At 38.1% G+C, this 288,358-nt stretch overlaps 3 pseudogenes; all 3 read left to right on the forward strand.

Moving 5' to 3' along the window:
• The first annotated feature begins 62,649 nt into the window (after nucleotides 1–62,649).
• Nucleotides 62,650–185,668, forward strand: LOC119525773 (annotated as a pseudogene).
• A 49,513-nt stretch (nucleotides 185,669–235,181) lies between these two features.
• Nucleotides 235,182–236,049, forward strand: LOC119525774 (annotated as a pseudogene).
• Nucleotides 236,050–281,726: 45,677 nt separating this feature from the next.
• LOC119525792 lies at nucleotides 281,727–282,665 on the forward strand (annotated as a pseudogene).
• Nucleotides 282,666–288,358: the final 5,693 nt, after the last annotated feature.

The following is a 288,358-nucleotide window of genomic DNA, read 5'->3' on the forward strand; positions in this document are numbered from 1 at the left end:
CTTCTTCCAGATGATTTGCTAGTTGTTGCTGATTGTTTATTAGTTGCTCCAGGGGACTAATTAAATTATACTCCTATGTTGTCTTCTTTCCCCTCCTCTAAATAACATTTTAATGATCAAAAATATTACCATCCTAAAAGGTGGGACAAGATGGCAGAGTGGTGAGCTGTGGGCTTTAGTTACTCCTTTAGGCAGCTGGTAGGTACCCAGAAACTGTATGGAATGGGCACCTCAGGGAAATCTGGGTTTGGACACACATCATACCACAGTCTCCAGCACATGGAACAGCTGAGATCAGTGAAATCCTTAAGATCTCACAGCCAGGGTGACCAAACCCCTCCCTGCAAGACATAGGGAACTCTTTTGCAGCTGGTTTCCTGAGGGAGTAAGGGCTGTCAGTACTGGGAACAAGGAGGGAGTCTCAACCCAGCCCCAGTTTCAGGTATGATTAACAAACTCAGACTGCTGAACAGAAATTCCAAACATAGATTAACTGAGACTAGACACTGGACAATTTGGGAGCAGTCAGCCCAGCAAGAGGAGATAGGCCTAGCAAAAACAGCAAAAAAAAAAAAAAAAAAAAAAAAACCCAAAAACAAAAACAGAGACTTGTGGAGTTGGGGTGAACATGATATGGAGAAGGGCTGGGCTCAAAAAGAATCAGGCATATATGGAGACCCCGGGACCAAGGACCCTTCCCTGAAAAGCTGGTTTTTCTGGTTTCTTGTCCACACCTCAATTGCTCCAACTTCTTGTCTTTTTGCATTTCAATGGCCCATCAGAGCTGTAAGGATGGAATTAAAGCACTTTTCTTTAAATAGTCTATACTGGGCATTTGTCTTTTTCTTTTTTCAAATCTTTTTCTCTCTCTTTTTTTAAATAACTATTCTGAGTAGTCCATTACAGAAATCTTCACAGACTTTCAATTTGGACCCAGGCAAGAGCAAAGCTAAGATAGCTCGGAGAGACAAAGCAATATGTCTAGTGGGGAAGACAGTTCCCTGGAGGGCAAAACTCCCCCAAGAGAAGGGGGCTTGATCCAGTGCCAGCACTCCTCTGAGAACTCAGACACCAGGAGCTGGAATTCAGAAACCAACTTCAGTCAACCACACCACTGAAAAGGTCAGGGTCACCAGGAGAACTAAAGGTTCCATACTTCCTTACACCAGTGGGGGAACAGTGGGCTAAGTCCCACCTGCTAGACAGGATAGGAAAAGCACAGAATCTAAAGGCTTCACAGGAGGGTCTCATACTCCAGGTAACTCCATATCCTCATCCTGAGACCTGGGCCTCTCTGGACTGTGAAACCCTGACTGAGATTGACCATATTTGAGGAGACCCTCACACAAAATGGATACATAGAGGCAGGGCTAGAAACAAAAAAAACGAGAAGAGAAAAACACTGATAAACTAAATAGAACCCAAGTTAGAGGTCTAGAAAAAGCTGAATTGAACACCAAACATTAGAGAACAAAGCCAATCAACAAGAAAACATAGATAAAAGAGTAAAAATGAGTTCAATAATAAACTAATCAACAAAGTCAGATGCCTAGAGAGCTTAAGATAATGAGCCAACTAGAAAACATGAAAATATGGACCATCCAAAGGAACAAACTGATATTTCTACTGAGATACAGGAATTGAGGCAACTAATGCTAAATCAATTCAATGTACTGAAGGAAGAACAAATTAAAGATGTTCAAACAAACCTCCGAAATCAATTCAAAAATCAAGTCAATGAACTGAGGGAAGATATAGCAAAAGAGATGAAGGATATAAGGAAGATGCTGGATGAACACAAAGAAGAACTCATAAACTTCAAAAAACAAATGGCAGAACTTATGGGAATAAAGGGCATAATGAAGGAGATGAGAAAGACAATGGATGATACAACAGCAGATTTGGACAGGCAGAAGAAAGGATCTGTGAATTTGAAAAAGAGACATTTGAATTCATACACACAACAGAACATACAGTGAAAACAGTGGGAAAATATGAGCATGGTCCTGGGGAGCTGAGTGACAATATGAAGTGCATGAATATATGCATTATGGGTGTCCCAGAGGGAGAAGAGATGGCAAAAGGGGCAGAAAGGATAACAGAAGAAATATTCACTGAAAATTCCCCAACACTTATGAAAGACAGAAAATTACAGATTCAAGAAATACAACATACCTCAAACAGAATAGATCTCATTAGACTTACACCATGACACTGGTCAGATTGTCCAATTTCAAAGACAAAGATAGAATTCTGAAAGCAGTAAGAGAAAAGCAATCCATCACATACAAGAGAAGCTTGATAAGACTATGTACATATATCTCCACAGAAACCATGGAGGTGAGAAGACAGTGTTATGACATATTAAGATAATGAAAGAGAAGAACTGCTAATCAAGAATTCTGTGTCTAACCACAATTGCATGGAACTTTGAATAGGAAGTGAGATATGGTAGGTTAGTATAGGCTGGAGTGAAATAGTGACACATCCTAGAGTAATTTTGGCAGACAATAAAAAATATATTTACAGCCTCCCCCTCCCCAGCCCTAAGGATCTGGGGGAAGGTGCAGATGTGTTGGACATCCTCACCTGGACTGGTGTTGATGATTTCACGAGCATCGGGAATGGCGGTTTGGTGTGCTGAGCCCTCGAGCATGGGACTTGCACTTATGTGGCTCATTACCACAAAGGAGAGTCTAAAGTTGTATGTAATGGTGCCTAGGAGTCTCCCCCTGAGTACCTCTTTGTTGCTCAGATGTGGCCCTCTCTCTCTCTAACTGAGCCATCTTGACAGGTGAACTTGCTGCCCTCCCCCCTACGTGGGACCCGACCCCCAGGGGTGTAAATCTCCCTGGCAATGCAGAGTATGACTCCCGGGGACGAATGTGGACCCGGCATCGTGGGACTGAGAGTATGTTCTTGACCAAAAGGGGGATGCAAAATGAGAAAAAATAGTTTCAGTGGCTGAGAGATTCCAAATGGAGTCAAGAGGTCACTCTGGTGGACATTCTTATGCACTATATAGATAACACCTCTTAGGCTTTAATGTATTGGAATAGCTAGAAGTAAATACCTGAAGCTACCAAACTCCAACCCAGCAGTCTGGACTCCTGAAGACAATTATATAATAATGTAGATTACAAGGGGTGACAGTGTGATTGTGAAGACCTTGTGGATCACACCCCCTTTAGCTAGTGTATGGATGAGTGGAGGAATGGGGATAAAAACTAAAGGACAAATGGGGTGTGATGGGGGATGATTTGGGTGTTCTTTTTTCACTTTTATTTTTTATTCTTGTTCTGGTTCTTTCTGATGTAAGGAAAATGTTCAGAGATAGATTGTGGTGATGAACGCATAACTATGTTATCATACTGTGGACAGTGGATTGTATATCATGGATGATTGTATGGTGTGTGAATGTATTTCAATAAAACTGAATTTAATAAAAGAAAATTAAAAAAAAGAATTCTGTGTCTAGCAGAACTGTCCTTCCAAAATAAGGGAGAATTTAAAATATTTTTCAGACAAACAGACACTGAGAGAATTTGTGAATAAGAGACTGGTGCTATAAGAAATATTAAAGGGAGTGCTACAGGCTAATAGGAAAATACAGAAGAGAGTATTCTGGAGAAGAGTGTAGAAATGGAGATTATCAAGAAGGGCAAAAGGAGAGAGAGTAAAAATAATACATGATATATAAACTCCAAAAGTCAAGATAGTAGAACAGAGTACTGCCCTTAAAGTAATAACACTAAATGTTGATGGATTAAACTCCCCAATAAAAAGACACAGACTGGAAGAATGGCTTAAAAAACATTACCCATCTATATGCTGTCTACAAGAAACTCACTTTAGACCCAGGGACAAAATAGGATGAAAGTGAAAGGTTGGAAAAAGATATTTCATGCAAACAGCAACAAGAAAAAGTGGGAATAGCCATATTAATATCAAACAAATTAGACTTCAAAAGTAAAACAGAGAAAATAAGGACACTATATATTAATAAAATAGTAAATTCATCAAGAAAACATAACAATGATAAGTAATCATGCACCAAGCCAGAGGACCAATAATGTATGAAGGAAACACAGAGAACACTGAATGGAGAAGTAGATAACGCCACAATAATAGTTGGAGACTTCAATGCACCACTCTTATCAATGGATAGAATATCTAGACAGAGGATCAATAAGGAACTGGAGATATTGCATTGTATGGTAAATGAAATAGATTTGACAGACATTTACAGAATGCTACACTGCATAACAGAAAGATACACATTTTTCTCAAGTGCTCATGGAACATTCTCTAGGATAGACTACATGCTGGGTCACAAAGCAAGTCTCAACAAATTTAAAGACATTGTTATTATAAAAACATTCTCTCAGATCACAATGGAATGAAGTTGGAAACAAATAACAGGCAGAAGATTGTAAAATTCACAAATATACAAAGACTAAACAACAAACTCTTAGAAAACCAGAGGGCAAAGGGAGAAATTTAAAATACCTCAAGGCAAATGACAATGAAAATACAAAATATCAAAACTTATGGGATGCAGCAAAGTTGGTGCTGAGAAGGAAATTTGATGCCCTATATGCCTATATTAAGAGGGAAGAGAGGGCAAAAATTGAGGAATTAACTGTTCACCTGGAGGAACTAGAGAAAGAAGAGCAAATAAACCCCAAGTCAAACAGAAGGAAATAAATAACCAAGATTCTAGCAGAAATAAATGAAACTGAGAATAGGAGAACAGACAGAATCAACAAAACCAGAGGCTGGTTCTTTGAGAATATCAACAAAATTGATGAATCCCTAGCAATGCTAACAAAAATAAATAAATAAATAAATAAATAAATAAATAAATAAATAAATAAATAATAGAGACTGGATGCAAACAAATGCAGTCAGAAACAGGAAAGGAAACATAGCTAGTGACCACGCAGAAATAAAGGAGATAATGAGAAGATACTATGAACAGCAATGTGCTAATGAACTAGACAACTTACATGAAATGGACAACTTACTAGAGAAGCATAAACAACAAAGTTTGACCCAAGAAGAAATAAATGACTTCAACAAACCAATCACAAGGAAAGATATTGAGTCAGTCATCATAAAGCTCCCAAAAAGGAAAAGCTCAGGACCAGATGGCTTCACATGTAGATTCTATCAAGCATTCAAGAAATAATTAATACCAACACTGCTCAAAATCTTCAAACAAATAAAGAGGAGGGAAAGCTACCCAACTCATTCTATGAAGCCAACATCACCCTAATACCAAAATCAGACAAAGATACTACAAAAAATGAAAATTATAAACCAATCACTTTAATGAATATACATGCAAATATCCTCAACAAAATACTTGCAAACAGAATGCAGCAACACATTAAAAAATTATACACCACAACCAGGTGGGGTTTATTCCAGGTATGCAAGTCTGGTTCAACAAAAGAAAATCAATTAATGTAATACACCACATCAATCAATCAAAGAAAAGGAAACACATGATCCTCTCAATTGATACAGAAAAGGCATTTGACAAAATTCAACATCCTTTCTTGAAGAAAACACTTCAAAGAATAGGAATAGAAGTGAATTTTCTCAATATGATAAAGACAATACTTGAAAAACCCACAGCTAGCATCATACTCTATGGGGAGAGACTGAAAGCTTTCCCTCTAAGATCAGGAACAAGACAGGGATGTCCACTGTCACCATTGTTATTCAACACTGTGCTGGAAGTCTAGCTAGAGAAATTAGGCAAGAAAAGGAAATAAAAGGCATCCAAATTGGAGAGGAGGAAGTAAAACTTTCACTGTTTGCAGGTGGCATCATTCTGTATGTAAAAAATCCAGAAAAATCTACAGCAAACCTATTAGAGATAATCAATGAATACAGCAAAGCTGCTGGCTTCAAGATCAACATGCAAAAATCTGCAGTGTTCTTATACACAAGTAATGTGCAACAATGTGAAGAAATTTAAAAAAATCCATTTACAATAGCAACCAAAAGAATCAAGTATTTAGGAATAAACATAACCAAGGCCAGAAAAGACCTATACAAAGAAAACTACAAGAAACTGTTAAAAGAAGTAAAACAGAACCTAAAAAAAGTGGAAGAACATAACATGTTCATGGATTGGAAGGCTAAATATAATTAAAATGTCAACTCTACCTAAACTGATTTGTAGATTCAATGCAGTATCATTTAAACTCCCAACTTACTTTGCAGAAATAGAAAAAACAATAACCATATTTATTTGTAAGTGCAAGTTGCCCTGAATTACCAAAAATGTCTTGAGAAAGATGAACAAAGTGGGACGTCTCACACTACCTGACTTTGAAGCATATTACAAAGATACAGTTCTCAAAAGAGCATGGTACTTCCATAAGGACAGACATACCAACCAATGGAATCAGATTGAATATGCAGAATTAGACTCTTTCATCTAGGGACAATTGGTTTTGATAAGGCAGTCAAGCCAAAGCAACTGGGACAGAGCAGCCTCTTCAATAAATGGGGTTTGGAGAACTGGATATCAACTTCCAAAACAATGAAAGAGGACTCCTAATTAACACCTCATACAAAAATTAACTGCAAATGGATCAAAGACCTAAACATAAGCACTAAGACCATAAGAATCTTATGGGAAAATGTAAGGCAATATCTTAAAGATCTTGTGATAGGAGGTGGTTTCCTAGACCTTACATGCAAAGTGCTATTAACCAATGATCAAATAGATGAATGGGATCTCCTCAAAATTGAACAATTTTCTACATAAAACGACTTGTTATAAAAGTAAAAAGGCAACCTACACAATGGGAGATGTTCTAGTTTGCTAATTCTTCCAGAATGCAAAACACCAGAAATGGATTGGCTTTTATACAAGGGTGTTTATTTGGTTACACAGTTACAATCTAAAAGCCATCAAGTGTTCAAGGTAACACATCAACAATCAAGTACCTTCACTGGAGGATAGCCAATGGCATCCAGAAAACCTCTGTTGGCTGTGAAAACACATGGCTGGTGTTTGCTCTGTAGTCCTGGTTTCAAAATAGCTTTCTCCCAGGATGTTCCTCCTTAGGCTTCAGCTTCTAAAAAATGTCACTATTAGTAGCTCTTACCTTCTCTGGAGCAAAAATCTGCTTTCAAATCCTGTCAAAAATGTGACTGTAAACTGCAGTTCCTCTCTCAGCTCCTGTGCATTTTTCAAAGTGTCCCTTTTGGCTGCAGCAAAACATGCTCCTTCTGTCTCCAGTAAACTAATCAAGACCCATCTGGATGGGCAGGGCCACACCTCCAGGAAAATTATACAATGAAAAATCTTGCCCACAGTTCAGTGATCACTTCTCCAGGGAAACATCCAATCAAAAGTCTGCAACTCAAGCAACACCAACACATTTCCTGCACACACAAGACTGCATCAAAGATAATGGTGTTTGGCAGGACATAATACAACCAAACCAGCACATTCCACCCCCTAGACCCCAAAATGGCATGATCTTTCCATATACAAAATACATTCATCCCATCACAATATCACAGAAACTTAAATCATTTCCATAACAAAAGTTAAGTACAAGATCCCATCAAAATCAATTACAGGCAAGGTCAGTCCTAAGGCAAAGCTATTCTTTAGCTGTGGATCTGTGGAACTTAGAACAAGTTATCTGCTTCCAATATACAAAGGAAGGACATTCATAGGGTAAACATTCCCATTGCCATAAGAAGAAACTGAAAGGAAAACAAGATTTAAGGGACCAAAATAGTTCCTAAAACACACAGAGCAAACTCCATTTGACTTCAAAGTCTGAGACTCATTTAGAGAATGATGTTTTATCTTTGGGACTTGAGAGTGTGGGAGTCTAACCCTTCCTAAGTGCCTTTGTAGCAGACCTTTCCTCTCTAAATGCTGGGATGAGTTCTCCAACTTATCCACATATTGGGGAGACCACCATCTTGGCCCCACTTTCCTCAAATATCAGAGCAGCACCCAGATTCTCTTCCACTTCCAGGGCACATGCTCAACCCCTTCAAAACAGTGGGGTGGTGGCCAGGCTCTCCCCCATTCCCTGGGAATGTGGTCCATCCTCTCTGTGGCCTGGGGTGAAAGAATGCTTCTTGAGCACTGAGTCAAATCTCGACCTCTGGGTCAAACTCACCCTTTCTATGCATGTGGGCCACTCTGCTCCTCTAGCCTGAGACCTCTTGACTCCAGGCCTCAACACTCATGGCTCTGTCATCAAAGAAATTTTTCCTTCAATTTGTTCCTTGTCTGTCTCCTCCAATCCAGATCAGCAGTGGCTCTATCTATAAAGACCTCACAAAACTTGTGTTGGCTCCACATTTAGCACACAGGGGTCCAAGCCATCAGACAATAGGCCTTTACACATATCCTTTCTGGATAACTCTACTCCAATCCTGGCTTATACTGAAATGGTGGCTGGGTTCCATGTTTGGTTATATCCTCACATTGGGCTGTGGCCTCTGGGGTTCCATCCCCTGGGAGCCTGGAATTCTCCAAACCATCAGTTTCTGGTTTCCCTGAAGCCAAGAATTCAGTTCTAAGTTTCTCTTCACTCACATTTTACTGTAAGCCGCAGGTAGAAGCCAAGCTACTTCTTCAAAATTTTGCTTGGTGATCTCATCAGCTAAATATTCTACATTGTCACCTTCAAATTCTGCCTTCCATCGAACACCTGGACTCAATTTTGCCAAATTCTCTGCCACTTTAAAACAAGGATCACCGTTCTTCCAGTTTGCAGCAACACATTCATCATTTCTGTTCAAGGTGTCATCAGAAGTATCTTTAAAGTCCATATTTCTGCAACCTCTTCAAAGCAGTCTAGGCCTTTTCCATCAAGCTCCTCACAATTCTTCCACAATCTTCCCCTTATTCATTTAAAAAAACATTCCAACATGTTTGGTGTTTGCAAACAAAGCAGCACCACACTCTCAGTATCAAAATCTGTTCTAGTTTGCTAATGCTGCCAGAATGCAAAACTCCTGAAATGAATTGGCTTTTATAAAAGGGGGTTTATTTGGTTACACACTTACTGTCTTAAGGCAATAAAGTGTCCATCAACAATCAAGCACCTTCACTGGAGGTTGGCCAATGGTGTTCAGAAAACCTCTGTTAGCTGGAAAAGCACATGGCTGGCAGCTACTCCAAAGTTCTGATTTCAAAATGGCTTTCTCCCAGGATGTTCCTCCCTAGGCTTCAGCTTCTCAAAAATGTCACTCTTAGTTGTTCTTGGGGCATTTGTCCTCTCTTAGCTTCTCCAAAGCCAAAGTCTGCTTTCAAAGTCTGTCTCAAAAATGTCTCTGTAAGCTGCAATTCCTCTCTCACTTCCAGTACCTTCTTCAAAGTGTCCCTCTTGGCTGTAGCAAAACTGGATCCTTCTGTCTGAGCTTATATACTGCTTCAGTAAACTAGTCAAGGCCCATGCTGGATGGGTGGGGCCACACTTCCATGGAAATTATCCAAGGAATGTTCCTGCCCACAGATCAATGATCACATCTCCACAGAAACATCCATTCAAAACTCTGCAACCCAGTCATCACCAATACATTTCCTGCCATGCAAGACTGCATCAAAGATAATGGCATTTTGGGGGACAAAATACATCCAAACCAGCACAGGAGACAATATTTTGAAATCACATATGAGATAAGGGTTTAATATCCTGAATATGTAAAGTAATCCTACAACTCAACAACAGAAAGACAAACAACCCAATTGAAAAATGGGCAAAAGACAAGGGCAGACACTTTTCTGAAGAGGAAAGACAAATGGCTCAAAAACATGAAAAAATGCTCAACTTCACTGGCTATTGGGGAAATGCAAATCAAAACAAAAATGAGATATCATCTCACACTTCTGAGAATGGCCATTATCCAAAAACAGAAAATTACATGTGCTGGAGAGGATGTGGAGAAAGAGGCACAGTTATTCATTGCTAGTAGAAATGTAGAATAGTGCGACTACTCTGGAAGATAGTGTGGATTTTCCTCAGGAAATGAAGTATAGATTTGCCATATAACCCAGTTATTCCATTGCTATGTATATACTCAAAGGAATTGAAAATTAAGACACAAATGTACATTTGTAAACCAATGTTTACTGTGGTATTTTTCATGATTTCCAAGAGATGGAGGCAACTCAAATGTCCATCAATGGATGAGTGGATAAACAAACTGTGGTAAATACACGTGATGAATATTATTCACCTGTAAGAACAAAAATATGGAACATATAATAACATGGATGAACCTTGAGAACATTATGCTGAGTGAAATTAACCAGAAGCAAAAGGACAAATACTGTATGGTCTCACTAATATTAACTAAAAATAGTGAGTAAACTTTGAGAGTTAAAAGCTGATAACACAGGCTACCAGGAGAAAGAAAGAGGGTAGAGATCAGGAATTTGATTCTGAATGATTGTATAGACCCAGAAATAGATAGCATACTACTGTGTGATGGTAGCTGAATATTGTAAGGACACTGAAAAAAGATGTCTGTAAGTAAACCTGAAAGAGGTAGGATAGGGGAATGTATGACACCAGAGGTAAAGATAGATGATGAAAACTGAGACTGTATAACTTAGCAAAAACTGGAGTGGCCAATGACTCTTACTTAATGTACAAATATAGAAATGTTCTCACATGTGGGAGAACAAATGAATGTCAACCATGCAGAATGTTGAAAAAGTGATGGTAGTTGGGATAAACATAACAGAAGCAAACTGGAGTCTATGGTCACAGTAATATTGTAATATGCTTCCATTAAATGTAACAAAGGCAATATACCAAAGTTAATTGTGTATGGGGGGAACATAAGCGAGGGATATGGGTTTCTTGGTAGGGGTGCTATTTTCCATTCTTACTAATATATTGTATTGTATGACATTTTATTTTTCTTTATAATATTATCTTTTTTATTATTCATCAAAAAACACTTTTTCATAGTAATCAATATGTTTAAGTGCTGACTGTGGTGATAAAGGTACAACCATATGATGTTACCATGAGCAACTGTTTGTACACAGTGGATAATTTTATGGTATGTGAATATATCTCTATAAAATTATAGGAAAAATATAATTAGGGGAGAGGGATAAACATACTTACTGTCGATGAGGAGGCAGAGTGGTGTAGCCTTTCTGGGTCAGTGTGGTGGTACCATAAGAAGCTAAGAGTGTGGGGGCCATAAGTCCTGCCACCTCATTGTGGGATATGTACTCAGAAGATCTGAGAACAGAGACGTGAATGGACATTTGCACATTGGTGTTTATGGAGGCACTATTCATGATTTTCAGTGGGTGGAGGTGTCCTAAGGGTAAACTGACTGAGGAACAGAGTGGTGAACTGTGGTATATGCATGCAGTGCAATATTGAGCAACTATGAGAATAAGTGAAGTTGTGAGACATGCAAGTAGGTGAATGGAATCTGTATACAGCATTTTGAGAGAAATATGCCAGAAACAAAGGAAACACTATAATGCTTCACTGATATGGACTAGCTACAATGTGTAATCTCAGAATTGAATCATAGAGCACAGCCTAACAGGGAAATGATTATTCTGTTGGTCCCTAGATTGTAAGCTCTTACAGCTGTTCAAACCATTTCCTGAATTGTAATGTCTGTCTCCAAACTCTGACATGTTGATCCCTTGGTGTATAACCTGATTGGTCTCTGGAACACTGGGCATCTGTGTGACACTGGAAACTGAGAGCTTGAGCTTGGCAGACATGAATGTCTGTATTAATGCATACAGCCACTGTTAAAGCTGTAAAACAGCCCAGACTTCAATTAGAGATACAAATGAAGCAGATCTCATTAAGAGTAGGGCAAATTGGGAAAAAATTGAAACTGACTGTGTGCTAAAACTTCAACTACAATGTGAGACCAAGGCAAGAAATGTTCGTTTGGTGTAGGATCTATATTTTCTAAACAATATAACTTCTACAGTTTGTTCAAATACCACAATTACATGGAACTTTGAATAGGAAGTGAGATATGGGAGTTCTGTTTAGGTAGAGTGAAATAGCAACACATCTGAAAGTAATTTGGATGGAGAAAAAAATATATATTTGGCCCCCTCTGAGGAGCTGGGGGAGTATGCAGAGGTGTTTGACTTCCTCACCTGGATTGTTGCTGATGTTCTCACACAAACTGGGGACTGATGGCTTGACATGATGAGCCCTATGTCTTGGGGCTTACCCCTATGAAGCTTGTTACTGCAAAGGAGAGGCTAAAACTGCTTATAATTATGCCTAAGATTCTCCCCCCTGAGTGCTTCTTTGTTGCTCAGATGTGACCCTCTCTAATGAAGCCAACTTGGCAGGTGATCTCACTGCCCTCCCCCCTATGTAGGATCTGACTCTGAGGAGAGTAAATCTCTGTGGCAATGTGGGATGTGAATCCTGGGGATGAATCTGGATCCAGCATTGCGGGTTTGAGAACAACTTCTTGACCAAAAGGGGATGCAAAATGACATGAAATAAAGCTTCAGTGGCTGAGAGATTTCACATGGAGTCAAGAGGTCACTCTGGTGGACATTCTTATGCACTAAATAAATAACACTTTTTAGGTTTTAATGTATTGGAATAGCTAGAAGTAAATACCTGAAACTACCAAACTCCATCCCAGTAGCCTTGGCTCTTAAAGACCATTGTATAACAATGTAGATTACAAGGGGTAACAGTGTGAGTGTGAAAACCTTGTGGATCACATACCCTTTATCCAGTGTATGGATGAATGAGTAGAAAAATGGGGACAAAAACTAAATAAAAATTAGGGTGGGATGGTGGATGATTTGGTTGTTCTTTTTTATGTTTTTTTATTCTTATTCCGATTCTTTCTGGTATAAGGAAAATGTTCAAAAATAGATTGGGGTGATGAATGCAAAACTATATGATGGTACTGTGAACATTTGACTGTACACCATGGATGGTTGTATGTTATGTGAATATATCTCAATATAACTTAATTTAAAAAAAGTCTGTTAAAAAAAGAAGAAAGGTAAAAAAAAGTCAATAAAACATGTTTTCAGCTGAAGAAAATTAAGAGTAGGGGAAAGTTAATCCTAATGTAAGAAGAAATGACATAATCAATATTAGTGCAGTCATTAGGGAAATTAGAAACAAGGAAAAAGAGAACATCACAAAAACCAAGACATGTTCTGTAACAGATCAAAATATATGATAAATATATAACCAGGTTAATCAAGATAAAATGAGAGACAATACTGCCAATATCAAAATGAAAAAAAAAAGGGAAAGGACAGTACTGGTATATATGAAAAAATGTAATATATACTGAAAGCTTTGTATCAATGTAAAACTTTTTGAACATGATAAATATGTTTAAGATACTTATATTTATAGATTTCCTTGTTCTAAGGGAGTGTACATGAGACTACAATGTTGTCAAAGAGCACATGACCAAATATTTAGATCAATAGATAAATTGAGATATATAGATACAATGATATAGCAAACATTCCAAAATGTTAAAACTTTTAGATCTGTGTTTCTGGGGAGAAAGATATGCTGGAGTTTTCTGTCAGGGTTTAATATTACTTTTGCAAATTTTCTGCAAGTTTGATATCATTTGAAGCTAAAATGAAAACAGGCTTATCACCACACACTCTATGGACTTTAAAAGAATAATAAAGGGATACTGTGAATAACTTCATGAGAAGTAGACCAATGCCTTGAAAGATACATGCTACCAAAACTGATACAGGAAAAGCATCTGGAAAAAATCCAGCACCCACTCAGGACTTAAAACATAAAAAAGCAAAACCCAACAAACTAGGAATAGAAGGAAACTCACACCTGATAAAGTACATCCATGAAAAACATACTACAAAAATCATTATTAGTGGTGAAAGACAATGCTCCTCTTTTAACATTGAAAATAGGACAAAAATAGTCACTGTTACCACTTAAAATCAACATTGTTCTGGAGATTTTAGTCAAAGATATTATAAAAGAAAAAAGAAATAAAAGGCCTCCATACTGAAAAAGGGGAGGTTAAGCTATATTTATTGCAAATGACATAATCATATACAGAATATATATATGTATATATATACATATTTAAACATACAAATGAACTAATAAATGAGTTTAACAAGATCGCAAGATTCAATATGCAAAAATCAATTTTATGTTTATGCAGTAGCAATGAACAATCAGGAAATTAAATTAAGAAAACAACCCTATTCATAATAACATCAAAGGAAGTAAAATAATTATGAATCAATTTAATGAAAGAAATACAAGACTTGTACACTGACAACTACAAGACATTGCTGATAGATATCAAGAAAGTAAACAAAAAGACATCCAGTGCTCAAGGATCACAGTACCCAATATTGTTAAGAACATAATACTCCACAAATTGATCTGTAGATTTAATGTAGTGTTCCTCGAAATGCTAATGGTCTTTTTTACAAAAGTTAACAAACTGAACCTGAAATTCATATGGGAATACAAATAAAACCTATATCAAAACAATCTTGATAATGATAAAACAAACTGGCAGACTCACACTGCCTGGATCTGAACTTATTACTACAAAGCTACAGTATCAAGGATGGTTTGGCACTGACATAAAAATAGATTCAGGTAAAACAATGGAACAGTCATGAATGTCAAGAAAGCAAAGCTTTCATTTGTGATCACTTGATTGTGACAAATTCACCAAAGAAATACATCTGGGAAAGAATAGTCTTTTCACCACATAGTGTTGAGAAAATTGGATGTCCACATGCAAAAGATGAAATCAGAGCCTTATATCACACCATAGAGAAAATGAACTCATTTGGGTTATGCACCTAAATGTAACAGCTAGAGCTATTATAATTGTGATCTTTGGCTACATGATATCTTATATATGAAGCCAAAGCAAAATTGATAAAGCAAAACTTAGAAAGTTGAGCTTTATCAAACTAAAACCTTTTACCCTTCAAAAGACACCATCAAAAAAGTGAACAAAATAAGTCACTGACTGGGAGAAAATATTTGCAAATCAAATATAATGGACTTGTATGCAGAATATATAAAGAGCTCTTACAATTCAACAATAAAAAAACAAATATCCCAATTTTAAATATATGATAAGAATTTTAATAGACATTTTCCTAGAGATATATATGCATTACCAAGCCTAAGAAACTATAATCAATATCATTATTCTTTAATGAAATGCACATAAAAAGCACAATGCAATGGTAATTCACACCATGTAGGATGGCTACAATCAAGCAACAGACAATAACAAGTTTTAGCCCAGAGTTTGAGAAACTGGAACCTTCATTCACTTCTTGGGGATATAAAATGAATTCATTTGGAAAAACTACTCAAAAATATTACATATAGAATTATCATATGACTCAGTATTTCCATTCCCAACTATATACTCATAAAAAATGAAAACTTTTGTCCTTGTGTTTAGTGTGGTAAAGCTGCCAAAATGCCATATACCAGAAATTGACTGGGTTTTAACAATGGGAATTTATTATAATTTATTTATAATTTTACATAAAGATTTGTTTACTTGCTTATAGTTCTGAGGACATGAAAATGTCCAAGACATCAACAGGTGAGCCAGTGATCCTGGATTCCTCTGTTACATAGCAAGACTCATGGTGGCATCTGCTGGTTCTTCTCTCCCAGGTTTCTCTCCTTTCAGGTTCTGACTGCTCTCTGGGTGGCTTTCCTTCTAAGCATCTGTGTGTGTCTTTCTCTCCTAGCTTCTGCATGTTTCTCTTTGCTTCTGTGTATTTTTCTGCCTTTCATCCTCTTATAAATGACTCCAGTAAGAGGATTACAATCCACTTGGGAAATGCCTCAACTGAAATAATCTAATCAAAAAGTCCCACCCACAATAGGTGTACACCCACAGGAATGGATTAACTTTAAAAAGATGATCTTTTCTTGGGTACATAACAGCTCCAAACCATCACACCATTCAAAGACCAGTACATGAGTGTTTAGAACAGCACTGTTTATAGTAGCAAAACACTGGGCAAACCCAAATATCCATCAAATAACAAAAGGCAAATCAAGACATGATGTCCTCATACAATGAAATAATATTCTGCAATAAAAAGGAATGAAGTCCCGATGCTACAAGAGGAATTTTAAAACTGATAAATTATAGAAGACACACTGCTCTGAATCACAGCTTCATAAAGGTAAGAATATTATTTCTGAAATCAAGTGCCCAGAAGCAATTTTACATAGAGATTTGTTGGTGCCCTTGTCTACAGTTACAGGGGCTTTTAGTGTAGTCTTTTCCCAATTCTAAAACTTTACTACCCCCTACTCATTCCTCAGCAATCACAACACCCACACCCAATAATGATCCTCAAAATTCTTACCTACAATACAGAGAAAGAGGTTTTCCCTTTTTCATCATGGAGTTGGGTTTATGTGCAGTATGTGGAGGTATTCCATGCTAGCAGGGATGTTTCTATGAACACATGCACATGGGCTATTGGATACATTTGTAGGAAAGCTCAAATCACTCTTACTTTTGCTTCTTTCCTGTTTTCCATCTATGTATCTGCCAATAATATCAGAAACTTTCATAACAATTTTGCTGTTACAGAAGTAATGCTCCTCCAGCAGCAGATTAAGGGATGTCTGGAATTAATGGGATGCTTGACTTTAGTCTTTAAGGACATTTAAAGCAAATTTCCAATCTGAGAATGCATCAGCATAAATGAAATTGAACTTTTAACCAATTAAGGGTGAGCTATATGCCCACTAAAGTTGTAACCCACCATTGTTGGAAATGAAAAGGCCATGTATTCTATATAGCACAAACTAACTTATTGGTTTACTAGGCAACTTCCAGGAAGTTGATGACAGACTGGGAAAGTAGTACTTCAATTACCCACAGAACTTAACTTGAGAACTTAGGTGGTTTTTTACATGTCTTTTGGCTTTGTTTTGCCAGGACTTTGAGGGAGATAGATTGCAACTGGAATAGAGCTTGCTTGGGCCATGACTGGAGTGTGGTTTTTCCAAGAATGCAAAGAAGATTCAATACTTAATGAATCAAAGGAGAAACATTAATGATCATCTCAATGCATGCAATAGAAAGCAATTGCTAACACTCAATATTTTTATGTTATAAACTCCAGACCTTTTTTGGAAGTAGTTGAGTAACTCTGTAACATGATTAATTAGGGAGATCTCAAGGAAAGAGCAGTCAACATCAATTGATACACTCTATTCTTATGGCCATTAGGAGTAAGAAAGAAAGCCACAGACCCCACTACTATTTATGAGAGATCTGGGAAAGTACCCAATGAATTTACCCAAGGAAAGGAACTATGAATACAGAGGCAAAGTCTCATTTTCAGATGATTTCACTGTATGACTGGGACACAATGAGAATGAAATGCAGAAACAACAGAGACAGCCAAATACAGCATTAATTGACAGAACCCAAAACATTCCATTCTACACACAATTCAGATGAAAAATGTCTAGGAAGGACTTCAGACCACTGAAGAATAAAAAGAGAAATTAACAGCTGAATACAGGAATCTGGTAACTTTTAGAGAAAAACTCAAAATTGTAAAAGTGGTATATTTTCACCCAAATTAGTTTTCAAAATGCTTAAATTAGTATAGAAGATTCCAAGTATCTTTCCATTAAAAGATACAGGCATGCAAACTCTTTTTTTCAATGAAATGCAAGAGCAAGGAAAATTCTGGATACATGGAGAGGAAATTGCCCTAGTCAATCAGAACAAGAGAAATGAGTTTTAAAAATTGATGAATATGCCCTTTATAACAGCAAACAATAAAAAGGAGAGCAGCCAACATTGAGAATGATGTTCTTCACTAGTAAATATACAAATTCTGTTTGGTTTGCACTTTAGAAAGGTCTTACTGGAAACTTTACATACAATGAAACTTGGACAGATTTAAAAAAGGGAGGTATTGATGTGTGAGATTACTGATGTCCATTAGGAGGGATGTGTACTGTCTGTAAATGAAAAGGTAGGGATTCAGTACTTACAAGCAAGCAGTCCTAAAAGTAGCAAGGAAGGGAATTTCAAACAAATGTGCATTGATTTCAAGCCATCTACTTGGGAAAGTTTGACTGTCTGAAAACAAACTTGATGGGATGCACTCAGATTTCAACAGAACACCTGAAAACCCAGACATCAGAGATGAATCAGTCAAGCTCCTGAACCACCTAAAATACAGCAAAAGAGCCCCTGCCTCCTACTGCATCTGTGCATTTTAAATCCTTGTTAGGGGATACAGAGTGGTGTCTGCACACCCTTCTAGGAAGAGCTGAACCCAGGAGAGAAAAGCAAATGAACCCTCCATAGTATTAGAAAATGGTGGCTGACCTCAGTGGAGGCTCACATATAGATGCACATTCAAATGAGGCTTCTTGTGAGTCTAAATCCAATTGGATGAAAAGAAATTGTAGCCTGGAGCTCAGCAGTTGATTGGATATTTCTACAATGAGGCCCAGACCAATAAGCAAACAGCAGGTTGAGAGACTCTTCCAAAAGTCTTTTGAAGAAATCACTTCCAACAGCACATACATCCTTATATAATGCAGTTTTAGAGTTTCAAAACTTTTATTTTTTAACCAAGGCTCAGAGAAATGCATAGGAATACATACATGCAGAAAAATAGAAAAATATTGAATTAGCAGTAACCTTATGAGCTGCAATAGAATATGTGGTTACTATGGCAAGGCTGGCCTTTGCTAAATAAACTTTCTCTTCTCAAAATCTTGCTATCAATTGACTCTGAGTGCATCAGACCATAACACATATATATGTTTGCTGGACTCCAACTGGTTTCTATGACCAGAAACACCTTTATGGAACAGGTGTTACTTACTTCCCTATTTTAGCCCACCAGACATTATTGCCTCAGCTTAGAGCTCTCATTTTACTACCGCAGCACCCCAGGAAGGGGAATTACAGCCCAGGTACAATGAAATTTCCACTTAGCCTATTGTCCCCAGATTGTTGGCCCCATGGAACATCAACTTGACCCTCACACATCTCTACTCTTAAACTTTAAAAATGGGTCACAAACACCCAAATTGTCTAAACACTTGCCTAAAGCCCAGGCATTCCTCAACTCCCTACCATATGCTCATCACTCTCCCCATCACAACTGAGCTAAACCCACAATTGTTCTTCCCTTTGTAATTATGGGGCAAACTCATTCTCTTTCAGGGGCAATATCATCTGCATTTTCTCTGCAATTACACCACCCATATGGCTTGAATGTGTCAATTACTGTACTTTCCAGCATGTACTAATGACCTGATTGGGGTCAGATAGTGAGCTATGACCCGTTAGTAATTGACAGCACTGGTCCACAGGCAGCAAGTCAACCTACAATGCTTTTATTTTAATTAAACTTTATTGAGAAATATTCACATACCATACAATCATCCACAGTGTACAGTTGTTCACAATACCATTATATAGTTTTGCATTCATCACCACAGTTTCTGAACATTTTAATTACCACACAAAAAAATAGAATAAAATTAAGTTAAAGTACAAAAGAACAAACAAAACATTCCTCCATCTCTCCCTATTATTCCTTTACTTTTTGTCTTCATTTTTCTATTCATGTTTCTATAAACTGTATAAAGAGAGTGGGAGCTACAAATTTTTCACAATCACGTGGTCAAACAGTGTATGCTATATAGTTATACAATTGCCTTCAAGAATAAAAGCTTCTGGGTTACAGTTCAACAGTTTCAGGTATTTCCTTCTATCCATTCCAATACATTAAAATCTGAAAAGGATATCTATATAATGCATAAGAATAACCTCCAGAATGAACTCTTGAATCTATTTGAGATCTCTCAGCCACTGAAACTTTATTTTGTTTTCTTTCTCTTCCTGCTGTTTGATCCAAGAAGCTTTTCTCAACCCCACAATGCCAGGGCCATGCTCATCCCTGCAAGTCATTTCCTGCATTGCCAAGGAGACCCACACTCCTGGGAGTCATGTCCCACATAGTGGTGATGGCAGTGAGTTTACCTGCAGAGTTGGATTAGAAAGAGCAACCATACAAATTAAATTATATAGTTTGTTACAAAAAATAGATTTTGCACCTAATAAACTTCTCTTCCTCTGGTCTCACATAGAAGTTGAAGTTTTAGGAACACCATCAATATGGTCCTTTACCCTTTAGTCTGAATTATCTTAGTCCTAACTAACTCTATTTTGTTCATAGCTTTACTTGAGGTCTGATCTCTTTTTTCAGGCTCCTTAATATTTGATATATGGGGTAATGCTGACAGTCATAGCTGCCAGACTCTGGCTCTGATACTCAGGTTTCACACAAATACCCAGTGTTCCAGGGACCAACGAGATTACACACAAAGAGTTCAGCATCTCAGAATTTTGAAATAACTGTTACAACTTAGAAATAGATATAACTGCTTCAAGAGCTTAATATCTAGGAAACTTTACAGTAATGCTTCCCTGATAACTTATGCTCTCAGACTCAATTATATAATTCACATTATGGTTAGTTCATATTAGTGAGGCATTATAATGTTGTTCTTTAAATTTCTGGATTATATCAGCCAACATACTGTCTTCAATGTCCATACACTCCAAAACTCCATTCATTCTTGTAGCAGTTCAATATTCCATTGAAGTTATACACCACATTTCCTCATTCCATTCACCAGTCAGTGTTCCCTTAGGCCACCTCCATCCACTGCAAATCATGAATACTGACACCATGAAACTCACTGTGCAAATGTCCATTCATGTCCCTCTTTTTAGGTATCAGTTCTTCCAAGTTAATACCTAATTAACAAGTTGCAGGACCATATGGCATCCCCATACTTAGCTTCTAGTGGAAACACCACACTGCACTCCTGATGGGCTGCACCATTCTACTTCCCCACCAACAGTGATTAGGTACATCCCTTTCTCCACATTTTCTCTGGAACTTGTATTCTTCTGTTTATTTTTAGATGGTTTTATTCACACTCCATACATTCCATCCTAAGTAAACAATCAATGGTTCCCTGTATAATCACATAAATATGCATTCACCAACAGTATCTATATAAGGCCATTTCCATATCTTCCACAAAGAAAGAGGAAGAGGTGAAAAAATTAAAAAAGATAAAGAAAAAGAGAAAAATGACAACTAAAATGCAACAAATAAAAAAATAAAATTAAAATTAAATACAATAAAAAAGTCAGACAATGCCACCAATGCCAAGAATCCCATACCCCTCCTTTATAGCTCCCTCTTATAAACAATTAGCTTTGGTATACTTCCTTTGTTACAATTAATGGAAGCATACTACAATGTTACTGTTAACTGTAGACTCTAGTTTACATTGATCATATTTTTCTCCAAACCCACCCCATTTTTAGCAACTTGAAAAGTTGACATTCATTTTTTCTCCCTCATGTAAAACATATTTGTACAGTTAATCACAATTATTGACCACTTAGGTTTCACTAAGTTATACAGTCCCAGTCTTTATCTTCTTTCTTTCCTTCTGGTGTCATATATGCCATTAAGCTTCCTATTTCAACTATAGTTTGTTCAGTGTACTTACATTATTGTGCTACCATCACTCAATATTTTGCTCCAAACCTCTCTTTCCAGTCTTTTCCTATCTGCCTGTAGTGTTCCCTTTAGTATTTCCTGTAGAGCGGGTATCTGGCTCACAAACTATCTGTTTGTCTATAATATTTTAAACTCTCCCTTATTTTTGGCGGACAGTTTTGCTGGATATAGAATTCTAGGTTGGCAGTTTTTTCCTTCAATATCTTAAATATATCATACCACTGTCTTTATTTCTCCATGATTTCTCCTGAGAAGTCCACAAGGTCTTATCAAGCTTCCCTTTTAGGTTATGTATTGCTTCTCTCTTGCTGTATTCAGAATTCTCTCTTTATCTTTGACATTTGATAATCTGATTAGTAAGCATCTTGATGTATTTCTATTCAGATTTATTCTGTTTTGCATAGGCTGCACTTCTTTGATCTGTAATTTTATGTCTTTCATAAAAGATGAGAAATTTTAAGTGACTATTTCCTCTATTACTGTTTCTACCCCTTTTCCCTTCTCTTCTCTTTCTGGGACATCTATGGCACATACATTCAGGTTCTTCATATTGTCCTTCATTTATCTGAGATGGTCCCTTTAATTCTCAGTGGACCCTTTCCTGGCCAGGGGCCAAGGGTGTCAGATGGCAAGCTTAAGTTGTTTCTTTCCCCCCTCCCAGGCCTAGGGATCTGAATTCTCTGAGGGAGGGCAGCCACTTGAGCTTGGCCTTATCCCCCTTTTCTTAGGGAAGATACACCCTTTAGGGAGTTATCTTATACACTTGAATTCCTTTTTTGTCTCTCTGAATCTGTTAATTGCTCCCTTGCCTGGGTCAAGGCTGACAATTGAAAATGCCTGAGAATTTTGCTAATGAGCTTCTTAGAATGAGAGAAAAAAAAAAAGGAGATGTGGTGAACGCCCCTTTACAGAGCAATTCCCCAGCCTCCCAGTTTTACTGGTTGACTGGTGTTGGCACCTGGTCCTCTGATCCTCTTTTCTTGGGACACAGCTGTTTTCCAGTATTCTGAGCTCAGCCATCTCCAAAAACCTCTGTTTTTATTTATGTATTTCTGCCATCCCTGTCTCCTCTCTGCCTGGAGGAAACTCAAATTCCTTTCCTGTTTGCTCTTGGGTTTATCTGTGTTTGTAGTTTGTACTCAGTAGTCCAAATTCATTAATTAAAAAACAACTGGAGCTTTGGTGAGTTACTTTCCCTTACTCCAGGGAACCCAGTTCTTTTTTCCAGAGTGAAGTATTTCAGCTCTGCCTTCCCTGCCAGTGGGGGAGTGGTGCCAACTCCACAGTTTAGGGAGCTTTACTTACAGTTGTATGCTGTGATCTTAGCTGTTCCCCCCATTCCAGGCTGGTACAATGTGTGTCCAGTCATCAATGTCACCCAACAGTTGTTCCAGCCTATATACTAGTTGTTCCTGGTTATTTACTAGTTGTTCTAGAGGGCTAACTGAATTCCACACCTCTCTATTCTGCCATTTTGCTCTGGCTCCCAACCCACAATGCTTTTGATAGATCTCACTACCTGCTTGACATGCAGCTTCCAGCAGTAGCCTTGGCTGGCTTTGCTTACTGCATAATATTTCCAACTCATTCTTCCCCACAGGAATTTGAAATCATTGTTCCAGGTCCCACAGAGGGTATAGTTTGTGTCACTAAGCAAAAGGAAGAATCCCTCAAATTATTGGGCATCAAAAACATCAGGTGATTATCACATGGAGATACATTTACAAGGCATGGCCCTTGACAAATGTGGAAGAGGCCACCAATGAAATGTTAATGAATGCAGGCCCCTAATCAATGTAAACATGAGGGTACTGATACAAGGGCCTTGACTTATAAAAAGTTGATGGTTCGTGTGGCTAGCCTTAATTGGTATCGTAGGTATGACCTGGTTCATGGGGCTCCTATTGGACTTAGGCTAGTAGGATTGCACTCCATGTTCCACAAAGTCTGGAACAAAGCAGGGCATTTAAGACACTATACACTAAATGGACCCAGTGCTACAAGTGTTTAAATGCAACCAAACCTCCCTTGCACTTTAGACCAAATTCCAATGATAAGGGAGTCAACTCTGGGGTGTTCTAGCTTTAACCCAAACAGGCTATTTTCTATGCAGCATTGACCTACAGTGGGTCCTGAAAGGCTTGAGCTTAAGATGTAGGAGGAACATCGTAGATTTATCATTACTTTATGGAAATTCATGTGCTTCTAATTTACTCTACATGGGGATAGAAGCATCTATGATCACTCCAGATGGCACCACTCAAGCCTTGGAAGAATGCTCCCCAGTGGACCCATGGAGGTTAATTAGCCTCTATAATTGAAGCAATAACAGTACTAGATGCAGAGAAATATTTTGAAGCATGTCACTGCATTATAGCCACCATCAGAGTGCTTATCCACCACACTTCCACCCTGGAGATCTTCCTATTAAGGCCAAATCCTCCAGGTGACCACCCTCTCAAATGACATTTTCCCAACCCCCAAGCTCTCTACTGGAGATGATAAGATCCCAAATGACATCACTCCAGTCCACAAGGTCACCTGTGACATTGCTACAGACAACACCACCTCAAACCAAGTGTTCATGGCAAGAGACTTAAGCCATCATGAGGCAGCTGCAGGGTCATCTTTAAAACAGCCTGTGTTCAAAAATGCTGGAAACCTGGCCACTAATTCCCTGGATTGCAGCCCTCACACACAGCCAGTACCTCCAACCCATTCAACGGTTTCTCCCTCACTGCCTGCTCTGTTTAGCATTCCCTGGACACACTATAGAGTGACATCTAACTTAGATAATCATTTATCTTAAATGCAACCCTTGTGTCTACATTCCCCATTGCAAGAGCACCTCTCAGAGCCAGAGTGTGAGGCAGCTTTGGCCATTGTGCAGAAAATCTGGGACTGCAAAGACTGTGTTGCCACACACATATTTGACAGCTCCTCCATTAATGTTCCTTTCTCTGCCACACAGGAGATATGCCCCTTGTCTGGAGTGTATTTTGTTTACAAAATTGCTGGTCTCAATTCAACTTCATGAATCTCTGTGACCCAGTATCATACTTGGCTGTGAAATCTGACTCCAGTATACGGAATCTGTCAGAAGTTGTTTTTACTCAGGTTTCACAATGCTTTCCTTTAGGTTTTTATTCCCTATCTTTGCCACTTTAATGTCATTACATTTCTAAGCATTATTAAGGGAGACCTCAGGAAAAAATTTTTCCAAAAACAGGTTTTTTTTTGTTTGTTTCTTTTTGGTTACAAGTGATGTTTGCTATCAGTATATTTTGTTTTTTATAATTTTTAATAATGATTTTGTGCACTACTGGACTTCCACTTAAACATTTTTCTCCCAAGATTTTCTGCATCTAAGTCAATGGTCATTCCATCCTTCCCATTGATCTGGATGTGATTTGGTTTCTGGATTTGTTTTGTTTTTACTTCACATCCTCATCTAATATCCAGTAATTGACCATAAGTTACAATTTTTCCATGCCAGGCCACACCCCATCACCTGCCATTTAGATTGTTGTTACAGCCCCTGGACTGGTAACTTACTTCCTCCCTCACTTCAGTCATCCTCAGTCCAACAGTCAAAGTACCCAGTAGTGTCAACACTAATGACACCCAAGCCAAAGCTCTACCAGTTTCCTTCAATATTCTCCATTGTCAGTTCTTCAGTTTTGTCTCAGTCTTGAATTTTCCACATCACATTCTTCAGGTTCCAGTGTCCTCTTTTCTCTGACCTCAGGCACTCTTTGCCCTTGATACCACCTCTAATAGGAATGCTCTTCCTCCAGATATGTGCTCAGTTATGTCTTCAGTCTTTGAAATATTTGTTTTGTAAAATTCCTAAAATTTCTAAAGTTCCTTCTTCATATTAAATATCCACCTCCAGGTAGTTTTTATTCTAATGCAGTTCTTTTGAATTCAATAAATATGTCTATTTCACATCAAAAACAAATTAATAGAAATTTAGAAATAGCCAAAGTAATTTTTTACCTTGCTGGCTACAGTTTAGTTAACAATTTTAAGATATGTTGTCTAGAATAATTATCAGTTTTTCTATTCTGTTTTGTATTTCATTTTTATTATTATGCAAATATTGCATGATCACAAAAATTAAAGCAGTAACCAAATGTAAGGGTACACAACAAAATATGATTTTCCTCTCATCACAAAACTAGCTACTTTTAAGTGTGTCCAGTGTGGACTGTGTTACATGAGGGACTTAACCCAATTTTCTTCCCTATTTCAATTTTCAGACTGTTTCATCAATGCTTTTAATTATTTTTAAAGACACCAGCAACAATGTTGAAGACCAGCAGTTTCACAAGCTATTGTAGTACTTGAAATAATTTAAATCATAACCATGAGCAATGGTTTATCCTTGAAAAACATTTTCAAAATGGCTAATATAAAAATGGAGTATGCAAAATTTAAGCATTTGATTATTTTTCACCACCTCAATATTAATTAGAAGAATATAAGTAACTCATTAAACAATCAAACTTTTAAACTTCTAGTAATGCTTTTACAGAATATAATCCAGTTGTTTCAAAACCTGGCATTTTGTCAATTTTATGTATATTATGAAATTGCCTTTATGGGATTATGTCTCACATATGAAGAATACATACTGTAATCCATTTTATGTTCAATATAACAAAATTATGGAGTTAAATTTACCCCCCTGTGTTCAATTGTGAGAAAAACTGGTTATATAAATTAAAAAATAACTTACACACCACACACATGTTAAAGCCTGCAATTCTTAAGAGCAATAAGTAAACACAATATAAATAAAATGAAGTACCATTTAAAAATTAAAACATGAAGCTTTATGTTTGCATAGAGTAAGTAAAACTCCCTGTACTCTATCCTCTCCTTTTTCTTTTTCCACTCCTTCCTCTCAGTCTTGCCTGACATTTCTCCTTTTGTGTCATCCCCACATTGACATATATGGAAAGGATTTTTTCTCTGTCTTGCTCCATGAGCATATGAATCACTAATTCTTCATAATGTTTGCTTTCCTGCTTGCACTCCCAAAGCACAAGGTGAATATTTTGCATGATTTTCAAGACAAAAGAATGGAGAAAGCATGAGAAAGCACAGAGTGTAAAATCAGTTCTTGAGAATGGAAGTAAGAGGGTTTAGGCAAAGAAGAACATTTCACATACTTTACCAGTTGATACAAGGAAATACATTTTACCCTATTCTGGTCTCTACTGGTAACTGATAACTGGATTTTCCTAGAAAGATTCAAACTTTCAAATCTCCAGCTAGAAATAGATAGCATAAGAGACTTGCACAATTAACAATATCATTAACTCAACATATTTAACACAATTATCTTGCAAATATGTTCCTGTGCTCCTTCAAGTTATATTGAAAAGAATGACAAAGCTGTGGCCAAAGATATGTAAAACTTATTGCCCTGACTTTACATTATTAATAGTAACAATTTACAAATTTACAATTTGCAATTTGGTGGCATTCTTCTTATTCCTTCCATTAATTATCCTAACTTTATATTACAGGGAGAGGAATTTAAATGAAAGATAACACAAATAAATTGGTATCATTTGCCTGGAGTTTTAAATACAAAATGGAGATTTCATTGAAATCAGTGAAATCTATTAATAGAGGAAAGGTTTTAAGTTGGATCTCAAGGGAGCTGGTTAGCTTCATTTAAGAAAGAAAAACAAAAATAATTTAAGTTCCATGTAGTGCTAACAGAAACCAGTTCATTAACACAATTTATCATTTCCTATTTATGTTGGTATTTGTTAACTCCATTTCTTCCATATTAGAAACATCAAATTGAAAGTTTTCAGAGTAATGTATTAGTAGCATCATTTTTTATTAGATACAAATTTTCCTAACCAAAACTTTGGAAAATAAGGTAATCCAACCATTTTATTCACAGTTGTTTGCTTATACTTCATTCCATTAGAAGACACAATATTCATTCTGATAATATAAATTCAAGTTTTATCAAAACATGCTTATGTGTATATAAACTATGACTCTTTTGAGAAAGAAAATTCACACTGGTAAAATGACTTTCAGTGTGCTTTGTTCAAACATTTACACATTTCTGTCCTCAGATTAGGACCAGAGCATAGTTCTGCACTTCAAATGATGACAATCATGGATTTTCCAGTCAAAATTTTGCATACTTTGTATTCTTTGGGAATTAGTGCCCATGAAACAATGGGTGTGTTTTCTATGATTTAAGTTATCATACTTAACTAAGTATGGATACTTCTTCTGTGATCTATCTATGACAGATTGAAAATTAAGTGTATTGACAATTAGAGATAATTAGATCCCAATGGTTATTTCTGTCTGTGTACACCTATGCCAGGGACTACAGTGGCCTTTAGAGCATTTATATAATTTTCCAGGCAATGAAATTGAAGCTTTGCCTCTATTAACAACTGTTTTACTGTTTTTACAAATTTGGATGACATATAGGAAGACTGTTTTGACAATTTGCAAATTAAGGCATAAATTGTGTTTTCTTTTCATCCATCCAATTTCAACACAGGAATTTTGAGCTGATGTTCTCCAGCCAAAGCTTTAGGGAATGGAAATAGAGCAATAATGCTTTATTGCAAAATGCTCCTGAATTTTACATTCTAAGGGGGAAATAAATCTCATAAAGTCACATATTTCTCATAATTATATTACAAATAATGATGTATCAAATGAAGTCCCTTTGAGTTGGATGCAGTTGAGTTATTGCAGATGTCGTAGGTGCAATCAACTTACTCAAGATTTAAGTCCACAAAGTATCCTCACAATAACAGTCATGTCAGTGTTTGCTTGACCAAAGAACTGGATACCATAATCTCCTACGATGACACATGAACTCAATCTTTACATTTGGGATATATATTGACCTTTCTACCTTTTTATCTTCTATACATCTGTATCTATCTACTTACCTATTGTATCTATGAATGTGTTTGTGTGTGTGCATCTGTGGTTATAGGTATTGTAATGGCTGCATTTCACTTATTATCCCTTATTTGAAATACTAAAATTATCATTCAGGTACATAGCAGAGAAAATAGCTAGACATATTCTTAAGATGTGTAATTAAAAAAATATATGGTTGAGAAAAAGGTTTTTCAGAAAATATATACTTGAAATGACTGATTATGTGTTTTGGTTTTCTGAAGCTGCAAGAATGCAATGTAACAGAAATGGGTTTGAAATTTTAATGGGGATTTATTTAGTTATGGGTTACAATTCCACTCAGCATGTAAAGTCACTGCCCTCCCCATACATTGGACAAGATTTCCAGAGGTGTAAGCCTCCCTGGCAAATGTGGGACATGGCTTCTGGGAATGAGCCTGGACCCATAATCATGGGCTTGAGAAAGCCTTCCTGACCAAAATGGATAATAGAAATTTTCTAAAAAATAAAGTTTTTGTGTCTGAGAGATTTCAAAAGGATTAAAGAGGTCATTCTGGAGGTTATTCTTATGTGTTATATAAACATCCCCTTTTAGTTTTTAGGGTATTAGAATAGCTAGAAAGAAATACAAGAAAGTGTTGAACTAACCATCTAGTATCCTTGATTTTTGAAGACAATCATATAATATAGACTTATATGGTGTGATAGTGTGATTGTGAAAACCTTGTGGCTCACATTCCTTTATCCAGTGTATGGATGGATGAGTAGAAAAATGAGGGACAAATATTAAATGAATAATAGGGGTGGAAAAGGAGTATGAGAGGTTTTTGGTGTTCCTTTTAACTTTTATTTTTATTTTTTGGCATAATGAAAATGTTCAATAAATCAACTGTGGTGATGAATGCACAACTATCTGATGATACTATAAACAATTAATTGTATGGCATGTGAATATATCTCAATAAAATTGCATTTGTAAAAACAGGGGCTTAAGAAAGGCTAGTGGAGCAGATCCCTAGTCAATGCTAAAGACCCTCAAAAGCTGGTCATTGAAGTTCAGGTGTACCCATGTGCCAAGCAACTCTAAGCAGGCCCCAGAGACTGCTAGATACACAATGGCTCAAGGAGATCTTGAAATCTCAGGAAAAATAAAGCATAGCTCTTCTAGATCACTTTGGTCAAGGCACCAAAGAGAATTTTATAGATTTAATTTGCTTCTGTGAAACAGAGGTAATCATGATAAAGTTAGTAAGGGAGAGGGTTGCCTTGTGGGGTACAAGTTACATCCTTACAGCCCATCATATTTCCCAGACCACATCTACTACCAAGATGAAATTCTGGAGACTATAGAGGTTCAGGGGCGGTCCTCCTCCAAGTAGCCTTTCAGAGGAAGGCTCATGCTGCACTCCTTTGAGCAGTGGCCATAGCAGAGTTGGCTGCATTATCAAGCTGAGATGTCTGAATTTTCAGCTGGCCTCACCTGGAGCACTGGTCTCCATGGAAGAGCAATTGGACTGCCCCTTGCCTGTGTGTGTGCAGGGCTGCTAGAACCTACAACTTCTGAGATTAAAGTGCAGAAACAGAGAGTGGAGCTTAAGGTGCCAACTGAACTACCAGCTCATTCAACAAGCATAATAAGTTTCTCTGTTCCTTCTCTGCCTTTCAAGGATGCCTGAGTTATGCCCAAACTGGAATGTCTTGCTCTGTGTCATTCTGGGGATTTCAGCTGTAAAGTAGCTGCTCTCCCACACTCTCCATATCCTCTTCCCCTAAAAGCTGTTGTTCTTTCTGGGTCCACACCAAGGTGGTATCTGTGACTGACACTAGTGCTATTCTCTCTGAAACCCCTCCCTATAAGGCCTGGAATGGGTTGGACCCCCAGCCAGCCTTTTTATTCAGATTTCTTCCATTATATCTCTTTGCATCCTAGGGTAATAAAAGTTGTGTGATAAAGTTGAAGTTCAATGGGGAAGAGAGATGATTAGACTTTCTTATGACTTTTAGATACTGGTCACAGGTGACTGTGGTCCCAATGAACCCTGGAATCATGATAGGTGGAGAGAAAATGATTTTGTCCAGTTTTGCAACACTTGCCAAAGTTCAACTATTGGTGGGTCCTTTTGGGCTCCTAAAAACCTCCATTGTATTGCCTCCATGACTTAATTTCTAATTGTTATTGATGCATTATATACAAACATTGATGCTACACTTTGCCTTCAATCTCTACCAGGAATTGCTGTAGGCGAAGCCATTTTAGTGAGCAAAAGAAAGACTGTGAACCTACCCAGCTATGTTTTCACTGACTCATGGGTAGTGACATCAGCCTGGTCATCTGTTTAGCCCACTGGTAGGGCTCTGACTGGCATATAAAGCAATGTCCCCTGTGGGGAAGAGACAGTGGATGAAAATAAATTCTTCTCTTTAATAAACTTTTGGTTAACCATGTGGATACTCAACAGATAAGAACCTATGATGATGAGTGGAATATAACTGACAAACAGACCATGCTTCTCAGCCAAATGCATAGACTGAATTGCTGTCTATCCTGAAGCAAGTAGATTTACAATTGGATGAACAATCTGTCATTTCCTGGATTCACAAGATACCATCCATGTGATTCAGACAAAATCCCAACCTAAGCCTGTATTCATGGACTGTTATTGTCATCAGATCTGGAACAAAATGAAAAATATTTCCCACCTGTTGGACCCTGCCCAGGGACAGATTACCAATCCAAGGGGCCAGGAAAATCTGAGCAGTTGGACTACATTGGTCCTCCCATCACACTCAGACTGTAAAACTGACTGCAATTGACACTTCCTCCAGATTTGGTTTAGCCATTCCTATGAATTCAACTTACCTAGGCCATACTATCCAGCTTCAGAAAGACATTTTTTTTTCCTGTTTGGGTTTTCTAAAATGTTGCAACTAAATATGTTCAAAGATTTGAGGCCCAAGCCACACATCAGTGACACAATCATGGGACCTCCAGTGGACTTTCCATATTCCATCTTACCTAAAATGCACAAGTATGATTGAATATCTTCTTGGACAATTAAAATACAAGCTTCAATAACTGATGGGGAAAATATAACCCCATTCTGGTTTACACATTTCAGCTGATCAGTCTGGACTCTCACTGCAGCACTTCCCTGAAACGGCTCTTCCCATCTGTGCATGTGCTTGATCAGAATATCTGTACCCTTAATTTAATTTTATAGCTTTCTTAACAGTTATTGACAACTTGGCTTTCATAGAATCCATGTAAGGGCTTTCCTTCCCCTCCAATACATCACCAAGGACTCAAATAGATGGGAGATTAAGAAAAATATTAACTTGCAAGTTGTGAGAAATCTTGGACCTGGTTTACACAGTTTTGCATTATATGTAGGTACTACCTAAAAGTGGACAGCTGTAGCATAACAGCTTCTTTCCATGTAATCCCTGAAGAAGAGTACCAAAGGTAAATCCTTCCTGTAAGCAGAAAAAGCATTTTTAGAATTGTTATATAATCATGTATAGTCTTCTGTGATACTACATAAAACCTTAAATTATAGTGGCTTCTTAAAGAATAGTTGCAATTTGAAACTGGCAGTTATATTAGTGAACTTTTCATATTCTGCTACATTTAAATCCACTGATCTATTTAGCATTTGAAATAGTCACTTAACCATAGTTGTTTTCATAACAGCATAGATTGTTCATCTGGAAAATATTGGTTCAAAGGTGATGCAGATTTTATTATTATGACATATTTCATTATATATTAGCAAAATAAATCACATTTATTAATATAAAATCAATGCTACCAGGAAAGTCTTTAAGTATTGGGAAGTTGCCATACTTACATGGAGTATACAAAAATTCTAAAGTTTTAATTTTCACTTGAATTTCAAATATTTTCTTAGCAATTAGGTTTGTTAGTTGTTTCCATTATATTGATTTTTGAAAACATACTTGTCAGTGAAGTTGGATTAGCTATTGTCCATCTATTAGTAATAACACATATTTCACTCCTGATATTGGTAATTTGTTTACATTCTCTTATGTTTCTGATAATAGGTAGAAAGTTAGTGAAATTTGTTGTTCATGTCAAATAAAATCTTTTGAATTTTTTTCTTCTTCACTTTTTCCTTTTGTCTATTTTGTACATCATTGATTTATATTTTTCTTTTTTTCTTTTCTACATTCTACTGATTGGAGAATCACTTTTTCTTCATTTTCTGTTTTCTTGAGTTTGAAATGTAATTCATTTACTTTAAACCTTTCTCCTTTTTTAGTTTAAGGGGTTAAAATTTTAAAATATGCCTATGTACTGCTTTAATTCTTTCTCAAAAATTTTAGTGTGTTGCATTCTTAATACCATTCAATAAAATATTAAATTTCCTTTTGATTGTTTTTTGACTTCCAGATTGTTTAAATGTATGTGGTTTAATTTCCAAAATTTGAGATGTTTTTGATTTCTTATTTAATTCCATTGTGGTCAGAAAATATGCACTGTAAAATTAAGTCCTTTAAATTTACAGGTAAATGTTTAATGGCTCAGAATGTGGAAAAAGGTGACTCCTAATTATTAAAAAAATAAAATATTAACTTTATACCTCCAGAGTGTCTAAAATTAACAAGTCTGGCAACAGTAAAGGATGGTAATGCAATGCTTGTATTTTTATTATCCTATGAGATATGTAATCATTTACTAAATGTCAGTTTATTCAAGATGAAAGAAAACATATATCCAAAAATAAAGAGTAGCAATAACAGACATTTTTCTCAGTGCTTTGGCTTTTTAATGAAATTTTATCGAGATATATTCATGTACCAGATAATGATCCAAAGTGTGTAATCAGTAGTTCATATTATCTTCATATAGTTGTGCATTCAAGGCCAATATCAATTTTTAACAAATTCATTACTCCAGAAGAATAAAATGAACAATTAAAACATCCAAAATCCCTTATCCCCCATTATTTATTTATTATTTCTCTTTATTTTCTTACTCAACTGTCCATACACTGGAAAAGGGAGTGTAAGTTGCAAGGCTTTCACAATTACAGTCTCACCATAAAAGCCATACGTTTATATAACCATCTTCCAGGATCAAGGCTATGATTACAGCTCAAAAGTTTCAGGTATTTCCTTCTAGCTATTCTAAAGCAGAAAAACTGAAAAGTGATATCTATATAATGCATCAGAATAACTTTCAGAATGAACTGTTGACTCAATGTGAAATCTCTCAGGCAAAGAAACTTTATTTTCTTTCATTTCTCTTCCTCCTTTTGGTCTAAGAATGCCTCATCTATGCCATGATGCCAAGGCCAGGCTTATCCCAAGGATTCATGTCCCATGTTGCCAGATAGAGATTTACACCTCTAGGAATCATGTCTCACCTAAGGGGGAGTACCCTGAGTTTATTAGCAGAGTTAACTTAGAGACACTGGCCTCATCTGAGCAAAAAAAAATAAAAAATAAAAAATAGGTTTCTCTGGTGGTGACTCTTAGGCATAAATATAAGAAGGCTTAATTGTTCTTTTGCAGGAATAAGTTTAATAAGGGGAAGCCCCAAATAGAGGGCTTGGTCTATTAAATTGGCAGTCCTGAATGCTTGTGAAAATATCAGCATTTCCATAGGTGGGAAAAGTTTAATATTTCCACATTTTCCCCCATTCCTTTAAGGAGGCTTTGCATGTTTACTCTGGGTTTTGCTAAGTTATACACCCCCAGTCTGGATTTTCTGTCTCTGTTTTATGATATCATTCATGCCTTAGCCTTTCTCTTTCAACCATATTCACCCTCAATTTTGTTTGCTAAAATTACATTATTGTGCTTCCATCAGATAATATTGTGCTCTCCATTTCTGTATCTTTACAGTCAATTCTGTTAAACATTCTGTACTGATTCAGCATCAAATGCCCAATCTCTACCCTCTTTCTATCTCTCAATAACTCATGTTCTCAACTTTTACTGTCAATGATTTCTCATTAATTTTAGTTCATATTAGTGATACCATACCATATTTGTCCTATGGTTTCTGTCTAATTTTGCTAAAATATTCTCAAGTTTCATCTATGTTGTTGCATGCTTCAGGACTTTATTCTTTCTCACAACTGCATAATATTCCATCTTATGTATATTGCAGTTTATTCACCCATTCATTCATGGACATTTGAGCAGTTTCTGTCTCTTGGCAATAATGAATAATGCTGCTATTTTCATTGCTTGCAAATGTCCTTTCATGTCCCTACCTTCAGTTCCTCTGAATATATACCTAGTAATGGGATTGTTGGATCATATTGAAATTCTCTACTTAGCTACCTGATGAACTGCCACATTGACATCCAGAGTGATTGCATCATTCTACATTCCACTAACAGTGAATAAATGAGCCTCTCTCTTAACATCCTCTTTGCCACTTGTATGTTTCTGGTTTTTTGATACAGGCTAATCTAATAGGTGTGAGATTATATCTCATTGTATCTTATATTGTAGATTATATCTCATTGGTTGACATTTTCCAAATCATCAGTAAAGTAGAGCATCTTTTCTTATGTTCTTGAGACATTTGTATTTCCTCTTAGGAAAAGTGTCCATGTGTTTTGCCCTTTTCTAAATAGGACTGTTTACCTTTCTATTGTTAAGTTGTAGGATCCATTACACATTATGGATATTAAAATCTTATCTGATATTTGGTTCTAAATATTGACTCCCATTGCATAGGTTGCTGTGCCAGTTTGAATGTATTATGTCCCCCAAAACTCCATTATCTTTGATGTAATCTTATGTGGGCAGATGTGTTAGCGTTGATTAGATTGTAATTCTTTGGGTGTTTCCATGGAGATATGACCCAACCAACTGTGGTGACCCTGATTGGACACTTTCCATGGAGAAGTGACCCCACCCATTCAGCATGGGCCTTGTTTAGTTTACTGGGGCACTGTATAAGCTCAGGCAGAAGTAGCAAGCTTACTACAGCCAAAAGGGACACTTTGAAGAATGTGCAGAAGCTGAGAGAGGAACTGCAGTTTACAGAGACTTTTTGACGATGGTTGTTGTAAGCAGACTCTTGCTCTAGAGAATCTAAGAAAGGGCACCCCAAGAACAACCAATGGTGACATTTTGAAGAGGAGCTGTGGCCTAGAGAGGAACATCCTCAGCAGAGGTCCTGGAAGATCATGTCCTGGGAGAAAGCCATTTTGAAAACAGTACATTGGAGCAAATTCCAGCCACATGCCCTCCCAGCTAACAGAGGTTTTCTGGACACCATTGGCCATCCTCCAGTGAGGGTACCTGATTTTTGAAGACTTACCTTGGACACTTTATGGCCTTTAAACTGTAACCTTGTAACAAAGTAAACCCACTTTGTAAAAGCTGATCCATTTCTGGTGTTTTGAGTTCTGGTAGCATTAACAAACTAGAACAGTTGTCTTTTTAATTTTCTAACAAAATCCTTTGATATGCAAAAGTTTTCAATTTTGAGGACATCCTTTTTTCCTTTTTCCTTTCATTGTTTACACTAAGGGTGTAAGTTCTAGGAAACCATCTCTTATCACAACATATTTAAGATATTTCCCTACATTTGCTTCTAAAATTTTTAGGTACTTAGCTGTAACATTTACATATCTGAAACATTTTAATACATTTTTATTGTGAAATTAACATATATAAAGATGGTGATAACTTTCCAAGTACAATTTAACAAGTTAGAGAACAAATTTCAAAGAATATTAGGGGTTACAGTTCCACAATTTCAGTTATTTACTTACAGTGAAATATAATATATATAAAAAGGTGATAAATTTCAAAGTATGATTTACAAGTGGTTATATAGGTAATTTCAAAGAATGCTATGGGTTACACTTCCACATTTTCAGTTATTTCTGTGCTGTGGAATATAAGATATATTCACAAAGGGATTATTTTCAAAGTACAATTTAACAAGTAGCTATAGAGAAATTTCAAAGAATTTGGGGGATTAAAGATCCCCCATTTCAGTTGTTTCCTTTTAGCTATTCTAATACCTTAGACCTAGTGTTTGTGAGTATATTAGTAGTCTTTGTTAAACCCTATTTTGTCTATTGCTAAACCTTCTTCTTGTTTAATCACTTTTGCAATCTTTAGGGATGTTAGGCAATGGCCACCCTATTTTGTGCATTTAAAAATGGTTGTTGAGAGGAGAACTTAAGATGATGGCTAGGTGAGACAGGGCAAAAAAACACCAACATGAAAAATACTAGATAAAAACCAAAAAGTGACCCACAGCACCAGTTTCAGTGATGCACTAGCTGGACAAAGTCAGCTAGAACCACAGGGACTATGCACTTGGTGAAACTGGGAGTCTGCATTCCAAAAAAGCTGGCTGAAAGTCCCACAGCCACACTGTGGTGTGGGGAAAACAGGGGTTGTCATTTGGAGATGGATTAGTCCTTTAAAGAAAACCCAGGAGTGGCTGCAGTTACAATAGTGAGAACCATGCAGTGAAGCATGGCAGGAGTGGGCTGTGCCAACTTCTCAGTGTCTGCCATGGAGGATAGACCACTGCTATTCCCTCAGGACCAAGGGGTCAGAGGGGAGAGCCAAAAGGAGAAAGAAAACATGCTGCTTGCAGCCAGCTCCCTGTCAGCCTGAAGACACTCCTGCCTCAGGCTGTACCCACAGCCCAGAGCCACGCCAGGAAACCCAATGTGATAGGGAGTGTATCCCATGGCACCACACACATGCCACAATATCAGCTGTGGATAGAGGTCTTGGGTGCATACACAGCTAGTTGTCCCAGAGCTGAGAAGGTGGAGCTGTGTGAAAAGGAGGGGTTGAGACACCCCATTCAGCCATCTTTGCATTAGGCTGGGAGTACCCCTGCATGGCCTGGTGGTCTGGATCTTCCCTTGAAGGATGGCACACACTTGTGATGTAGCACAGCCTTCCCTCAGCAGAGTTCCTGGAAGATCACAGCTGAGAAAATGGCCTGCTTGGAAAACCCAGGGATGCTACCTCAATGCCAGTGACTTGTGGGTCAGCAGCAGAGAAATTTTGGGGCAAAACTGAAATGAAGGCACAATATAGACAACCCTTTTTAAGTTCTAGTGAATTGGAGTAGCTAGCAGTAAATACCTGAAACTATCAAACTACAACCCAGAACCCATGAATCTTGAAGACAATTGTATAAAAATGTAGCTTATGAGGGGTGACAATGTGATTGGGGAAGCCATATGGACCACATTCCCCTTTGTCTATTTTATGGATGGATGAGTAGAAAAATGGGGGAAAGAAAAAAACAAATTAACAAAGGCACACAGTGTTCTTTTTTACTTTAATTTCTCTTTTTCAATTTAATAATTATTCTTGTTACTTTTGTGTGTGTGGTAATGAAGGTGTCAGGGATTAACTTTGGTGATGAATGCTCAACTATGTAATGGTATTGTGAACAATTGAATGTATATTTTCTTTTGTATGACTACATGATATGTGAATATATCTCAATAAAATGAGATATTTTATGTCAAAAAATAAATTGAGTATAGCAAGATTTAAGGTAAAAACCAAAATATAGCATTCAACATAGTGGCAAAAAATGGAAACTAAAATTTAAAATTATTTCTTTTATGATACTATTAAAGTATGAAATGCTTACAATTTTATTTTTAAATATGTTCACCCTGTGCATTGAAAACTTCTGATAGGAAATAACATCCAAATAAATTTATCTTGTTTATGGGTCAGAATCCTTAAGTTTGATAAAATGACAATTCTCCCCAAATTAATCTGCATATTCAACAAAATCACAATGTCAGAAGGTGTGTTTAGTTTTTGGGGGGAAAAGAAATTAAAAAGTTGTATTTCATGTAGAAATTCATAAAGAAATGCAAAAGTTCTAGATGAAACAAGACAGTTCTGAAAAAAGGAAAACTTTTGGAGGGTTAACACCGTCTTATTTTAAGAATAATTATGAAGCTATTGAAATCAAAACATGGTAGCATTGGTAAAAATATATAAAATTCCTTGGAACAAATGCAGAACCCAGAAATTCTCTCTCTCTCTCTCTCCCTCACACACACACATACACAACTTATTTTTGAAAAAGTTTTAAACACATTTCAGTGATAAGAGGGTGTCTTTCAAGAATTGTTACCACAAAAAATGGATGCCTACAGTCAAGCAAATGAACTTTAATCCATGTTTTACACCATATTTAAAAGTTGACTCACTAAACCTAAATGGCAAACTTAAAATTGTAAAATTTCTAGAATAACACATAGAAGAAAATCTTTGTGAAATTGGTAAAACTTTAATTTCTTACATATGTGATTCAAAGCACAATACATAAAAATTGATATTTGTACTTTATCAAAATAATGACTGCTGTTTAAAAGTCATTGCTAATGGAATGATAATGCCTAGAATGGTAGAAAATACTACAAATAGAAATAAGTACAATAAAATGTTTCATATAAAACAACAAGATCGCTAATATCAAAAATGATCACCATACCAAGTGCTGGTAACAACATGGATGGGCTGTAGCTCTTGCACACAACTGGAAGTTATGTAAATTAGTACAACCACTATGAAGAAAAGCTCTGCAGTTTCTTAAACATGTGAACATACACCTATAATGTGATCAAATCTTTCCACTCCTAGCTATTTACACAAGAAAAAAGAAAGTACTTTTGCATGCCAAGTTATACACCAGAATGTTAATTTCAGGATTGTTTTTAACAGTCAAACTGGAAAAATGTATTTAAAAATTGATATAACTCGGTAGTGGAATATTAGTCAGAATTTTTTTAAATAAGCACAACTGAAGCACTTAACAACAACATGGGTTAATGACAAAATAAATACCCTGAATGAAAGTAGACAAGAAAGACTCCATATTGCATGATCCCATTTATATATAACACTAGAAAATACACTGGTAATTCTAATGACAGAAAAAAAAAAACCACCAGTTGCTTAGTTGGTGGGTGCATATGAGTTTTGATATGTAATATGCCAGCTTCACTTTAGTGATGGCAAAACTTTCTCTTATAATTTAGGAAATTCTTGTTGACATAACCAAAAAAACCACCATATCCAATATGCTTAAAACAACATTTCATCTTTCCCTCACATAAAATTCTGTTTGTATGTACTTGGCAGTTTGAAATAGGAAACTATGTCCGATGCAGTGACCCTGAATGTTGATATTCAACCATCAAAGAATGAAAAATAGATAATATATTCCCAATGAAATCAGTAAAGAAAGACTAAAGATTACTTTCCTTTTCCCTAATTGGTGGATCACATTCAACTTTATTTTACTTTAACAAATTGAATGCCCAATATTACCGGTTATGAATTTTATACAAACACAAAGGTATCAGGAATAATCATTTAAATTTTTGAAGAGTGTCAGTAAAATAAGAAAACATGTCTAGTCAAGGTTTTGTCAAAATTATTCTTTAAAGATGTTAGCAAATATATTGAGATAAAACTAATGTAGTCACCCCTTCTTTGTGTTTTTACATGATGGAATCTTTCTATTTTTCCTTAAGTTATCAAATCATTAATTAGTAGGTATGCGTTATTGGTTATTTCATTGTTGGAGGAACTCTTCCCACATCACACAGATTTGTAGCTAACGATTAGGAACAACTGATGTATTTCTGTCACTTTGGGAGAATACTCAGTATCATGTTCTTTGATGGTTAAGTTCAGGTGTCAACTTGACCAGGTGGCTTTACCCAGTTATTTCATCAAAAAAGCACTGGTCTGATTGTTGCATGAGGTTTTTCCATGGATTTAAAACAACAGTAATTTGATTGCGTCCATGGTTGATGACATCTGCAATCAACTAAGGACATCACCTTCAAACAAGATGTGTCTCATTCAATCATTTGAAGACCTTAAAGAAGAAGGGATGATTTCAGCAGCCAGAATGGAGAATTTCCATCTCTAAGCCAGAGAGCTTTACCAAGGGAATTAATTAAAAACCTTCGTTAGAGCACCTTGCTTCTGGATTGCACTATAGAATTTGGATTTGAGCCAATTCCTATAAGCTGCCTCATAAAATTTACATATGCCTTAAATTCTGTTTCCCAAGAAAACCCTGATATACACAAATTTTGATACCAGGAATCGTTCCTGTAAAGCAGACCCTTATGAATGAGATATCTGAATTGATTCTTGTTTTTGTGGAATTTGTTCTCAGATCCAATTAGATTAATAGACACTAATGAATATTTCCAGCATTCAAGATTGTTCTGATAGTCTAGTGCATGAGTTGGTAATAGAAATACACAAAATATCATCATTTGGTATGACTACTCAAATAATTATAAAAGATAAGGATCTGGGTGAGGCTGTTTTTTGATATCTTAACAGAAATTTCTAGGTATAAAATATAAAATGATGTTGGTTGTTTCTTCCTAAATATATGGCATACAATTGTAAAAGAAAGGGATGATCTCTCTGCTTCAAATTCCCAACATATATTTACCCAAAGGGCCTAAAAGTCTCTATGTGTTCCTTCAAATGAAATCTTCATTCATGCACCTGCAGGCTTGAGATATCTGAAAATCAGACCAAGAATTTCATTGTGTGAGTGGTTGAATAAAAAAAACATAAATTGAATTCCCAACCTTGCAAGATGTATGCTGTTAAAGCAAAGGAATTGATTGGAAATTAAAAGAATCCTGGAAGTTGGAATGGGAGACACATTGGTTGATAATAAAACTGGTGGAGACATTGACACTGTATTCTGCTGAGTGTTTGCCAGATAAACCTGTAATGGTCTGCCCTAGGAATCAGTCACCCAATCTGCAATCTGACTTGAAGAATCAGCCATACAAACTCTACTTAAAGAGATTAAACATGCTGTGCCTCGTAAACATGTAACCCAACTTCCCTAAGAAAACAGCCTTCACCCCTCTGTCTGAAGAGGTTAATCCTCTTTCATCAGATGAAACTGCAATGGGATTTTCTGAAATATTTGGCTTGCAAATGATTTCAAATTCTTCACATGACCTAACATCACTACCTGTCTTCTCCTCCAAACTATAGCTATATAGAAATCCCAATAATTCCCAAAAGTTTAGGTACAACCTTATTGACCCATGAAGAAGTGCAAAACATTCCAAAAGAACTGCATGATTTTTCCAGTTTTATAGACAGAAATCAGGGTAATATGTGTGGAAATGGATATATATTAAGGATGTAAGATAATGGTGGAATGAACATAAAGTTGCATCTGGCTGAATTTATTGATATGAGTCCAGTAAGCAGAAATTGTAGATTCAATGTTTAAGCTTGAGTGGATGTAAGGGCTCAAACAGAGGGATGTCATCAACAGGGTAATGAAACAGCTACTGATAACATCTCCCCAGAGATTCAGCAAGAAAAGGACAATTCCAAATTGTTCAGAACTCTGGGGGAAGTTGTAGACTGGAGAGGGCTCCCACAAATGCTAAAGTGCAGAAAGAGAAAAATATTAGGTAGGAAACTTCCATCCCAGATTTCCTTGTTCTCTCTCCTCCCCCTCATAAAGGCCCACACCTAGGGAAGTGCACAGAAGCAACCAGGGTCTATCCCACCTCCTGACAGGAACAGTGTCTATAAACAGTCTCACAGCAGTAAGACAGATTCCTACCAATATCACCACACAGAGACCCAAGTCCTCAGAGACTCATGGTGGAACTTAAGCTGCATGGTAGCACAGAATACAAAAACCAGCAAGGGAGGATTTCAAAAGTTGGGGAAAAGTGTGAGTACCCCAAAATCTTCCCTCAAAGCAGCAAGAAGCCAGGCAAAAAATACCAAAATCAACTATTTGGTCCTGTTACACTTTGCTAGAGCTGATGTTATGCAAAATACCAGAAATGGATTGGCTTTTATAAAGGGGGTTGATTTGGTAAACATTTACAGTTCTAAGACCATGAATGTGTCCAAAAAAGGCATCAATAATAGGGTACCTTCACTGAATAATGGCTGATGAAATCTGGAAAACCTCTCTCAGCTGGGAAGCCTTGTTGCTGGCATCTGCTCTTCCTTTTCTCCCAGGCTGTGCTTCAAAATGGCTTTCTCCAAAATGTCTCTCAGCTACTCTTAGGGCATTTTGTCATCTCTTAGCTTCTCTGGAACAAACTGTGGGCTAGTATCTCAAAGATGAGCATCTAAAAAGTGCTTCTGTCCACATCTCCAAGTATCTCTAAGTTTCAACAAGCATCAGCAAGCATCAGGGCCTTTTGTTGGTGAACTAATCAAGACCCATGCTGAATGGGTGGGGCCACACCTCCATGGAAATAATCTAATCAAAAGTATCACCTACAGTTAGGTGAGTGACATCTCCATGGAAAGAACTTAATCCAAATATCTCACAAGGTTTTATTAAAATATGGCTTTTGAGGGGCATAATACGTATATAAATTGGCATATTCCACCCCCTAGACCCCCAAAGTAATGTTTTCTTTTCCAAATGCAAAACTACATTTATTCCATCAGAATATCACAAAAACCTAAATCATTAGAGTAAAACTAGGTAAGCACAAGATATTATGAAAACAAGTTACTGGCATGGTCTGTCCTAAGGCAAAATTCCCCTCTGGCTGTGGATTGTGAAACTTAGAACAAGTTATCTACTGCCAATATACAAAGGAGGGAGAGTAATAGCATAAATATTCCCACTGCCACAGGGAGAAACTGAAAGGAAAACAGGGGTAAAAGTTCAAAAGAGTTCCTAAAACTGACAGTGGAAACTTTGTTAGATTTCAAAGTCTAAGAATGAGGTTTTATCCTTGGGGCTTGAGAGAACAGAGTCCAACACACTCAGAAGGCCTTCAAGGCAGCCCTTTTCTCTCCAAATACTGGGGTGAGTTCTCCAACATATCCACAATTCGGGGAGACAACTTTATCTTGGCCCCACCTTCTACCCAAACCCTGCTTCTCCAGGGCAAAGTCTCTCCTCTCTCTGAAGAGTGGGGCGGTGGCTAGGATATCCCCAATCCCCGGGGAATGTGTTCCACCCTCTCTGGGGACTGGGGTGGCAGTGCTGTTTCTGAGTCTTCTGGCAGAAGGTCCAACATCTGCCTCCAGGGCAAACTTACCCTTCTACATGTGGGAAAATAGCCTGAGCTGGGAATGTGTCCTTGACTTCCCTAGCATCTGCATTGTTGATACAAGAAGCATGCAAGTCTTGGATGATCTGTCCTTCCCTGTTTTGCTAACTACCCTATCTTGCTTTCTCTGGCCTGTTAGTAACTCCCCTATTTTCTGTGAGAAAGTGAAGCTAATAAATATGCTGTGGAGCAAGCAGAGGGGCTCTTTGCCTACAAAGCTCTGAGTCCCCTGCTCCCATAATTTAATATTTTGTGTTTGTGTTTCATTCCTTCACCACCCTGTCAGCAACAAATGTTGCCCAATGTGGGGCCTGAAAAACTGAACCTGGTTCCTGACAGAAGAATCGCTTGAATGACTGAGGTATAGCAGTGCTGGAACTTGGGTGGAGATAACGGCTGTGTTTTTATGCATTTCTTGTAGAACAACCCCAAGTATAATAGCAGGGTAATGGGTGATGTGGAAGGACATGATAAATATGTGCCATATATTTCCCTTCTGTGACAGCTGCTGTGGGCCGGTGTCATTAAGGTGGGGAAATCACAGATTTTGGAATTATTGCACATTATTGAAAAATATTGTTCCTGGTTTCCTACCCTTGGCTTTCTTGAATTGCATGACTGGGAATGGGTAGGCAAAGAGTTAAAGCAAATACATTTGCAGGGAGTTAACCTGCCCATTACTATTTGGTCCACCTGGACTTTAATTAAATCTGTTTTTGAGCCCTTAAAATCTGATGATGATGAGGAGGGGGATGAGCTTGAAGATGATGTTCATCCTGATCTACTTTCTGATGATGATAAAGACAAGATTAAGAGTACTAAGGTCTTTTATTTTCACTCTAAAGCCCCCACAGCCCCTTGCTGGGAAGAATGGCCCCCACCTCCCCCCCCATCTCTTCCCATGCCTGGTGGCACTCTGCTCGTTAAGCCTGTTCACCTCTCTGGCATACAGCAAGGTCTTGCAGAGGCCAGGCACCATGGGGATTTAGATACTATGTGTTACCCTGTTGCTTTCCCAGTTACAGTAACTGAGGAGACACCTCCTGGCCAAGATGCTAATCATCCTAATGGGATATACAGTTTTTCTCATGAAGCCATCCCTTTTGAGATTATTAAAGAGTTGAAAAAATCTGTTCAAACTTATGGGCTGCACTCTCCTTTTACATTTGGCATTCTTCAGGGTTTGGCTGGAGGCTCTTGCTTAATTCCTATTGATTGGACAGCCTTAGCTCAGAGAGTCCTTAGTTCAGGGGAATACCTGCAGTTTAGGACCTGGTGGATGGAGCATGCAGAGATGCAAGCTGCAGATAATTGGCAAAATAATGTAAATTTATCTATTGATCAGATAACGGGAAATGGGGCTTATTCTACTATTGAAAATCAGTCTGTTTACAATGACCAGCCCATTCAGCAAATTCAGCATTGTTGTTTACAGGCCTGGGATAGAAATGAGGCCAAAGGGAAAGCTGCTTAGTCCTTTCAAAAGGTTTTACAAGGACCAAAGGGATCTTATTCAGATTTTATTGCATGGCTTCATGAGGCCATAAAATGCCAGGTAATTAACTTAGAGGCTGTGGATACAATCTTACAATTGCTGGCTTATGAGAATGCTAATAAAGACTGCCAGTGAGCTATTGCTCCTTTTAAAGGAAAAACTGACATCACTGGATATATTCATTTATGCCAAGATATTGGAAATGTGGGTTACAAAGCTGAAATGATGGCTCAAACTATGGCTAATTTGTGGGTTGGATCTTGATTCCTGGGAAAGTTCTTTTCCTGTGGAAAAATTGGTCACACCAGGAAGGAATGTAATCATTTTAAAAATAAGCCTTCTCAAAAGCAGCTTGGTATGTGTCCAAAATGTCAAAAGAGATGGCATTGGGCTAGCCAATGCCAGTCTGCCTTTCATAAAGATGGAACTTCCTTCTCAGGAAACAGCAATCGGGGCAAGCTCCTAGCCCCTAATTGAAAGGGAGCATTCCTGATCCAGCATCAGTATCTGCATGCAGTCCCTCCACCATCTCTCAGCCTTCCATCTTGGAACGTTCCCAGCCACTGCAGGGATTGCAGCAGTAGATCTTACTGCTAATACTGAGATATGTCTTCTCCCTGACAATTCTCCTGTTAAGGTTCCCACCAGATATTATGGGCCTTTACCTAGGAGGATGGTGGGTCTTTTGCTTGGACATAGTTCTTCTTAATCTTAAGGGTGTTTGTGTACATACTGGGGTTATTGACTCTGATTATACTGGAGAAATTAAAGTGGTTATGTCTTCCACAATTCCATGGACTGCTCATAAAGTTGAAAGGATTGCCCAGCTTCTGTTTTTGCCATATATCCCCATCATTTCCTCTTCAAAGCAACAGGGTAATGGGGTTTTTGGCAGCACTGGCAAAGCTGGAATTTTTATTACAGAGGCCCTTCAGGAGCTGTGCCCTATGTGCACGCTCACTATTCATGGACATAAATTCACTGGCCTTATAGACACAGGTGCAGACATCTCTATCATCAGCCAAAAGCATTGGCCATGGCATTGGCCATTGCAAGAGGTGCAAATTAGTGTTGTGGGCCTTGGTTCTCCACAAGGATTAATGCAAATTGTTAACATCTTTACTTGTCTTGACCCTGAGGGACAGAAAGCTACATTACAGCCATATGTAGCTGCTCTGCCTCTAAATCTTTGGGGAAGTGACTTGCTTGAACAATGGGGGGCAACTATGCATATCCCCCTCAATGGGGTATATAGTGATCAGAGTCAAATTATGATGGCAGACATGGGGCAAGTGTGTGGCCATGGGCTAGTTGTACATCTGCAAGGTGCTTCTTCACCTGCACAAATTGCTCCAAAATGCAATTGCTTTGGTTTAAGCTACAAACCTTTTTTGTAGCAGCCCCTGTTCATTTCCCTCCACAGCCTGTTCTGCTGGTATGGTCTACCACAAAACCAGTATGGGTAGAGCAGTTGCTGCTTACAAAAGAAAAATTGGAGGCTTTAAATGAACTTACTCAAGAGCAGTTAACATTGCAACATGTTGAGAAATCCTTCAGCCCTTGGAATTCTCCTGTGTTTCCTATAAAGAAAAAGTCAGGGAAATGGAGAATGCTAACTGATTTAAGAGGTGTTAATGCCGTCATTCAGCCTATGGGACCTTTACAGCCAGGACTCCCAAACCCCAGCATAATCCCTGAAAATTGAGCCTTAGTAGTTATTGATATTAGAGATTGCTTCTTCTCTATCCCTTTGATGGATCAAGATAAAAAAAAATTTGCATTCACTATTTTGTCTCTTAACAATAAAACTCCTTCCAAATGGTATCAGTGGAAAGTTTTGCCACAAGGCATGTTAAATAGCCCTATAATTTGTCAATATTATGTGGACCATGCTTTGCAGCCAGTCTATTCCAAATTTCCTAATGCTTATATAATCCACTATATGGATGATATCTTATGATCTGCACCTCAGGAAGCTGAAGTAAAAGATTTATTCACTGCTGTTCAAAAGTCTTTACAAAATGTATGTTTAAATGTTGCCACTAACAAGGTGCAATGCACTTTGTCAGTGCAGTATTTAGGTTCAAGCATTGACAGACTAATAATTTGTCCCCAAAAAGTACAGCTTCTTAGGGATGTTATTAACACTTTAAATGATTTATAAAAATTACTAGGGAATATTAATTGGCTTCACCCTAAAGTGGGTATAGCAAATTATGAACTTACAAACTTCTTTTCCTTACTCTGTGGAGATTCTAAATTAAATAGCCAAAGGTCTTTAACTTCCACTATGGAAAAGGAATTACAATTAATAGAAGCAAAAATTCAGCAAGCCCAAATGTCTCATGTTGATCCTCAGAAGCCATTTATTTTACTTATTTTCTCCACTCCACACTCCCCTACAGGGTTGCTTTTGCAAAACAATAAGCTTGTAGAGTGGTTGTTCTTGCCCAATTCTTCTGTAAAATCCATTTCCCCTTATCTAAATCTTCTAGCCTGGTTGCACAAGCTAGGAAATGTACAAAACAACTTCATGGTTTTTACCTTTGCTTAATTGTACTCCCAGTAACTGCAAAAGAACTCTCTGTAATTTTGCAACAGCATTTATCTTCGCAGATTGCCCTTGCTAATTATGTCAGTCAGCTAGACAATCATTACCCAAAAAATGACCTTTTTCAATTCATTCAATGCACTCAGTGGATTTTGCCTAAAATTACTTCTTGTGATCCATCTGTTAATGCTCCCATTGTTTTTACTGATGGGTCTTCTAAGGATTGCGCTGCTTACACTGATCCAAAGTCTAAACTCTTGCAGTTGCCTAATTTTACTGCTCAACAAGCCAAATTAGCCATGGTAATAGCTGTACTGGCTAATTTCCCAGAGGCCATTAATATTTTGTCTGACTCTGCTTATGTAGTACATGTAGCTTCTACTATCGAAACTGCTCAAATCAAGCAGCAGCTTTCTCTGGTGTTACTCCAATTATTTCAGAAATTACAAATGACAATTCACCAGCATGCTGCCCCATTTTACATTGCTCACATTCATTCACACACTTAATTGCCTGGTCCTCTCTCAGTGGGCAATGAAGCAGCTGACAAATTACTCCTACCCATTTTTACTAAAGTCCAGCATTTTCATTCTTTGACACATCTTAATGTGCATAGTCTTATGCATAATTTTCCTCTTACCAGAGCACAAGCTAAGGACATTGTTTCCTCCTGCCTTGGTTGTAAGCTCATCACTGCCCCAACTCTTCAGGAGGCTGGAGTTAACTCCTGCAGTCTTGCTCCTAATGACCTCTGGCAAATGGATGTTACCCACATCCCATCTTTTGGCCATTTAGCTGCATTTCATCTTAGTATTGATACCTTTTCTGGTTTTCTTTAGGCTACAGCACAAACTGGTGAAACATTCCACCATGTTCACTCTCACCTCTTTGCTTGTTTTGCTTCTATGGGCTTGCCTCTAAACCTAAAGCCTAACAATGGCCCTGCCTATGTTTCTGTAAAGTTTGCTACTTTTACTACTGCCTGGGGTATTTGCCACATGACAAGTATCCCTTATAATCCACAGGGACAAGAAATTGTTGAACATGCACATTGTCTTGAAAACAATGCTTTCAAGACAAAAAGGGGGAGATGATGGGACTCTTCATGAGCTCTTGTCGAGAGCCCTGTTTACTTTAAACTTCTTAAATTTTTATGAGAAGCTGGGAGGCACCACAGCAGAGTGACATTTCCCAGCAGAAAAAAAAAATGTTAAAGCATTCCTTTTACAAGGCACCCCCTATGTGGTGGAAAGATGTATTGACTAATGAGTGGACAATGTGTACATTGCTAACATGGGGATGAGGTTATGCTTGTGTTTCCTCAGGTGATGGACAGGCACCAATTTGGGTTCTGGCTCAATGACTCAAGCCATATCATGACTCTGGGGATGAAATGAAAATGGCTGTGGGACATCAAGCCACCAGTGATGCAGATGCAGGGGCTGACTCTGAAGACAACAGTGATAGGGCCAACACCCTGAACTAGAGAAGCTTGGCATCCCACCTGGGGACAGATTAAGAAATTATGTCAGGATGCTCAAAAACAAGCCCAATGAGACAAGCTGCCTATGACAGGTTCTAACCTGATGGCTGCAATGTTGGCTCTTATTGCTATTGCTGTGAATATATCTCTGGCATGTGCTCATTCTGGAAATTATACCTATTGGGCTTACATTCCTAACCCCCCATTGCTGCAACCTGTTGAGTGGGATCATCCCTCCCCCACAGTATACTTTAGCAATGGTACTTGGCTGCCTCCTCCAATTGATGAGAGACTTCCCCAGTTTCCTGAGGATTAAGGAAAAAATTATTCTCAATCATTGGCCTTCACACATTTACCTTTGTGTGTAGGTCAGGGTGAATGATGTTTACACTTAACCTGGCAGGCATGGTTGTCAGTCACACCCAAACAAAATAATATTTCAAAGTCATCCTTATTTTTAATATCTGGATATAGTTTTGCCTATAAGGAAAATATTACTATTACTGATCATGCTCCCCAATGGCCTATTTGTCACACACCATGATATTGGTTGCCAGAGATGCAAAGGGCATATTGGGATGATTGTAGAGCAACTAGTGGAGTGTTGGTGCAGAAGAGTTCCCATGGAATTGTAACTGACTGGTCCCCTAAGGGGTATGTGGTTCAGAATTGTACCAATGCAAATTTCTCTGATCACAAGAAGTTAAGATGGAAGGTCCATAACTATAACCATTCCATTAGTATTCAAACCCAGGCTAAATATCCTATTAATTGGGATGGCGTTGGCTGGTCCCCACCTAGACCTACTTTAAATAACTCCTACATTCAAGATACGCTTTGGAGGCTCCCCATTAGTTTACATAATATCTCCCAATGGGATGGGAATTATACAAATAAAACTATACTCTAAATTTTACAAAGATAAATACTTTTGGAATACAAGCCTGTGATAAAGATCCTTATGTGCTTTGGATAGGAAACCTAACCATTAATACTACTACTAAAGAAGTTAGTTGTATGAAAAATAGAAGCTGTTCATAATATACTTGCTTAAATAATACTATAGACTCTATTAACACCACTCTTGTTATTCTCAGATGATGAAAAGGTCTATGGCTCCCTGTTTCACAATACAGACCTTGGGAGTCATCACCTGATATGCATATGTTATTACAAATATTAGAGAAAGTATATAAAAGAACAAAAAGATTTCTTGGATTGTTAATTGCTTTTCTTGTAGGCTTAATAGCTATAGCAACAATAGCTGCTGTCACTGGGACAGCCTTACATCAATCAATTCAAGCTACAGAATTTGTCCAAGAGTGGTATAAGAATGCAAGCAAAGCTTGGGGTGAGCAGCTACAAATTGATAAAGAGACTAATGCTTGCCTTGTTGATTTAGAAAACACTGTTCTCCTTCTGGAAGAAGTGGAAAATTTGCAATATCAATTTAAATTAAAATGTGATTGGAATACATCAACATTTTGTGTCACTCCTCATGAATATAATCACACACTTTTTAATTGGGATAAAGTTAAGAAACATTTACTTGGACATTATAATAATCTTACACTAGACATTTTAAAATTGCAAGAAACTGGATGATATACAAAATGCAAATTTCAATATCCTTTCAGAATCAGAAACTATGTAAGGCATTGCTAATGCCCTTGAATGATTGAATCCTATTGTATGAGTTGAATCCTTAGGTGGTGGGTTCTTGGGAAGTCTATTTGTAATTTTACTAATTCTAATATGTCTTTGTTTAGTCCTCAGATGCACAAGAAAAACCCTCTCAGACCTAAAGCAGGAAGAAGCTGCTTGGTCCATCTTGTCAGCATTGAAGAGGCAAAAAGGGGGACATGTGGGAAACCAAGTCTTCCATGTGGCTTAAGACATATCTGGGGTGGTGGCTTGGAATGCTAAGCCACATGCCTGCATGGAATGCTGTGCAGGTACACCTCATAAAGATATGTGTCTTGGAACATGATGACAATATTTGCTACTGTCCTGTACCTAGATTTCTCCTTCTGATATGCAACAAGATGTAAACATTGACAATGCAAAAGGAAACAGCTTGCTCAGTTTTCTTCTTCATACAAAAATAAAAAGGGGGATATGTGGGAAAATAGGCTGAGCTGGGAATGCATCCTTGACTTCCCTAGCATCCGCATTGTTGATATAAGGAGCATGCAAGTCTTGGATGATCTGTCCTTGACTTCCCTGTTTTGCTAACTTCCCTATCTTCCTTTCTCCAGCCTGTTAGTAACTCCCCTATTTTCTTTGAGAAATTGAAGCTAATAAATATGCTGTGGAGCAAGCAGAGGGGCTCTTTTCCTACAAAGCTCTGAATCTGCTGCTCCCATAACTTTACATTTTGTGTCCATGTTTCATTCCTTTGCCACCCTGTCAGCTATATCTATATGCATGAGTTACTCTGTGCTCCTTGTCTGAGATTTCTTGGTTCCAGAATTCAATTTCTATGGTTATGAATTTGAAGAATTTTTTTCTCTAATTTGTTCCTTCTCTCCCTCTAGTATAGACTAGCAGTGGTTCCATCTATACAGATCTTACAAAAAATTTGTTGGCTTGGAATGCAGCATTACAGTCAAAACTGTCAGATAATAGGACTGTCCACAAATCCTTTCTGAATAACTCCTTCTCCAATCCTGACTTGCACTGAAGTGGCTGCCTGGTTCCATGTTTCATTAAATCTCATGTTGGGCTGTAGTCTTTGTGGTTTCACTTTCTGGAAGCCCAGAATTTTTTACCATAAACTTTTGCTTTCTTTGAACCCAAGAATTCATTTCTCAGCTTATCTCTTTCCTCTCATATTTTGCTGTAAGCTGCCATGGGAAACCAGGCTACATCATCCACATGTAGTTTGGAGACCTCCTCAGCTAAATATATGAGCTCACTGATTTCAAATTCTGCCTTCCATCCAACACAAGTACTCAATTTTGCCAAAGTCTTTGTCATTTTAAAACAGGGATCACCTTTCTGTATACTGCAAGAACAAATTCAACATTTCTGACTAAGGCCTCATCAAAAGTATCTTTAGAGTCTATATTTCTACCAGCAGTCTCTTCAAAGCAACCAAGGTTGTTTCTATAAAGCTCCCCCAAATTATTCCAGTATCTTCTCCTTATTCATTTTAAAAGCCATTCTAACATGTTTGGTATTTGCAATGTAAGCAGCACTCCACTTCTCTGGTACCAAAATCTGTTCTGCTTTGTTTAAATCTGCCATTATGCCAATTATCAGAAATGAGTTGGCTTTTATAGAGGGTTTGTTAGTTACAAATTTATAGTTCTAAGACCATAAATGTGTCCAAACAAAGGCATTAACAAGAGGGTACCTTCACTGATGAATGACTTAGTGTCTGGATCAAGTGTGTCAGCTAGGAAGGCATGTGGCTAGCATCTGCTGCTCCTTTGCTCCTGGGTTGTGTTTCAAAATGTCTTTCTCTGAAACATCTTTCAGTTGCTCTTAAGGCATTTTGTCCTCTCTTAGTTCCTCTGGAGCAAACTCTGGGATAACATCAAATCTGAGCATCTGCAAACATCACAAAAGAAAGAATGGGGAAAAAATTGAAAAAATTGAAATGGACCTCAGGGATAAATTAGATAATATAAAACATCCAAATGTAAGACTCATTGGTGTTCCAGAAGGGGAAGAAAAGGGTAAACATCTAGGAAGAGTACTCAAAGAAATTGTTGGGGAAAACTTCCCAAATCTTCTAAACACCATAAATACACAAATCATAAATGTCCAGTAAACTCCAAAAAGAATAAATCCAAATAAACCCACTCCAAGTCATTTTCCAATCACACTGTCAAATACAGAAGAGAAGGAGCAAGTTCTGAAAGCAGCAAGAGAAAAGTAATTCACCACATACAAAGGAAACAGCATAAGACTAAGTAGTGACTACTCAGCAGCCACCATGGAGGTGAGAAGGCTGTGGCATGACATATTTAAAATTCTGAGTGAGAAAAGTTTCCAACCAAGAATACTTTTTCCAGCAAAGCTGTCCTTCAAATTTGAGGGAGAGCTTAAATTTTTCACAGACAAACACATTCTGAGAGAATTTGCTGACAAGAGACCTGCCCTACTCCAGATACTAAAGAGAGCCCTACAGACAGAGAAACAAAGAAAGCAGAGTGAGACGTGGAGAAAGGTTCAGTACTAAAGAGATTCAGTATGGGCACATTAAAGGATATTAATAGAGAGAGGGAAAAATATATATGACAAACATAAACAAAAGGATAAGATGGCTGATTCAAGAAATGCCTTCATGGTTATAACATTGACTGTAAATGGATTAAACTCCCCAATTAAAGGTGTAGATTCCCAGAATGGATCAAAAAAAGAAACCATCAATATGTTGCATACAAGAGACTCATTTTAGACACAGGGACACAAAGAAATTGAAAGTGAAAGGATGGAAAAAAATATTTCATGCAAGCTACAGCCAAAAGAAAGTACATGTAGCAATATTAATCTCTGATAAAATAGACTTTAAATGAAGAGATGTTATGAGAGACAAGGAAGGCCACTACATACTAATAAAAGGGGAAATTCAACAAGAAGAAATAACAATCATAAACGTTTACACACCCAATCAAGGTGCCACAAAATACATGAGAGAAACACTGGCAAAACTAAAGGAAGCAATTGATGTTTACACAGTAATTCTGGGAGACTTCAACATATCACTCTCTCCTATAGATAGATAAAACAGACAGAAGACCAGTAAGGAAATTGAAAACTTAAACAATCTGATTAATGAATTGTATTTAACAGACATATACAGAACATTACATCCCAAATCACCAGGATACACATTCTTCTCTAGTGCTCATGGAACTTTCTCCAGAACAGATCATATGCTGGGACAAAAAACAAGGTTCAATAAATTTCAAAAGATTGAAATTATTCAAAGCACATTCTCTGACCACAATGGAATACAATTAGAAGTCAATAACCATCAGAGATGTAGAAAATTCACAAATACCTGGAGACTAAGAAACACACTCCTAAACAATCAGTGGGTTAAAGAAGAAATAGCAACAGAAATTGCTCAATATATAGGGACAAATGAAAATGAGAATATGATATACCAAAATCTATGGGATGCAGCAAAAGCAGTACTTAGGGGGAATTTATAGCACTAAACACATATAGTAAAAAGGAAGAAAGGGCCAAAATCAAAGAGCTAATGGATCAACGGAAGAAGCTAGAAAATGAGCAGCAAAACAATCCTAAACCAAGTAGAAGAAAATAAATAACAAGGAATAAAGTAGAAATAAATGACATAGAGAATAAAAAAAAACAATAGAGAGGATAAATAACACCAAAAGTTGGTTCTTTGAGAAGATCAACAAGATTGACAAGCCCCTAGCTAGACTGACAAAATCAAAAAGAGAGAACACCCATATAAACAAAATAATGAATGAGAAAGGTGAAATTACGGCAGACCCCAAAGAAATTAAAAAAATTATGAGGATACTACGAACAACTGTATGCCAACAAACTGGATAATGTAGAGGAAATGGACAATTTCCTGGAAACATATGAACAACCTATACTGACCAGAGAAGAAACAGAAGACCTCAACCAACCAATCACAAGCAAAGAGATCCAATCATTCATCAAAAAGCTTCCCACAAATAAATGCGCAGGGCCAGAAGGCTTCACAGGGGAATTCTACCAAACTTTCCAAAAAGGACTGACACCAATCTTACTTAAACTCTTTCAAAACATTGAAGAAAATGGAACACTACCTAAATCATTTTATGAAGCTAACATCAATCCAATACCAAAAGCAGGCAAAGATGCCACAAAAAAAGGAAAACTACTGGCCAATCTAGCTAATGAATATAGATGCAAAAATCCTCAACAAAATACTTGCAAATTGAATCCAAAGACACATTAAAAAAATCATACACCATGACCAAGTGGGGTTCATTCCAGGCATGCAAGGGTGGTTCTACATAAGAAAATCAATGTATTACAACACATTAACAAATCAAATGGGAAAAATCAAATGATCATCTCAATAGATGCTGAAAAACATTTGACAAAATCCAAGATCCCTTTTTCATAAAAACACTTCAAAAGGTAGGAATTGAAGGAAACTTCCTCAATATGATAAAGAGCATATATGAAAAACTCACAGCCAACATAGTACTCAATGCAGAGAGACTGAAAGCCTTCCCTCTAAGATCAGGAACAAGACAAGGATGCCCACTGTCACCACTGTTACTCAACATTGTGTTAGAAGTGCTAGCCAGGGCAATCTGGCAAGACAAAGAAATAATAGGAATCCAAATTGGAAGGAAAGAAATAAAACTGTCATTTGCAGATGATATGATCTTGTATCTGGAAAACTCCAAGTAATTGATGATTCAGCTACTAGAGCTAATAAACAAATTTAGCAAAGTAGCAGGATACAAGATTAATGCACATAAGTCAGTAATGTTTTATATGCTAGAAATGAACAAACTGAAGATACCCTCAATAAAAAGATACCATTTTCAATAGCAACTAAAAAATATCAAGTACTTAGTAATAAACTTAGCCAAAGATATAAAAGACCTATAGAAAGAAAACTACATAACTCTACTAAAAGAAATAGAAGGGGATGTTAAAAGGTGGAAAATATTCCATGTTCATGGATAGAAAGGCTAAATGTCATTAAGATGTCAATTCTATCCAAACTCATCTACAGATTCAATGCAATCCCAATCAAAATTCCAATAACCGACTTTGCAGACTTGGAAAAGCTAGTTATCAAATTTATTTGGAAAGGGAAGATGCCTTGAATTGCTAAAGACACTCTAAAAAAGTATAATGAATTGGGAGGACTTACACTCCCTGACTTTGAAGCTTATTATAAAGCCACATTTGTCAAAACAGCATGGTACTGGCACAAAGATAGACATATTGATCAATGGAATTGAATTGAGAATTCAGAGATAAACCCCCAGATCTATGGCTGACTGATCTTTGATAAGGCCCCCAAAGTCACTGAACTGGGTCATAAAGTCTTTTTCAACAAATGGGGCTGGGAGAGTTGAATATCCATATCCAAAAGAATGAAAGAGGACCCCTACCTCACACCCTACACAAAAATTAACTCAAAATGGACCAAAGATCTCAATATAAATGAAAGTACCATAAAACTCCTAGAAGATAATATCAGAAAACATCTTCAAGATCTTGTGTTAGGCAGCCACTTCCTAGACTTTCTCCCAAAGCACAAGGAACAAAAGAAAAAATAGATAAATGGGAACTCCTCAAGCTTAGAAGTTTCTGTGCCTCAGAGGATTTTCTCAAAAAGGTAAAGAGGTAGCCAACTCAATGGGAAAAATTTTTGGAAACCATGTATCTGGCAAAAGACTGATATCTTGAATATATAAAGAAATCCTACAACTTAATGATGATAGTTCAGACAGCCCAATTATAAAATGGGCAAAAGTTATGAAAAGAGAGTTCTCTGAAGAGGAAATACAAATGACTAAGAAACATGAAAAAAATGTTCATCTTCACTAGCTATTACAGAGATGCAAATTAAGACCACAATGAGATACCATCTCACACCAATTAGAATGGCTGCCATTAAACAAACAGGAAACTACAAATGCTGGAGGGGATATAGAGAAATTGGAACCCTTATTCATTGTTTATGGGACTGTATAATGGTTCAACCACACTGGAAGTCAGTCTGGCAGTTCCTTAGAAAACTAGATGTAGCGTTACCGTTAGATCCAGCAATTGCACTTCTCAGTATATACCCAGAAGATTGGAAAGCAGAGATATAAACAGATATCTGCATGCCAGTGTTCATAGAACATTATTCACAATTCCATGAGATGGAAACAACCCAAATGTCCTTCAACAGATGCGTGGAGAAATGAAATGTGGTACATACACACTATGGAATACTACACGACAGTAAGAAGGAACGATGTCGTGAAACTTATGACAACATGGAGGAACCTTGAAGACATAATGCTGAGCAAAATAAGCCAGGCACAAAAAGACAAATATTATATGCTATCACTAATGTGAACTTTGAAAAATTTAAAACAAATGGTTTATAATGTAGAATGTAGGGGAACTAGCAATAGAGAGGGATTAAGGTAGAGGTAATGATAATCCAATAAGAACAGATAAGCTATGTGGGTAAATTTAACATTCTGGGAATGCCCAGGAATCACTGTGGTCTGTTAATTTCTGATGGGTATAATAGGAACAAGTTCACAGAAATGTTGCTATATTAGGTTACTTTCTTGGAGTAGAGTAGGAACATGTTGGAAGTAAAGTAGTTATCTTAGTTTAGTTGTCTTTCTCTTACTCCCTTGTTTTGGTCTCTTTGAAATGTTCTTTTATTGTATGTTTTTTAAATTTTTAATTTTTTTTATTTTTCATACAGTTGATTTAAAAAGAAAAAAAAAGTTAAAAAAAAACAAGGAAAAAATATGCAGAGCCCCCTTGAGGAGCTGATGGAGAATGCAGGGGTATTGGCCTACCCCACTGTGATTCTTGCTAACATGCCCACAGACATAGGGGACCAGTGGTTTGATGGGTTGAGCTCTCTACCACAGGATTTGCCCTTGGGAAGACTGTTGCTGCAAAGGAGAGGCTTGGCCTCCCTGTAATTGTGCCTAAAAGCCTCCTCCTGAATACCTCTTTGTTGCTCAGATGTGACCATCTCTCTCTAGCTAAGCCAACTTGGCAGGTGAAATCCCAGCCCTCCCCCCTATAAGGAATCAGACACCCAGGGGAGTGAATCTCCATGGCAATGTGGAATATGACTCCCAGAGAGGAATGTAGACCCGGCATCATGGGATGGAGAACATTTTCTTGACCAGAAGGGGGATGTGAATGGAAATGAAATAAACTTCAGTGGCAGAGAGATTCCAAAATGAGCTGAGTGGTCACTCTGGTAGGCACTTTTATGCATAATATAGACAACCCTTTTTAGGTTCTAAAGAATTGGGGTAGCTGGTGGATACCTGAAACTAACAAACTATAACCCAGAACCCTTGAATCTTGAAGACAATTGTATAAAAATGTAGCTTATGAGGGGTGACAATGGGATTGAGAAAGCCATAAGGACCACACTCCCCTTTGTCTAGTTTATGGATGGATGAGTAGAAAAATAGGGGAAGTAAACAAACAGACAAAGGCACCCAGTGTTATTTTTTACTTTAATTGCTCTTTTTCACTTTAATTATTATTCTTGTTATTTTTGTGTGTGTGGTAATGAAGGTGTCAGAGATTGATTTTGATGATGAATGTACAACTATGTAATGGTACTGCGAACAACTGAATGTACAATTTGTTTTGTATGACTGTGTGGTAAGTGAATATATCTCAATAAAATGAATACAAAAAATTATTTCTTAAAGAAAATTTTGGTGACTGAGAAATTGTAAAAATGGGTAAAGGGTAGTATTACAAATGAAAATGAAACCTCTATTTTTTATAAGCAAGTCAGCTTTGTTCCTCTTCACTCTGCAATCTCACTATTGACAATATATGGGAGGGAGAGCATGTCACTTTCTTTCAAACAACTAATTTTCAAATACAAAATATAATATGTGGGTACAGGCTTCAGGTTTTAAAACAAAATATTTACTATTAATTGACACATATACATGTAAAAAAACACATATGTCTAGATGGTAGCTGTTGGACCTTGCATTGTGGAGAACACATGTACTCTGAAAATTGTCATGAGCTGTTACCATGGTTATCAGATGATGCACATATGGCTCATGGTTCTGTCACTCTGTGCAGAGAGACTCAAAGTTGGTATCAGGTAGGGAAGCTCAGCTTCAGTCCAGAGATGGGAAATCTCAATTGTTGCTCAAAATGTATGCTCATATTGACTTGCTTAATTAATTCAGTCCCCTCAAATGCACTGATATGTTTTTAAAATTGTTTCTCGGCTTTTTTTAATTTCACTTCTACAATTTGTAACAGCTTTAAATGTGTTTATAGTTTTATTTTACTCCTTGCTTTTATTTTGTTTTTACTACCAAGCTGGTTGCTATTAAAATTAATCTCCATTTAGAAAAATCTAGTTTTTCTTATGATTTCCTACACCCTCACTGCCTCCACATTATTCATTCAGGAGAATATGGTAATATCTCTTTTACTGTTCTGTATTCATTAAGGACATCACAAATTATCAATTTCAGGAATTTGGAGTGAATCTATATAGATTGAGATGAGTAGGAAGTCATTTCACCCAATGAAGCATTCCTATTTCTATTTTATCATGCTTTCCTGCTACTTTTCAAGTGGAAATGTGTATAAAGTTGGATGCCTGTTTCTTCCATTTTTATAACCAGTTTTCCAAAACAGCTTCAGTATGTGTATGTCTAATTTATGTGCCAATGTACATATTTCCTTTCATACTTGGTGGTTACCCCAAATCCCCATTTTACAGATATAACCAAGTATACTTTCAGCCAACCCATTCATCTCCCCAAAGATGAGCAAGGAAAGAAGAGAGTAACTTTTTGCCTGTTATCCAATTAGAGTCCATCCTTCAATAAATAGCTGTAGAAAGAAAAATAGGTCAGTGAAATCTTAGGGACTGATAAATAACCAAATACACTGACAGTTACACCCACAGGAAACTATGTAATGTACATAGATGAGAAGGATAATAAAAGTCATGAAATGGATGGACCAGAAACACCTGAATTCATGACTATTAACCAACAACATCCATTAACAGTGGCCTTTCATTCTATCAAGTCATTGAAATTCACAAGCAACAGCAACAGTTTACTGATGGTTATTCTATATCCTCTCAGCTCCCACAGGAGACCCATTAGAGGACATTCCTCATGACAAGACAGATGAAGAGGACCCATAAATCATCAAGGTAAGGTTGTGTTTTTGTTTGAAATAAATGTATTGATTTCCTGGTTTATTTTTTAATCAGATTCATGAAGATTATCATGCAGATTATCACACAGATTATAGAATGTAGGGACTTTCTACTTGTCAGGGTGTGGGTGGAATCTCTGACCAAACATCAACTGTTCCAGAAGGTCCTTCAATCTTGGTAGCATCAGATATTTTGTGACTTTTGAAAATAATTTTGTGATTGCCTGCCAAAGTGGTCTTGACAGAAAAATCTTCTCAGAAAGCATGTGCCTTTTCTGCAGGTGCTTTTTTCTCTTGTTTTTGTGTTCTTTGACTCTACTATGTTTTCACATTTGGTATGCTAGAGCAAATAAGAGAGCAAAAAACCTATGCAATGAGTGTACAACATGATCTGATCCTCACAGTATTTTTTTCCTTCATTGCAGGTGACTTCAAGAACAAGAGGAAAAGGTGTGTATTCTGGATTCACTCACTGGTTAAGGAAAGAAACCTAGATGAGTATGGTGAGGCTTCCTTGCTAGCTTTAGTGTGGAGAGCCACAGTGATTCCCAATTCCATGTGGCAGTGAGAATGTGTTGTGTGGTGAGAAAAACTGATTTCCAGGTTAAGAACTATATTCCTGTTTCTATAGTCCCTGGTAGGATCTAAGTTCTCCTTGGGTGGTGTGCAGTAGCATGAATTGCATTTTGGAAGGGTCAATTGGTAAGTCATTTAGCTCTGATTGTGAATGCGTGTATTTATATGCAGTGTGCTGTGTGTATTTACCCTTGATATACGTCCTATTTACCACAGGACAATTGCCAGTGTCAGCAATGCCAAGAAAATGCCATCTGAGCACAGCACAGTTTACATATAATTGCTAATTCCATCCCTGTAGTCATATGAGGTGGGTTTGTTTACTCTACACATGACTCAGAATAATGAAGAAATAGAGATAAATATCCCTAATCTCATGTGTTCCCTGTGGAAGAGAAAAAGTATGTACCTAATCATGTGAGCCCAGTGTTGATACTCTGAACACCTGACTTGCACTTAAAACCCAGCCATAGGAATATTAGACATGTATAATGGATGTGTAGCATCTGTGCATGTGCCTGAAATATCCCAACCCCATCATGTTCCAAAATACTGCCCATCCTTAGAAGGTGTGCCAGTTTGAATGTATGTCTTCCAGAAAAAACCATATTCTTTGATACAATCTTGTGGGGCAGATGTTTTAGTGCTGATTAGATTGGAATCCTTTGAGTGCTTCCATGGAGATATGACCCACCCAACTATAGGTGATATCTCTGATGAGATAATTTCCATGCAGGCATGGCTGCACCCATTCAGCATGGGCCCTGATTACTGGAGCACTATATAAGCTCAGACAGAAGGAGTGAGCTTGCTTCAGCCAAGAGTGACACTTTGAAGAATGCACAGAATCTACAGATGAGAGATATTTTGAAGGTAGCCATTGGAAGAAGACTTTTGCTCCAGAGAAGCTAAGAGAGAAGAAATGCTCCAAGAGCAATTGAGAGTGATATTTTGAAGAGGAGCTGTGGCCTAGAGAGGAATGTCCTGGGAGAAAGCCATCTTGAAATTGGAACTTGGAGCAGATGCCAACCACATGCCTTCCCAGCTAACAGAGGTATTCCAGATGCCATTGGCCATCCTCCACTGAAGGTACCCATTTGTTGATGACTTACCTTGGACACTTCATGGCCTTAAGACTGTAACTGTGTAACCAAATAAATCCCCTGTATAAAAGCTGATCCATTTCTGGTGTTTTGCATTTCAGCAGCATTAGCAAACTAGTACTGATTTTGGTACTATAGAATTGGGGTGCTGGTGAGTTTGCAAATGCCAAACATGTTAAACAGCTTTTTAAATGGATAAGGGGAAGATTCTGGAAGAATTGTGAGGAACTTGATAGAAAAGGCCTAAACTGCTTTGAAGTGACTGTGGAAATATGAATTCTAAAGATAATCTTGATGAGGTCTTGAGGAGAAATGATGAATGTGTTGTGAACTGGAAGAAAGTTTATCCTTGTTTTAAAGTGACAGAGATTTGGCAAAATTGTGTCCTGGTGTTGGATGGAAGGCAGAATTTGACAGCAACAACCTGGAATATTTAGGTGATATTTCCAAGCCTGGCTTCTACTCACAGCTTACAGTAAAATGTGACAGAAAAGAGATAAATTTAGAACTGAACTCTTGGATTCAAAGAAACCAGAAACTGGTTTGAAAAACTCCAGGCTTCCAAGGGGCAGATCCCTGAAGCTACAGCCCAACATGAGGATTTAACCAAACATGGAACCCAGCCACCATTTCAGTACAAGCCAAGATTGGAGATGGAGTTATCCAAAAAGGATTTGTGGAAAGTTCTATTGTCTAATGGCTTTCACCCCTGTGTGCTTCATGCCAAGCAAACAGAAATTTTGTGAGAACTTTATAGATGGAGCCACTGCCAGTATGAACTGGAGAGGACAGACAAGGAACAAATTGAAGGAAAAATTTCTTCAGAGACAGAGCCATGGAATTTGAGGTCTTGAGTCAAGAGGTCTCTGGCTGGGAGAGCAGAGTAGCCCACATGCATGGAAAGGATGAGTTTGCCCCAAAAGTCAAGGGTGAGCCATCCCCCTCAATGCTCCAGAAGAGTTTTGCCACCTCAGTCCCCAAAGAGAGTGAGCACATTTCCAGGGAAATGGGAAGAGCCTGGCCACCACCCCACTATTCTGAAGGGGTTGAGCATGTGTCCCAGAGATGGAAGTGTATCCAAGAGCTGCCCCAGTGTTTGAGGTGGGTGGGGATGAGATGGTTGTCTCCCACTGTGTGGATATTTTGGAGCACTCACCCAAGCATTTGGAGAGGAGAGGGCCACCACAAAGGCCCTTAGGAAGGGTTAGACTCCTGCCCTCTAGAGTCCCAAGGATGCAACCTAGTTATTTTAATGACTCTCGGGTTTTAAACCTAATGGAGTTTGTCCTGTGGCTATTAGAAGCTGTTTTGGTTCTGTGAACCCTGTTTTCCCTACTGTTTCTCCTTCTGGCAATGGGAATGTTTATCCTAGGAATGTCCCTCTTTGTATATTGGAAGCACATAACTTGTTCTAAGTTCACAGATCCACAGCTAAAGGAGAATTATGCCTTAGGACCGACCATGCCTATAATTGGTTTTGATGGGATCTTGTACTTAACTATTGTTACTGAAATGACTGAAGTTTTTGTCATATTGTGATGGATTAATGTATTTTGTATTTTGAAAGAATGTTTTTCTGGGGTCCAGGGAGTGGAATGAGCCAGTTAGAATGTATCATGTCCCCAAGAAAAAGCCATATTCTTTGATGCAATCTTTTGGGGCAGAAGTTTTAGTGCTGATTAGATTGGAATCCTTTGAGTGTTTCCATGGAGATATGACCCACCCAACTATAGGTGATATCTCTGAAGAGACAATTTCCATGCAGGCATGGCCCCACCCATTCAGCATGGGCCTTGATTACTGGAGCACTATATAAGCTCAGACAGAAGGATCATGCTTCCTACAGCCAAGAGGGGCAGTTTGAAGAACACAAAGAAGCTAGAGATGAGAGACATTTTGAAGGTGGCCATTGAAAGCAGACTCTTGCTCCAGAGAAGCTAAGAGAGGACAAATGCCCCAAGAGCAATTGAGAGTGATATTTTGAAGAGGATCTGTGGCTTAGAGAGGAATGTCCTGGGAGAAAGCCATTTTGAAACCAGAACTTGGAGCAAATGCCAGCCATGTGCCTTCCCATCTAACAGAAGTTTTCTGGATGCCATTGGCCATCCTCCATTGAAGGTACCCATTTGTTGATGACTTATCTTGGACACTTTATGGCCTTAGGACTGTAAATGTGTAACCAAGTAAACTCCCTTTATAAAAGCCAATCCATTTCTGGTGTTTTGCATTCCAACAGCATTAGCAAATTAGAACAGAAGGTAACCCTAGTTGTCACATCACCCAGGACACCTGTCAGTCCATCTTACTGCCATTTTCACAAGCTTTTTTGAGCCACAGACCTCAGAGTTCAGAGTCACCAATTTGGACAGTGACATCAAAATCTGATAGAGAAAATCTGATAGATTACCTGGCCAATATCTGATAAGAATTGGGGAAAATCTTTTATGTATTTAACTCCGTTATTACCATGGGCCCTAGAAATACACCCATCTTGCAAGCTACACACATTACAGAGAGTGACAAATAAGAACTCAAAATCCATCTTGGGCTTTGGTCTGCACCACCCCTTTGAAACAATCTTGTACATCTGTGCTTAATTCATGGTGGCTCTCCTTAAGGAGTTCTCCCACTGTGGGCTGGTTAGTGTGAGCAAAGAGAGCTGGCTCTTTTCCTGAAAACACATACATGGACCAGAAAATGAAGACTGGAAGGAAAATATGTGATCAAATTGTGGTTATATTTAAATAGTAGGATTGCAATATTTTCAAATTTTCAATACTTGACTACATTTATAACAACAAATTATGTTTAAATTCAACAGACCATTTTGTCTAGATTTCAATCAGATCACTCAAAAGAGTACAAAATCTCATAAAATAGATGACAATTGCAGAAGCAGCATATGTGGATCTATGAAGGATGAAATGGTTTTGGAAGCTGTTAAGAAAGCAGGGGCACTTAGGCTGGCTTTCAAAAATGGGGAGGAGGAATGAAGACCATCTTTGTATCATAGTGGATATTTTAGTATGAACCAATTCGTGGATTGACTATTTCAAGATGGTTTAGGTTGCCTTGGTGGGAAAGCTAATGAATCAGTTTCTCATTTCTCTCTTAATCCCCTCTTTTGTCTCTCCATTTCTTTATTGTTATCAAATTATCAATTACAGTCCACTTTTTTCTTTGTGTGTTTCATTGAAAAAAATGTAAATTTTTTTTACATATTCATAATAACACACAGTAGACTTCAGGGATCATGGTGCTGACAACACCTTGATTTTGGACTTCTCATCTCTCTAACTGTGAGAGAATAAGTTTCTGTTCTTTTAAGCCACCCAATTCATGACAATTTATTATGTCAACTATTGGAAACTAATACAAATTTTGGTACTGGGAAATGGGGTGCTGCTGTTACAAATAAAAGGAGAGATATCATGTAGGCCTTCCCACTGAAATCTAGGCTCAACCAACAGACATAGTTGAAACTAAACTAGATGCTTCAAACTTCTGTCTGTCAAGCCAACTATGACCAGTGAATCTTTTCTTTGAGACCCCAAACATCAAAAATTAGAAATGACCATCCCCACTTGCCCTCCTTTGATTACTAGCCCCATGAAACAAGCACAAATTTAAATGGTTGTTTTATGCCACTAATTTGGAAATATGGTATTTTTTTTTAATACTAATAGAAAAAGAATAACACACTTGTAGAAAATTGAAAATATACACAAGAACGTACATTGAAATCTGACTAACCTTCCTTCCCTGTTCTGCAGTCCTCCACTTCCTGCCTTTCAAGTAATAACTCCTATGTTTTTGCATATCCTTCCATATGTAGTAGCTGAACATTCACATTTGACACTGCACCATCACTTTTCCAAGGGCTTTATCTTTATTTACTCATCTGGTCTCTGTTTAAGTGACTACACAGAGAAGACAGCAGGGTCATATTCTGTTTCATTCCAAATGTTCTGAAAAAATGGGAAGTGTGTACAGTGGTTACAACACAGTCTTTAGAATGCTGTTCCTCCAAATGGATGGCTATATTTTCCTTAACATGTTTCCTAATCTTTTTCAGTTCTCATCCAAATGACATTCAGGAGTATTAATTTATTTTCTACTTTTTTTTCTTATTTTTCTTATTTTTTTCAATCTATTTTTTTCTTAGTTTTTCTGTCAAGTTGGTGGAATTTAGCATATTAGTATATTTCCTTTCAACTTACAAACTTTCTCAAACATGCCCCCAACTTAAGTAAGCACTTGAGATAATAAGTTACCATTTATTATAACTCAACAACAACCTAACTGATTTATTAGGTGAAAAAAATCTGTGGTGAAACAGTGATGGACATTTGTACTGTAGAATTCCTTGCCATGAAGTCACTGTGTTAGCTTTCTAGGGCTGCAATAAAAAGTGCTAGTATCTTGGAGCTAAAAAAGTAAACAAAAACAGATATTTATTCTCTATTTATTAGAATACAGAATAAATATTTATTCTGTATTTAAAAGTCTGCAACCAGGTTGTCACAGGGCCGTGTTCTCTGCAAAATCTCTAGGGGAAGAGTTCTCCTCTCCCTTTCCCTAGCTTCTGGTGGAGGAGGAGCAATCTTTGAGGTCCCCTGTCTTGTAGCTACATGAGTTTCTACCTCTACCACCCCTTGGTCTTCTCCCCTTTGTCTCTGTGTCTTTCTGCCCCTTCTCTTTCTGTAAGGACAGCAGTCATATGGGGTTAGGGAATTAGGGTATGGGCTTAAGTACCTATCTCTCCTTCAATGATCTGTTCTACCTAAGGAAACATTTCTTGTTTCTGGAGTGGTCTAATTTAACTTCCTCCCTCAAAAAGAATTCTTGCAAGCTTTATTTTGATTTTTTCTCTTTCTTTTCTTGTTTCCTTCCTCAAGTTCTAGTCAAGAGAGTTAAAACTTTATGATATACACTTTACTGCACTTTTTAAAGTCTTTTCAGTTAATTCTAGTGTCATTTAATAATTATCCATTTAATAAATATTTAAATCTCTCTTTCAACCATCTTGCAGCCTAATTTGCATGAGCCAACCCTGTTAAAGTAATGGTCAGTTTCCTTCTTATAATTCTCCAAAACAATCCCCTCCCAAATACCTTCCCATTTCCCCAAGCATTGCTGGTATGAATTTAAAGTGTAACAGTCACTGTGGAAAACAGCTTGGCAGTCCCTCAAAAGCTAAACATATAATTACAAATGATCAAGAATTGAACTACTAGGTATATAGATTAAAGAATTGAAAAGAGGTAACCAAACAGAGGCTTATAAAACAATTGTCATAGTAGCATTATTCACAATAGCTTAAATGCCAAAATGACCTAAGTGTCTATCAACATATGAATGGGATATAAAAGTTCTCTATCTGCACAATGGACACAGTTATTCAGGCATAAAAAGTAATGAAGTTCTGACACATGCCACTACATGGATGAACCCTGAAAACGTCATGCTGAGTGAAGCCAGCCAGACAAAAAAAGAAAAATATTGTATGATTCCCCTTTTATGAAATATCTAGAATAATAAAATTCACAGGGAAATGAGATTCCAGTTTACAAAGGGATGGGGGAAAGGGAAATGTGTAAATAGTAAATAGATAATGGATATAAAGGTTCTATTTTAAATACAGAAAAAGTTTTGGAAATAAGTGGTAGCTATGAAAATGCAACAGAGTAAATGTAATTAATAAGACTGAATTAATTATACACATAAAATGGTTTAAATAGCTAAACTTTATATTATATAAGTTTTCCCATAGTAACATTTTTAAACAAACCTGTAGAACAGATAAGAAAATAATATCAGCAGACAAAGACCCTCAGAGGCTGAAATGATCTTGTATGAGGTCAAGGAGACACCGACAATTTTTGGGCTTCAAAATGATCAGAATTGTTGGGGCTATGTCACTGAATCATAGTGTATATTTTAGTAACATTTGGAGATGATCAATTTCATATTGCTTGAGATTGTCTTTAGTTCCAAAGTCAAGGACTCTATTTCATAGTACTCTGTGGTTCCTCTCCTGGGTCTCATTTTCCTCCACAAAGGAAGGCTGAGAGCACCAGGGTCCATGCTCACTAACCAGCCCTATACCCTGGAACCCCTTGTCCATATCAAGCAAATAATATGTGTGCTGCATCCTGAGTGTACTGGTGGTTACTCTGTGTCCCCCTAGCTCCCCTGGAAGATCTGGGAGTTGAGGTTTCTGGTGACAGGCTGGATGTGGAGTCCCTGTCTAATGCCAAGGTAAGGACATTTGTTTCTGTCTTAGAAATACTCCTCGGTCATATTCATTTTTGTCAATTGAGTATAGATCTTAAAATATGATGATATATGTTCTAGATTGCTAATATTGCCAGAATGCAAAACACCAGTGATGGATTGGCTTTTATTAAAGGGAGTTTATTTGGTTACACAGTTACAGTCTTAAGGCTATAAAGTGTCCAAGGTAACACATCAGCAATTGGGTACCTTCAGTGGAGTATGGCCAATGGTATCTGGAAAACCTCTGTTATCTGGGAAAGCATGTGGCTGGCATCTGCTCCAAAGTTCTGGTTTCAAAATAGCTTTCTCCCAAGACATTCCTCTCTAGGCTACAGTTCCTCAAAAATGTCACTCTTAGTTGCTCGTGGAGTGTTTGTCCTCTCTCAGCTTCTCTGTAGCAAGAGTCTGCTTTCAATGACCATCTTCAAACTGTCTCTCATCTGCAGCTCCTGTGCTTTCTTCAAAGTGTCACCCTTGTCTGTATCTTGTCTTCAAAATGACACTCTCAGCTGCACTGTTCTCCCTGTTTGTCAGCTCATTTATATGGCTCCAGTGATTCAATTTAGATCCACCCTGAATGGGTGGGCCAACACTTCCATGGAAATTATCCAATTAGAGTCATCACCCACTGCTGGGTGGGGCAGATCTCTGTGGAAACATTCAAAGAATTACAGTCTAATTAACACTAATAGGTCTGCCCACACAAGATTAAATCAAAGATAATGGTGTTTGGGGGGACATAATACATTCAAACTGGCACATTCCACCCCCTGGACTGCAAAATGACATTCTCTTTCCATACACAAAATACATTAATCCCACAATAATATCACAGAAACTTAAACCATTTCAGTAACAATAGTTAAGTACAAGATCCCATCAAAATCAATTATAGGCATGGTCAGTCCTAAGGCATAATATTCCTTTAACTGTGGATCTGTGAACTTAGAACAAGTTATGTGCTTCCAATATAGAAAGGAGGGACATTCATAGGATAAAAATTCCCATTGCCATAAGGAGAAACAGTAAGGAAAACAGGGTATACAGGACCAAAACATTTCCTAAAACCCACAGGACAAAATCCATTAGATTTCAAAGTCTGAGAGTCATTTACAGAACAATGTTGGATCTTTGGGGCTTGAGAGAGCAGAAGTCTAACCCTTCCTAAGGGCCTTTGTGGCAGCCCTTTCCTCTCCAAATGCTTAGAAGATTGCTCCAACATATCCACACATTTCGGAGACCACATTCTCAGCCCCACCCTCCTCAAACATCAGGACAGCTCTTGGATTCCCTTCCATCTCCAGAGCACATGCTCAACCTCTTCAGAACAGTGTGGTGGCAGCCAGGCTTTCCCCAAATCTCTGGGAATGTGCTCCACCCTCTTTGGGGCTTGGAGTGGCAGAACATTTCCTGTGCATTGAGGTGGAAGGTCCACCCTCGACCTCCAGAGCAAACTCATCCTTTTCATGCATGTGGGTTGCTCCACTCTCCCAGCCTGAGACCTCTTGACTCCAGACCTCAACCTCCATGGCTCTGTCTTTGAAGAAAGTTTTCCTTCAATTTGTTCCTTGTCTTTCTCCTCTAGTCCAGACCAGCAGAATCTCTGTCTATAAAGATCTCACAAAAATTCTGTTGGCTTTGCATGAAGCACAAAAGGCTCAAAGCCATAAGAGAATAGGACTTTCCACAAATCCTTCCTACTTAACTCCTTTTACAAACTTGGCTTGTACTGAAATGGTGGCTGGGTTCCATGTTTGGTTATATCCTCATATTGGGCTGTAGCTTCTGGGATTCCACCCCCTGGAAGCCTGTAATTTTCCAAGCCATCAGCTTCTGGTTTCTTTGAATCCAAGAGTTTAGTTCTAAGTTTATCTCTCTCTGCTTGCATTTTACTGAAAGCTGCAAGGAGAAGCCAGGGTACATCCTGCACAAGTAGCCTGGAGATCTCCTCAGCTAAGTATTCCAGGTTGTCACTTTCAAATTCTTCCTTCCATCTGACACTAGGACTCAATTTTGCCAAATTCTCTGCCACTATAAAACAAGGATTGCCTTTCTTCCAGTTTGCAAAAACACAGTCTTCATTTCTGTTCAAGTCCTCATCAGAAGTAGCTTTAGAGTCCATATTTCCACAGTCTATTCAAAGCAGTTTAGACCTTTTCTATCAAGCTCCTCATAATTCTTCCAGAATCTCCCCCTTATCCATTTAAAAAGCCATTCCAACATGTTTGGTATTTGCAAACTCAGCAGCAAAAGCACCCCACTTCTCTGGTACCAAAATCTGTTCTAGTTTGCTAATGCTGCCAGAATGCAAAACATCAGTGATGGATTGCCTTTTATGAAAGGGGGTTTATTTGGTTACACAGTTACAGTCTTAAGGCTATAAAGTGTCCAAGGTAACACATCAGCAATTGGGTAAATTCAGTGGAGGATGGCCAATGATGTCTGGAGAACCTCTGTTAGCTGGGAAGGCATGTGGCTGGTGTCTGCTCCAAAGTCCTGATTTCAAAATGGCTTTCCCCCAGAACATTCCTCTCTAGGCTTCAGTTCCTCAAAAATGTCACTCTTAGTTGTTCTTGGAGTGTTTGTCCTCTCTCAGCTTCTCTGGAGCAACAGTCTGCTTTCAACAGCCATCTTCAAACTGTCTATCATCTGCAGCTCCTGTGCTTTCTTCAAAATGTCCCTCTTGGCTGTAGCACCTCTTCAAAATGTCACTCTCAGCTGCACTGTGTTCCCCCTGTTTGTCAGCTCACTTATATAGCTCCAGTGATTCAATTTAGATCCACCCTGAATGGGTGGGCCAACACTTCCATGGAAATTATCCAATTACAGTCATCACCCACAGCTGGGTGGGGCAGATTTTCATGGAAACAAAGAATTACAATCTATTTAACACTGATAGGTTTGCCCATACAAGATTACATCAAAGGTAATGGCATTTGTGGGGACATAATACATTCAAACTGGCACAATATACATTTTACATTTTACCTATTTGTTGGAAGGAATGGTAAAAGAGGAAATTACAAATTGCAGCATCAGGTTATAAACCTTATGCAAGAGGACTTTTACTTCAGCAGACATTTTCTTCCTGATTAAGACTTTTATAATTACCACCAAAATTGACCTGAGAGACACATCCTCCAGGAACATCTTGAGCCTTTCCCATAGGAGGCTGCCACACTTATTCATGGGATCTTGACTTTACTATTATTTCCCATCTTTTTATATATATATAAAATATCAATATCTGTCAAAACATAACACAGCATGTCCTGATCCTCACTGTGTTTTCTTCTCTGCAATTGTAGGTGACCTCAAAAGCCACTGAAAATTGTAGGTATTCTGGACTCAACCAACTGCTGTGGGAAGGAATCAGGATAAAATAGGGGTCTTCATACAAGCTTTTGTCTGAAGACCCAGTCTCATTCCATCTTCATGGGATAATGAAGATTGGTGTTATAAGAGAAAATTCAGTTAAAGAACCTATCATTTCTATGCTCCCTGGTAGCACCTGTGTTCCTTTTAGCTGGTGCAGTCTTGAGTGTGTTTGAGCTTAGGGAAGTGTCTTTGTGAGTCTCTGTGGTGTAATTGTGAGTTTGTATGAGTGTGGGGGAGTGACTGTATACATTTCCACAGGTGAAATGTCCCACTTACACTGGACAGTTGCCAGTAACAACTTTCTCAAATATACCACATTACCACGGAATATTTCATTTACATTAGCTTGTTCTAACTTTACCACTGCTGTATCTGTGGTTTGCTTACCACCCCTGTGACACAGATGGAGATATTTTGGTACAGAGATGAATGTCCAATGCTTTTGGGTTGCTAACAGGGAAGGTCCTAAAAGTGAACTCAGGCTTGCAGCCCCAATGTTGATGCCCTTATCACTCTATGAGCAGTAGATACTGTACAAGGGATTTCCAGCATCTCTGTATGTGCTTGGAATTTCCTGAGACTACAGAGTCCAAAACTATCCATCATCATAAGGTAGCCTCAGTGGACCCATGGACTAGGGCAGCTAGCTATGTGACTATTGCAGACTTTGGAATAGTTTTCAAAGCACGTAGAAACTCCACATACTTCCATTAGATCAAAATTCTGAGCTTTTGGCATCATGTAGGAGAACCTGGTTACAACCACGATTGAGAGCACCATTCAGCAGCTCACCCACAGCAGATTGGTATTGGGAAGATAATTTGTTACATTTGATGACATCATCAACATGAACCCTAGAGATCATTGAATCCTTTTGGGACTTGATTCTTCCCCTGGTGTCTGATACTTTTGTTGAAATACTCCTAGAAACCTGGGTTAGATGGTGTCAACACTCAACCCATGCATCCCTCCATACTGACCATCCCACTGTTGAGGGCCAATGATGGACAACCAACAATTCTATGAATATATAATATAGTATAGAAAGGAAGACTGAAGAAAAACTATATGACTAATAAGTGATGATTTTTAAATGTTAATATTTTCCATATTTTCAAATCTTCTATAATTGTCTTTAAAATAAAATATTAGTAAATAAATACAAAAAAAATCACCTTGAATCCACTCCACCTACAAGTTTGCTTGTAATCAAGTGGAAATTCCTATAGAATACTGGGAAAATGTAGTATCAGTGTTTGTGGATCCCTGATGGTTGAATTGGTCTAGAAATGTCAAGTAAACACTGACAATTTAGGTAAGATACTTAGTAAGCAGCAGGTGTAATGGGACTCTTTCAATGAATCATAGCATGTATTTTAGTAACATCCATAGACTATTGCTGGTTACTTTAGCTTGCTACTAGCTACAAAAGTAAGGCTTTGATTCTTGTTTCTTTCCTGCTACTCTGTTTGCCATTGTCCTTTCATCATGGAAGATGGCCACTCAGCAGCTCACACCATGCTTGTTAAACTACCAACTCTACACACTCTAGCATGTTGTTCCAAACCAGAATACCCCCTGGGCAATTCATGAGTAACACAGCAATGTGCTGAGATTGCCCTTGTATCCTCCTAGCTAACCAGGAACAGCTGATGGTGGCAGTGCCAAGTGACCAAGAAGATGAGGGGACCCAAACTAATGATGACGTGAGGTAGCTATTCTTTGTCTAAGATAGAGAGGTTGCTTTTTGGTTTCTTTCCAATCAATTTCAAGTCAAAATGTCTATCATCTACATTATATATAACACATGCAATTTTCTTGGGTCAGAGAGTGTTGTATAGAAGACTTTTCCAAATGATCCATGATTCAGGATGGCATCCGCAAATGGTAGAACCTGGTTATAAACTACACAGTAGGGGGATTTTCTCTTGACTGTAATTTTTTCCTTATGTTAAGAATGCAATATTCACCAACTGAACTGAACTTCATAGGTACATGACTAGGAAAAGCTTGTGAATTTTAGATGCACCTTCCATGCTTGCTTATGGGGACTTTGGCTACAAAACTGTCTCCATCTGCTTTTCTAATGGTGCCAGGGACCGTGTGAAGAATTCTTCATGAAAGTCAACCAAGGCATTGTCAGTAGGTTTGCTTCAAGAGCCATCATTATTCCAACTCCTAGTGGGAATCAGGATTGGGGATATGGTTAATAAAAAGTATTTTTCATGGGAAGGGCTATGGGCTTGCTCTACAGACCTGAAAGCAGCTGTGCTGCCTTTAGATGGCATAGATTTTGGAGTATGGGGGTAACCAGACATGTATGTGTGACTCTATGTGGTGTGATTGTGAATGTGGTGGGGGAGAGGGAGCTAGTGTGTGTGTGTGTGTGTGTGTGTGTGTGTGTGTTTCCCCAAGAGATTTGTTCAATTTGCATAACTGCCATTGTGAACTTTTTCACTAATAATTCCATGACCCCTGATACATTGTATATAATGTCACTATAAAATGCTCAGAACATTCATTCCTCTCCCTCGTTATGTTTAATTCACCCATCCTTTACATAGAGGTTCTGAGGTTTGGAGATTAGTGACCCCGGATCTCAGTTCCTAAGTGGAAGTGCCAAAATGTAAACCCAGTCATTTGGCCCCTGTGCTGATACTCTGAACTACTGAGTTGCACATATATCACAGCTATGGGTCATCTGCACAAGTGAGAGGGACTTCTACAGTCTATGTATATTCCAGGAAGTACTCAAGTTTACAGGGATCCTAAGCAGTGTTTTACTATATTTGCTGGACTCAGGGGTCATAAAATTTTGGTCAGCATTATGTGCAGCATGCCAGATATTTAGGCATATTAGTGTGAAAATCACATTGAAATCTCCACATGTTTCTGGCAAACTCACAGGTTCTGAGAGTTGAGAGGCTTCAGTAGGACAAGCTAGTCAACTTCTGCCCATGCTGGGTCACTTCTCAATATGTGGTCCAAGCAGACAAGAATAAGGAAGATATTTTCATCTGTTTGATAACTTCATGACTTTAAAACCTACGCATGATCAAACCTGTGAGCTTCACATTCAAGGGATGGTAAACACTATCTCAAATGCCCACTTAGTCATTAGCCTAATGTTCATCACTCTTATGCATCTCTCTTATAGACCTGTCTCATAGACTCAGTGCACAACCAATTCTTCTGTTCTAAGTGTCCCACTGTGGGTTGGTGAGTGTGAGCATGGAGAGTCACACTACTCAATGAGTACAAATAGATGGTAATGAAATGGAAGACAAAGGAAAAATATTATGTTGTGAACATGGTTATTTTTAGAAAGAATCCCTCAGTAGTATTATCTTTATGACAAATCTTAGTGACTTTATAGAAAAGAATTTTCCTAGAATTAAATCCCATCCACCAAATAAGTTTGCTTATAATAGAGAAAAGACCTACACAGCAACTCTTCAGATCCATGGAGTTTGCAATGATCTGAGAAATTTCATTAGGACTCTGACATTTAGCTTAACTTCAAAAGAAGTGGGATGAATGATGGGACTAGGTCAGTGAATCACAGCATCTTTTTAAGTACCATTTGTAGATTGACTATTTCAGGTTGCATATGAATGCCTTTAGTTACACAGGTAGGGAAACTTATTTCAAATTTTTTCCTGCCCCTCTCCCTTGTCATCCTTTACTCCATGGAGGATATCCCAGCACAACATCAATCCAGGCCTTTTATCCACATGCCTCCTTATTCTCTTGCCCCTTCCCAAGATATGTGCAGCTACCCAAATAACCCACAAGTTACCCCTTGATGTTCTGACAGTTACTCTGTCCTAGAAACCCCTGAGTGTCTGTTAGGGGAGCCTCATGGTGATACAGCAGATGAGGACATTCCATCTAATTCCATGGTAAGGTTGCCTTACTTTGAGGTAAAATCTGTTGTTTCTTTTTTTCAAATGAGTTTAGATAGAGAAATCTTTCTATGTAATTACAGAAACATATATGATTTCCAAGGTCAGGGGTATGTTTACTGGGAGCTTATTACAGATCCCTGATTCAAGATTGCAAAAGCAGGGAGTCACCTGTGTGGCATGGGGTCTTTTCCTCAATAGCAGGTTTTCCTTCTTGGGTTAAGAATTTTTCAATTCCCAAACAAAATAGATACATTATGCAGGAAAAGCTTGTGAATTATCACAAGTGTCTGCTACATTTGTTTATGTGGTGTTTGACTCAACCACGTTTCCCCATCTACTTTTCTAAAGTCACCAAGAGAACAAAAGACTTCTTCAAACACAACACAGTATGCTCTGATCCTCACTGCATTTTCTTTTCTTTACTTGTAGGACTTGGAGTTAAGTGAAAATGGTATGTGTTTTGGAATCAATTGTTGAGAATAAACTCTAGGTTATTAAAAAACTATTGCTTTTGTGTTTGTCTTAGGCTGGTGAGGCACCCAGATTCCAGCTTTCAGGTGAGAATGAGGACAGGGGATGTGATTACACTGTAGGTAAAGAAAAATGGTCATGTTCTGCAGTCCTTATAAGCAGATGTATTCATTTAGGTGGTGAATATTGGTGTGTACCAGAATTGGGAAGTGTCTTTGTGTAAGCCTATGTGGGGTCATTGCGAAGGTGGTGATGAAGGTCAGTGTGTGTGTTTCTCCAGGAGCTTTTCCCACCTTCATAGCACAATATTTATGGAGGCTGAGATGATATTAGAACATGTCAAGGAGATGGTGGCATTTTAGTTGGGCTTCAAAATGGGCAGGAGGAGTGATAAGAATCTGACATTGAAAAATAGCATATATTTTCATAGCATTTGTAGATTGAATATTTCCCATTGCTTTGGGATGTCTTTAGCTACAAAGTCAAGGGCTTCCTCCCATTTTCTCCTGTTCCTTCTCTTTGCCATCCTCCTTCCATTCTGAAAATGCTCATTCTATGCTTTTTCACTACCCACCTCCATATTACTCTGACCTTGTCCCAATCAAGAAAAATTCCCTGAGTTATCCAAGAGCAACACCCTCAATGTACTGTCTGTTAATCTGTGTCTTCCTAACTCTCCCAAAGTGCCTGATCAAGGAACTTCTGCAGGCCACAGCAGTAGAGGAGTACCCATATAATTCTGAGGTAAGGTTGCTTTTCTTTGAGATAGGACTGTTGCTTTCTTGGTTTCCTTCTTTTTCAATCCAATTCAGATATGGAAATATGACCATTTACATTATAGCTAATTTATAAAATTTCCTTGGTGGGGGCAGTGTTCAATGGAAGTCTGATACTAACTGATCCATGATTCAAGAGGGAAATTACAAATAGCAGCATCACTTATATTTTAGAGTAGGGTGTATTTTCCTTAGCAGCAGTAGTTTCTCCTAGATTAGAGATACATCATCCAGGAAAAGCTTATGTCTTTTCCAGAGATGTTGCTTCACCTGCTTTTGGATTTCCTTGACTTGACCACTCTTCCTCAAATGGTTTACTAAAATCAACAAGAGGACAAAAGCCTTTGCAAGTGCTATACATCCAGTTCTGGTGCTCACAGTGTTTTCTTTTCTGTAGCTACAGGTGGCCCCGATAATAAACCATAGTGGTAGGTATTCAAGACCATAACTTCCTGAGGAAAAAACCTAAATGATAAGAAAAGTGTGTCTTCTTTGTTGGCTTTAGTCTAGAGAGACTCTTCCCTATTTCCATCCCCAATTTCAGCTGTCTGGGGAAAAGAAGAATTGAGATTTGTCAAAGGAAACCAATATTCCAGGTAAGAACTAGAGTCATATTCCTTGAGTACTTGGGTTCTGTTTAGGTAGCATGAGTTTGTGAGCATATGATAGGTGATTGTATGTGATGTGATTCTCAATTTGCATGTGTTTAATGTTTGGAAAAATGTGATTTAAATTCCTTTTACTGAGCGCCACAGTCAGGGCATCTGTGGTGCATTTTAGTTGTAGCCATTTTTCAGAAGCCCGGTAGGCTTTTCTACTTGTTAGCTGTGGTATTGGCAGTATAGAGAGAATATTTCCATCCACATAAAATGCTCTCCTAGGCAGCTAGCTAGAGTCTGACACTGGGTCTGTTCATTGAACTCACCTAACACAGAGTGTGTCCACAACTGTCAGAAATTCAGAATAACATAGGATGTGAGTGGTGTTATGGTCCAGCTAAATGGGGAGGTGAAAAGTTGAGAAGGGATTTCTTCAAATCCTTTCATTGCAAAGTACTTGCCATGTCTTTTTGAAGGTCTCTGACTCCACAGATCCCAGGGAAGGTCTGAGATCAAAGGTGAAAAGAACAGTAATAGTCATTGACAAGTAAGGCCTCAAGTGTAAAATGGAGGAAGGGGTGTACCATTCTAATAAATTTTTGTGTATCTTTGATTCCTAAAGATTGGCTGGCATATCAATGATATTCCAGCAGTGACAAAGATGACAATGCAGGCAGGTAACAATACAGAAGGAAGGATCCAGTGGGAAAGGGGTCAGGAACACCTGCTAGTTGTATTACTCATGGTACTTTGTAGACTGAGGAAAGGGATGAGAAATTTGAAAGTAGAGGAAATATATATGGAGGTCTGTTTTATTATTTTCATATTCTAAGTACATAATAGAGGTATTAGGACCATAGGCTTTAAGTGTTTTGTGTTTGCCACCACATTTTCTTGCTTTGTTTTCCCACTAGCTCTGTTTTTATACTTTGACCACCACCAAAGATAAAAGCCTTTGGTTTTCTAGGCTGACTGTCCATGTTCCCATGTCCTGGAGAGGTGTGGTGTGAAGCATATACTTGAACAAACGTGTAGTCTTCACTTATGACCCAAATATAAATCCTGGGATTAGGAATAAAATCAGAATATTCTTCCATTTGACAAGGGTTTGTGTCTAGCTTCCTTCTCCATACCTTCCAAAGCCTGGAAGGGTTTCTGGATGACTTCTGTGAAGGGTCTGCTGGCCTGCTTCACACACTGGCTCACACAGTCCCACAGTCCTGGCTTCCTGGAACTGACAAGTCCCAGGACAGAGCCCCTGGGTAGCTGGTCCAGGATGACACTCCTCTCAGAACTCACAGCATCAGACTGAGATCTCTGCCCTGTTTCTACACTCCAGCCATTCTCTTTCCTGTTCTTTCCTTAGTCTTATGTAGGTGCCCTTCCCTCCCAGTCCTTCCAAGGCTTGATAAAACAATAGAAGTTTCCACTGACTTAAGTGGTTACACCTTTTGTAATTTTATTTTCTGAATTGAAGTCTAAGGGAATATGGGAAAACTACTTTATCTCTAGTTTCATGTTCATCCTCTCTAACAGGCTAGAAAACCTGTAGAGATGTTGTGAAGACCAAGTGTCTCCCATGAACCTAAGGGTATATCAGGTACAGGACAAGTGCTTGATTTGAGGGGTTTGTGGTCACTCTTCCACAGGACCTGATTGAACTTCAGGCCTCTGATGGTTGGTCCATGTGGAAGGATGGATTGGATAATTGATCACTTGATTAATTGGAGAGGTACACTGTATAGTCTTGATTGTTCCTCTAATGATCTCATGCTGGAGAACATTTGATTAGTGGAAGTGGGAAAACAGAAAGGATATGGGCAGTACTTAGGAGGAAAAGAAGAAGCAAGGTGGTATTGAGGGAGAGAAAGAAGGAAGAAAAGTTCCATCATGCACAGAAAAATATGGAGATAGTGTCTGCCATATTAGAGGAAAGGGAGAATATTGGCATTTCTCCCTGTTGACATTTATGGTACTTGAAATCCAGAAGAGGGACCTTGGAAATCCTAGACCCACTCCCACATGGCAGAGATGAAGTGATTGAAGCCCTGAGAGAGGAGTTTAGTGGTGAGGACAAAATTATTTCCTGGGATCTGATCACACCATGACACAAAGAAAAGGGCTCAAGTTATCCCCTCAACTCAAACTCAACTTTTTCCTTTTCCAAGGCCACCCCATCATGGTTGCTGCCCTCATGCATTCAGAGGCATTCTTTACTGATTCAGAGGATTCTGACAGAGAAGACAATTTCCATGTAATTTATTTCCTTTTATGCTCTCTTTTAGTCACTCTGTTTCTCACCTCTAAGCTCCTGTTTGTACATCTTACCTACTCCATCTTCCTGTCTTTATTTGATGGTCACCTTGAAGGTCAATGTCTCACCAAGGAAATTTAGGTCATGAGAATGACAGTTTCTGTAAAAACTTTCTCCACCCTCCTCCCCTAATGATCTAGAATTGCCCTGATTTCCAAATCTAATTTATATTTTGAATACTCTCATGTAACTCTGAATGGATCAGGCAGGAAGCCATGTTGCAAGTCTGATACCTTGGCCCCACCCTGAAGAGGGGACACCTGTGTAGTACATTCTGACTGGGCTTCCCCCTCAGAAGCATGTTCTTACTCATGGTGGCTCCAGACATGTAAGTTTTTTCTCGTTTTACAGCTCTCTACTGTCTGTCAGGAGGAACAGGATATAAACCTGGTGAAACAAGAGGAAAATGAAGATGAAAAGTGTGTGTGGAGTGGCTAGGATAAGGAGGGAAAGGGACAGTAGCTCACATACACTCCATTGCTTCCTGAGTTTCTTTTTGGCACTTCTGGAAAATCAGCATTACTGAGCTCACTGGGGTGGCTACCATATAGCACGAACATGGAACCAGGGACAAGACCTGGATGGTCAAAGTAAGTGCAGACAATTGAATGATGTTCTGAGAACCTCTCTCCTGGGACCAGAAACCCATTCCATATAAGCCCCTAAGCTGGCTCAACCATGCTCTCCACTGGCTTCTTAATTTGGAGGAGAGGACTCTAATGCCTGTATGGCTTTTATTATACTTTTAGAGCAGATGTCTTTCATAACCTTTATAACTCAGCATTTAGTAACATATTTTCATTTTGTTATCAAGCTTAATGATTTTTTAAATTTAAAGGCACAAGCAAAGTCTGGTACTGGCTTTAGCAAGAAAAATGGGTATTAGAGAGGAAAAGGGAAGAGCTTCAGGAAGCTGTGCATTTTAATGTCTACTTCTACCCCTGTTCCTTCACAACTCCTGCTCATCACCCTGCTCAAGTATATGGCATCTTCCTTTCATCCCAGATTCCAGAAGTTGTTCCCTTTCCTCTGCATCAGTTTCACTCTTCAGAGAAAAATTACCTTTAGGCAGCCCAGCCAAGCAGCATTTATAGCCAGTTTATGCCAAAAGACATCTCCCTCAGCACAGAGCAGTAAGGGGGCCCTGATGCCCTGTGCATCTGACTCCTGGGGATTTCAGAGGCCCAAGGTCACCTCTCCAGAGTCTGAGGTGCCTACTGGATCCTTCAACCCCTCTCAGTGAGCTTCCCCCTCCATCCACCTCTGTGCAACCCCAGTGATTCCTGAACCTGTGTTTTTGTTGCAGATCCTGCCCCAGAAAATGACAATGGTGAGATGGATACCTCAGTCTAAGCCTTAAAGCATCTGGATGTAATATGGTGGTTGGTGGTTGACATCACAGAAGATCCAAAGGAAACAGCCACCTCATGCTTTTCCCCTTATATCCCATTCCCTAATCAAACAATTAAGTAAGAGCTTAGTTTTTTAATTGTACAAATTTAATTTTAGAAATAAATTTTATGTTTAATGTTTGTTTTTATTATGGTAAATGATATTTTGCTACTAGTAGTTCTTTCTTAATATTTTTTTGCATGATATAAACACGTAAATTGAAAAGCACCATGAACAAAGTTAGATCTTAATGAATGATTATGAGGCTGTCCCCTTGTGGCTGAAACCAAGGTCACTACCTCTTTCATAAGAACCCTCATTTCATCTTTGTTCAACAAATGACTGCAAATTTAGCACTTAGATTCTTTCCTTAAGCCAAGGTCTTTGTAGACATTTTGTTTACTGGCATCTGTTCACTCATCTGGAAGGGATATTGGTCTATCAGGATAACTTGGATGTCAATGCCTGTTTTACTTACAGTAAAAATCAGTTTTGGGGGGATAAAAGTCATTAATCATAGTTTCTTTACACAAATGTATTTACCAATTTTCTTCTGGCATGAAGCCTTCTCAAAAACATTGATGAGAGTCTTATATTATTTACATTATGCCATTTGCATTTATCTATATGCACAAAGGATTTTTCTCTTTCTTTAAAACCCAGTACTTTTATTATAATATTCCTTGCCATTATTCATTCTTAGTCAATGCTCAATATCTATTTCATATATGCAGCTTAAAGCATTTTCATTTCCAGAAAAAAGAAACTGAACTGTAATTTTTAATGTTTTCTCATGCCTCTGTTTTGGGTTTCTCTTTTAGGCACTTCAGTGATTCATTTATTGGACAATCCACTCCTATCTTCAACTGTTGCCATTTCTTCTTAATCTTTTACAATCTGTGTTTATCTTTACTATTGTCCCCTTGTTCATCTTATTTTTCCTGAAGGCATTATATTGTCACTGTGTTTCTTCTTGTTTACATTTCATTTATCAAGGGTTTTTCATTTTAATTTTCTTACTTCCTGAACTAAGACCCTAATTTTTAAGGGTTTTCCTATCTGGTTTATGAGAGAATTTCATATCTGTTCTCATTAGAGTATATTAAAATACAGCAAGATAAAGGCCTTTCATTTATGTGTAATAAACACAGATTGTGAACATGGAACCAGGGACAAGACCTGGATGGTCAAAGTAAGTGCAAGCACTTATTCCATTTTCCTCTATATTTTGCATAGGAGTTGACATGAATATTCTTCCCTTTGATAATTTTATATGAATTTTTCTCAATATTGTACACATTAGTATGATTCAGTGTAGCTTTCCTAACATCCCAAGCTGTCTCTCTCTCTCTCCTGTTACTTCTGGGCAATGCTAAAATCTATGGCAGCTTGCTTCTTGGTATTTCTTGCTTCTGTATTTCATCCACTCTTATGTTTGGGTCTACACCCTCACTATCTGTGCTGCACCAGTCTTTCTCTATTTTGTTTCTCCATCTGATCACTGATTATTGCCCCTTGTTTAGAGTCTTATCTTGGGAGGAAACAAATAACACCATCTTCTCAAAATCTAGTCATTATCTTTAAATGTGTATGTATATTCAGAATCAATTTGCTTTTAAGTATATTTTAAACTATATGTCCTAAAATGCATATGCCTTCTGAATTTGTTTATATTTATGATTATTTCATACTAAAATTGTCAAATTTTTGTATCTAATTATATTTTTGTGAAGTATTTTCATTGATATTCATCATTCCTATTTAAGGAATTTGATTTCAGAGTTATTCATTTTCTGTTTATTTAGGTTTTAGGAATTTGGTTTTAGTGATGCCAATTTATTTTTAATTGTTTTCTAAAATTTATTTCTATTGCTCATCACATAGGTTCAGAATAATTTCGACTGGACTTACAATTTTACCATCAAATGGCTTTCCTGTTATTAGGCATATACACCAAGATCCCCCAAAGTAACTTGTGTATATCACTTCGTCCAAAAGATCATAATTAACTTTTGTCCATATTGCATTTCAAAGAACAATTTTAGAAATAACCTCCAGAAAGAATGAACTGATTTGATTTCTGTTTACTGATTTTAAAATGTTTATGTACACATGAAATCCTCCCAGCTATATTTTATCATTATTACTAAGCATCTTGAAAACAAGTATATTAATAAGAATTCTGTGGATTGAAACCATGAAAAAGTTGCACTCCTATAAATGGGCTAAATTCTGGGATTTCAGAAATGCTCTGCAGGCTTCCTCTACCCTGCAGACCTTATTCTGCTCACTGAGTGGACAGTCCTTTGTGGAAGTCAGTGTAGCCTGTTCACAACAGCATGTATAATAGCTTCTTTTGGCATTTCTCTTTACAAAATATGAGAGTTAGATCATACAAGACCCCTTCATGCATTTGACCTGCCCAGCTCCCCAGGACCTGTCAGGATAATCAGAGAATCCACCCAGACCTGGTAGTGTTCACTCTGCATTTAGGCTCCTGAGGTCACTGGTGGCCTTTCCTCCTTCTTTCCCAGGCCTGAGCCTCTCCTGAGGAACCTTCATTCCCAGAGCCCAGAAAGCAAATCCATCCAGAACTTATAGTTCTCTCCTATGAGCCCATGCAGCAAAAATGCTCTCATGACCTAATGTACCTCCACTGGAGACTTTCCATCACTGCAGAGGATGGGGTCCCTGCCGAGGATATAGACTAGAAAAGGAAGCAGTGCTTTTGAGCATCAGCAATGCACTGGGGAGTGAGGAAGATTGAGACCATCTCAGACTCCAGTGCCAGGCAGTCTTCCAACTTTTTCTCCCTCCTTACAGTTAATCCTATATCTATTGATTCATTAAATACCTGAATTCACACCAATTCAAAAATTCCAGCCCATTTAAACAGAGTTCATTGTAATTCCTGGCTGTGCATACTTGTAAATTTGTTTTGTGAATACACAGGAAGTGGATGGGAAAATTAAATCACAAAGGTTGTGGTGAGATTAGTGGATGGAATTAGTCTTTTGGTCACATTTTACATAGTGTGTTTTTGTGTTCCCTTCTATTTAGCATTGCACTCATTGACTATGTCCTTGCTGCTGTCATCTCTGCTACAAGCTAGAAAGACTTGTGCAAAGTCACAATGGTGAAATTTTCACTCTTGTGACATTGTGAATGATTAATTTCTATAACAAAAAGCATTTTGGTTGAGATTTGGCTGACCTAGTTATGTGAGAATTTGTGGGCAGTTCTAAGGGATACTGTTTTATTTGTTTGTTTGTTTTGTTTGTTTTGGGTGTTTTTGTTTTGTTTTGTTTTGTTTTACTGTAGGGATGTAATTCTCCTTAATGGAGGGCTGAAAGTCTCTGATAAGTCACATGGGGACTGGGAAGCAGGGTTGTGGAATATCTCTGAGAACAGTGTTGAGTGTCTCCCTTGGGAGATTTGGGATCACTCTTGAGATCAGGCTGGGGTTCTCAAAGGATGTAGAGCTCTCTAAAACAGAAAAATAATCCACCATGTTCAATCTTGTGAAAGCCATAAATCAGAGATCTACAGTGAGTTCAGCAGGACCAAGGGTATGAAAATGTGCTCAATGCCATCAATAATCAGGAAAATGCATGTTAAAACTAGAAGTTCTCATTCCCATATCTAACAGAATGGACACAGTTTGGTAAGGAAGGCCTTCAGGATGGAAGTGCAACCCAGTACTCTAGCAACCACTGCCCTTTCTCAGTCCAAACGGCTCAGACAGGTGTGCAGACCTTAGAGAAACAATTGCAGGCTGTGAACCTCAGTCATTAAACTAGCAAGCCCCAGCCCAGCAGGTGAGTTTACCAGATAATGAGCATCATCTCATCCAGGGTTGATAAGTTGAAGGTGAAGCTAATTCTTTGCAGAGCTGTTACATGGCAGTTTGTCTGGAATGTCTTGGGTTCCGAGCCAGTATGGGGGCCAAGCAGACCACTGGTTACTTTGTGTGGTCACTTTATCCCCCAGGAAGGCTCACATGAGGCAACTAACAGAGTGAAGATGCTTGAGGAGGGTGGCACAAGTTTGGAACTTTGCCTTGTCCTCTAGATGTGCTTTGTTTTGGGTAAATTGCTCTGAATTTCAGGTCAGGGATTGAAATATAGAGGCATGAGGTTGGGTCAGGATTATGGTCCTTCACTTGGTTCAAGCAAGGAAAGAGATACTGCCAGGGCTGCTTTGATAAATACCACATACTGGCTGGCTTAACATAATAATTTATTTTTAATGGATTTGTAAGCTAGTAATCCAAAATCAAGGTGTCAGCAGAGCCATGCTTTCTCCAGACTTTAGAAATCCCCCATTACATGGCCATCTCACTCTCTCACTCTCTGTGTCTTCTCATACTTCTTTCTTCTACTTCCATATCCAAAGTCCTTTGCTTATAAGGACTTCAGACATATTGGATTAAGGCATACCCTCATTGAGTTTGGCCACACCTTTACTAATAATAGTATCTGCAAAGGTCCTATTTCCAAGGGGATGTATACCTAGGGGACAGGAAATTATGACATTGACATATCTTTTGTGGAAGGATGTGATTCAATCCTCAAAAGGAGTGAAGGGAAGTCACATTCCAGGGTCTAGGGCCACAGTTATTGTTATTGAGGATCTCTGTCCCCAGGGAACCAGCCACATTTCCCACCCCAGATCAAACACACATCAACATTCTGATTTGGGGAAGACACCTAACTTCTCAAAATATCAATTTCCTTAACTATTTTAGTAACACATATTCTCAATAAGTTGTAAAGGTTAACTCCCATGGAAAGGCTGAAAGTCAGTTTCCATCTTCTCCTCTTCTGAGGCCACCCAAGTACCCTCTCTGCAGGCAAACATTACCACATTTTCTGCTTTTAATTTCAGGCATTTAATAATTGAACTTACAGAACCTGTACAAAGTGCCATTTTTCTTAAAGGTTTACCTGTATTTACTCATTTTTAGCTGCAACATAACACTAGTAAGTAGGCTTTATCAACATTCCCACTCCACAGAACAGGGAACTGAGGCCCAGAGGGGCTAAGCTACCTTCCCAGGTGCATGTGGCTTCTAAATGGGATGCTGTCAGTTACTGTGCTGTGCAGTCTTCCTGTATTGTCTCATCTGTTTCATCTGTTGCCTATGCAATTTGCCTGTTCAGTATTTTAAATGTAAACTAAAGTATAAGATCCACATTCTTAAAACAAATTTTGATTCAGGCAGCTTCTAAATAAGGAATTCAAGATTTTGACATTCATATGTATTATTATTTTCTCCGTGGTCTTCTCCTAGAAAGATGTCAATAGTTCTCCATATTGTGAATGCATTTTCCAGGACCTTGCCTCAAGGACACAAGAAGAAAAGAAACAGATATTAATGTATTCAAACATAAGACACACATAAGGATTGACTGGCCATCTACAAAATGGATGGTTCATCCCCAGCTGTGGTTCAACAGCATCAAAATGCGCATCTGCCCAAAGCCATGTATAGACCATCAAATATCACAACCTACAACCTGCCGCATGCAAGGTGCTGTTGAAATTTAATCATTTGGTTGATTCAAGAGTAATGATTTACTGAATAACTAGAAAAATGTTAATCTTTTATTATTGATATATAATATGCATACCATAAAACTCACCCTGTTAAAAGTGGGCTTATTATCTACCTACCTCATTACTCTCTTGTCCCTTCCTAACATAGGTTCAGCTTCCCAAATAACCCAAACACTACAACTTGATGTACCAAATCTTAATCTGTGTCCTTCTAGAAACCCCTGAGGTCCTATTAGAGGAAACTACTAGTGATAGGGTAGATGAGAAGATTCCATCTCATTTCAAGGTAAGGTTGTCTTTCTATGAGATAACATCTGTATGTATTTTTTTCCAAATGGGTTTAGATACAAAAATCTGACTATGTAATTAAAGAATTATATGTAATTCCCAAGGACAGAGATATATTTATTGGGAGCCTATTAATCCCAGTTACCTGATTTAAGGGGGCAGCAACAGAGAGTCAGATGTATGACATGGGACCTTTTCCTCAGCCACAGGTTTTCCTCCTTGGGTTAAGAACTTTTTAGTTCCAAAATAAGTAGATACATCATTCATGCAAAGCATGTGCCTTTCCACATGTGTCTGTTAAAACTGATTATGAGGTGTTTGACTCAACCAATGTTTCCCATCTGCTTTTCCAGAGGCACCAAGAGAGCAAAAGACTTGTGGAAACATGACACAGTATGATCTTATACTCAGAGTGTTTTCTTTTCTCTAATTGCAGGTGGACTCCCAGGTGCACAAAAATGATATATATTTTGGAATCACTTGTTGAAAAAAACTCTAGATGATCATAGAACCAGGGATTTTGTGCTTGTCTTAGGCTGGAGAGTCACAGAGATTCCAGCTTCCAGGTGAGAGTGAGGACAGGGGATGTGATTATGTTGTAGGTAAAGAAAAATTGTCATTTTATACAGATCTTGTAAGCAGCTGTGTTCATTTAGGTGGTGAGTGTTGGTGTGTACAGGAGTTGGGAAGTGTCTATATGTGAGTCTATGTGGTGTGATTGTGAAGGTGGAGATGGGGGTGAGTGTGTGTGTTTCCCAAGAAGCTATTTCCCACCTTCATAGCACAATAGCCAGTGTAAAATTCTCAAAAAATTTTCTATCACCACTGCACACTTTACATATATTTACTCATTCAACACTTCATACCACCATACCTACAGCCATATTCACTATTTCCACACTGCCAATGGACAAACTGAGGTGCAGAGATGGTTAGCCTAACATTTCTAACTCCTAAGTGTAGGAGCTAATATGGGAAACCAGGCTTATGACCATGGCTGAGGCCCTGAGACACTATCTATATCCATTGCTCAGCCCTGAGATCATTGTACACTGTGCAAGGGAGACTGGCCATCCATTTGCATTACAAAAAGTATCCAGACTACAGACTTCAATCTCTGTTCTTCATTATAATTTACCTCAGTGATCTGATGCAGCAAGGACATTACAGATTCCTTTTCCTACCAACTGTGGACTTGACATAGTATGAAATGCACAGAGAAAGCTCACATTCTGTGGTCAGCTCACAGATTCTGAGATATGCTTGGTACCACAAAACACAACCAGATTTGTTAAGTCCTCCACACCTGCCCCCAAGTAAATAAACATCCAGGAGGTATGTATTTTAGTATATTTGATAACCTCTCCATGAGTCCTAGAAATATTCAAATCCTATTAGCTCTACAGCCAAGGGACAGTGACCATAAGAACTCAAGTTACCACATGGTTATTGTCCTGATGCACCTTACCTTGGTTCAAATTTCACCCATGCCTCCCCTCAGTAATGAGCACCCCCCTTATGAGTGGAGAGTACAAACATGGACAGCCAACCCATTTGTTGAATGCACCCTCAAGGTATAGGAAAGCAGGACTGGAAGGACAAATATTACATGATTTATATTTGTTTATATTTAAAATAGTAGAATTTTAGTAACTTCAAATCCTGAGTAAGTGATTAATTCATGAAAAATGGGAGTCTATTACTTACCAATCTTGATTCAAGAGGGAAATTTAAAATGGCAGCATCACTTATGTTTTATGGTTGGGGTATTTTTTTATAAGCAGCGTTTTCTCCTTGACTTGAGAAACATATCAACCAAGAGAAGCTCATGTCTTTTCCGCAGATATTGTCTCACCTATTTTTGGTTTTCCTTGACTTGCCAGTGGAAATAGGATATGAAAATCTAAAAATCCTGGCTCCCTTGATGCACTGGCCAGGAGTTGGACCAAAGCAGAGAACTAATCCCTGACATCAGGTACATTCCTGGATCTGCTGGGACTTGTTATGTGACCATGGGCAAGTTTTCTCCTCTGGCCCTTAGGATTACAATAAAATCTACAAATATGTTCATAGGCTATTTACTCATAAAAGCCCAAACTGGAAACCATCCTGGTTTCCATCAAAAGGAGAAAATATAAACACTCTATAGTAATTCATATAATTGAATATTGTTTATTAATAAGAACTAACTGTTGATATATACATTCTTATACTGAGTGAAAGAAGTGAAAGAGTCCTTACCCAACACAGTTCATACAGTGTGACTTCATGAATATAAGCTGCTAGAATGGGAAAACCTTGTCTGTGGTGGAAAACAAACATCATATCACTGCTTTTCTTTGTAGGAATATGGGTTGGATTGACTATGTGTGGATTGGCATAAGAGTAATTTATAGGGTGAAGGTTACTGGTCTATAAGTTTGTAGGATTTCATTACAATAAGTGTGTATGTATATGCTTGTTAAAACTCATCATTTAATATTTCTGTATTTAATTGGATGTAAATATTAAGTAAAATGAATAAAAATATTGAATTCAAATATATTCATTCTGAATTATTTAGGGAAAAGTTGACAGATATCTCCAACTTACCTTGAAATGGATAACAAATAAGTTGGTTCAATTGACTAATGGGGTATGAGTAAAACAAGTACATTCAAATGTTAATGGTAGAGTCCCTGTTGTTGGCTATAGGTGTTAACTACAATTTTTTTTTGAAATTTCCAATATTTTTTGAAGTTTTTCATGATTGCACATTAGAAAACTAAACATTTGAGTCCCTTGCTACATTCATAATTTGTGGAAGCCCCTAACTTCATATCGATTTATGAAGTTTCAGGGAAATGAATCTGTTGTTATCTAAAGGCAAATGGGAAGAGAAACTTGTTAAAAGACTGACCAATATAATTTGGAATATTCCCCATTATCCAAGGTCACTTGGAATTCAAGGAAAGCCCTGCCCACAGTGTTCACTCCCTGTCCCTTCCCCAGTTGCCAGGACAGGTGGAGACTTCCTGACAGATCAGAGGGGGCCACACCTTCTCTCTCTAGCTAAGCCAACTTGAAAGGTGAAATCACTGCCCTCCCCCCTACGTGGGATCAGACACCCAGGGGAGTGAATCTCCCTGGAAACGTGGAATATGACTCCGGGGGAGGAATGTAGAGCTGGCATCGTGGGATGGAGAACATCTTCTTGACCAAAAGGGGGATGTGAAAGGAAATGAAATAAGCTTCAGTAGCAGAGAGATTCCAAAAGGAGCTGAGAGGTCACTCTGGTGGGCACTCTTACGCACAATTTAGACAACCCTCTTTAGGTTCTAAAGAATTGGGGTAGCTGGTGGATACCTGAAACTATCAAACTACAACCCAGAACCCATGAATCTCGAAGACAATTGTATAAAAATGTAGCTTATGAGGGGTGACAATGGGATTGGGAAAACCATAAGGACCACACTCAACTTTGTCTACTTTATGGATGGATGAGTAGAAAAATAGGGGAAGGAAACAAACAAACAGACAAAGGTACCCAGTGTTCTTTTTTTACTTCAATTGCTCTTTTTCACTTTAATTATTATTATTATTATTATTATTTTTGTGTGTGTGCTAATGAAGGTGTCAGGGATTGATTTAGGTGATGAATGTACAACTATGTAATGGTACTGTGAACAATCAAATGTACGATTTGTTTTGTATGACTGCGTGGTATGTGAATATATCTCAATAAAATGAAGATAAAAAAAAAAGAGGGGGCCACAGAGCACAAGAAGCATGGATATGACCTTGTAAAGGGCACTCTCTGAGTGTACCTGGTTATGCTAATTGTCACTATCACAGTTACAGCATGTGAAGAAAAGAAAGAGAAGACAGACTTACCCATGAAGAAAAGTGGTCACTTCCCTATGAATAAACCACTATTGTAGACTCACATGTTCCTTCAACCACTCTGGTAGAAAAGAAAATGCAATAATTAAGGCCTTTCTCCCTGTCCTCTTTTTGCAGATCCACAAACCATAATGATGGCTTTGCTTATGGCTATGAATTTTGTTCCAAAACTAGCACACTTACTTTCTGGCTTGTGCCAACTGCAGTGAACATGTTTCGTATTTCAGCTTCCTCAAGTGTTCACCAGCTTCTTCCCATCTGATGCTTCCATTCTCTTTTGGGATTGAAGATGCCTGCATCATTTTCAATATCTGCATCTCTTGAGGTTTTCTCTTTCTTCTCTCATGTTCTGCATATAGATTACACTGCACAGTGCACTCTCTCACAACATCAATTCTATTCTTTTCATCCTGAGGTCCTGGAACTTTCTGGCATGCCCCTACTATTTATTAAGGTCACTGAGTTCTTGGTGTTGCTTACTCTGGTGATATTCTCTCTGTTTTCACTGCTATGAGCATGTGAATTTTGCCACTTCCTTCCTGACCCCAACAGGGTTCACCTTGGCATTTCTCTTTCTATAATTTCCTCAAGATTAGAGAAGGTGGATGTGGATTGGAAACAGGAGACCTGAGTCTGTGCCTGAAACCCAGGAGAGTCACAGTAAGAGTGGCCTCCTCAGCATGGTCAATGGTGGAGTTGAAGTGTAGAGACCATCAGAAGATGCAGGAGTGGGGGAGTCTCCTCTCTGTGCCCAGACTCCTCTGTCCACAACAGAGCCTGGTCCCAGGGTTTTATTTCTGCATCACCCATACTATCCAATCTCTGCCTGAGTTTTGGAGTACTTTACAATAGAACATCTGTGACTTCATGTTAGTCCCCAAACCATGTGACTCCTGTCTGACTCCCTGTCTGGTAGGCTTCACTTGTCAAGAGCACTCTGCCTCCATCTCAGTGACACTTATCCCTTGTCTAGTCAGGAGATATTCACAGTTTATAGTTGAGATTTTCAGGCATCAGGAAGGGTGGCAAAAGCAGCTTGACAGTGCTATTTGAAAGCAGGGCACATCCCTAACCTAGACTTCCTAGCCCAGGACACATGGATCAGGAGGGTTCACATAAGTCCATCAGAGAGGTTTCTTAAGCCCAAGTGGTGACAACCCCTTGCCTCCTCAACTACCTGTATTCCATCCGTCTAAAGTCCTGCCTCATGCATGCAGGCTGTGGTTTTCATGGTAATAGTGAACAAACCTCCACAAAACATTTATTTTTCCCTATAAGCATGACACTTTTTCCAGTTTGTCCTTTATTGTCCTTAAATACAGTGGGATTTTTTTCTGGCTTGTTCATTTTTCTACTCTTTTTTTTGAGCTTTATTGGCAGCAGATATTTAATTACCTTCATTTTGCCCCATTAAGAGTGATGTTTAATAATAGAAACAATCACAGAGATCCCCACAAAAGTTTCACTGGTATAATATACCCTTCAATAATACCTTGTATTACCTATTGGCTATCATGTCTGAGATGAGTCACTTAGCCCAAAAGCTGAAAAAGAAATCTAAGAATGCAGGACATGAGGCACTGTAACTCAAGTGTTGACTCTAATTTCCTGAACTATATGGGATCTTGTCTGTCTCATTCTTGCAAATTACTCCCATAATCTCTTACTCTGGTAAGTGAACATAGTCCCCAGGGAATGAAACATGAACACATTTATGAGATTTGGAAAGCATGTTTATCAGAGGGACTGAACATTCTACTTACCCAAAGGGCTTTCCATCAGGAGATGTGAGTGTAGTGGGCAAGATGAAGAGCCTATTGAAAAGTGTAACACACATTTATAGTTTTCCTTCTGGAACAGATTCTTCCCCTTCATAACCCAAAGTGAACAGGAATAAAATGAGCTGGGTTTCATAATGCCTACGCCATATATAATGCATAATCAAATTACTTTGGAGCAGGACTGTGTGTTTTGGTCCCACCTATCATTGTCCCTCATCTCTGTGTTTGGAGTGTATGCTAAGTTCCTTTTGCCTCTGTCTTGCCATCAAGATGTGAAGATAAGGAAAACAGAACCTGACTCAGAGGATTACTATGAGGTTAGCAGGAACCAAGTAAAGCTCACAGAGTAATACCTTTGCTTCCTGTTAGCACTTCTATTACAAATTTTAATACAATCCTGGGGTCAGGTCTTAGAGTCACAATTTATCACACGAGAACACCTCAATTCCTTTTTCCACAATTCTTCAGTGATGCCATTTGTTGGGTTTCTTCATGGTTTTCCATCTGTCCCTTTAAAATACTGATATAAAAATGAAATCATTTGGCTATTGTAAGACTGTTAAATTTGCAGTGAAAGCAGATGGAAGAATGAGAATCAATCTTTTACCTTGAATATTAATTGTCAAACCCTGCAGTCAGAGTGAGCCCATAACCCAGAGTTGATGAATCAGACACATATTCTGCTAGGGATTGGTCCTTTTCTCTTTTCTTGCTTTTTAAATATTCACTTCAAGACAAGATAATCTGCTAAGCATTCCTTTGACAAGGATTCCCCCATACATAAAATAAAACGTATGTCTCTAATGTCAATGATTCTCACATGGTTTAGCAACATGTTAGGAAAATTGAGGAAAACTGTTGTTTTAAACCACAAGCTTAGTGATGGAGTGAACAACAATTTTAAAGTAAAGAGCACTCAAGTAAATTCAAATTCTATATATATACTAAAGGAGAGCTTCAGGTAAAAGGAACAGGTTTTCAAAGTAAATATAAATTACTGCAATACAAAGCCTGAGAACTTAGTCTTTCCAGTCAGACCTCAATATCAGAAGAGGGTTCCTATGCATTCTTAGCACAGGGTATTTATATTGTAAATGATAAACATTGCATCTTCAATCAAATGAAATTTTCTGCCACTGGTTTAGGGGGTTCTTATCCAAAGTTCCAATTTTAACCATATGAGTCATACTTTTTTTATGTTTAGCAAGCAATAGAGTCTTCGTTCAATTTTAAAACTTAAGTGAACTAAGAGACATATGTTTTTCCAGTTTGCTAGAACTGCCTTTATGCAAAATACCATAAATGGATTGGCTTTATAAAGTTGATTTATTAGGTTACAAATTTACAGCTCTAAGTCCATAAAAGTGTCCAAACTAAGATATGAACAAAAGCGTAACTTCACTGAAGAAAGGCTGATGGCATCTAGAATACCTGTTAGCTGGGAAGGCACATGGCTGGCATCTGCTTGTCTTTGCTCCCAGGTTGTGTCTTAAAATGGCTTTCTCCAAAATGTCTCTGAGCTTCTGTCTCTTTTAGCTTTTCTCAGCTCTCTGCTTGGTTCTCCTGGGTCATTCCTCCCTAATCTGGGAGTACTCTCTTAGCTTCTCCAGGGAAAACTTGGCTTCATCTCTTAGATTAGCATCTCCAAACATTCTTCTGTCTGCCTCTCCCATCATCTCCAAGCATCTGGTTTTGTGTGGGTTCTTAGCTTCTCCTAGGAGCAAACTCTGGATTATGTATCATAGTCTCTCCAAAATGTCTCTCTCAGCTTCTCTGAGTTCCTTCTCTCACTGAGCTTTCTTAAAGAATTCCTGTGATCTAATTAAGACCCACCTAGAATGGGTGCTGTCACTTCTCTGTGGAAGTTATCTAATCAAAAAGTCTCACCTGCTGTTGTGTGGGTCACATCTCCATGGAAACAACCTAATCAAATGATACCATCCTAATAAAAAGCTAATAAGTCTGCCTCACAAGACTGCACTAAAGAACATGGCTTTTGTGGGAGATATAATAGAGCCAAACCAGCACATATATATTTCTAGATTAATCATTAGTGTTAAATGAAAGCATCACATCATTTTAGCAAGCATGTAATAGGTTAATGATGTACTCATAATCTTCTAACTACCTATAACATATCATTAAGAGAAGGATAGTCTTTTGTTGTCTGTGGTTGACAACTTTGGGGAAGTTGTTATTACTTACACAGTTTCCCACACTTCTTCAGGTTCCATGTCATTGCTTCATTTCTCCTTTTTCTTTTTAGGCTGGTTTTGCCTCCCTCTCAGTTATTGTAATGATGACTTTCTCTTCTTATTTTTAGAGATATTGATTTAGTATACTTAGGTAAATGTTCAGATAAATATGCCTCAATATATGAGGGTATGACAAGTTCTTTTCTATTAGAATAAAAAAACATCTGGTGGTATATAAGGACAAGCTTCCTCAGTTTCCTGATACTTACTGAGTGGGGAAGAATCAGCATCTTCATTCTCAGATTTCTTGCTAGAGTTACTTTGACACAACAGTGGATTTGGGAACAAAAACAAGAGATTCTTCTTCAAGTGGAGAACAATGCTACTGGATCATGGGAACTCATTAACAGATAACTAAAGTAACAGAGTTAGGAACTGTTCTGGAAAGCAACACTAAATTGCCTTTGTAACCTTACATCTGGGTTCAGGAGATTCCTACAGAATATAAAATACAATGTTAGAAACATCTATGAAAATTGTATAAGAAAAGTCTGTAATAATTGAAATAAAAACAATCCTCTTCCTGCTTCAAAGTCAGCAAGGCAGAAATTCCAACCAGATTGATGAAGTCAAGAAAACAGAGCTAAAAATCCACCAATCCCCAAGTCAGAGGACTTTCTTCCCTGAAGAAGCAGGTGGTCATCATTTCTCATCCTTCCCTCAGGTATCTGTTGCTGAGGCTAATGTTCAGGGAAAGTGCAGGGGAGAAGAGGAGTCTCCCTTCTTCCAGCAAGCACCAGCTAATGGACAGAAGCTGTACTTGGAGTATGATCACCATTGAGTGTAATAAGATTCTAGTGGTGCCTAAGATGCTGGTGGAAAAACAAATCAAGAAGACCTCAAGGTACTGCCCTCTCCCCATTGGCTCTTATTTCCAAAGGCAGGAGTGTAACTCAGTAAACTATGCCATTGTCTCCATCCACAGCCCTGGCTCTGAGATTTTACCTGGAGTGGGAGTGGGGGTAAGTAGGCTGTAAAACAGATAGCCTTAATTTTCCCCCAAATAAATTATTACATTTGCAATATAGTGATGAAACTCATCTCTAAGGGTGCTATCAAAAACAGTGGAGGTTGTGGTGATAGGGGACTATTGGAAAGAGACTTGTGGATTCAGTGCAGATACAAGATAAAAATTGTTGTTGCCTAGATTCCAAGAGAGAACCACTGAAGAAGACAGCTGGAGGAGCCCTTCTGAGGTCACATAACATTTCAACACGATGTCAAGAACTCTTCTTTCAAGGGAGTTGAATTTGATTGGATAAATATGTAGAGGAATTTATGCACCATGGCATTGTTAAAACATTGGAGCAATTACCCTGGAAAAAGTGAATCTTAATTTCTGAGTGTGGTCTGGAGAGTGAATATAAGAGAACTGTGGAAACTAATAACATCTCCTGATGACTATGGGAATGTCCAATATTGTGCCTCCCTGAAAAGCACCACACTTACCACCATGGGGAGGGTATTGACTTCATGGAAAGAATCCAGTTAGACATCTAATGATAATAGAGGATAATATAGATAACACAAATAATAAATCATTAGACCTATGAAAAATACAAGCGGTGTGTCAGTTTGAAAATATTATGTGCACAAGGAAAGACTATGTTCTTTTAATCCACTCTTGTGGGTGCAAACTTATTGTGAGTGGGATCTTTTGATTAGTTGTTTCCAAGGAGATATGACCCACATAACTATGGAAGAGACTTTATGATTAGATTATTTCCATGGAGATGTGAACCCACTCATTCAAGATGGGTCTTAGTTTACTGGCATCTTCTAGGAGAAGATAAAAGGCAGATATATTTTGAAGAAAGCTCAGAAATAGTTAGAGTGGAAACATCTAGAGACATTTTGGAGACAGCCATTGAAACTAGAGCTAACACAGACTCAGACACTTGGAGATGCAGACAGAAACATTTGGAGAAGCTAAGCCTGGAGTTTGCCTCAAAGAAGGTAAGTGTGAACCCACAGGTGTCTAAAGAGAAATCCACTGGAATCAGAAGCTGAAAGCAACACAACCCAGGAGCAAAAGACTAGCAGATGCCAGCTACATGACTTTCTAGCTGTCAATGTGTTCTAGATGTCATCAGCCTTTCTTCAGAGAAGGTATCCTCTTGTTGAAGGCCTTAGTTTGGACACTTTTATGGCCTTAGAACTACAAATTTGCAAACTGATAAATACCCTTTATAAAAGCCAATCTATTTCTGGTATTTTGCAGTCTGTAAGATTTAGCAAACCAGAACAAACAGGAAACTACAAATATATGTCCTCTGACTGCTCAATAGTGAACAGGTTTCCTCTGTGCACAAATGACACTATGCCTAAGAAAAAGAGGTAAAAGCTATATCATTATTAAATATCCAAAATGCCTCCACAATCTGAGGACTGGCCCAATATGTTCAGCACTTGTAGGAGAGGTATTTAATGGAAGAGATGATATAAATCACTTTTCAATACCTAGTGAAAACAGGGGGAATGGTTTGTAGTACAGGGAAAGTGAGCACAAAAATTGTGTTTGGAGTGTTTCTAAGAGCTGTTTTTTTTTCATGTTTTATTCTGGAATGCATTCTCCTGTTACTCTGTACTACAGTGAAAACCACACAAACCAGAGAAGCAGCACCATTTCATTAATGCTGGATTGGGTAAATATATATTTACATCTATAGCTATCATTCTGTGTATCTGTATCTATATTGACATATCCATCTATCCCTATCTGTATATCTATATCTACTGTCAGTCTATCTATCTACCTATCTATATCCATTAGGTGTATACATCCCTATCCCTATATAACTATCTATTAAAAGAAGTATTTAATAAAGTGAGAAATTACTGGGTCATTCCCAGAAAAAGACAGAAATCCAGAAAGGTGAAACAGTATTTGGGGTTGCTTTTGTCATGTATTTGTCTAGTCAAAAAGGAAGCACAAATGCTAAACATTGCATTTGAAAACAAAAAGGCCTTAATGACACATTTTCCAAAGTCCATGGTCAACAAATGCAAAATTTTGGTAATCAATCCACTGCTTTTTGTTGGAACCCTGATAGATTGTTCTCTGGGTATATGAATAAGCAAAAGTTAAAATGGTCCTTAAAAGCTAATCTTATAATTTGATTAACTTGACCCTTGATTGCTGAAGTCCACAGAACCTGGAAGAAGCAAACTAAAGTCCTTTTTGAAGAATATTAGTATTACTCTGGGTTTCACATAATTTCTATAATTTTTAAATATATGAAAACTAATAAAAGTGACCAGGTAAAAAATGAAACAAGATAATGTGAGTGAGAAGCCCTGAAATCCCACACCTTGGTAAGTCCATATATTGGAATATTAGATGGAGAATATAAAGTAATTATGCTTATAATCTTCAAAGACAAAAAAGATAAAATTAAAAATGTTGGCAGCAAACTGGAAAGTTTAAAAAGTGACATGGATGATTAATATATGTTATAACCAAATAATACAATTGAAAAATGAAGAACTCAATGAATAGGAGTAATGTTTTAAATATATCAGAAGAGAGAATTATGAACTAGAAGATTAAACCTTAAAATATAAAAGTGGAAACAAAAATAATTGAAAATATAGAAGGAAGTATAAGAATGAGAGAGGATATAATAAGAAGTTACAACAGATATTTAGGTGTGCGTGCTAGTGGGAGACAACAGATAGAAAAGGGCAGAGGCAATATTTGAAGAGATAATGTCCAACAATTGCTCAATATTTGTAAGATGTTCAGAGACTCAAGAAGCCTTACAAAACCCAGAAGGATAAATAAAAATAAATACACATTTAGGCATATAATTGCACAATTTGACAAAGAATCTTAAGATCAGATAGAAAATAAGGATACAACCAATAGAGGCAATTAATGAAGAGCTGACTACCAATACCAACAATGGAAGACAGAAACCAGTGGCATGAGATCTTTACTTTGTTCTTATAAAGTAACTGCCAAAATAGAATTCTATAATGAAAAAGAAGTCCTTCAAGAAGAGGTGAAATAAACACTTTTCTGAATAAGTAAAAACTGAGAAATTTTGATATTAGCAACGAATTTTAAAAGAAATGTGAAAAGATATTCTTCATGTAGGAAGAAAATGATCCCATGTAAGAGGTTTAAGATTCAGGATTTATTAAAAAACAAAATTGTTAAACTCATATATCCAAATGAATACTGAATAAAGTAACAGAAAGGATATCTGTGGGTTACAACATCAATTATGTATTAAATAATAAAATAATATATATCATAAGATGGTTAAATGGATCTAAAATGTTTTAAAATACATTATTTGTGAAGTCAATAAAGTATAATTTCAGATTTGATAAGGGAAGCAAAAATGTAATTTTTCAGCTAAACTCTAAAAATGTTTTAAAATAATGCATCTTATCTAAATATATAAAATAGAAAACTTGAAAATACATAATGTTTAAAAGAAGGCATTCAGAAGAAAAAGAACATAACAGAGAGAACAAATAGCATATGAAAATGTGGCATATTTAAATTCAGTAATTAAATTGAATTATATGAATTATAATTTAATTAATTTAATGGAAATTATATTGAATTATATGAATTCTATTTATATTTTATGTAATTATATTGAATATAAATGTTCTTAAACAATCAAAATTTTCAAATGAATTTAGAAAGAAATATATCTATATAGAAGTATAGATCTAAGAAAGTCATCTATGACACAGTAAAAGGTGGAAAACAATACTCCATGTAAACAATTTTGAAATAGTACACCTTATTTAACTTTCTCAATATTAGATAAAAGATATCAAATAAGGAAAAGCCTGGCTTTTGAAAAGTGAAAGAACTACAGTATGACAAAGAAGTGGGCATTTTATTTACAACTATCTCAGCAATTGACCAAATAGCAGAGAATAAGGGAAGATATTGAATATTTGGTCTCCATGAATGATAAATTTTATTCAATTCACAAAATATAGAGCAATAAAAATGACAAACTACATTTTCCATGCACATGAGCAAATGTGGGGGCAAGGGGGAGAAGGAGGAAACCACAGTCATCCTGTCATTGGTGGTTCTGACAAGGGAAGAAAGGTGGAGACAAAAAGAAGGGGACAGTTGTGGTCATGTTCTGACATAGGGGCATAGGAGATACAGATGGGGTGGATGTGGGGTGGAAGGAAAGTGAGAAGTCAAGAAAGGTAGCAAAGATACCATCAGAACCCTGGTCAGGAGGATTCCCTGTCCATGGAAAGTGGGAGCCAGAAGAGGAGCAGTTTCCAAGGAGGAGTTGAGAGTTCCCATATTGCTGTGTTAGCAATCCACATGGGACAACATGAAGCAGCAGTGTGCTTATCAGGACTGCACAGAAAGGATTTTGGTGGATAAAAAAATGGAGAAGCCATGGCAGTATAGATGGTGTTCGAAGGCAAGTTGGTCTAGTGAGGGAACATGGTGGTGAAGAAGGAAGGTACTCCAAGGACAGGGCCCTGAGCACACACTTATGCTGAGAGGCTTTGAAGAAAAAGAGAACCCAGCAAAGAGGTAGAGGGGAAAGGACAGTGAAGTCAGTTAAATAACAAAGAGGAGAGTGTAGTGAACCAGACACTAACTGATGGAAACATTTCTGGGAGATGAGACTGATTGTGTCAAATGCAGCTGATGGAGTAGATTAGAGGACAATTTGGGGGTAATGGAAATGTAAAATTGGACTGTGATGAGGATTGCAAAACTCTGTTCATTTACAAAAAATATATACTTAATTTTATAAATTTGATGTCATGTAAACCACTTCAGCTGGTGTTTAAAAAAATAGAATGAAAAATACACCTGCCATGTGATTAAGCTTTTCTGCTCCCATTTATTCACCCAGGGTTGATGAAAACAAGTGTTTATAGAAAGGACTTGTGCCCAATCTGCCCACTGGCCCAACTACCACACACTTGTTGCCAGCTTGGTATATCAGTCTGCAAGAGTACAGGGTGTGTGTGTGTTGCATGCAGGCATGACTGTGGCATCCTCCTACTTGCACTTTCCCTCAGCCCCATCCTGCTTCCCACTCCCCACCCTGGCTCCTTCACTCTCTGCCCCCCACATTCAGTGTAACAATGAACTGTCTGGAGCATCCCAGCAGCTAGGTTACTTTGGTCACAGTCCAGTGGTCACCTACATCCAGAACTATCTCTGGCTCCTGTGCCTTGGAGTGGAGACTGACAAGGATGAAACCCACCTCCTCGTATTCAAGGAGAAGATGGTCATAACTTTAGCTGGATACAAGCTTAAGGGGGAGACAGCACATACCTAATTTTCAACCATAATACATTGAAATATCAAAATGTCTAGGTTTCAACCAAAGATTACAAAATGTACAAAGAATAAAGAAGTGATGACTTAGGTAAAAGAGGAGATTAAAGCATTAGAAACCATAAACAAGGAGTATCAGACCAGGGTTATACCAGGCAATGCTTTTTTTTTTAATTGTACTAAATAAGCACAAAGATCTAAAGGAAAACCTGGATGAAGAAACAAAGGAAACTAGGAAAATGGCAGATAGACACAGAAAGATTATGAATAGAGAGGTATGGAAATTATAAAAAGGAACAAAACAGCTGAAGACCACAGTAGCAGACATTAAAAATTCTCTAGAGGGCTTTAACAGTAGATTGGAGAGAGAACCTAAAATTGCAGCTAGGAGAGACAGGGCAAAAAAACACCTCCATGAAAAATACTAGATAAAATCCAGAAAGTAACCCAGAACATCAGTTCCAGCAATGCACCAGCTGGACAAGTTCTGTTAAATCCACTAGGACTGTGCACTTGGTGAAACCAGGAATCTATGTTCTGAAATGAGTTACTAAGTCTACTGAATGTCTGGCAGCCATGCTGTGGTGTCAGAAAACTGTGGATTGGCATTTGGAGGTGGACTAGTACTTTTTTGAAAAAACGACCCAAAAGTGGCTGCAGGTATGGTAGAGAGAACCATACAGTGAATTGTGGCAGGAACAGGCTGTGCAAATGCCTCAACATCTGGCATGGAATATAGCCTTTTGCACACTTGCTGCTAATTTTCTCAGAGTGAGGAAAGCAGAGGTGAACCAAAAGGGGAAAATAACAATGCCCCTTGCAGTCATCTTCCCAGTGGGCTGGGAATGCTCCTGCCCAGTACAGGCACCACAGCCCAAAGACATGGCAAAAACCAAGTGTGACAGGAAGTGTTTCCAGCATCACAAAACACACCACAATATTGGTTGTGGACAATAGCCTTTCATGCACCCACAGTTAATTGCCCCAGAGCTGGGAAAGTGGAGCTGTGTGAAAAGGGTGAAATTAACATACCCCATTCATCCATCCTTACAGCATGCTGGGACTGCCCCTACACAGCCTGATGGCCCAGGACTTCCCTAGAGGGATGGCATGCACTTGTGATGTAGCACAGCCTTCCCTCAGCAGAGGCCCTAGAAGGGCAGGACTTGGAAGAGGGATGCACTTGGAAATCCCAGGAACCATATGCCAATACCAAGGACTTGTGGGTCAGCAGCAGAGACAATCTGTGGTGAGACTAAAATGAAGGTTTACTCTTGCAACAGTCTTAAATCTCCAGGAACACCTGGGAGGTTTCATTATTATAGATGTCTCCCTAACCACTCAGACACACACCCCACATTCTAGGCAGATAGCACCAAAACCAGACCCAAACTTATGCACCAATTGGACCCCACAAGAAGCAGACCCCTACACACCACAGACAAATTTGGGGAGAACTGACTTGAGAGGAACAGGTGACTCAAGGACACCATCTGCTGGTTAGTTAAAGTATATGCCACCACGCTGTAGATCGGATAAATTAGAAATTAGTGTTTGAATACTCCTTCATATCCTAAAAGAACCTGATCAAGTAAAGCAAATGCCAAGAGGCCAAAAACAACTGAAAATTTTAAAGCATATGAAAAAAACAGATGATATGGATGACCCAAACCCAAACACCCAAATCAAAAGATCAGAGGAGAAATAGTACTTGGAGAAATTAATCAAAGAACTAAAGGCAAACAATGAGAGCATGCCACAGCATATAAAGGACATGAAGAAGAGCATGGCAAAGGATATGAAGGGCATGAAGTAGACCCTAGAAGAGCATAAAGAAGAAATTGCAAGATTAAATAAAAAAATAGGTGATCTTATGGAAATAAAAGAAACTGTTGACTAAATTAAAAAGATTCTGGATACTCGTAGCACAAGACTAGGGGAAGCTGAACAATGAATCAGCAAAATTGAGGACCACAGAATGGAAAATGAAAGAACAAAAAAATGAATGAGGAAAAAACAAACAAAAAAAAATGAAATGGACCTCAGGGATATGATAGATAAAATAAAACATCGAAATATAAGACTCATTGGTGTCCCAGAAGGGGAAGAGAAGGGTAAAGGTCTAGAAACTAGAGTATTCAAAGAAATTATTGGTGAAAACTTCCCAAACCTTCAAAACAATATAAATACAAAAAGCATACATGCCCAGCAAACTCCAAATAGAATAAATCCAAATAAACCCTCTCCAAGGCATATTCTGATCAGACTGTCAAATACTGAAGAGAAGGAACAAGTTCTGAAAGCAGCAAGAGAAAAGCAATTCACCACATACAAAGGAAAAAAAAGGCTAAGTAGTGACTACTCAGCAGCCACAATGGAGGCAAGAAGGCAGTGTCATAACATATTTAAAATTCTGAGAGAGGAAAATTTCCAACCAAGAATAATTTATCCAACAAGACTCTCTTTCAAATTTGAAGGAAGGAGAGCTTAAATTTTTCACAGACAAACAAATGCTGAGAGATTTTGTTAATAAAAGACCTGCCCTACTTCAGACACTAAAGGGAGCCCTACTGACAGAGAAACAAAGAAAGGAGAGAGAGATATGGAGAAAGGTTCAGTGCTAAAGAGATTCAATATTGATTCATTAAAGGACAATAAGAGAGGGAAAAATATATCTGACAAAAATAAACCAAAGGATAGGACGGCTGATTTAAGAAATACCTTCACAGTAATAACTGAATGTAAATGGATTAAACTCCCCAATTAAAAGATAAAGATCAGCAGAATGGATAAAAATATATGAATCATCAATAAGCTGCATGCAAGAGACTCATGCAGGGACACAAAGAAATTGAAAGTGAAAGGATGGAAAAAATATTTCATGCAAGCTACAGCCAAAAGAAAGAAGGAGTAGCAATATTAATCTCAGGCAAAATAGGTATTAAGAATATATAAAGAACTCCTTCAACTTAAATAAAAAAGCAATCAAATTTAAAAATGGGAAAAAAATGAACAGACATCTCTTGGAAAAAATCTAGAATTGTCTAAAAAGCACATAAAAAGATGCTTATTGCCATTAGCCATCAGGGAAATATATATTAAAACCTCAATGAGAAACCATTCCACACCCATTAGCATGGTCACGACTAAGAAAAATGGTAAATAAGTGCTGGAGAGCATGTAGAGAAACTGGAACACTCATTCATTGCTGGTGGCAATGTAAAATGGGGCAATTGTGTAGAAGACAGTTTGGCAGTTCCTCAGAAAGCTAAGTATAGAAATACCACATAACACAGGAATCACAGTACTAGGTATATACCCAAAAACTGAAAGCAGAGACTCAGATATTTGCACACAGGTGTTCATAGTGGCATAATTCACAAGTGCCAAAAGATGGAAGCAATCCATGTGACCACCACCAATGAATGGATAAACAAAATCTGGTATACACACACAGTGGTATATTATTCAGCCATAAAAAGAACAAAGTCCTGATATATGTGACAGCATGGATGAACCTTGAAAACACATTGAGTCAAATAAGCCAGTCATAAAAGGACACATATTGTATGATCTCACTGTTCTGAAACATTAGAATAAGCAAACTCAGTGTCAGAACATAGAATACAGGTTACTAGGGGAAGGGGGTGTGTAAGGAATTGGCAGTTAAGGCTTAAAATATACAGGGATCCAATTTGGAATGACAGGCATATTTTGGTAATGGATGGTGTTGATGGTAGCTCAACATTTTGCATGCAGTTAACAGCAATGAAATAAAAATTTGAATATTACTAACAGGGTAAGTTTCAGATTGTATGTATGGTAAAATGACAAAAACTTTTAAACATATGGAACAATATTACACAAACCATGAACCCCATGGACTTCAGTACAATTATAAAAGTGTGCTAACAGAAAGAAGATGGCAGCATAGAGAGGAGTGGAAGCTAGTTTGTCCCCCTGGAACAAATAATAAACCACCAGGAACAACTAGTAAATAATCTGGAATAACTGCAGGGGGGACAAATGTGACTGTCCACTCATCATACACCAACCTGAATTGGGAGGAATGCCTGAGATCACAGCATAAAATCTGTAAGTAAAAACTGTGGATCCAAGCTGGGAGCCCACTCCCCCCACAGCCTGTACTGCAAAGCTTCATGGTGCTAGAGAGCAGCACTCTCCAAGCAAGTGAATATACCTCAGCTGAGCTCCAACTGGGGTTTTAATTAACAAACATGGACTCCTCAATACAAGATAGGAATCCCCAAGAAGCAGAGGCTTTTGGTGATGACTGACATTGGAGAGCCAGAGGGTGGCCATAGACCAGCCCTTAATGTGGGTTTCTCTCACTTTTTAAGCTCAGTAGAGAAAGCCTCAGACATTTTCATTTCCCAGCACTCTGACCAGACAAGGTTGGAAATAGCACAGGCAGATACTCTACCCAAATGTAAATGACCTTGCCCTTGGGGGTGTATTTTCCTTAAGAAGAAGAAGGTGGTGCCAAGCTCTACTACCTGCCCTGTATTCAGAACCAGACACAAGAGCCTGGAGTAAATCAGCAATGGGCCACACCTCCTTACACCAGTCTGAAGCTACAGGCTGATAGGTGTTACCTGTTGGTCAGAGAGGTACAGTGACTTGAGGCCTCATGAGGCATACCAATCTTCTAAGACAAAATCACAGGGAGACATGATACTATTGCCTCCTGCTGAGATCTGAGCCTGTTCTGTTCTGGGAAAACCTGATTGGGGTAACCAGGGAAATCAGATACCAGGGCAACAGAAAACTGCAACCTACACTAAGAAAAATGAAGTTATACACTTCAACTGAGATACAAGAATTTAAATAACTAATACTAAATCAATTCAAAAATTTTAGGGAAGATATGGCAAAAGAGATGGAGCATATAATGTAAACACTGGGCATACATAAAGAAGAAATCAAACGTTTGAAAAAACCACTGGCAAAATCTATGGAAATGAAAGGCACAACACAAAAGATGAAAGATAAAAAGGAAACATACATCAGCAGATCTCAAGATGCAGAAGAAAACACTCAATAACCGGAGAACTATGCACCTGAAAACCTACACACAAAAGAACAGATAGAGAAAAAAATGGAAAAATATAAGCAATGTCTCTGGGAACTTAAGCACAAAATGACATGCAGGAATGTACATGTCATTGGTGTCCCAGAAGGAGAAGAGAATGGAAAAAGGGCAGAAGCAATAATGGAGGAAATAATCAATGAAAATTTTCCATCTCTTATGAAAGATAAAATTATAGATCCAAGAAATGCAGCATACAGAAAACAGAAGAGATCTGAATAGGCTGACACCAAGACACTTAATAATCAGATTATGAAACATCAAAGGTATAGAGAGAGAATCCTGAAAGCAGCAAGAGAAAAGTGATCCATCACATACAGAGAAAGCGTGATAAGAATATGTGCAGATTTCCCAATAGTAACCATGGAGGCAAGAAGGAAGTGAGGTGATACATTTAAGATACTGGAAGAGAAAAACCACCAATCAAGAATCCTATATCTGGCAAAAGTGTCCTTCACATATGATGGAGAGCTTAAAATATTCTCTGACAGACAATGACAGAGATTGTGAACAAGATACCTGCTTTACAGGAAACACTAAAGGAAGCACTGCAGACAGAAAGGAAAAGACAGAAGTGAGAGGTTTGGAAAACAATTTTGGGAGATAGTAGCTCAGCAATCTAAGTACAATGAAGAAAAATGTCAATGAGTATCCATGAAAGAGGAAGGTTAGGAGCATGTGGAACACCAGAACAAAAGATGAAGGATAAAGACTGGGACTGTATAAGTCTGTGAAACCTCACGTGATCAATGACTGTGATAAAAGGTACAAATATGTTCTTATGTGAAGTGGAACAAATGAATGTCAACATTGCAAGGTGTTAAAATTAGTGTGGGTTGGGGAAAGAAAATCAATGCAAACTAGAGACTATAATTAACAGAAACATTGTATTATGCTTCCTTTAATATAACAAAGGCAATATACCAAAGATAAATACATATGGGGGGAAATAGGGTAAGGATATAAGACTCCTAGTATTGCTGATATCATCTGACACTTGACTCTACTTTACTTTAATGGTCTCTTTCCTTTTGTTTCTTTCTAGCTGCTATGTTTCTTTCTCTTTTTTTTTCCTTTTCTTTTGTCTCTATATACTTTGACTCCTCCTCCTTTTTTCTGGAAGAAATGAAGAAGTCCTTATATAGATAGTGGCAATGGTGCTCAATACATAAATTCATGACTATACAGAGAATCAATGATTGTTTTCTTAGGGTGGAGTATATGGTGTGTGAACAAAACCATCTTTAATAAATGGGTTGATGAAGAAAACTTGAGGGCACTGTATTGAATGAATTAAGACAGACACATAAGGCTAATATTGCAGGGTCTCACTGATATGAACTATGTATAACATGTAAACTCATATACACAAAATATAAGTTACCAGGATATAGAACAAGTCTAAAGAATGGGGAGTGGTTGCTTATTATGAGAATGTTCAACTAGTGTAAACTTAAACTTTTGGAAATGAACAGACATGATAACTAACAGTGCTGAATGATGTGTGAAGGTGGTGGAAAGGGTAAGCTCAGCATCGCATATGTCACCAGAAGGAAAGTTGGAGGTTAAAAGATGGGAATGTATAAAACAGTGAATCTTGTGGTGGACAATGGCCATGATTAATTGTACAAATACTTGAAATCTGTCTCATGAACTGGAACAAATGTATGACAATATAACTAGAAGTGAATAACTGAGGGGTATATAGGAAATATATATACCTAATGTGAACTACATGCTACAGTTAGTAGTATTTAATCATTCTTTCATCAAGTGTAACAAATGTACTATACCAAATCTATGAATCAATAATGGATGGGATATTTAGGGGTATGGGAGGATTGGAGTTTCCTTGTTTGGTCTATTTCTTTTCTGGAATAATGAAAATATTCAAAAAATTGAAAAAAAATGTGGTGATGGATGCACAGCTGTATTATGGTACCGTGGTCAATTGGTTGTACACTTTGGAACTTTGGATAGTTGTATGGTATGTGAACAATGTCAATAAAAACTAAAAAAAGATTAAAAATTGTGCTATCAATTGTAACAAATGTTCCACACCAAAACAAGTTGTTAGTGGTTGAGTTGTATACAGAAAACAGGTACTATATGCATGATTGTTCTGTAATTCCACAAACAACATTAAAAGAATCACTATGGGCTCCTATATACACACACAATTCAGCCAATATGCTTATGAACATACATGCATTTTTGCCTGAATTATTTGCAAGTCACTTGTGTTTGAAACTGCACATGCATGTGGGTAGATATGGGTAGATATTGATATAGATTAGACAGGAAGGGGAGGGAGAAAGACAAATATTTTCAGAGACTGAGAAAATGCTAAAATTTAGTAAACTCATAAATATATGGATATGTATCATACTGTACTTTCAATTATTTTGTAAACTTGAAATATTTTCAAATTAAAGTTGACACAATTTTTGAGAAAAAATGTATGTGAATTTGAAATAGGTAACATTCACTTCCTTAGTCCATTCAATATTTTTCAGTTATATATAAGCAACTTTGCTGCCAAAATATTTAGTCCCTACATCCCCTAAATTAGTTTTTGATATACTGTAAGTCCAATCTACTGAGAACCTATTTGCCTAAGTACACTTGATATATAAAATTTCCATGACCCCTTTTACAAAGAGATAAAGTAGAAAATAGCATATATGAATCAGAGTTTAAGTATTTTTATAGTACTGAGTTGAATAAATAGTTATTCAATATTGTAGGCACCTGGCTTTATTTCCTCCCTTAAATACTATTTATTTACCATCTACCTATAAAGAAATTAGTTTAAAACTAGAGAAAATAATAGACAAAAATCTAATATAGGAGGTAACCTGGAGATATGGATATAATGTAAAATATACATTTCATTATTATAATTGAATATAGTCATACCCCTGAAGAATGTATAAAGCTAAAGTGTGAACAGGCATCCAAGTTAATGGAACTATTTATCAGCCAAAAATAACAGATACATGCATATACTTTGTTATTCATATACCATCTCTGTACCATGGAAACAAACGTATTTTCTTTGTGATATTATGAATTCATATTTTTCTCTGCTAGAAAAGTTTCACTGAAGCAACAGTGTGGTAATTTGAAGCTGTATGTCTCCCTGAAAAACAAGTTAATTCATTTTAAGTAGGAAATTTTATAAAGTTATTCAGATAAGGAATTGCCCAGGTCAAACAGGGTGGATCTTAATCCTATTAATGAAATATTTTATAGGAGGAGGCAATTGAGACAGGGAAAACCACAGAAGCAAGAAGATGAATACAACAAAATCCAGAAGAGGAGGGAGAGACCAGGAGACACCAACATGGCCCTGCCATGTGACAGAGGAGCTAAGGATCACCAGCAGCTTGTCTTGGGGAAGAGAACATTGCTTGATTTGGACATTTTCCTGGTCTCAAACTATAGGCAAATATATTCCCTTTGCATAAGCTGAATGATTTCATTGTATTTGTTCTGAGTAGCCTAGGAAACTGGAATAGTGTATTCTTTTGTTAAGTTGCTAAGCCTGTATTTTCTATGACAACCTCTCAGTTTATATCAAGCACCTTAATGAACAAGCATTTTTTCTCATTCTTGACTTTTTAATACAGCACACTTCATATTTCTTAATAAAATTTGCTAATTCACACATCATTCAAAGTCTGTGGGTACCTCTATTTTAAATTTCCTTATGATTTAAATAGTAACTTAATCCATTATTTTTCTGTCCTCACTGGATTCATGTTCCTAAAACAACTTTTGGTGTCACATTTTTGTTGTTATTTGCATCAACACATTATCCAGAGATAAATAATTGGTTTAGATTTCTTAAACTGACATTCTAGGATTTCCAAAATTGATTTCTATCAGAGACAATCTCATCTTGTCTCTTACACTTTCACTCCAACAGACATTTTCATTTTCTTCCTCTTCTGCTACCACTATTGATCCCTAGATATCATCCACCAAAATAAAACAGCAAAGAAAGAGAAACTTATAAGCCTGCCAAAAATAGGTAATATATTCAGAAACCAGATATTCTTATCTAGTAGAACCCTGGGATATGGATATAATATAACACCACAGCTCATGGTTTATTATATTTTCTAATTTGCTAATGCTGCCAGATTACAAAACACCAGAAATGGATTGGCTTGTATAAAAGGAGGTATATGTGGTTATACAGTTATAGTCTTAAGGCCATAAAGTGTCCAAGGTAATGCATCAACAATTGGGTACCTTCACTGGAGGATGGCCAATGGTGTCCAGAAAACCTCTGTTAGTCAGGGAGGCACATGGCTGGCATCTGCCCCAGAGTTCTATTTTCAAAATGGCTATCTCCCAGGATGTTCCTTCTCTAGGCTTCAGCTTCTCTCCAAATTGTCACTCTCAGTTGCACTTGGGATGTTTTTCCTCTCTTAGTTTCTCCAGTGCAAAAGTGTGCTTTCAAAGGTCATCTCCAAAACGTCTCTATAAACCAGTTCTGCTCACAGATCCTGTGCATTCTTCAAAGTGTCCCACTTGGCTGTAGCAAGACTTCTCCTTCCACATGAGCTTATATAGTGCTCCAGTAAACTAATCAAGGCACATGCTGAATGGGCGAGGCCACATTACCATGGAAATTATCCAATAAGTTATCACCCACAGTTGGGTGGAGTGCATTTCCATGGAAACAACCTAATCCAAATGTTCCAACCTAATCCCCACTGATATGTCTTTCCCCACAAGATTGCATCAAAGAACATAGCTTTTTCTGGGGCACATCATATATACAAACTGGTATGTTCTACTCCCTGGACCCCAGAAAAACATGATCTTTCCATATACAAAATGCATTCAGTCCATCACAATATCACAGAAACTTAAATCATTTCAGTAACAATAGTTAAGTACAAGATCCCATCGAAATCAATTGGAGGCATAGTTGGTCCTAAGGCATAATTCCCCAGACTCTGTACCTGTGAAATGTAGAACAAGTTATCTGCTTCCAATATACAATGCAGGGACAATCATAGGATAAACATTCCCACTGCCATAATGAGAAACTGAAAGGAAAACAGGGTTTAAGTGACCAAAACAATTCCAAAAACCCACAGGGTAAAAGCTATTAGATTTCCTTTTTTTTTTTTTTTTAGTATTAATATAAGGCCCTTTTTATTGTAGAGGCTTTTTAAGACTACATTATATTTTATAATCTGTCATCTTTATCCTGCCTATAGTATCTTACCCTCCCTATAAGATCTTTTTTTTATTTTAAAATAAATTCAAAGTTATAGGAACAGTTGCAAAAACAATACTAACCCTGTACACAGAATTCCATCATACCCTGACCCCCTCCCCCAATAGCTCAATACACCAACTTTAACATGCTGTCACACCACTATTTCTTTCCCTCCCTATCTATCATCCATCATCTATTGCTCTGTCTTCTGAACATATGAGAGCTAGCTGCTCACACACTTGAACATACACTATAATTCATGTATACACTTCCCATGAACAAGAATATTCTTTTATGCAATCCCATTAAGTGCAGCTAAGAAGTACAAGAGATTCAACAATGATACAAAGCTTACATTCTATATTTCCTTTTCCTTATGTCTCAACTGTGACCCTTTGAGACTCCTGTTCTCCATTCTCCAATACCATCCAAGTTCATCCTTGGCATACAATTGTCATCTATGTCTTTTTCTTCAGCTGTGGAAACATATATATAGCCTAAATCTTCCCATTCCACCCCCTCCCTAGCCTTCCATTAGTGGGATAAATCACATTTAGAATGTTGCAATGCTCTTTCCCACAATCCATTACTAGAAATTTCCCTTCACCTCAAACAGCAACCCTACACTCATTTCTTAACTCTCCATTGCCCCTTCCCCCATTTCTCTTAACCCATACTCTACTTTTAATCTCTCTAGTTATATTTGCTGATAATTTCTTTGTGTTTACTGTGGGGCTTAAAATTAACCTCTTAAATCCATAACAATCTTGTTTTTCTTTGATACCACCTTCACTTCAATAGGACACATAAACTATGTTCCTATACTCCTCCATTCCTCCACCTTTATATAGTTGTCTAAAATTACATATTTTACATTGAGTTCAAAACCACTGATTTGTCATTAGAGTTTGTGTATTTTATATCATGTAGGAAGTAAATAGTGAAGTTATAGTTCAAAAATTATTGACTTCTATTTGTATTCCATTGTGGTTGGAGAATGTGTTTTGAGTATATTCAATTATTTTTTTTAATTTCTTGAGGCTTGTTTTTTGTCCCAGCTTCTGGTCCCTTCTGGAGAAAGATCCCTGATCACTAGAGAAAAATGAGTGTCCTGGTGATTTGGGATGTAAGGTACCATATATGTCTGTTAAAATTCTCTATATCTCTTTCTCCTTTCTTTGTTTCTCTGTTGGCAGGGCTCCCTTTAGAATCTGAAGTAGGGTAGGTATTTTATTGGCAAACTCTCTCAGTATTTGTTTGTCTGTGAAAATTTTAAGCTCTCCCTCAAATTTGAAGGAGAGTTTTGCTGGATAAAGTATTCTTGGTTGGAAATTTTTCTCTCTCAGAATTTTAAATATGTCATGCCACTGCCTTCTCACCTCCATGGTGGCCTCTGAGTAGCCACAACTTAGTCTTATGTTGTTTCCTTTGTATGTTGTGAATTGTTTTTCTCTTGCTGCTTTCAGAACTTGCTCCTTCTCTTCAGTTTTTGAGAGTCTGTCAGAATATATCTTGGAGTGGGTTTATTTGGGTTTATTCTATTTGAGTTCACTGGGCATTTATGCTTTGTGTATTTCTATTGTGTAGAAGATTGGGGAAGTTTTCCCCAACAATTTCTTTGAATACTCTTTCTAGACCTTTACACTTCTCTTCCCCTTCTGGGACACCAATGAGTCTTAAGTTTGGATGTTTTATTTTATCTGTTGTATCCCTGAGATTCATTTTGATTTTTTCAATTTTTTTCTCCATTCTTTCTTTTGTTTTTTCATTTTCTGTTCTGTGGGCTTCTAGGACATTGAGATGTTCAGCTTCCTCTAGTTGTGTATTGTGAATATCCAGAGTCTTTTTAATTTGGCCAACAGTTTCTTTTATTTCCGTAAGAACTTATTTTTTTTTAATTTACTCTTACAATGTCTTCTTTATGCTCTTCTAGGGTCTTCTTTATGTCACTTATATCCTGGGCCATGGTGTTCTTGATGTCCTTTAAATCCTTTGCCATGTTTTCATTCCTTGATTGTAGTTATTTAATTTTGCCAGGTACTGTGTCTCTTCAGATATCTTGATTTGTGTGTTTGGATTTGGATTCTCCATATCATCTGGTTTAATCATATGCATTAAGATTTTCTGTTGTTTTTGGCCTCTTGGCATTAGCTTTGCTTGATAGGGTTCTTTCAAGTTGTAAAAAAAATACCAACCTAATTTTTCAGAAACAGAGATTGTGGTGTACACTTTCTCTAACTAACCAGCAGATGGCATCTGTGAGTCACCTATACCCCTCAAGTCGGTTCTCCACCTTGTCCCTGCAGTGTGTGGAGAAATGATTCTTGTGGGGTTCATTTGGAGAACTCAGTTTGGGTGTGTTGCTGGAGCCATCCACCCTGAATGTGGGGTATGTGTATGGATGGCCAGGGAGGAAGAACAGTTTTAATATTCAAATCCCCCAGGTTCCTGGAGATTAAAGGCCACCACAAGAGTCTAAGCCTTCATTTCATTTCAGCCCCAGACCCTCTCTCTCACTGTCCCACAATCCACCTGACTTGGCATAGTGTCCCTCAGTTCTCTGAGAGGGTACCCCCTCCCAGCCATGATCCTCCAGGGCCTCTGCTGAGAGAATGCCATGCTACATTACCAGTGCACACTGTCCCTCAAGGGAAGCCCCGGGCCACCAGGCCATGGAGAGGCACTTTCAGCCTGATGCAAAGATGGCTGAATGGGGCATCTCAAGCCTCCCTCCTCATACAGTTCCTCCTTCCCAGCTCCAGGACAACTGACAGGGCTCTGGGCCCCAGGCAGGAGTTTATCCAGCCTTCTGAGGAGCCAGCTGCTAGCCCTGGGGTTTCTTTCTGCTTCTGGCTCTCCCCTCCATTTCCCCAGCCCCAAGGGTATCTTCAGCAGGTTATCTTCCAGGCCAGACACCGAGAGGCAGGCCCAGTTCCCTCTTGCTGTGTTTTACTGCATGGTTCCCACTATCAGAACTGCAGCTTCTCCTGGGGTTTTCCCCTTTTTTTTTTAAAAAAAAAGAGCCCATCGGTCTCCAAATGCTAAACCCTGGCCTCCCCAGACCACTGCATAGCTGCAGGCCTTCCAGCCAGCTTACTCACTCATTTCAGAATGCAGAATCCTGGTTTCACCAAGTATATAGCACCTCTGGAACTAGGAGACCTCATCAAACTGGTGCATCACTGTAACTGGTATTCTGGCTCACTTTCTGGTTTTATCTAGTGTTTTTCATGGAGGTGTTTTTTTCACCCTGTCTCACCTAGCCTCCATCTTAGTTTCTCCCTCCATTAGATTTCAAAGTCTGAGAATCATTTAGAGAATGAGATTTTATCCTTGGAGCTTGAGGGAGCAGGAGTCTAAATCCTCCTAAGGGCCTATGTAGCGGCCCTTTTCTCTCCAAATGCTGGGATGAGTTCTCCAACATACCCACACTCTGGGGAGACTACCTTCTAACTACTCAAACTCTGGGGGCAGCACCCAGGTTCTCTTCCATCTCCAGGGCACAGGCTCAACCCAGTCAGAACAGTGGGGTTGGTGGCCAGGTTCTCCTTGACTTCCAGGGCAAACTCACCCTTTCCTTGCATGTGGGACACTCCACTCTCCCAGCCTTAAACCTCTTGGCTCCAGTCCTCAACCTCCATGGCTACATCTTTGAAGGAATTTTTCCTTCAATTTGTTCCTTGTCTGTCTCCTCCAGTCCACACCAGCAGTAGCTGTATCTATAAAGATCTTGCAAAAATTATGTTGGCTTTGCATGTAGAATACAGGGACCAAATCTGTCAGACAATAGGAATTTCCACAAATCCTTTCTGCTTAATTCTTTCTCCAATCTTGGCTTGTACTGACTTGGTGGCTGGGTTCTAAGTTTGGTTACATCCTCACATTTGGCTGTAGCTTCTGGGGTTTCATCCTCTTGAAGCCCAGAGTTTTTCAGGCCATCAATTTTTGTTTTCATTGAAACCAAGAGTTCATTTCTCAGGTTATCTTTGTCCTCTCTCATTTTACTATAAATTCCAAGTAAAAGCCAGGCTACTTCTTCTATATTTTGCTACGAGATTTCATCAGCAAAATATTCCAGGTCAACACTTTCAAATTCTGCCTTCCATCCCAAACCAGGACTCAATTTTGCCAAATTCTCTGCCACTTTAAAACAAGGATCACCTTCCTTTCAGTTTGCAAGAACACATTCATCATTTCTGCTCAAGTCCTCAGCAAAAGTATTTTTAGAGTCCATATTTCCACAAACAGTCTCTTCAAAACATTTTAGGCCTTTTCTTTCAAGTTCCTCACAATTCTTCCAGAATATCCCTCATCTATTTAAAACGTCCTTCCAACATGTTTGGTAATTACAAACACAACAGCACCAGCACCCCACATCTCTGGTGCCAAAATCTGTTCTAATTTGCTAATGCTGCTGAAATGCAAAACACCAGAAATGGATTGGCTTTTATAAAGGGGAGTTTATTTGGTTACACAGTTATAGTCTTAAGGCCATAAAATGTCCAAGGAAATTCATCAACAATCAGGTACCTTCACTAGAGGATAGCCAGTGGCATTCAGACAACCTCTGTTATCTGAGAAGGCACATGGCTGGCATGTGCTCCAAAGTTCTGGTTTCAAAATGGCTTTCTACCAGGACATTCCTCTCTAGGCTTCAGCTTCTTTCCAAAGTGTCAATCTCAGTTGCTGTTGGGGTGTTTATCCTCTCTTAGCATCTCTAGAGCAAAAGTCACTTCCAAAATATCTCTGTAAACTGCAGTTCAGCTCTCAGCTCCTGTGCATTCTTCAAAGTGTCCATCTTGGCTGCAGCAAGCCCACTCCCTCCATCTGAACTTATATCATTCTCCAGTTAAATAATAAAGGCCCATGCTGAATGTGTGGGGCCACACATCCATGGAAATTATTCAGTAAGTTATCACCCACATTTATTCCCAGTGTATAAGACAGCCATTTATATGTTAAACAATGTTCACATTCTGTTTGATGTTTCCAGGCATAGAAGTTTACTTTTCAATATCGTTTTATGGGACCTGTAAATTTCATTTTATAATGCAGTTTATTAATACTTGAATCCACTTAAAATTATATTGACAATAATTATTGTAGAGATGCTGCTAAAGGGCACTCAAAATCCATCCAAGCATTTATTGTACCCTTCTATATTTCTGAGAATTGAAAGCTAAAGAAAAAAATTCAGAGCCATCAAAATCTATGTTTCTGAACATGATTTAACCTCCCTCACTCAGGTTTTTTGTGCTTTATCTATGTGCTGGTTTGAATCTGTTATGTACCCCATAAAATACTATGTTCTTTCAATCCACACTTGTGGAGCAGACCTATTTTGGGTAGAACTTTTGATTAGGTTGTTTCCATGGAGATATGACCCTACCCATTCAAGATGGGTCTTAATTAGTTTACTGGAGTACTTAAGGGTTCAGGGAGAGACAGCATACAGAGATGACACAGACCCAGACTCTTGGACATGAGAAGCTAAGAGACATAATCCAGAGATTGCCCATGAGAGAAGCAAGGATTACTCATAGGATCTGAAAGAGTTCAGAGATGCTTAGATATAAATGCCCTTGGAAAAACAAGGAGAGAGCCCAGAGAAGCTGCAAGACACATATTGGAGATAATAAATAAAAAATAAGTAATCCAGAATTTACTCCATAGGACCTAAGCAAGAACCCAAAGATGCTTAAAGAGAAAGCCACTGGAATCAGAAGCTGAAAGCAATGCAACTTGGGAGCAAGGAAATAGCAGACACCAGCCACATTGTCTTCCTAGCTGACAGCTGTTCCAGATGCCATCAGACATTCTTCAGTAAAGGTAAACACTTGTTTAGGTCTTAGTTTGGACACTTTTATGGCTTTAGAAGTGTAAGTTTGTAACCTAATAATTATCCTTTATAAAAGCCAATCCATTTCTGGTATATTGCATTTTGTCAGATTAAGCAATCTAACAATCTAGAATGCAACAGTAGAGCAAAAGATACTCTTTTTCTGCTGTATCCATGAACCAGCAATCATGAAGATTGCCTTTTGCTGGGATGGACTGTAGCATAAGTGAATATGGAATGGTAAAGATTGCCTTTTGCTGGGATGGATTGTAGCATAAGTGAATATGGAATTGTAAATAGCTTTACTATTACTTGAACTCTCACTTTAATCAGAAAACTACGAAGAACAAAAAGCAGCTAAGATAGGCTGATGTGCTAAAGACTCTTTGTGGTGTTAATTAAGACCACTGCCTCTATAGGAAAGGAGGAACTGTGAAAAACAAGTCATGCTGACCCCAGAAAATCTGCTTCTCTTCATCAAACGGGCCCATTCCTACACAAACATTATGCCTTGGCAGCTTTTGCATATTTATGGTACCCAAGGACACCCTGCCCCAGACAACTCACATAGCTCAAGTCCTCCTTGCCTCCTCCTCTCCATTCTGCCCATACCCTTTCTTTGCTCTAAGCATATATATAACTGTTTCCCCTCCACTTTGTTTTGAGCTGTAACTTAGTTCTGCTCCCATGTGTGTCACTCAGCTCCATAAATTACCCTGCACCTTGGTTTTCAGAGTTTGTTTTCAACTTACATGTTTGGCATGATGCTGTAAAGGCAGGTAACAACTCTCAAATATATGGGAACCAAGGATTGATTACCTTATCTACTTATTTGTGGAGAGTAAAAATATTTATGGTGTAATCAGAATTAGAAGAGGTGACACTAGGAGCCATGACACGTGGTGATATACTTTTAGGGGTATTACACTAACATATCACTGATGATTCCAGCTTTCAGTAACAGAAGATAAGGATCTCCAGTAGACCTTTGCTGCAGATTGTGGAGCATTGCAAGTTTGCCTTTATGACCTAATGGAATTATCTTTTAGCAGACCAAGAAAATATGAGGTATGTGTTACTCTCAGGGTTTTGGAACAACACCATGCACAACTCAGGAAATAATATTTTTCATGAAGATAGATCTTGACTTCCTACTGATTATTAAATGTGTTCCATCTTTTTTTGCTTCCTTAAGTGACTATAATGACAGAAATATTAGTCAAGAATTGCGTGTTATCTAATCTCCTGAGTTGTAAATTTTGATGGGACAGCATCACTCTTCAAGTGCAAGTTGTAACTATGATAGCCTCCAGTAGGTTACAAAAGCACAATTAATTCTGTCACTTGGTGACTCTTCTCCCAGTATGCCTTGTCACTGAACTGTCACCTTTAACTCAATCATATCATAATGGATTATCTCCAGTGTCCAGATCATTGAACAAAATATTGATCTGCATTTAAAGATACCATGTTATAATATTTATGTTGTTAATGTTGATTCCATGTAACCTCAGATTAGTCCACCGTGGCCCAGATGTTTTAATTACTGATTAATGGACAGAGGTGGTTGCAGAATGTAGTAAATGGATAGTCCCCAAAATTCCCCTTGCCTACCTGGGTATTCAATATAGCTTGAAGAAAATATTGATTTTGATTTAGAGATACAATATTATGATCTTTATGTTATGCATGTTATGAAACCAGGTGGAAATGGACTGCTGTATATTATAGCTCAATGCTCTGAAGTCCTGAAAGCAAAATCCTTCAAGGGTACAAAAAAAATGAGCAATTGCATATATTTTTTGAATTTGTCTAAAAAAGCAATGAGGATTGCACAGAATCTGGATCAGATAATCAAAGTTGAGAGATACAATATTGAAGAATTGGTAACATAAAAGCTGAAGAAATGAAATGCCTGAGGGTAAAAACTGATTTTTAATGTGAATTTTCTGTCAGATGTATTCACTGAATAGGGGGCAGGGAAACCTGCCACTAATTGTTCCCATTCTGATAAGCAGCTAATATTCCAGGGATTTATCCCTGAGTTTAAGGCTTGGTCAGACCACTCCATTAGACCCAATATGTCCCCTGAGGACAGAAGAATGGAAACAATGAGTTATCTGCACAAAAGAGAAAAGGAAACATTAGGCAAGGACCAGGATATGGCTGCTAAGTGTGTCTTTATACACATAACATAGCTTCCAAATATGCAAGTAAAAGAAATAAAAGGATATATTCAGAATCATAGTGGATGACTAATACCACTCAGTCCAAAGAACAAGGCAAAAATTGAGTATACAATAATCTGAAAATGAGTTTGACAACTGATATGCATAGAACACTTCTAAAATAACCGGAGTCAAAGTTTATAACACACCTGAAATTTAAAAATATTTTAACAGATATATCAAGATTTGTGATCTGTAGCTAAACTAGGTTTAGAAGAAAATGTATAGCATCAAATGCACATATTAACAGGAGGCTAAAAATCAATCCCTGATTATTCCATCATTAGGAGAAAATGGATAGCAGATCAAACATAAGGAAATAAAGAAGAGAAATATAATAAGCAGAAATCAATGATAGGGAGAACAAAATAGAGAAAATCAGAATTGAAATGGTGGTGCTCTGAAGATATTAATGAAAATAGCTACTATCTAGATGGGTAAAGGAAGAAAACAGAAAAATATTAGAAACAGGGTTTACAAAACTATTGATCATGGAGGCAAAGGTAATGCAAGAATACATTAAAATCATTATGCCAATTTGGTAAACCATATCATTTGGAACAATGCCTCAAAAACATAATTTATACAACTGAAAAAATAGAAACCTGCTTCTAATATTAGAAGATGGAATAACAGTTACCCTTGCAGGGGATAATGACTAATTTGGTTTCCAATGGGGACTTCTGGGAATATTGATTGTGTCCAATTTTATATGACTATTCTACATTCTATTTCTTATTTGTTCCCTTTATCTGTGTGTGATGATGAAGTTCATGTGTCAACATGGCCATATTAGGGTATCTAATTGTTTCATCAAGCCAGCATTGGTCTGAGTGTTGCTGTCAGGATGTTGCATGGATTTAAATATAAGTTAATTGCCTCTGTGGCTGATTAAATCTATCAACTGATGAGGATTTATTTCAAAAATGAGAGGCCTCATCCAATCAGCTGAAGGCCTTGAAAGGAGGTGATGATTTCAGCAATCAGAAGAGAGAATTTCCATCTCTACCTCATCCAGCCAGCTTCTCCTGGGGAATTCTCCTGGGGAATTTGGATTTGCCTATTCCATGTCATGGCAGCTAATTCCTATTTAAAAAGTTTCATGTTTACCTAATATATAAACATATATCTGCTGTCAGTCCCATTTCCCTAGAAAACTTTTACTAAAACACTGTTTTGCCATTCAATAAAAATTAAGTTGACTATTTTAGAGACAAAATATATGACAACTCTATTAGATTTTAATAAGTAGAAGTAACTATGAGTCCATACTGAAACAAATAATTAAATATGGGAGGAGTATTACATATGAATTTCAATTAAATATAGAAGGGATGAGGGAAATGGAAAGTCTCCCATGCTAAAATTATGGAGCAAGAGTTTAAGGGAAAAAACAGGTTCTATGTATATATCAAAATACAGCATTTCCCCTCTGCTCCATATTCTCTTCCCTGGCTACAGTATTCCTAAACTTTTTGAAGCACTGACCCCTGTTGAGTATACCTACCCTTTCCCCAGCAGGAAATGCTCTGGCAAAATCTTGCTTCAGGAGTAGCTCTTTATTATGTACAAGGCCTCAGGTTTATTTCACAATGATTATCGGATCTTTCTTGAACTCCCCTGTGAGAACCTGGGGATATTTGCTGCAGTTAATGTCCACAGTTGATGGGGTCCCTCTAAGTCTGTGGTCCCCAAGAATTCTTCACACATGCTAGTCTTTACTCAACTTTTAATTAATTTATCAAAATAATCACTTAAGTGTTCCTATGAGCATATGACTCCTGAGTTCTCTGTTCCAGGTAAGCAGATCTTGGCTGTCTCTCTCTGAATGCAGGTGTTTCCCCAGATTTTGGGGTCTTTGATTGCCATGCCACCTCCATTCTCTGAAGGGTCAAAGAAAATGTTGATTCCAATTATCTAACTTGTTATAATTATGGTTGTGGTAACTGCAAGCTCTTTACATGTTAGAACTGAAACTGGGTGTCTCCTCCAACACTATTTTCCTACTCTGTCTAAGTTTGGCTGCTTTGTGTTCCTCAAAGTGGTCACTATTCTTTGTAGCACAGTTTATTGCATATGCATTCCTCATCCTCAAATGCCCTCCCCCTCTCAATCTTCATCTAGTTAGTTCTTCAGGTATCACTTACCTAGTGATTTTCCCCCCTTTATGACCCCAGCACATGTGTTCAGGCAGCCAAGACCAACTTTTTAGCATATGCTGTCACAGCCTGATGTATCTCATGTTTAATTTGGTTGCAGTTTTGTAAAAAATCATAAATATTTCATTATGCTGTTCCAAATAATACCTGAGATCCAGTAAAGAAAGTATTTTGTTTGATGAAGTACACATCCATTTTAGACATTTTTTTTCATTTAATGAATGAATAAGTAGAAGAAGAAAAAATGAAAATTATTTTACTGAAATTTCTATTATAACATATCCTGAAAACAAAATAAAGTAAAATCACCAACCTTGCTGGTGGAAGTAGTAGTTTCTTTTAAAAAGTAATACCATTGGTTCAATGTTTACTCTATGGGAAATTAACATTTCACTGCAATCTAAATTTTGATCTATAAATGTCACTCAAAATCCTATCAATAATACTATAATGCATCCCTCAAAATGATAATTGCTACATTTTCAGAATTGAGTAAAAAGGAAGCATTAGGACATTCATGTATAGTGTATATATTTGATAAATATGTATATATACACACATAATACATAAAGAACTGTCATTTCTTCTATAATTGTGTTTTGAATTCATACATATATTTTCATGAAGAGAATGTTTTTTCACATTCTCAATGATGATGACTCCCTATTTTTCCAGGGTAGCCTCTACATACATGCCTGCTTGTAACTTTTGTCCCTACATAAATATTATTATACTGTTGGTGCAAACAAGTTATTTGGTTGGAAAGAACTGTGAGAATTCCAAATCTATTGATAAAACTTTTGTCTGCCTTTGCCAAGCCTTTGTCATACCTTTACTTCTGCTGTTATCTAGTTAAATTCACAGCTATCACACCAGAAAAAAATGCAGAAAAACACTTGTATTTTCTCATGTTGTTACCTTTTCATTCCCGTACAAAAAACGACTAAAACATTGAAGACAAAAATCCAGAAGTCAGGAGAAACAGTGATTCATGATAACTAGCAACAGAAAAAGAGTTTCAGAAGGTAGTATTCAAGTCTCTGGATATGAGAAAGCACTTCATAGTGCAACAAATATATACAATTCATGGTTAGCTAAAAGTATTATGGATCCTTTAATAATGAGTTTGAAAGCAATTTCTAAAGAATAGCAAACATTAAAGTGATAGTTACAATAAACCAAATTATTGCTGTTTAGTTATTTTGTTGGGAAAACAATATGTACAGGTTCATAATTAAAAGACCACCAGCAAATCTCATGTGTTTCTGAATTAAACAAGGACTATTGAATTTCTGAGAATGAAGTGCTCACTGTAGTTTGGAACTCTCCAAATTTGTCAGCAATTTACAATTTAAAAGATGAATTAAAGTAAAATAAGGAGAGACAAAGGCTTTTCCATGGTCTGAAATGGAAACAAGGAATTTTGGATGAACTGCATCTAGTAAGTCCAGCTTGGGGAAGAAGGGTTAAGTAAAATAAGATAGATATTGCCAGAAGAAGATGTCTTTCTGATAAGAGCTTTTCTAGAGGACAGAAAAAATTGAGAGCTTTTCTGAGAAAAATGGAACACTTTGTTGTTTTGCTGATAACATCTGATGATAAAACTAATTTCAGTCCAGCTAATCAGATTAAAACAAGTACACCATACTAAGCAATGTGTATCTGCTCCCCACTATAAGAACCCCATGTAAAAGGGAAACTTAATCCAGCCACTCAGAACATTTCATCACTTGCTTTCAAATTAACCCTATATGAACTCCCTCTTTCCACTCTCTTGTTAGAGCTCCTTCAACATCCTGAATGGGATTCTGCCTGACTCTATAAATCTGTGAAATCCCAAATTTCATGAAAAGTTTCTTTTATCAGAGGATTTATGGAGCAAACAAAATGTAAGTGTAACTAAAAAAATGGCATTGGAAAATTTGAGACTGAAATTTGAACATTTTAAAGAAATTGTAAATTTTTATACAGAAATCATGAATCCTTTGAAGATTTTTGAACAAGTCACAACATGATAGCTATATGTAAAGCAAAATTAAGACATGTTTACCTGTAATGTTATGGTTCTTTTTGACTTACAGACAATACTGGCTATAAGAATTCAGATTCCTCAATACAATGAAAATTGATCTGGAAATTGTTAAATTTTCCCTTGGAAATGATTAGATTGTTGTTTCTCCCACAAGCCTGTTTTCTCCTCCCTGGCCTTGTTTTGAATATTTTGGTTAAAGGCTCTTGACCAGCTGTTGCTCATTTACTTTCACAACTATACTGACATAAAGACTACAAACAACATCTGGCAGGGACCCCAGATTTTATTCTTTTCCTGTTTATGTCACTCTGACCACTTAAAACTTCCCTCACCCATACTATGTCCTGGTTTTTTTTTTACTAAATTCAGTTTTATTGAAATACATTCACACACCATACAATCTTCCATGGTATACATTCAACTGTCCACAGTATGATGACATAGATATGTGTTCATCACCACAGTCTATCTCTGAACATTTTCCTTACATCAGAAAGAACCAGAACAAGAATAGAAAATAAAAGTGAAAAAACGCCCAAATCATCCCCCATCCCACCCCATTTGTTCTTTAGTTTTTATCCCCATTTTTCTACTCATCCATACACTAGATAAAGGGGGTGTGATCCACAAGGTCTTCACAATCACACCGTCACCCCTTGTAATCTACATTATTATATAATTGTCTTCAGGAGTCCAGACTACTGGGTTGGAGTTTGGTAGTTTCAGGTATTTACTTCTATCTATTTCAATACATTAAAACCTAAGAGGTGTTATCTATATAGTGCTTAAGAATGTCCACCATAGTGACCTCTCAACTCCATTTGAAATCTCTCAGCCACTGAAACTATTTTGTCTCATTTTGCATCCCCCTTTTGGTCAAGAAGATACTCTCAGTCCCATGATGCTGGGTCCAGATTCATCCCCAGGAGTCATATTCTGCATTGCCAGGGAGATTTACACCCCTGGGAGTTGGGTCCCACATAGGGGGGAGGTCTACCCTGGTTTTATACCTTTCTGCTTTGCTTTACTCGCTACTGTAATTCCTATTTCCTTGCCTCTATGCTCATTAGGGATCACTAGTACTTTTCTGTGAATAAAAAGAACAAGGTGAACATTTTCAGATCCCATGCCTGCATCATGTTGTATCTTTAGGTTTCAAAAAATGCACTGTGATTATATTTTTACAGCAACAATTTCACAATGTATTATTATATTTCTCTCCTTCACCACCTAGAAGTAGGTTGGTAGGTTAAAAATTATAGCTGGCTGGAGGTTTTCAGTCTAATACTGTTTTATTTTAAATTGCAGAAATATTTTTTCAATTATGTGTACTACTATGAATAAAAGGGCACATAATGGAATAAAATACATTTTGTTGATGGTTAGAGTTTTCTTTACTTCTGGCTGCTAAAGAAATGTTAAAAACCCTGGAAGAGAGCCCTATTTCAATTATGGCTTAAAATTGGTATTTGGACAGAAGTTATTTGCTGAAGAAAGAGTTAATTAAAATGCAAAAGTAACATTACACCACAGTATGTAAAATTGCCTTCCAAGATTAAATTTTTAACTTGTTCCATAAATTTTACATTATTATGTGATGCTAATTAAAAGGTAATGAAGTAATGCTGCTCATGACCAATTCTTTTCATTTCATAAACTAAGGTTCTATTTCATAATATGCTAATTACAGATTACTTGTCTGTAGTATTACAAAGTATTAGAATTTAATGGGGAAATTTACAGGATATTTAAGGTTTTATTAAAATTGTATTTAAACACTGAATCAATTTTTACTGTGTCTGTGGTCTCTTTTCAATATAAATATATTCAAAAAGAACTACTGAAGACAAATCTAATGACATTCTCAATTTTAAAACTTCACTGTTTGTTTTATAGGGCTAAAAGCAAACATATTAACTCAACATATAAGATCCTTTACAATCTGTCTCTAAATGAGGAATTTCCCAAACACTGCATGAGATAAACCACTGAGGTGCCAGAATAGCAATTTTAGTCTCACTTTGAACTATTTTGTTCATTTTACAGTGGGTTTATTGTGATGATAGCTACACAATTATACTTAAGCTTCATACTGGGCATTCAGTATATGTGCTCAATTCTCTCAGTGACAGTGCACAGAATCAAAGCCCAAGACCCCTGATCTACACTCTAGCAAATACTACATTCTTTCACTCACTAGCCACAGGAAGTTCCATGATTTGCATTATATCATGGCATAGTCTTTCCCTAAAGTGCCTTCCTCAATTTCCTAAACTAGAAGAACCCAGTTTATCCTTTAAGGGCCAGTTCAAATGATGTCTCTTTCATCATCTTCTACAGAGCTGAATTCCCACCTGTATTCCAGAAGCTACCTTGCTGCATGGGAACTCTTTTCCCTGGCTTGCTTCTGTGCACACTTCAGAGCTCCTCTAGATGAAGAGGTTAAATCCTCATTTATTCTCCAGCATGCAGCCCCAAACTTTCCCCCCTGCCCCCTGGCAACAACAGTGTGAAATGAGTTTTGTTTTAAATCCCCAGTCAGAGGATGAACTGCCATCTCCAATACAGAATACTTTTTTTCCTTTAAAAACATTTTTATTATGGTAACATATAGCATAAAAATTTGCTATGTTAACTATTTTTGATTGTATAATTCAATGATATTAATTACATTTACAATATTATGCTACCATCAATAACATCTATTATGTTCTCTTGAACTCTGTATTCTCATTGACCAAAACCATGCTACATAGATTATAAACTTTCAAATAATTGATAAGCTATAAATATACTTGGTCTGGCCTACTAAATATCATTTACTTTTTTTTAATTATTCATTTTATTGAGATATATTCACATACCACGCAGTCATACAAAACAATCATACATTTGATTGTTCACAGTACCATTACGTAGTTGTACATTCATTACCAAAATCAATCCCCAACACCCTCATTACCACACACACAAAATAACCAGAATAATAATTAAAGTGAAAAGGAGAAACTAAAGTAAAAAAGAACACTGGGTGCCCTTGTTTGTTTGTTTGTTTCCTTCCCCCACCTTTCCACTCATCCATCCACAAACTAGACAAATGGGAGTGTGATTCCTATGCCCCGTCAATACCACTGTCCCCCCTCATAAGCCACATTTTTATACAATTGTCTACAAGATTCATGGGTTCTGGGTTGTAGTTTGATAGTTTCAGGTATCCACCACCAGCTACCCGAATTCATTAGAACCTAAAAAGGTTTGTCTATATTGTGCATAAGAGTGCCCACCAGAGTGACCTCTTGGCTCCTTTTGGAATCTCTCTGCCACTGAAGCTTATTTCATTTCCTTTCACATCCCCCTTTTGGTCAAGAAGATATTCTCCATCCCACGATGCTGGGTCTACATTCCTCCCTGGGAGTCATATTCCATGTTGCCAGGGAGATTCACTCCCCTGGGTGTCTGATCCCACATAGAGGGGAGGGCAGTGATTTCACCTTTCAAGTTGGCTTAGCTAGAGAGAGAGGGCCACATCTGAGCAACAAAGAGGCATTTGGGAGGAGGCTCTTAGGCACAATTATAGGGTGGCCTAGCCTCTCCTTTGCAGCAACAGTCTTCCCAAGGGCAAATTCCGTGGTAGAGGGCTCAAACCATCAAACCTCCAATCCCCTATGTCTGTGGTCATGTTAGCAACCATCGAGGTAGGGCAGGCCAATACCCCTGCATCCTCCACCAGCTCCTCAAGGGGGCTCTGCATATTTTTCTCCTTGTTTTTTTTTTTAAACTTTTTTTTCTAAATCAACTGTATGAAAAATAAAAAAAAAAATAAAAAAAAACGTACAATAAAAGAACATTTTAGAGACCATAACAAGGGAGTAAGAAAAAGACATCTAACCTAAGATAACTACTTTACTTCCAACGTTTTCTTACTCTACCCCAAGAAAGTAACCTAATATACCAACATTTCTGTGAACTTGTTCCTAAAATACCCATCAGAAATTAACAGACCATAGTCATTCCTGGGCATTCCCAGAACATTAAATTTACCCATGATAGCTTATCTGTTCTTGGATTATTGTTCCCTCTTCCTTAATTGCTCTCTATCGCTAGTTCCCCTACATTCTACATTATAAAGCATTCATTTTACATTTTTCAAAGTTCACATTAGTAGTAGCATATAATATTTGTCTTTTTGTGACGGGCTTATATCAGTCAGCATTATGTCTTCAAGGTTCATCCATGTTGTCATATGTTTCATAACATCGTTCCTTCTTACTGCCATGTAGTGTTCCATTGTGTGTATACACCACATTTTATTTATCCACTCATCTGTTGAAGGACATTTGCGTTCTTTCCATCTCTTGGAAATAGTGAATAATGCTGCTATGAACATTGGCATGCAGATATCTGTTCATGTCACTGCTCTACAATTTTCTGGGTATATACCAAGAAGTGCAATCGCTGGATCAAAGGGTATCTCTATATCTAGTTTGTAAGGAACTGCCAGACTGACTTCCAGAGTGGCTGAACCATTATACAGTCCCACCAACAATGAATAAGAGTTCCAATTTCTCCACATACCCTCCAGCATTTGTAGTTTCCTGTTTGTTTAATGGAAGCCATTGTAATTGGTGTGAGATGGTATCCCATTGTGGTCTTATTTTGCCTCTCTATAATAGCTAGTGAAGCTGAACATTTTTTCATGTGTTTCTTGGCCATTTGTATTTCCTCTTCAGAGAATTGTCTTTTCATATCTTTTGCCCATTTTATAATTGGCCTGTCAGTACTATCATCACTGAGTTGTAGGATTTCTTCATATACGCAAGATATCGGTCTTTTGTCAGATACATGGTTTCCAAAAATTTTTCCCATTGAGTTGGCTGCCTCTTTACCTTTTTGAGAAATTCCTTTGAGATACAGAAACTTCTAAGCTTGAGGAGTCCCCATTTATCTGTTTTTTCTTTTGTTGCTTGTACTTTGGGTGTAAAGTCTAGGAAGTGGCCACCTAATACAAGGTCTTGAAGATGTTTTCCTACATTATCTTCTAGGAGTTTTATGGTACTTTCTTTTATATTGAGATCTTTGGTCCATTTTGAGTTAATTTTTGTGTAGGGTGAGAAGTAGGGGTCCTCTTTCATTTTTTTGGATATGGATATCCAACTGTCACAGCCCCATTTGTTGAAAAGAACTTTATGACCCAGTTCAGTGACTTTGGGGGCCTTATCAAAGATCAGTTGGCCACAGGTCTGGGGGTCTATCTCCTAATTCTCAATGCAGTTCCATTGATCTATATGTCTATCTTTGTGCTAGAACCATGCTGTTTTGACAACTGTGGCTTTATAATAAGCTTCAAAGTCAGGGAGTGGAAGTCCTCCCACTTGTTTTTTTTTTTTTTTTTTTTTTTTAGAGTGTCTTTAGCAATTCGAGGCATCTTCCCTTTCCAAATAAATTTGATAACTAGATTTCCAAGTCTGCAAAGTAGGTTGATGGAATTTTCATTGGGATTGCATTGAATCTGTAGATGAGTTTGGGTAGAATTGACATCTTAATGACATTTAGCCTTCCGATCCATGAACATGGAATATTTTTCCATCTTTTAATGTCCCCTTCTATTTCTTTTAATAGAGTTATGTAGTTTTCTTTGTATAGGTCTTTTACATCTTTGATTAAGTTTATTCCTAGGTACTTGATTTTTTTAGTTGCTATTGAAAATGGTGTCTTTTTCCTGAGTGTCTCTGCAGTTTGTTCATTTCTAGCATATAGAAACATAACTGGCTTGTGTGCATTAATCTTGTATCCTGCTACTTTGCTAAATTTGTTTATTAGGTCTAGTAGCTGTATCATCGATTTCTCGGGGTTTTCCAGATATAAGATCATATCATCTGCAAACAATGACAGTTTTACTTCTTCCTTTCCAATTTGGATGTCTTTTATTTCTTTGTCTTGCCAGATTGCCCTGGCTAGCACTTCTAGCACAATATTGAGTAACAGTGGCGATAGTGGGCATCCTTGTCTTGTTCCTGATCTTAGAGGGAAGGCTTTCAGTCTCTCACCATTGAGTACTATGTTGGCTGTGGGTTTTTCATATATGCTCTTTATCATATTGAGGAAGTTTCCTTCAATTCCTACCTTTTGAAGTGTTTTTATCAAAAACGGATATTGGATTTTGTCAAATGCTTTTTCAGCATCTATAGAGATGATCATTTGATTTTTCCCTTTTGATTTGTTAATGTGTTGTAATACATTGATTGATTTTCTTATGTTGAACCATCCTTGCATGCCTGGAATGAACCCCACTTCGTCATGGTGTATGATTTTCTTAATGTGCCTTTGGATTCAATTTGCAAGTATTTTGTTGAGGATTTTTGCATCCATATTCATTAGGGAGATTGGCTGGTAGTTTTCCTTTTTTGTACCATCTTTGCCTGGTTTTGGTATTAGATTGATGTTAGCTTCAAGAAATGAGTTACTTAGCGTTCCATTTTCTTCAATGTTTTCAAAGAGTTTAAGTAAGATTGATGTCAATTCTTTTTGGAAAGTTTGGTAGAATTCTCCTCTGAAGCCATCTGGCCCTGGGCATTTATTTGTGGGAAGTTTTTGATGACTGATTGGATCTCTTTGATTGTGATTGGTTGGTTGAGGTCGTCTGTTTCTTCTGTGGTCAGTCTTGATTGTTCATATGTTTCCAGGAAATTGTGCATTTCCTCTACATTGTCCAGTTTGTTGCCATACAGTTGTTCATAGTACCCTCTTATAATTTTTTTAATTTCCTCAGGATCTGCAGTAATGTCACCTTTCTCATTCATTATTTTGTTTATATGGGTCTTCTCTCTCTTTTTGATTTTGTCAGTCTAGCTAGGGGCTTGTCAATCTTGTTGATCTTCTCAAAGAACCAACTTTTGGTGTTATTTATCCTCTCTATTGTTTTTTTTTTTTTGTTCTCTATGTCATTTATTTTGGCTTTAATCCTTCTTATTTCTTTTCTTCTACTTGGTTTAGGATTGGTTTGCTGTTCATTTTCTAGCTTTTTCAGTGGATCCATTAGCTCTTTGATTTTGGCTCTTTCTTCCATTTTAATATGTGCATTATTGCTATAAATTTCCCCCTCAGTACCACTTTTGCTGCATCCCATAGGTTTCGGTATGTTGTGTTCTCATTTTCATTCATCTGTATATATTTAGCAATTTCTCTTGCTATTTCTTCTTTAACCAACTGATTGTTTAGGAGTGTGTTGTTTAACCTCCAGGTATTTGTGGATTTTCTAAGTCTCCTAGGGTTATTGACTTCCAATTGTATTCCACTGTGGTCAGAGAATGTGCTTTGAATAATTTCAATCTTTTTAAATTTATTTAGGCTTGTTTTATGTCCCAGCATATGATCTATTCTAGAGAAAGTCCTGTGAGCACTAGAGAAGTATGTGTATCCTGGTGATTTGGGATGTAAAAAAAATTGAAATGGACCTCAGGGATAAATTAAATAATATAAAACATACAAATATAAGACTCATTGGTGTTCCAGAAGGGGAAGAAAAGGGTAAACATCTAGGAAGAGTACTCAAAGAAATTGTTGTGGAAAACTTCCCAAATCTTCTAAGCACCATAATTGCACAAATCATAAATGCCCAGCAAACTCCAAATAGAATAAATCCAAATAAACCCACTCCAAGATATATTCTGATCACACTGTCAAATACAGAAGAGAAGGAGCAAGTTCTGAAAGCAGCAAGAGAAAAGCAATTCACCACATACAAAGGAAACAGCATAAGACTAAGTAGTGACTACTCAGCAGCCACCACAGAGGCCAGAAGGCTGAGGCATGACATATTTAAAATTCTGAGAGATAAAAATTTCCAACCAAGAATACTTTATCCAGCAAAGCTCTCCTTCAAATTTGAGGGAGAGCTTAAATTTTTCACAGACAAACAAATGCTGAGAGATTCTGCTAACAAGAGACCTGCCCTATTGGAGATACCAAAGGGAGCCCTACAGAAAGAGAAACAAAGAAAGGAGAGTGAGACAGGGAGAAAGGTTCAGTACTAAAGAGATTCAGTATGGGTACATTAAAGGATATTAATAGAGAGAGGGAAAAATATACACGACCAAAAGATAAGATGGCTGATTCAAGAAATGCCTTCAAGGTTATAACGTTGAATGTAAATGGATTAAACTCACCAATTAAAAGGTATAGATTTGCAGATTGGATCAAAAAAATGAATCATTAATATGCTGCATACAAGGGACTCATCTGAGACACAGGGACTCAAAGAAATTGAAAGTGAAAGGATGGAAAAAATATTTCATGCAAGCTACAGCCAAAAGAAAGCAGGTGTAGCAATATTAATCTCAGATAAAATAGACTTTAAATGCAAGGAAATTTTGAGAGACAAAGAAGGTCACTACATACTAATAAAAGAGGCAATTCAACAAGAAGAAATAACAATCATAAATGTGTGCTCACCCAATCAAGGTGCCACAAAATACATGAGAGAAACACTGGCAAAACTAAAGGAAGCAATTGATGTTTCCACAATAATTGTGGGAGACTTCAACACATCACTCTCCTATAGATAGATCAAACAGACAGAAGACCAATAAGGAAATTGAAAACTTAAACTATCTGATAAATGAATTGGATTTAACAGACATATACAGAACATTACATTCCAAATCACCAGGATACACATACTTCTCTAGTGCTCATGGGACTTTCTCCAGAATACTTTTTAAATAGTGCAATAGTTGTCAAAATGCAGGCTCTGGCTGCATCAGAAGCACCTGAAACTTGTTCAAAATGCAAATAATGGTCAGCCTGTTGCCCAGTATTGAGTGGGAAAGCATGGGGTGATGTCAGCAATGTGAGTTTTAAACAGCTCTCCAGGTGATTCTGATGCACACTGCAGTGTGAGAATGCCCAGTCATTTCAACAAATACACTTCAGGTGTGATGACCACCCAGTTCTGGTTTTCAGCTTTGCTCAGGCAATGACCCTCAGTGTCCCTGTTCAGTTTCACAAGTGTCCCAGTTTGGGCAACACATGATGAAGTCATCCCTAGATAAGAAAATACATTTGTGCCTCCCATAATCACACTTGGGAGAAATAATATTTTATATTCATGCCAAAACAACCTCCAAGTATTTAGCAACAAAATCTCAAAATGTACTTAGAACAAAACCAGCTGCACACTGTTCTTGAGAGCAGGTGCCTGGACTGGTCCCCATTTCCTCAGGGCCTGCTCCCAAGTGACAGCAAAGCCTTCCCTGCCCCCTGGGGCACCTCAACATGAACCCCCTTTGCCCACATGCATGCCCTGTTCTCTTGCTCACCCCCAGGCCCATGAAGCACAATGGTTTTGCTCATTGACTCCTTTCCCCCAGTGGCTAAGATGGGGCCTGTACCACATACTCTGCTTGACAATCCAGGGTATAAGAAGCCCTAAACTCAATGGGCCTTGAAGGACTGGCTCTAGGTCCAGGAATGCTTTCCAGAACCCAACTCCAAGGCTTTTCAGGGTGCTTCCATCATGCCCTGTGCCACCCACACCTCACCCTCTGCAGTCAGAAGCCCCAAAGCCCCAGGTCCCAGGTCTTGCCCATGGCCACCCCTGCTGCCCACAGACCACAATCCTCAGACCTTGACCCTTGAAGCCAGAGGCCCTCACCCAGCATCCTCTCAGCCCAGAGCTCCCACTGCCCTGCATTTCTCAGACCTTTCCCCATAGCACTCACCTTGCATCTCCTACAGCTTCCACACCACCACACTACATCTCCTCTCCTCACCCTCAGCAGTAGTAACAGTCACTGCTGCACCACGGTTCCATGGGCCTCCAGGATCCCTCCTTACTTGAAATTCATACCCAGCACATGACTCCATGATGGATCTCAGCACCTCCTCGACACTGCAGAGGTGTGCTACCATCAGCCCCTTCACCTTCGCCCTGGGGTTCTATCCCACAGGGATGAGGGGTCATGAGGGCTGAGCACAAGTGAGTGTGGCCCTCTTTTTCTTGGTGGATGGACACCATATCCAGTACTAGGTCCCTGTTCCCAATTGCACATGACACTGGAGCTTAACTACCAAGTGGGCAGCACCTGCACTGAGTTCTGATTGGCTGCCCCAAGGGCAGTGATTTGGCACAAGGACAGGGAAGGGGATGGGGAAGGGGTCATGCCCTGGTGAGCTCTGCCCCAGCTCCTTTTTGGCAGTGGAATGTGAGTCTTGGTGGTGACCAGATGGGCTTTGAGTGGTTCTCTGGGACTAGCAGGTTGGTCCTTGGTTGACTCCTAGACTTAGAAGCTATTTCATTCATCAGGTGTAGAAGTGAGCTTTGCATTTTGCAGTCAAAGAAAATAAAGAATGATCCAGTTGGCCATATACATAAACATTTATCCAATCAGTTAAGGGATACTTGCATGCTTGTGGGCAAGGAAGATGTCTCCAACTTTACCTGCATCCAAATCCCCTGAAGGGCTGGTCAAAACACAGATAGTTCACCAGCCCCAGAGATTCTGAAACCAAATGTCTGGGGTAGGATCCAATAACCTGTTTTCAACAAGCTGCAGTCCATGGTGAGGCAGTGCTGCAGCTGCTCTTGGGTTAGATGTCACCAGCAGGAGTTTATTCCATCACTGAGGCAGAAAACCAACCCAAAGACAACAATTGGAGATACTGTAAAATAACAGTCACTTGTCAAGCTGGGAAAGGGGACTGATGCTGATTATTATGTTCCTACCTCACTGCAGTGGCAGTTCAGTAGTTTCTATATAAGAGGGAGTGTAGGGCATAGTGCAATATGGATGCATCTAGAGAACAGTTTTTTTATCTATTAAAATTTTCAAAATTCAGTTTTATTGAGAAATATTCACATACCATACAATCATCCATGATGTAAATTCAACTGTTCACAGTCCCATAATATAGCTGTGCATTCATTATCCCAATCAATTTTTGAATATTTTCCTTACACCTGAAAGAATCAGAATAAGTATAAAAATAAAAACAAAGAACACCCAAATTGCCCCCCACTGCAACCTATTTTTCATTTTCCACAAGGTTTTCACAATTGTACTGTCATCCCTTGTAAGCTACATTGCATTACAATCATCTTCAACAGTCAAGGCTACTGGGTTGGAGTTTGTAGTTTCAGGTATTTAATTCCACCTATTCCAATATATTAAAACCTAAAAACTGTTATCTAAATAGTGCGTAATGTCTACCAGAGTGACCTCTTGACTCAATTTGAAATCTCTCAGCCACTGAAGCTTTATTTTGTTTCATTTTGCATCAACCTTATTGTAAAAAATACATTCTCAATCCCACTATGCCATATCCAGATTCATCCCTGGAGTCATATCCTGCATTGCCAGGGAGATTTACACCCCTGGGAGTCAGATCACATGTAGAGGAGAGGGAAGTGAGACCACCTGGAAAGGTGACTTAGAGAAAGAGGGCCACATTTGAGCAAAAAAAGAGACACTTGGGGAGATATTTAGGCACAATTATAAGCATGTTTAGCCTCTCTTTGCAGCAACCAGCTTCATAGGGGCCAGCCCCAAGACAGAGGTCTCAGCACATCAGGCTGTCATTCCCCAATGTCTGTGAGAAAATCAGCAACAATCCAGGTGAGGAAGTCCAACAACTCTGCATCCTCCTCCAGCTATTCAGGGGCGTCCGAAATATATATTTTTATTTTCCACCCAAATTACTTTAGGATGTGTTGCTATTGCATTCTAATCTATACGGACCTAACATAGCTCACTTTCTATTCAAATTTCCATATAATTGTAGTGTTTGAACAAACTGAATGTAGAAGTTATATTGTTTAGAAAATATAGATCCTACACCAAATTAACATCTCTTCCCTTGGTTTCACATGGAATTTGAAGTTTACCATGCAACCAGTTTCAACCTTTACCCTTTGGGCCAGTTTATTCTAGTATTAACCAGATCTGTTTTATTCATATCTCTAATTAAGTCTGGGTTCTATTTCAGCTGTTTTTTTAAACAGTTGCTACATGTGTTAATACTGACATTCATATCTGCTGAGCTCCATCTCTGAGTTTCAGGTGTAACACAGATGCCCAGTGTTCCAGTGACCAATCAGGTTATACACTAAGTGATCAATATCTCAGATTTTGGAGATATCCATTACAATACAGGAATAGATTTGACATCTGTAGGAGTTTACAATATAGGGATGACTACAATAATCATTTTCCTGTTATGCTGTACTATAAGATTCAATTCTGAGTTTACACACTGTAGTTAGACCATATTAGTGAGGCATTATAGTGTTTACCTTTGTTTCTGGTATACTTCACCTAACATGCAGTCTATAGGATCCATTCACTTTGTCATATGTCTCACAGCTTCACTCATTCTCATAGTTGTTCAATATTCCATCATATGCATACACCACAATTCACCATTCTGTTCCTCAGTCAATGTACCCATAGGCTACATCCAAACATTGCAAATCCTGAATACTGCCTCCATAAACACCAATGTGCAAGTGTCCATTCGTGTCTCTTCTCTCATATATTTCAAATATACACCCCATAATGAGGTATTTGGACCTTATGGTCCCACATACTTAGCTTCTTGTGGAATCACCACAGTGACCTCCAGGAAGGCTACACCATTCTGCCTCCTTATCAACAGTAAATATGTACATTACTCCCTCCATGTTTTCTCCAGCTCTTTTACCTCTGTTTATATTTTTTCCTACAATCTTATAGAGATATATTCACTTAACATACAACCATCCACAGTGTACAATCAGTTGTTCATAGCATCACCACATAGCTGTACATTTATCACCACAGTCAGCCCTTGAATATACTGATTATTATGAAAAAGGTTTTTGGTGAATAATAAGAAAATAATAAAAAGAAAAATAAAAATATCATATGATACAATACAATAGTAAGGATAGGAAACAGCACCATCACCAAGAATCCCTCATCCCTCCCCCATATTCCCCTCTCATACACATTTAACTGTGTTACATTGTCTTTGGTATATTTAATGGAAGTATATTGGAATGTTACTGTTGACCATAGACTCCAGTTTGCTTTGATTATGTTTTCTCCAAAATACTATCCCCTTTCCAACACTCTGCATGGCTGACATTCATTGGTTCTCCCACATGTGAGAACATTTTTATATTTGTACATTTAGCAACAGTCATTGTTCACTCCAGTGTTTGACAAATAATACAGTCGCAGTCTTCACCATCTATCATTACATCTGGTATCATACATTCCCCTATCCCACCTCCTTCAGCTTTACTCACAGACATCATTGTTCCATGTGCTTACAATATTGTGCTACTATTACAGTGTTACGCTACCTAATTCTGGATCTACACATTCAATCCTGCTGAACATTTCTGTAGTCCTTCTGTGTCAAATGCCTGATTTCTATCCACTTTCTATCTCCTGGTAGTCTGTGTTGTAAGCTTTTAACACTTAGAGTTTGTTCATTAATGTTAGTTCATATTAGTGAGACCATAAAGTATTTGTCCTATTTTTTCAGGCTAACTTGTGTCAACCTAATATCCTCAAGGCTTTTCCAGGTTATCATATGTTCCATGCCTTTATTCTGTCTCACAGCTGCATAATATTCTGTCATGTGTATATACCAGAGTTTGTTTATCCACTCATCCATTGATGGACATTTGGGCTCCTTCCATTTCTTGGCAATCATGAAGAGTGCTGCAATAAACATCAGTTTACAAATGTCTATTTGTATCTTAAATTTCAGTTCCTTTGAATATATACCTAGCAATGGAATAGTGGGGGCATATGGCAAATCTATACTTAGCTTCCAGAAGAACATCCACACTGACTTCCAGAGTGGTTGCATCATTCTACATTCCCACCAGCAATGAATAAGTATGGCTCTCTCTCCACATCCTCTCCAGCCCTTGTCATTTCCTGTTTTTTGGATAATGGCTATTCTAGAAGGTGTGATATCATAACTCACTGTTATTTTGATTTACATTACCCTAATAGATTTACTACCCTAATAGTTGATTTACTACCCTAATAGTTAAATATATCAAAGGCAATATAACACAGTTAAATGTGTATGAGAGGGGGATATGGGGGAGGGATGTGGGATTCTTGGTGGTGGTGCTGTTTTCTGTCTTTACAATTGTATTGTATCATATGATATTTTTATGTTTATTTTTATTATTTTTTATTATTCACCAAAACAAATTTTTTCATATTAATCAATATATTCAAGGGCTAACTGTGATGATAAATGTACAACTATGTGATGATGCCATGAACAACAAATAGATTTACTACCCTAATAGTTGAGCTTTTCTTCATATGTTTTTGAGCTACTTGTATTTCCTCTTTGGAAACATATCTGTCCATGTTTTTGCCCATTTTTAAATTGGGTTGTTGGTCTTTCTGTCATTGAGTTGTAGGATTGCCTTATATAGTCAGGATATTGAATCCTTATTTGTTATGTGGTTTTGAAGTATTCTCTCCCATTGTGTAGGCCACCTTTTTACTCTTCTAACAAAGTCCTTTGATGTGCAAAAGTGTTTGATTTTGTGTAGACTCAATTTGTCTATTTGTGTTTGGTTGCTTGTGCTTTGGGTGTAAGGTCTAGGAAGCCATCTCCAATCACAGGATTTTTAAGATAGTGCCCTACTTAGTCTTCTAAGAGTCTTATGGTCTTCGCACTTATGTTTAAGTATTTGATCCAATTAGAGTTAATTTTTTATGAGGTGTGAGGTAGGAGTCCTCTTTCATTTTTTGGAAATAGATATCCAGTTCTCCAAACATCATTTATTGAAGAGGATGGTCTGTCCCAGTTGATTTGGCTCAACTGCCTTATCAAAGATCAATAGTCCCTAGATGCAAGAGTCAATTCCTGAAAACTCCATTTGTTTCCACTGTTCAGTATCTCTCTCCTTTTGCCATTACCATGCTGCTTTGAGCACTGTAGTTTTGTAACATGCTTCAAAGTCAGGCAGTGTGAGACCTCCCAATTTGTTCCTCTTTCTCAAGATACTTTTGGCTAGTTGGGGCACCTTGCACTTCCAAATAAATTTGATTGCTGGTTTCTCTATTTCTGCAAAGTAAGTTGGGATTTTAATTGGTATTGCATTGAATCTTTAATCAGTTTAGGCAGAGTTGACATCTTAATTATGTTTAGTCTTCCAACCCATGAATACCGTATGTTCTTCTGTTTTTTAGGTCCTATTCAAATTATTTTAGCAGTTTCTTGTAATTTTCTTCATATAGATCTTTTATGGCATTTGTTAAGTTTATTCATAAATACTTGATTTTTTGTTGCTATTTTAAATAGATTTTTTAATTTCTTCTTGTTGCACATTACTTCCGTATAAGAACACTACAGATTTTTGCATGTTGATCTTGTAGTCTGCCACTTTGCTGCATTAATTGATTAGCTCTAATAGCTTTACTGTAGATTTTTCTGGATTTTCTACATATAGAATCATGTCATCTGCAAACAGTGAAATTTTTACTTCCTCCTCTCCAACTTGGATGCCTTTTATTCCTTTTTGTTGCCTGATTGCTCTAGATAGAACTTCCAGCACAATGTTGTATAACAATTGTGACAGTGGGCATCCCTGTCTTGTTCCTTATCTTAGATGAAAACCTTTCAGTCTTTCTCCATTGAGTATAATGTTAGCTGTGAGTTTTCCATATATTGTCTTTATCATATTGAGAAAATTCCCTTCTATTCCTACTTTGAAGTGTTTCCATCAAGGAAGGATATTGAATTTTGTCAAATGCCTTTTCTTCATTGATCACCATGATTGTGTGATTTTTCACTTTGATTTATTTATGTGATGTTTTACATTAATTGATTTTCTTATATTGAACCAGTATTGCACACCTGGAATATACACTTGGTCATGGTGTATAATTCTTTTAATGTGCAACTGGATTCTATTTGTATTTTGTTGAGGATTTTTGCATCTATATTCATTAAATGTATTGGTCAATAATTTTCTTTTTTTGTAGTGTCTTTGCTTTTGTATTAGGGTGGTGTTGACCTCATAGAATGAGTTGGGTAGCTTTCCCTCCTCTTCAATAGTTTTGAAGAGTTTTAGCAGGATTGGGTGCAGTTCTTTCTTGAATGATTGGTAGAATTCACATGTGAAGCCATCTGGTCCTTGGCTTTTCTTTTTCGGGAGCTCTTTGATGATTGACTCAATCTCTTTGCTTGTGATCAGTTTGTTTGGGCCTCTGTTTCTTCTTGGTTCTATGTGGGTTGCTTATGCTTTTCTAGAAATTTGTCCATTTCATGTAAGTTTTCCAGTTTATTAGCATATAATTGCTCATAGTATCATCTTTATCTCCTTTATTTCTGCAGGATCTGTAGTTATGTTTCCTTTCCATTTTATGATTTCATTTCTCTGAATCTGCTTTCTATTTTTGTTTGTTTGCCTAGCTAGGCGTCAATCAATTTGTTAATTTTCTTGAAAAACCAGCTTCTGGTTTTCTTGATTCTCTCTATTGTTTTAATTTTCTCAGTTTCATTTATTTCTGCTCTGATCATTATTTCTTTCCTTCTGTTTGCTGTGGGTTTTTTTGCTGTTCTTTCTCTAGTTCCTCCAAGTGGGCACTTAAGTCCTCAATTTTTGTTCTCTTTTCTCTTTTAATATATGCATTGATGACAATAAATTTCCCTCACAGCACCACCTTTGCTGCATCACATAAGTTTTGATATGTTGTATTTTCATTATCATTTGCCTTGAGGTATTTACTAATTTGTCTTGGAATTTCTTCCTTTACCCAATGGTTTTCTATGTGTGTGTTGTTTAGTCTGCATACATTTGTGAATTTTACAATCTTCTGCCTGTTATGTATTTACAATTTCATTCCATTATGATCCAAGATAGTGTTTTTCATAATATCAATATTTTTTAATTTGTTGAGGCTTGCTTGGTGACCCAACATATGGTGTATCCTAGAAAATGCTCCATGAGAACTTGAGAAGGTGTATAATGTTTTTGTGCAGTGCAGTGTTCTATAAATATCTGTCAAGTCCAGTTCATTTATCATAAAATGCAACATCTCCATTTCCTTGTTGATCCTGTCTAGATATTCTTTCCATTGATGACAGTCGTGTATTGAAGTCTCCAAATACTATTGTGGAGTTATCTACTTCTCCTTTCAGTGTACTCAGTGTCTGCCTCATGAATTTTGGGACACTCTGGCTTGGTGAATAAATATTTATGATTGTTATGTTTTCTTCATGAGTTGACACTTTTAGTAATATATAGTATCCTTCTTTGTCTCTTTTAATTATTGTTTACATTTGAAATCTACTTTGATATTAATACAGCTACTCCTGTTTTTCTCTTTTTGCTGTTTTCATGAAATATCTTTTTCCAACCTTTCATTTTCAGCCTATTTTGTCCTTGTGTCTAACGTGAGTTTCTTGTAGACAGCATATACATGGGTCCCATTCTTTAATCTATTCTGCCAGTCTGTGTCTTTTTATTGGGTTGTGTAATCCATTAACTTTTAGCATTATTACCATAAGGGCAGTACTTTCTTCTATCATTTTGTGTTTTGAATTTTATATGTCACATCTAATTTTTTCATCTCTCTCTTTTTACCCTTCCTGATAACCTTCATTTCTACACTCTTCTCCAAACCACTTTCTCCCATCTTTTCATATCAGCCTGTAGCACTCTCTTTAGTATTTTACCTAGCACCAGTATCGTATTCATGAACTCTCATTGTTTTTCTGAAAATATTTTAATTTCTTCCTCATTTTTGAAGGACAGTTTTGCTGGATATAGAATTCTTGGCTAGCAGTTCTTCTCTTTCATTATGTTAAATATATCATACCACTGTCTTCTTGCCTACATTGTTTCTTCAGGGTAATCTGTACATAGTCATATTGAGCGTCCCTTGAATGTGATTGATTGCTTTTCTCTTGTCACATTCAGAATTCTCTCTTTGTCTTTGACATAGGACAATCTGATCAGTAAGTGTCTTGAAGTACATCTGTTGAGGTCTATTCTGTTTGGGGTGCACTGTTCTTCTTGAATCTCAAATTTTCTCTTTCATAAGAGGGGAAATTATCAGTGATTCTGTCTTCTATTATTCTTTCTGCACCTTTCCCCATTCTTCTCCCTCTGGGACATACATAACATGTATGTTTGTGCATTTTGTGTTGTCACTCAGGTCCCTATGAACCTGCTCATATTTTTCCATACTTTTCACCATGTGTTCTTTCATTTGTGTGAATTCAGATTTCTGGTTTTCCAATTCCAGACCCTTTTTTCTGCCTGTTCAAATCTACTGTTGTATCTATCCATTGTCTTTTTTATCTCCTCCATTATGCCCTTCATAAGCATAAGTTCTGTCATTTGCTTTTTCAAGTTAATGAATTCTTCCTTATGGTTATCCAGTGTCCTTCATATATCTTTCGTCTCTTTTGCTATGTCTTCCCTCAGTTCACTGAATTGATTTTTGTGTTGATTAGATTTGTTTGAACATCTCCAACTAGTTCTTCCTTCAGCTCACTGAATTGATTTAGCAATATTTGCTTCAACTCCTGTATCTCAGTTAAATGATCAGTTTGTTTCTTTGGCTGGTCCACATTTTCATGTTTCCTCAGATGTTTCATTATCTTAAGCTGTCTAGGCACCTGACTTTCCTGATTAGTTTATTCTGGAACTAGTTTTCACTCTTTTACCTAGGATTTTCTTGTTTGTTGGCTTTGTTCTCTAACTTTGTTGTTCAGTTCAGCTTTCTCTAGAACTTTAACTTAGATTCTGTTTAGTTGACAAGAGTTTTTCACCTCTTATTTTTCTGTTTCTTGCCCTGCCTCTATGTAGCCTTTTTGTGTGGTGATCTCCTCAGATATGGTCAGCCCCTGTCAGATTTTCCTAGTCCAGAGAGGCCCATGTCTTAGGAGGAGGATATGGAGTTTCCTTGAAAATGAGACCCTCCTGTGAGGCCTTTAGACTCTGTTCTTCTCCTATGCTGTCTAGCAGGTGGTGCTTGCCAGCCTGAAGATGCCCCACCAGTTTAAGGAGTCAGGGAGCCATGAGATCTCGAGGTGACCCTAACCCTTTATGGTGCATGGCTGAGCCAAGCTAGTTTCTGAATTCCAAACCAAGGGATCTGAGTTCCCACAAGTGCTAGGAAGTTATGGTATTTAGTGAATTTTCTCCTCCACTAGACTTATTGCTTTGTCTCTCAGAGCTAACTTAGCTCTGCTCTTGCCTGGGCCCAATTTGGACACCTTTGAGTCTTTCTGTAGTGGGCTTCTTAGTGTGATTATTTTAGAACAAGAGAAAAAACTTAAAAAAAAAAATAAGGGCCCAGTATGTACTATTTACAGTCCTTGCAGATCTAATGGACTATTGAAATGCTAAAAGACCAGGAGTTCAGGGTGATTAAGGAGCAATCAAGAAAGCAGAGAAGATATCTTTTCAGACAAGAGCTTTCCCTCCCTGGATTTGCATATGCATCTGATTCAGTTTGAGTCCTGCCCTTCTCTGTATTATGTTCACCTTAAGCCAAAAAGTGTCCATTTTCTTTTCTTTTTTTTTTTTTTTTTTTTTTTTTTGCTGTTTTTCGAGACCTATCCCCTCTTCACTATGCTGATGGCTCCCAGACTTTCAGGTGTCTGCTCTCAGTTTATCTATGGTTGTATCTTTGATTCACCCTCCTGATTACAAACATGGATGACCCCTCCTCCCTTGGGATTGTGCCTGACAGAGAGGAGCACAGGTCCCTGGGCCAGGAGAACTCACAGATTCTGCTGATCTCAGCTGTTCCACATGTTTCAGAGTGTTGTAAGTAGTTTGTCCAATCTTAAATTCCTCTGTGGTTTATGGTCCATGCAGTTCCTGGCTTTCTACCAACTGCCCCAGAGGAGTAACTACAACCTAGACCTCACCACTCTGCCATCTTGCTCCACCTCTGTGTTTTCTTTTTATCCATTCCCTTTCAGTACAGGAATTTTGAGCATCTAATATGCTCCAGCCACAGCTGTGGGGAATGAAAATATAAAAAATATAAAATGCTCATGAATCTTACATTCTAAAGGGAAATAAACTTCATAAAGGCACAATTATCCTAATTATATTACAATGTAGTGATATGTCGAAGTTCCTTAGAGGTGGATGCAATTAAGTATTGTAACCTTACTGATTATTTAAATCCACAAAATAGCCTCACAGTAGCAATCAGGCTAATGTTTGCATGACAAAAAAATGAGATAACATAATCTCCCAAGATGACACATTAACTTAACTTTTACTATTGGGATATATATTGACCTCATCTACCTTTTTGTCTCCCTTAAATTTACCTATCTATCTATCTATCGATCAATCGATCTATCATCTATCATCTATCTATCTATCTATCTATATCTATATCTATATCTATCTATATATATATATTGATATATCTATATCTCTCTCTATATATATATTGAAATATCTATATCTATATCTATATATCTTTTATTACACCTAGGAACATTTCTGTGTGTGAATCTGTACTTATAGGTATTTTAATAGATGCCTTCCATTTATTCTCCCTTATTTGAAATACTGTAATAATCATTCACTTAATAGTGGAGAAAGCAGCTAGACATGTTCTTAAGATGTGTAACTTAAAAATGTATGGGTGAGACAAAAAGCTTTTCAGAAGACATAGACCCAAAATGGCTCTGAGCATGCATTTTGGTTTGCTAAAGCTGCTAGAATACAATATACCAGAAATGGGTTGGCTTTTTAAAATGGGTATTTATTATGTTACAAATTACAGTTTTTAGGGCATGAAAATTTCCAAATTAAAGCATTAATAGGATATCTTCTCTGAAGAAAGGCTGCTGGCATCTGGAGTTCCTCAGTCAGGTAGCAGGGCACATGGCACAGACCTAGGTTTCATTCCTTTCAAATTCTGATTCCAGCAGCATTGTCTCTGAGCTTCTGTTGGTTCTCTCAGTATCTCCTGGGTGATTCTCTACCTTTAAGCTCTCCCAAGTGTCTCTGTTTTTAATACTTTCTTAAAGAACTCCAGTAAACTTTTGTAGCCACCTTGTATGGGCTGGGTCACATCTCAATTGATAAAACCTAACTGAAATGTCCCACCAAAAATAGATCTGTACCCACAAGACTGGTTAAAAGAACATGGCATTTTCTAGGGTACATAAAAGCTCCAAACTACCACAGCATGGCTATTACATAAATGGGAAAACATCTTGAAGGAAAACTACTCACACCTGCATGTGTGTATTAGGCAGGTAGTCCCAATCCATAGATAACAAAGAATAATTCTAAAGAAGGAAAAAAAGAAAATACAATAATCAGATATATTTGACTCTTACAAATTTATGGAATTATGAAACTCTGAGATGCTTTATCCACTCTTAACATAGGTCAATTCTTCCAGTTTATTTGTTATCATCAAGTCAATTCTGCCAGTTTACTCATTCCATATGTAACATTTCTCAAGACCTGAGTTCCTTACAAATACTACAAAGCACAAAAAAACAAAAATGACTGCACAGTCCTTTCTGATATTAGAAGAGAACATTTGGGGCCACTGGGTTTAAGAATATATCCACAGAAATGCAAAGGCATCTACACATCTGCACAAAACAATGAAAAAAGAATTTTAATGGGAGTGAAGAATATCCATTTCAATTAAGTCACGTATATTTATACATATTTACACATATACACATATATATTTAGAGAGACAAAAATGTGAAAAGAGAAATGAATAAAAAGAAATAATACATTTATCTGACTTACAAAAATGATAGATAAAATAAATCAAATGCAGTATGAGAAAAAAATGTGGAGAAAACATAAAGACCTAAAGACAAAAAATAACTATTTGAAAAATAGAATAAAACAGAAACTTGACAATGATTACTAAATTAAGAGTGCCAATATCTGGAAATAATAAAACAGAGAGAAGGGAAGGATGTATATTAAAAATAAATATGAACTTTACATTGGTAAAAAAGACATGCTCTTCCATGTATAATGGTGTATGGAAAATTTTTGAAAATCCTACAAAATTGATTATGATCATTCAAGCACTAAAGATATAGAGATGTCAAAAAGAAGATCATAAACAAGAAACTATGATTCAGGTATTATATAAAGTAATGTCAGAAATTTCAGTATTCAGCTTTATAATATCCATGTACACATTTTTATGATATTACATGAATGAAATTGCTATGAGAGATACAATTCAAAACATTGCTGAAGGGAAGAATTAGTCAGATAGAGGCACATGAGACATATAATAGTCCAAATTAGAAAAGAGGATAGGGAGCTATGGGAGGAAGTCAGGAGAAAATGGAACTTGATAAAACAGAAGAGGTTCATATTCAAGAAATATGGAATTTCAAAAATAAAAAAGTGATAAAAAATACAATATATCATGAGAAAGTTGTGTTTTCCCAGAAAATAAGTGATTTAATTTTAAAAATTAATTATAATTCATCATTACAAGTGAGGTTAAAATTTAAAGATTAAATGGTAATTCTTCACAGAAGAGGTATCTTTTCCAATAAAATACTTAATCATTATGAAAATTATCAAAGATTTAGAAGGAAAATTTTTTCTCTGTAAAAATAGTCTCTAAAAGTAAATATTTAAAGGTAAACCTTCTAATTCAAGCATCACACAACTTTAAATGTGCATGATAGAGTCATCTATTGATAAGGAACTGGACTAAGTCCACTCTTAAATTTATTAAGTAACATGAAATAAGACAAAGAAAAGAAAATATATAAGCAGCTGGAAATAAGAACCAGAACTTGCATTAGAAGCAGATTTAATGTGAAATTTAAGGATAAATAAAATTTGCACACATTTTATGAAAATAATATTTGGAAATGGTTTGAGAAGGCAATATGATGCAAAATTCAATAAAGTATAAATTAATAGGATAAACAGATATTAGATTTTAAATAAAAATATTGAAAAGAGCATGAAAATATACATAGGAATAGCATAGGATTTCAGGTGTCTTGTTCTCCAGTACCAGTATGTTTTATTCTGCCTCTTGAAATCTGCTGTTTTATGTCTCCACTGTGTTCCTCATCTCTTGTGTTGTGCCTTTAATTTCCATAGATTCTGCCAGTTGTTTTTTCAAACTTTTGATTTCTTCCTTATGTTCACCCAGTGTTTTCTTTATAACCTTCATTTCTTTTCCCATATCTTCCCTAAACTTGAATTGATTTAGCATTAGTTTTTTCAATTCCTGTAGCTCAGTTGAAGTGTAAGTTTGTTTCCTTTGACTGGACAGTATCTTTGTTTTTCCTATTGTGATTTGTGGTTTTCTATTGTCTAGGCATCTGGTTTTCTTGATTATCCCAATCAGATTTCCCCAGACCAGAAAAGCCTCAGGTCTCAGAATGGAGCTATATTCAGTTTCAAGTTACCCTGAGGATGTTTCTTAGAAGACTAACAGACTTTCTTGTGAGGCCTTTACCCGCTGTGCTTTTCTTACCCTGCCCAGCAGGTGGTGCCTGTAGCCTGTCAATTCCCACTTGTGTAAAGTTGTGTGGCCCCTTTAATTCTCAGCTTAAATTGTTTCTGGTTTGATTCCCCCCCATCCTGGAGTCTCAGTTCTGGAGGTCTTCTTAGGGAAGATACAAACCCTGGGGAGCTATCTTTTGCCTTTGAATTCCTTCTTTCTCTCTGACTCTGTTAACTCAACCCCTGTCTGGGCCAAAGCACTGTTAACTGAAAATGGCTGTCTTTCTCCATGAAGCCACTCAGAGTGAGAGAGTTAAAAAAGGCAAAGGAAAGCCCCTTTTCAGAGCCAGTCCATGGCCCCCCAGTTTCACCCATCAGCCAGAAACAGAAATCTGTCTCCTGGGCTCCCTGTTTGGGACACAGGCACCTTCCAGCTGGCTCACTAAGGTCAGCAGTCTCCAAAAGCCTCTGCATTTTTTTCATCAGCCCCATCTCCTCTCCATTTGGAGTGACCTCAGGATACTTTGCTGCTAGTTAGGTGTTTGTCTATGTTTGTAGCTTGTATTCAGCAGTCCACATTTTTTAACTAAAACCCAAGTTGGAGCTGAACTGAGCTATATTTGCTTGCTCCAGAACTTGTGCTTTCTCTCACAGTGAGGTTTTGCAGCTCAGCCTGCCATGGGGAAAGAGGGCTCCTGGAATGTTTCTGTAGTTTTTACTTACAGCTTTTATGCTGTGATCTTGGCCATTCCACCCAATCTAGGCTGGTGTAAGATGTGTGGAGATTCATGGTTGTCCCCTAGCAGTTGTTCCTATTTACTTGTTCTTCCTTGTTATTAGTTGCTCTAGAGGTCTAACTAAATTCAACACTTCTCTATGTAACCATCCTGGTTGCATCCCAGAAATTTTGATAAGTTGTGTTCTCTTTTTCATTTGTCTGTAGACATTTAGCAATTTCTCTGGCAATTTCTTCTTTGACACACTAATTGAAAGCACAACCCAGAAAAATTGATATTTGTACTTTATCAAAATAATGACTGCTGTTTCAAAGTCATTGCTAATGGAATGATAATGGCTAGAATGGTAGAAAATACTACAAATAGATCTAAGTACATTTAAATGTTTCATATAAAACAAGATAACTAATATCAAAAATGATCACCATACCAAGCACTGGTAACAACATGGAGGGGCTGTAGCTCTTACACACAACTGGAAATTATGTAAATTAGTACAACCACTTTGAGGAAAAGAAAGTATTTTTCCATGCCAAGTTATACACCAGGATGTTAATTCCAGGATTGTTTTTAATAGTCAAACACTGGAAATAATGTACTTAAAAATTGATATAACTCTGTACTGGAATATTAGCCAGCATTTTTTAAAATAAGCACAACTGAAGCACTTAACAACATGGGTTAATGACAAAATAAATATCCTGAATGAAAGTAGACAAGAAAGACTCCATGTTGCATGATCCCATTTATATAAATCTCTAGAAAATACACTGGTGATTCTAGTAACAGAAAACAAATCACCAGCTGCTTAGTTGGTGGGTGGATATGAGTTTTGATATGCAATATTCCAGCTTCAGTTTAGTGAAGGCAAAACTTTCTGTTATAATTTAGGAAATTCTTGTTGACATAAACAAAAAACCACCGTATCCAATATGCTTAAAACAACATTTCATTTTTCCCTCACATTATTTCCAGTTTGCATATACTTGGCAGTTTGAAATAGGAAACTATGTCCCTGAATGTTGATATCCAACCATCAAAGAATGAAAAATAGATAATACATTCCCAATGAAATCAGTAAAGAAAGACTAAAGATTACTTTCTTTTTCCCTAATTGGGGGATCACATTCAACTTTGTTATTTTACTTTAACAAATTGAATGCCCAATATTACTGGTTATGAATTTGATACAAACTCAAAGGTATCAGAAATAATCATTTAAATTTTTGAAGACTGTCAGTAAAATAAGAAAACATGTCTAGTCAAGGTTTTGTCAAAATTAATCTTTAAAGATAATAGAAAATATATTAAGATAAAAACTAATTTAGTCACCCCTTCCTTGTGTTTTTACATCACATATTTTTTCTATGTTTCCTTAAGTTATCAAATCATTAATTAGTAGCTATGCATTATTGGTTATTTCATTGTTGGAGGAATTCTTCCCACATCACACAGATTTGAACCTAATGACTAGGAACAACTGATGTATTTCTGCCACTTTGGGAGAATACTCAGTATTGTGTTCTTTGATGGTTAAGTTCAGGTGTCAACTTGACCAGGTGGCTTTATCCAGTTATTTGGTAAAAAAAGCACTGGTCTGATTGCTACTTGAGGTTTTGCCATGTATTTAAAATAATGGTATTTGATTGCGTCTATGGTTGATTACATCTGCAATCAACTTAAGATATCACCTTCAAACAAAATATGTATCATTCAATCATTTGAAGACCTTAAAGAAGAAGTGATGATTTCAGCAGTCAGAAGGGAGAATTTCCATCTCTAAGCCAGAGAGCTTCACCAAGGGAATTAATTAAAAACCTTCATTAGATCACCTTGCTTCTGGACTTCACTATGGAATTTGGACTTGAACCAATTCTTATAAGAAACCTCATAAAATTTATATATCTTGTCAATTCTGTTTCCCAAGAAAACCTGATATACACAAATTTTGGTACCAGGAATGGTTCTTGTAAAGAAGACCCTTATGAATGAGATATCTGAATTGATTCTGTTTTTTGTGGAATTTGTTCACAGATCCAATTACATTAAAAGACACTAATGACTATTTCCAACATTCAAGATGGTTCTGATAGTCTAGTGCATGAGTTGGCAATAGAAATACACAAAATATCATCATTTGGTATGACTACTCAAATACTTATAAGAGGTAAGGCTCTGGGTGAGGGTGTTTTTGATACTTTATCAGAAATTTCTAGGTATAAAATATAAAATGATGTTGGTTGTTTCTTCCTAAATATGTGGCATACAATTGTAAAAGAAAGGGATAATCTGAATGCTTAAAATTCCAAACATATATTTACATGAAAGGCCTAAAAGTCTCTATGTGTTCCTTCAAAGGAAATCTTCATTCATGCACCTGCATGCTTGAGATATCTGAAAACCAGACCAAGAATTTCATTGTGTGAGTGGTTGAATAAAAAAAAAAAACATGAATTGAATTCCCAACCTTGCAAGGTGTATGCTGTTAAAGCAAAGGAATTGATTGGAAAGTAAAAGAATCCTGGAAGCTGGAATGGGAGACACATGGGTGCTAACAAAAATGGTGGAGACATTGACACGACATTCTGCTGAGTATTTGCCAGATAAACCTGTAATGGTCTGCCCTAGGAATCAGTCACCCAATCTGCAATCTGACCTGAAGAATCAGCCATCCAAATTCTACTCAAAGAGGTTAAACCTGCTGTGACTCATAAACCTGTAACCAACCTTCCCTAAGAAAACAGCCTTCACCCCTCTGTCTGAAGAGGTTAATCCTCTTTCATCAGATGAAACTGCAATGGGATTTTCTGAAACATTTGGCTTCAAATGATTTCAAATTCTTCACAAGACCTAACCTCACTACCTATCTTATCCTCCAAACCTATAACTATATAGAAATCCCAATAAGTCCCAAAAGGTTAGGTACAAACTTATTGACCCATGAGGAAGTGCAAAACATTCCAAAAGAACTGCATGATTTTTCCAGTTTTATAGACAGAAATCAGGGTGATATGTGTGGAAATGGATACATATTAAGGGTGTAAGATAATGGTGGAATGAACATAAAGTTGCATCTGGCTGAATTTATTGATATGAGTCCAGTAAGCAGATACTGTAGATTCAATGTTTAAGCTTGAGTGGATGTAAGGGACCAAACAGAGGGATGTCATCAACAGGGTAATGAAACAGCTACTGAAAACATCTCCCCAGAGATTCAGCAAGAAAAGAACAATTCCCAATTGTTCAGAACTCTGGAGGAAGTTGTAGACTGTAGAGGGCTCCCACAAATGCTAAAGTGCAGAAAGAGAAAAATATTAGGTAGGGAACTTCCATCCCAGATTTCCTTGTCCTCTCTCCTCCCCCTCACAAAGGCCAACACCTAGGGAAGTGCACAGAAGAAGCAACCAGGGTACATCCCACCTCCTGCCAGGAACAGTGTCTGTAAACAATCTCACAGCAGTAAGACAGATCCCCACCAATATCACCACACAGAGACCCAAGTCCTCAGAGACTCATGGTGGGAGTTAAGCTGCATGGAAGGGCAGAATACAAAAGAGCAGCAAGGGAAGATTTCAAAAATTGAGGAAAAGGGTGAGTACCCCAAAATCTTCCATCAAACAGCAAGAAGCCGGGCAAAAAATACCAAAATCAACTATTTGGTCCTGTTATAGTTTGCTAGAGCTGATGTTATGCAAAATACCAGAAATGGATTGGCTTTTATGAAGGGGGTTGATTTGGTAAACATTTACAGTTCTAATACCATGAACATGTCCAAAAAAGCATCAATAATAGAATACCTTCACTGAATAATTGCTGATGGCATCTGGAAAACCTCTGTCAGCTGGGAAGCCATGTGGCTGGCATCTGCTCTTCCTTTGCTCCCAGGCTGTGTTTCAAAATGGCTTTCTCCAAAATGTCTCTCAGCCACTCTTAGGGCTCTTTGTCATCTCTCAGCTTCTCCAGAGGAAACTCTTGGCTAGTGTCTCAAAGCTGAGCATCTAAAAAGTGCTTCTGTCCACATCTCCAAGTATCTCTAAGTTTCAGCAAGCATCAGGGCCTTTTGTTGGTAAACTAATCAAGACCCAAGCTGAATGGGTGGGGCCACACCTCCATGGAAATAATCTAATCAAAAGTATCACCTACAGTTGGGTGAGTGACATCTCCATGGAAAGAACTTAATCCAAATATCTCACAAGGTTTTATTAAAATATGGCTTTTGAGGGGACATAATATGTACACAAACTGACATATTCCACCCCCTGGACCCCAAAAAGACATGTTTTCTTTTCCAAATGCAAAACTACATTCATTCCATCACAATATCATAAAAACCTAAATCATTAGAGTAAAAACAGGTAAGCACAAGATATTATCAAAATAAGTTACAGGCATAGTCTGCCCTAAGGCAAAATTCCCCTCTGGCTGTGGACTTCTGAAACTTAGAACAAGTTATCTACTGCCAATATACAAAGGAGGGAGAGTAATAGCATAAATATTCCCATTGCCACAGGGAGAAATTGAAAGGAAAACAGGGTAAAAGTTCAAAACAGTTCCTAAAACTGACAGTGGAAACTTTGTTAGATTTCAAAGTCTAAGAATGAGGTTTTTTCCTTGTGGCTTGAGAGAACAGAGTCCAATACTTTCAAAAGACCTTCAAGGCAGCCCTTTTCTCTCCAAATACTGGGGCGAGTGCTCCAACATAACCATGATTTGGGGAGACAAATTTATCTTGACCCCACCTTCTACACAGACCTTGTTTCTCCTGGGCAAAGTCTCTCCTCTCTCTGAAGAGTGGGGTGGTGGCTAGGATCTCCCCAATCCCTGGGGAATGTGGTCCATCCTCTCTGGGTACTGGGGTCACAGTGCCATTCCTGACATTCAGGCAGAAGGTTCACCCTGTGCCTACAGGGCAAACTTACCCTTTATACATGCATGGGTTACTCTGTGCTCCTTGTCTGAGATATCTTGGTTCCAGAATTCAATTTCTATGGTTAAGACTTCAAAGAAATTTTTCCTCTATTTGTTCCTTCTCCTCCCCCTCTAGTATAGACTGGCAGTGGTTCCATCTATACAGATCAAAAAAATTTGTTGGTTTGGAATTCAGCATAGCAGTCAAAACTGTCAGATAATAGGACTTTCCACAAATCCTTTCTGAATAACTCCATCTCCAATCCTGACTTGCACTGAAGTGACTGCCTAGTTTCATGTTTCATTACATCCTCTTGTGGGGCTGTAGTCTTTGTGGTTTCACTTTCTGGAAGCCCAACATTTTTGACCATCACTTTTTGCTTTCTTTTAACCCAAGAGTTCATTTCTCAGCTTATCCCTTTCTTCTCATATTTTACTGTAAGCTGCCAGGAGAAACCAGGTTACATCATTCACATGTAGTTTGGAGATCTCCTCAGCTAAGTATATGAGCTCATTGATTTCAAATTCTGCCTTCCATCCAACACCAGTACTCAATTTTGCCAAAGTCTCTGCCATTTTAAAACAGGGATCACCTTTCTGAATATTGCAAGAACAAATTCAACATTTCTGAGTAAGGCCTCATCAGAAGTATCTTTAGAGTCTATATTTCTACCAGCAGTCTCTTCAAAGCAACCTAGGTTGTTTCTATAAAGCTCCTCAAAATTATTCCAGAATCTTCCCCTTATTCATTTTAAAAGCCATTCTAACATGTTTGGTATTTGCAAAGTAAGCAGCACCCCACTTCTCTGGTACCAAAATCTGTTCTGCTTTGTTTAGATCTGCCATTATGCCAAATATCAGAAATGGGTTGCCTTTTATAGAGGGTCTGTTTATTTACAAATTTATAATTCTAAGACCATAAATGTGTCCAAACAAAGGCATTAACAAGAGGGTACCTTCACTGATGAATGACTTAGTGTCTGGATCAAGTGTGTCAGCTAGGAAGGCATGTGGCTGGCATTTGCTGCTCCTTTGCTCCTGTGTTGTGTTTCAAAATGGCTTTCTTTGAAACATCCTTCAGTTGCTCTTAGGGCATTTTGTCCTCTTTTAGTTCCTCTGGAGCAAACTCTGGGATAACATTTCAAATCTGAGCATCTGCAAACATCCTTATGTACACATTTATGAGCCTCTCTAAGTGTCAGCAAGTATCAGCAATCACCTGGGTCTTTAGTCATCTCTTTTTAAAGGAATTCAGTAAACTAATCAGGACCCATGCTGAATGAACAGGGCCACACCTCCATGGAAATAATCTAACCAAAAGTATCACCTACAGTTGGGTGAGTGACATCTCCATAGAAAGAACCTAATTCAAATACCTCACAAGATTGGATTAAAACATTGCTTTTCAAGGGACATAATATATGCAAACTTGACAGAGGACAATTCAAGATCCAGGTCAGTGAATGACAAGGACATTGAGAAAACAAGGTCAGAGACTGTTTCCAGCTCTGGGTCCTGGTGCTCCTCCCCCTCACCAGAATGAAATAGCAGCAGGTGGCCTGATCCTTCCCTGAGGAATCACTGCAGACTGGGGTAACTGAGGGTATTCTCTGTTCAAGAAAAGTGGGAAACAAATACCCAAATTCAGCCAGACTTCGTCTGGTGAAGTGAGTTCACAGGAACCTTACAGATTCAGCCCCACCTGGTCAGACACTGCCTGGGCTACAGGATATACAGCTCCTGAAGATGAATTAGTTAGTGAACAATGCCATTTGCTGGGCAGCCTGGAAAGTGTGGGGAAATCCAGGCTTTTCATATCTCCTCTAGACCCTATCCTAGGCCTGTTGCTGCTGGTCTACACCACCTGCATGGGAACCCAACCCTGTTTTGGCTGATAAACATGAACAATCCAATGCTCAAAGCAGGACCCTAAAAGAAACTCAAGTTTTGCTGACCAGTGGCAAGCAGAGACATCCAAAGTGGGTTTCTGGCTGAGAAAGTTGAGCCTGTCAGTCAACCAGCCCAAGGTCTTTCCACATAGAAGCCTGGGAATCACCAGACACATTGTGCCCACAGTGGGGTCTCAAACAATATGCACAATTCCCAGCCCCTGCATCAGTTTCAGTAACTTCCAGCACACATGGAGAACTGTGGCCTTGATGGGATTGATGCTTGGTTGGGCCACAGCCCAGGGGCTACTGTAGTTGGAGAGAGGTGGGGTTGTTGGTCAGAGGTAGCCCAAGAGTGCCATCTGCTGGGAAGAGAGGGGAAGTGCAGTCTGGCAACCTGCTTTTCTGCCCAGCCCCAAACAGACTTCCAAAAATGGTTGGACCTCTGTGTAAGTCCATGGCCCTGGTTTGGCTGGATATTACAGAAAAACCAAGTGCCAAAGGAGACATTCAATGCCAACCAATGAAATTACAAAATCTTATAGAAGCAAGGGAAATCAACATTCAAAATTAATTTATGAAGATAATCAAATGCCTAGAATTCAGCAAAATATCATGAAGTATGTGAAGAAGCAAGAAGAAATGGCCATTCAAAATGACTGAATTAAAAAGCTGGAGGAGACACAGAATTTGGAACAAGTAATCAAGATGTTAATACAAATCTTCTAAATAACCTCAATGAGATGGCAAAAAGATAAAGGAAATCAAGAGGAAACTAGAAGAGCATCAAGAATAATTTGAGAGGATAAATAGAAAACTAGCAGATCTTCCAGTAATGAAAGATAATGTAGATCAAATTAAAAACATACTAAAGACAAACAAAACAAGATTTGAAGAGGTAGAAGAAAGAAGCAGTTAAATAGACAACAGAGCAAATGAATTCAAATGCACAAAAGAACAAATGTGAAAAGGACGAAAAATTTGAATTAGATCTCAGGGAAATAATTGACAACACAAAGCACACAAATATAAGAATCATTGGTCTCCCAGAAGGAAAAGAGAAGAATAAAGGGCTAGGAAGATTATTTTAGGAGATAATTGGGGAAAACTTCCAAATCCTTATAAAAATAAATATGCACATCAAAAAAGTCCAACAAACTCCAAATAGAATAAATCAACATAGACCCACTTAAAGACACAAACTAATCAGAGTGTCAAATTCTGAAGAGAAGGAGAAAGTCCTGAAAGCAGCAAGAGAAAATTAATCACAATATTCATTAGAAGACACATAAGTCTAAGTGCTGACTACTCATTAGACCCCATGGAGTAAATAACACAGTGGTATAATATATTTAAGATTCTGAAAGAGAAAAATTGCCAGCCAAGATTTCTTTATCCAACAAAACCATGGTTCAAAATTGAGAGTTTAAAAATTTAACAGGCAATCAAGTGCTGAGAGAATTTTAAACAGGAGACCTGCTCTGCAAGAAACACTAATGGAATTTCTGTCAGCTGGGAAAAAGGCAAGAGAGAGAAAGGTCTGTAGGAGGGTACAGAAATGAACAGCATTAGTACTGGTAACTTAAAACATAAAATGAAAAAAGTATTTCTGTCCAATAAAAAAACAATGAGTAAGATTGTTGAATCAAGAACTGCCTTCATAGTAATAAATTTGCATGTTAATGGATTAAAATACCAAATTAAAAGACACAGATTGGCAAAATTGATTAGAAAAATATGACCAAAATATATGCTATTCACAAGAGACTCATCTTATACCCAAAGACAGAAATAGGTTGAAAGTTAAAGAGGTAAAAACATTCTATGCAAGTGGCAATCAAAAGGAAGCTGGCATAGCTATAATAATAACAGACAAAACAGACCTTAAGCATAAAGATGTCATCAGAGGCAATGAAGGATACTATATATGAACAAATGGAGCAATTCACTAAGAAGAAATAACAATCATAAGTATTTACTCCTAATCAAGGATCTCCAAAGTACATGAGGTAAACACTTGTAAAACTGAAAGGAGAAATAGGCAGTTTACAAGAATAGTGGGAGTCTTCAACACATAACTCTCTTCTATAGATAGAAAAAGCAGACAGAAGATCAATAAGAAAGAGCTTATACAATATGATAAATTAATTAGACCTCACAGACCTAGATTATTGCACCCCCAAAATACCAGGGCATACATCCTTCTCCAGTGCTCCTGGATTTTCAGCTGGATAGACTATATGCTGGGGCACAAAACAGATCTTAATTGTTTTAATAAATTGATATTATTCAAAGCACTTTTTCTAATCATAATGGAATGAAGTAAATCAATAACCACTGAAGAACCAGAACTTTTGCAAATATATGGAGGGTAAACAACACACTCTTAAAGAATCAGTGAGTCAAAGAAGAAACTAAGAGATATCAATAAATATCCAGAAATGAAAGAAAACAAGAATACAACACATCAAAACCTATAGGGTGCAGCATAGGTGGTACTGAGAGGGAAATTTATAGTCTTAAATGCCTACATTAAAAAGGAAGAAAGATGTGGGGCAAGATGGAAGCCTAGAGAGTGTGGAATTTAGTTAATCCTTTAGAGTAAACAGTAAATAGCCAGAAACAACTAGCAAATATTCTGAAATACTGTTTGGGGACATGACAACCAGACACACATCATACAACAGACTGAAATGAGTGGAACAGGTGAGTTTGTATCATAGCACTGGACAGGGTCTGCTGAGTAGTAAAGGGACCAAACATCTTTACACCAGTGGGGAATGGCAGGCTGACAACCACCACATTCTCAGTAAGATAGGAAAATCACAGATTCTAGATGCTACACAGAAAAGCCTGACAATCTTCTGGGGCTCATGATCAGGGAAATTGATACTGATTGTTCCCTCCTCCTAAGATCTGGGACCATCTAGTCAGGGAAAATCTGATTGGGGTGGTCAAGGAAACCAAATGCCTAGACAACAAAAAATTATGAATCACACTAGGAAAGACAAAGATATGGCCCAGTCAAAGGAGTAAACTTACACTTCAAATGAGTTACAGGAATTGAGACAACAAAAGATCTTCAAACAAATATGCTAGATCAATTAAAAAATAAAACAAGTTGGGGGAAGATATGGCAAAAGAGATGAAGGATATAAAGAAGACATTGGGTGAACTTAAGGAAGAACTCAAAAGGTTGAAAAAATAATTCACAGAACTTATGGGAATGAAAGGCAAATAGGAGAGATGAAAAACAAAATGGAAACATACAACAGCTGATTTAAAGAGGCAGAAGAGAGTATTCATGAACTAGAGGGTAGAACAACAGAAATCCTACCCTCAAAAGAAAAGATGGGGAAAAGAATGGAAAAATATGAGCAGGGTCTCAGGGAATTGAAGGAAAACATGAGGCACATGACTATGTCATGTGTGTCCAAGAAGGGGAATAAAAGGGAAAGGGTCAGAAAGGATAATGCAGGAAATAACCACTGAAAATTTCCAGTCTCTTATGAGAGACATAAAATTACAGATCCAGGAAATGCAGCAGACCCAAACAGAATAGATCCTAGTAGACCTCCTCCAAGACACTTAATCAGATTTTAAAATATCAAAGACAAGGAGAGAATTCTGAAAGCATCTAGAGAAATTCAATCTATCACATATAAGGGAAGCTTGATAAGACTATATGTATTTCTCAGTAGAAACCATGGAGGTGAGAAGAGAGTGGTATGATATATTTAAGACACTGAAAGAGTAAAAGACTGCCAACCAAGTATTCTATATCCAGCAAATTGTCCTTCAAAAATGATGGAGAATTTAAAATATTCTCAAAGAATCAGACACTCAGAGAGTTTTGGAAGAAGAGACATTCTGTACAAGATATACTAAAGGGAGAACTACAAGCTGATAGATAAAGAAAAAAGAGAGATTTTGAGAAGAGAGTAAAGATGAAGACTATCAGTAGGGTAAAAAGAGAGTAAAAAATAAAAATAAAATATGACTTACAAAATCCAAAAGACAAAATGTTAGACCCTAATGGTGGGGCAAAATGGTGGCATAGAGAGTTGTGGAATTTAGTTAGTCCTCTAGAGCAATTAGTAAATATCCAGAAACAACAAGGAAATAGTTTGAAAAAATTGTTGGGGAACATCTGTTACCAGGGGTACAAAAACTTATGCTGGAAGTAGAGATGATCCCTTAGAAATAAGCTCTAACTAAAAATTTAAATATTTATATCGGAATTCCTAAGATTGTAATATGGTAGTGTGTCTTCACCCAAGTTTATGAAGTTGGGATTGTTAGTGATTGTGGCTGTGTGGCCTATTCATCAAGATAGGTCACTAGTTCTGTGCCTATGTAACCCTACGCCATAAGAATTGGAAAGGACTGAGGGAGGACACTTGCAAGACTAGTACTGCTGCTAACAATCTAGACCAACACAGTTGTCAAACCTAACGTCCTTTCCAAAGGCATAAAAGTTTGGGTAAAAGAAAATGACAAATGAAGAGAAATAATAGCTGAGAGAGTAAAGGAAGGAAAAAATGGGTAATGCATGAAGAGATATACAGTTTATATTAATGCCTGAAAAGAGGCTCAACACAGATAATAATAGCACATTCCATCCTCGTTATTCATAGTTCCTGCATTTGTGTATCTTTCTACTCATTAAAATTCATTAGTAACTCACAGTCATTTGCAGTCACACACAGATCAGAGAAAATATACTCTGCTGAGGTGCACATCACAGCTGTGGTCAAAATTGGCACTTTTTTACTGTTTTAGCACTCATAAGGTAAATTTGTGACATTTTTGTGGGATATTTAGCAACATGCTTTTCTCATTTGGGGATTGTTGTTGATTTCACTGTTTAAAATGTTCCCAATGTTTGTGGTGTTCAAATGCTGTCCATTATTCTTAATCTCAGGAAGGCTGTGATGTGGATTACAGAGAAAATACATATCTTAATTTAGCTTCATTTGGGCATGAGTAATTGTGCTGTTGACCATAAGTACAATGGTAATGAATCAGCAATATATATTAAGGAGTCTTTAAAGAGAAACACCCAGAAATTATGTTTATGTATTGAAAGTTTGGTGGAAATATTGTGACCAGAGGTTCACAGAAACCTAACTCTACATTTCTTCTATGAGCTATTTTCCTGTATGTGCTAATTCAGTTTTCACGGTGACTTTATAGACCATGACTACTGAAAATATTAGAACCAACTTTATCTCTTAGCATAATTACATTACATGCCCAGAAGGATGGATCTAAATGATTGCCAAGATCACACTGGCTTTTGGAAACTGAGAAAACTATCAGAGACCTGATGGTATACTCAAGCCAAATACCATTTCAGTGGACCTACCACTCATCAAACCCCAATTTGTGTATAAAACATCTATCTAATCCTCACTCAGACCATGACTCTACAATGGCAACACCATGCATTGTGGATCAGACATTGTCTGAAACACAGAACTGGCTTTAGTGAAAGATAACAGATGGGCTAGGCATCATAGGCTAAGTGTAATACCTTTTGGATGAGCAGCATTATTAACTGAAAGATTTATTAAGTAGCAGATTTATTAACTCAAATAATATTAGACAGTATTCTCTTTCAGGAGGAAAGTAAAGGATGTGAGTCAGTCTGGAAAGATGATGAGGATTTAGTAAAGTGGATCAGGCAGGCTGAACAAATAATGCTGAATAATGCTAAGACTTAGTGTATTGAAAAGACTCCTTGACTCGTTTAAAATAGATAAAGGCCAAAATAACCATGGACAATGGCCTTACATCATAGATTCTGTGGTTCAAGGGACATATCTACGTGAATCTTATGGACCTCCAAGCCTGTATAGTTCTCTGGGGATACTTGTTACATCAGTACACTAAGATTGCCCTAATCCCAAGAAGAGAACAGAATAAGACACATCATTTAATATAGCTAGCAGGGATAGGTAGTATTCTAAAATTCTCCCATGTTCTCCATGTAGGAGGACAACCAATGGAAACAACCAATGGAAACTCCCCTCAGTACAAACCTGTGAACTGAGGAGAATAATTGACTTTGTCCCCAGATGACCTCAAACTCAGTGAAAACTGTATCAAAAACAATTTTAGTTATACCAGTAAAATAGTTTCTCTTGTATGTTATAATATCTGTCATAAGGGCTGATTTTGTTGGGACGATATATCAAGCAGCTCCACAAATCTTAAATCTTTCTTCTATAATAAAGTGAATGTTACCATAACCAAACTGATATACAGCATTACACTGGAATATTTATGAGATTCAACTACCATTTGTAAATAAGATCAAAAACCATATGCTACCAAGGGATGGCTCAAGGCTAGGGAATGGGTAGGTAAGGCTTAAAATGTAAAACATTCCCATATTTAATGATAGCAGTGTTTTGGTAATGGATGAGAGTGATGGTATCACAACATTGTGAATGTAATTAATAGAACTGAAATATATATTTGAACATGACTAAAACAGTAAATACTAGATTGTACATTTGGTAACAATAATTTTTTTTTAATTCCTTGCAACTGCACTACACAAACAGGGAATGCTAACTTAAACCATGTACTATAGTTAATAGTCCAATTATGAAAATATGCTATCATCAATTGTAACAAATGTTCCACACAAATACAAGGTGTTAACAGGGTGATATATGGGAGTCCTGTATTTTATGCATAATCATTCGGTAAATCGACAATTTTTATGAAAAAAGTTATGAGACTGATGATAAAATAAGATGGGGAGACAGGGTTAAAACCATCTCAGGATAAATAATGATAAAAAATATTGGGGAATTTCTGATGAACACTGTAGACTGTGGGCTAATAGTGTGAAACATTTAATGAGAACTGGTTGTCATCAAATCTGTACATATCAGGAAAATTATGATAAGAATTGTGGACACTGCTATATTTGGAAACATCCTAGGGCAAATAAGACCATAGTAATTATTAGAGAATTTCTAATGAAGAATGAGGCTGGAGTAATAAGGGGAATAAGTTAGGAATAAATGAAGTATCTATCTTTCAAACTGGGCCACATGTTCAACAAATTTACATAAATTTTCCCTTTTTTGAAAATATAGAATATTTTATAATTCAATGAATAGAATAGTGACATAAAATTGATTTATCATCTTGCTGATGTTAGTTGAACACAGAGGTGATTTATTTATTCACAATATTGATTTTGCTTAACATATATCCTTGTTTTAAAAGGGAACTAAAGAATTAGTTTGTAATTATTTTTGCCTCATTTCTCTATTTCCAGAATTTATTCTCAATATATTTTCACTACTACAGCCTTATAATGTTTATTTTCTCCAGCCAAAGTACATTTCCCTCCTACCATCTTCACATATTCAAATTCTACCATTCTTCAATATCCTCATGAATTGCCTGCCAGTTTCTTAATGATATTTAAGACCTGGTCCTATTTATCTTATGTAATACATCTAATAGTGATATCTTATATTGCTTTATAGGACAGTCTTTATTTCTTGATTTGGATTTAAAAAAACTGATTCTTCAGGGAAAAAATATCTCTCATCCTCAGTGGTTGTCAGTAGATGAATGAAATTATTACAATAAAATGTTTATGGGCATGGAAAATGTGATATGATATCAAGGGTTAAAGCATGGAATAGACATGTACACTATATTTACTAGTAAATTATATGTGTATACCTATACAAATTCAGTAGTAATTATTATATAACTTAAATAATTAAAATTTTGAAGATATGAGTATTTTTTCTCCAAGTTTTATCTTATATAGTTCTATTTTCATATCTAGTTATTTGTTACTTCCTGGTTTCACATTCATGCATTTCTGTTTATGAAATAATTTTTACATTCATTAAAGTTACCCTGTATAAATGAGCAATAATTAGTTCATGTCTCCCCAACTCTGAAGGACATCTAGCTGAGGTTCTGAGGTACAGCATGATTGTAGATTATATATATAAATACATACACATACACATACATATATGAAAATTCATTTATTTTCTCTGTGACTGTATACACAGTTAATATACATGTTCATATTATTTGAAATGTCTTGGTCCAATGCTTTTAAAAATTCTTCTGGGAAAGTAAATTTTTCTGCATGTATTGTCATCTCTATGGATAAGTGTTATTAATGAGTTTACAAAGCAAAATTTGCAAATGAGCTGAAACAAGTTTGCTTTAATTCTACCTATAAAGTTACCCTGAGGGATTCTGGGCTGATTTGAAAGTCCTGTTATTCTCAGTGAAACCTTCTTCCAAGTATGTGCTGTAAATTCTCTTGTGGTAAATTGGCAGTACTCCAGCCTCAGAAGTGTTTGGGTTCTGCAGTTAAACTGCACACCTCATCCTCTCAGTTATGAAGGCTGATTGCAAAGGACAGAAAAATGGATCAAAGTTAAGACATCCTCTTCCTTTTTCTTCAGCAAAGGAACTTACACTGAACATGGTGGCCATCCTGTCAAGCAAAGTTGAGATTCTTAAGGATAAAGTTGAATATCCTAGAAAAAGTGACTGGGAACCTACAGGGAATATTTTCTAAATTACACCTAGATGTTAATCCTGAATAAAACATGGTCTTGACCCATAGTAAATGCCTGAAAATTGTTTGAAGGATAGATTCTGGAGAAAGTTGGATAGTTTTGTCCAATCTGATAGATTTATTTAAACATTTATTTTAAATAACCCTTAAGGAAATTATATTATCAATTTAATAACACATAGAATCTCACCAAATTTTACTTCATAACATCAGCACATGGTTTGGTATCTGAAGTACTCACTATTACTCATCACTTTCCTTAACCACCATTCAAAGGCCTTATGCCTACAGTTTTTATTCTACCTATGTCCCTAAAAACATCAATCTCTTTCTGTCCGTCTCACTCTCTGTCTCTGTCTCTCTGTTTCTCTCTCTGTGTGTGTCTGTGTCTCTCTGTCTCTCTCCTTCTCTCTCTCTCCCCTCTCTGTCTGCCTACATCACCTTTGCTAAACCCCTCTGTTACACTATGCTGCACTGCAGCTGTAACACCATTTGAGAGTGCAACAATATTTGAAAGCCTAGTCTCTTATTTCCATTTTACATTTTCTTATACTACCTCCTTGGACACAGTCTCCAATTCCAGCTTCTTTAGGTAGGGTAGGCTCCACTGGAACCTCATTTCCATAAGTTGAAATTTTCCTTCTTTCAATTTCTATCACAAATAAATGAATTATTGAAAATATCCATGAGTTTTTGGTTAGCTTTCCTAAGTTGCTCTAGTTTAATAGCATGTTATCAAAGATGGTAGATTTTATAACTGAATTAGTTATTGTACAGGACTTCATTTAATTTAATTGGACCTATTGCAAAAATAAAAATCATGCTGGTATTTAATTGGAATTACAATATATATACTAATAGATTTTGCATGAATTTGAATTTCAATATAAGGATTTTAAATTGTAGAATAGAATCTTATTTTCTATTCATTGAATTAACATATGCTCACCTCATTTATTGAATTTACATATGTTCCATAATTTAATTACATATGCTTCAACTATTTATAATATTAATGTTAATTTTGTTCACTTTCTGGTCTATTGATCATTAAACATAGAGGATGTCAAATAATTTATTTCATTATGTATTACTTCCTGTAGTTTAACAACTTCCTTGATAATCATGATGTAATCCCTCTTGCCTCATAAATTCATGGATATTTGTATGTTCCCTAGAAATTTATTATTCAATAATATATACTTAACTTCTTTGTCTTTTTTGTGTATTTTCCTTTTTGTCTCAAATTCTAATTTATTTGTATTGCAATAATTGCTTTTCTTCTTTTATACTTTAACATTCCCTGATATATATATATATATATATATATGCTTTTACATCTTTTAGATACATTATATTTATATATGTTTCATATAAATTATATACAGGAAATTTTTTATTTCATTCTTGTAGTTATACTTGGTCAGCTGTTATTGTTTTTGTCAAATATAATTGATATTATAGTTTTAATGGTGTGATTTGTTACTTTGGAGTGTTTCTTTTCCTCTCTTTTGTTTCCTCTGTTTTTTTTTTTCAGAAGTTTGCTATTTGATTTTCATGTATTGCCTTTGGTTTGAAGATTGCTTTTGATGTTTCCCTGTTCTCTTAAAATCACATGCTATTTTTAAATTCTTTATTAAATATGACAAATCCCTTTCAAATTTGGAGTTTTCTCTGTGTACTTGACCAGTCTATTTTAATTACATCAAATGAGACCAACTCTGGCACCAACTTATATGTAGAGAAATGTTTTAACAGATATTTATGGCTAAGGCCAGAAATTAATGCCTATTCTGCCAACATTTATGGAAACATTCCAAAATCATTAATTAAATGTGATTAGAGTGTTTTAAAATTTGTTCTGAAAAAATTCAGGCTTTTAAAAGTTTAATACAGTATGTAACTCTTCGCTTTTGCTATTTACAAATTTACCATTTAAAAGTCCTGCTTTAATAGATTAACCTACATTGACTACAATAAAAATTAGCAAAAACATTAGTAAAAATTTAAGTTCTGTAAAGATGACTGTTTTTAGTGGCTGAAGAAAGAAAAAGTAAATTAATTACGAGTTCTACATTCCAACAAAGGGTATTTTTTAGAGTGTATTGTCCACTGTAGATAGCTAAATATGGAGGTAAAGCTGTATAAAACAATTAATCTGTCCCTTGAACATTTAACTGAAGCCTTGTGTTAACTGGATAAAATATCATATATCCATGCAGGCCAGTTCATTTGACAGTAAAAATCAACTACAAAATAAAATAATAATTAATAAAAAGAAATATATTTTTGCTTGCATTGCATATCACCAATAATTTTGCATATATATATATATATGGAAACTGTACTTAATGTCTTTTTTTAGATTTGAGGTAAAAATAAGGATGTGGGATTAAAAATAACTGAGTTAGAGAAACTGATTTTTACATAGCCTTATTACTGAGAACATTGATTTTCATGTATACTTATCTGAAAGTTATAAGAAAAATTAAATACACCATATTTTTCAGACATGTAACTCATTCTTGGTAGAAATGGAATGAATAAAATTCCCAAACTCCCTTGATCATAAAAAAATGCTGTTTTACTGAATGATGTATCTTGCTTATTTTTCTTTCCTGGCTACCCTAAGAGAAAAGTTTCCCTAGCCAGCATGGAGGGAGGGAATAGGACCATGGTGACAGAGATAATACTTATCAGGATCCCTAGCACCTAAGCCATAGAGGGCTTCTTGTTTTTCATATTTTATTGACTTATTTCAAGATAGTCCTTGGAAACACCCTCATCATTACACTGATCCTTGTGGATTACAGACTCTACTCACCCATATATTTCTTCCTCATCAATCTCCCTTTCAGTGAAATATTAAATACCACCTTTGCTTTTCCCAAGATGATAGTAAGCTTCCTATTAGAAAGGAATAGAATCTCATTTACTGAATGCTTCACCCATTTCTATTTCTACTTCCTTTTCTGGATGCACTAAGTTTATCATTTTTGCCATCATGGCCTATGATTGGTTATGTGGCTAATGGCAGTTCCCTTCAGTACCTGATAATTGTGACCAGTTCCCTCTGTATCCATCCTGCCATCCTCTCCTGGATGGGTGGCATTCTCATCCTCCCATCCACTATCCTTAAGGCAGTAGTACTATGCTGTGACCCCAAAGAGACTGATAACTTTTTCTGTGACAATACCCCTTCCTCAACTTGGTCTGTGCTGATATACATGCTTTTGAGTTAATGGATTTCCTCAGTTTCCTTGTACTGCCCAACAGCTCCTTCTCACTCACAATGGTCTCCTATGCTTACAGCATCCACACCATTCTTAATACCTTCAGGCTAATGTCAACAAAAATCCTTTGCCCCATGTGCATCTCACTTCACTGTGGTATCCATGGGCTATAGGATCTCCATCTTTTTCTGAGCCCATCCTTCACAAAAGATCAGCCTGCACATCAAGTTCCTCTTTATTCTCTTCAGCATCATCACACCATTCCTGAATCCCTTTATCCTTAGTCTAAGGAAAGAATCCATGAAAGATGTAGTGAAGGACACTTTTCCAAAGATCAGGAGTTCCTTAAGAGGATGAGGTCCAAGTAATAGAATATTTAAGAAACATCCCAACAATGGGAAATCTCAGTATCACTCAGAATGATTACACAACTAGATACTGTAATTAGGGGATCACTATAATATGTTATTTCCAGTCAAAAAGATATAGACTGGGATTAATGTACCTCCATCATTTTAAGATAGTTAAATAAATATTCAAAACTATAATGTGCTGGTGGTGATAGTGACACTTCTGGTTATAGATGTAGTAGTTAATACATGATTTGGTGGCAGTGCTATTTGTTAAAGATGGTCAAAGCAACAGTAGAGTAGTATATGTTTGTGTATTATTTGGTTGAGTTTATATATACCAAATTTGGAAAGAAGAAACAATTCTGCTGTATGCCAGGTAATAAAAACACACACACTCATACACACATGTGATAGAATATAATCACAGAATAAATTCTGAGGTACTTGATCTTCGATTGTAACCTGCCATTGAGTGTCATTGCAGTCATTTTATCTTTTATTATTCATTTCAGCTGTATTTATTTATTACATTTTCATGGATTTTTCCTTTCACATTTCAATTCCTTTTAAAATCAGTTCATCCTTCTTCCTCATGAAGTCCTCATGTTATTCAATTTGCCAAGGAAGATTTTCTTCTCCTGTGAGCTTGGCAGTTACTTGTATTATAAGCGTCACCACTTGTAGGTATAAGAAGTAACAAAATCAGTTAACACTTAAAAACCCCTATAAAATTGCCCTTGTGAAATTTTATTTTATTTTAAAATTAGTTATTTGTTATGATTTTATGGTTCCCTCAAAATATGTAATGCTAATATAAAGGAAAACATTGACTTTCTTATAAAAAGCTTCAACCTTATTATTAGAAAGGGAAACAAGAGTGAAACAACTATGTGGCATTTTTTGTCATCTTTTATTTCAGCTTTCACTTTGCATAAGAACCTTTTCAGATTCTCAGCACACTCATCTTGATCACATATTCATAACACAATGTCAGTCCCTGGGTTTTATATTCACATCTCTCAATGAAGAGTGGTCGTATCAGTCCAAGTATAAAATGTCCCAGAGAAACAATTTGATTATTTTGCTTTAGCTGTGTGTCTTTCCCATGACCAAACAAGTGTAGCCAGTGCTTTCATGTCATGGCAGGTATATGTATGATTTTGAGAAAAACTAATTTCAAGAGGAGTAGAGAATGATGTGAGATGGCCTCTAATAATATTATACATATTCATGTATAGATAACAGGAGAAATTGCTGGCCAGGGGGATTGATGATGATCACCAAAGGGAAGTTTGTTTTGTTCCATACAGTGGAGGCAATGGGGTCTAAGTCTGGAACCAGGAAATTTACGGCGTAACACCAACCAATTAGAGTTTTTATTTCTTAAAAATGGCAAATTGTGATATCAAATATATAAATGTATAAACAAAAACCAACCAAAGCATAAAAACAGAACACGAATTCAGATACTGTAAGAATGAAAATTGGTTATACCTTAATATGGTAGAAAACGAACTGCTCCCAGAGGGAAAGGGAAATAAAGAATAGGTGGCAGAAGAGAAGTACCTGCTAAGAGGTCATAGTCTACTCCAGAAATGTGACTACAAAAGTATACTGTAGAAATTTTATTCAACCATATTCATCACATGAAGTACAATGACGATGAAGTACATGTATGGCCCAAAAGTACATCTGTCTAATATGATATCACCCCAAAATTATAGGAATGAATTTTAGATGTCCAATGGATTTGGGCCTGAAAGAAAAACAAAAGATAATGGATGGTGAGAAGAATAAGCAATAGACTTTTGGAGGCAGAAATCTATACATATTATCCACCTGAATAGTTGACAAAGTATAACTTAGAGTTCTATCCAGGGGGTAGAATGTAAGATTGAGATTTCTTTAAGTAGTAATTCAATGGTTCTTTCATTTTATTTTGAAAATTAGTACCAACAGAGAGAATTATCACTAACTTCAAGTAGAGAAGGTATTCTTTGTAATTAACAAGCAACACTTCCCCATATAATCTGAAAATTCAGGTAAGTTTGCTTCATAGCACAATGAGAAAAAATGTGTGCTTTTATACACATCTCTGAAATTTTGTATTATATCTTGAAAAAACATGAAACAGGTGTGCATGGGCAGACGATACATGGTTCCTGTATTGGAATATCCAATATCCAATCAATAATTTTTATACTAAAATACAACAGGAATGCAACCGGGTAAGAATATCAGGGGAACTCATGAAGAAATAAAAGAAATGAGCCATTATTTCCACTGCAATTCTCTATGTAATTAAGTTAGGGTGTTTTGCTGAAATCATAATTGAGAGTGCAAATGGAGACCAACACATATATGGACACTTAATCTATGGCAAAGGTGACAATATAGAGCAATAGGAGATGAAAAATATTTCCTTAAGTAAATTACATTTTGAAAATCACCAATTTTCGTATGTCTTTCATCCCTTCCTGCCTTCTCATATTACTACCTATTTTGGGACTTTATGTATAAAAATTGTAAAAGAAATTGGAAAAACTGAAAAATTATCAGTCATTATCTCTTTAATTATTGGTTAAGTCACATTCTCCATTTCCTCCCTTTCTGGGGTGTTTTCCTGTTTCCCTTTAATACTTATTATCTCCTTTTTATTTTCCATAGTTAATTTTTGTATCTAATTCTGCGTATTTCCTTCTGATTTACCTGTCTCCACTGCTGTCTACTGCATGCTGCTAAAATCAAAAGGTGATTGCTTAATTTCAGTTATCTTATTTTCCCATTCTGGAAAGTTCATTTCATGATTTTATAAAATTTTCAGTTCTCTGCCAACATTCTTAATCATTATCTTTATTTCCTTGAATATTTTAAATATGATGGCATTAAGCCCATCTTGGAAAACTTCACTATCTGGCCCCCCATTAGGGCTTTTTTATTGTTTATTTTATTTTGTTTTTATCACGTTATTATTTTCCTATATGGCTGGTTACATGTGTATATGTGAGGTATGTTGTGCATGAAGTATTTGAGGCAAAGTTAGCACTAGTATACCATTTTATTCTTGTTGCTATGATACACTCTTGCTCCTGTAAGTCAGCTAAGAACATTATCTATTTCATGTAACCTATTTGGATTGGGAACACCAAAACTATGACTCAGTCCCTGGAAGGGTATGTATGTTTTTGGTATTAGCTTGTCCTTAAAGTCCTTTTAGTCTCTACTTTAAGGTATAAACTTAAAATCCATTGTTTTTCCCCCTAAGCTGTCTGTATCCACTTAAAAGCTTTACCAGATTCTCCACATCTACATTCCCACTTCCAGAATAGGCAGAAGATTGGAGGAAAGCTTCCTGATACACTTTCCTCAGTTGACTTCTGACCCCAAATCTTGATCCCTTTGTTTCCAATGACATTTTTTCTCTGAGGTCCTAAGATCATTTCTCTTTTATTTTGACATTTTGTCCACTTTTTCTATTTGTTTGTGATGGAAGCATTTGTTTGCATTATCTAAATAAACAACAGTGGAAGGACATTTCCCCAGAATTTTTTTCTAGTACATTGGCTGCAATTTCCTGAGTCTCTTGATGAGTCTTCCTTGTCCTTCCTACTTCAAATGTGAAAATGCTCTATTTTTCAGTGGCTTCTGATGGCTCATTATCTTCATCAATACTCAGCCTATGTGTTCTGCTTTATCACATTGACTTTATGATTATCTCTAATATGTTTCCAAATATTAACCCTAATTCCTGTCTTAATTTCCCAAAACTCCTCACAATCTCTTCTTAAGTAGAAGCTGGCATCATTTTTAAATATAATTCATTATCTTCCTAATGTCCCTTCAATGATTTTTCATCAAAAAGAACAAAAAATGAAGTTGATGCAGCATTTAAGTATATTCTTGATTAGTCTACACTGCAGCCTCCAAAGCCTCTTCTCTTTCTCCTTTCCTTCATTTCTCCTTACTTTCATCACTACATTCCTAGAATAACAAGCTTATTTTTTACTTAGATTCATTGCAGGTTCTCAGCTTCTGCTTGAGGCAAAATTCCCTTTAACATCTGCATTCTCATTTTCTCAATGTCTCTACTCAAATACTTTTATTTCATAAATAATTTCCTTGACTATTTTATCAAAATTGATATTTTTGGTGACCATTTTATACATTCCTGTTTTATTTTGCAGTAGATATCACTTCATAGTACTGTAATTATGACAGTGCATGTATTTATGAGGTTTATTTGTGTCTGAGTGTAAGACTCATGAGTATTTTGCTGGTTGATATAATTATCCCTATTCCCTATACTTTTGTCTATATCACATTAGATGCTCAAATTTCTGTGCTAAAATGGAATGAATTATAACACACTCTCATATTGAGTAGGATTGTGGGAAGACTGTGGAGTAGGGAGCTGTGGGACTTATCCTACTACATGCAACAGAATAACTATTAAAAGTGCAGGAACAGTATAAAACCACTCTCTTGAAACTATGGAGGCCAGAAGAACATTGCACAGAATCCAGGGAAGAGTAGGATGAAAAAGTTGAAAAATTATACTAAAGAAGAATAAATTGTTTTCTCATCATGGTGGCTATGAGTGCCTATCACCTGTTCTAACTACATGCCACCATCATGTACTGTCCCTGTGTACCTCACTAGTGAAAGGAGGCAGCATAAAAATCCTTTTCCCCAAGACCAGGGATGGGTACAGCTGGTCACTGATCATGGCTTTTGATTAGCACTTCTGATAAATGGGTTCATATATGAGGGAGGCCATTGTATCAAAATACCCAGAAAAAAGGCAGAGTCAGAAGAGAATTAAATAGGTACTCTTCCACAGGGCTGTGGTGGACAGTTAGATGAAGAGCTGCATTTGCTGGACAAGCCGAGAACTCACATCTGGGTTGCATTGAAGAAGCCCTTGGACCCATTTGGTCCACTACCCTGGGCACCTAGGAGACAGTCTGTGCCCTCATTGTGTCAATGGCCTTGTTTTGACTGGAAAAGACTGGCATAGGAAATTCCTCTCCAGCATGCCCATCTTCCAAGAATTTGCTCTCTGGGAAAAAGCAGCTTGACAAATGAAAGGAGTGTAAGAAATTAGAGGTAGACAGTCTGGTCAAAGTCTCACCAGCTTCATACAATTAGGGGAGGGAGGTCTGCCTCTTGGGAAACACAGGTACAATCAAACTCATGCAAACAGGGGAACTTCAAAACAACTAACAAGCAAGAGACCATGAAAAGACTCAGGTTCAGAAGAAGGAAAACCTAAACTGAATTTGTCTTCAGTAGACCTTTGTTACAGGTGGGCTGAAGCTAAAGCAATTTGTTGTCTTCTCACCAGCTGGCTACAATAAAGAAAAAATTATCTCACAGAATACATCACAGAGTTAACATATTTAAATATTAAAATGTACAGTGTGGAAGATGGTGGCTAGGTGAGACAGGGCAATAAAACACCTCCACGAAAAACACTAGATAAAAACCACAAAGTGACCCCTAACACCAGTTACAGTGATGCACCTCCTGGATGAGGGCTGCTAGTTCCACAGCGGCCATATACTTGGTGAAACCAGGAGACTGCATTATGAAATGAGTGAGTAAGTTGGCTGGAAGACCCACATGGTGGTCTGGGGAAGCCAGGGTTAGGCATTTGGAGACCATGTGGCTCTTTAGAAAAGGGAAAAACCCAGGAGTGGCTGCAGTTGCAATAGTGGGAACCACACAGTGAAACACAGCAAGAGGGGGCTGGGCCAGCCTCTCGGTGTCTGGCCTGGAAGATAACCTGCTGCAGACACCCTCAGGGCTTGGGGAATGGAGGGGAGAGCTGGAAGCAGAAAGAAACCCCATGGCTAGCAGCTGGCTCCCCAGAAGGCTGGATAAACTCCTGCCTGGGGCTGTGCCCACAGCACAGAGCCCCACCAGTTGTCCCAGAGCTGGGAAGGAGGAACTGTGTGAGGAGAGGGGTGTTGAGATGCCCCATTTGGCCATCTTTGTATCAGGCTGAAAGTGCATGGCCTGGTGGCCCAGGGCTTCCCTTGAGGGATGGCATGCACTGGTGATGTAGCACAGCATTCCCTCAGAAGAGGTCCTGGAGGATCACAGCTGGGTGGGGGGACCCACTTGGAGAACCCAGGGATGCTACACCAAGTCTGGTGGTTTGTGGGACAGGAAGAGAGAGGGTCTGGGGCCGAAATGAAATGAAGGCTTAGACTCTTCTGGCAGCCTTGAATCTCTGGGGAGCTGGGGGATTTGAATATTAAAGCTGTCCTTCCTCCCTGGCCACCTGTACACACACCCCACATTCAGGGCAGATGGCTCCAGCAACACACCCAGAGTTCTCCAACTGAACCCCACAAGAATCATTTCCCCACACTCTGTGGGGACAAGGTGGAGAACTGACTTGAGGGTTATAGGTGACTCACAGACAACATCTGCTGGTTAGTCAGAGAAAGTGTATGCCACAAAACTGTGTTTCTGAAAAATTAGATAGGTTTTTTTTACTACTTGAAAGAACCCTGTCAAGCAAAGCAAATGCCAAGAGGCCAAAAACAACAGAAAATCTTAATGCATATGATAAAACCAGATGATATGGAGAATCCAACTCCAAACACACAAATCAAGATAACAGAAGAGACACTGTAACTCAGACAATTAATCAAAGAACTGCAATCAAGGAATGAAAACATGGCAAATGATTTAAAGGACATCAAGAAGACCATGGCCCAGGATTTAAGTGACAGAAAGAAGACCCTAGAATAGCATAAAGAAGACATTGCAATAATAAATAAAAAGTAGAAGATCTTATGGAAATAATAGAAACTGTTGGCCAAACTAATAAGACTCTGGATATTCACAATATAAGACTAGAGGAAGCTGAAAAACGTCTCAGTGTCCTAGAAGTCCACAGAACAGAAAATGAATGAGCAAAAGAAAGAATGGAGAAAAAAATTGAAAAAATTGAAATGGATCTCAGGGATATGATAGATAAAATAAAACATCCAGACTTAAGACTCATTGGTGTCCCAGAAGGGGTAGAGAAGGGGAAAGGTCTAGAAAGAGTATTCAAAGAAATTGTTGGGAAAAACTTCCCCAACCTTCTACACAATATAAATACACAAAGCATAAATGCCCAGTGAACTCCAAAGAGAATATATCCAAATAAACCCACTCTGAGACATTCTAATCAGACTCTCAAATACTAAAGAGAAGGAGCAAGTTCTGAAAGCAGCAAGAAAAAAGCAATTCACTACATACAATGGAAACAAGATAAGATTAAGTAGTGACTACTTAGTGGCCACCATGGAGGTGAGAAGGCAGTGGCATGACATATTTAAAATTCTGAAAGAGAAAAATTTCCAACCAAGAATACTTTATCCAGCAAAACTCTCCTTCAAATTTGAGGGAGAGCTTAAAGTTTTCACAAACAAATGCTGAGAGACTTTGCCAATAAAAGACCTGCCCTACTTTAGACACTAAAGGGAGCCCTACCAACAGAGAAACAAAGAAAGGAGAAAGAGATATAGAGAATTTTAACAGACATATATAGTACCTTACATCCCAAATCACCAGGACACTCATTTTTCTCTAGTGATTACAGATCTTTCTCCAGAAGGGAGAAAGCTGGGACATAAAACAAGCCTCAAGATATTTAAAAAAAATTTGAGTATACTCAAAGCACATTCTCCAAAAGTAATGGAATACAAATAGAAGTCAATAATTTTTGAACTGTAACTCCACTATTTACTTCCTACATGATATAAAATACACAAACTCTAATGACAAATCAGTGGTTTTGAACTCAATGCAAAATATGTAATTTTAGACAACTATATAAAGGTGGGAGAATGGAGGAGTATAGGAACATAGTTTATGTGTCTTATTGAAGTGAAGGTGGTATCAAAGAAAAACAAGATTTTTATAGATTTAAGAGGTTAATTATAAGCCCCATAGTAAACACAAAGAAATTATCAGTGAATATAACCATAGAGATGAAAAGTAGAGTATGGGTTAAGAGAAATGGGGGAAGGGGCAATGGAGAGTTAAGAAATGAGTGTAGGGTTGCTGCCTGGGGTGAAGGGAAATTTCTAGTAATGGATTGTGGGAAAGAGCATTACAACATTCTAAATGTGATTAATCCCACTAATGGAAGGCTTAGGAGGGGGTGGAATGGAAAGATTTAGGCTGTATATATATTTCAACAATTGAAAAAAAAGTCTAAATAGATGACAATTAAATATCAAGGATGGACTTGGATGTTTTTGGAGGATGGATGACAGGTGGCTCAAAGAGACACTGTTGAGACATAAGGAAAAGGAAATACAGAATGTAAGCTTTGTATCATTGGTGAATCTCTTGTACTTCTTAGTTGTGCTTAATGGGGTTGCATAAAAGAATGTTCTTGTTCATGGAAAGTGTATATGTGAATTATAGTGTATGTTCAAGGATGTGTGCAGCTGGCTCTCATATGTTCAGAAGACAGAGCAATAGATGATGGATGATAGATAGGGAGGGAAAGAAATAGTGATGTGACAACATGTTAAAGTTGGGGGATTGGGCTATTGGGGGTGGGGGGTCAGGGTATGCTGGAGTTCTGTGTATGGGGTTAGTATTGTTTTTGCAACTGTTCCTAGAACTTTGAATTTATTTCAAAATCAAATAAATAAATAAATAAATAAAATGTTCAGTGTGCAAGAGAAGAGTACAAGACAATCAGAGAAACAGGAAATGATAGACCACACAAAGAAAGATAATAAAAATCCAGAAAACACCAAAAGAAGAACATGATAATTTGTACATAACTGAGAAAAATTTAAAAAAAATCTTAAAATTGCTCAAGGAGATGATAAAAATACAGAGAAAGTACTAAAGGTTATAAGGGAAAAAATGATCAGTATCAGAAACTTAGTAGAAAGATAGAAAAAAGTCCTGCATTATGAGTAGTGACATTAAATGTAAATGGCTTAAGCACTCCAGTGAAAAGGTAAAGTTTGGCAGAATGCAGAAAAATCATTATGCAACTACATGATGTCTGCAAGAGATGCACCTGTAATTCAAAGTTACAGGTAGGGTGAATGTTAAATGTGGAAAAAATATGCCATACAAGTAGTGACCAAAAGACATATGAAGTAGGTAAACTTATATGAGATAAAATAGTCTTTAAGTCAAATATGGTTAGGACAGGCAAAGACGGTCATTATTTGCTGATAAATGGGAAAATGTAAAAAAAAGATGTAACAATTAGAAGCATATATGTACCTAATAGCAGAGATCCAATATATCCACAAAAAAGGAAAATTTTGAAGGAGATATTGATGTTTCCACATAAATAATAGGAGACTTTTAAAAAAACATTTCAATACTGAATAGAACTAGTCAAAAAATCAATAATATAATGCAAGCCATGAATGATACTCTAAAATAACTAAACCTAACAGAGATACATAGAACAGTGCACCCTACAAAAACATAATACACTTTCTTCTTGAGTGTACATGGATTATTCTCCAGGATATACTATATATCAAAACAAGCCTCAATATATTCAAAAACATTGATATCATGCAATGTACATTCTCTGATGACAACAGAATGAAGCTAAAAACCAATAACAAAGAGAAATTGAAAATTCACAAATATGTGGCAAATAACATGTTCTCAAGCAAACAATGGGCAAAGAGGAAACAAATGAATTAAGAAATATCTTGTGGAAAATAAAAATGAAAGTACAATATAACAAAACATATGGTATGCAGTAAAGGCAGTGCTGAGAAGAAAATTTATAGCTCTGAATGCTTACATTGACAAATATGAGATTTCAAGTCAGTCACCTAATCTCAAAACTGAAAGAATAGAAAAAAGAAGAACCCAATAAACACAAGGTGATATGAAGGAAGGAAATAACAAAGCTCAGAATGGAGATAAAAAAAAAAAAAAACAGAAAAAAATAAAATAATGAAAATCAACAAAACCAAATGTTGGTTTTTGGAAAAGATTAATAACATAGAAAAACCCTTAGCTAGAATGACAAAGGAAATGAGAGACAGGTTACAAACATTGAAACCCACATATGAAAAGGGTGACATTACTATTGACCCAACTGAAATAAAAAGGACTATAAGAAGATACTATGAACAACTGTATGCCAATAAATTACATAACCTAGATGAAATGCACAAATGCTTAACTACCCATATTGACTCAACAAACCAATAACTACTAAAGGGATTGAAACAGTAATCAAAAACCTCCCAACATAGAAAATTCCAGGACCATATGGCTTTAGTGGGGAATTCTACCAAACATTCCAAGAAAGCTTACCTCCAATTCTGCTCAAACTTTTCCAATATTTGAAGAGGAGGGTACACTTCCCTAATTCATTCTACAAAGTCAACATCACTTCAAGCCAAAGCCAGATAAAGATACCACTAGAAAGATAAAACTAAGGACAAATATCTCTTATGAATATAGATGCAACAGTACTCAAAAAATACTATCAAAACAAATCCAACAGCATATTTGAAGGATTATACACCATGATCATATGAAATTTATACCTAATATGCTAGGTCAGTTCAACAAAAGAAAATCAATTAATGTTATATACCACATTAACACAATGAAAGGTAAAAACCTCTTAATCATTACAGTTGCAGACAATGCATTTGACAAAATAAATCACCTCTTCTTGATAAAAACACCTAGAAGAGAGTGACAACACCAACATTCCTAGAAAAATCTTCCCTAGAGATTTGGCAAATAAAAGGGCAAATTCCACTTGGTTTGAACTCTGGAGGATGGTAGAAATTAGAGAACCACTCCACAAATCCTGAGTTATAGAAACATAAAAATCTCAGGTAGGAAAAATACACCCCAGGCTGCTGGTCACTTCCCATTTTCCTCCCTTTCATTCAGTTCTGGGCATCTCCAGAGCCACACTGAAGCAGCATGGCCCCAAGACCCTCTCACCACTGAAGAAGAGCTAAAAAACTGAAGTATTACACATTGACTAATTTAAAGGTCTAGAATTAGACCAATCAAAAACAGAAAACCTATCAACAATAAAACCTAGACAAGAGGGAGAAATGGGCACTCAGAGTTAAGATATCAAGGGACACATATGCCTAGATATCAGTACAAAATTATGTCACGTGAAGAAACAGAAAAATATGGTGAAATCAGAGGAACAAATTAAAACTTCAGAGAAGACTAAAAGTTGGAACAACTAACCAAACATGTTTAAACAAATTTCCTAAATCTATTCAATGATATGAAGGAAAATATGCAAAAAGTGATAAAGGATATTAAGAAGAAAATTTGTGTACATAAAGAAGATTTTGAAGTATAAAAAGGAAATATAACATAAATTATGGGTAGGAATGGCACAATAGAAGAGATTAAAAATACTCCAGAGGCATACAACATCAGATTTGAACAGGCAGAAGAAAGAATCAATGAGCTACAAGACAGGACAATTGAAATCACACAATCAGAAGAACTGACAGAGAAAGAATAGAAAAAATTGAGCATTGTTTTAAGGATTTGAAGGACAGTATGAAGCACACAAATGTACATTTCATGGTTGTCCCAGGAGAAGAGAAAGTAAAGGAGCAGAAAGAATATTTGAGCAATTAAAGGCTGAAATTTTCCCAACTCTTATGAAAGTCATAAACATACATGTCCAAGAAATTCAACATACTTCAAACAGAATAAATCCTAATATACCTACATTGAGACACATACTAATCAGAATGTCAAATGCTAAAGATAAAGAGAATTCTGGAAGCAATAAGAAATAGCAATTCAACACATATAAAGGATCCTCAATAAGAATATGTTCCAATTTCTCATCAGAAACCACAGAGGTGAGAAGGAAGTGGGATGATATATTTAAGGTACAAAAATAGAAAAACTGCCAATCAAAAGAAAGAGAAAATCTGCCAATCAAAAGTTCTGTATCTGCTACAACTGTCATTAAAAACTAAGGGTAAGTACAGAAAGGTGGTACTGCCCTGCATGGAGTGGGAGCCTTGTGGCTAAGAGCAGCCTCTTCCTTCCCTAAATTGAGGAATCACTGTTCTGACAGCATGGCAAAGAATGTAGCCTCAGTGGAGCAGGGGCTGAACCTTCCTGTTGGTCTCTCATCAGTCCCCACCCTCACCACAGCATCCACCACTACCCAAGACTGTCAGAGCAGCTGCAGGGAAACACTGAGTCCAATTCAGAAAAGAGAATAAATTTAATTGAGGACTGTCTGAAGACTTTGATAAGTCCAATATAAATGAATCAGGAAAGTCAAAAGCAAATGATTTTGAGCAAGGCCTTGAAGATGCTGTGGAAGGTTGTGATGAAGCTTCACAGAAAAAATAAAGCCAGCCTCTCTGAGCCCCCAAAGAGTGCAAAGATCTCACTCTTGGAGAAGAGAATAAAGGAGATTGTATGTAAAGCTTTTTTGGGATTGTTTCAGTGTCCAGCTAAGTGAAGAAACCCTCAAAATATGGCCATCTCATCAAACTAGTAGGGAAGATGAAAAAGACTCTCTTATCTTTCTTGCCCCCTGGCCACCCTGGCCTGAAAAACTAGATAAAAGAAGTCTTAGATCTGGAACTGATGAAACAGGAAGCAGAATGGAGCCCTAGACATTTTCAAGCTGGCTGAATTCGTTATTGGCATGATGGGGACACTATGTGCACCTGCTCATGATGAGGAAGTTAAGAAATTAAAGGACATTAAAGAAATAGTGCCCCCTTTTCATGGCAATTTTTCCTGTGTTGGGCCTAATGAAAGTGGATATGGCAAACTTTGCTATCAGTAGCATTAGGCCACATCTCATTGAAGCAGTGAGTTGAATATGAAAGGGAGAATTTTCAAGAGCTTTTGGAGAAGCAACCAAATTCCCTGGATTGTGTTACCCAATGGCTAGAAGAAGCTGCATATGACCTTATAAATCAGAAGTATAGAAATACCCTGCCCATTGTGGGAGGGGCTACTTGCTCTGGCAATGTTACCCTGCTAAGTCCTTTCACTGTCCAGAATTATGCCTACTAGTAAATTCTGAAAAGGGTCCACCTCCAGAGATCTTTCCCTGAAACAGTTTTGATGGAAAAGTCTTGCTTCCAAGAGCTCAGCTTCAGCTAGAGTACCTAATCATCCTGGGGACCATATTTCTGGTCAGGTTCAGCATGGTAGCCCCAGGAATTTCATTCCAGGCAGACTTTTTTGGGAAACTCAAGATGATTGTCAAGATTCTGCTAAGAGATATGTATCTTTTCTCCCTGACTATCACTGGGGAGAAAGTCTGCGTGGAAATGGGAAGCTGCCTTTCCCTGTGTTCTGACAAGGAGACAATTCTCAATGGCCAGATCCAGGCTATGACCAGTCCTAATGACCCCATTTGCAGGATCATGAATTCCTGTATCCTGTCCTTCTTAGAAACCTACCTTGCCACAGGTCATCTGAAGCCATTCTCCACAGTACCTGGTGGATTCTGTCCAGTTCAGAAAGAGCTAAAGGAAGTTGCTATTAACTTTGTTCACCTGGGGGCAAGGGCAAGATGGCAGAGTGGTGAGATGTATGTTTTAGTTACTCCTCCAGAGCAGTAGGTAAAAACATGACTGGACTGCATGAAGAGCATGCATGACTGGAACTGAATGACCAGACACTGAAGAGCAATTTGACTTTGGGCATCCTTCATACAACACTCATGAACATGTGGAACAACTGAGATCAGCAAAATTGTAAGTTTTCACAGCCATGGAACCAGTGCCCCTCCCTGTCTGGATCAGTCCCATGGGAGGAGGGGCCATCAGTGCTGGGAAAGAGGAAGGAGAACTGCAGTTGCAGCCCTTATTGGAAACTCATACTACTGATCCAAACTCAAAGCATTGATAGACTGAGACCAGACACTGGAGAATCTGGGAGCAGCCAGCCTGGTGGAGAGGAGAAACGGATAGCAAAAACAGAAAGAAAAAAAATAAAAGCAGAGGCTTTTTGAAGTTCTGGTGAACATAAAATGAGGAAGAGCAGAGCTCAGAAAGTCAGGCTCATATGCAAATCCAGAAGTTGAGTTTCTTTGTCTGAAAACCCAGTTTCTCTGTTCCCTGGATGTTTTCTTAATGGCCCTAACTGCCTTGTATCTTAGCATTTCAATAACCCATTAGATCTGCAAGGAGGGCTTTCCCCCCCTTTTTATCTTTTTTTTTTCCTAAAACAATTACTCTAAGAAGCCCAACACAGAAAGCTTCAAAGACTTGCAATTTGGGTAAGTCAAGAGCAGAACTAAGAGTGCTCTGAGACACAGGGCAGTAAGTCCAATGGTTGAGAAAATTCACTAAACCTCACAACTTCACAAAAAAGGGGGACATCCCCTCATAGCCATCTTCCTGGTGGGCAGGGAACACTCCTGCCCATCACTGGCCCCACAGCCCAGAGCTACCCCAGAAAACCCAGTGTGACAGGAAGTGCTTCCAATAACACATGCACACACCACAAAATTGGGTGTGGATAATAGCCTTCCCTGCATCCTCAGCTGGCTGTCCCAGAGTTGGGAAGGCAGAGCAGTGTGAATTAACACACCCCATTTAGCCAACCTCTCAGCAGACTGGGAGCATCCCTACAAAGCCCTGCAGCCCAGAACAACCCTGGAGGAATGACACTCACCTGTGCCATAGCACAGTCATCCCTCAACAGAGGACCTGGGGGTGCATGGCCTGGAAGAGGGACACACCAACAAGTCTCAGGGACCATACACCAATACCAAGGACTTGTGGGTCAGCAGCACAAACTGTGGCAGGACTGAACTGAAGGATTAGACAATTGCAGCAGATTTAAATCTCCAGGAACACCAGGAAGATTTGATTGTTAGAGGCATTCCCCCACCCAGACACATGCCACCCAGATACATGCCCCATATACAGGGTGGGCAACACCAACTACACATGTAAGCTTGGTACATCAGTTGCACTCCACAGGACTTGCACCCCTACTCACCACAAAGACAAAGTGGGGGAGAACTGGCTTGAAGGGAATAGGTGGCTCACAGATGCCACCTGCTGGATAAAGTGTATTCCATGAAGATGCAGATCTGACAAATTAGAGATAAGGATTTTAATTAGTCTACAAATCATAAAAAAAACCCTATCAGGTTAAGCAAATGTGAAGAGGCCAAAAACAACAGAAAATTTTAAAGCATATAAAAAAAACAGATGATATGGATAACCCAAGCCCAAGCACCCAAATCAAAAGATCAGAGGAGAAATACTACTTGGATCAATTAATAAAAGAATGAAAGATGAATGATGAGAGTATGGCACAGGATATAAAGGACATGAAGAAGAGCATGGCACAGGATATAAAGGATATCAAGAAGAACCTAGAAGAGCATAAAGAAGAAATTACAAGAGTAAATTAAAAAATAGATGATCTTACAGAAATTAAAGAAACTGTTAACCAAATTAAAAAGATTCTGGATACTCATAGTACAAGACTAGAGGAAGTCAAACAACTGAATCAGTGACCTGGAAGATGACAGAACAGAAAATGAAAGAACAAAAGAAAGAATGGGGGGAAAATTAAAAAAATCAAAATGAACCTCAGGGATATAATGGATAATATAAAATGTACAAATAGAAGACTCATTGATGTTCCAGAAGGGGATGAGAAGGGTAAAGGTCTAGAAAGAGCATTCAAAGAAATAGTTGGGGAAAACTACCCAAATCTTCTAAACACCATAAATACACAAATCATAAATGCCCAGTGAACTCTAAATAGAATAAATACAAATAAACCCACTCCAATACATATTCAGATCACACTGTCAAATATGGAAGAGAAGAAGTAGGTTCTGAAAGCAGCAATAGAAAAGCAACTCACCACATGCAAAGGAAACAGCATAAGACTAAGTGGTGACTACCCGACAGCAACCATGCAGGTGAGAAAGCAGTGACATGACATATTGAAAATTTTGAGAGAGAAAAATTGCAAACCACGAATTCTTTATCTAGCAAAGCTCTCCTTCAAATTTGAGGGAGAGCTTAAATTTTTCACAGACAAACAATTGCTGAGAGAATTTGCTAACAAGACACCTGCCCTACTGTCATACTAAAGGGAGCCCTACCAATAGAGAAACAGACAGGAGAGAGAGAGATGGACAAAGGTTCAGTACTAAAGAGATTCAGTATGAGTATATTAAAGGACATTAATAGAGAGAGGGAAAATATATCTGACAAACATAAACCAAAGGATAAGATGGCTGATTCAAGAAATGCCTTCATAGTAATAACATTGAATATAAATGGATTAAACTCCCCAATTAAAAGATATAGATTCACAGAATGGATCCAAAAAATGAACCATCAATATGTTGCATACAAGAGACTCACCTTAAACACAGGGACACAAAGAAATTGAAAGTGAAAGGATGGAAAAATATTTCATGCAAGATACAGCAAAAAGAAAGCAAGAGTAGCAATATTAATCTCAGATTAAATAGACTTTGTATGCAAGGATGCTATGAAAGACAAAGAAGGCCACTACATACTAATAAAAGGGGCAATTCAACAAGAAGAATAACAGTCATAAATGTTTATGCGCCCAATCAAGGTGCCACAAAACACATGAGAGAAACATTGCCAAACTAAAGGAAGCAATTGATGTTTCCACAATAATTGTGGGAGACTTCAACACATCACTCTCTCCTATAGATAGATCAACCAGGCAGAAGATCAATAAGGAAACTGAAAACCTAAACAATCTGATAAATGAGTTTGTTTTAACAGACATACATAGAACATTACATCTCAAATCACCAGGATACACATACTTCTCTAGTGCTCATGGAACTTTCTCCAGAATAGATCATATGCTGGGACATAAAACAAGACCCAGTAAATTAAAAAAAAATTGAAATTATTCAAAGCACATTCTCTGACCACAATGGAATACAATTAGAAGTCAATAACCATCAGAGACAGAAAATTCACAAATACCTGGAGGTTAAACATGCTCCTAAACAATCAGTGGGTTAAGGAAGAAATAGCAAGAGAAATTGCTAAATATATAGAGATGAAGGAAAATGAGAACACAACATAACAAAACCTATGGGATGCACCAAAAGTGGTACTGAGGGGGAAATTTACAGCATAAAGTGCATATATTAAAGAGGAAGAAAGAGCCAAAATCAAGGAACTAATGGATCAACTGAAGAATCTCAAAAATGAACAGGAAACCAATCCTAAACCATGTAGAAGAAAAGAAGTAACAAGGATTAAAGCAGAAATAAATGACATAGAGAACAAAAAAAACAATAGATAGGATAAATAACAGCAAACAGTTCTCTGAGAAGATCAACAATATTGAAAAGCTCCTAGCTAGACTGACAAAATCAAAAAGATAAAAGACCCATGCAAATAAAATAATGAATGAGAAAGGTGGCATTACTGCAGAGCCCAAAGAAATTAAAAAAATTTATGAGGATACTATGGACAACTCTATGCCAACAAACTGGATAATGTAGAGGAAATGTACAAATTCCTGGAAATATATGAACAACCTAGACTGCTCAGAGAAGAAACTGAAGACCTCAACCAACCAATCATAAGCAAACAGATCCAATCAGCCATCAAAAAATCTTCCCACAAATAAATGTCCAGGGCTAGATGGCTTCATAGGGGAATTCTACCAACTTTCCAAAAAGAACTGACACCAATCTTACTTAAACTCTTTCAAAACATCAAAGAAAATGAAACACTACCTAACTCATTTTATGAAGCTAACATCAATCTAATTCCAAAACCAGACAAAGATGCTAGGGAAAAGGAAAACTATAGGCCTACCTCCCTAATGAATATAGATGCAAAAATTCTCAAAAAATACTCAATAAAATAAAATTGCAAATCGAAGCCAAAGACACATTAAAAAAATCAAACACCATGACCAAGTGGGGTTCATTTCAAGCATGCAAGGATGGTTCGACATAAGAAAATCAATGTATTACAACACATTAACAAATCAAAAGTGAAAAATCAAATGATCATCTCAATAGATGCTGAAATGGCATTCAACAAAATCCAACATCCCTTTTTGATAAAAACACCTCAAAAGGTAGAAATTGAAGGAAACTTATGATAAGAGCATATATGATAAACCCACAGCCAGCATAGCACTCCATGGTGAGAGACTGAAAGCCTTCCCCTAAAATCAGGAACAAGAAAAGAATGCCCGCTCTCACCACTGTTATTCAACATTGTGCTGGAAGTGCTAGTCAGGGCAATCCAGCAAGACAAAGAAATAAAAGCATCCAAACTGGAAAGGAAGAAGTAAAACTGTCATTGTTTGCAGATGATATGATCTTATATCTGGAAATCCCCAAGAAATTAATGATAAAGCTACTAGAGCTAATAAACAAATTCAGCAAATTACTGGGATACAAGATTAATGCACATAAGTCAGTAATGTTTCTATATGCTAGAAATGAACAAACTGAAGGGACACTCAAGAAAAAGATACCATTTTTAATAACAACTAAAAAAACCAATTACCTAGGAATAAACTTAACCAAAGATGTAAAAGACCTATACAAAGGTCTACATAACTCTACTAAAAGAAGTAGAAGGGACCTTGAAAGATGGAAAAGTATTCCATGTTCATGGATAGGAAGGCTAAATATCATTAAGATGTCAATTCTGCCCAAACTCATCTACAGATTCAATGCCATCCCAATCAAAATTCCAACAACCTACTTTCAGACTTGGAAAAGCTAGTAATCAAATTTAGTTCGAAAGGGAAGATGCCTTGAATTGCTAAAGACACTCTAAAAAAGAAAAACAAAGGGGGGGGGTCTTATGCTCCCTGACTTTGAAGCTTATTATAAAGCCACAGTTGTCAAATTTGTTCACCTCATCAACTATAACAAAATGGTCTTCAGACTCTACTATGATGTCATCCTCATCCTTGTCAGATCCTAACATGTATGCACCCTACAGCACTATTATTCACTCAGCTCAGAATACTTGTTCCCAACTATAATGCTGCTTTGGAAAATGGCTATTTAGTATATTTTTATTTAACAGCACTGATTCCAAAGGGAATAATATCATGTATCACTGTTGAAAAGACTCCACATATTTACTGAATACTGTTCTGAGGTGTTATATTTATGAGTGCAAGTTTACAATTCAATGAAGCTTTTATTATCTTGAGTTTTATAGGTAATGGCTTTGAAACAGGTGACTATGTCTTCACTCTCTCTCTCTTATGATTGTAGCAGCCTGGTCCCTTCAAGGAGGCTGGAACCTTCCTCTTCTGTGATCTGGGTAGTTTTTCTCTCACACACCCTATAATGACAGCCACCCAAGGGTAAAAGAATCCAAGCCATGACTGCTTTTAGACTCTTGACTCCCACTTGCATAGCCCCCAACCACACTCAACTCAACCTTCAAGGTATTTTGTATTATAAGAGCCATCTGGTCTTACTGCCCTGCAGCGCTCCTTCATGTCTTCCTCCCTGCCTGAGCTATCTAGGGTCCAGATCCTGTACTGATTCTTGTATTCTAGAGGAGAGTTGTTTGATTATAAAATTGATTCTTTTCTACATGACTCCTGAGTCTGGATGGTAGCAGTGCTGTCTGGTGGGAAATAGAAAATGGAAATTAATCATTTGACTTCTAAGCCTTGACTATTAAGGAGGAGAATGCCTGGGATTTTTGCTGAAAACACACTCTGATATACACAGATATGTTGACTGATTTACAATTTTGGAAAACAGGTTTAAGTATTTTCAGATAAAACAGCCAAAACTCACTGATTTCTTGGATAAGAAAGTCATAGAGGATCCTCATTTTTGAGCAATATTTATCTGAGGAACTTGAGCAACCAGAATTCCTGGCACAACCTGTGACATGAAGGAGTAGATAGTTTGGGTATCATGGATGGTCTGTTCTGTTAAAAAAATAAATGTTTGTGTGTGTATGTGTGTGTGTGTGTATTTTAGTCAGGGACATTATTTTGGAAACAGAGCCATTAAGTTGGAGTGATCTCCAACTGCCAGAACAGTACAGGATAAAGTAATGCAAGGGATCCCTTTATTAAGGAGGCAAGTGTTGGAGTGTCAAGAGGAACAGTCTATCTGTAGACTGACTAGTGATACTAGGCTCCATAGGAGAGGGTGGTTACATTGGGGGAAATGTGATTTCTCCATATACATGCAACACACTATGCTCTAGTGGTGTTTTGTACTTGCAGTCAGAAATGTATTCTGCATCATATGGTCAGAAGTCATATTATTAAAGTTAAGATTCAAGGGCAAATTTTCCCTGGAATACACAAAATCATAAAGTCAGAAACTAGAATACAGTTTATCAGGGGTTGTAGTGGGGATATGGAATGAGTATTTGATTAAAAATATTTCCCCTGTCTTATTTGGAAACTGATAAATGTTCAGTAAGTAGGACAGAAGAATAATGCAGATTATTATCTAGCCCATAAAGACTTAGGCAAAAAGCTAAAAGAAACTTTGAAGCCATTTCAGAAAGACCTCAGAAAGGCTGGCAGCTATTTCTGAGCAGCCAGATTTAACTGCAAGGTGTTGTTTTCTCTTTTCCAGAAATGCAAGGAAATATGGTAATTTGGGTTTGTGAAGGAAGACTACTCAAGTTGCCTTTTGAGGATAGGTACTTCAATGGTACTGACTGGAAGTAGGAAAGTAGGTACTCCAGGGGATGGATATCAGACCCAGTAGTATCAGAATAAATTCAGCTTTTAGTATTTTTGAGATTTTGGATATTCGTAGGGTTTATACAAAGAATTTGGATCTGACTGTGGGAGCTCAGGTAAAAATTATATGTAAAAGATCAGCTACTGATGTTAGTTCTAATATTATGATGATATAGTGAAGTAAAAAGTAGAACCAGGTGTATCTTTAGGTCTTATGTAACTCCTAGGCAGGAGACCCTGGATAATCTGGGGTCACTGTAAACTGGCAGAATATCTGCATTTTACAAGGGAAGACTTTTAAAGAACAAAATCATGCTCTTTACAGTTAATTCAATAAGGTCCCTTCTTGAGTTTTTCCTCCAGGTAGAGGTCACTGTGTGTTTCCTAGGCTGAGAACCTCTGAGCACCCAGGGCTAACACTGTTTTGCTTTGCCTCATCTGCTGGGCAGCCTTTAGGGTTTTTCTCTCCATCCAAGGTTGAGGAAGGGGAAATTTATCCCTAAAGGCACTGGGTGGATCACCAGTTCCTGCAGTCATTTTTCCCCTTTAAATCTTTACTTTTAAATATCTTTAACTATTTAAAGAACCCCTCCCCCTTCTATGGGGTCCTTCATTTACAGAGTTAAATTTGGAATTGGAATCTGGATGCATTTGTAACAAGGAGCTTGCATAGACTCTTGGCTCCCCAAGAGTCCTTGGTGTCCACTGTTGGAATTTTACAGGTGGCAGAAGCCAAGGATTACGAAGATTTAATTCAGAATCTCAGTATTTATATTGAATCATTTTGTTGTTACTGTGTGAATATAATTGAGGTAAATTTTTTCCTGGAGTCTCAAAGACTATCACTAATGGCCAGAAAAATACATTTAGTTAATTTAGTTACTTTGGAAATGTTTATTAAGCCTCTACTTTTTACTCCCAATTCTCACTCCAGGGCAGAAACATCCTCTGGAATATGTGCTTTCCTTCCGCAGAATTGAATTTTTTCTATATAATGCATACTGATTGGATTTGATTTGATATCTTCCTTAAACAATAATTGGCAGAGAGACTTTTCAAATGCAGATGATAACTCCCCAGTTGTGTATCTTCCTTAAGATACACCATACCCTGGTACAAATATATTCTAACTAGAATATAAAATCCGTGAAGCTAAAAATTATATGTCATTCCTCTTCATAACAGAACCTACTAACCTGATATTTTAACATACAGAATATACTGCCTGACATTATCAAGGATACTACAAATCCAAATATTCTTCCTCAAGCTGGTGTAAAAAATATCAAAGTAATTAAAAGGCCAGATTCTTTGAAATCCAGGTAAACAATGTTACAAAAATTTCTATATATATATGTATATATGGAGTGAGAGAGAGACAGACAGTGAGAGAGAGAGAGAGAGAGAGAGAGAGAGAGAGAGAGAGAGAGAGAGAGAGAGAGAGACATATATGTATTTCCTGATAAAGTTATTGCTAATTTTGTCAGTAAGCTTGCATAAATTTAGGGAGAACATACTGAAGCCGAATAAAATTGCATATATTCAATTCCAAAAGTCATCATTATTAAGATGGCAGCATAGAGGGGAGTGGAATTTAATCAGTCCCCTGGAACAACTAATAAACAATAAGGAACTAGTAAATAATTTGGAATAAATGCTGTGGGACAATTGTGACTGTCCACACATCATACTCCAACCTGGATTGGGAAATATGCCTAAGATCACAGCATAGAATCTCTAAGTAAAAGCTCTGGAACTGCACCGAGAGCCCCCTCCACCCATGGCAGGCTTTGCTGCAAAGCCTTGCTGTGGTAAAAACCAGCAGCACACTCTGATCTAGCCAATGTAACTCAGCTGAGCTCTAGCTGGGGTTTTAATTAACAAATGTCAACTACTGAATACAAGCTACAAACCCCCAACAAACACACAGAGGCTTTTAATGATGGCAGACCTTAAAGAATGAGAAGACTCTTCTGTCCTGGGAGGGAGAGCCCAGAAGACTGGATGTTACCTCTGGCCAATGAGTGAAACTGAGGAGTTGTGTACTGGCTCCAAAGGGGGGCTTTATGTCCCCTTTTCTCTCTTTCAACCTGAGGGGCTCAGAAGAGAGAGCCACAACCATTTTCAGTTTGTAGCATTCTTACCCAGACAGGGGTGGAGATAACAGAGTCAGAGAGACTTTTCAAATGCAAATAATAACTTCCCAGGGGTGTATCTTCCTTAAGAGTAAGAAGGTGGAGCCAGCTTTCTCTTCAGAACCACACCACAGAGCCTGGGGAAAAAGAGCCAAAACAGAAACTAAGGAGTCCAAACCTCCTTTAACATGGTGGGAGTGACAGGGTGACAGGTGTCACCAGCTGGACATGTTAGGAAAAGCACAGTAACTGGAAAACTCACAGGAAAGTCTGTCATTCCTCTAACATACAACCTGAATATAACCCCATTCTGAGAACTGACCCATTATGGTCTGGGAAAATCTGACTAGGGTAACCAAGAAAACCAGATGCCTAGAAAGCAGAAAACTACAAACTATACTAGGAAAAATGTAGATATGGCTCACTCAAAGATCAAACTTACACCTCAATCAAGATGCAGTTGACATATAGTTTCATTTAATGAAACAATCCATTAAAGATTTTCAAAGAAATATTCTAAATAAAATCAAAAACCAAATCAGTGAGTTCAGGGAAGATACAACAAAAGAGACAAAGTCTATAAAGAAAACACTGGGTGAACATAAGTTAGAAATTGAAAGTTTGAAAAAACAACTAGCAGAATCCATGGAAATGAAAGGCACACCACAAGAGATGAAAAGCACAATAGAGACACACAACAGCAGATCTCAAGAGGTAGAAGAAAACACTTAGGAAATGGAGAACAAGACACCTGAAATCCTACACACAAAGGAATAGATAGGGAAAAGAATGGAAAAAAAATATGAGCAAAGTCTCAGAGAATTAAATAACAACATGAAGATACATGTCATGATTATAGGTTAAGATACATGTCCTTACACTTAAGGAAGATACACCCCTGGGGAGTTATCATCTGCATTTGAAAAATCTCTCTGACTCAGTTACCCTGATACCTGTCCTACTGGGGCTCCAGAGCTACAGGCATTATCCCATCTTGGTGGTTATGATTCTAGGGTATGTGAATATATGCACCTGAATTTTTTTTTAAAGTACATTGACTATCACATTCTGGAAAATATCCTGGAATTATTTAATTTCTCTCAAGCCTAAATCTAGAAAAAAATTTCCATAGCTTTCAAGAACCTTTCATTTCACTTACTGAAAATTTGACAATTAGATAATTTTCAGTTACTTCTATCCAAAGGCTATTTAAATTTTAATAATGATTTTTTACTATGGTTACCATTGCAGAGGTATTAGTGGAAAAAAATAATTTTAGCAAACATGGCATATTCTGCAGCCCTTCTTCTATGCCTACCATTTCTAATCTCCAGGGCCAGATAAAAAGTATTCTAATCCATAACTGCCCCATCTTTCTGCATCCTGTCCATCCCCATAGCTGCCTTAGGTGGCTTGGCCCTGGTGGCAGGGATAGATGGGGCAGAAATAATGAGGTCTTTTCTGTGGAAATTGGCTTTAAACATTTTAAATGAGGGTGGTGTGATTTGACAGTTTCTATGACCTTCTTTTAATTATTTCCAATTATATTTATTTCATTTAAACTCTGACCTGGGCATTTGGGAAATGTATTTGCCTTTTCCAGAGGCAACCTGCTGCCAGCCTTTGCCTACCTTAGGGAAATTCCTGGGGCTATTTCTTTCTAATGTCCATGTTTATTTAGAGTTGTTACAAAACTGAGGCATTTGGACCCTGCTGCCCAGAGGGAATTTTCTTCTGGGACTCCAGGATTACTATTACATATATATATTTGTGTGTGTGTGTGTGTGAGCTTATTCATTTTTCAGCAATTCAAATAGAGCATTCAATTTTTTTTTTAATTTGCTGTTACCATCTGGAGGTATGAGAATATACATTGAACAGGTCATGGGATCAAACACTATACAGAATGGTACCCAAAAAACAGAAATGTCTAATGGTCAAACTAAAGGAGATCATTCTGGAAGCAGGACTGAGCCTCAAAGCCATGTCCAGGGGGACTTGAAACACCATATTAATTCCCCAATCCACTTTTACCCTGATGTTACACTCACCCAGTCAGATGCCTGGACCTGAAACTGGAAATGTTTCTTTCTTTCAAGATTTTTAAGGGAACAAAATGATCTGGAGAGCCAGCAGCACAGAGGAAAACCTGACAGCTGAGGCTTTAGACTAAACACAGAACAGTAGCTGAAAAAGGTTTAGTCACCCTGATACCTGTCCTACTGGGGCTCCAGAGCTACAGGCATTATCCCATTTTGGTGGCCAATTTTTACCAGAACAAGAAGATAGATATTTTTTCCCAATGCACTCAAAGGACCAGTTCCTGAGGCACTAGGGCTTCAAAGAGATAAATAATTTATTATTAGGCCTGAAGCAGGAGAGCAGATGGCCTATGGCCCTAAAATCTGTTTCCCTGAACTGTAGTAATTTTGATAGTTTTACAGCATTAAAAGATGGGCAGATTTTGGGATAATGAATGCAATGGCCACAGATGATGTAATTAGACATGATTTAATTATTCAGCATGCACAGATTGATTATATGTTAGTCACAGAATCTTTGTAAGAAAATGGCAGCATTTATATGATGATGGACATGATTTTTAGTATTACAATAAGGTATAGATCATTATACCTAAAAGTCTAAGCTACTGCACATGACAGGTGAGCCCATTTTGGTTAGATCCAGCTTTGGTTATTAAGATTACTTTGGACTTGTGGTGGGATAGTTCTAGGCTGATGCAATACCCTTCATTAATAAACACTACGGGTTGTCTTTAGTGATTGTAAGACTCTAAAAAGGAAAAACTGGATAAATGGGTACAAGTGAAGTTAGTCACAAGGTTTTTCAATCACAAAGGCACAAGATTAAGGCTATAGGATCATTATCAGAGATCAACACAATTGGATTACAGTTCAGGTTTCAGGTATTTCCCTTTGTCTACTGTAATATACCAGAAAGTAAAAAGGAATATCTATATAATGATTCAATAATCAAAACCATCCCTTAAATCCTAACTTCTTAGTTATATTCCCTTCAATATTAAACACTGTGTTTGTACAAAGTTTCTTAAGTACTAGTCAAGAGGAAGAAAGAGTTGCTCTTCCAGAATGTTCAATTTTGTAAGATAAATCTGCATGAGACATGTCTGAAGAGAAGGCTATTGCTGCACAATGATTTCTGGCCCTTATTCCAATAAACTATTTCTATTTATTATACAAATCATTTTTTATAAACCTGATATCCATTGAAGGTTCATGGTTTGCTGTAAGGGAGCCAAGGTATGTCTAAAGCACTAGATGATGCCTGCAAAATATTTGCCTGTGTGTGTACCTGTGAGTAGCTAGGGATGGTTCATAAGGGGTCATAGCACCTATCTTATCTTTAAAGGAAATGAAACTCACAAGCATTCAGTAATAATAATGTGTCATGTTGGAGAAGGACCATCACTCTGAATCACCATGTTCAACCATTAAATATTTAGTTTTTAACAAAAGCTTATTGAACGTTACAAGGTTCTAGATCCTGGATTGCTTCTGAGACTGGTAAATTATTCAATGTCACATTTTGCTGTGTGTGTGAGGATTTAGTGTTTGATCAAGAGACAGAGTATAACAACAATAGCAAAATTTGATGGGTGAAAATTGGATATGGTTACATGAGAGAGCTTCCTTCCCCAAGAGATCTTCCAGAATTAATGTCATCAGGCCCCCACCCAGAAGGGTTATAGGCCAAAGGAATATTCAGGAGAGAGGATAATTGGAGAGGAGGCTTTCCTGTCTAGGTGATGTCACTCAGCAGCAAGGTGGGAAGTCTCTGTGTTAGAGATCTCCAGTGGCAGCTGATGTTTGGGTCCTGTTATACCTAAGGATTTGTCTTACATACAGCTAGCAGATGTTGGGTACAGTTCTTGGGGTATGCAAAATAGGCAGTCTCTAAATGGCTAAAACATGTATATTTGGCTTGCATTTATGCAATTGGATATGTAAGATTTGAGTTTGGTGTCCATGGGCTTTGTGCTAATGGTTCTTCTCTACTGTGAAGAAGTAAACAACACCAGGGCCACAGGGACCATCTTTGGCCCATTTATACAACTATCGATCCCTTGGACCCATGTTGTGTTGTAATCTGGGTTGCACTTATTTTGTAATTTCTGAGTTTGGAGCCAGGGATAAAGTATTCTAATGAGCAAGAATCCAGTATACAAACTAGGATTTCAAATCCTAATCACAGCCAGTCTGTCTATTTAGTGGAGGAAAAAACAGGAGTTTAAATCAAAAAAGGAGAAAATTTAGATTTTTTCCATCTAGGAAATAAAATTATAATGAAGCAAACTCAAATGTCATCTGTCTTGCATTTGGCACCTGGGTGAAATTAATTGGTTCCTGGCTTAGCCCAGAAATTGCATAAAATCCCTAGCCATGAACTTACTGCTGACTGAGGATGTCCATTCCAACCATGGGAAAAGGATAGTCTTGGGAGAAACAATCAGCAGAGAAACATCATTTAGCAAAACAGGGCCCATTTTTATAATTAAGTGGGCAGACATTCCTTTCATTAATCTTCCCCCCAAACTCTTCATCTGCTTCAAGTTTCCTTTAGGGCATAAATGCTTCCTGGGATTATGGAGATTTAGGCCCATGTGTCCAACATGTATCAGTAATTGGGTACCTTCACTGGAGGATGGCCAATGCCATCCAGAAAACTTCTGTTAGAGGGGAAGGCATGTGGCTGGTATCTGCTCCAAAGTTCTGGTTTCAAAATGGCTTTCTCCCAGGACATTCCTCTCTAGCAAGCTGGCTCCTCTTCAAAACATCACTCACAGATGCACTGAGGTCCTTCTCTTTGAATCAGCTCATTTATATGGCTCCACTGATCAAGGCCCACCCTGAATGTGTGGGGCCATGCCTCCATGGGAATATCTCATCAGAGTCATCACCCACAGCTGGGTGGGGCACATTCCAAGCAAATCTAATCAGCACCAAAACATCTGCCCCACAAGACTACAACAAAGATAATGGAATTTGGGGGACACAATACATTCAAACTGGCACATTCCACCCCCTGGACCCCAAAATGACATTATCTTTCCAAACACAAAATACATTCATTAACACATCACAATATCACAAAAATTTAAATCATTTCAGTAACAAAAGTTAAGTACAAGATCCTATCAAAATCAATTACATGTGTGGTGAGTCCCAAGGCACAATTCTCCTTTAGCTTTGGATCTGTGGACTTAGAACAAGTTAGATGCTTCCAATATACAAAGGAGGGACATTCAGAGGATAAACATTCCCATTGCCATAAGGAGAAACAGTAAGGAAAACAGGGTTAACAGGAGCAAAACAGTTCCTAAAACCTGCAGGACAAACTCCATTAGATTTCAAAGTCTGAGAGTCATTTACAGAACAACATTGCATCCTTGGGGCTTGAGAGAGTGGCAGTCTAACACTTCCTAAGGGCCTTTGTGCAAGCCGTTTCCTCTCCAAACCCTTGGGTGAGTGCTCCAACATATTCACACATTGGGGAGACCACCTTCTAGGCCCCACCCTCCTCAAACATTGGGGCAGCTCCCATATTCCCTTCCATCTCCAGGGCACATGCTCAACCCCTTCAGAATAGTGTGGTGGCAACCAGGCTCTCCCCAATTCCCTGGAAATGTGCTCCACCCTCTTTGGGGCTTCTGGTGGCAGAACATTTCCTGAGAATCGAGGTGGAAGGCCTGCCTTGACCTCCAGGGCAAACTCACCCTTTCCATGAATGTGGGCCACTCCACTCTCCCAGCCCAAGACCTCTTGACTCCAGGCCTCAACCTCCATGGCTCTGTCTTTGAAGAAATTTTTCCTTCAGTTTGTTCCTTGTCTGTCTTCTCCAGTCAAGACTGGCAATGGCTCTGCCTGTAAAGATCTCACAAAAATTCTGTTGGTTTCACATGAAGCACGCAGGCATCAAAGCCATCAGACAATAGGACTTTCCACAAATCCTTTCTGGATAATTCCACCTCCGATCTTGGCTTCTACTGAAATGGTGGCTGGGTTCCATGTTTGGTTACATCTTCATGTTGGGCTGTAGCTTTTGGGATTCCACCCCCTGGAAGCTCATAATTTTCCAAGCCATCACCTTCTGGTTTCTTTGAAGCCAAGAGTTCTGTTCTAAGTTCATCTCTTTCTGCTTGCATTTTACTATAAACTTCAAGGAGAAGCCAGGGTACATCCTCCACACATAGTCTGGAGATCTCCTCAGCTAAGTAATCCAGGTTGTCACTTTCAAATTCTTCTTTCCATCTGACACCAGGACTCGATTTTGCCAAATTCTCCGCCACTTTAAAACAAGGGTTGCCTTTCTTCCAGTTAACAACACATTCATCACTTCTGCTCAAGTCCTTATCAGAAGTATCTTTAGAGTCCATATTTCCATAAACAGTCTCTTTAAAGCAGTTTTGGCCTTTTCTATCAAGCTCCTCACAATTCTTCCAGAATCTTCCCCTTATCCATTTAAAAAGTCGTTCCAACATGTTTGGTATTTGTAAACTCAACAGCAAAAGTACCCCACTTCTGGTACCAAAATATGTTCTAGTTTGCTAATGCTGTGGAATGCAAAACACCAGAGATGGATTGGCTTTTATAAAAAGGGGGTTTATTTGACTACACCATTACAGTCTTAAGGCCATAAAGTTTCCAAGGTAACACATCAGTAATCAGCCAATGGCGTCCAGAAAACCTCTGTTAGCTAGGAAAGCATGTGGCTGGTGTCTGCTCCAAAGTTCTGGTTTCAAAATGGCTTTCTCCCAGAATGTTCCTCTCTAGTAAGCAGGCTCCTCCTCTTCAAAACATCCCTCACAGCTGCACTGATTTCCTTCTCTTTGAGTCAGCTCATTTATATGGCTCCACTGATCAAGGCCCACCCTGAATGGGTGGGGCCATGCCTCCATGGGAATATCTCATCAGAGTCATCACCCACAGCTGGGTGGGTCACATTCCAAGCAAATCTAATCAGCACCAAAACATCTGCCCCACAAGACTACAACAAAGATAATGGCATTTGGGGGACACAATACATTCAAACTGGCACAATGGTGTATGTTGCTTCCAAAATCCAATAAGGACAAACAGGAATTGCATCACTTTTTTGATTGTAGTATGAACCAGATGAAACAGCATACCCTTCACCTTAGAAAGGATAACTTCACATGGCCCACAATGCTGAATACCTGGAAATTTCCCTGATTTGGACAGCCCCTGAATTTTTCTTGGATTTATCACCCACCATCTGACACCAAAATGCCTTATCAATAAGTCTACAGTAGTTGTTACTTCTTGCAAACTAAGTCCCTTCAGCATGGTGCCATCCATATAATAGACCAATACTATGTCTTGTGGAATGGCAATTCAATCACATCCCTGCAGACTAGATTATGACATATAGCTGGAGAGTTGATACACCAATGAAGTTGTATAGTGAATGTATATTGCTGGCCTTTCCCAGTGAAAGCAAATGTTGGAGGTGGTCTTTACTCACAGGTATCAGGAAAAAAAAGCATTTTCCAGATCAAGAACTGTATCAAGATGTATTAACTTGCTCAAACAATTATATCATATCTGGGACTGAAGTGCAATTGGAGTCAATACCTAGTTAAGATTATAACAATCCTCTGCTATCATCAAAGATTCCAATGTTTTTTCTACAGGCAAAATTGTTGTGTTGAATGGGAATGTGGTGCGAATCACCACCCCTGCATCCTTCAAGCCCCTGACTGTGGCACTAATCTTTACAATCCACCCAGGAATGTGATATTGCTTTTAATGTTCTATTTTGCTAGGTGTTGGTAGTTCTACAGGCTTCCATTTGGCCTTCCCTACTGCAATAGGCTTCACTACATGATTTAAGAAGCCAATGTGGGTATTCTTTCAGTTGCCAAGCATGCCTATTCTAATTATGCTATCCAGAACTGGGGAAATTACAGAATGAGTTTGGTGAACCACTAGAACAACTGTGACATGGACCTGACCTCAAATTTCATTGATTCCTATATTCCTGTGCCAGTTTGAATGTATTATGTCCCCCAAAATGCCATTACCTTTGATGTACTCTTGTGTGGGCAGATGTATCAGCATTGATTAGACTGTAATTTTTTTTAGTGTTTCCATGGAGATATGACCTACCCAACTGTTGGTGATGACTAATTGAATAATTTCCATGGATCTGTTGCCCCACCCATTCAGGGTGGGCCTGAATTAAATCACTAGAGCACTATATAAGCTCAGACAGAATGAGGAAGATTGCCACAGCCAAAAGGGACACTTTGAAGAATGTACTGTATCTGAGAGAGGAGCTTCAGCTTACAGAGACATTTTGGAGATGGCCTTTGAAAGCAGACCTTTGCTTCAGAGAAGCTAAGAGAGGACAAACACCCCAGGAGCAACTGAGAGCGATGTTTTGGAGAGGTGTTGAAGCCTAGAGAGGAACATCCTGGGAGAAAGCCATTTTGAAACTAGAACTCTGGAACAGACACCAGCCATACACCTTACCAGCTAACAGAGGTTTTCTGGACATCATTGGCCATCCCCCAGTGAAGATACCTGATTGTTGGTGCATTACCTTGGACATTTTATGGCCTTAAGACTGTAATTGTATAACAAATAAAGCCCCTTTTATAATAGCCAATCCATTTCTGGTGTTTTGCATTCTGCCAGCATTAACAAACTAGAACTCCTTTAGCCCCTACTCTAACTGGTGGAACAGAGTGATGTTTTGTGTCTACCGGAATTAATGCCATTTCTGAGCCAGTGTCTAATAACCCCTGAGATGTTTGATCATGTCCTTTTCCCAATGTATAGGTATCCTGGTAAAATGCTCTTGGTCCCTTTTGGTAAGGCTTGGAGGAAGATTTATAGTATATATTCTGGTAGTGTAGCAGTTTCCTTTCGCAAAGGGACTTGACCTTCCATTTGTGCAGGGTGTTCTGGGTCTGTAAGCTGACTCAAATCTGGGAATTGATTAAGGGATATTGACTCTCTGCTTTGTGATTCAAGTTAGACATTTTTCACTTGATATTTAACCCTTCTGCTAACAGAGATCAAGTAATAAATTAGTATGCTGCCCATGTATTTTACTTCTATGTATTTCATGGGAAAGAGCACATGTCATAGGTCTCTGCAAGTCAGATTATTCTGATTACTACTTTGACTCTGCTGCCCAATATGGTAGACATGCCCACCTTGTATTTCCAATTAAATTCTGCCACCTGGCTACTGCCAAGTGCATCCAAGTTCATTGACAGCAGTTCCTACAATACTATCTGACCTACAGAGAAGAGTAACCATAGAGCTCCTTATGGATGATGAGTTATTCTCCAAAATTTATTCCTCACAGTCTTGTTGAAAAGTATGATTTCGGGACATTTCTGGCATGGCTTTAACAGGTCTTGCAAGTTAAATCCACTCTAACATTCCAATCTTTCTAAGCCTTTAGAGCACCTCATCTACATTATACCAAAGCAGTACTGACATTTGACTTTAGGCAATGTAGGCCACCCTTTGGTCCATGCTACAGCCAACCACTCAAGCAAACTATCAGAACTCTTACTAACTCTTTGAGCTACATCACTGAATAAAGAATCCCTGCTTAGTGGGCCCATGTCAATAAATTTAGCTTGATTCATCTTTATTTTCCTTCTACCATTATCCCACACCCTTAAAATCCATTCTCATAAACATTGCCCTGATTTCTCTCTACAGAAATTGGAAAACTCATTCAGGTTTTTAGATGGTGTATAGTGGAACTCTTCATGGGATACACTTTGAAACTCAACTTTTCAGGTCTCTTGGGACCAATTTTAGGTCTAGAAGTAAAGAGGGTTGGTGGGACTTGTTCATGAGATGAACTATCACTGCCTTACAAGCCAAATCCCTCAGGGCATTTTTTTACAATTTCTTCTCATGAAAAATGTTTATTTTCCTCAGAGAGAGATGTGTGGCTTGTTTTCATTGACTAAAGCTGATGAAATAGACTGGCTTTTAAAAAAGTGGATTTATAAGCTTAGAAGTTTACAAATCTAAAGCCATAAAAATGTCCAAATTAATTCCTAATCAGGATTATGCCTTTTCTGAAGACTGGTTACCACCAAGTTTTAACTCAAGGCACATATGATGTCTGTTTGGTCCTTCTCTTCCAGGTTTCATTGCTTCTGCTTCTGGTTTCACTGGCTTCCTCTCAGATTCTCTGGGGCTTTTTCTATGAGCTTCTGTTCATTTCATCTCCTGCTTCTGTAGATACTTTTATCCCCTTATAAAGGATTCCAGCAAGAGGATTAAGACCCAACTTGAATGAGGTGTGTTATGTCACAATTGAAATAACCTAATCAAAATGTCCCACCCACAATAGGTCCACACTCACAGAAATGTATTAAAGGAGCATATTTTCTGGGGTTCACACAACTTCAACTACCACAAAGCTATTTCCTCAGAAGAGGCAATTGCATGTTTATCAGGCACACTGTGTTAATCTCTTTATTCCTAAGAGCAGAATATCACATATTTGTCAGAAAAAAAGGAATCATCAAAATCTAGGGTTTCCATAGCTCCAGCTTCATCATAATCACCCCATATGACCTCATTGCAATTATCAAAATCCCATTCCTATCAAAATCAACACCCTCATTTTAACAGCAGACATACTGCTAGGTTGGGAATTCAATTTATGTTGCAATTCAGTCACTTACACAATGAAACAATGGATTAGGTTCACAGAAATTCCAAGTCCGCAGCTATGATAAGAGAGACTTTCAGAACACACATAGAAACTTTCATGTCCTTCATACCATGTTTAAACTGATTGGGGACTTTAGCTTCTCCCTTTCTTTCATATCTGCATTCAGCATATTTAGGGGCAACCAGCCAAAATCATTACACATTTTTACTCCTGAAAATGAATAAGGTATCAAACACATTGTTACTCAGAATCTGGCTTCTTACAAGAATTTGGGTAGCAATACCCAATAGTGATATTTTGTGTACCACTAATGACAAGTCATAATGCAGATTATGAGTGACAGCTCAATCATAGGAATAGAGACACCAGGGCCTTTTAATCTAATCAGATTCAAGATCCATTTCCAAAAAAAACTCAGAGATACTTCAGAATATTATCCTTAAGATTTTCTTTCTCAATACCATGCCTAGTTCCTATTCTAGTTTGCTAATGCTGCTGGAATACAAAACCCCAGAAATGGATTCACTTTTACAAAAGGGGGTTTATTTGGTTACACAGTTATGGTCTTAAGGCCATATAGTGTCCAGGCAATGTATCAACAATCAGGTACCTTCACTGGAAGATGGCCATGGCAGCCAGAAAACCTGTTAGCTGGGAAGGCATGTGGCTGGTATCTGTTCCAGAGTTCTGGTTTCAAAATGGCTTTCTCCCAGGATGTTCCTCTCTGGGCTTCAGCTCCTCAGAAATGTCACTCTTAATTGTCCTTGGGGCATTTGTCCTCTCTTAGCTTCTCTCCAGAGCAAAGTCTGCTTTAACTGGCCATCTTCAAAATGTCTTTCATCTGCAGCTACTCTCTCATTTCCTGTGCATTCTTCAAAGTATCCCTCTTGGCTGTAGCTCCTCTTCAAAATGTCACTCTCAGCAGCACTGAGTTTCTTCTGTTTGTCAGCTCATTTGTATGGCTTCAGTGATTTAATTTAGACCCATCCTGAATGGGTGGGGTAACACCTCCATGGAAATTATCCAATTAGTCATCACCCACATTTGGGTGGGTCACATCTCCATGGAACATTCCAAGAATTACAATCTAATCAACACTGATACATCTACCAACACAAGATTACATCAAAGATAATGGCATTTTGGGGGATATAATACATTCAAACTGGTACAGTACCAAATTGATAAAGTCAGGGTTTTTCAGGGAAACAGAATCAACAAATTCATTACAAATCAATGTAATTAACAATGAATATTGAATGTCTTTCCACCTATTGAGATCTTCTTTGATTTCTTTTGAAGTTTTGTAACATTCTGTGTACAGGTCTTTTGCATCCTTGATTAACTTCATTCATAGATACTTGACTATTTAGTTGCTTTTGTGAATGGAATTTTATACTAAATTGCCTCCTTAATTATGTCCTTAATTAGGTCATTACTAGTGTATAGAAACACTACTGATTTTTGTTCATTAATCTTGTACCCCACCACTGCTGAATTTGTTTATTAGCTCAAATAGCTTTGTCATAGATTTCACAGAATTTTCTAAATATAGGATCATGTCATCCTTAAATAATGAGTTTTACTCCTTCCTTTCTTATTTGGATGCTTTTTATTTCTTTTCCTTGCCTAATTGCTCTAGCTAGAAATTCTACCACAATGTTTAGTAGTGGTATGACAGTTGGCATCCTTGTCTCATTCCTGATCTTAGGATGAAGGCTTTCAGTCCCTCATGACTGATTACAATGATGGCTGTGTGTTTTCCATATATCCCCTTTATCATATTGAGGAAGTTTCCTTTTATTCCCACATTTTGAAACGTTTTTATCAATTAAGATTGTCATATTGCTCTGTATTTCAATTTTAAATCACTTAAAAACAATTTGAAAGAGAGAAGGAAGAAAGATCATCAGAATGTAATAGTGAAAAGGACATTTTATTTATTTATTTTCCAAGTCTCCCTTCCTCTCTGCTCCCCCAGGAACAGTGATCTTTTCATTAAATATGTAAAACTGACAAGAACAGAGAATCTATTATTGGAGGAGGCCCTAAGCTCTCGACCCCAAGCTGCCACAGCAATCTATATGTTGGTTGGCATCTGGGGAAAATTATTTGGTGTTCAATAGATTATCTCCCTGTGGCCACTTTGCATCATTTTTCAAAACAGGCATATGTGTCAGCATGGTGAGAGCAAATAAAATGTGCCAGATAATATTTACTTTTCATATTTTATCTAAAATTACCCTAGCTTGGCTAATATTAGAAGATGCATACTTAGAAAAATTGGCAAAAATCCTCTGGACATCTTTTCATATGCATGTGTCTCTCTCTGTGTTTTTTGTGTGTAAATATACATACAAATATATATATAATAGGTATAACAACTGCTGTCCTGGTTCTAGTTCACTCCAAATATTTGTTTAGTTTCCTGAGGTAGCTTCACTCTAGGCCTAAGGTAGGTGTGTTTTGGTCCTTTTGATAGTGAAATATATATCTTTTCAAAAAAATAGACATGTGACACAATTAAGAGGAGTATTTCTAATAAAACAATAGATTTTAGAATTGTGCTTTGATTTAAAGATTTCCTTTTATTCAAAGTTCTTACTGGGGTACATTTTTTAAAAGATTCTCATGATATGGAGGAGAAAGGAAGAGCTGACATATAGAAGGTAAAAAATTAGATGAATAAATTTCATAGTACATTTTGAGAAGTATTACTTTCTCCACATAGAATTTTAAAACTATACTGTAACATACAGATAATATTTGTATTTTAGTAGTGATTGGGAGCTTTCAATAGTATTTTAATGGTTAGGTGATTGATTTTCAATATTAATGCAATTGAATGATTCCTAACTTGATAGGATAGTTGGATATTGTGGAGTATGTTTAAAATTTTGACACTCTTTCAGTTAAGATTGGAACATTTCATTGTATTTCAATTTTACCTCACTTAAAATTAGAAATAAGGATTATCAACAGACTGTAACAGAAACAAGAATATTTATTTTCCAAGTCTCCCTTCCTCCCCTCTTCTCCAGACCCTCTTATTGATGACCTGCCCACTGAAAAGATGGCTATATGGGGCATGGTAATTTCTAACTTTCATGGACCTCTGCCTTCCTAGCTCTGTGACAATTAGCTGCAAGTGTGTGAAAGGCTATCATCCATGCCAGATATTGAGGTGGGTGCATGGGGTATGGAAAGCGGTCCCATCACACTTGAATGCATGGCATATTTCTGGGCCATGACAACATGTAGAGGCACTCACTGCTGAAAAGATAGCTGCATGGGGCATGGCAATTTCCCCTTTTCATGGACCTCTGCCTTCTTTGCCCTGGGATAATAAGCTTTGGGTGGGTGAGAGGCTATCATCCACACCAGATACTGAAGCAGGTGCTTGGGGTGTGGAAGGCACTCCCTACTGCAGTCAACTGTGTGGCTGTTGCTGCCAGATCCACAGCCACTTTTTGAGTTTTTAATTTAATCCATCTTCAGATGCCAACCCCTGGTTTCTCCCAACCATGGTGTGGCTGCCAATTCTCAAGTAACCTCACTCACTCATCTCTGAATGCAGACTCTTTGTTTCACCATAAGCACAGTCCCTGTGGATGTAGCAGACCTTGTCAAGCTGGTGCAGTGCTGGAACTGGTATTCTGGAGCACATTCTGTCTTTTATCTAGTGGTTTTCATGGGGACATTTTTTGCTCTGTCTCTCCTAATTCACCATCCTCCCTCTAACACTTTATCTATTTTTGATATTAAATCCTTATCAGATACTTGTTTCCAACTATTTTCTCCAATTCTGTGGACTGCCCTTTTACTTTCTTGATAATGTCCTTTGAAGTACATGAGTTTTTAATTTTCATGAAGTGCATTTTATCTATATTTTTGTTACTTATCCTCTTGGCATTATATCCAAGTAAACAGTGCCAAAGCAATTGTCATGAAAGTTTCTTTACATATTTCCTGCATCAATCTTTTTGTCCCAGAAAATTTAAATTTCCCATACTGCTCCAGCACAACACAGTGGAAAAGCAAACAGAAGGTGCTCAATGCATGTTATAAAGCTGAAAATATCCTATAAGTTCATAACATTAACCTAATAATAATATTAATAATTCATCTTTATTTCAAAATTCAAGCAGAATATGTAAATTACCTTGCAAAGGGTTTGCAACATATAAACATATCCAAAAACGAAGATAATTTGAGCTTTGAATCCTGAGATGTCCAGCTCATTCCCCCTTTTTAAGAGGAATTTGATAAAATGATAACTTTCTACAAATGATTGTCTACATGGTAAAAAATTACCAGCTAAACCAATATTTCACTCTTAAAATCCACAAGAATGAATTCTTAGTATTAATGTTGACTGTTGGGTTTTGAAATACCTACTTTGCTGACTTGCAGAGCTCCAAGTTGATGAGTACTTTAGTGTCCATTGAGAATTCTAGATGCCTTTCATACATCTCCATGCAATGATTAAGGAATCTGTAGTCTATCCTGATGGAGACCTCAGGAGAGAGGATCTCTAGATATTCTGAAGTCTGGGAATTCTCATCCTTCACCTCACCTTCAGTTCCAGTTGCTGCACACTCTTTCAAGTTTTGAGCTCAGATAAGAAAACAGCATCCCTAACTCCAAGGAGTCCTCTCTTCAATCTAAAAGATGATGTCAATGGCATTCACTTTGTTTTACACCACATTGTTGTAATATTCACCAAGTCTTGCAGTAAGCTTTGATTCCCTTATGGTTCTTATCTCCATCGCTCTGTACCTGAGATTTGAGGGCAATTTCTTAAATATTCTTGGGTTCTAAGTACACCCAAGTGCTGAAATTGTTTCTTGGGTTCTACACTGGAGAACATTTGTACAGTCAGAGAAATATCCCTTAACCTTTCCCTCCCCATCTGGTAGCTCAATATGAAGCACTCATTCTGTTGGGTGCACTTCCTTGAAGAAAACCTTCCTCCTATTAGAGTGGGTGTCTTGACTTAATAAAATTATAAACTTCCCATATCTAATGTTTATTGCAGTAGAATCTGGGCAATGATGAACTTTTCTAAGGAAATGCTTTTGAAGTTTCTTACTGGTGGGGGAAGTAATTACGTGCCATCATTCTAGTTACACCCATTTTCCTTTCCAGCTCCTTGAGGTTCCTTGCCGGTAAGTGGTATAGTTATGATCTCTTTGACCACCACCTTCATATCCCAAGAATGACAAGCCAGGGTGGCAGATACTTATTCTGCCAGTTAAGAGTCCTTGATTTAAGGAAGAATAGTTGCCATCTCAGGTAATGGCATGATGCACATTTTTATGTATTTGTAAGAGAATGATAGCTATCTTTTATTGTTTTAATTTAGGTCTATTGGGGATAAAGCACCATTAAAGAGGCAATAATTTAACAAAATGCCTATTCTTCAATGTTTTTAAATATGCAACATACCAAATTGTAGACAAAGTAAGAGCAAAGGAGGCAAATTTTATTGTCATTATTTTGCTGGGCTACTTGGTGGCAGAACCAAGACCTCACATAGACACAAGTGCTCAAATTTAGATAGTGACCTTATCTCCATGTGAGATTGTAGGTCCTAAATTGTGTGTGTATGTTAATAGATCATTTATAAAGTGTAAACATTTAAAATACACCACAGTATAATCCTCCTTTGGGCATTTCTTTATTGATTTGTTTGTTTACAATATAAGGTGCTAAAAGTTATATATTTATATATAGTCCAAACCTATCCCAACTTCTTGGAGACCATGATGGCAGAAGCAGAGCCTCAGGAGGGAGGAAGCCAAGCTGAGGCAGAGTCACCCAGAGGAAAAATTTGGTGCAAACAGATGAAGATTTGTATTGTGCCTCAACTGTTTTCCAGCCCCAGGCAGTCTCCAATATCTAAAGGCTACTCACTCCAACTGCTACTGCATGGGGAAGTGTTGTTGCACTGCTTCTGTGCTCCCCATTCTGAGATCTTGGAGAGCCAGTAGAGGCCATGTGGGAAGGGCTGTGTGCATACTTTTTTCCTTTCTTTTTCTTCTCTCCTGGTCTTATCCAAAAAAGTGTCAGGTCATGGGCACCATTGTCTACAGACCCACCCACTCTGTTCTAAACAAATTTAGGGCCCATTTCAACCTGGGAACCCATTGAAACAATTGAAGAATAAAGCTCTGTGGACATAACCATAAAAATAAATATTTGATGTTTACCATTTCAAAGTTGATAAAGGAGAAGCACTCTGTGGGGATGGGGAAATTCCAGAGGGAAAGTCAGAAGAAATGTACTGGTCCTCACAGATGGACCTCCACTTTCCTCAATCCCCTCGGTGCAGGACTTGACAGGGGCCTCAATCCTGGATTTAGACCTCTCTGAGCTCTGTATGCCCAACCAGAAGCAGACTCATGACAGTCATTTTCCCCCAAGTTAAACACTTGCATCATGATGTTTCCATCCCTCATCCACATCCCTGGCTGAGTGATCCTTGGCCTTTAAGGATTGGCTGCAAGTCACATTCCAACCTCCTGAAGGAGTCTGGATCCAGCCAGTATGAGGAGAATGAGCCCCCTTCCTTCTGTGGGGTTTGGGAGAGAGTTTCTAGCCTTTGCAACACACTACTGCAGAGATCTCTTGAAGCTGAGGGAGTCCAGGAAGGTGCCAGTTATGTGGCTGGTGGGTAGGATAGATGCCTTAATTGCCTCTTTCTTCACTACCCTCCAAAGCTGCAGAAAACTGGGACTTAAGGGCTTTCAGGAGAGCCTGCTTGGTTACAGGCTTTGAAAGTGACCTGGCCTGGTCTCTCAGTGAGTTTCTATGCAAAGTAAAAACAGACCAAATCACTTTGTGTATGTGTATGTATGTGTATGTGTGTATGTGTGAGTGTGATTGGTGAAATATAGATACTTGTGGGAGCAACCTTTATAACAAAGGAATGTTTTAGCCTTGTTTGAGGTCTTTCATGATTATAATGATCAGTTTATTTTCAGGGGCTTACTGAAAATATATAGGTGACAGATCACTGGACCAGGTGTACCTAGGCCTGGTTGGGTTTCTTAACTGACACCTGGGCTTGTGTCTCATCTTCTGTATACCTTAGGTTTCTTCATTGAAAATATGTGGATTGACAATGCTTGGTATCTTCGTGAAGTTTTTTTAATTAATCAGACTCAAAATAATATAAACCCCCTCAAGTAAGATCATCATTTGCTTTGTCTGCCAATGTAATCCCACTGCTTAGAAGAGTGTGTGATACTTAGTAGGTCCACAAGGTATAGTAATTGAAATAAAAAAGCATTATAAAAGTAAACTTTAAAAATAGAGTAATAGAAACTAAGAAAAAACATTTTTTATACCTAAAAATCACAAATTCTGTTTACAGGTAGATTTAAATAATTCCCCCAGTTGTGGGTAGATACAAATATGGATACTATGATATATGAAATTTTAGATATACTCTCTTTGATATTTTCTACTTCTGAGTAGAAAAGTATAAGGCAGAGAGGTCAAGAATCTAAAGAATCCATATTTTTAGTGATGTGAGGTTTTATGTGTTTAAGGTAGTAAGCAAAAATACATTTTGTATTTCAATGACAGTATGCTAAAGCTTTTTATCCATGTTATTCACCAGAGCTTTATTTCCTAAAAAATGCTAGAAATGATGTTTCATTTCTGGAGAGCAGCCAACCACCTGACAGTTTTCTGTTTTCCAAAGCAGCCTGATTTTCTTCACAGCATATTTCCTCTGGGGGAAATGCATTCACATCAGATGTCAGCCTTGCTAAAAGAACTTTTATAGTTGCTCCAGGAAGTATCAAGGACACATGACCTGTTGCAACAGTGTAACACTTCCTGTGTGTGAAGTATCTTTTATATATTCAAAAGAAACCAATGGAACCTTATACTGTTGATCTTTTTCATACACTGCAAATAATATTTCATATTTTTAAAATGAAACCTTGTATTTGAAGCAGACATCAAGATATGTTCACAGAGTGATCTTTAAACTCTACTATGTAGTTCTGAAGAGTGGAAAATGTCCAGAATTTCTTTACAGTTTTTGCTTTTGCTTGTTTCCATTTTGTTCATTTTTCTTGAAGTTTATTAACATTTCAAACCAAAAGACTATCTGAAAAAAACTAATGCTACAAATTTTTTCAGTAAAAATATATTATTTATAAGAAAAAATGTATGCTGCTATTACAGGAAATTAATAATAGAGTGGTATTTGGGGGAAAATGTACCTATTGCAAACTATGGACTATAATTAACAGTCATATTTCAATATTCTATCATCAACAGTAACAAATGTGCCCCACCAATATTATGGGTCAGTAATAGGTGGCATAAGAGATATGGGAGGATTTGGGTCTTTTTATTTCCTTTATGAGTGATAAAATTGTTCTAAAATTGATCATGGTGATGTACCTATGGCTATGTGATTATACTGTGATTCAGTGATTGTATATTCTGGGTAGTTTGTGTGGTGTGTGAATATATCTCAATAAAATTGCATTAGAATTTTAAAAATGCATATTTATATATCTAATTCTAGAGGGCCCAATTTTAGGGAGAAATAGTATATACAGAACAATTATACTAAAATGTCTATACATGAAAAATACTTTCCTGGAAATTATAGTGATACCAAACTTCAATAAGATCATTAATTGTAGATGAGATAAATAACAGTTAATCTAAAATGAGAAAATTAAAAATTGGCTTTATGGAGAAAAAATCCAGGCAGATGTCTTTCTGCATTTATTGATGTTCAGGGGTCAGGGATATAAGGTTGAGCACAATTCTTAAGTCCCTGAATACTGCAATTGGAACAGCATGAGCAAAACAACAACCTTAGGAAAATGGCATCATCAAGATAGTGGGGAAAGACATTCCAGGGAATGTTTCTCCATAGAGACAACTAATAAGAGGGCACAGTCCATCTTCTTGGATCTCTGGTGGATGGTAGAGACTGGAGAAAGACTCCACAAATGCTGAATTGAGCAAAAAGAAAAAGAAAACACCAAACAATAAAGTAGGAGTTCTGCAAGACCTACCAATCCAGATCCCTTCCCCACATCAATCCCACCCAGCTTAAGAGTCACATAGTTGCAGCAGTCTGGCCTGGTCACTTCCTAACATGGTTGCTTACCACAGAGCCACTATAAGCAGTAGCTCAGAGCCCACATATATTAAGTCATGGGAACCCAAGTCCACAATGACCCAAGGCAGGACCCAAGTAGTTGCCAAGCATGAGCATGTACTGCATCTACCAAGAAATAGGTAAAAAGTATAACCCATGACAACATTGGTGGCAAATGATGTGCCATCCTAACCAGGTGTCTACATGATGGTGCACCTTAACAAAAGTATGGATATTTTTTACATTTCCCCATATGGTTCCCTGGATTGGGATACCACGACATGAAAGTTACTAGAAAAAAATTCACATGGTAATAAAGGGAAAATTGAAACTCTATAAGGCATGGTGGACAGAGAACTAAGCATAAGAGAACATTTGAGCAAGTAATAGTTGCTGGGAAAGAAAATTTACCTAGAAACCAAAAGAACAGCACAGTACTTCCAGAGAAGGAACAGTGGAAAGGAAACCTTTTCCTGGAGGTGAAAGAGTTGCCCAAGATAGAGTAATCTTAAGAGATTACGTGACTCCCCAGGGCAAGAGGCAAGTGCATAGGACCTAAGAAAATCTGAATTTTGCTAACCATGTGCTGCTCTAAGTGTTCAGTAGAAGCTGGACCAACACTTGAACAAGAATCTTAACTCACAACCAGTCTGTAAAATGCTATACAAGAGAGAAGCTAACTTCCAGAATTTTCACACCAAACTAATCAAATGCATGGATATTAGCAAAAAATCACAAGCTATAAAAATTAGAAATATATGGTAATTCAAGGGAAAAAAATAAAACTTCAGAGAAAATATAGACATTGCAACAGCTAATCAAAGAATTTCAAAAAAATCCCCTAAATGAATCCAAGGACATAAAGGAAAATATGTGTAGAAATAAACTAAATATGGATATAGAGATAAAGATATTAAGAAAACAATCAGTGAAAAAAAAGAAAAATTGGAAAGTCTAAAATGGAATAACAGAATTTGTGGACATGAAAAATACAATTATACAGACTGAAATACAGTAGAGGCAAACAATAGCAGATTTGAACAGGCAGGAGAAAGAATCAGTGAACTAGAAGACAGGACAATCAAAACCACACAGTCATGGGAACATATAGGGAAAAGAATTTCAAAAATGATTAAAATCTAAGAACCTGTAGCACAACATGATGCATACCAACATATACATTAAGGAAGTCATGGAAGGAGAAGATAAGGGAAAAGGACAATAAAGAATATGTGAGGAAATAATGGCTGAATATTTCCTGACTCTTATGAAAGACACAAGTATCCATGTCCAAGAATGCAATATACTCCATACAGGATGTACCCTATCAGTCTTACTCTAACATGCATGTTAATCAAAATGTCAGAAGCCAAATAAAGAGACTTGCTGGGAGGTGGTGGAGTAGGGAGCTCCAGGACTTAGTCCTTCAACCAAAAATCTATTATACTGGCAGGAAATGTCTGAAACACACATTTCAAACTCCAGAGGCCCGGAGAACACTGTTCAGCAGCTAGGGAAGTGTGGAAAGAAGAGGCTGATAAACTATGGTAGAGGATAATAAATTGCTCTTTACACATGTTGGCTACCACTGCCCCTCCTCCAATTCCATGATATGTTGCCTTGATACCCAGTCTCTGACTAGCTTGTGGATGAGAGAAAGGGATGTAAAAATCCTCTTTCCCAAGAGCAGGATGGGCATAGCCAACCACATACCGCAAATTTTTATCAGCGAATTCAGATCACTTGAAGCCCAGCTCTGAGGGCAGCTATGGTTTCAACTCACCCTGGACAAAGTTGGCAGCAGGCATTGTTTCAACCCCACCTGGAAATTTCCCCATCAGGTTTTGAAATGTTTTGTTCTCATTTTCATTCATCTCTACATATTTAGCAATCTATCTTGCTATTTCTTCTTTAAATCACTGATTATTTAGGAGAGTGTTGTTTAACCTCCAGATATTTGTGAATTTTCTAAATCTCTGATGGTTATTGACTTCTAATAGTTTTCCACTGTGGTCAGAGAATGTGCTTTGAATAATTTCAATTTTATTTTAAATTCACTAAGGCTTGTTTTGTATCCCAGCATATGATCTATTCTGGAGAAAGTTCTGTGAGCACTAGAGAGGAATGTGTATCATGGTAATTTCAGATGTGATGTTCTATATATGTCTGTTAAATCCAACTCATTTATCAGATTGCTTAGGTTTTCACTTTCCTTAATGGTCTTCTGACTGGTTGATCTATCTATAGGAGAGAGTGATGTGTTGAAGTCTCCCACAATTATTATGGAAACATCAATTGCTTCCTTTAGTTTTGCCAGTGTTTCTCTCATGTATTTTGTGGCACCTTGATTGTTGCATAAACATTTATGATTGTTATTTCTTGTTGAATTGCCCTTTTAATTAGTACATGGTGGCCTTCTTTGGCTCTCATAACTTCTTGCACTTAAAGTCTGTTTTATCTCAGATTAATATTGCTACTCCTGCTTTCTTTTGGCTGTAGCTTGCATGAAATATTTTTTTCATGCTTTCACTTTTAATTTCTTTGTGTCACTGTGTTTAAGATGAGTTTCTTGTATGCAACATATTGATGGTTCACTTTTTTTGATCCATTCTGACACAACATATTGATGGTTTACTTTTTTTGATCCATTCTGACAATCTGTATCTTTTAATTGGGGAGTTTAACCCACTTACATTCAATGTTATTATTGTGAAGGCATTTCTTGAATCAGCCATCCTGTCCTTTGGTTTATGCTTGTCAGCTATACATTTAATGTACCCATACAGAATCTCTTTAGTACTGAACCTTTCTTCATCTCTCTCTCTCCTTTCTTTGTTTCTCTGTCAGTAGGTCTCCCTTTAGTATCTCAAGTAACATAGGCCTCCTGTTACCAAAATCTCTCAGCATTTGTTTGTCTGTGAAAAATTTAAGCTCTCCCTCAAATTTGAAAGACAGCTTTGCTGTATAAAGAATTTCTGGTTAGCAATTTTTCTCTTTCAGAATTTTAAGTATGTCATGCCACTGCCTTCTTGCCCCCATGGTGGCTGCTGAGTAGTCACTACTTAGTCTTATGCTATTTACTTTGTATGTGGTGAATTGCTTTTCTCTTGCTGTTTTCAGAACTTGCTCCTTCCCTTCAGTATTTGACAATCTGATCAGAATATGTCTCAGAGTGTTTTTATTTGGATTTATTCTATTTGGAGTTTGTTCAGCATTTATGACATGTATTATTGGTGTTTAGAGATTCAGGAAGTTTTCCCCAACAATTTCTTCAGATACTTTTTCTAGACCTTTACCCTTCTCTTCCCCTTCTGGAACACCAATGAGTCTTATATTTGGACATTTTATATTATCTATCATATCCCTGAGGTCCATTTCAATTTTTTTTTTATTTTTTCCCATTCTTTCTTTTGTTCTTTCATTTTCCATTCTGTCATCCTTGAGGTCAGTGATTCACTGTTCAGCTTCCTCTAGTCTTGTACTGTGAGTATCCAGAATCTTTTTAATTTGGTCAACAACTTCCTTTATTTCCATAAGATCATCTATTTTTTTATTTACTCTTGCAATTTCTTCTTTATGCTCTTCTAGGGTCTTCTTCATGTCCTGTATATCCTGTGCCATGCTCTCATTGGTTTTCTTTAGTTCTTTGATTAATTGCTCCAAGTTCTGTGTCTCCTCTGTTCTTTTGATTTGGCTTTTTGGGTTTTGGCTATCCTTATTGCCAGATTTTTTCATATGATTTAAAATTTTGTTGTTTTTGGCCTCTTGGCATTTGCTTAACCTGATAGGATGCTTTCAGTATATGTTGGGTGAATCAAATACTTATCTCCAATTTGTCAGATCTACAGCTTCATGGGGTACACTTTCTCTAACCAGCAGTTGGCATCCACAAACCACCTCGTCCCCTTAAGCTAGTTCTCCCTTACTTTGTCTTTGTGGTGAGTGGGGATGTCAGTCTTGTGGGGTCCAATTGGTGCACCAAGTTTGCATGTTTATTTGGTGCTTCCTGCCCTGAATATGGGACATGTTCCTGAGCAATTACGGAGGGAGGGCATCTTTAATAATCAAATCTCCTAGGTGTTCCTGGAGATTTAAAGCTGTTGCAGAGTCTAATCCTTCAGTTCAGTCTCATCACACTTTGTCTCTGCCACTTACCAACAAGTCCTTGGTGTTGACATATGGTCCCTGGGACTAGTGTGAGGGATCCTCTTCTAAGCTGTGCCCTCCAAGGCCACCTGCTGAGGGAAGACTGTGCTACATCACAGCTGAGCACTGTCCATCAAGGGAAGATCTGGGTTGCAGGCCTGTGTAGGGGTTTTCCCAGTCTGCTGAAAGGATGGCTGAATGTGGTATGTTAATTTCCCCCTTTTAGCAAAGCTCCACCTTCCAGGCTCTGGGACAATTAGCCATGGGTGTGTGAAAGGTTATTGTCCATGCGCTATATTGTGGCATGTGCATGTGTTGTTGGAAACACTTTACTTCACACTAGGTTGTTTGTGGCAGCTCTGGGCTGTGACACAGGTGCTGGGCAGGAGTGTTCCCAGACCTCTGGGAAGATGGCTGTAAAGGAATGCACCCCTTTTCTTGGTGAGTTGTGGTGTTTAGTGAAATTTCTCAGCCACTAGACTTATTGTTTTGTCTCTTAGAGCTATCTTAGCTGTGCTCTTGCCTAGGCCCAAATTGCCAGTCTTTGAGAATTTTTTAATGGGCTTCTTAGAGTAATATTTTTAGAGAAAGATAAATAAGAAGGGCCCTCCTTGCAGATCTAATGGGCTATTGAAATACTAAGAGAAGGGAGATTAGGACCATTAAGGAACAATCAAGGAAGCAGTGAAACTGGCTCCTTAGACCAGGGACCTCACCCTCTGGATTTGCATATGGGCCTGCCTCTGCCTGAGCCCTGCCCTTCTCTGTTTATTGTTCAATATAGCTCCAAAAATTCTCTGTTTTTATCTTTGGGATTCTTTTTTTTTTTTTTTTTTTTTTTTTGCTGTTTTTGCTAGCCCTATCTCCTCCCCACTGGGTTGACTGCTCCCAGATCCCCTGGGGTCTGGTCTAAGTCTGTCTATGCTTGGAGTTTTGATCAGCAGCCTGTTTTCAATCAGAGCAACAACTGCAGTTCTCCCTCTTCATTCCCAGCACAGATGGCCCCTCTTCCAGTGGGACTGAGCCTGGCAGGGAGGACCATGTTTCTCCTGTCCATGAGATCATACAGATTTTGCTGATACCAGCTGTTCCATGCATTTGTGAATGTTGTATGAAATATGCCCAAAATCAAATTGTTCTGCAGTGTCCAGTCCACACAGTTTCTGGCTTTCCACCTACTGCCCCAGAGGAGTAACTAAAACACACACCTCATCACTCCACCATCTTCTGTCCATCACATCATGTATTGATAACACTATTGAAAGCAAAGCTCAATGAGAGAATTCTGAAAGCACCAAAGGAAACGCAACATGTTATGTACAAGGGAGTACCAATTAGAGTGCCAATTTTCTGTCAGTAACTATGGAGACAAGGAGGCAGTGAGTTGTAATACATAAAATTCTGAAAGAAAACAACTGCCAGCCAAGAATTTTGTAGCTGGTAAGATCATTTTTCAAAATTGTGGGAGTGCATAAGGCATTCCATGATAAAAAAGCTGAGATATCAACAATGAAGTATAGGACTTGAATCATACTGTTAGAAACAAGCTTTATACTTTAAAAATGCTCACCCAGTTTTGGAGGAGAAAAGAATTTATTCACAATCTTGCAAGAATGAACAAACAGCCAGAAACATGGCAGGCATGCCAAACAATAGAACACAGGAAAAATTTATGTCCTAGTCCTAAATGCAAGTCCCTTCCCTGATTCTCCATTGGTTGGATATTGCAGAGGGTACAGTCGATCTGAGAGAGCTAACTAGCCCACCTTTGGGATTTTAAATTGTACAGCCTATCTGAGAGAGCTTATCCAGTTTAAATTTCCCACTGACCATACCCCCCACATTCTTTTACATTCCAGTAACCCTGATTATCTTTCTCACGTAAGGAACTGGCACTGAATCTAGACTTATATCGTGGGGTTCTCTTTCTTTTTCCTTCCCCTCACTGTGGGGGTGGTTTAAGCCGGCTCTTCCACCCAATCTCCATTTTCTCTATTCCATGTGGTCTTTACATGAAAGCTAAACTTAGCCCTTTCTTACATATTCCCTCCTCTTTCTTTTTATTAAACCATTTTAGTTTTCACATTTTAGTTTCCCAAATTTGCTAAGAGCTTTTTCACATTCCTCATCATAGGGATCTTTTTCCTTAAGGGGGGTATAGATTGTTCTGCTGATATTCTTGATTACAGCAGTTTCAATGAGTCTCTGAACTAACCCCTGGCCAAACAAGATAATGTAACACTGGGCTGCAGTGAACTCTCCAGCTGAAATGATAAGGGAAGTTAAAACAGACATTGTAATTTCTTTCAATTTCCCAAACCAATTTTCCAACCACACTGTGAGTGGGTTGTTAATGCCAGAATTTTGTGCTTGTTCCTGAGATAAGGCTGTTAAGCCTTGTAAAGCTTTGGTGATAGTTCCATTGGATGCCATACTATTGAGGATGAATGTGCAACAACTTCCCCCAATTATAAAACAGACACCTCCCTTTTCAGCTAGCATCATGTCTAGAGCCATTCTAATTACCCATGCCATTTGGCTAGTGGCATCCAACTCTTCTACTATTCTCTAAATGACATCCCTCATATAGTTGATAAATATTTGCTGATTATATAAGATTTAATTGATCCAATCCACATTTTTATTGTGAGTGACCCACCAGAATAAGAACAGTTCAATTCCTGCAGCCACTTGATTTCTAGCTTTAAACTCATTTGGAACCCCCAAGAAACCCCTACACTATCTAAATAAATTCTTCCATCAAAGGAACCAGGCATATTTCATACATTTCTCTTAACTGCTTTGCCTTGGGTTGGTACTTTCTCTTTACTTTCAAATGCCAGGGTGAATGAGATAGCCAATTGAAACAGAGTGCAAGTTCCTCCCCACTTTTCAGGTAGTGCTGGCTGGAAGATGCCCTTCCTACAGTACCACCAGAGGTCTGCTCAAGATATAGTTAGGCTGGAGAAGTTGCCAGTGCTATCCTTACTCATGTTCCACATTAATGCACATGAGGCCATGGTTCCAAGTTCCTGGAGAACTTCTTCCCATCTGGAGAGACAAGAGGAGTGGTTTCTGGGACCAAGTTGAGAAGCTGGTATGGCCTTGACACTTCCCTTCCAGACTGGAGGGAAAAGGGAGAACAATGTACTACAACTTTCATGAGGAGTAGCATTTTGAAAGAGGAGTATTATACATTTAAACTCCTTTTCATGCTTTTCCATACTGAAGGGGAAGGGCACAATTTGAGCAGTGGTACAGCCTGTAGCATAAGCATAGCAGTTGCTTCTGTTTAAAACCTGTATGGTATATTTGACCCATTCTACCCATGCATTTGAATCTCCATAACCTGTCTCTATTTCTATGGTCTGCTTTAAGTTTCTGACCTCAAGTACTCTAATGACTTGGGGTCATTTTGAATTGGAGAGTTGGACTCCATGCAAGTTCCCCTTAATGATTTTCCTTCTGATGTCAGTAAGACCCATCCCTTACACTGTGTTGCCCACCAGACAGCATTCCAAGAGTAACAGGGGTCAGGTGACTCATAAGTTATACTCCCAAATGTTCACCCCGAACAGTCTTGCTATTTGGATAGTCTGCTCACTCAAATACTTATGTTCCTCCCTCAGTAGTCACTGATGTTCTAGATTTCCACAGTTAATTACTTGACAAGCATCAGTCTTTAGATTTTGGGGCTCTAAGCAATAGACTATGCTTGTAACAAATTTAGTGGAACCTATTACACATTGAATATGGAACATTATGATCAGTACAAGCAATTTCATGATTAAGCTATACACAGAGCACAATGCAAACACAAGATTCCAACCAACCCTTACTCCCTTCCTAGTATGCTTTTCCAACTATTGTATTTTTAGAGTGATCCTTAGGGAATCTGAGGTGGGAGTCACTTTCCAGGATTTGGGTTAAGTTGCTAGGTACTTATCGTTAGGCTCAGGCACTGAGTCATGTGTAATGAGTCCAGCCTCTTTCTGCTGTTCAGACTGCCATCTCTGTCATCAGCAAGACATGATAGGGTCCTTCCCAGCATGGTTGAAGTCCAGATTCTCTCCATGACTTGATTAGGACCCAGCTGCTGGGCTGATATTGATGAGCAGCAAATTCAAGAGGGAGGGTCTGAAACAGCAATCCATGGTGCCTGAAAGATGATAAAGTAGAATACAAGGCCATTATATAATTTTTAAGAAAAAGATCCTTCATGTCTAGGGAGGGGAGCTCTCCAGTACTCCCAGGGAAAGGTAAATCAAAAAGTATTTCATAAGGGGAAATTCTCAGTTCTTTTCTAGGAGTGGTCCTGATTCTTAGCAGGGCTATGGGTAAGCACTTGATCCAGGGTAACTTTGTTTCAAAAACTAATTTAGAAAGATGTTTCTTTAAGTTTTGATTCATTCTTTCCACCCTCCAAGAGGATGGCAGATGCCAGGGAGTGTGGAATCCCCAAGTAACACCCAGGCTTCCTATGATGTTCTGCAACACACAGGAGGTAAATTGCTGCCATTGTCAGAGTCTATATTTTCCACTAACCCATAATGGGGAATGATTTGTCCAAGGATAACTTTAGAGTTTCTCAATGCTGTAACTGAGGATAGAGAGTAGGCTTCCACCCATCTGGTGACATGGTCTACAATCACCAAAATATACTTAAACAACCTACTGGGGGCATTTCAGTGTATAAATTATGCACCATTCACATCCAAAATGCCTAAGTACTAAATCACACATGGCTTCTACCCCCCCCCCCCCCACAATGACTCCCCTGGTGTAAAACTGCTAATACCTCCTTCAGGTACAGACACACCTGAACTCATTTGCATGAAGAGCAGTAAGAATTTAATAACATTTAAGGCTATTTACTGGTTAAAAGAATGAAACAATTAGACTAATGAACCCAAAAGTTTCACCATTCTTAAATGCCCACATAAAATCTAGTCTAAATACACCTAGTTTAGTGATGCATAAATATACTTGATTCACATATGTGTACACCTTGAACACACACAAGGTTTGCTGTCAGATGAGTAAAAACCCACTCTCCAGGGAGATGAGGACCAGTCTTGGTGTGTGGCATTTGAAAATATATGTGGTGTCTCTATTCCCATAGCAACCTGGCATCCCAAATGCAGAGCTGGAAAGAAATGTGAACCACTCACTGTCCTCTTTGTTTCATTCAGCTTTGTGAAACTCAATCCCTTTTACAGGAACATGTGCATATAATCCACTTGCACTTTGAGTATGAACCTTTTGCTTTTGCCCAAAATATGTCAGCAAATCCATCACAAGAACACACACAGCCCCATATATATCTGGAACACAGACAGACACCCATAACTTATATACACACCCATAATCATACAAAACATGCACACATTACGGCTATTTATAAGCATGTGCAACCAACACACTAATGTTACATATACACAGAAAACCTCTACATAGTCTTTCTCACTTTTTTCATTCTTCACACTATCAGGAACTGGCACACAATTGCCCAGCTCTAGAGTACACACAAACTAGCATACACTACAAAGACAAAGAAATATCTCCAGTTTACTATAGATGAACACACAGGAAATTTCTGCCAAGTCCTAAATCATACACTGACAAACTCCCACAGTTCCAAATACTCCTACATAATTATATTACATGCTTTCATTACATAGAAATATATTATCTCACAATTATATATATAGAAATATAATCCACAAACATACAACACAAACTTCCATTAGATACATGGATTTTTAACTCAGAATGCATCCAAATACAGTCCAAGAAAATGTGCATATAACTTCCCATGCAACCTTATACAAACATTATTGAAGTTTAGACACAACTTCTATGTGCCTTAGATTTAATTACTAAACATGTTAAAATATGCAAATGTATTCACAAATACCTATTCAGCCCCAGATTACTTAAGTATATGAATAGAGAATTACACCAACCTCATGCTATAAAAGATCCCCTTCTTTCTTTTTAACTGACCCCAACTACTTCTCTCTCTCACCTTTGTCTATTTCCTCCCTGCCTTGTAGACTCTCTTAGTAACTCCTCCAGTGGTTTATCCAGCCATTCATCCATTTTCTGGATCTTTTCTGAATATTAGGCCAAAATCCCTTTATATAGCTGACCTTTAGCATTCCCTGGGCCACAGGATCATTAGAATCCATTCCTGAGTATTCTCTCACATGGACTCTTAACCCTCACAAGTAAATTGAAAGGAAAACAGGGCTTAAGGTACCAAACAATTCCTAAAACCCACAGGTCAAACCCAGATAGTTTTCCAAACCCAATTAGATTTCAAAGTCTGAGTCATTTACAGAACAATGTTGTATCCGTGGGGTTTGAGAGAGTAGGAGCCCAACCCTTTCCAAAGGCTTTTGTGGCAGCCCTTCTCTCTCCAAATGGTGGGGTGAGTACTCCAACATATCCACATATTGGGGAGACCACCTTTTCAGCCTCACCCTCCTCAAACATCAGGATGCAACCCAGACTCTGCTTCTCTGGGGCAAAGGCTCTACCCTCTCTGAACAGTGGGGTGGTGACCAGGCTCTCCCCTATTCCATGGGAATGGGCTCCACCTTCTTTGTGGCCTGGGGTGGCAAAACTCTCCCAGAGCACTGAGACAGAAGGCCTACCCTCAATCTCTGGGGCAATCTCACCCTTTCCATGCATGTGGGCCACTTCCCTCTCCCAGCCTGAGACCATTTCACTCCAGGCCTCAACCTCCATGGCTATTGGGGATTTGGGTATTGCCAATTTTATTTTGGGCAGATTCTGCTTCTCCCTTTCTCTCATAGTTGACCTCTTTGCCATTCCCCTCTCTTCTCCTGTAAAAGGGATATTTGGTATGGACATAAGTTCAGACAAGGTATATAAACTGGGGTCTAAAAATTGATTTAATTGTTCAGCTAGCCTTGCTGGGGCTTTCATTAATGATTCTTACTCTCCTTTCCTTAGGAGCCTCCAGAAACAGAAACTTTTGGATATCCCTCTTACACTGCTTTAATTATTTTCTTAACTGTTGATGGGTTGTAACCAGTGGAGCAGCCACTTGTTCCTATGATTGCCCAGGTCATAGACTGGTCCCACCAAATCCCCAGGTTTCAATGGTTTCTGCCTCAGTGGGTGAGGGGAACATAAGGTGGGGGAATTCTTATCCCAGGTTTTAGTTTCTAAAGAATCTGGGGTTTTAACTTTTATGGGATAAAAACTGGTCTCCTTTCCCTGCAGCCAGCACATGGCATAGTCATATTCCTCCTTGGAAAAAGGTTTCTTTTCATTAACATAATGCATGAGGTTGGCACAGAGCCAACCCTTATCTGCCCCATATTTTGGCCAGAATAATCCAGTGGCAAAATGCTTTCTTTGCTCTAAATGTGACAATATTTGATCATTTTTCTTTTATCCTTTCCCTTGGTCTGATCACTTGCAACCCAATGTTTCAACATGTTCCCCATTGGACTATTTAGAGGAATATTCCTGGGGGACTCTAAAGGTACCTACTTCCCTTTATTCATGGCCAGCTGACTACCTCTATTCCCCATTCTGAGTCTTGCCTGAGCATGTTTCCCTCAGGATCAGATTCAGGCTCATCAGAATGTCCTCATTCTGAGACTTGTCTGGGCATCTTTTCCTTAGGAGCAGCTTCAGACTCATCAGAATGTTCCAATCACCAAGGTAATACTTAATATTCCTTTTTTTTCCTACCTTGGTCTATGAATAGAGTTACCTTTTCTTGTCCACAATCCACAGACCTAAGCATCTGATCATGGGTCTCACCAGGAGTCAGAGGTAGGCCCCCAGCAACAGAGTCCAAGACCACTCAAACTGCAGGGCACACCTTCCATTCTTCCATCCTGGGGTAACCCTCAATGCTTCAGATCCTAGATGAGGCCCCAAGTTTTTAGAAACAAGCATTGTACCTTAAAAACACTCAACTGGTTGTGTAGGAGAAAAGAATTTATTCACAATCTTGCAAGAAAGGACACAGAGCCAGAAATGTGGCAGGTGCATAGAACAATAGAGCACAGCAAAAATTTATATCCTAGGCCTAAATGCAAGTCTCTCCCCTGATTCTCCTTTGTCTGGATACTCCAGAGGGTACAGTCTTTCTGAGAGAGCTAACTAGCCCACCTTTGGGATTTTGAATTGTACAGCCTATCCAAGAGACCTCATCCAGTTTAAATTTCCCACTGAGCGTTCCTGCCTTTGACAATACCCCCACATTCATTTACATTCCAGTAACCCTGATTATCTTTCCCACATGAGGAACTGGCACTGAATCTAGACTTACATCATGGTGCTCTCTCTCTTTTTCCTTCCCCTCACTGTGGGACTAGTTTAAGCCAGCTTTACCACCCAATCTCCATTTTCTCTATTCCATGTGGTCTTTATGTGAAAGCTAAACTTAACCCTTTCTTACAGATTCAGTAAACCAATGAGACCTAACAGACATATATAAAACACTTCATGCAACAAAAACAGAACAAGCATTCTTCTCAAGTGTACAAGGATCATTCCCCAAGATAGACCATACATTGGGCCACACACAATTCTAAATAAATTAAAATATATTGAAATCACGCAATGTATATTTTCTGATGCCAACAGAATGAAGATAGAAATCAATAATAGAGGGAGAAATGGAAAGATCACACATACATGGAAATTAAACAGCATATTCTTTTTAAAATGCAACTTTATTGATATATTCACACACCATATAATCCACTCAAAGTATACAATTAATGGATTACAGTATAATATTTTAGTTCTGCATTCATCACCACAATTTTATAACACTTTCATTACTCTAAGAAGGAAAAAAGATGAAAATAAATATGCAAAAGAACAACCAAAATATCCCATACCCCTTGCCCCCCTATTATTTATATATTTTTGTCTTTATTTTATTACTCATATGCCAATACACTGATAAAGGGAGTGTCTGTCACAAGGTTTTCACAATCACACAGTTCCATAATCAAAGCTCTATAGTTATACAATCATCAAGAATCATGTGTACTGGATTACAGTTATATAGATTCAGATGTTTCCTTCTAGCTACTCCAATATACTAGAAATCTAAAGGAATATCTATATAATGTATAATAGCCTCCAGAATCACCTTTTCACTCTATTTGAAATCTCTTAGCCACTAAAACTTCAGTTTATTTTGTTTCTTTCCTCTGTTTTGGTCAAGAAGGCATCCTCAATCCCACAATTCTAGGAAGAGGCTTATCTCTGGAAGTCATGTCCCATGCTACCAGGGAGAATTACACCCCTGATAATCATGTCCCACATTGGGGAGAGAGTAGTGAATTTATTTGCAGGACCACATACTCAAACAACCAATGGGTTACAGAGTAAATCAGAAGTGAAATTAGAAAATAATTTGAGGTGAATGAAAATGAAAACAAAGCATACCAAAACTTATGGGATGCAGCAAGGGCAGTGCTGAGAGGAGAATTTTTAGCTCTGTATGCTTACATTAAAAAAAAGAATGACTTCACATCAGAGATCTTACCGTAAATGAGGAAAAACTGGAAAAAGAAAAGCAAACTAAATCCAAAATGAACATAAGGAAGGAAATATCAAAGATTAGAGTGGAGATAAGTGAAATACAAAAAAAAAAAGAGATAATAGAATTGACAAAACCAAAAGTTGGTTCTTGAAAATGTCAATAAAATTGACAAACCTTTAGCTACACTGACAAAGAAAAAAATAGGATAAAATTAACAAACATAAGACATGAGAATGTAGGCATTACTACCAATCCCAATGAAATAAAAAGGATTACAAGATGATGCCATGAGTGACTGTATGCCCATAAATTAGATAACCCAGGTGAAATGGACAAATTTTGGGTAACATAAAAACTACCTACAATGACTTAAGAACAAATAGAAGTTTTCAACAAAGAAATTATTGATAAATAGGTTGAATCAGTGAATGAAAACCTCCCAACAAAGAAAAGATCAAGGCCAGATGGCTACACAAGAGAATTACACCATATATTCAAAGTGACAACTCCAGTTCTGTTCAAACTCTTCCAAAAAATTGAATAGGAGGGATCACTCCCTATCTCATTCCATAAGACCAATACCATATTCACACAAAAGGTAAGATACCACAAGAAACTGAAACTACAGGCCAACATCTCTTATGAATATATATGCAAATATCCTAAAAATTGCTAGCAAACCACATCCAACAACATATTAAAAGAATTATACTTCATGATCAAGTGGGATTTATCCCTGGTATGCAATGATGGTTAAACATAGAAAAATCAATTAATGTAATAGACCACAATAACAGAATGAAGGACAAAAACCATGTGATCATCACAATTGATGCTGAAAAGGCAATTGACAAAATATATCACTATTTCTTTATAAAACCACTTAGAACACTAGGAATAGAAGGAAAATTCCTCAGCATGATAAAAGGCATATATGAAATGCCAACAGTGAACATTCTAATTAATGGTGAAAGACTGAAAGTTTTCCCTCTAAGATTAGGAACAAGAAAATTATGCCCACTCTCTAATGCTATCCAACATTATGCTGGAAGTTCTTGCCAGAGCCATTAGGAAAGAAAAAGATATGAAAGGAATCCATATTGGAAATGAAGGAGGAAAACTTTCCATATTGGCAGCTAAGACACTACACAGAAAATCATAAAAAATCAACAACAAAACTACTAGGTCTAGTAAGTCAATTCAGCACACCAGAGAGATACAAGATCAATACCCAAAAATCAGTAGTGTGTCTATACACAAGCAATGAACAATTTTAAGAAAAAAAATCAAGAAAAAATTCCATTCACAATAGTATATAAAAAAATCATATATCAAATATTTAATTTAACCAAGGATATGAAGAACTTGTACACAGAAAACTAAAAAACAAAAAAAAATGGTAAAAGTGATTTTAAAACTCCTAAAGAAATAGAAGGATATTCCATGTTCATGTAATGGAAGAGTAAATATCATTAAGATGGCAAAATTATCCAAAGTAATTTAAAGATTCAGTGTCTCTATCAAAATTCCAACTACCTTCTATTCTGAAATGGAAAAGGCAGTCATCAAATATATATGGAATTGTAAGTGATCCCGAATAACTAAAGCCATAGCAGAGAGAAAACAACAGTATGACATATTTGAGGTACTAAAAGAAAACATGGCCAGTCCCAAATCCTCTATCCAGCAATATCACACTTCAAAAATTGGATAAACTAAAGGTGGATTTTTCTTCACAGATAAACACAAACTGAGAGAAACTATTACCAAAAGACCCACCCTGCAAGAAATGCTAAAGGGGAGATCCAAGATGGCAGATTAGGAGAGACAGGGCAAAATTCTCCTCCATGAAAAGCACTAGACAAAAGAAAGTGCTCCAGAATAGCAGTTCCAGTGTTCTAGTGGCTGGACAAGGTCAGGTACATCTACCATGACTGTGCACTTGGAGAAACTGAGAGACTGTGTTTGGAATCAAGTGAGTGCTTGAAGCTGCTGGGGAAATGGCAATCAAGCCATACCATGGTGGGGAGAAACCTGGGGTCAGCATTTGGAGGCAGGTTAGTTTAAAAACCAAGAAAGTGGCTGAGGATCGAGCAGCAAGAGCTGTAGTTGAGCATGGTGTGGAGTGCCTTGCATACTCTGGGCATCTGCCTCTGTATCTGGCATTGGTGATAATACTTTGCACACCTGCAGCTAATTTTCCTGGATCCAGGAATGGGTCACTGCAGCAGGCAGAAGACTGCAGAAGTGGGAAGTTACCATGCACCTTACGGCCATCTTTACAGTGGGCAGGGAGAAACCTCTTCAAAGTACTATGGCCAACAGATTCCATTGGAAATTCTACTCACCTGTGACAGCACACAGTTTTCCTCCACAGAGGTCCATGGAGTGCACAGCTTAGAGGCAGGGATCCCACACCAAAGAGTCAAGAGCCCTACACCAATCCCAGGGAATTGTGGGCCCACCGCAGAGACAGACTGTGGGGAATCTGAGCTGAAGTGTTGGACACAAGCAACAGCCCCAGGACATTCCAGCCACAGCCCTAGGAATGGCTGGGATTTATGGGTCTCAAAGCTGCTTTCCCTGTCTAACTGCACAGGGCACACCCCTGACCTCAGGGCTGGTGGTCCTAACTGCACATGGAAAATTGGTGCACTGATTGAAACTCCACAAGGTTTAGTTCCCACTAGCTGCATAGACAAAGTTGGAGAGAAATGGCTTGAGAGTAAGAGATGGCTCTGGGGTGCCATCTGCCAGTATGTCAGGGAAAATGCACTCCCCTAAGCTGTAACCCTGTAAAATTACAGATAAGTGTTCAAATAAGTCTAGATATCCTAAAAGAACATAATCAAGATAAGCAAATGCCAAGAGCTCAAAACAACAGAAAATTTTAAAGCATATGAAGAAAACAGAAGATATGGATAATCCAAATGCCCAAATAAAAAAACCAGAGGACACACAGAACTTGGAGCAATTAATCAAAGAAATAATCACAGAAACCAATATAATGGCTCAGCATATAACGATATCAAGAAGACCCTAGAAGAGCATAAAGAGAACTTGCAAGAGTAAAAAGAAATAGAGGAGCTTATGGAAATAAAAACTCTGTTAATCAACATAAAAAGATTCTGGAAACAAATAGCAGTAATAAGACAAAATCAAAGAATGAGTAAGCAAACTTGAAAATGTTTTGGAGAGTGAAAGCACAAAAGAACAAATGGAGAAAAAAATGGAAAATTTTAAATGTATCTCAGGGATATCATGGACAACATGAAGCACGCAAATATAAGAATCTTTGTTGTTACAGAAGGGGAAGAGAAGGGTAAAGGTCTAGGAAGAGTATTCAAAGGAATTGTTGGGAAAACTTCCCAATCCATCTAAATGACATACATATGCAAATCATAGATGTCCAATGAACTCCAAACAGAATGAATCTAAATAATCCTACTCTGAGTCATATTCAGATAAGATTGTCAAATGCTGAAGAGAAGGAACAAGTTGTGAAAGCTGCAAGAGAGGAGAAATTCACCACATACAAGGGAAACAACATAAGACAAAGTAGTGACTATTCATTGGCCACCATGGAGGTGAGAAGGCAGTGGTTTGACAAATTTGAAATTCTGAAAGAGAAAAATTGCCAACCAAGAATCCTTTATCCATGAAAGCTCTCTTTAAAATTTAAGGGAGTGCTTAAAATCTTCACAGACAAGCAAATGCTGATAGACTTTGCTTACCAGAGACCTGCCCTGCAAGAAATACAAAAGGGAGCCCTACTGGCAGAGAAAAACAGAAAGGAGAGAGTGGTCTAGAGAAGGGTTCAGAACTAAAGAGGATACATTAACAGTACATAAAGGAAATAAAGAGAGACAGGGAAAAAAAACATATCTGACAAATAAAAACCAAAGGGTAGAATGGCTGATTCAAGAACTGCCTTCACAGTAATAATATTGAATGTGAATGGAATAAACTCCCCAATTAAAAAATATAGATTTGCAGAATGGATTTAAAAATAGGAACCATCAATATGTTGCCTACAAGAGACTCATCTTAGACCCAGAGACATGAAGAAATTGAAAATGAAGGATGGAAAAAAAATATTCCATGCAAGCTACAGACAAAAGAGGATAGGAGTAGCAATAATAAACTCAGATAAAGCAGACTTTAAATGCAAGGACGTTATAAGACAAAGAAGGTCACTATACACTAATAAAAGGGAAAATTCAACAGAAGAAATAACGATCATAAATGTCTATGCATACAATGAAGGTGCACCAAAGTGTATTAGACATGCATTGGCAAAACTGAAGGGGGCAATATACATTTCCATAATAATTGTGGGAAACTTCAATACATCACTCTCCCCTATATATAGATCAACCAGAGGACCAATAAGGAAATTGAAAACTTAAGTGATGTGATAAATGAATTTCACTTAACAGACATATATAGAACATGACATCCCAAATCACCAGGATACACATTCTTCTCTGGTGCTTATGGAAATTTCTCCAGAATAAATCATATGTTCGGCCATAAAACAAACCTCAATAAAATTAAAAGATTGAAATTATTCAAAGCACATTCTCTGATCACAATGGAATACAATTAAAAATCAATAACCATCAAATATAGAATATTCACAAATATCTGGAGGTTAAACAGCACACTCCTAAACAATCAGTGGGTTAAAGAAGAAATAGCAAGGAAATTGCTAAATATCTAGAGACAAATGAAAATGAGAGCATGATGTATCAAAACTTATGCAGTGAAGGTGGTATTAAGGTCAAAATTTAAAGTTCTAAATGCATATATTATATAGGAGGAAAGTGCTAAAATCAAAGAACTACTGGAACAACTGAAGAAGCTAGAAAATGAGCAGCAAACCAATCCTAAGCCAAGTAGAAGAAAAGAAATAAGGATTAAAGCATAAATAAATAACATAGAGAACAAAAAAAGAGAAAAAATAAAAAGAAAATTTGGTTCTTTGAGATCAACAAGATTGAGAATTGCCTAGCTATGCCAACAAAATGAAAAAGAGAGATCAAAATAAACAAAATAATAAATGAGAGAAGCAACATTACTTCATATCCTGAAGAAATGGAAATATATGAGGATACTAAGAACAACTGTATGCCAGAAATGAGATAATATAGAGGAATTGGACAATTTCATGGAAACACAGGAATAACTTAGACTGACCAAAAAGAAATAGGAGACCTCAAGATACCAATCACAAGCAAGGAGATACAATCAGTCATCAAAAAGCTTTCCACAAATAAATGTGCAGGGCCAGATGGCTTCACTAGGGAATTATACCAAAATTTCCAAAAAGAACTAACACCAATCTTACATAAAGTATTTCAAAAAATTGAAGAAAATGGACACTAAGTAACTCATTTTATGAAGCTGATGTCACTCAAATACCAAAATTACATACAGTTGCCAAAAGAAAGGAAAACTACAAGCCAATCTCCCTCATGAACAGAGATGCAAAAATTCTCAACAAAATACTTGCAAATTGAATCAAAGTCACATTTTAAAAAATCATAAACCATGACCAAGTGGGGTTCATTCCAGACATGCAAGGATGGTTCAACATAAGAAAATCAATAAATGCAATGCAACACATTAACAAATCAAAAGGGAAAAATCAAATGATCATCTCAATAGATGATGAAAAAGCATTCAACAAATCGAGCATTCTTTTTATAAAAACACTTGAAAAGGTAGGAATTGAAGGAAAGTACCTCAATATGACAAAGGGCATATATATACAAAACTCACAGCCAGCATATGACTCAATAGTGAGAAATTGAAAGCTTTCCCTCTAATATAGGAATGAGACAAGGATACCTGCTGTCACCACTGCTATTCAACATTGTATTAGATGTGCTAGCCAGAGCAATCCAGCAAGTCAAAGAAACTGAAAGCATTCTAATTGGAAAGGAAGAAGTAAAAGTCATTATTTGCAGAGGTCATGATCTTATATTTGGAAAGCCCTGAGAAATTGATGACACAGTGACTTGAGCTAAAAAGCAAATTACCAAATTAGCAGGATACAAGATTAATACACATAAATCATTAATGTTCCTATACACCAGAAACGACCTAATTGAATAGACACTCAAGGAAAAGAATCCAGTCTCAATAGCAACTAAAAAATCAAATCCCTAGAAATAAATTTAATTAAGGTTGTAAATGACTTATACACAGAAAACTTCTTAACTTTACTAAAAGAAATAGAAGGAGACCTAAAAAAGATGGGGAAAACATGCCATTTTCATGGATAGGAAGGCTAAATGTCATTAAGATGCAAATTTCTACCCAAATGCATCTACAGATTCAATGTAATTCCAATCAAAATTCCAACAACCTACTTTGTAGACTTGGAAAAGCAAGTTATGAAATTTATCTGGAAAGGAAAGATGCCTCAATTTGCTAAAGACATTCTCAAAAATGAAAAATAAAGTGGGAAGACTTACACTCCCTGACTTTGAAGCTTATTATAAAACCACATAGTCAAAACAGCATGTTACTGGCACAAAGATACAGATATTTATCAATGGAATCAAATTGAGAATTCAGAGATAGACCTGCAGATACATGGTCAACTTATCTTTGAAAAGGGCTACAAAACCACTGAACTTGGACATAACAGTTTCTCCCACAAATGGGGCTGGAAGGGCTGGATATCCATATCCAAAAAATGAGAGGTTCCCTACCTCACATCTGACACAAAAATTCATTCAAAATGGATCAAAGATCTCAATATAAGAGACTACCATAAACCCCTAGAAGGTAATGTATCAAAACATCTTCAAGACCTTGTATTAGGAGAGTGCTTCTTAAACCCAACACCCAAAACACAGGCAAGAAAATAAAAAATAGATAAGTGGGAACTCCTCAAATTTAAAAGCTTCTGTATCTCAAAGGAATTTGTCAAAAAGGTGAAGAGGCAGCCAACTCAATGGAAAAAAAAAACATTTGGAAATCATGTATCTGACAAAAGACTTATATCTTCCATATATAAAGATATGCTACAGCTCAAAGACAATAGTATAAACAGCCCAATTATAAAATGGGCAAAAGATATGAAAAGACATTTTCAAAAGAGGAAATACAAATAGCCAAAAAAACACAGATAAAAAAATATTCTTATTCACTAGCTATTATGGAGATGGAAAATAAGATAAAAATGAAATATCATCTCACACCAATAAGACTGGCTGCCATTAAATAAACAGGAAACTACAAATGTTGGAGAGGATGTGGAGAAATCAGAAAACTTATTCAGTCTTTGTAGGACTGTATAATGGTACAGCCACTCTGGAAGGCACTCTGGCAGTTCCTTAGGAAACTAGATATGGAATTACTCTGATCAAACAATTTCACTTCTCTGTATATACCCAGAATATCTGAAAGCAGTGACACTAAAAGATATTTGCACACTGATGTTCATAGCAGAATTAGTCACAATTGCCAAGAGATAGAAACAATCCAAATGTCCTTCAACAGATGAGTGGATAAACAAAATGTGGTATGTACACACAATGGAATACTATGAAGCAGTAAGAAGGAACAAGATCATGAATCATATGATGATGATGAAACTCTTAAGTCATAATGCTGAGTGAAATAAGCCAGGCACAAAAAGAGAGATATTGTATGTTACCACTAATGTGCACTCTGTGAAAAATGTAAAATAAATGAATTATTATAGAATGTAGGGGACCTAATGATAGACAGCAAATAGTGTAGGGGGAACAATAATCTAATAAGAACAGATAAGTTATGAACAGTAATCTTAATGTTATGGGTATGCTCAGGAATGACTATGGTTTGTTAATTTCTGGGGGGTATAGTAGGAACAAGTTGGAAGAAATATAGTCATTTTAGGTTATTTGTTTTATTTATGCCTTTGCTTTGGTTTTCTTTAAAATGTTTTTTATTGTTTCTTTCTTTAATTTTTTAATAAATAAAAAATAAAATTAATAAATGCTAAAGGGAGTTTTTCATGTTGAAAAGATTGGACAGATAATGGTGACTTGGAACAGTAGGAAGAAGTGAAGACCTCTGGTAAAGGTAATTACACTGGTAAATTCAAAACCCAATAGTACTGTATCCTCAAGATACAATTCTACTGTATATTTCCTATAAAATTTACAATGCAATTGAAAAAGACATAATCATATTTTCTTGTAATGAACATCCACAATATAAAGAGGTAATTTATTAAAAAAAAAAAACATAAGGAGGGGAAATGGAAGGATAGAGGAGCAGAGATAGAATATGCTATTGAAATTAAGCTGGTATCTTTTCAAACTAGTAGTTTCAAGATATATTGTTTAATACAAACCCCAGGATTACCAGAAAGAAAATATTTAAAATATATACAGAATATCACACTTCCTATTGGATGAGTAGATAAGTGGGGAGAAAAACTAAATGAAAAATAGGGTGAGATGGGGAGATGATTTGGGTGTTCTTTTTTATTTTTATTTTTTGTTCTTATTCTGATACTTTCTGGTATAAGGAAAATATTCAAAAATAGATTTGGGTGATGAATGCACAACTCTATGATGGTACTGTGAACAGTTGATTGTACACCATGGATATTTTATGATATGTGAATATACCTCAATAAAACTGAATTTAAAAATATATATATAGCAGACAAAAGAGGGCAAATCAGTCACAACAGAGTGATGCACAAGTTCCAGCAAATGGTGGCATAGAGAGGAGTTGAAGCTAGTTATTCTTCATGGAATAACTAATAAACAACCAGGAACAACTAGTAAGTACTCTGGAATAGCTTTGGGGGGAAAAATGTGACTGCCCAGTCATCATACATGAACCTGAACTGTGAGGATTGCCTGAGATTGCAGCATAAAATCTGTAAGTAAAAACTGCAGACCTGAGCTGAGAGTTCCCTCCCCCAACAGCCCAAACTACAAAGCTTTGCTCTGATAGAGAGCAGCATTCCCTGTGCAAGTGAATATAGCTCAGCTGAGTTCCAACTGGCATTTTAATTAAGAGGCATGGACTGCTCAATACAAGCTATGAATCCCCAAAAAAGTAGACAGAGGCTTTTGGTGATGACTGACCTTGGAGAGCTGGAGGACCTCTCTGGGAGGGTGAGGGAGCCCAGAGGATTGGGTGTTGTCCTGGATGATCGGTGAAACTGAGGGTGGCTGTGAACTGGCCCTGAAGGGGGGATTTCTGTCCCTTTTTGGGCTCGGTGGAGAAAGCCAAAGCCATTTTCAGTTCCTAGTGCTGTAACCCAGACAATGATGGAGACAGCACAGTCAGAGAGACTATTCAAATGCTAAGGACCTCTCCCTGGAGGTGTATTTTCCTTAAGAGAAAGAATTTGTGCCAAGCTCTACTACTCTCCTTCCATTCAGAACCAGACCACAGAGTCTGGCAGAAAACAACCATGGATCACACCTCCTTACATCAGCCTGGAGCTACAGGCTGGCAGGTGCCACCTCCTGGGCAGAAAATCACAGTGACTTGAGACTTCACAAAGTATATCAATCTAAGACACCCTCAGGGAAACTGGATTGCCTCCTTCAAGACCTGAGCCACTTCTGGTCTGGGAAAACCTGATTGGGTTAACCAAGGAAACCAGATGCCAAGACAACAGAAAATTACAACCTATACTAAGAAAAATAAATTTATGAACCAGTCAAAGGACAAACTTACACTTCAACTGAGATACAAGAATTGAAACAACTAATGCTATATCAACTCAAAAAGTTTAGGGAAGATATGGCAAAAGTGATGAAGCATATAATGCAAACACAGGGCATACATAAGGTAGAAATTGAAAGTTCAGAAAAGCAACTGACAGAATCTATGGAAATAAAAGGCATAACACAAGAGATGGAACACACTGTGGAGACATAAAACAGCAGATCTCAAAGGGCAGAAGAAAACACTCAGGAACTGGAGGACAAGACAACTGCAAGCCAACATATGAAAGAAGAGATAGAGAAAAGAATGGAAAATTATGATTAATGTCTCTGGGAATTGAATGACAAAGCCAAATGCAGGAATGTATGTGTCATGGGTGTCCCAGGAGAAGAAGAGAAGGGAAAAGGGGCAGAAGCAATAATAGAGGAAATAATCAATGAAAATTTCCCATCTATTATGAAAGGCATAAAATTACAGATCCAAGAAGCACAGCGTATTGCAAACAGAATAGATCTGAGTAGGCCTATGCCAAGACACTTCATAATCTGATTATCAAATGTCAAAGATGAAGAGAATCCTGAAAGCAGCAAGAGAAAAGCAATCAATCACATACAAAGGAAGCTTGATAAGACTATGTGCAGATATCTCAGGAGAAACCATGGAGGTAAGAAGGAAGTGGGGTGACATATTGAAGATACTGAAAGAGAAAAGCCATGAACCAAGAATCCTATATTCTGCAAAACTGTCTTTCAAATATGAGGGAGAGTTTAAAATATTCTCTGACAAACAGACAATGACAGGGTTTGTGAACAAGATACCTGTGCTACAGGAAATACTAAAGGGAGCACTACAGACTGAAAGGAAAAGACAGGAGTGAGAGGTTTGGAACACAATTTTGTGAGATAGCACAGCAATGTGGATACATTGAACAAAGATGACTGTGAATATCGTTGAAGGAGGAAGGTTAGGAGCATGTGGGACACCAGAAGGAAAGAGGAAAGATGGAGACTGGGAAAGTATAACTCAGTGAAATCTAGGCTGCTCAACAATTATGATAAAAGGTACAAATATGTTTTTACATGAGGTAGAACAAATGAATGTCAACATTGCAAGGTATTAAAAACAGTGTGGGATCAGGAAAACACAATCAGTGCAAACTAGAGACTATAATTAACAGAAATTGTATTATGTTTCCTTTAATATAACAAAGACAATGTGCCAAAGCTAAATGCATATGGAGGGGGCATGGAGAAAGGTTATGGGACTCTTAGCATTGGTGATGTTGTCTGAATCTTTATGCTACTTTAATTTAATGCTATCTTTCCTTTTGGTGCTTTCTAGCTCTAATGCTTTTTTGTTTGTTTGTTTTTTCTCTTTTTTCTTTCTCTTTTCTCTCTCTAACTTCTTTGACTCTTCCTCTTTCTCTGTGGAAGAAATAGTGGTGATGGTGGTGAATACATAAATATGTAACTATACAGGGAACCATTGATTGTCTCCTTAGGATGCAATGTACAGTGTGTGAACAAAACCATCTTAAATAATGGGTTGATGAAGAAACACTGAGGACACTATACTGAGTAAGACAAGACACATAAGGACAAATATTGCAGGGTCTCACTGATCTGAACTAATTATAATATGTAAACACATAGACATGAAATATAAGTTACCAGGATAGAGAACAAGAGTAAAGAATGGGGGGGGGGTGGTTGCTTACTATGACCAGAATGTTCAGCTATGGTGAACTTAAACATTTGGAAATGGACAGAGGTGATGGCAGCACATTGTGAGAATAACTAACAGTGCTAAATGGTGTCTGAATGTGGTGGAAGGGGTAAGTTCAGAGTCATGTATGTCACCAGAAGGAACATTGGAGGTAAAAGATGGGAATCTATAAAACAGTGAATCTTGTGGTGGACAATATCCATGATTAACTGTACAAATATTAGAAGTCTCATGAACTAGAACAAATGTATGACACTATATCTAGAAGTTAATAATAGAGGGGCATATAGGGAAAAATGCCTATTGCAAACTATGGACTACAGTTAGTAGTATTTTAACCTTCTTTCATCAACAGTAACAAATGTACTATACCAATATGTTGAGTCAGTAATGGAAGGGGGTGGTTAGGGGTATGGGAGGATTTGAGTTTCCTTTTTAGGTCCTTATTTCTTTTCTGGAGTAATGAAAATGTTCTAAAAATTGAAAAAATTAATTGTGGTGATTGATGCACAGTTTTATGATGGTACTATGGGCAACTGATTGTACACATTGGATCTTTGGATAATTGTATGGTATTTGAACAATCTCAATGAAGAAACCTTAAAAGTGATATGCCAAAGGACACTGCAAAAAAGGAAAGAAATGTTTAATATTTAAGAAACATTACCAAAAGGTGGAAAAACTATCTCCCAGTTGGACAATGGATGCGTGGGACTCGTTTCATTGCTTTCAATGTTATTTTGAAAACGAATTTTAAGGGAGTATTGCACTAAAAGAATGTTTTTCCCCTTTGGATCCTGTCAACAAAATCCAACAACAAAATAAAGAACTGAGACTGATTATTTATTTAATTTATACAGAACACTATTATAAACCAGATGATTTACCAGAAACAATTCCTTACTTAAAACTTTTTACAGTTGGGCATAAGATGACTGTTGATGGCACTATTTTAAAATTCAAATGTGCTCTTAATTGGTTTTTGAGGGAAAATGAAGCTAATGACAAAATTATTGGGGTCCAGTGTACCCATGGTTTAAACAGGACTTGCTATCTCATTTGCAGATATTTGGTTGATGTAGAAGACATGAAGCCAGATGATGCAATTGAATTATTCATTAGGTGCTGGAAACACTGCTTAGAAAGACAAAACACACTGAAGACCTTCAGAATGGTACTGTCAGGGGGTATGGGATTTCTGATGTGCCCATTTCAAGTGGTTTTGAAGAATCAACACAAATCCTAGAACAAATCAATGAGTCTATTAAACAGGACCTTTGTATAATTTTATCAGACCCAGAATTACCAACAGCTTCCCAGCATTTCCAATCAAACATCCAGGATTTGCAATGGTCAGTCAGAAAATTTTCACAGAAGCAGAAAATTTACCAGAGAGGCCTTATCCCCTCTCCTGGTCCCCCTGGAGAGGATTAATGGCAGAGAAGTTATTCTTGGAATGTAAACCCAAGTGCCAGTCAGATAGCCCAGAATAAAATGTTACAGTACCCTTACAGTTACTGCAATAATTAGGGATGGACCTAGTGACACAATCCTATTCTAGGAATCTATCAGGGGACTGGAGCTAGACTAAAGACAGAAGGAATCTCTTTTAAGTGGATGAGGTCAAATGAGGTTTGTTATCTATTTTATTGCTCCCTTTTGCATTCAAGCTCAAGGGAACAATTATACAAATATTTACCACTTTGCTGATTAAATTTGCAGTAATTGCAACACCGAAGGAAAAATGTCATTCAAATCTTAATTTTTTTAAAGAAAGATATTTAAGAAATGCTCCAGCTTGCTAATGCTGCCCTTATGTAAAATACCAGAAATGGATTGGTTGATGTAGAATGGGTGGAACTGAGATACACCCCCTAAAATAAAAGCAATTGTGTGCTGCATATAATACCTTATTGAAAGTGGAGGGGCTGATACAAAGATTCCCAGCCTCCTTAAAAAATGGCCATCCCTATTCAGGGGTGGATTACTGACATAGCTTCTAAGCCACAGACTGGCAGTGCCCAGATAAGCACACTGGCTAGGTGGAGAGCTTTCTTGCTACAGTGCAGCATTTTCAATACTAGCCCTCTGAATGCAGAAATGTATGAGATTCTTGGACCAGGGCCCTATAAAGAGGATTCAGCAGCTAAGATTGCTACACCTGAGGTAGCTGTTGAAATAACAAGAATTGTGGGAAGACATCTGGGAATACTGCTAATGATGAGGGGTAGCTGTTGTCAGCAGCTAGTGGACATCACTAAAGAGTGCACTTTGTTCTCTCTGTGTCAACCATTAGGCTACCACACCAGACAGGACACATGGACTACATCAGTCCCTTTCTGTTCTCAAGGTATGATTTTACTGCTGTGGACAGGGCTACAGGACTTCTGTTAGCTTTCCCAGTGGGGAAGACAAACCAGCAAGTTGGAAAGAGCATGCTCTCTATATGGCATACCTACACAAATAGACAGTGATTGGGGGACACGTTTTACTGAACAAATGACCCAAGCAGGGGCTATGGACCATAAAATCTCAACAACAAAAAGGTGTTATCCAGGCCCTAACACTCCTGAACTCCACATCTAGAGCTGCAACCCCAGCTCCTATTGAAATATTATTCGTGGGACCAATGCAATCATTAAGAACCTAAGTTGAAAGGGAAAATAAGTGGGGAAATGGTAATAATTTATTGTTGCCTTTGCCTTAGACCTTACAAAATGGAGAAAACAAGGTCAATTTGTCTTGGTGCTGGCCTATGCAGCCATGATGGTTAGGAATCTCAAGTCCCTGGGAAATGGCAATTACCCAAAATATTGTAATAAGACCTAAATGCCTGTCCACCAATCCAGGGCCTCCTATTCCCATGGAAATCTTATGCAAAACTATGTGTAAATCAGGAGAAATTACTCCTTATTGTTCCACACAACCAACTTTCTTTTTGCTTAGCAAACACCTTCCTGCCTCAGCAGTAACTGATGCCCACAAATGAACTCAATGTTGGGTTTACACAGACTTGCCACTTTTAGGTGTTACTGACCTTTATTGGACTGTGACCACTTGAATTGGACAGCTTGGAATATCTTATTGGCCTGGCAGAATTCAGCAATTTTAATTCCCTTTCTTGGCCATGGAGGCATCTTTTTTTTTAAATTATCTCTGTAGGGGGGACATCTGGTGTTCTGTTGTCTGTGAATGCAATGTCTGTCCTATGGTAAATGTAGTCTGGTATGTGGGGTGGATTGTACGGACTCAGGGCCTAGGCCCCTTCCCTCCATAGTGATTTCACATAGTCACCTACTTGACCAGGACTTATGTTAAATGTCATCAGACCTCTCCAGGGGAGGAGAAATTGTATTGTTAACAAGGCATTGAAACTCCCCTCCCCTGATCACTGTTGATAACATATCTCCACACACTTGTGTCACAAGACCTTGCTAAAATTGTTCACACACCCTCCTTGTACTAACACCTATAAACCAACTCCTGACATCCCCTGCTTTTGCAGAGCACTAACTGCCATCTTTCCTGGAATGCTGCTGCTATGGATCCATAACTCCTATAAGTCTTATTAAAGTCATGTCTGACTCTGTGCCTGGCATGTTCTTGATCCTAGGGCTAAGGTGTGTTGTGACAATAGTTTAAAGTGATGGTTTTCTCCCCTGTGTCAGTTTCTCCTCTGGTAATTGTATCCACAAGCATAAAAACATATTTAACTTTCTATAATGAGTAGATCAATGCAAGAAATCCTTGCTCCCCTTTTAAAAACTTGGATGTGGAACCTGTCTGCATATTTCTTCATAGGACAAGGAAAGAAGATGATTAGATCACTGTCTTTCTTTAAGCTTCCTATTAAAAAAAAGAAAAAAGAGAGATCAAGGGCAGTGCTCTTTAAAAAACATGAAATTCAATATTTAAAACTGATAACAGCAGAAAATCTGTGATTGGAGGCAGCCCTGGGCCCTGGATCCCAAGCCTTCACCACAACCTGTATGTTGGGTGCTGTCTGGGTGCTGTCTGGAGAATGTTCTCTGATGCTCAGTGGATTCCCTCCCTGTGGCTATGACATCAGTTACCAAACTATGCATTCCTGTCACCATAACAACGGCAAATAAAATGAGTCACATCTTTACTCTTCATATTTTATCTGAAATCACCCTATCTTTGTCTAATATTAGAAGACTTAGTAAAGTTGGCAAAAATTCTCTAGACATCTTTTCATATATATGTATATATTCTGCTGTTCTGGTTCTACTTCAGGCACAGTATTTGTTTAGTTTCCTGAGATACCTCCACCCTAGTCCTAAATTGGGTGTTCTGAACTGTTTATATTGAAATAAGCATCTTTTTGTAAAAAATAGAAAGGCAGGTGACACACAACTCACAGGTGAATTTCTAATAAAACCATAGCTTTTACATCGGTGCTTTGATTTTAAAGATTCTCTTTTATACCCAATGTCTTTATTAACAATTCTCATGATTTGGGGGATAAAGGAATAGTTAATACAGAGAATGTTAAAAACTAGGGGAACAGATAAATTTGATTGTGTATCTTTCCAAGTTTTCACTTTCTTCTCATAGAATTTTAAAACTATACTCTAACATATATTTGAATTTTAATAGTGATCATGAATTATGTTTATTAAAACCCAGGGATATCAAACAAATTAGTTTAAAGTTATCTTTGCTATTTCTTGATATGTATTTGTGTTCCATTAATTTCTTTTGTTTAATCCATGTACACAATCACCTAGTCCCCACATTTCCCTTATAGGTAAAGTGGGTATCACAATAAATGACTGAGTCATTGAATGGAATCTCATGTAGGAGAATTGCACAGATGTTACAGTCTTAGAAAAAGGACTTCTTCCTTAAAGAAATTGTAGTATGGCCAAAGGAAAATGGAGAGAGAAGCCGAGAGCTATAGAAACTGTGGAAAATATAAATCTGAGAATGGGAAAATAAATAAGCCCACCACCCCAAGGAGTGTATTGGAATCTTTGGTTACTTAGAGAATGTAATTTAAAAGAGAACGTACTGAAAGAGTTGACTAAAGTTTCCAATTCATGGCTCAGATGGGCACAAATTAGGAATGTGTTGTGGGAAACCACAACAAATATGGGTATACATTTAAAAATAAAAATAGTTATTAAAATTATTTGATAATGAATTTTGGCAGTGGTCAATTCTCTTCTTGAAACTGCATTTCAGCAGGGTGGAATTGTGTTCAATACCAGCAACTATTATCACAAATGGAAGAAGATACAGCCAGAAAAGACCTTGGCACATCTCTGGTCACCCATACTGTGGAAAATATCTACATTTGCTTTTTTATGTTCTGGCACTTTTTCAACTAGGTGGGAAGGCTGAAGCACTGTGGCAAGCCCTGAGGGGATTTTTAAGTGCTATCTCAATCTTGATGTCATCAGAGTGACATCTTTCCTGGCACACTTGTTGCTCAACTTAACAGAAACATAGAAGAGTTTAAAGGAAAGCAATTTCCCTATGTTGTCATACATCATCTCAAAATAACTTTAAAAGCAATTGCTCATGGAGTAGCAAGGAAACAAGCACTGTCTCAGTTTCTATCACTATGAACTTACAATGGGTTCCTTCTTTCAAGGTTTCAGTGCATTTATTGTGGAAGTCCCTGACTGTGGTCTTCCACATGGGAAGTGGAAATCACCCTTAGTGTTGTTGCTGCACATCATCACAATTTGAATCATCTTAGCAAAATGTGTTTCATTCAACATTAGTCCAACCAATTGGAATAGCAGCCATGCTAGGATCCCCCAATTGGGAGGTGCACATCTTCTCATCCCTTAGCATCACAGCTGATGCTGTGGGGTGCATGGAGGGCAGGAGAACCCTGAAGAACAACCTATTTCATCAACCCCATATCCCATGCACACTATTTCCCATTATGAAAAGTTTATAATACTTAAAGAACAATGATGTTTTCTGAGCAGACACCCTGCATCCTCGTGGTATAATATAATTATCATTGAGAATCTGCAATCATCCCTGCTATGTAGCCTTGTGTCATGTGATGACAACAGGGATCAGATCTTTCTATCCCTGGTATGTTTCATCACTTCTCACTAAAGGTAAACACAGACAAACATCCCAAGTGACAAAGTAGGGCCTGAAACTCTAAAAATTTCCTCTATGATAATTGGGTATTATCATATGATAACTTCTGTTATTATTGGGTATTATCATATGATAACTTCTGAAGTTGAAGTGAATGATGCAAAAATGTCTCCAAAACTGGCTCTAGTGTGAGCAACTCAGAAAGTGATGGGCTCACTTCTTATCCACTATTCAGTGGCACCCTTAGTGCCTATATCCCTTTCACAGGCTTATGAGGAAATTAGTGTTACCTATAGCAAAGAGAAGAAATTGCCCAGATTATAGTTTTTATCATGTAGCGGATGAAGTCTGGGTGATAAACTGTGCCCTCCATTTAGAAAATTAAAATCAATTCTACATTAAAAATTCAAATTTTTCTCTTAGTCAATTAATTATTGAATACAAAACTAAGCAGCTCTTCTTTGGGAGAAAAATGAATCCAAGAGAAATACCCCAACAGCCAAATTCATATTGTGTATTGTAATATGACATTTTGCCTGCTCAGGTGGCTGAATTTCTCCATGGATCACCTTGAATTTTTAATGCTTTAGAGATGATGATAATGAGGATGATGATTATGATGATGATGATTAGCAAGTTTATTGAGATACGTTCACACACCATAAAACCCATGTAATTTATATAATAAATGGCTCACAGTATTATTGCATAGTTTGCATTCATTGCAAGAATTTCAGAATATTTTCATTATTCCCCAAAATTCCATAATGTTTTTTCCCCTTATGATTAAACCTTAGCATTGGTATGGTACATTTGTTACTGTTGATGATAGAATATTAAAATATTACTGTTTGCAATAGATTGCAATAGGTGCATTTTCCCTCATGTACCACTCTATTATTAACTTCCTTCAATAGTGATGTACATTTGTTTTAGTTCATGAAAGAATAATTTTTATATCTGTGCTATTAATCATGGTCATCATAACCATAGGTATCACTGTATTATACAGTACCATGTTTTCTCCTCTACTTTTCCTTCTAGTGACATACATGACTCTAAACTTCCCCTTTCAATGACAATCACACACATAATTCAGTGCTGTTAATTACTCTCACCATAATGGGCTACCATTACCTCTATCCACTTCCAAACATTTAAATCCAGCATAGTTAAAAATTTTGCCCACATTATGCATCTGCTTCCCATTCTATAGCCTCATTATATCTCCTGGTAAACTTTTTTCTGGATTTTAACTCTATGAGTTTACTTATTATAATTAGTTCATATTAGTGAGGTCATACAATATTCATCCTTTTTTATCTGACTTATTTCACTCACCTTAATGTAGTCAAGGTTTATCCATTTTGCATGCTTCAGGTCTGCATCCCTTCTAACAGCAGAAAAATATTAACACATTTTTATCCAGCCATCAGCTGATGGACACTTTGATTGCTTCTTTTTTATGGTAATTGTGAATAATTCCACTATGAACATCAGTTTGCAAATGTCTGTTCACATACCTGCTTTCAATTTTCTTACATTTTACATTCCCAACAATGAATAAGTGTTCCTATTTCTTCACATCTTCTCCAACACTTCCAGTTTCTATTTGTTTAATAGTGGCCATTCTGGTAGTTGTGATGTGATATCTCAATTTGGTTTTGATTTGCAATTTCCTAAAAGCTAGCGGTGTTGAGCACCCTTCTATAGACAGAATAGGTTCTCCATGTGTTTTAGAAAATTGTGTATTTCATTAAAGTTGTTGAGGATTGTTGGCATCCGGCTGTTTATAGTATCTTCTTATGATCATTTTTATTTCTATGGGTTTTGTGGTAATGACACACTCTCATTTCTGATTTTAATCATCTGCATCATTTTTCTTTGTCAGACTAACAGTTTGTCAACTTTATTGATCTCAAAGAACAAACTTTTGGTTTTGTTGATTCTACTCATTTTTTTTCTCAATTTCATTTATTCTGCTCTGTTATTTTTCCCTCTGCTTGTTTTGAGATTATTTTGCTTCTTTTTTACTTGTTCCTCCAGGTGTGCAATTAGTTCTTTGATTTTAGTGATTTCTCCAGTTTTTTACATATTTAGAGCTATAAATATCTGTCTGAGCACTGCCTTTACTCCATCCCATAAATTTTGATATGTTTTGTTCTAATTTTTTTTTATATCTTAAGATTTCTACTGATTTTCTTGCAATTTCTTCTTTCCATTGACTGCTCAAAGTGTGTTGTTTAATCTCCATGTATTTGTGGATTTTCCCATTTTCCACCTCATTAATTTCCAGCTTCATTGCATTGTGATAATAGAAAGTACATTGTATAATTTCAAATTTTTAAATTTATTGAGACTTGTTTCTTGGCCCAACACTTGGTCTATTCTGGAGAATGACCCATGGAGACTTGAGAAGAATGAATATCCTGCTGTTTAGGGGTGTAATATACTATAAATGTTATATCTAGTTCATTCATCATGTTATTCAATTTATCTATTTCCTTATGATGCTCTCTCTAGATGTTCTATTGACGAGTGTGGTGCATTGAAGTCTCCAACATTATTGTAGAAACACATATTTTGACCTTCAGTTTTGCCAGTGTTTGTCTCACATTTTGGGACACCCTGGCTAGGTGCATAAGTATTTGTGATTGTTTTTACTTTTGGTGGATTGCCCCTTTTCTTATTGTTTCATAACACTTTCTAATTAAAATCTATTTTGTCCAATATTGTATAGCTACCCCAGCTATTTTTTGGTTACTATTTGCATGGAACATCTTTTTCTAGCCTTTATCTTTCAACCTATTTGTATCATTGGGTCTAAGGTAAGTCTTTTATAGATAGCATATACATGGATCTTTTTAGTCCATTCTACCAAATGTGTGTTTTGACTGGAGAGTTTAATATGTTGACAGTCAATATTCTTACTGTAAAGGCAGTACTTACTTCAACCATTTTATCCTTTGGATTTTTAACATCATATTTTATTTATGCCTCTCTTTTGATCCTTTCAGGTACACATGCAGAAAATCTTAATTTCTACACTCTCTTCTGAGTCCCTATTCTGTCGTTTATATTCAGCTTATATAACTTCCTTTAATATTTCTTGCAGGGCAGGAGTTTTGTTAATGAACTCTACCAGCTTCTGTTTATCAGTGAATATTTTAAACTATTCCTCATTCTTGAAGAAGAGTTTTGCCAGATAAAGTATTTGGGGCTGGCAGGTTTTCACTTTCAGTAGCTTAAATACATTATAACATTTCCCTCTTGCCTCCATGGTTTCTGAAGAGAAATTGGCACTTAACCTTATCACAGTTACATTGTAGGTGATGAATTGCTTTTCGTTTGGTGCTTTCAAAACCCTCCATTAATCTTTGGCAGTTGATATTCTAAGTAATAGGTCTCAGAGTAATTACACTGCATTTATTGGACATGGACCTTTATGTTTTTCACAATAGTTGGGAATTTTTATTTGCCATTACTTCCTTGAATGTTCTTTCTGCCTCTTTTTCTTTCTGTTTTCCTTGTGGGATACCCATGACATGTATGTTTGTGAGCTCCATGTTATCATCCAACTCCCTGAGACCCTGCTCAAATTTTTCCATTCTTATTACTATATGTTCTTTTGTTAGTTTGATTTCAGATGTCCTGTCTTCTAGGATGCTATCATCTGCTGTTGTTTGCCTTTAGCATATTTTTAATCTCATCTATTGTGCATTTCTATATCTTTTCCTTGGATGCATTCAATTTATTCTTTATGATCACCCAGTGTCTTCTAAATATCTTTACATACATTTTCCTTCATCTCCTTGAATTGGTTTAGATTTGTTTGAATATTTTTGAATTGTTCCAACTTCTGCATCTCTCTGAGTTTATGATATTCTCCTTTTGCTGGCCACATTCTTGTTTTTTAGCATGGCTTGTAATTTTTTGCTTGTTAACTGGGCCTCTGATTATGTTGACAAGATTACATTTTCACTCTTTTCTAAGATTTTGTTGTGGATAGGGTTCCTGTTACAGCTTTTCTTTGACACTGGATTTGTAAGTACTTCTGACCCAAAACAGGGCTAGGGTTCCATGCAGATTGTACAGAACAGCTCCAATGGGACCTGGGGCAATTATCAGGGAAACAGCTTCCAAAGATGCCATATTGCCAGCCTGCCAAACAGATGGCACTCTGGCAATATACTCCTCATTGGCCATACAAAGGCAAGTTATTTTTAGCCCTCAGTCTATTCTGCTTCTGAGGCAGGTGGAAACAATAGCATTTCAGGCATCTGTCTGGAAAGGATGAGGGACTCAGGAATACAATTTTGCCAGACAACAGCTGAACAACACTCTGCTGCATCCCTTTCTGTTCCTGGAGGGGAGGGCTTTCCAGACTCTTCCAGTCTGCAGCAGCCCACTAGGCAGGAAACAGGCCTATCAGAGGCTGTTGGTGTCCAGGGTGGGGGTGGGCACCATGAGCCATTACTGAGTCATTCAGTGCAGTTTCTCCGTCTGTGGAAACGCTGGTAATGCAGGTACCATGTGTTGCCTGTCTGTAAAGGGCCAAGTCTTGGGGCATAGCTGTCCAAATTTTGGGGGCAGCAGTTGAATCAGAACTGTGCCATGTCACCCTGTTCCTAGTGACAAGGGCCTTCCTGACTCCCAGTCCACAGCAGTCTGCTGTGCAGAAACTGGACTGACCAGAAGCTGCTAGACTTCAGGGTGATAGTTTCCATCAGTTACTCTGTCTCTTCATCCAGCATGGTACAGTCCTGGTCTCTTGAGCTACAAAACAGTTGCTGTGGACAGTTTCTTCCTGTCCTCTAGGCTATTTTTGTGGCAAGGATTCTTCCACTCATTCCTTATTCTTTCAGAAATTTTTAGTGCAAATTTATTGGCCCACCATCAGTTAATGTAACTTTCAGCTTACATGATTCTGTATATTTGTCTCTGCCTGAAATATTCTTTATATGCCTATACTTCTATGGACTTCCCCGTATCTGTGGGGTCTGACCTCATGCTTCCCATGACAAGACTAAAAATGAGAACTAACTGCTTGACAGAAGATTAGGTTCTGACTTGCCTGAAGAAGCTCTTGATATTACAAAGCACAACACAGATCTAAGCATATTACTTGCTGCTAAAGATCTGATTCTCGGCATTCCATTCCCAACAGTGTGCCTGCCAATCACTGTACTGCTCTGTTTGCAACTATATCTTTTTCTATGACTTAAACTTTCCTTCTTCCTATTAAAGGACATCATTTTATAGCCTTACATGTAATGTAAATTCAATCAAGAAATGTCTTAGGATTGGTATGGAAGGAGATGGAGCAAATGGAAAAGTAACCCCTAATAATATCAACTCAAGATAATTTGAAAGAGATTCAGCATGACTTCATAGTGTCCTTAAAATAAAAAACAAAATATTTTCTGTTAATTCTAATAATTGCATAAACTAAACTGCCAATAGAAAATATGCAATCTGAGTTTCAGCAAATATGAGTATTTCCTTTCATTACATTTTGTACTTCCTCAGTAGAGAGAGACTTCTGAATAATTAAGGAGAAAAACAGCAAAATTAGAAAATAGGGAGAGATTGATGACTAATTGGATAGACTATTCATTTCATATGCCTTCTAGTTGAAATTTATGAATTTTCATGTTTCTTAAAAGCATGGTGTGTATTTTGACAGAAAGTAGCAAAGTAATATTGATGAGGATTTTTAGTGTTCTACAAAGTTGGATGTAGAAAATGACATAGATATTGTTAGGATATATCCCCCCAAATTTTCCATTTCATTACAATGGGAAAAGAATTTTTGAATGTGTGTTGAGAAACCTGGAGAAAGTTCACCCAGTCATCAGCCCCAGGGTTGGAGTGGGTGGATTTCTGTTCCCTCCTGATGGGATGCACAGAGAGGAGGACAGTCTTGTGTTTCCCTTGGAATGCAGGCCTTCATAGGTTCGGGAGGGGGCAGTGGGAAGATTCAGGTTGGAGTCATCTGAGATTGCCAAATCTGCCAAGGCCATTAGGGAATGTCTCAGGAACAGTTTCAATTTGAAGGACGATGGACTGAAACAGATAAGGAAACATTTTTCCACTGTAGAGACAATTGGTAAAATTTGAAAATGATCTGTAGATTGGATCATAATACAGAAACTGTGTTGTTTCCTGATTTGGGTTTGTGTGATTACATAGGGAAGTGTTCCTGTTTTAAGGAAATATACACTGGAGTATTTTGGGTTAAAAGGTAAATGTCATGAAGCTATAACCATTGGGAATCTGAGAGAATCAGGAGTTCTTTATATTTTTTTTTGAAATTTTATATATAAGATTTAAATGTTCTAAAATTATTTCAAAAATACTTTTTAAATTACCATGTCAATACCATGACATTAAGGGGAAACAAGATTAAGCCCTATTATAATAGAGACTAAACTGTACATTAATCCATTTCAAAATTGTGAAACTACACCTCTCTTAGGTTTGAGTTTAATTAAAGAGGCAATGTGTGAGTATTATACTGATGGCCAATACACCTTGGGTATTACAAATGAGATTATGATACTTCAGAAACAGAACTATGTTTGGATTCCATTTTTGCACACAAGCTCCTTCTTCACATGGGCACTCTGAAGAACTGACTGTCCTTTACCCAAGGTTGAATGCTGTGGAGAAGGGCATACACTTGTGTAGCCACCTCCTCCAGTCTAGCTGCATGACCCTTTATATTCTCTGCTTCATTTCTCTCTCCATGATTTCCAAAGGCCCCTCAGGTCTTGCTTCTGTTTTCTTTCTTTCACTACACTTTGAGTCTAATATGTGCATGTGATATTCAGTGTTCAGGTAAGGAGATGCTTGGACAGTCTAGTGATCCCTCATTTACTCTTTCCCCACCAAGTTCCTATTGGTTTTAGTGTTTATGAGGGCAAAAGGCATTGACTTATCAACTGCATGTACCAGTTGACAATGCACTTGATGGTTATCAGATGCATTTCCCCTCTATAAGTCAATGTGTGTGGCCTTCTGTTTGGAACATCATTCAGGATTGGCTTAGAAAATTGTCGGGGGTGGTCACAGGGTGAACTTGCCCTTCTCCTAACATATTTCAGAAGAAGAATGTGAGAAAGGGCATGGGGAGCCTGAAAGTCAGTTTCTCCCTCATGGGGTGTAGGGTCCTTGGGGAGAGGGCAGGGCAGGCAAGAGGATTGGGTTTGATGAGGTCAGGATAACTGGGCCATACCAAGCAAATATAGAGGTAAACATATCTGAAATAATGGGTAAAGGAGGGGAGAGCAGCACTGATCAGAAGGAAGACCTCTGAGTACTCAGAAACCAAAAGGAGTCAGAGGGAGGAGAAACCAGGGGGTCAGTGATAAGAGGGGCTGATAGTGCCTACCCTGGGGACTGGGAGTGATTGGAAGACACATAGGGGAGGGAGGACTAGGGCAAGTATGGAGAACTGAAGGGTGGAAAAGGGCAATAACATCCCCTGGGAGATGAGACATTATCAAATGCAAGGAGACCCAGGCAGACCTTGGCCTAAAATTACATGTCCTGGTGGGTTCCTAAGTTGACAGCTGGGGAGGGTGAACATAGACTGGAGGAAAATAAAGAGTTGGGGTAAAATGAGGGGAGAAGTGCAGCATGTTTTGAGGCAAGGAGAAGGGAGACAGGTCATAGCATTCCAGGAAGATGAGGTCTAATATTCTTCTTAAGTGAGATGAGCCTGTTACAGTGCACAACTTGGTTGGACTGATGTATGAGGACCTGGGGCCATTTGAGAAGGGAGAATAGGCAGAAGAGATCCCCCATGAGGAAAGGGGACTCTTGCCTTGGTTTGCAAGGGAGGAGGTTCAGAGGCCTATGTTGGAGTTGGGAATGGCCAGTATCTGAAGGGCAGATGAGATGAATGAGGCAAGAGCAGAAAAGTGAGGCTTATGAGGATGAGGCAAGAGCAGAAAAGTGAGGCCTATCAGGATAAGGCAATTAATGTGGGGGTGGGGAGCCGACTGAGGTGAAGTGAATAGGGATCTAGGGGACCAGTCTAGGCCATGGAGGAGGGAAAATCCCACAGGTGAACTGAGGTAGGGGAGGAGAGTCCTGGGACAGGAGCAGGGATGGGGTGATGTTGAAAGACAGAAACTAAGGGAAGCAGGCTAGGCTTAGGGGACCTTGAGGGTTGGATCTGAGGTGAGGTTTCCCTGAAGGGCAGAGGGACTGGGATGAACCTTACTGGGGAGGAGGGGCTGCTGAAACTAGTGTTTGAGGGGACAAAACAAGTTACTTGGGGTGAACTGAGGCAACTGTTGAGGAAGGATGCAAGGAGGCTGGCCAGCAGGGTTACAAAGAGAGGCCATGACTTGGGCAGTTTCAGCACACAATATCTGAGGCCAGCCATGTTCATGGATGTGAAGAGGCTGAGAAGCAGAGAGTGGAGCCTGGTCCAGGGAACATGAAGCAATGAGCTATAACATTCTAAAAGTATAGAAATCATTTATTTCTCTTTGAATTTATGAAGACATATTTGTTGCATATTGCATATAAATAACCATGTAATATTTCTACTAATATTCCTTCATACTTATATTCCTATTATCATATTTAGGTAGTCCACATCCTTTTGTAGGCACTTGACTATGTGATTAAATAAATTGAATACCTGCTTCAACAAGGTAAATAACAGAGCTGGAGAGTTAGGCTGGGGTCATGTAGTCAGAAGTCTAGAGCACCCTACAAGGAAATCTTGAATTCATTATGTTAAAAAAAATTGAGGATGCATGGCATCTTTACTGATCCTATCCAGGCAGTCCTGATGCTCCCTTCAGTGAACTGAGTCTGCACTTTCACCAGGCAAAGCCCACAGCAACGAAGCCTCCTCATGCCCAGGTGCCATGGACATCTCTGCATGCATACCCACTGTGCCTTCTGATTGGCTGCCAGATCCCAGTGCAGGGGGCAGGTGTGGGTATGGTGCATACACACAGGCTCTGGTGTCCCTGCAGCAACTTGGTGCCACAGATGTGAGGCTGGAAAGTGAAGGGGAGCATTTCTGGAGACCCTCCTCAGGGCTCACAATGCTCTCTATCCCAGTTCAGCATCCCCTCTGACCTCCCATCCTGAACCCTCCTCCACCTGTGCCCTGCAGCCAGTCAGGTGTTCTGAGTTTTCCAGCACAGATGAGACTCTGGAAAAGAGAGCAAAGAACATTCTGGAGGGAAAAGAATCAGAGAGAGGGGGCCACCACTTCTGGGGTAAAAAAAATGAGGTAAAGAGCAGGGGTGTCCAGGCTGCCCGAGCGTGGGCATCCCTCTGGAGGAGGGAGAGGGGCTCTGAGATTGATCCTTGCCTTTTGCTGATGAGCTCAGCACACTCTTAGAGACCAGGGCCTGCACCCCAAAACTGAAGGAGGAAAGTGCACATCAGAAGAGTAGGCTGTGGAGGTGTGCCCTGGTCTCCCCTCTCCCCATCCCAGATCCCTGCAATTTGGTGAGTGTGGTCATGGGGGGAGCAGCCTGCCACCAACTCCAAGCCTCCACCCTTTCTCAACCCTCAGGCCAGTCCCAGTCTCCTCCCCCACCCCACTCTCAGTTCTTCTCCCACCTCTGCACCACTCCAGTCTCCTCTCCACCCAGGACCAGCCAGTTCCCTCTCTCCACACCAAAGCCCAGCACCTCCCCACCCCTCATGAGCAGGCTAGTTACTCCCCACTCCCCACCAAAAACCCAGTTCCTCTCCCCCTCCCCTGCCTTATGACAAACCCATTCCCCTCCCCCACAACAGTTCTCCTCATCAGAGGCAGCCCAGTCCCCTTTCCCCACCCCAAGCCCAGTTCCTCTTCCACCCCATGACCAGCCTCTTAACAGTCCCCACACCAGGGCCCAATCCTGTCCTACCATCCTCATTCCATCTTATCAACCCTCTATCACCCCACACCCTCCCATTTGGTCAGACAAGCAATGCCAACACTGGTAAGGAGTCTCCTGATGAGCTCCAGGTAATTTGCAGAGTAAGCACTCTCCTGCTTTTCCTCCAGCTGCTGTGAAACAGAACACCATAGTGAGAGGTGTGTGGTTTGGATGAAAATCAGGTAAATTCAAACCACTATTTCTCCATTTTCATGCAGAGTGACTTTGGGTTACCTACCAATTACCTCCAGAGCCTCTGTTTCCCTTTTGTAAAATGCAGATAACACAACATAGGGTTCATAGGAAAGCAAAATGAAATCATAGTCTGCTCAGATCAGCCCAGGACTTCTGCATGGTAAAAGTATGACAAAGAAAGTATAATGGGGCATAAATGTGGGTGGAAGGACAGTACTCAGTTTGTTGGAGTATAGGGTGTGTCACTCAGATTGTTCCATGGTTTAGTCAAGAAGGAACTGGAGATGAAGACACACTGAAAAGGCAGGACTGGCTCTCTAGTTTTCAACTTCCTCAGCCCCACTGATAGAGGATTTCAAGAGAGACCATTGCTTTATCAATGGATGTGGTAAAAACAGCCTCTTGGTTTGTAGAGCATTGTGGTAACTGCATTCTGACTTGGGTGGAAACAGGCCACTGAGAACATAGGAGACCAAAGAAACAAACTCTTGCAAGACATGAGGCCAGTCTGAGTTGGACCAGAATGGGCAGAAGTCTTCAGGTAAGATGGCCACATAAACTATCACTCCCTCTGTCTTTGCCATTGAGAAGCTACACTGCATCTGCCTGCTGAGGCCCCTGGCAGGGGAAAGAAGAAGCAGGTGCATTTTTCTTGCTACCTCTTTATCAGAAACAACCACAGTGTATTTGAGTGCATTTTCCAAAGCCAATATCATGTTCAGAACCACTGCTCATGGTGAAGTGGTGAAGGAGCAGAGAAGGAGACAGACAACAAGACTCAACCTTCTGTTGGCTTGTCAAGCAGGGGATGATGCATGAGCTCAGGCAGGGTTTGAGCTCATGTCCCCCTGGGCTTTGAGCTCAGTGGGAAGGGACCTGTTTACAAATGAGCAGTGAGAAAGCAGGTTTGTCCAGCAGCTGCATCACAGGGTGGACAAGGAGGCCAGGTCGCCCAACTTGGAGGGGGAGAATCTTGTTGGGAACCCTAAGTCCAAGAATGACCCTGTGAATTAGGACCTTGGTGATAGTTCATGGATGCTTGGTATACAAGGATACCTGTTTATAACTGCCATTGTCACTGCTGCTTCCAACACAGCAGATGATGACTGTTTGTCCCAGAGACCCATATGTTGAGGGAGGCTGATTCAGGGCAGACTGAGGGTAGGACCCTGAGAGGAGGGTTACATACACAAAGGAATATGGTCAGGGCCATGACCCCAGGGAACCTGGGCAGGAGGAAGGAGAGGATCAGCTCTGGGTGCACAGAAGTTCCCCTCCTTAGCATTTCTCACCTGTGCAGAGAGGGAGGAGCATGAGCAGAGTGGGACCTGGGCCATGGCCAAGACACCACAGAGCTCTGCCTCCCACAGCCCCAGCCCTGGTCTCTTCCGAATTCTTGCCATCTCATAATTGGGAGAAGCCTCCATCCCCATCTGTCCCCACTGAGTCCAGGCCCTGTGGGTGAGGTCTGCTCATGGTCATTTAAGATGTTACCTTAAATTGAGTTCAAGTTTACACTCATTAATTTACTCATTCCTGGCAAGGAGGTGGAGACAGGGAGATGTTTCCTCTGAGCCTTGCCTACTGGGAAGACAACTGCTGAGTGGAGTTGCCTTGCATCAGGGAGCACCAGACTGCCCTGATTTCCCTCTGAGTATTTAATTCTCCTCATCCTTCTGCAGCCTCCTCTGTTAACCACAGACCTTTGTGAATCCCTGCACTGTGGGGTCAATGCCACTCACTTGCATGCTGTCTTCTCTCATTGTTGACCTTGGCCACAAGGCCACAAAGAGTTAGTGGGATGTACCCATTCTAGTACAACTTCTCAAGTCACAGCTGCCTCAGTTGGGATATGTGAAAGTCTGGGAGGGAGCCCTGGATGAGGACCCAGAGCTCTGGTCCAGGCCCAGGATCCCTGTTCCCATCTCATCCCCCACTAGCAACTTGGTGTACTTTGATTCCCCATGCACAGCCTCAGTTACTGTACTTGGAAGGGAAAGGTCCATGTAAGCTTACTGTCAGCTATCCATGACTTAGGGGAGGAAAGTAAAACATTTTTGTAATTTTTATATTCTACCAAATGTGAGGAATTCTTTTTACTCCATCACCATAGTACAGGGTCCCACCCATTCCATCTAAGGCTTATGATACCAATCTCCCATAGAAGCACAAATGATTCTTGATGATAATTGTAGATATATCTTTATCATGTGACCCTCTGACTGTGGAAGCCATGTGACTGACACTCCCTTTGCCCAGGCAGATGAGTAATAAGATAAAATATAAAGGATATTTATTTATTTATTTAATCATTTTTATAATAGAGGGGAGAATGGTATGGGATGGTTTGGGGTTCTTTTTTATTTTTATTTTTTTCATTATTTTGGGGTAATTAAAATGTTCTATCATTGATTGTTGCAATGAATGCAGATTGTATGCTTTGGATGGATTATATGGCGTGTGAATATATCTCAATAAAATTAATTTAAAAAATTAATTGACCATGGTTCTGAAGTTCTAGTTCTGAGCTCTCAACTCAGTTCCATTGATCAATATGTCTATCTTACTGCCAGTACCATGCTTTATTTTTGTTTTTTAACAATTATTTTTTATTGAAATATATCCAATTACCATACAATCATCCAAAGTGTAAAATAGTATCATCATATAGTTGTGCATTAGTTTTTGAATGTTTTCATTCCTCAAAAACTTACCATGATGTTTTGACCATTGTGGCTTCATTATATGCTTTACAATCAGGAAGGGTGATACCTCACACTTCATTCTTCTTTTTCAGGATGGTTTTAGCTATTTGATGCATCTTAGCCTTCCAAATAGAATTGGTCATTTGCTTCTCCATTTCTGCAAAGTCTGTTGGAATTTTGATTGGTATTGAACTTGTAGATCAATTTGGGTAAAATATACATCTTGGGGGCAGGGCAAGATGGCAGAGTGGTGGGGTGTACATTTTAGTTACTCTTCCAGGGCAGTAGGTAGAAAGCCAGGAACTGCATGGACCAGGCACTACAGAGCAATTTGACTTTGGGCTTACTTCATACAATACTCATGGACATGTGGAACTGCTGATTTCAGCAAAATCTGTAAGTTTTCATGGCAGGGTACCTACCCCCTTCCCTGTCAGGCTCACTGTCATGGGAGGACAGGCAATCAGTGCTGGGAATGAGGAGGGAGAACTGCAGTTGTGGCTCCTATCAGAAACTCATTCTACTGATCCAAACTCCAATCATAGATAGATTGAAACCAGACACCCGAGAATCCAGGAGCAGCCAGCCAGCAGAGAGAAGATAGGGATAGCAAAAACAGCAAGAAAAACCCAAAAATAAAAGCAGAGGCTTTTTGGAGTTCTGGTGAACATAGAAAGGAGAAGAGAAGAGCTCAGGCAGAATCAGGCTCATATGTAAATCCAGAAAAAAAAAAGCAATTTCTCTGCCCTCTGGACCATTCCTTAATGGCCCTAATTGCCTTTTCTCTTAGCATTTCAATAACCCATTAGATCTGCAAGGAGGGCCTTCCCCTTTTTTAAAAAATCTTTTTTCCCTTTTTCTAAAACAATTACTCTAAGAAGCCCAGTAAAGAAAGCCTCAAAGACTTGCAATTTGGGCAATTAAAGACAAGAACAGAACTAAGAGATCTCTGAGACACTAGGCCATAAGTCCAGTGACTGAGAAAATTCACTACACACCACAACTTCCCAAGAAAAGTGGGGAGTCCTCTCACAGCCATCATCCCAGTGGACAGGGAAAATTCCTGCCTTTCACTGGCCCCAGAGCCCAGAGCTGCCCCAGACAACACAGTGTGATGGGAAGTGCTTCAAAACACACACACACACCACAAAGTCAGGCATGGACATTAGCCTTCCCTGCACCCTCAGATGGTTGTCCCAGAGTTCGGAAGGCAGAGCAGCATGAATTAACATGCCTCATTAAGCCATTGTTTCAGCAGACTGGGAGCCTCCCTACACAGCCATGCAGCCCAGAACCACCCTGGGAGGATAGCACTCACCTGTGACATAGCACAGTCATCCCTGAACAGAGGACCTGGGTTTGCATGGCCTGGAAGAGGGACCCACTCACAAGTCTCAGAGTCCAAATGCCAATACCAACTTGTGGGTCAGCAGCAGAGACAAACTGTGGCAGGACTGAACAGAAGGATTAGACTATTGCTGCAGCTTTAAATCCCCAGGAATACCAGGGAGATATGATTGTTAGAGCCACCCCTCTCCCTGACCACTGAGACACGCACTCCATACACAGGGTGGGCAAAACCAACTATGCATGCAAGCTTGGTACACCGATTGGACCCCACAAGACTCACACCCCCATTCACCACAAAGACAAAGTGGAGGAGAACTGGCTTGAGGGTAATAAGTGGCTCACAGATACCACCTGCTGGTTAGTTAAAGTGTACTCCACAAAGCTGTAGATCTGACAAATTAGAGATGAGGATTTCAATTGGTCTACAAATCCTAAAAGAACCCTGTCAAGTTAAGCAAATGCCAAGAGGCCAAAAACAACAGAAAATTTTAAAGCATATGAAAAAACCAGATGGTACAAATAACCCAAACCCAAGCACCCAAATCAAAAGATCAGAGGAGACACAGTACTTGGAGCAACAAATCAAAGGACTAAAGATGAATGATTGGACCATGGCACAGGATATAAAGGATGTGAAGAAGAGCATGGCACAGGATATAAAGGACATCAAGAAGACCCTAGAAGAGCATAAAGAACAAATTGCAAGCCTAAATAGAAAAATAGATGACCTTATAGAAATTAAAGAAACTGTTGACTAAATTAAAAAGATTCTGGATACTAATAGTTCAAGACTAGAGGGAGCTGAATGATGAATCAGTGACCTGGAAGATGTCAGAATGGAAAATGAGAGAATGAAAGAAAGAATGGGTAAAAAAATTGAAAAAAAGGAAACAGACCTCAGGGACATGATAGATAATATAAAACATCCAAATATAAGACTCATTGGTGTTCCAGAAGAGGGAGAGAATCATAAAGGTCTAGGAAGAATATTCAAAGAAATTGTTGGGGAAAACCTCCCAAATCTTCTAAACACCATAAATACACAAATCATAAATGCCCAGCAAACTCCAAATAGAATAAATCCAAATAAACCCACTCTGACATACATTCTGATGACACTGTCAAATACAGAAGAGAAGAAGCAAGTTCTGAAAGCAAGAAGAGAAAAGCAATTCACCACATAGAAAGGAAACAGCATAAGACTAAGTAGTGACTACTCAGCAGCCACCATGGAGGTGAGAAGGCAGTGGCATGACATTTAAAATTCTAAGCAAGAAAAATTTCCAATGAAGAATTCTTTATACAGCAAAGTTCTCCTTCTAATTTGAGGATATCTTAAATTTTTCACAGAAAAACAAATGCTGAGAGAAATTGCTAACAAGATACCTACCCTACTGTAAATACTAAAGGGAGCCCTACAGACAGAGAAACAAAGAAAGGAAAGACATGGAGAAAGCTTCTGTACTAAAGAGATTCAGTATGGGTATGTTAAAGGATATTAATAGAGAGAGGGAAAATATATATGACAAACATAAACCAAAGGATAAGATGGCTGATTCAAGAAATACCTTCATGGTTATAACATTGACTGTAAATGGATTAAACTCCCCAATTAAAAAATATAAATTTGGAGAATGGATCAAAAAAAAAGGACCATCAATATGTTGCATGCAAGAGACTCAACTTAGACACAGGGACACAATGGAATTGAAAGTGAAAGGATGAAAAAAGTATTTCCTGCAGGCCACAGCCAAAAGAAAGCAGGAGTAGCAATATTAATCTCAGATAAAATATACTTTAAATGCAAGGATGTTATGAGAGACAAAGAAGGCCACCACATACTAATATAAGGGGCAATTCAAAAAGAAGAAATAACAATCATAAATGTTTATGCACCCAATCAAGGTGCCACAAAATACATGAGAGAAACACTGGCAAAACTAAAGTAAGCAATTGATGTTTCTGCAAAATTGTGGGAGACTTCAACACATCACTTGCTCCTATCAGTATATCAACCAGACAGAAGACCAATAGGGAAAATGAAAACCTAAACAATCTGATAAATGAATTGGATTCAACAGACATATATAGAACACTACATCTGAAATCACCAGGGTACACATTCATCTCTAGTGCTCACAGAACTTTCTCCAGAATAGATCATATGCTGGGACATAAAACAAGCCTCAGTAAATTTAAAATTTGAAATTATACAAAGCACATGCTCTGACCACAATGGAATACAATTAGAAGTCAATAACCATCAGAGACTTAGAAAAGTCACAAATACCTGGAGTTTAAACAACATGCTTCCAAACAATCTGTAGGTTAAAGAAGAAATAGCAAGAGAAATTGCTAAATATATAGAGATGAATGAAAATGAGAACACAACATACCAAAACCTATGGGATGCAGCAAAAGCAGTGCTGAGGGAGAATTTTATAGCACTAAATGCATATATTAAAAAGGAAGAAAGAGCCAAAATCAAACAACAAATGGATCAACTGAAGAAGCTGGAAAATGAACAGCAAAGCAATCCTAAACCAAGTAGAAGAAAAGAAATAAGGATTAAAGCAGAAGTAAATGACATAGAGAAAAAAACAACAGGGAGGATAAATAACAACAAAAGTTGATTCTTTGAGAAGGTCAAGATTGATTAGCCCCTATCTAGACTGACAAAATCAAAAAGAAAGAAGACCCATATAAACAAAATAATGAATGAGAAAGTTGACATTACTGTGGATCCCAAACAAATTAAAAAACATGTAAGAGGATACTGTGAACAACAGTATGGCAACAAACTGGATAATGTAGAGGAAATGGACAATTTGCTGGAAACATATGAACAACCTAGACTGCCCAGAGAAGAAACAGAAGACCTCAACCAACCAATCACAAGCAAAGGGATCCAATCAGCCATCAAAAAGATTCCCACAAATAAATGCCCAGGGCCAGATGGCTTCACAGGGGAATTCTACCAAACTTTCCAAAAAGAATTGTCACCAATCTTTCTTAAACTCTTTCAAAACATCAAAGAAAATGGAACACTACCTAACTCATTTTATGAAGCTAACATCAATCTAATACCAAAACCAGGCAAAGATGCTACAAAAAAGGAAAACTACAGTCCAATCTCCCTAATGAATATAGATGCAAAAATTCTCAACAAAATACTTGCAAATCAAATCCAAAGATGCACTAAAAAAATAATACACCATGACCAAGTGGGGTTCATTCCTGGCAAGCAAAGATGGTTCAACATAAGAAAATCAATGTATTACAACACATTAACAAATTAAAAGAGAAAAATAAAATGATCATCTCAATAGATAGTGAAAAAGCCTTCAAAAAATCCAACATCCCTTTTTGATAAAAACAATTCAAAAGGTAGAAATTGAAGGAAACTTCCTCAATATTACAAAAAGCAAACATAAAATACCCACAGCCAGCATAGTAGTCAATGGAGAGAGAATGAAAGCCTTCCCTTTAAGATCAGGAAGAAGACAAGGATGCCCGCTACCATCACTATTATTCAATGTTGTGCTAAAAGTGATAGCCACGGCAATCTGGCAAGACAATGAAATAAAAGCCATCCAAATTGGAAAGGAAGAAGTAAAACTGTCATTTTTCACAGATGATATAATCTTTATCTGGAAAACCCTGAGAAATTAATCATGCAGGTACTAGAGCTAATAAACAAATTTAGCAAAGTAGCAGGATACAAGATTAATGCACATAATTCAGTAATGGTTCTATATGCTAGAAATGAACAACCTGAAGAGACACTCAAGAAAAAGATACCATTTTCAATAGCAACTAAAAAAGTCAAGTACCTAGGAATAAACTTAACCAAAGAAGTAAAAGACCTATACAAAGAAAACTATATAACTCTACTAAAAGAAATAGAAGGGGAACTTAAAAGATGGAAAAATATTCCATCTTCATGGATAGGAAGGCTAAATGTCAATTCTACCCAAACTCATCTACAGATTCAATGCAATCTCAATCAAAATTCCAACAACCTACTTTGCAGACTTGGGGAAGCTAGTAATCAAATTTATCTGGAAAGGGAAGATGCCTTGAATTGCTAAAGACACTCTACAAAAGTAAAGTGAAGTGGGAGGACTTACACTCCCTGACTTTGAAGCGTAGTATAAAGGCACAGTTGTCAAAACAGCATGGTACTGGCACAAAGACACTGGCTCAGCCACTCAGCACCAGTGGCTGCAGAATCCCACTGCTGGGATTGTGACCTTCTCAGGGTCACCTTTCATGCCTGAGCCAGGTGGGTAATTCTGACTTAACAAAATTTGTCTGTTATGATCCCAATGTTTTGATTTCCTGTTTTCTGAACTACAACTACAATGAATTCATTAAAAAAAAAAAAAAAGGTAAAGAGCAGCCAACTCAATGGGAAAAAACTTTTGGAAACCAAGTATCTTACAAAATAGTGATTTCTTGCACATACAAAGAAATCCTACAACTCAATGATGATAGTACAGACAGGCCAATCATAAAATGGGCAAAAGATATGAAAAGACAGTTCTCTGAAGAGGAAATACAAATGGCCAAGAAACACAAGAAAAAATGTTCAGCTTCACTAGCTATTAGAGAGATGAAAATTAAGACTGCAATGAGACACCATCTCACACCAATTAGAACAGCTGCCATTAAACAAACGGGAAACTACAAATGCTGGAGAGGATGTGGAAAAATTGGAATTCTTATTTATTGTTGGTGGGACTGTATAATGGTTCAGCCACTCTGGAAGTCAGTCTGGCAGTTCCTTAGAAAACTAGATATAGAGTTACCCTTTGATCTAGTGGTTACAGTTCTTGGTATATACCCAGAAGATCTGAAAGCAGTGACATGAACAGATATCTGTATGCCAATGTTCATAGCTGCATTATTTACAATTGTCAAGAGATGGAAAGAACCCAAATGTCCTTCAACAGATGAGTGGATAAATAAAATGTGGTATATACACACGATGGAATACTACATGGCAGTAAGAAGGAATGATGTGAAACATAACAACATGGATGAATCTTGAAGACATAATGCTGAGCAAAATAAGCCAGGCACTAAAAGAGAAATATTATATGCTACCACTAATGTGAACATTTAAAAATGTAAAATGAATGGTTTATTATGTAGAATGTAGGGGAACTAGTGATAGAGAGCAATTAAGGAAGGGGGAACGATAATCCAATAAGAACAGACAAGCTATCCTGGGTAAATTTAACATTCTGGGAATGCCCAGCAATGATTACAGTCTGTTAATTTCTGATGGGTATAGAAGGAACAAGTGCACAGAAATTTTGCTGTATTATGTTACTTTCTTGGAGTAGAGTAGAAACTTGTTGGAATTAAAATAGTTATCTTAGGTTAGTTGTCTTTTTCTTACTCCCTTGTTGTGGCATGTTAGAAATGTTCTTTTAGTGTATGTTTTTAAAAATTCTTTTAAAAATTCCCTGGCAATATGGAATATGACTCCCAGGGAGGAATGTAGATCCAGCATTGTGGGGTGGAGAACATCTACTTGACAAAAAGGAGGAAATGAAAGGAAATGAAATAAGCTTCAGTGACAGAGACATTCCAAAAGGAGATGAGAGGTCACTCTGGTGGGCACCCTTATGCACAATGTAGACAACCCTTTTAGACTGAGTTGGAATCTAGAGTTTAGGCTACCAGAAGACAGAATGGGGGGTAAAGAATGGGGAGCTGTTGCTTAATTTGTGCAGAATTTGTATTTAGTTTGATTGTAAATATATGGGAGTGGATTATGGTGGGTGTCATTAATAGTGCTGAATCATGTTTTTTGAATGTATTTGAAAGGAGAAATTCTGTGTCAAGTATGTTACTAGATGGAAAGTTAGAAGTTAAAAGAGTACTGTATAACACAGTGCACCCAATTGTAGATGATGACTGTGATTAATAGTGTAAATAGAATATTCTTTCATGAATTATAAAAAATGTACATCACTATTACAAGGTGTTAATAGTATGGTATATGGGTAAAAATACATTTAATGCAAACTACAGACTATAGTTAAGATTAATATTTTAATATTCTTTCATTAGTTGTAGCAAAGGTATTACACTAATCCAGAAGTATGAACAATAGGGGGTACAAAGGAATGTTGTACTTTTACATGACTTTTATGTAAATGTACAACTTCTCTAATTAAAAGAAAAACAGCAATGGTTGTTAAAACACATTATTCTAAATGAAAGTATCTAGACACAAAATACTATTTATGGTATGATAGCATGTGTATAAATACATCTATTAATATATCTATAGAGACAGAATTGAATTGTCGTTACATAGGGCTGGGATTGAGGGATTGAGAGTTGACTGAAAAGGGCTATGGTTTTTTTGAGTATTGAAAAAAGTGTTTTATTTGGAGTTTAGAAAATGTTCTAAAATTTTGGTGGTGAATCTACAACTCTGTGATTATACTAACAGACATGGATTGTATATTTTGGATAATTGTATGCTATGTGAATATATCTCAATAAAACAGCTTTTAAAAATTATTTTGTATACAGAAAAATATATGAAAATAGCATAGGTCCTATAAGGAAGACTCTAAATTGATGAGTATGGCAATAAAGGAGGGTGAGACAAGGTGGCGGCATAGGAAGTATGGATATAGTTAGTCCCTAGAGAAACTAGTAAATAGTGAGGAACAACTGGAAGTCTGGAGCAAATGACAGGGGGACATCTGTGACCAGACTACATCATACAACAGTCAGGAATAGATAGAATTGCTGAGATTGCAGCATATATCTTTAAGTAAATTTCCCCAAACTGCTGACCTGGTTCATCTCCCACAATGGAATGGCAGGCTGAATTGCAAAACTTCATTGTAGGAAAAAGAAGCAGTCCCTGACAGCAGCGAGGGAATGTAGCTCAACAAAGCTCCAATTGAGGAAGGATAAGGGCATGTATGACCCTGGAAGGAAAGAGAGAAGAAAAGACTGGGACTGTATAAATTGTCAAAACCTGAATTGGTCAATGATGGTGAATAAATGTAAAAATATAAAAAAGTTTTTAAATGAAGGAGAACAAATGAATGTCAACATTGAAAGCTGTTGAAAATTGGAAAGTGTAGGGGAAAATACAATCAATGTAAACTAACATCTATAGTTAATGGTAACATTGAAAGAAGCTTCCATTAATTGTAACAAAGGCAACATACCAAAGCTAAATGTCTATAAGAGGGGGATATAAATGAGTGATATAAGATTCTTGAGAGTGGTGATGTTTTCCAACCTTTTCAATATATATTATTTTTCTCCTGTCTTTGTACTTTTACTCTTCATTTTTTTCTCCTTTTCCTCTTTCTTTGGGGAAGAGATTGAAATGTCCTTATGTAAATTGTGGTGGAGAAAGCATAATTATGTGATTAGTCTGGGAATCATTGTTTATTTAGGGTGGATTATGCAGTATGTGAATAAAACTTTTAAAAATTATACAGAATGATACAAGTGCTGGAGAAAGTGTGAAGAGAGGGATGTACCTATTCCTGTTGGTAGGAAAGTAGAATGGCACAGCCCAGTTGGAGGTCAGTTTGAAGGTTCCACAGGAAGCTAAATATGGGGTTGCCATATGGTCCTACAACCCCATTATTTGGTGTATACTTGGAAGAACTGAGCAGGGACATGACTGGAAATTGCACACTGATGTTTATGGCAGCCTCATTCACGATTTACAATGGATGGAGGTGGCCTTAGGGTACATCAACTGATAAATGGAATGGTGAACTGTGGTATATACATACAATGGAATACTGAGCAGAGGCAAAAAGAAATGAATTTGTGAGGTATACAGCTAGGTGAATGGACCCTGAGGACATATGTTGAGTGAAATAGGCCAGAATAAAAAAGAAAAACATTATAATGCCTCATTAATATGGACTAACAATAATGTGCAAATGCTGAGAAATGAATCTGAGACCATAGGCTGTCAGGGGTAGGTTTATGGTAAAGGTTTCTAGATTGTAAGCTCTTACAGAAGTCACATCTGTTTATGAGTTGTAATGGTTATCTCTGATTTCTGAGATGCTGAGCTGTTTGTGTATAACCTGATCAGTCCCTCTTACTTCTGATACCTGTGTGACACTGGAGACCCAGAGTCAGAGTCCAGCAGCTATGAAAGTCAGCATTATCCCATACAGGAAATGTTAAAAATACTGAAAAATGGATCAGTCTTCAAAATGGACTTGATTAGAATTAAGGTAAACCACATTAAAGGGAAAAGGATGATTTTGACTGTGTTTTAAAACCTCAACTTCCAGAGGAGCTAAGATGGCAGCATAGAGAGGAGTGGAAGCTAGTTAGTCCCCCTGGAACAAATAATAAACAACAGAAAAATTAGTAAATAACCTGGAATAACTGGGAAACCAAATGTGACTGCCCACTTATCATACACCAACCTGAATTGGGAGTAATGCCTGAGATCACAGCATAAAATCTGTAAGTAAAAACTCAGATATGGATCTGAGTGGAGAGCCCCTCCCTCACAGAAGTCTCCCAGTGCTAGAAAGCAGCACTCTCTGAACAAGCAATTATACCTCAGCCCAGCTCCAGCTGAGGTTTTAATGTTGACTGCTCAATACAGACAGCAAATCCCTAAAAAGCAGACAGAGGCTTTTGGTGACGACTGACCTTGGGAGAGTCAGGGGACATATCTGTTTAAGGACAGAGAGCCCAATGGATTGGGTACTGTTTCTGGCTGATGAGTCAACCTGGGGGACATAGACGGGAGCTTTCTTTCCCTTTCTCTCTCTCTCTCAACCTGGGTGGCTCAGTGGAGAAAACCTCAGCCATTTTAAACTCACAGCGCTCTGACCCAGATAAGGGTGGAGATAACAGAGACAGAGAAAAAAAGAAACTATTTATATGAAAATGACCTCTCTGTAGGGGGCACATCTTCCCAAGAGGAAAGAGGAGGGGCCCAACTCTACTACCTGCCTTCTATTCAGAATGAGACACCAGAGCCTTGGGGAGGAGAGCCACAGTCCATGCCACTTTACACCAGCCTGAAGTCAAAGACTGATAGGTACCACCTGCTAGGCAGAAGGGCACAGGGTGTATCAGTCCTCTAAGACACACCATCAGGGAAACCAGATACTGAATATTTCCTCCTTTTGGGACCTGAGCTTGTTCTCATCTGGAAAAACCTGAATGGGATGGCTGAGGAGGTCAGATGCCTAGGCAACAAAAAACTACAACCTACACTAAAAAAAAAAATGAAGTTATGGCCCAGTCAAAGGAACAAGCTTACACTTCAACTGAGATACAGGAATTTAAACAATTAATGCTAAGTCAATTCAAAAAGTTTATAAAAGATATGGCAAAAGAGATAAAGGCTATAAAGAAAACACTGGGCATACATAAGGCAGAAATTAAAAGTTCAAAAAAACAACTGGCTGAATCTATGGAAACAAAAGGTGCAACACAAGAGATGAAAGACACAATGGAAACATACAACAGCAGATCTCAAGAGGCAGAAGAAAACACTCAGAAACTGGAGAACAAAACACCTGAAAGCCTACACACAAAAGAATAGATAGATAAAAGAATGGAAAAATATGATAGATGTCTCTGGAAACTTAAGGACAAAATGAAATACAAGAATATATGTGCCATTTGTGTCCCAGAAGGAGAGAGAAGGGAAAAGGAGCAGAAGCAATAATAGAGGAAATAATGAAAATTTCCCATCTCTTATGAAAGACATAAAATTACAGATCCAAGAAGCACAGCATACTCCAAACAGAAGAGATTTGAATAGGCCTATGCCAAGACACTTAATAATCAGGTTAGCAAACATCAAAGACAAAGAGAGAATCCTGAAAGCAGCAAGAGAAAAGTGATCTATCACATACAAAGGAAGCTTAATAAGACTATGTGTGGATTTCTCAGCAGAAACCATGGAGGCAAGAAGGAAGTGGTGTGATATATTTAAGAGACTGAAAGAAAAAAACCACCAACCAAGAATACTATATTCAGCAAAACAGTCCTTTAAATATAAGGGAGAGTTCAAAATATTCTCTGACAAACAGACAATGACAGAATTTGTGAATAAGATACCTGCTCTACAGGAAATACTAAAGGGAGCACTACAAACTGATAGGAGAATACAGGAGTGAGATGTTTGGAACACAATTTTGGGTGATGGTAGCACAGCAATGTACATACACTGAAAAAGATAACTATGAATATGGTTGAAAGAGGAAGGTTCAGAACATGTGGAACACCAGAAGAAAAGAGGAAAGATAAAGACTAGCACTGTATATCTCAGTGACACCTAGAGTGTTCAATAATTGTGATAAAATGTACAAATATGTTTTTTCATAAGGGAGAACAAATGAATGTTAGATTTGCAAGGTGTTAAAAACAGGGAGGCATAGGGGGAAAAATAAAATCAATGTAAATTAGAGACTATAATTGACAGAATCATTGTATTATGCTTCCTTTAATGTAACAAAGGCAATATACCAAGGTAAATGCAGATAAAAGTGGGGCATAGGGAAGGGATGTGAGACACAGAACTGGTGGTATTGTCTGACTTTATTCTACTTTGATTTAAGGTTATCTTTCCTTTTACTGCTTACTAGCTGTCATGATTTTTTCCTCTTTCCTTTTTTCTTCTGCATCTCTACCTTCTTTGACTCTTCCTCCTGCTTTGTGGAAGAAATGTAGATGTCCTTATATAGATAATGGTGAAGGTGGTGAACACATAAATATGTGACTATACAGGGAACCATTGGACTTAGGATGGAATGTATGGCATGTAAACAAAACCATCTTAAAAAATGGGTTTGTGATGAAACCTTGAGGGCAATATACTGAGTGAAATAAGCCAGATACACAAGGACAAATATTGCAGGGTCTCACTGATAGGAAATAATTATAATATGTAAACTCACAGACATGAAATATAAGTTACCAAGATTTAGAACAAGTCTAAAGAATGGGGAGAGGTTGCTTAGTATGAGCAGAATGTTCAACTACGATGAACTTAAATGTTTGGAAATGGACAGAGATGATGGTAGCAGTTGTGAGAATAACTAACAGTGCTGAACGGTGTGTGAAGGTGGTGGAAACAGGAAGCTCAGAGCCATGTATGTCACCAGAAAGAATGTTAGAGGTTAAAAGATGGAATGCATAAAACTGAATCTTGTGGTGGGCAATGCCCATGATTAACTGTACAAATATTAGCAAACTCTTTCATGAACCAGAACAAATGTATGGCACTACAACTAGAAGTTAAAGATAGAGGGGCATATAGGTAGAAAATATATACCTATTGCAAATTATGTACTACAGTTAGTAGTATTTCAATGTTCTTTCATAAACAGTAACAAATGTACTATACCAATACTAGAAGTCAACAATGGAGGGGAGTGGTAAGGATATGGGAGGATTTGAGTTTCCTTTCCTTTTCTTTTTTTTTCTCTTATGTCTTTATTTCTTGTCTGGAGTAATGAAGATGTTCTATAAATTGAACAAAATTAATTGTGATGGATGCACAACTGTATGAGGGTACCAGGGGCAATTGACTGTACACTTTGAATCTTTGGATAATTTTATAGTATGTGAACAATCACAATAAAAAAATTCAGTTTCTGTGTGAGACCAAAGGAAGAGACATTTATTTGTTGCAAAATCTATACTTTCTGTAGCACACTATGAAATTTAACTTGTATGGTCAGTTAATTGAAACACCATAATTACATGGAACCTTGAATAGGGGGTGAGATCTGGTTAGTTTGTACAGGTTTGCATGAAACCCTGATACATACCAGATCATTTGGGCAGAGAATATAAAGTATTTGCAAACCCCAATTGAGGTTCTGGGGGGAAATGTGGAAATATTATATTTCTTCACCTGCAGAATTCCTGATATTCTCAAAAGCATTGGGTACTACCATTGTAGTAGGACAATTCCTCAATCTTGTGGTGTGCCCTTATGAAGCTTGTTACTGCAAAGGAGAAGCCAAGCCTACTTATAATTTTGCCTAACAGTCATCCCAGAGACTCTCTTTTGTTGATCAAATGTGGCTTGTCTTTCTCTAAGCCCATAGGTAGGTAAACTCACTGCCCTCCCCTCTATGTGGGACGTGACACTCAGTGGTGTAAATCTCCCTGGCAACGTGGGACATAACTTCAGGGGATTAGCCTGGACCTGGCATTGTGGAATTGAGAAAGACTTCCTGATCAAAAGGGGGAGGAGAAGTTAAACAAAATAAAGTTTCAGTGGCTGAGAGATCTCAAGTGGATTTGAGAGATCATTCTGGAGGATATTCTTATGTGTTATGTAGATATCCATTTTTAGTTTTTAGTGTACTAGAATAGCTAGAAGGGAATACCTGAAACTGTTGAATGGCAACCCAGTGGTCTTGATTCTTGAAGACAATTGTATAAGTATATAGCTTAAAAATTGTGACTGTGTGATTGTGAAAACCCTGTGGCCCACACTCTCTTAATCCAGTGTATGGACAGATGAGTAGAAAAACTGGGGACAAAAAATGAAATGAATAGGGGGTGGGGAAAGGAGTATGAGATGTTTGGGACGTTCTTTTTTACTTTTATTTTTATTTTTATTCTTATTTTTTAGAGTAATGAAAACATTCAAAAATTGATTGTGTTGATGAATGCACAATTATGTGATGATACTGTGAACAATTGATTGTACACTTTGAATGATTGGCATGTGAATATATCATTAAAATTGCATTTAAAAAAATAAAAATAATAAAAATTAAGCCAGGTAATGTCACTGGTTTCCTGGTCCTCCACTGGATCCCTACTGCACCTGGCTCAAGGTCTCTGATGTCCCCAGTGCTCTCCTCTCAAACCTCATTTGCTGCTCATTTGCTCCCCCAAGACCAAACACCCTGGTCCCTTGCTTTTATGAATATGTCAAGCATGACTCTGCCTGGGGAAATTTCACTGCTATTCCTTCTGTCTAGAATTTTCTTCTTCCAAATATCCATGTTGCCTGTTCGTCACTGCCTTCAAGTCATTGCCTAGAGGTCACCTTGTTATGTTATGGTTTGAAATGTTTTTTTTTTTATTTTTTGTTTTTAAAATGTTTTTGATATAGTTGATTAAAGCAAAGAGTTAATTAAAAAAAATGAAAAATAATATGCTGATCCCCCTTGAGGAGCTGGTGGAGAATTCAGGGTTTTGGGCTTCCCCACCTTGATGGTTTTTGATGTGCTCACAGACATAGGGGATTGGTGGTTTGATGAGCTGAGCCCTCAACCACAGGACTTGCCCTTGGGAAGACTGTTGCTGCAAAGGAGAGGCTAGACCTCCCTATAATTGTGACTAAGAGTCTCTTCCCAAATTCCTCTTTGTTGCTCAGATGTGGTCCTCTCTCTAGCTAAGCCAGCTTGGGAGGTGAAATTACTGCCCTTCCCCCTACATGGGATCTGACACCCAGGGGAGTGAATCTCCCTGGCAACATGGAATATGACTCCCAGGGAGGAATCTAGACCCAGCATCATGGGATGGAGAACATCTTCTTGACCTAAAGGGAGATGTGAAATGAAATGAAATAAGCTTCAGTGTCAGAGAGATTCCAAAATGAGCCAAGAGGTCACTCTGGTGGGCACCCTTATGCACATTGTAGACAACCGTTTTTAGGTTCTAATGAATTGGAATAGCTAGGAGTAAATACCTGAAACTATCAAACTACAACTCAGAACTCTTGAATCTTGAAGATGATTGTATAAAAATGTACCTTATGAGGGGTGACAATGTGATTGGGAAAGCCATATGGACCACACTCCTCTTTGTCTCGTTTATGAATGGATGGGTCAAAAAATGGGGGAAGAAAAAAAAAGGCAGTGTTCTTTTTTACTATAATTGTTCTTTTTCACTATAATTTTTATTCTCATTATTTGTGTGTGTGTGGTAATGGAAATGTCAAAATTTAATCTTGGTGATGAATGCATAAGCATATAATGGTACTGTAAACAATTTAATGTATGCTTTGTTTTGTATGACTGCATGATACATGAATATATCTCAATAAAAATGACTTAAAAATTAAAAATTAAAAAAAGAAAGTCAAGGGAGGACTGGGGAACTGTTCCAGATGGAAAGACATTAATATACATCAACTAAAGGCAACACATCAGAGTGAACTGGTTACTTTTGCCATCCGGGGACATTACCGGGACAAATGACTGGACTTTAATGGGGGTGATGACTAGATGGTGGTCATGTTTCAGTGTTGATTTCCTGAAACCAAGGACAGTAATATGGCTAGGTAGAATTCCTTATTTGAGAGAAAAACACATGTAAGTATTAAGGGAATGATGGGGTATGATGCCAATAAATGGGTCAAGGGGAAAAAAAGGTTCTTTGTATTCTGTGAATTTAATGTAAGTTTTTATCACTTCAAAATTAACTATACAATAATTGTGTTTTCAGGGAAAGCAGAATGTGTCCCTGAATGATTTGAGGCACATTTCATTACTGATATATATGCCCCCAACATGGGCATGCAGAATTTTCATGAATGAAAGTGGGATGTGACTGTTGGTGAGCCTGAGTGAAGGGCCCAGATCTGCAAAGTGGGAGTGGGTGGGAGGAGGGCAGCTGAGAGCATTCCTCAGTTGTGCTGACAGACACAGGGCTCAGGGAAAGGGCTGCCATCAGGCCTAAGCTTTCACATACCCTGGGCATCCATTGCAGGTTGCCCCTCTGGTACCCCATGTCATAACATCATAGCATTTGCTACTTTTATAAGGATTGCTGGCTTATTTGTGTCTCTCCTCCTAGCCTGTAAGGTCCCTGAGGGTACAAACTGGACTTTGATCCTCACTGAAACATGAGCAGCTCAGTGAACACCAATGACTGAGTGAATGGGGGAGGATGAGATTCGGGAACTCAGTTGACAGCTTCTGAGTCACCCATGTGAAAGGCTGAGGAGTGAGCAGGGGGGCTGGAGATGGCAGCACCCACTCAAGACCCTGTGGGATTCTCACATCTACCCCCAACCCTGGGCAAACTTCCCACACCCTTGTTCTTCTCACTGTCTTAAGAGATGCTGCAAAGATGCTGTTCTCCCTGAACCCCCATGCCCTTCTCCTATCCCAGTCAAGATTATCTTGAGTGCAGCTGTGAGTGATGTTTTGGAGAGGAACAAGTTTGCTAGAGAGGAATGTCCTGGGAGAAAGCCATTTTGAGGCCAGAGCTTTGGAGAAGATGCCAGCTGCCTTCCTAGCTAGCAGAGGTTTTCCGGACACCATTGGCCATCCTCCGGTGAAGAGGCTCATAATTTCCCCAACTCAAGACGTTAGCTTGGCCATGTGACCTGTTTTTGACCAATGGAATATGAGCAAAACATAAGCTATGTATGAGTAATGCTTTAAGAATCATTGGCTTGTTCTACTGCTATATCCCAGATAAAGGATCAGCTTGGAATCCAGAATAAAGAAGATACATGGGGCAGAGTCACAGTTGACCAGAGATGACAGTTGGACCGGTGGATCTTATGCACATTGCCCTGATGTCTCTCGTGTGACTGCAGTCAGAAGCCAACTAGGGTTGAAGTCATCTGGAGGCTTGATAAGGATGCTGCAAAAGCTGGGACTGTTGCCCTCTCTACACGGACTCCCCAGCAGGAAGAGGAAGCAAACTCTAGCAGGAAGTAAGAGAGGTTGAGGAGAGTAAAGTAGGTAGAAAGCCAGGAACTGTGTGGACTGGACACGAGAGCAATCTGACTTTGGGCATACTTCATACAACACTCATGAAAACGTGGAACTGCTGAGATCAGTGAAATCTGTAAGTTTTTGCGGCCAGGGGACCCGCGCCCCTCCCTGCCAGGCTCAGTCCCGTGGGAGGAGGGGCTGTCAGCTCCGGGAAGGAGAAGGGAGAACTGCAGTGGCAGCTCTTATCAGAAACTCATTCTACTGATCCAAACTCCAACCACAGATAGACTGAGACCAGACACCAGAGAATCTGAGAGCAGCCAGCCCAGCAAAGAGGAGACAAAATACAAGTGAAGGATTTGGAGTTCTGGTGAACATAGAAAGGGGAAGGGCAGAGCTCAGGCACTGAGGCTTATATGCAAATCCCGAAGAAAAGCTGATCTCTCTGCCCTGTGGACCTTTCCTTAATGGCCCTAATTGCTTTGTCTCTTAGCATTTCAATAACCCACTAGATCTGTGAGAAGGGCCCCCCCCTTTTTTTTAATCCTTTTTTCATTTTCTAAAAAAATTTCTCTAAGAAGCCCAATACAGAAAGCTTCAAAGACTTGCAATTTGGGCAGGTCAAGACAAGAGCAGAACTAAGAGAGCTCTGAGACAAAAGGCAATAACCCAGTGGCTGAGAAAATTCACTAAACACCACAACTTCCCAAGAAAAGGGTGGTGTCTGCTCACAGCCATCATCCTGGTGGACAGGAAACACTCCTGCCCATCACCAGCCCCATAGCCCAGAGCTGCCCCACACAACCCAGTGTGACAGAAGTGCTTCAAATAACAGACACACACCACAAAACTGGGCGTGGACATTAGCCTTCCCTGCAACCTCAGCTGATTGTCCCAGAGTTGGGAAGGAGGAGCAGTGTGAATTAACAAAGCCCCATTCAGCCATCAGTTCAGCAGACTGGGAGCCTCCCTACACAGCCCAGCAGACCAGAACCACCCTTGGGGGATGGCACTCACCTGTGACATAGCACAGTCATCCCTCAACAGAGGACCAGGGAGTGCGCAGCCTGGAAGAGGGACCCACTTGCAAGTCTCAGGATCCATACTCCAATACCAAGGACTTGTGGCTCAGTGGCAGAGACAATCTGTGGCAGGACTGAACTGAAGGATTAGACTATTGCAGCAGCTTTAAAACTCCAGGATCACCAGGGATATTTGATTGTTAGAGACACCCCCCTCCCTGACTGCCCAGAAACATGCCCCATATACAGGGCGGGCAACACCAACTACACACACAAGCTTGGTACGGCAATTAGACCCCACAAGACTCACTCCCCCACTCACCACAAAGGCAAAGCAGGGGAGAACTGGCTTGTGGAGAACAGGTGGCTCGTGGACGCCACCTGCTAGTTAGTTAGAGAAGGTGTACTCCACGAAGCTGTAGGTCTGATAAATTAGAGATAAGGACTTCAATTCTTCAATCCTAAAAGAAACCTATCAAGTTCACCAAATGCCAAGAGGCCAAAAACAACAGAAAATTATAAAGCATATGAAAAAAACAGACGATATGGATAGCCCAAGCCCAAATACCCAAATCAAAAGATCAGAAGAGACACATCACCTAGAGCAGCTACTCAAAGAACTGAAGATGAACAATGAGACCATAGTACGGGATACAAAGGATATCAAGAAGACCCTAGAAGAGCATAAAGAAGACATTGCAAGACTAAATAAAAAAAATGGATGATCTTATGGAAATTAAAGAAACTGTTGACCAAATTAAAAAGATTCTGGACACTTATAGTACAAGACTAGAGGAAGTTGAACAACGAATCAGTGACCTGGAAGATGACAGAATGGAAAATGAAAGCACAAAAGAAAGAATGGGGAAAAAAATTGAAAAAATCGAAATGGACCTCAGGGATATGATAGATAATATAAAACGTCCGAATATAAGACTCATTGGTGTCCCAGAAGGGGAAGTAAAGGGTAAAGGTCTAGGAAGAGTATTCAAAGAAATTGTTGGGGAAAACTTCCCAAATCTTCTAAACAACATAAATACACAAATCATAAATGCTCAGTGAACTCCAAATAGAATAAATCCAAATAAACCCACCCCGAGACATATTCTGATCACACTGTCAAACACGGAAGAGAAGGAGCAAGTTCTGAAAGCAGCAAGAGAAAAGCAATTCACCACATACAAAGGAAACAGCATAAGACTAAGTAGTGACTACTCAGCAGCCACCATGGAGGCGAGAAGGCAGTGGCATGATATATTTAAAATTCTGAGAGAGAAAAATTTCCAACCAAGAGTTCTTTATCCAGCAAAGCTCTCCTTCAAATTTGAGGGAGAGCTTAAATTTTTCACAGACAAACAAATGCTAAGAGAATTTGCTAACAAGAGACCTGCCCTACTGGAGATACTAAAGGGAGCCCTACTGACAGAGAAACAAAGAAAGGACAGAGCGACTTGGAGAAAGGTTCAGTACTAAAGAGATTCAGTGTGGGTACAATAAGGGATATTAATAGAGAGAGGGGAAAAATATATATGACAAACATAAACCAAGGGATAAGATGGCTGATTCAAGAAATGCCTTCACGGTTATAACTTTGAATGTAAATGGATTAAACTCCGCAATTAAAAGATATAGATTCACAGAATGGATCAAAAAATTTTAAACATCAATATGTTGCTTACAAGAGACTCATCTGAGACACAGGGACACAAAGAAATTGAAAGAGAAAGGATGGAAAAAAATATTTCATGCAAGCTACAGCCAAAAGAAAGCAGGTGTAGCAATATTAATCTCAGATAAAATAGACTTTAAATGCAGGGATGTTTTGAGAGACAAAGAAGGCCACTGCATACTAAAAAAAGGGGCAATTCAACAAGAAGAAATAACAATCATAAATGTCTATGCACCCAATCAAGGTGCCACAAAATACATGAGAGAAACACTGGCAAAACTAAAGGAAGCAATTGATGCTTCCACAATAATTGTGAGAGACTTTAACACATCACTCTCTCCTATAGATAGATCAACCAGACAGAGGACCAATAAGGAAATTGAAAACCTAAACAATCTGATAAATGAATAAGATTGAACAGACATATACAGAACATTACATCCCAAATCATCAGGATACACATACTTCTCTACTGCTCATGGAACTTTCTCCAGAATAGATCATATGTTGGGACATAAAACAAGCCTCAATAAATTTAAAAAGATTGAAATTATTCAAAGCACATTCTCTGACCACAATGGAATACAATTAGAAGTCAATAACCATCAGAGACAGAAAATTCACTAATACCAGGAGGTTAAACAACACACTCCTAAACAATCAGTGGGTTAAAGAAGAAATAGCAAGAGAAATTGCTAAATATATAGAGACGAATGAAAATGAGAACAAAACATAACAAAACCTATGGGATGCAGTAAAAGCAGTGTTGAGGGGGAAATTTATAGCACTAAATGCATATATTAAAAAGGAAGAAAGAGCCAAAATCAAAGAACTAATGGATCAACTGCAGAAGCTAGAAAATGAACAGCAAACCAATCCTAAACCAAGTAGAAGAAAAGAAATAACAAGGATTAAAGCAGAAATAAATGACATAGAGAACAAAAAAACAATAGAGAGGATAAATATCACCAAAAGTTGGTTCTTTGAGAAGATCAACAAGATTGACAAGCCCCTAGCTAGACTGACAAAATCAAAACAAGAGAAGACCCATATAAACAAAATAATGAATGAAAAATGTGACATAACTGCAGATCCTGAAGAAATTAAAAAAATTATACGAGGATACTATGAACAACTGTATGGCAACAAACTGGATAATGTAGAGGAAATGGACAATTTCCTGGAAACATATGAACAACCTAGACTGACCAGAGAACAAATAGAAGACCCCAATAAACCCATCACAAGCAAAGAGATCCAATCAGTCATCAAAAATCTTCCCACAAATAAATGCCCAGGGCCAGATGGCTTCACAGGGGAATTCTACCAAACTTTCCAGAAAGAACTGACACCAATCTTACTCAAACTCTTTCAAAACATTGAAGAAAATGGAACACTACCTAACTCATTTTATGAAGCTAACATCAATCTAATACCAAAACCAGGCAAAGATGCTACAAAAAAGGAAAACTACCGGCCAATCTCCCTAATGAATATAGATGCAAAAATCCTCAACAAAATCCTTGCAAATCGAATCCAAAGACACATTAAAAAAATCATACACCATGACCAAGTGGGGTTCATTCCAGGCATGCAAGGATGTTTCAACATAAGAAAAACAATCAATGTATTACAACACATTAAATACTCGAAAGGGAAAAATCAAATAATCATCTCAATAGATGCTGAAAAAGCATTTGACAAAATCCAACATCCATTTTTGATAAAAACACTTCAAAAGGTAGGAATTGAAGGAAACTTCCTCAATATGCTAAAGAGCATATACGAAAAACCCACAGCCAGCATAGTACTCAATGGTGAGAGACTGAAAGCCTTCCCTCTAAGATCAGGAACAAGACAAGGATGCCGGCTGTCACCACTGTTATTCAACATTGTGCTGGAAGTGCTAGCCAGGGCAATCCGGCAAGACAAAGAAATAAAAAGCATCCAAATTGGAAAAGAAGAAGTAAAACTGTCATTGTTTGCAGATGATATGATCTTATATCTGGAAAACCCTGAGAAATCGACGATACAGCTACTAGAGCTATTCAACAAATTTAGCAAAGTAGCAGGATACAAGATTAATGCACATAAGTCAGTAATTTCTGTATGCTAGAAATGAACGAACTGAAGAGACACTCAAGAAAAAGATACCATTTTCAATAGCAACTAAAAAAATCAAGTACCTAGGAATACACTTAACCAAAGATGTAAAAGACCCATACAAAGAAAACTACATAACTCTACTAAAAGAAATAGAAGGGGACCTTAAAAGATGGAAAAATATTCCATGTTCATGGATAGGAAGGCTAAATGTCATTAAGATGTAAATTCTACCCAAACTCATCTACAAATTCAATGCCATCCCAATCAAAATTCCAACAACCTACTTTGCAGACTTGGAAAAGCTAGTTATCAAATTTATTTGGAAATGGAAGATGCCTCAAATTGCTAAAGACACTCTAAAACAGAAAAACAAAGTGGGAGGACTTAAACTCCCTGACTTTGAAGCTTATTATAAAGCCACAGTTGTCAAAACAGCATGGTACTGACACAAAGATAGACATATAGATCAATGGAATCGAATTTAGAATTCAGAGATAGACCCTCAGATCTATGGCCGACTGAACTTTGATAAGGCCCCCAAAGTCACTGAACTGGGTCATAATGGTCTTTTCAACAAATGGGGCTGGAGAGTTGGACATCCATATCCAAAAGAATGAAAAAGGACCCCTACCTCACACCCTATACAAAAATTAACTCAAAATGGATAAAAGATCTCAATATAAAAGAAAGTACCATAAAACTCCTAGAAGATAATGTAGGAAAACATCTTCAAGACCTTGTATTAGGTGACCACTCCTAGACTTTACAACCAAAGCACAAGCAACAAAAGAGAAAATAGATAAATGGGAACTCCTCAAGCTTAGAAGTTTCTGCACCTCAAAGGAATTTCTCAAGAAGGTAAAGAGGCAGCCAACTCAATGGGAAAAAATTTTTGGAAACCATGTATCTGACAAAAGACTGATATCTTGCATATATAAAGAAATCCTACAACTCAATGTCAATAGTACAGACAGCCCAATTATAAAATGGGCAAAAGATATGAAAAGACAGTTCTCTGAAGAGGAAATACAAATGGCCAAGAAACACATGAAAAAATGTTCAGCTTCACTAGCTATTAGAGAGATACAAATTAAGACCACAATGAGATACCATCTAACACCGATTAGAGTGGCTGCCATTAAACAAACAGAAAACTACAAATGCTGGAGAGGATGTGGAGAAATTGGAACTCTTATTCATTGTTGGTGGGACTGTATAGTGGTTCAGCCACTCTGGAAGTCAGTCTGGCACTTCCTTAGAAAACTAGATATAGAGTTACCATTCGATCCAGCAATTGCACTTCTCAGTATATACCCAGAAGATCAGAAAGCAGTGACACGAACAGATATCTGCACGCCAATGTTCATAGCAGCATTATTCACAATTGCCAAGAGATGGAAACAACCCAAATGTCCTTCAACAGATGAGTGGATAAATAAAATGTGGTATATACACACGATGGAATACTACACGGCAGTAAGAAGGAATGATCTCGTGAAACATATGACAACATGGATGAACCTTGAGGACATAATGCTGAGCGAAATAAGCCAGGCACAAAAAGAGAAATATTATATGTTACCACTAATGTGAACTTTGAAAAATGTAAAACAAATGGTTTATAATGTAGAATGTAGGGGAACTAACGATAGAGAGCAATTAAGGAAGGGGGAACAATAATCCAAGAAGAACAGATAAGCTATTTAACGTTCTGGGGATGTCCAGGAATGACTATGGTCTGTTAATTTCTGATGGATATAGTAGGAACAAGTTCACAGAAATGTTGCTATATTATGTAACTTTCTTGGGGTAAAGTAGGAACAAGTTGGAAGTAAAGCAGTTATCTTAGGTTAGTTGTCTTTTTCTTACTCCCTTGTTATGGTCTCTTTGAAATGTTCTTTTATTGTTTTTCTTTTGTTGTTGTTGTTGTTGTTGTTTTTCATACAGTTGATTTAAAAAAGAAAAAAAAGGTTAAAAAAAAAAGAAAGAAAGGTTGAGGAGTGGCTGTTGGGTCAACATTCAACAGTGTTTGCTGCACTCTAAACTCTTTATATACTTTACTTCTTTTAATTGTCTCATTTTTCTGGCTAGAATTTTTTGTACATTGCTGAATAGAAGCAATAATAGTGTGTATCATGTCCTTTTAAATGGCTTTAAAAGGAAAACTAATATCTTACTTTTCAGTGTGAAATTTACTATAAGTTTTATGCAGATACATTTTATTAGATTAAGAAAATACCATTCTCTGTCTAGATTATGTTTTCTGCCTCTACTAATATTGTAATTTGTTGTTTCTACTTTAATGTGTTAATATGGTGAATTATACTACTAGATTTCATAGTACAAAACCATCCTGGGGAAAATTCCATGTAGCTTTGATTTATAACTATTGTTTTTAATACATTGGTGATATACGTTTTGTTGAAAATTTATTTAAAAATAAATTTTTAAATTTTGAAAAAAAAAAAAAGATTATCTTGCTCCTCCTAGACCCCATCCCAATGGGCATGAAGGCCTCTCCTAGTCTGGACCCCTCCTTCCTGAATGTTATCCCACAGGAAGAAAGGTGTGAAGATCAGCTTGGTGGCTCCTGGAAGCACAGTCAGGGGCTGATTTATGTGATTTCCCTGATTCCCAGCACCAAGAGCTTCAGCTCTGAACAACTCTGGAGCCCAGCCCAACTAGGTGAGCTTGTGGACAGGTGAGCAGAGACACAGGGGCATCACAAAGACAACCCAGAGTATGGAGTCCACCCATGGGGCTACAAGGACTGACCCAGAAATTTCACTTCCCAGAATTCATCCTGAGAAATAATCAGGAAAAGTGAAAGGGGCAAAGAACAGAGATATCCTCCACAATGTGGATCATAAAAGTGGACACATCTAAGTAGCCATCAGTTGGGCCCTGACACTTCAATTAATGCACACCCATGCTGGGAAATGCCAGACAGGGATGAAAAGGTCAGCCCTAACCTTTACAATCTGACATGGAAAGATGTCTGGGATACAAAGTTAATTGGACTAATGGGGGCATTCAAAACATTAAACTTTAATTGAATAGAACATTTGTTTGCAAACACAATGAATGCCAACGTGAAGGGAAAATCCACCATATCGCACCCTGCATGACACATCCCCACCAAGATTTCCCATCAGGGCTCCAGGAGAATCCCCATGAATATAGAAATAGAAGCAAATGGCTCACTCCCCAAGGTAACTGGGTGGGGAGTGGTACCCTGTGCCATGGGCCAGCAGGGAAGTTGTGAGAAGTGGCACATCCTCTCTCTAGAAAGGCCTGAACTTCATAGAACTCATCCCAGGAGCTGGTCTCTCTCTCATCTATTGCTGCTTGAGTGGAAACAGAATTCCCTGGACTCTTATTGTGAACATTTCTCAAATGCTTTCTCCACTATAGGGAATAGCCAACTAAACTATTCAAACATGGCAGTGGGCAAAAAAGCCCCAGAGCTACTCAGGGGACCTACTCCAGGGAACTATGGAGACCTCCTTCTTTAATTCAGGATAGCTTGGTTACTCATCACCTTGAACTGCCAGCCAACCCCTCCATGCCCGCTGGGGTGCTGCCCACTGGCAGGGCTAGGCTTAGCCCCAAAGCCCCCCAAAAACTCAAGGACAATCTGTGAACCCAGACAGCATTGTTGGAGGCCTAACCATTGGGCCTTTGCATCTGGAGAGCCAAACAGCATCACACTCTATGGCCAGGCTTTAGGAACTTCCATATCAATCTTCACCCCAGATGTACCCCAGCCACCACTGGAGCCCTGGGCTCAGGTGTGACTTCCCATGGCCTGTGACAACCAGCTCCCCTCCCATTCCCTAGTCTTATCTTCCACCTAGTGCATCTCTTCCAAGGTCATTCACCCCAAACATTGTAGCACAAGCCATTCTCCATAAATCCTCAGTGGAAATAGGTGACAGGAGTGAACCAACAGAGCATCACAGGAAGGACTCACCTGGGCAGATTGAAGGTGCTCATTTAGCTCCATCATGGTCATGGTCTGAGGAAGGAGGGAGAGGTGTGCACCAGCTCCAGAGGGCTGAAAAAAGGACAGGGTGGCAGGAGAGGCTCTATCCCAAGAGCCAAGGAAATCCAATGTAACAACAGTCACCAGTGAGTACTTTCTACATATCAGGAAACATCCAGGTGATTGATATCCCTCAGGGACAGAACTCTGCCCACAGTGTTGCTGGTGGGAAGATGATAATGACAGGCAGGAAGTTAGAGGGGCAGTGTTACACATGCAGAGCATAGGGAAGCCTGACATATGAAGACATAGAGTTCAAATTTAGATTGGGTGTCAGAGTGGGCCCCATCAAGAAGGGATCCTGTGGACAGGAATGGAAAGGAAGTGGGGGTCCCAAGGTTAGAGCATGTCCAGGGTGTGAAAAGAGAGAATAAGCCACTAGGATCCACTTGGGGTAGGCAGGAGGGAAGGGATGGAGGAAATAGGTGCAGCTGCTTGGCCAGGCCCAGTGATGCCACAGGATCTGCCATTCCTCTTCTAGTTTTTTACCTGATAGAAATGAAAGCAAATGAGCCACCAATACTGAGTGTTTTCCTGAAGTCACACAGCAGCTTTATCTGCAATGCACAAAGCAGAAGCAACCCCAATGCCCACCAAGAGGGGAGTACATTAACCAACCATGGCCAATACATACCATGGAACCCCCCTCAGCAATAAAGAAGAATGGACTGTGAATAATATCACATTGATGAATATCTAAACAACTATGCCAAGTTAAAGACACCAGACCAAAGGAAACAGAGGGAGAGAGATTAAAGTTGTATGATTCCACTTGTAAAAACTTCTAGAAAATACACAAAAATCCATAGTGACAGAAAGCACATCTGGAATCCCTGAGGATGGGGACAGAGGGAAGTGGTGAGGCACATAACAGAAGATGGGAATTCTGCAGTGGTGGATGCACTTGTTACCTTAACCTTGGCTTCATAGGTGGATATGTGTCAACACATCAAACCATAACAACTATAGCATCTAAACCTGTGCAGTTTATAGTGTCAATCATGCCTCAAAGAAGCTGTGTTTAAACAGAAGCCCATCAGTTGAAGTGAGGGTGGGCAGGAATCTTTGGAGTCTGTGGAGTGAGAAGAAGGGATGCAATGGCTATGTGAGGGGGAAGAGCACACATATGGTTCTTTGTGGGTGTGGGGCCCAAGAGAGGTTCATGGTGACAAGGTTAAGGATGACTGCAGGCAAGTGGTGTGGTTTTTCCTCACAATGTGATTCCTTTATCAAGCAGAGCTTGTGATTTGGGGGACTGATCCCTTCCTGTCTCTCATGTCCCTTGTCATTCTCCCCTCCATGGGCACTGCTCAGTCCATAGGGCTTTCAGGTCCACATTGGGGAGACCCCTACTCCCAGGGGATGCAGTCCTCATGGGAGGAAATGTTCATTCACTGGATGGGAGATGGAGGAACCCCCACTAGACTACCTTGACACTCTCGCAGCCCTCATTGCCACTATCCTGTCTCTCCCATCTCCTGCCATGTCCCACAGCCCTGTTGATTTTTGTTATCTTCTCTCTATTTCCAACATGATCAACAGCAAACTCTCACCTGGAACGTAGAAGACCCTCCCAGCCTTTAACCCTATAATTTGGGATATGAAGTCAGGACATTCTGGCTGCTTAGAAACCCTGGTGTCCCCTTGGGTGGAGCAAAGAACATGTCAGAAAGCAGCTTCAGGGCCCAGAGTGAACATGGGGAAAAGGACGTCCTAGAACTTGAGGCTGTATGGCATCTCAGAAACGCAGGCCACAGGACAGGGTGCCCTGTCAGCTCCTCCTTTTTATAGAAGTGATCAGAACTTTATTATTTACAGAAACCCACAAGGAAAAGCTGAACTGCCTGGTGTGTGGATCAGGCTGTCCTCTCTTAGACCCTCACTCCCCATCTTTGTGGACTGTAGAATCACCAGAGGCCCAGGGCTCTGCATGGATTACCTTTGGGGGAGGATGAAATCCAGAAGCTGCAGTGGGGTCTTCATCACCAGACAGACCCCTATGTATGACTGCTTGTCCACACCTGGTGCCTGGACCCTGTTCCAGATGCAGGCTCCAGGTGTCCCTCCAGGGTTGGTCAGTGAATCCTCCCTGCAAAGAAATTGAACCACTGAATGCCAGGAGGAAGGAACATAGGCCCTGTGGGGACAAACAGGAGCTTACAGCAGAGAGGCAGGTGGCAGCATTGATGTTCATGAATGCTCAGCCAAGGGCACCAGCCTCAGCCCTGCTGGGGCCTCAGTATCTCTGAGAAAGGCATGGTCACACCAGCAATCTACAGCACCTTTCTGCTCTGTTGGTCCTTGCTTCCAGAGTCAAAAACAATGTCAGATTTTGCTGACTTAAATTTTTGCTTTGACGACTTGCAGCTGAGCAGCAGCAGCAGGAACTGCCAGGGTGGCACATGTGCCTGGCCACCCCTGCTGGAGTTTTTCATTAAAGGACATGGATGGAAATGAAAGCAACCAGCCCCTGATGACAAGCAGCCAATATCCTAAAGAAGCAGTAACACAATGCCAGATTTCAGCATGGAATTCTGGAGAAAGTGATTCTTCTAGGTTTTCTAGGAAAAGCTTCAAACTGGATTACAGACTAGAGGGAGATATAACTAAACCAAAGAAAGGAAAAATGGGAGTTTTGTTCACCCTTGGCCAACTTAGAAAAATCTCACTATACCAAATGCCCTCAGATGGCTGATTATAAAAAAGATCACAGCAATATTCCATGTTCCAAAGAGGAACTTGACAAAGAACTCCCAGTGCATAAGTCCTGTTTTATCAGTGACTCTGAAGCAGCTGGAGTGAAGGAAGCTGGCTTAAGACTTACATGGCTGGGACATGCAAAAGTAATGGTAGAAATGGATGAACTCATATTTCTCATGGATCACATTTTTAGCCATCATTCTTCACCATCAGAGTACATGGGTCCAAAATGCTTTCATCATCCTCCATGCACAATAAGCAAGCTGCCCCCAGTAGATGTGGTCCTTATCAGTCAAAATCACTATGATTACCTGGACTAAAATTCTGTCATGCTCTGAATGAGTGATTCAGTAATGAGTTGAGATGTTTTTTGCCTTTGAGTCTCCTTGACTGGATGCAAAAATGTAGCTGTGAGAATGTGATTGAGCTGGACCAGTGGGAGGAGAATTGTGTCCCCAGACATAAGGTCACCTTTGTCTTTCCAGTATCCCAGAACTGGTGTAAGAGGACTCTAATGGATGACAATAAGGTTCTGTGGGGCAACTGGTCTGTCTTGGGACCTTAGAATAGATTCTTTTTTGCAGGAGATACTGGTTATTGTCCTGCTTTTGAAGAGATAGGAAAAAGATTTGGACCTTTTTACCTTTCAGCTATTCTTCTTGGAGCTTATGAACCCAGGTAGTTTATGAAATGGCAGCACATAGACCCAGAAGAAGCTGTAAGGATTTGCACTGATGTTCAAGCAGAGAAATCTGTGGCAGTTCACTGGGGAACTTTTGTCTTAGCAAATGAGCATTACTTAGACCCTCCAGTGAAACTGAATGAAGTTCCAGGGAGATATGGACTTATGACTGAAGATTTTTTGTCCTGAAGCATGGAGACTCAAGATATCTAAATAGTGATGATAAAAACTTTGAATATATATAAGCATAAGGACTTTAAATGAAAAAGGCTTCCTCTAATCTGAATTTGAAAAGCAAATTAAAAAACTAAGAAGTTCATCAATATCATGAGTTTTTACATTTGAAACAACTACTGTAAGTTTTGTTTTAAGTCTTGTGTAATAACTTGCTTACTAATAGGTAGTTAACATAAATGATGAGAGGTAGGTGAGTCTTTTAAATAGTGACTTAGCTGTTGTGGATTTTTCATCCCATTTCCATGGTATAAGCATAGAAATTTCTTCACTAGAGCATTCTATGAAAATGGTTGGATTTTCTGAGGAAATGAAGAACTGATTTTAAAGCTCATTGCTATTCTATTCTTCAGGCCCTTGCATGAGGTGAGTCAAGACTGTCTACCTACCTAGCTTTTCTTCAGAGGCCTGCATTTGAATGTAAATATATTTCTTATTTTCACATTCTAGTAATTGACTCCCACATTCTTACAGACATAGCAGTTCTTGCTCTGTCAAGATCAGCATATATCCAAAATGTTATGCATTTTTTAAGCATGAATAACAGGAGGTTGGTCTAGTCACCATTTTAAAGGCCTGCACTTTTTTATAAGAGGAGAACTGTCTATTCTACTGCATGTCTACAATCCAAAGTTAAAAGTTCTCTGAGTTGCACAGAGCAAGGGAAAGAGTATAGTTTTGAGAACATGATATATGATTTTCTTGATTTTTAATCTAAAAGTCAGACCTAAGCACAAATGGAGCTACAGGAAAATAATTATTTTACAAATATAAATGCAAGTCTTAAATGTTAATAGACCATGTACTTTGAATTTTCTCTCCATTTTTTTCTACACTCATAATTTTCTGCTTTCTTGTCTCTAATTCTAAAGAGACCTATAACAATTATTTTATAAATTGAAAAAGAATTCCTTTGTCACAGGTGTCATTATGGAAAATTGCAGACCTCACACCAGTATCAGGCCCCAGGGACGAAACCTCAGCTTTTGTGCACCTCCACCCCATCACCCATGAGGAAACAAAGACATCACAAGCCACCATTGTGGCTGGTTTCTCATATGGCTTGGATGCTGGTGCTTTGTCCTTCTCATTTTACCTGTCACTACAGGTTTTACCTTTCACCTTTACATTTTCACCTTAGGTTTGATCTTGTCCTCATTAAGGTATAAGGTGTGACTACTTTACCTTGCTCTGCCCACTTTCCCTCTACCTAAAATATTTTGGAGAGTATCTTTCATCACTAAAGACAAGCTGCCATGGATTTGAAAAGCTCTGGGTGGAGAGAAACTTAGGAGAGAAGCAAGTTGAGATTGTAGGTTCATTTCTGCCCTGAGTCTACATGGTTGTAAGGAAAAAAGATGAAAGTATACCCCCTCATCTCAGACACAAAATGACATTTGCCTGGCCAGGCCCCAAACCATCCTTCCTCCCTGTATGGTGTTCACATCCACAGAGCAAATCCTAACCCTGGTGGCCAGCTGTGCAGTACTCTCTGATCAAACAAAATTCCATGGCCATTTGGCCCATGACTCTAACTTTCCTTACCTCTATTTCCTCCTCTCTGGAAATCTTCAAAGCCTTTTCAATTAAAAGAAATGCTGTTTAAGTGCTAATATGAGTATGTCTGGTTCAAACCTGTAGAAGAATGTGTTAGATCTTCTCCCTCCAAGAAAAAGAGAAGTAAATAGCCATGGGCCCAGAACAGTGAAGTTGTGTAATGTCAGTGGTGGAGACCAGTAGGTGTGAAATGTCCAAAGTTCTGTCAACTCAGAAAGCAGATAGGAAGCCCATGGCTGACAGACATCTGATGTAGAGCTGAGGAAAGGGGTAGGGAGCAAGGTAGGGAAAGAGAGGGTAAATGGCTGTGATGGTTTGCAGCCGTGTACCCCAGAAAAACATGTTCTTCAATTTAATTCATACTGTCAACCTTTTGATGAGCTTACTACAGTTAGGGTATAGCCCAGTTAAAAAGGGATGTGTTTTAATCCTATCACTGAAGGGCTTAGAGGGAAAGTCACAGAGAGAGAGAAGTCTAGATGTTGGGCAGCCAGAAGTTGAAGCTGGAGTAGACAGGAGAAGCCAAGAGATGCCACCAGGTGCATTACCATGTAACAGAAAAGTCAAGACCATGGATCGTCAGCAGCCGGCCCCACACTTCGCAGTCTCTGTGAGAAAGCATCACTTTGATGGCAACTTGATTTTGGACTTCCCCTAGAATCAAAATCATGAGCCAATAAATTCTCTTTGTTTAAGCCAACCAGTTGCTTGGAATTTGATTTGGCAGCTAAGAGAATCAAAACTCTGGCTAAATGTGTTTATGCATCCCAGTGCATGGGGTAGGCAGAAACTCATGGGCAGGAAATTCTAGAATCCTGGAGAGACTGATCTTTTAAGACCAACGAAGCTAGCAAATTACATTTGCTGGTCCATGACATGAAGACCCGCTCCCTCATCCCAACCTGAAATCTACATTGACTGTCCCCTTTCACAGACATGGGGTCCCATGTCAGCCACACTGTTAAACAGGGACAAGCACATGTGAATCTCCAATGGTGAAAGAAAGCAGTCGAAAGACGAACATCAAAAGACTGAAAATCACTTCCGGTGGAAACTAGTCCTTTTTCTATCTGTGCATCTTCTCTGTACAAGCAGGAACAGAATCCAATCTCAAAAGGACCCTTTTGGACAATGAAGAATATTTTTAAAAATTCTAATTAATATCCTCAGAGAAACATAAGAAGATACTGTATCTATAGGAAGGTAATGCATTCATTTCCTGGCTGTTGAAAAAAATAACCAGAAGGAGGGCTGTCTTAACAACAGAAAATTATTGCCTCAGAATTTCAGAGCCTAGAAGCCATGCTTCCTTCCAGGGTTGGTATCTTCTGGCTGGCCAGCGATCTTTGGGGTTTTTTGGCTTTTCTGTCACATGGTAATGCATATGGCAGCATCTTCTTTCTTTTTCAAGTTCCATTAATTTCCACCTTCTGGATGCTCCCCATGGCATCTCTATCTGTATTAGTTGGGGTTCTCTAGGGAAACAGAATCAATGAGAGATGTCTCTGATTACCAAATTGTAAAAGTGACTCACACAACTGTGGGTAGGCACGAGTCCAAATTCTGTAGAGCTGTCAATGAACTGTCAACTCCAAGGAAGAGGTCCAATGAACTCCTCAGGAAATGTACCGGCAACTTTGGTGAACTCCTCAGGAAATGAACTGGCAACTTCAATGAACTCCTCAGGAAATGTTTCAATGGGCAGCTGAAGAAGTGAAGGTCCTCTGTCTTGCTTATAAGTCTTCAAATGATTAATGGGATTAAATCCATCCAATTGCATTCTCTCATTGTGGAAGGCACGCCCTTTGGTGAGTCATCAGTCACAGCTGCAGTCAATTGACTGATGATTTAATAAACCAGCCTGTTGGTTTATTAACCAGCCTCAAACATCCTCACAGCAATTGTTAGGCCAGTGTTTGCTTTACCAGACAGCTGGGTCACCTGGCCAAGTTGACACATGAACCTAACCATCACAGTCCACCCTTTGTCAACTTGGCAGTTATACATATCACCTAAAACCATATCTTCAAAATGAACATTACAGCTTATGCTATATGATAAGGGGATAAGACAGAGAAGAAAGCAAAGATATTTGCTCTACAGACAAATACAAACATAATCATAACAAAGCAAGGAGGAAATATTCATGTCATCATAGTCCTCATTTCTGTAACTGGTCACATTGCCATAGTTCATATTTATCACTACCTTCTTCCACTACCCATTTCATGTTCCTCTTACCCTCAGCAAGCACTTCAGCTGGCCATGGTTCTTTGCCTGGTGGGGTGACCCAAACCTTCATTCCTGAAGTTTCTTGTCCATTGGTAGTCCTGCCTGGATTGGGTTGTTGCAGTTATCCATTGACTTGAATCACAGGGCATAGTAGTACTAAGAGATGCCCTACAGGATCTCCTGTATTCCAGAAAAACTCTTCTTTACTTCCATTGTGTAGTTTCCATGCTATTTCCCCTTGATAGTCAGGATCAATCACCCCAGCCAGTACAGTAATCCCCTTCCTTGCCTATTGATTCAGAGGCATAAGAAGCCCATTTTAAGATTCTGTTCCTCAAAAACCACCACACTGTCGGTACCAAGCTGTATTAGTTAGGGTTCTCTAGGGAAACAGATTCAATGAGAGATGTCTCTGATTATCAAATTGTAAAAGTGACTCACACAACTGTGGATATGAACGAGTCCAAATTCTGTAGAGCCATCAATGAACTGTCAACTCCAAGGAAGATGTCCGATGAACTCCTCAGGAAATGAACCAGCAACTTCGACGAACTCCTCAGGAAATGCTTCACTGGGCAGCCGAAGAAGTGAAGGTCCTCTATCTGTCTTGCTTATAAGTCTTCAATTGATTAATTGGATTAAATCCAGCCAATTGCATTCTCTCATTGTGGAAGGCATGCCCTTTGGTGAGTCATAAGTCATAGCTGCAGTCAATTGACTGATGATTTAATAAACCAGCCTGTTGGTTTATTAACCAGCCTCAAACATCCTCACAGCAATTGTTAGGCCAGTGTTTGCTTGACCAGACAGCTGGGTCACCTGGCCAAGTTGACACATGAACCTAACCATCACACTCTCCATCTCCATTTCCATTATTTATAAGGACTTTCAGACATATTGGATTAAGGTTCGCTCTCATTCAGTTTGGGCACATCTTAGGCAATAACATGTTCCAAGGTTCTATTTACATTTAAATTGGTTCACACCCACAGGACCAGGGGTTGGGAACTGAACATGCCTTTTGTGAGGGACATGAGTCAGTCCCCAAATATAACATGGTCTATTAGAAGGAAAAGTCAGAGATCAGGGGAAAGCCTTTGGAACTTAAAAAATAACTTCAAAATAAATAATTCAGTGGAAGGATGAATGACAGAGTTTAAGCTCCCAAGGTGTGGCCAAGACCTCAGGGGCTCTACTTCTGAACTGGTGCCTTTTCTCTCTGAGGCAGAGAAGAACCAGGATGGTGTGAAGCAAGCAGGTGCCAAAACCTGGGTCTCCCAAGAAAGTTGCTTCCTCCTCCTTCAGTGTGGGTGGCCTGCCCCTCCTGCCCCCACCCCACACTCACTTCTGCCCCTTGCATGGAATTTCCAACCTGCTGGGCTCACAGCTACCTGAGGGCTTCTGTCCTCAGGTGAACCCTTGTTTGGTGTCTAGTCACCCTCATTGTAAGCATTCAGGGCTTACACATAAGTGATGCTTAATGTGCATCCATTGAAGCCACATGATTGGCAATGTTTTCACTCCACGTGACAAAACAAAGCCTCTGTGTATACAGACTGTCCAGTCAGGAGAGGGCTGCTCATCAGACAATGAACTCCCGTCTGGGGACCACCAGCATATGGTGGGTGGAGAACACTCAGGAGACCTGGGGTAGTCACCAGAGGGGAGAA

Source organism: Choloepus didactylus (assembly GCF_015220235.1).
Source record: "Choloepus didactylus isolate mChoDid1 chromosome 26 unlocalized genomic scaffold, mChoDid1.pri SUPER_26_unloc2, whole genome shotgun sequence".
NCBI classification, from domain to species: domain Eukaryota; kingdom Metazoa; phylum Chordata; class Mammalia; order Pilosa; family Megalonychidae; genus Choloepus; species Choloepus didactylus.